The sequence below is a fragment of the Pseudophryne corroboree genome, chromosome 6 (genome assembly GCF_028390025.1).
Source record: "Pseudophryne corroboree isolate aPseCor3 chromosome 6, aPseCor3.hap2, whole genome shotgun sequence".
Classification (NCBI taxonomy): domain Eukaryota; kingdom Metazoa; phylum Chordata; class Amphibia; order Anura; family Myobatrachidae; genus Pseudophryne; species Pseudophryne corroboree.
In genome coordinates, this window is record NC_086449.1 from 520,479,747 (window position 1) to 520,744,996 (window position 265,250).

General features: G+C 47.0%; 1 protein-coding gene across 2 annotated transcripts; it reads right to left on the bottom strand.

The window, feature by feature from the left end:
- Positions 1-54,997: 54,997 nt before the first annotated feature.
- On the bottom strand, positions 54,998-241,343 carry NUP107 (nucleoporin 107). 2 transcript variants are annotated; one of them, XM_063927509.1, is made up of 28 exons: positions 241,236-241,343; positions 237,608-237,699; positions 225,008-225,088; positions 208,716-208,828; positions 201,593-201,737; positions 201,415-201,518; positions 199,800-199,927; positions 197,624-197,672; positions 143,351-143,422; positions 118,805-118,893; positions 117,886-117,961; positions 117,370-117,483; positions 101,867-101,957; positions 101,675-101,751; positions 100,883-100,942; positions 89,968-90,113; positions 89,827-89,875; positions 89,482-89,551; positions 89,093-89,211; positions 88,602-88,640; positions 87,982-88,132; positions 86,404-86,516; positions 73,306-73,408; positions 72,700-72,860; positions 60,582-60,707; positions 58,655-58,768; positions 56,139-56,306; positions 54,998-55,330 (listed from the first exon to the last, which is right to left on the bottom strand). In XM_063927509.1, the coding sequence occupies exons 1-28, from the start codon at positions 241,241-241,243 to the stop codon at positions 55,223-55,225; spliced, it is 2,766 nt and encodes a 921-aa protein (XP_063783579.1). In that variant the 5' UTR covers positions 241,244-241,343; the 3' UTR covers positions 54,998-55,222. The 2 variants fall into 2 exon arrangements, with proteins under 2 accessions (XP_063783579.1, XP_063783580.1); XM_063927510.1 differs by lacking the exon at positions 197,624-197,672 and adding an exon at positions 197,790-197,838.
- Positions 241,344-265,250: the final 23,907 nt, after the last annotated feature.

Genomic DNA, 265,250 nt, shown 5'->3' on the forward strand with positions numbered 1-265,250 from the left:
TATGTATTCATGTCTATGTATAAGTGGATATGGGTGTCTGGTTTTCCGGTGTCCGATAGTGTGCTCCAACCTGTAATGATTATTTGACTAGTATGCTGTTGTTAAAATCAATGTTGAGACCTTTCGGTGCCATGGTTTTGAGATTAAAGATCCATTTTAATTCGTTCCTATCCAATATTTTATTGAAATCCCCACCTCTCCAATTTCTGAATGGTTTCTCTATTGCTATGAAGAACAAAGTGGTGGGATTTGCCCCATGTACTTCTTTGTAATGTTTTGATACGCTGTGGTTCTCATATCCAATTTTGATGTTTCTTATATGTTCATATATCCTATTTTTTAATGGTCTGATGGTTCTGCCTATATATTCTAGCCCACACGGGCATCTCAGTAGGTATATCACCCCCTTACTTTCACATGAGACTTCATGTCTGATTTTGAATGACTCATTTATCGTGGAGGAGTGGAATTCCTCTATTCTCTTTGTGGTGGTCTTGTGTGTAATCTTGCAGCCTGAGCATTTCCCACAATAGTGAAAGCCCGTATGGTGTTCTGTGTATGGTAATGTAGTTTGTACCTTTGCTGATGGTTTGAGATGGTTCCTTACCAATTTCTGCTTAATGTCAGGGGCTTTCCTGTAGACTATGTGTGGTCTGTCATCCAAGATTTTATTAAGGTCCTCATCTTTCCTTAGTATACTCCAATGTGTTTGCAGTGTCTTCTCTATTTGTTTGGCAGCTCTGTTATATTGGGTTATGAAGTAGGTCCTCTCTCCTGGGGAATTCCGTGGTTTAGTTTTGTCCTGTAGTAGTGTTTGTCTGTCTAAGTGTAATGTTTCTGCAAATGCTTTGTCTACCAGTTCGGGGGCGTATTTCTTTTCCAAGAATTGGTCCCCCAGCTGTTTACCTTGTGTCTTGAAATCACCCACATCTGAGCAATTTCTTCTAATTCTCATGAATTGCCCCTTAGGTATGTTTTGAAGCCATGTGTTGTGGTGTCCACTGGTTGCTAGGATGTAACTGTTGACATCCACATCCTTTCTGAATGTTTTTGTCTGTAATGAATTGTCTTTAATGAAGATCTCCAAATCCAGAAATTCAACCTTCTCCTTGCTAGTGTGAGTTGTGAATGTGAGATTCCTGTCATTGTTATTCATGTGTTGGATGAATGAATTCAGGGAGTCCTGTGTCCCTTTCCAGATGAAAATTATGTCATCAATGTAGCGCCGCCATAGGACGAGGTTGGCGCCAAAGTCATGCCCTCTCCATATGTTCTCTTCCTCCCATTTGCCCATGAAGAGGTTGGCATAACTTGGCGCCACCCTCGATCCCATAGCGGTCCCGGTCATCTGCAGGTAGTAGGTGTCGTTGAACCACACATAGGCCCTCATTCCGAGTTGTTCGCTCGGTATTTTTCATCGCATCGCAATGAAAATCCGCTTAGTACGCATGCGCAATGTTCGCACTGCGACTGCGCCAAGTAACTTTGCTATGTAGAAAGTAATTTTACTCACGGCTTTTTCATCGCTCCGGCAAACGTAATGTGATTGACAGGAAATGGGTGTTACTGGGCGGAAACACGGCGTTTCAGGGGCGTGTGGCTGAAAACGCTACCGTTTCCGGAAAAAACGCAGGAGTGGCCGGAGAAACGGTGGGAGTGCCTGGGCGAACGCTGGGTGTGTTTGTGACGTCAACCAGGAACGACAAGCACTGAACTGATCGCACAGGCAGAGTAAGTCTGAAGCTACTCTGAAACTGCTAAGTAGTTAGTAATCGCAATATTGCGAATACATCGGTCGCAATTTTAAGAAGCTAAGATTCACTCCCAGTAGGCGGCGGCTTAGCGTGTGTAACTCTGCTAAATTCGCCTTGCGACCGATCAACTCGGAATGAGGGCCATAGTTATGGTTCAGTATGAATTCGGTGGCTGTGACAATAAAATCAGTTTGTTCTGGATCCAGAGTACTGTCTGTCTGTAGAAAATGTTTTATGCTTTCAAGCCCTTGGTTGTGTGCAATTATTGTGTATAGTGATGTCACGTCGCTGGTCGCCAGCCAGTAATCTGGTTGCCACTCTACCGTCTGTAATGTTCTAATTATGTCTGTGGTGTCCCGTATGTATGATGGCAGGTTTTTGACTTTCTCTTTTAAGAACGTGTCTATATATTGTGAGAGGTTTGAGGTGAGTGAGTTGATTCCTGAGATAATTGGGCGTCCGGGAGGGTTTGTCTGATGTTTGTGGATCTTAGGGAGGTAGTAAAACACGGGAATGACTGGGTGGTTGTTGGATAGAAATAGAAATTCTTGTTTGTTCAATATACCTAATTCCTGTCCTTGTTTGAGGAATTGATCCAGTTCCTTTTTGTATGTCTGTGTTGGGTCAGTTGGTAGTATCTGGTATGTGTCTGTGTCTCCCAGGATTCTCAATGATTCCTGAATGTAGTCTGTTTTGTTCAGGACAACTATACCCCCCCCTTTGTCTGCTGGCTTAATTATTATGTCCTTGTTTTTCTCCAGATCTCTCAGTGCCTTGGTTTCATTATTGGTGAGGTTATTGCTTCTATGTGTTCGTGCCCTTATGTTCTCCTGATCCAATTTGTCTAAGTCCTCCGTCACGAGGGCTTCAAAAGTTTTAATGTAGTGGTTCTTGAGGTGGCTGGGGTAAAATGTGGACTGGGGCCTATGTGGTGTGTGGGTGTATTTATCCATGTCCCTGTCATTGGCATTTCTGATAACTGGATTACTGGCAAAATATTTCTTCAGTGTCAGTTTTCTTATGAATGTCTGGAGATCACGGTATACATCGAATTTGTTAGGTTGTTTGGTAGGTGCGAACTTAAGACCTTTGTTCAGTACTGTTTTGTGATGTTCTGTAAGTTCCATTTGACTGAGATTAAAGATGTTGGTACTGTTTATTTTTGGTTCAATGTTTGGTTGTCCCTTTGTTTTGCCTTTTTTGGCGTTCTGCCCTCCCCTACATCCTCGTCTGACTCTGTGTCCCTCCTTTTCTTTTTTATGTTCACCCCTGCTAATGTTTTGGTTCCGCAGACCTGTTCGTCTGCACCCCATTCTAAAAAAGGAGCAATGTGTTCCCTCAAATTGTTTGTGTGTGCTGCTTCTGGAATGTTTCTTTCTTTGGTTCTCGTGTCAGTGGTCTTGGTCTGTGGTATGACTGTCAATGATGTACCCCCAATGTCCGACTCCCTTGTGGTATGGTATGTTCTCTGTGTGGTTACCCAACCATGGTCGAAGGAGAGTCTTGCTAATTGTTCGTAGTCTAGGTCTTCTTCAATGTCATCAAGCGGCAATACCATATTTTATTTCATCTTGTGTTTAATTTCCCTATACATCGGATGTTCACACAACATGCATGTTATTATAAGGGCATTTATGTGTGATCACAATATCATCAATTATACGTGAATTATTGTACCATCTGTTATACTAAGCATTGTGACTTATAAAGGTATTTACAGATCATAGAGATACATCATTTCTCACATACAAACACCAAAGAGAGGGTGAGCGCAGGTATCCAAAACCTGTACGATAACACTAGCCTTAGAGTCTGGACAACTCTCCAGATACCAGCAGCCCCCTTGAACAAGATACACATACTGTGCGCTCCACGCAAACCCCTTGATTCCATATGTGACAGCAATGGCAAACATAAACCGTCAGGGAGGAACAAAAAGCTGCATGGCTGTAAGGGAGGCCACAAGGATCCTGGCTTGGACAGAAATGCACAACATAATCCTGTCAGCAGTCTTCATTCCAGGAGTGGAAAATTAGGAAGCAGACTACCTCAGTCGCCAAGATATGCATACAGGGGAGTGGTGTCAGTACCCACAGGTTTTCGAGACAGTAGTAAGACGGTGGGGACGACCGCAAATAGACCTAATGGCCTCTAGAAACAACCATCAGTTACCGAGGTATGTGGCCAGGATGCGGGATCCAGAAGCAGAGGCGGTGGATGCGCTGGCGATTCCCTGGTCATACGATCTGGTTTACATCTTTCCGCCATTAAACCTTTTACCGAGAGTGTTAAAGAAGGTGAAACAGGAAAGAACGTGGGTGATTTTAATAGCACCAGACTGGCCGCGCAGAAGTTAGGTACTCGGACCTTAGGGGACTCCTAGCGGAAGATCCTTGGAGGCTGCCTCAGAGGTAGGACTTCCTTGTCACAAGGCCCATTCCTTCACCCAGACCTAAACCGTCTACGTCTGATGGCGTGGTGCTTGAGAACAGGCTCCTAAGAGACGGGTATTCCAAAATCTGCTAACCCCACCATGTTAGCTGCAAGGAAGCCAGTAACTGCGGCACATTACTATAGAATATGGAAAAGGTACATGGACTGGTGTCAGTCTAAGGGGTGGAATTCCAGAGAGTTCCGCCTCAATAGACTCTTGCGGTTTCTCCAAAATGGTTTAGATGGAGGTTTGAGGTTGGGATCCTTGAAGGTACAAGTCTCGGCACTCTCTATTCTTTTTCAACAACTTCTGGCGTCCTTACAGGAGGTTCAGACATTTTTACAAGGTGTGATGAGGATACAACCACCTTTTCGTCCTCCCACAGCCCCGTGGGATCTAAATTCAGTGCTCAAATTTTTTAAAATCTGCAGTTTTCAAGCCTTTGGAGAAGGCAGATCTTAAATATGTATCCTGGAAAGTTACCCTGCTCTTAGCTTTGGCATCAGCAAGAAGGGTCTCAGAGTTGGGAGCTCTGGTGGTCATTCCGAGTTGTTCGCTCGCAAGCTGCTTTTAGCAGCTTTGCACACGCTAAGCCGCCGCCTACTGGGAGTGAATCTTAGCTTATCAAAATTGCGAACGAAAGATTAGCAGAATTGCGAATAGACACTTCTTAGCAGTTTCTGAGTAGCTCCAAACTTACTCGGCATCTGCGATCAGTTCAGTGTTTGTCGTTCCTGGTTTGACGTCACAAACACACCCAGCGTTCGCCCAGACACTCCTCCGTTTCTCCAGCCACTCCCGCGTTTTTCCCAGAAACGGTAGCGTTTTTTCACACACACCCATAAAACGGCCAGTTTCCGCCCAGAAACACCCACTTCCTGTCAATCACATTACGATCACTAGAACGAAGAAAAACCCTCGTAATGCCGTGAGTAAAATTCCTAACTGCTTAGCAAATTTACTTGGCGAAGTCGCACTGCGGACATTGCGCATGCGCATTAGCGACTAATCGACAGAAAAATAACGAGCGAACAACTCGGAATGACCCCCCCTGTCGTGTAAAAGTTCCTACCTCGTTTTTTATGAGGACAGAGCGAAACGCCTTACAAAGGCAAAGTTTCTCCCTAAGGTGGTTTCGGGTTTCCACATTAACCAGCCCATTGTGGTCCCCTCCTTCCAGGATTTGCCGAGGGGTATTTGTCCTTGGATGTGGTCAGAGCCTTAAGGATTTAGGTACAGGCTATGACCTCTATTAGAAAGTCTGACTCTTTGTTTGTTCTGTATGATGGGCCCAAGAAGGGTTGTCCGGCCTCTAAACAGACTCTAGCCAGATGGATACGATTTACCATCAGACAGGCTTATATATAGTGGTAGTATGGTCCCATTTCGGATAGGTGCTCATACCACCAGATCAGGGGGTGCTTCATGGGCTGCGGATAGAGGAGCCTCCACTACCCAAATTTGCAGAGCTGCAACATGATCATCAGCACACACGTTCACATGATTCTACAAGTTTGATACATTTGCATCTAGGGATGCCAGGTTTGGATGTTTGGTTCTGAAGGATTTGGACAGCACTCCCGCCCGTGGGAGTATCTTTGGGACGTCTCCAGCTGTCTGAAAAGTTCCACAGGGGTAGTCAATCCCAAAATGATAAACAGTAAAACAAAGAAAGGACACTGCGCTTCTTTGAGGAAAGGACTTAAAAACAAGAGAAGTGAAATTGAATTTTATAAAATGTATTACTATAAATTGATAATTATCTCGATAGATCATCTGTTAAAAATGCAGACATACTGTATGTTAACTTCTAAAATAGGCAGCCAAATAATCTGATATAAAACAGCATAAGCAGTGATAGTTAATAGTCACCCCTTCATAAATATGGATTCCACATTCATATTGAAATGGTATAGTTAAGTTGGTGTGTCCTGTTCCTTGTATACGACCTTATGATGTAAGTTCAATCATGAACTTTGGATGATCGGTCCTGGCTGTACGTTGCTGTCCAGGCTTGAAGAATGAGGTCCTATAATTAGCAGATGGCACTGCTGTGGCCGGATCTACAGATGTGTTAGAGATGACCTAAATATTAACCATCTGTGTTCAGTCCGATTATGAAGGTCTGGTTCAGGTCACATAAAGAGTCCAAAAGAATGAAGATCAAGTGGAAAGTCCAATTATATTCCTGGGGTGCAGCTGGCCTGACGTGTTTCGCTGAGGGGTTTCCTAGCTTTTTGAAAGGACTGTGTTAATGGTTCTTGGTTGCGGTTTGACTTGTTGCTACGGTTTGTTCCTCTCCATAGGGCCTTAGTTTTTATGTTCCCTCTTCTCTCCGTAAAATTTTTTAAACTGAGGGATTGGGGTGTGTGAAGGGGGAGGAGCCAGCCGTGCATAGATTTTTTTATTTATTTAGATTTTGCTACCATCGGTCTGCATACTTCACACCCCAGCTGTCTGAAGAGTTCCAGTGTCCCCGAGTGGATTCAGAGAAATGGATTTACTGGTACGTACCAAAATCCTCTTTTTGCACATCCGCAGCTTACGATATTGCAACTGCATTAGCATACAACTCTGAATAAGACCCACAGTTTGCGTCAATGTAAGTGCAGCCAAATTGGTGATGCTTTGTCCATATTTAAAAAAATGTATATTTATAAAAAAAAAAAAAGGAAATCCCCTTAGTGGGGTCAGTATACCAGGGGGTGCATTTACTAGAGCTTCTAAAACAGAATCGTTGCTATGGGTAACATCACCAAATCTGATGCTATCATTTCTCTATAGCATTTTAGAAAATAATAGACAGCATCTGATTGGTTGCTATGAGCAACATCACCAATTCTCTGTTTTAGAAGCTTTAGTAAATTTACCCTCCAGGTGCCTTTGTTTCTTTGTCTTAATACAAGCTATGTGTCAGGCATAATTTGCAGCATTATGTACCTCTATGAAGTCTCTAGAGCTTTTACAGTGGCTTTCTCATCGAGTATGGCTCTCAGTCATACATGTTCTCCGTGGAATTGTTTTATAGTAAGGGCAACCTAGCAATCAGGACTCCCTTGCCTTGCATTGCCACTATCCCTGTGTTCTCTGCTAGGGAAAGAGCTGCCCTACCACAGAGCAGGCATATCCCAGAAACTCCTCCGCTGTAGCATTGAGTAAGCAGCAAAGTGGCAAAGAGTGACTTGTATAAGTGGGATGAGAGAGGTCTGTTCTACACCTAACCCCCAGAATTGGTGGGGTGATTAACACTAACCACCAGCATGGGCAAGGACAAATTATTGATTTATTGATGCCCTCCATGGAACACCTTACCTTATATGGTTTTAATTTGATATAAGTATTATTCATTTCAACAAATCTTTGCTTTTGACACTAATTCACCAGCGCCCAGTGGTCTCACACCAACTATTACCACACATATTAGTTCTTGTGCCTGCCATGTTACAAATTTGTTGAAAAATATTTCTATTGGTTTTAGGATGTTATCATCACAGGGCTGTGTATAGGAGACAATAGTATTTTTTATGTATTTCACCACCAGCCTACCTGCTTTTTTGTCAGCAGCAAATCAGTACATGGGGGTGGTGGGTGGGGGGGGGGGGGTTATTCAGAAATGGATGCAGATCTTGCTTCTGCCGCAAGCTCAGCGTCCATCTGAGCGCCACCCTGCGACGAATTGCGGACGCATTGAATTAAGGTTGATCCCTGGCTACACTGGCAGGTGATAGTGATTTTTTTTTTCTCAGAGCGTCTGCATGTGACGTCATGCAGCTGCCCCAAAAACGTTCCCGACATGCCCCAATTTGCCCGCCATGTATCTGCATTGCCGGCCCCCAAACGCCCAGGATGCGTGCTCATAGTGAAGGGTCACGCACGTGCACTATAGCCACTGCACGTACGCAGGTCCTCTGGGTGTGGCCAATGCATGCGAATGCGCTTCTGCGCCCACGTCTGAATGACCTCCAGTGTCTTGTTAAAGTGTTCTCCTAAAGCATCTTCCTCTGGTCCATGGGAGAGGGACTCTGAATGCTCCTCCACATAAGGCAAGGTCGTGGGAGAATAAGACATTGATGGGCTGGATAATTTAGAGCGGGCAGTTAATCAGGCAGTATCCAGTGTGTTATTGGAAAAAAAAATGTTTGGAGAGGCCTGGTCAATGCTTCAAATGAAGGGACAGATGTATTAACTTGGAGAAGGCATAAGGAAGTGATAAACCAGTGATATGTGCAAGGTGATAAAGGCACCAGCCAATTAGCTCCAATATGTAAATTAACAGTTAGGATCTGATTGGCTGGTGCCTTTATCACTTTGCACATATCACTGGCTTATCACTTCCTTATGTCTTCTACAGGTGAATACATCTGCCCCATTGTTTCAGATTACAGACTCAGGACCTGATTTACAGTTAAGCCATGCCATTGTTTTTGCAAATTGAACAATTATTGGTAAACTGGGCATGTGTCACTGCTGTAATGCGCACACACAGCAATTAACTTGTGTGCAGTAAGAATTCATTCCCAAGTGATTGGCAGGAAGTGGCCATTTTGTGGGAGGTAACAGGGAGTGGGGGCAAAAACGCTGGCTTGGCGGACGTGTATCAGCCACCAAGTGCCATCCTGTAAGCAAGAAACACATATCCAGTGTCTCAGTAACGGCGACTGAGTGACTGTAGACTTGAGGAGTTGATGGCTTCCGGATCTGTACTGAAGCTGCGAATATGTACACAGATACGAAGGCTCAGGTGCGTGACTAGAAAAATATCAGCAGCTGTTCAATTAGCATAGTCTTGCAAATTCTGTGAGTCAAAAATCGCATCTCTGGCAGCATTAGAGTTCAGCTATGAATCAGGCGATCTATCCATTCTCTAAAGATATAGATAAATGGGAAATGCAGTAATCTGTAAACAGCTTTATACCTCTTGAGGCCAGAACTATTCCAATTCCTACTTCTGTAGTCTTTAGGAATTGTGTGTGTATGTGTATATATAGACATATATATAGAGAGAGATTTAAATACCATTCTTAAGTCTGTAGCAGCTGATGCCTCACTCAGACCGATTTTAAGCCTGGCTTGGTTCAAAATGCACGTAGAAAAAAAGCTTCCAGTGTAGGAGGCGGATTCTGAGTAGTACGAATATCTGCTGATCAGTTTGTACTCAGGAATTTAGCACATGTTTTCACAGCTTGATTAAATTTAGGCTTGGGAGATCTAGGGGTATATGCAATTGCCGGCGAATCGCGGCAATTTTTCGCCCGTTTTTTAATTCGACCGTCGAATTCCGGCAGGTGGGTGCCGGAATTCTACATATTCAATAAAAAACGGATTCGACAGTCCTGCTGTCGAAAAACGGCCGATTTGACGGATTTTGATTAGATGTTAAAAAAATGGGAAAAACCCGAAAAAAATTGCGTGGGGTCCCCCCTCCTAAGCATAACCAGCCTCGGGCTCTTCGAGCCGGTCCTGGTTCTAAAAATCCGGGGGGAAAACTGACAGGGGATCCCCCGTATTTTTAAAACCAGCACCGGGCTCTGCGCCTGGTGCAAAAAATACGGGGGACAAAAAGAGTATGAGTCCCCCGTATTTTTTACACCAGCATCGGGCTCCACTAGCTGGGTAGATAATGCCACAGCCGGGGGGTCACTTTTATACAGCGCCCTGCGGCCATGGCATTAAATACGCAACTAGTCACCCCTGGCCGGGGTACCCTGAAGGAGTGGGGACCCCTTCAATCAAGGGGTCCCCCCACTTCCAGCCACCCAAGGGCCAGGGGTGATGCCCGAGTCTGTCCCCCCCATCCAAGGGCTGCGGATGGGGGACTGATAGCCTTTTGAAAAATGAAAGAATATTGTTTTTTCCAGTAGTACTACAAGTCCCAGCAAGCCTCCCCCGCAAACCGGTACTTGGAGAACCACAAGTACCAGCATGCGGGAGAAAAACGGGCCCGCTGGTACCTGTAGTTCTACTGGAAAAAAAATACCCAAATAAAAACAGGACACAGACACCGTGAAAGTAAAAGTTTATTTCATACATGCCGACACATACATACTTACCTATGTTGACCCGCCGACTGCCACGTCTCCCAATGCCGCCGACGATCCGGGGTACCTGTGAATAAAATTATACTCACCTGATCCAGTGTCCTGGTCTTTTATTATAATCCACGTACTTGGCAAAAAAAAAAACGAACACCCGGACCAGGCGGACTGAAAGGGGTCCCATGTTTACACATGGGACCCCTTTCCCCGAATGCAGAGACCCCCCGTGACTCCTGTCACAGAAAGGTCCCTTCAGCCAATCAGGAAGCGCCACTTCGTGGCACTCACCTGATTGGCTCTGCGCGTCTAAGCTCAGACGCGCATTGCACAGCCCCCTCCATTACTTTCAATGGTGGGAACTTTGAGGTCAGCGGTGAGGTCACCCGGGGTCAGCGGCTGACCGCGGGTAACCCTACCGCTGACCGCAAAGTTCCCACCATTGAAAGTAATGGAGGGAGCTGTGCGATGCGCTGTCTGCCAGCGCAGACGCGCATACAGCCAATCAGGAGAGTGCCACGAAGTGGCGCTTCCTGATTGGCTGAAGGGACCTTTCTGTGACAGGAGTCACGGGGGGTCTCTGCATTCGGGGAAAGGGGTCCCATGTGTAAACATGGGACCCCTTTCAGTCCGCCTGGTCCGGGTGTTCGGTTTTTTTTTTGCCAAGTACGTGGATTATAATAAAAGACCAGGACACTGGATCAGGTGAGTATAATTTTATTCACAGGTACACCGTGGATTCTACTTGGACAAGTGGACAGAGGTCGGCGTGTGAACATAGGTAAGTGTGTGTGTGTCAACATGTGTGAAATAAAGTTTTACTCTCACGGTGTGCGTGTCCTGTTTTTATTTGGGTATTTTTTTTCCAGTAGAACTACAGGTACCAGCGGGCCCGTTTTTCTCCCGCATGCTGGTACTTGTGGTTCTCCAAGTACCAGCTTGCGGGGGAGGCTTGCTGGGACTTGTAGTACTACTGGAAAAAACAATATTCTTTCATTTTTCAAAAGGCTATCAGCCCCCCATCCGCAGCCCTAGGATGGGGGGGACAGCCTCGGGCTTCACCCCTGGCCCTTGGGTGGCTGGAGGGGGGGGGGACCCCTTGATTGAAGGGGTCCCCACTCCTCCAGGGTACCCCGGCCAGGGGTGACTAGTTGGGTATTTAATGCCACGGCCGCAGGGCGCTGTATAAAAGTGACCCCGGCTGTGGCATTATCTGTCCAGCTAGTGGAGCCCGGTGCTGGTGTAAAAAATACGGGGGACCCCTACGCTTTTTGTCCCCCGTATTTTTTGCACCAGGCGCAGAGCCTGGTGCTGGTTTTAAAAATACGGGGGATCCCCTGTCAGTTTCCCCCCTGGATTTTTAGAACCAGTACCGGCTCGAAGAGCCCGAGGCTGGTTATGCTTAGGAGGGGGGACCCCACGCATTTTTTTTCCAGATTTTTACCATTCCATAAAAAATAAAAATAAATAAATAATATTTTTAAAAATATATAAATAATACTTGTGCCTCCAAAATAGACAAACCAAGTACCTAATCCCTTCTAATATAAATAGATATGCTATAACCAATATAAAAAAAACACACAAAAAAACATGTTTGTAAAAATTTTTATTAGATTTCGCCAGCAAAGTGTGGCGGATTGAAAATGACGAATTTACTGTCTAAAAGCACTGTTGTCAAATTTACAATCTTCAATTAAATATACTTTTGTCGAATTGCTGCATTTATACCATTGCAGAAATGTCGAATTTGACAAATGTCGAATTTCAAAAAGTCGAATTTGGAAAGTCCGTTTTTTTGACGAAAAGTACTGAATTGCATTGTCGACATTTTTTTGGGGGGCGAAAATGTGTACCGTTTTTCGACATTTTCGGGAATTCGACCGCAATTGCATATACCCCCTAGAGTTAAAAAAAATAAGAATTTACTTACCGATAATTCTATTTCTCGGAGTCCGTAGTGGATGCTGGGGTTCCTGAAAGGACCATGGGGAATAGCGGCTCCGCAGGAGACAGGGCACAAAAAGTAAAGCTTTAGGATCAGGTGGTGTGCACTGGCTCCTCCCCCTATGACCCTCCTCCAAGCCAGTTAGGTACTGTGCCCGGACGAGCGTACACAATAAGGGAGGAATTTTGAATCCCGGGTAAGACTCATACCAGCCACACCAATCACACCGTACAACTTGTGATCTAAACCCAGTTAACAGTATGATAACAGCGGAGCCTCTGAAAAGATGGCTCACAACAATAATAACCCGATTTTTGTAACTATGGCCCTCATTCCGAGTTGATCGGTCGCAAGGCGAATTTAGCAGAGTTGCTCACGCTAAGCCGCCGCCTACTGGGAGTGAATCTTAGCTTCTTAAAATTGCGACCGATGTATTCGCAATATTGCGATTACTAACTACTTAGCAGTTTCAGAGTAGCTCCAGACTTACTCTGCCTGTGCGATCATTTCAGTGCTTGTCGTTCCTGGTTGACGTCACAAACACACCCAGCGTTCGCCCAGGCACTCCCACCGTTTCCCCGGCCACTCCTGCGTTTTTTCCGGAAACGGTAGCGTTTTCAGCCACACGCCCCTGAAACGCCGTGTTTCCGCCCAGTAACACCCATTTCCTGTCAATCACATTACGATCGCCGGAGCGAAGAAAAAGCCGTGAGTAAAATTACTTTCTTCATAGTAAAGTTACTTGGCGCAGTCGCAGTGCGAACATTGCGCATGCGTACTAAGCGGATTTTCACTGCGATGCGATGAAAAATACCGAGCGAACAACTCGGAATGAGGGCCTATGTACAAGTATTGCAGATAATCCGCACTTGGGATGGGCGCCCAGCATCCACTACGGACTCCGAGAAATAGAATTATCGGTAAGTAAATTCTTATTTTCTCTATCGTCCTAGTGGATGCTGGGGTTCCTGAAAGGACCATGGGGATTATACCAAAGCTCCCAAACGGGCGGGAGAGTGCGGATGACTCTGCAGCACCGAATGAGAGAACTCCAGGTCCTCTTTTGCCAGGATATCAAATTTGTAGAATTTTACAAACGTGTTCTCCCCTGACCACGTAGCTGCTCGGCAGAGTTGTAATGCCGAGACCTCTCGGGCAGCCGCCCAAGATGAGCCCACCTTCCTTGTGGAATGGGCCTTAACCGATTTAGACTGTGGCAGGCCTGCCTCAGAATGTGCAAGTTGAATTGTGTTACAAATCCAACGAGCAATCGACTGCTTAGAAGCAGGCGCACCCAACTTGTTGGGTGCATACAGTATAAACAGCGAGTCAGATTTTCTGACTCCAGCTGTCCTGGAATATATTTTCAGGGCCCTGACAACTTCTAGCAACTTGGAGTCCTCCAAGTCCCTAGTAGGTGCAAGGCACCACAATAAGCTGGTTCAGGTGAAACACTGACACCACCTTAGGGAGAGAACTGGGGACGAGTCCGCAGCTCTGCCCTGTCCGAATGGACAAACAGATATGGGCTTTTTTGAGAAAAAACCACCAATTTGACACTCGCCTGGTCCAGGCCAGGGCCAAGAGCATGGTCACTTTTTATGTGAGATGCTGCAAATCCACATATTTGACTGGTTTTAAACCAATGTGATTTGAGAAATCCCAGAACTACGTTGAGATCCCACAGTGCCACTGGAGGCACAAAAAAGGGGTTTGTATATGCAATACTCCCTTGACAAACTTCTGGACTTCAGGAACTGAAGCCAATTCTTTCTGGAAGAAAATTTACAGGGCCGAATTTGAACCTTAATGGACCCCAATTTGAGGCCCATAGACACTCCTGTTTGCAGGAAATGCAGGAAACGACCGAGTTGAAATTTCTTTGTGGGGCCTTCCTGGCCTCACACCACGCAACAAATTTTCGCCACACGTGGTGATAATGTTGTGCGGTCACCTCCTTTCTGGCTTTGACCAGGGTAGGAATGACCTCTTCCGGAATGCCTTTTTTCCCTTAGGATCCGGCTTTCCATCGCCATGCCGACAAACGCAGCTGCGGTAAGTCTTGGAACAGACATGGTACTTGCTGAAGCAAGTCCCTTCTTAGCGGCAGAGGCCATAAGACCTCTGTAAGCATCTCTTGAAGTTCCGGGTACCAAGTCCTTCTTGGCCAATCCGGAGCCATGAGTATAGTTCTTACTCCTCTACGTCTTATAATTCTCAGCACCTTAGGTATGAGAAGCAGAGGAGGGAACACATACACCGACTGGTACACCCACGGTGTTACCAGAACGTCCACATCTATTGCCTGAGGGTCCCTTGACCTGGCGCAATACCTGTCCCGTTTTTTGTTCAGACGGGACGCCATCATGTCCACCTTTGGTATTTCCCAACGGTTTACAATCATGTGGAAAAAACTTCTCAATGAAGTTTCCACTCTCCCGGGTGGAGGTCGTGCTGAGGAAGTCTGCTTCCCAGTTTCCATTCCCGGGATGAAAAACTGCTGACAGTGTTATCACATGATTTTCCGCCCAGCGAAAAGTCCTTGCAGTTTCTGCCATTGCCCTCCTGCTTCTTGTGTCGCCCTGTCTGTTTACGTGGGCGACTGCCGTGATGTTTTTCCCACTGGATCAATACCGGCTGACCTTGAAGCAGAGGTCTTGCTAAGCTTAGAGCATTATAAATTTACCCTTAGCTCCAGTATATTTATGTGGAGAAAAGTCTCCATACTTGATCACACTCCCTGGAAATTTTTCCCTTGTGTGACTGCTCCCCAGCCTCTCAGGCTGGGCTCCGTGGTTACCAGCATCCAATCCTGAATGCCGAATCTGCGGCCCTCTAGAAGATGAGCACTCTATAACCACCACAGGAGAGACACCCTTGTCCTTGGATATTGGGTTATCCGCTGATGCATCTGAAGATGCGATCCGGACCATTTGTCCAGCAGATCCCACTGAAAAGTTCTTACGTGAAATCTGCCGAATGGAATTGCTTCGTAGGAAGCCACCATTTTTACCAGGACCCTTGTGCAATGATGCACTGTTTTTAGGAGGTTCCTGACTTGCTCGGATAACTCCCTGGCTTTCTCTTCCGGGAGAAACACCTTTTTCTGGACTGTGTCCAGAATCATCCCTAGGCACAGCAGACGTGTCGTCGGGATCAGCTGCGATTTTGGAATATTTAGAATCCACCCGTGCTGATTGTAGCAGTATCCGAGATAGTGCTACTCCGACCTCCAACTGTTCCCTGGACTATGCCCCTATCAGGAGATCGTCCAAGTAAGGGATAATCAAGACGCCTTTTCTTCGAAGAAGAATCATCAATTCGGCCATTACCTTGGTAAAGACCCCGGGGTGCCGTGGACAATCCAAACGGCAGCGTCTGAAACTGATAGTGACAGTTCTGCACCACGAACCTGAGGTACCCTTAGTGAGAAGGGCAAATTTGGGACATAGAGGTAAGCATCCCTGATGTCCCGGGACACTATATAGTCCCCTTCTTCCTGGTTCGTTATCACTGCTCTGAGTGACTTCATCTTAATTTGAACCTTTGTAAGTGTTCAAAAAAAATTTTTTAGAATAAGTCTCACCTAGCCTTCTGGCTTCAGTACCACAATATAGTGTGGAATAATACCCCTTTTCTGTAGTAGGAGGGGTAATTTAATTGTCACCTGCTGGGAACACAGCTTGTGAATTTTTTCCCATACTACCTCCTTGTCGGAGGGAGACTTGGTAAAGCAGACTTCAGGAGCCTGCGAAGGGGAAACGTCTCGACATTCCCATCTGTACCCCCGGGATACTACTTGTAGGATCCAGGGGTTCTGTACGGTCTCAGCGCCATGCTGAGAACTTGTCAGACGCGGTGGAACGCTTCTGTTCCTGGGAATAGGCTGCCTGTTGCAGTCTTCTTCCCTTTCCTCTATCCCTGGGCAGATATGATCTTATAGGGACGAGAGGACTGAGGCTGAAAAGACGGTGTCTTTTTCTGCAGAGATGTGATTTAGGGTAAAAAACGGTGGATTTTCCAGCAGTTGCCGTGACCACCAGGTCCGATGGACCGACCCCAAACAAGTCCTCTTCCTTTATACGGCCATACTGTGCCGTTTGGAATCTGCATCACCTGACCACTGTCGTGTCCATAACATCTTCTGGCAGTTATGGACATCGCGTTTATTCATGATGCCAGAGTGCAAATATCCCTCTGTGCATCTCGCATATATAGAAATGCTCTATAGTCAATAAAATACTGTCCCTGTCAAGGGTATCAATATTTTTAGTCAGGGAATCCGACCAAGCCACCCTAGCTCTGCACATCCAGGCTGAGGCGATCGCTGGCCGCAGTATAACACCAGTATGTGTGTATATACTTTTTATTATATTTTCCAGCCTTGTCAGCTGGTCCTTGAGGACGGCCCTATCTATAGACGGTACCGCCACTTGTTTTGATAAGCGTGTGAGCGCCTTATCCACCTTAAGGGGTGTTTCCCAACGCGCCCTAACTTCTGGCGGGAAAGGGTATACCGCCCATAATTTTCTATCGGGGGGAACCCACGCATCATCACACACTTTATTTAATTTATCTGATTCAGGAAAAACTATGGTAGTTTTTTCACATCCCACATAATACCCTCTTTTGTGGTACTTGTAGTATCAGAAATACGTAACACCTCCTTCATTGCCTTTAACGTGTGGCCCTAATAAGGAATACGTTTGTTTATTCACCGTCGACACTGGATTCAGTGTCCCTGTCTGTGTCGACCGACTAAAGTAAACGGGCGTTTTAAAACCCTTGACGGTGTTTTTGAGACGTCTGGACCGTACTAATTGTTTGTCGGCCGTCTCATGTCGTCAACCGACCTTGCAGCGTGTTGACATTATCACGTAATTTCCTAAATAAGCCATCCATTCCGGTGTCGACTCCCTAGAGAGTGACATCACCATTACAGGCAATTGCTCCGCCTCCTCACCAACATCGTCCTCCTACCTGTCGACACACACGTACCGACACACAGCACACACACAGGGAATGCTCTGATAGAGGACAGGACCCACTAGCCCTTTGGAGAGACAGAGGGAGAGTTTGCCAGCACACACCAAAAACGCTATAATTATATAGGGACAACCTTATATAAGTGTTTTCCCTTATAGCATCTTAATATATATATAAGCATATCGCCAAATTAGTGCCCCCCCTCTCTGTTTTAACCCTGTTTCTGTAGTGCAGTGCAGGGGAGAGCCTGGGAGCCTTCCCTCCAGCCTTTCTGTGAGGGAAAATGGCGCTGTGTGCTGAGGAGATAGGCCCCGCCCCTTTTTCGGCGGCCTCGTCTCCCGCTCTTAACGGATTCTGGCAGGGGTTAAATATCTCCATATAGCCTCCGGAGGCTATATGTGAGGTATTTTTAGCCAAAATAGGTATTCATTTGCCTCCCAGGGCGCCCCCCTCCCAGCGCCCTGCACCCTCAGTGACTGCCGTGTGAAGTGTGCTGAGAGGAAAATGGCGCACAGCTGCAGTGCTGTGCGCTACCTTTAGAAGACTGAGGAGTCTTCTGCCGCCGATTCTGGACCTCTTCTTACTTCAGCATCTGCAAGGGGGCCGGCGGCAAGGCTCCGGTGACCATCCAGGCTGTACCTGTGATCGTCCCTCTGGAGCTGATGTCCAGTAGCCAAGAAGCCAATCCATCCTGCACGCAGGTGAGTTCACTTCTTCTCCCCTAAGTCCCTCGTTGCAGTGATCCTGTTGCCAGCAGGACTCACTGCAAAATAAAAAACCTAAGCTAAACTTTCCTAAGCAGCTCTTTAGGAGAGCCACCTAGATTGCACCCTTCTCGGCCGGGCACAAAATCTAACTGGCTTGGAGGAGGGTCATAGGGGGAGGAGCCAGTGCACACCACCTGATCCTAAAGCTTTACTTTTTGTGCCCTGTCTCCTGCGGAGCCGCTATTCCCCATGGTCCTTTCAGGAACCCCAGCATCCACTAGGACGATAGAGAAAATACTTTGTGGAATCCTTTGAGGCGATGTCTGTTACAGCCATGAGTTGGATACTGTTATAAGCCAGGAGCCAGATATAGGGCTAAATTCAAATAAGCGTCTCCCCCTCCCGCTCCCTATTGCGCCCGCCGGCAGTATTCTAATGTACTGCCGCTGGGCACGACAAGTTCATTTCAGCTCACTACCCTCGAAGGTAGCGAGCTGAAATGTGCATAAAGAGACCCATTTTGGGGGCTATTTTAATATCGCCCCTCTATCTCCCATCACTTTAGACCAGGGGTGGGCAACATGCGGCCCGCGAACCGATCCTGCCTGGCCCGCTGTCCCCCACCAGTGCCCAATGACAAGCGGCCCGACTGGCTGAGCCGCTTGTCATTGCACTACAGCAGCTCCAAGACGCGGCACCGCTGAGGAAATCCCGGTCACGTCACAGGGGCTGCTGACCGGGATTTCCTTTCCGACGTCAGGCGCTGAGCGGTGTAGGGGGCGGAGCCAAAGCAGGGGCAGCAGCGGATGCAGGCAGCAGCGGGTGGGGCCAGCGGATCATCTGGGCAGCTGGACGCCGGCTGTCTCCTGCTCCCTGGCTAACCTCCTCGGTCAGCTCCACCTCCTGCTCCCTGCTGCATCACCATGGAGGAACAGCAGCAGCATCTCCTGCACCCTCCCTCCTCCAGGGAGGAGGGAGCAGACCTTGGCATCCCGGTCTCAGTTCCGGCCTTACACCCGAAATGACTGGTGGCGCGGCTCCATGGGCTGCATGCAACACTTGTTAAGCGACCAGCCTGGATCCCCCTGGCCTGTATCTGGGGCCCGCAGATCATATCCTGCAGCTCAGTGGATTGGTGCAGAGAGAGGTGAGCACCCTGGGAGCCCTGTACCCACCTACCCCCCACCCCCCTAACCCCTTGTGTGAATCACTGTACCTCATATCTCTGTGTGTGACCCCCACTATCCCCCTCACCCCTGGTGTGTGTCCCAGTACCATCCTACCCCCGTGTATGTGTTACACACCTTGTACTCCCCTCCCATGTTTGATACCCAGAACCCCCTACCTCTGTGTATATGGCACCCTGTACCCCTACCTTCCCGACGTTTTTGACAGTGTACACCCCCTGACGCTTTGCGTAAACACCCTGTACCCACCTACACCTGTGTGTGTGTGTGTGTGTGTGTGTGTGTTTGTGATGCCTAGTACCTGTGTGTGCACAAGGAGAGGGGGGAGCTGGCAACTGTACCCACGGAGGGAGGGGATATTTTGTGTGCGGCCCTCGAATATTCGCTGGAATGTGCTATGTGGCCCCCCAGCTGAAATAATTGCCCACCCCTACTTTAGACGGTAGATAGTGGGCGTGTGAACATTTGAATTCCCCCCATGGAGAGTTATTTCCTACTGGTAAATCTGCTAAAAGTGCAGAACTCCCAGTTTCAGTTATTTTACATTGCCAGTAGAGACTGGTATCACATATTAAAGCTACAATTCTTTTATCCTCATGGGAGGACAGCACAGAAATAAAACCGCTTGGTCTCCAAAAATGCAAACTACCAAGCCCTCTGCCTGACAGGCATGCTATCCACCAGGTGGAAGCTTTCTGCTACAGCACTTTAGCAGGCTCAGTGGTTCCATTCCACTTCAGATTTCTGGATGATGAATGGGGGCTAAAGTACATCACTGCTCTCAGCACTACCTTCACTGTTTTTCCAGTACAGGTCTTCTGGCTGATTAGGAAAAGTGTTAAGTTGTGTAAATACTTTTTCACACTTTACTGTGGTCACACTTTACTAACCACAGAGCTGATTAATCTAGTGCAAGGTTAGGCTACTGAAGTGAGGAGGAGGTCTGCTGGCAGAAGTGACGAGCAGATACTGCTGGCGGATGTGACAAGCGGTTGCGCACGTGAGTAGCCAGTGGAGTGTGTGAGTGCAAGTAAGTGTGTGAGGGCCACGTTCAGTGTGTGAATAAGGGTGTGAAAGAAAGAAGAGAGAGGGCTGCTGAGTGAGTGAGTGGGCGCTGTTGTGTGAGAGTGTGAGTGCTGTTGCAGGGCGAGAGTGTGTTGCTAGGGGAGAGAAAGGGTGTGAGGGCTGCTGCTGGGTGTGAGGGTATACTGCGGCAGCCACAGACTGCGTGAGTTGGGACTGTGGACGAAGCAGGTGCCAGGTGCACGGCAGCTAGCGAGATGGAGGTGCGGAGAGCTGAGCATCTGCAAGGAGGAGTATCGGTGACGCAGGAGAGGGCCCACTCAGATAAGTATTGAATATCTACTGTATTGTGTATGTGATTGAAGTGACTTTCTGCTGTGTTGTGAATATTGATTCTCTTCACAGCTAGGTCATAGTCAATATCATATTGAATAGTTTGTATTGTTTGCATTGTTCTCCTGAAGGTAATAGAGAGTTGAGTTTTCAAATGATGGGAGGGGCCGTGATTGAAAATCCCACTCGGTGCGTGTCGTGCAAGATGCACGCGCACCTGGAGCAGCCATTCCAGTGCGAATACATTTGCGCGAGATGTGTGCGAACAATTACCCTGGAAGCCCAGGTAACTGATCTAGAGCAAACTGTTTCACGACTGAGGGATATTCATAATCTCAAGAAAGGTTTAGATAGAACAGTGGAGGAGTTTCGGGCGAAGTCACCAATAGATGAGGACAATCAGGTACCCAGCTGGGTCACTGTTAGAAGGAAGAAAAAGAGTGGGAGGCACGACATCTCGAACATATTTGCCCGAGTGGACGAAGATTCGGTGGATGATGGCGAGGAAATGACGGAGCCGGAGGAGACTGCTCCCTCTAGCAACCGGAGGAGTGGTTCCTCCGGCTCAGATGGGATGAAAGATAGAGAGGCACCCAGGCAGATGGTGGTGGTAGGGGACTATCATCAGGAAGGCAGATAGGGCAATCTTCTACCAGGATCGTGATCGCCGTATGGTCTGTTGTCTCCCGGGTGCTCGGGTACGGCACATCGCGGACCGGGTAGATAGATTGTTGGGAGTGGCTGGGAAAGACCCAGCTGTCTTGGTGCAGGTTGGCACCAACAACAAAGTTAGCGGCAGGTGGGATGTCCTTAAGAAAGATTATAGGGACCTAGGCCAGAAACTAAAAGAAAGAACATCTAAGGTAATATTCTCCGAAATATTACCGGTGCCACGCGCTAGCCCAGGGAGGCAGAGGGAGATTAGGGAGGTAAATGTGTGACTGAGAGACTAGTGTAGGAAGGAGGGGTTTGTGTTCTTGGAACACTGGGCGGACTTCTCAGTCAGGCGGCATCTTTTTTGTCGCGATGGATTGCACATGAATGAGGAAGGGGCTGGGGGGGGAAGGATGGTTAGTAGATTGGAGGAGCTTTTAAACTAGGAGCCTGGCTGGAGGGTTTAGTTAGAAAGTACGGGTCATGCAGCGAGAATAGTAAAGATGGTGGTAGTGAGCTAATTGGGGATGGAGAAAGGGGGGGGGGGCAGCCGGCAAGGGTATTTGCATGGGTTCTAAAAAGGGTATTAACAAATGTATTGCAAAAGCATTAACCAGCAACATCTATGTATCATCTTTACAGCATGTAGAAAATATTTAGGCCGAAACACTGGGTCGATCAAAGAGACGAGTAAGATGGGCAGTATTAAGAATGGTGGGGGTGGAAAGGGAGCGAGAAGGACAGTCCGCAAGAGTAACTCTTGGGAGGCTCTATTAAAGCATGATAGGATACTTTTAAAAAAACAAGCGGATAAGGGAACCACTAAAGTAAAATGTATGCTTGCAAACGCAAGAAGTCTAGCAGGTAAAATGGGGGAATTGGAATTGTTAGCATCAAAGGCTGAGTATGATATTATAGGTATTACGGAAACATGGTGGGACGACTCTCACGACTGGGTTGCAAACTTGGAGGGGTACTCTCTTTTCAGGAGGGACAGGGTAAATAAAAGAGGTGGAGGTGTATGTTTTTATGTTAAACCGTACTTAAAAGGAGGTTGAAATCTCAAGTGGGGGTATTGATGCAAAAAAAATAAGATTTTAAACCTACCGGTAAATCTATTTCTCCTAGTCCGTAGAGGATGCTGGGGACTCCGTAAGGACCATGGGGTATAGACGGGCTCCGCAGGAGATAGGGCACCTAAAAAGAACTTTGACTATGGGTGTGCACTGGCTCCTGCCTCTATGCCCCTCCCCCAGACCTCAGTTAGAGAACTGTGCCCAGAGGAGATGGACAATACAAGGCAGGATTTAGCAATCCAAGGGCAAGATTCATACCAGCCCACACCAATCATACCATGTAACCTGGAACATACATAACCAGTTAACAGTATGAACAAAAACAACAGTAGCGGTCCTAGACCGATGTCAACTGTAACATAACCCTTATGTAAGCAACAACTATATACAAGTCTTGCAGAGTTTCCGCACTGGGACGGGCACCCAGCATCCTCTACGGACTAGGAGAAATAGATTTACCGGTAGGTTTAAAATCTTATTTTCTCTTACGTCCTAGAGGATGCTGGGGACTCCGTAAGGACCATGGGGTTTATACCAAAGCATCCAATCGGGCGGGAGAGTGCGTACGACTCTGCAGCACCGACTGAGCAAACGCTAGGTCCTCATCAGCCAGGGTATCAAACTTGTAGAATTTAGCAAAAGTGTTTGACCCCGACCAAGTCGCCGCTCGGCAAAGTTGTAAAGCCGAGACGCCTCGGGCAGCCGCCCAAGAAGAGCCCACCTTCCTAGTGGAATGGGCCTTAACCGAATTTGGTACCGGCAATCCAGCAGTAGAGTGAGCCTGCTGAATCGTATTACAGATCCAGCGAGCAATAGTCTGCTTTGAAGCAGGAGCGCCAATCTTATTGGCCGCATACAGGACAAACAGAGCCTCTGTTTTCCTAATTCTAGCCGTCCTGGCTACATAAATCTTTAAGGCCCTGACTACGTCTAGGGATCTGGAATCCTCCAGGTCACCGGTAGCCACAGGCATCACAATAGGTTGATTCATATGGAACGAAGAAACCACTTTAGGCAAAAATTGTGGACGTGTCCTCAATTCAGCTCGATCCACATGAAAAATCAAGTAGGGGCTCTTGTGTGAGAGAGCCGCCAATTCTGACACTCGCCTTGCTGATGCTAAGGCCAACAACATGACCACCTTCCAAGTAAGAAATTTCAACTCAACCTTGTTAAGCGGTTCAAACCAGTGTGATTTTAGGAACTGCAACACCACGTTCAGGTCCCATGGTGCCACTGGAGGCACAAAAGGGGGCTGGATGTGCAGTACTCCCTTTACAAACGTCTGGACTTCTGGAAGAGAAGCCAATTCCTTCTGAAAGAAAGTCGAGAGGGCTGAAATCTGTACCTTAACTGAGCCTAATTTCAGACCCATATCCACTCCTGTCTGTAGGAAGTGGAGAAAACGACCCAGATGAAAATCTTCCGTAGGTGCATTCTTGGTCTCACACCAAGACACATACTTTCGCCAGATACGGTGATAATGTTTTATCGTCACCTCCTTCCTAGCCTTTATTAAAGTAGGGATGACCTCTTCCGGAATCCCCTTTTTTGCTAGGATTCTGTGTTCAACCGCCATGCCGTCAAACGTAACCGCGGTAAGTCTTGAAATACACATGGCCCCTGCTGCAACAGGTCTTCCCTCAGAGGAAGAGGCCAGGGGTCTCCTGTGAGCATCTCTTGTAGATCCGAGTACCAGGCCCTTCGAGGCCAGTCTGGGACAACGTGTATCGTCTGTACTCTTCTTCGTCTTATGATCCTCAATACTTTCGTGATGAGAGGAAGAGGAAGGAACACGTAGACCGATTCGAACACCCACGGTGTTACCAGTGCGTCTACTGCTACTGCCTGAGGGTCCCGAGACCTTGCGCAATACCTCCGAAGTTTTTTGTTGAGGCGTGACGCCATCATGTCTATTTGAGGGGTTCCCCAAAGACATGTTACGTCTGCAAAGACTTCTTGATGAAGTCCCCACTCTCCTGGATGGAGATCGTGTCTGCTGAGGAAGTCTGCTTCCCAGTTGTCTACTCCCGGAATGAAGACAGCCGACAGAGCGCTTACATGATTTTCTGCCCAGCGAAGAATCCTTGTGGCTTCCGTCATCGCGACTCTGCTTCTTGTCCCGCCTTGGCGGTTCACATGAGCCACTGCTGTGACATTGTCTGATTGAATCAGAACCGGTAGGTTTCGAAGAAAACTCTCCGCTTGTCGAAGGCCGTTGTAAATGGCCCTGAGTTCCAACACATTGATGTGCAGACAGGACTCCTGGTCTGACCAAAGACCCTGAAAAGTCTTTCCCTGTGTGACCACTCCCCATCCTCGGAGGCTCGCGTCCGTGGTAACCAGGATCCAGTCCTGAATCCCGAACCGGCGACCCTCCAGTAGGTGAGCACTTTGCAACCACCACAGGAGGGACACTCTGGTTCCTGGGGACAGAGTTATTTTCCGATGTAAGTGCAGATGGGACCCAGACCACTTGTCCAGAAGGTCCCATTGAAAAGTCCGTGCATGGAACCTTCCGAAGGGAATGGCTTCGTAGGCCGCCACCATTTTTCCCAGAACTCGAGTGCATTGGTGAACTGACACCCTTTTCGGTTTTAGCAGTTCTCTGACCATGTTCTGGATGTCTTGGGCCTTCTCTATTGGGAGAAAGACCTTCATTTGTTCCGTATCCAGTATCATACCTAGGAACGGTAGTCGAGTTGTCGGAATCAACTGTGACTTTGGTAGATTTAGAATCCAACCGTGTTGCTGGAGCACTCTCAGAGAGAGTGCCACACTGCTCAGCAATTTCTCCCTTGATCTCGCTTTTATCAGGAGATCGTCCAAGTATGGGATAATTGTGACTCCATGCTTGCGCAGGACACCCATCATTTCCGCCATTATTTTGGTGAAAATCCTCGGGGCCGTGGAAAGTCCAAACGGCAACGTCTGAAATTGGTAAAGACAATCCTGTACAGCGAATCTCAGGTATTCCTGATGGGGGGCATATATGGGGACATGAAGGTACGCATCCTTTATGTCCAGAGACACCATAAACTCCCCCTCCTCCATGTTGGCTATTATCGCTCTGAGTGATTCCATTTTGAATTTGAATCTTTTTATGTACAGGTTTAGGGATTTCAGATTCAAAATCGGCCTGACCGAACCGTCCGGTTTCGGGACCACAAATAGGGTTGAGTAGTAACCTCTTCCCTGCTGGTGCAGGGGAACCTTGATTATCACTTGCTGTATACACAGCATTTGAATTGCAGCTAACACTACATCCCTTTCCGATGTGGTAGCTGGTAGGGCCGATTTGAAAAATCGGCGCTGGGGCACCTCCTCGAATTCCAGTTTGTAACCCTGGGAAACTATTTCCAACACCCAGGGATTCAGGTCCGAACTGACCCAGGCCTGACTGAAAAGTCGAAGACGTGCCCCCACCGGTGCGGACTCCCTCAGGGGAGCCCCAGTGTCATGCTGTGGGTTTTGGAGCAGCTGGGGAGGACTTTTGTTCCTGGGCACCTGCCACAGCAGGTGCTCTCTTGCCTCTGCCCTTACCTCTGGCGAGGAAAGAGGATCCCCGACCTCTTTTGGACTTGTGCGACCGAAAGGACTGCATCTGATAGGGTGTTACTTTCTTTTGCTGTTGGGGAATATATAGTAAAAAATGTGATTTACCTGCTGTAGCTGTGGAAACCAGGTCCGTCAGCCCATCCCCAAACAATACATCCCCCTTATCGGGTAGTACTTCCATATGTTTCTTGGAATCCGCATCACCCGTCCATTGGCGAGTCCATAAGTATCTTCTCGCTGAGATAGCCATGGCATTGGCCCTAGAAGCTAGCAATCCAATGTCCCTTTGAGCATCCCTCATAAATAAGGTTGTGTCTTTTATATGGGCTAGAGTTAGGAATATAGTATCCTTATCCATAGTATCAAATTGATCTGTCAGCTCATCTGTCCAAGCTGCAATTGCGCTACACACCCATGCCGACGCAATCGTCGGTCTTAGCACAGCACCCGTATGAGAATAAATACCCTTTAAGGGAGTTTCTTGCCTGCGATCTGCTGGGTCTTTAAGGGCCGCTGTGTCAGGAGACGGTAGCGCCACTTTCTTGGATAAGCGCGTCAGGGCCTTGTCCACAGTGGGGGGTAATTCCCAAATCTCCCTGTCCTGCTTAGGGAAAGGGTATGCCATAAAAATTCTTTTGGGGATCTGCGGTCTCTTATCCGGAGTCTCCCAAGCTTTTCCAAAGAACTCATTTAATTCATGAGATGTGGGAAAATTAATAAATCTGTTTCTTTTCTTTAAACATGTGTACCCTTGTGTCGGGGACTGAGGGTTCATCCACAATATGCAACACATCCCTTATTGCCACAATCATACACTGAATAGTTTTAGTCACCCTAGGGTGCAATTTTACTTCGTCATAGTCGACATTGGAATCAGAATTCGTGTCGGTAGTAGTGTCTTGTGTTAAGGGACGCTTTTGAGACCCCGACGGGCCCTGTGAGTCGGTTCAATCTGAGGATTGACCACCTGATGTCCCCCCCTAAACCAGCCTTATCAAGCCTTTTATGTAAAGATGCCACACTTGCATGCAACGTATGCCACATGTCCATCCAATCAGGAGTCGGCACAACCGACGGGGACACACCACTCATTTGCTCCACCTCCTCCTTGGAGAAGCCTTCCGCCTCAGACATGTCGACACACACGTACCGACACCCCACACACACAGGGATTTACCTATAAGGGGACAAAACCCCAACCAGGCCCTTAGGAGAGACAGAGAGATAGAGTATGCCAGCACACACCCAGCACTTAAAAACACTGGAATATACAACCAGATAGCGCTTTTATATGTTTATAATCGTAATCTCCACTCACTGCGTCGCCAAAGTGCCCCCCTCCTCCTTTTTCCAACCTGTGAAGCTCAGCAGGGGAGAGAACAGGGAGCCAGCGTTTTCTCATGCAGCCTCTGTGGAGAAAATGGCGCTGGTTAGTGCTGAGGATCAAGCCCCGCCCACCCGACAGCGGGCTTCGGTCCCTTCATCATATATTAATAAAATGGCAGGGGTCCGCGGATTTACTGTCCCCCAGCCTAATCCACCTTATTTATGGCCAAAACGAGGTTTATTGCTGCCCAGGGCGCCCCCCCCCCCCCCCTGCGCCCTTCAGTGCCTGCTTTGTGTGTGTGACTGGGAGCAATGGCGCGCAGCTTACCTCATGAAGATCTGATGTCTTCTGCCGCCTGAAGTCTTTTCCTCAATACTCACCCGGCTTCTATCTTCGGCATCTGTGAGGAGGACGGTGGCGGCGCGGCTCCGGGACGAACCCCAGGTGAGACCTGTGTTCCGACTCCCTCTGGAGCTAATGGTGTCCAGTAGCCTAGTAGCAGTGCCCAACTTTACAAGCTAGCTCTGCTTCTCTCTCCTCGGTCCCACGATGCAGGGAGCCTGTTGCCAACAGGACTCCCTGAAAATAAAAAACCTAACAAAATTCTTTTTCCACAGAAAACTCTGGAGAGCCCCCTGCAGTGTACCCATTCTCCTCTGGGCACAAGATCTAACTGAGGTCTGGAGGAGGGGCATAGAGGGAGGAGCCAGTGCACACCCATAGTCAAAGTTCTTTTTAGGTGCCCTATCTCCTGCGGAGCCCGTCTATACCCCATGGTCCTTACGGAGTCCCCAGCATCCTCTAGGACGTAAGAGAAATTAAGTTATAGGCACGTGCTACAAACAGCCAGATATTAGCATACATGAGGAAGAACAACTCTTGCAGCAAATCGAAAGGGCTGCGGGATTGGGGGACATCATAGTGATTGGGGATTTTAACTATCCTGATATTAATTGGAGTAACAATTCATGTGTTAAAGCTAGGGGCAACAGGTTCTTAAATTTGTTAAAAAGATCACTACTTGTCTCAATTAGTCGAGGACCCAACTAGGGGTACAACTATTCTAGATCTAGTCTGGATCTAGTAATTAATTACCAATAATGTGGACAGCATATCAAATACTAAAGTTGGGGAGACCTTGTGTAACTGATCACTATATTATCACATTCGACATCAGTTTTAGGAAACAGCTATAAAGGGTCAACAAAAACATTAAACTTTAGGAAGGCTAACTTCAGTATGCAGAGATGTGCACTAAACGTCATTGAGTGGGAAGTTTTGTTTCATGGTAAGAACACTTTTCGGAAATGTGGGATGCTTTAAAAGGGTTGCTGGATAGCAATATTCAAAAATGTATCCCCATGGGCAGTAAGCACAGGAGTACCAAACTCAAACCGATGTGGCTTAACAAGAAGGTCAAGGCCGAAATCGATAAAAAGAGGCGTGATTTCAAGGCATTTAAATCTAATGGAAAGGAGGATTCATTCCAGTACTACAAGGAATGCAATAAAAGATGCAAAAATGCAATAAAAACAGCTAAAATTGATAACGAAAAGCTAATTGCTAGAGAGAGTAAAACCAATCCTACATTTTTTTAAAATACATAAACAGTAAAACGTTAAAAAGGAGAACATAGGTCCATTAAAAGATGAATTTGGAGTATTGTTAAATGATGACGAATCAAAAGCAGAAATACTGAACAATTTTTTTCATCAGTGTTCACCAGAGAAGAACTGACGGTGGGAGTACTGCATAGCGATAGTGACAGTAATGTTTTGTGGTTAGATACTTGTTTAAGTGAAGAAGTAGTCAGGGCGAGATTACGCAAAATAAAGATTAATAAATCACCTGGCCCGGACGGACTTCATCCGAGGGTTCTTATGGAGCTTAGGTCACAACTAGCAAGACCCCTGTACTTGATTTTCAGTAGTTCAATTAGATCTGGCATGGTACCGAAGGATTGGCGTATAGCGGAGGTAGTGCCATTATTTAAAAAGGAATCAAAAAATCATCCGGGTAACTACAGACCGATTAGTTTGACATCTATAGTGGGGAAAATATTGGAAGGAATTCTAAGGGATAGCATTCAGGAGTATCTGCAGACCACTAAGATTAGTAGCAAGAACCAACACGTGTTTGTGAGGGACAGATCATGTCAAACTAACTTAGTTAACGTCTACGAGGAAGTGAGCGACAATCTTGACCAAGGAAAAGCAGTGGATGTGGTCTATTTAGATTTTGCAAAAGCCTTCGATACAGTGCCTCACAGGAGACTAATCATCAAATTAAAAGAGCTTGGCCTAGGAAAAACTGTACATGCATAAGTAACTGGCTGGAAAACAGGGTACATCGAGTCAACGGGAAGTCCTCAAGCTGGACACCTTTTTCAGTGGAATACCACAGGGGTCCGTACTCGGGCCACTACTGTTCAACATATTTATCAATGACCTAGAAATAGGCCTAGAAAGCACAGTGTCAATCTTTACAGATGATACTAAATTGTGTAGGGTAATTAATTCAGAAAAAGATGTGGAGTCTCTGCAGAATGACTCATCTAAACTTGAAATCTGGGCGTCTAAATGGAGAATGAGGTTCAATATAGAAAAATGCAAGGTTATGAATTTTGGGACTAAAAACAAAACTTGCATCCTACATATTAAACGGGGAAGTCTAGGGGTAACAGTTTTGGAAAAGGATTTGGGGGTACTCATTGATAATAAGCTTAATAACCATATACAATGCCAAAGTGCAGTAAAGAAGACAAGGTGTTAGCGTGCATAAAACAGGGAATTGAGGCAAGGGACGAGGATGTAATTCTGCCGCTGTACAAATCATTGGTACGTCCGCACCTGGAATATTGTGTTCAGTTTTGGGAACCACTGTATAAAAAAAAGATATCGGTGAACTAGAGAGGGTTCAAAGGCGAGCTACTAAATTGATTAAAGGGCTTGAGGGACTGGATTACGAGGAAAGGCTTACTAGGTTAAACATGTATACACTGGAAAAGAGGCGTCTAAGAGGAGACATTATTAATGTCTTCAAATATGTAAAGGGGCACTACAAAGAGTTATCAGAGGAATTATTTATTAAAAGAACTCTGTTTAGGACACGTGGGCACTCGCTGAGGCTGTAGGAGAGAAAATTCCGCACGCAACAGAGGAAAGGGTTCTTCACTGTTAGGGCAATAAGGATTTGGAATTCCTTGCCAGGGAAGGTGGTAATGGTGGGCACTGTAAATGCATTTAAAAGGGGATTGGATGAATTTCTGATTGAAAAGGATATCCAAGGCTACAACACTTAAAATATTGAAGTTGTTAATCCGGGTGTAACGTGATTTGTAGTTATTAACTAGTCATAAAACATTCTTCAGCAGGTACATTAAAATCAACTCAACTTAATACAATAAACAGGTTGAACGCAATGGGCATTTTGCCTCTTGTCAACATCAAATACTATGTTACTATGTCTAAGTACAAGAAATCTGTATTTAATACACCAAATGATAATTTCAACCCATTTGATCCTCTACAGACCTAACAGCGTCTTAACTCTCTGAAAAAAGGTCTTTGCGGATTTATATGACTTGTTCACTTGATGCTAAACTATTTCTCCAAGAAACCGCTTTTAAACAAACTCCAAATTGCTGATAAGGTGTGTAGGATGCTTTACAAACAAAAAAACCCTTCCACTCCAGATGAAAGCTCAATGTCATATTATAAAACATTCATATCCTCCTTAGTCATACATGACACAGGCATTTACACATATTCGAGAATTTAAGGTTTTCTACCCCAATGCAACTTGCAGTGATCCCTTTACCAGGCAAGAACTCGTCCACTTGCGCTACCCACTGCCGCATTTCAGTATTTGAATACTGACCTTAAGATCTTCACCAAAGTAATAGCACACAGGCAGACTCCATTCTCCACAACATGATACACCCTGACCTGGTGGGCTTGGACCCATCCAGACACATGCTATTAACAACTCATTACATTAATGAACATAAATTCTCAATTGCACTGGCCATCAACATAGATAAATATTTTGACAGGATTTTATGGTTCAAATACTCCTTAAATTTGCCATCTGGGAAAAATGTCTTCAGCCAAATTTCTCTACGCTCCTTGTCTCCCAAATTCCTTTGACATAACCAATGACAGGACTCTCTCCTCTCACCCATTATTGGTGCCCTCATTAGAAAGCACCTAGCTACTAAAATCAAAGCTCAGATATGTTAGGAGTCAGCACTGTCAAATTACAACACAAAATATCCCATCTATTTACACTTACTGAGACTCACATTTCTTCCCAATTCTGGGAACTGCAGGATTTTGGCAAGTTGGGGCTGTGGTGCTGGGGGGGGGAAGGGGAAGGATGGTTAGTAGGTTGGAGGAGCTTTTAAACTAGGAGCCTGGGGGGAGGGTTTAGTTAGAAACTATGGGTCATGCAGCAAGAATAGTAAAGATGGTGGTAGTGAGCTAAATGGGGGTGGAGAAGGGGGGAGGGAAAGAGCAGCCGGCAAGGGTATTTGCATGGGTTCTAAAAAGGGTATTAACAAATGTATTGCCAAAACATTAACTAACAAAATGTATGTGTCATCATTACAGCATATAGAAAAGGATGTACGTAGCATTAGGGAAAATACTTAAGTCAGGGCGGAGAATTTAGGCCGAAACACTGGGTCGATCAAAGAGAAGAGTAAGGTGGGCAGTATTACGTATGGTGGGAGTGGAAAGGGAGCAAGAAGGACAGTAAGAGTAACTCTAGGGAGGCTCTAGTAAACCACGATAGGTTACCTTTAAAAAAAACAAGCGGATAATGGAACCACTAAACTAAAATGTATGCTTGCAAACGCAAGAAGTCTAGCAAGTAAAATGGAGGAATTGGAATTGTTTGCATCAAAGGCCGAGTATGATATTATAGGTATTACAGAAACATGGTGGGACGACTCTCACGACTGGGTTGCAAACTTGGAGTGGTATTCTTTTCAGGAGGGACAGGGCAAGCAAAAAAGGAGGTGGTGTATTTCTATGTTAAACCATCTCTTAAACCATACTTAAAGGTTATTTATGAGGGGACTGGCAATAATTTGGAGTCACTATGCGTTGAAATCTCAAGTGGGGTATTGATGCAGAAAAATTAGTTATAGGCACGTGCTACAAACAGCCAGATATTAGCATACATGAGGAAGAACAACTCGCGGCAAATCGAAAGGGCTGCGGGATTAGGGGACATCCTAGTGATTGGGGATTTTAACTATCCTGATATTAATTGGAGTAACGATTCATGTGTTAAAGCTAGGGGCAACAGGTTCTTAAATATGTTAAAGGATCACTACTTGTCTCAATTAGTCGAGGACCCAACTAGGGGTAAAACAACTTTAGATCTAGTAATTACTAATAATGTGGACATCATATCGAATACTAACGTTGGGGAGACTTTGGGTAATTGATCACTATATGATCACATTCGACATCAGTTTCAGGAAACAGCTATAAGGGTTCAACAAAAACATTTAACATTAGGAAGGCTAACTTCAGTATGCGGAGATGTGCATTAAACGACATTGAGTGGGAAGTTTTGTTTCATGGTAAGAATACTTCGGAAATGTGGGATGCTTTAAAAGGGTTGCTAGATAGCATGCAAAGAATTGGTGCTCCACAAAGGCACACAACCAAATAGACTCTGAAAGCTGCTCACCGAATATGGGCGGGCTGCCCCAACAGAACAATGCAAAATGAGAAGGAAGAAATGGGAGCGCTGAGAGGGTCTACTAAAATAGATTTTTATTAATAAAACAGTGTGGTTTAAACTGCCATATAATAAAACCACATATATTAAATGACTTAAAAAGAAGGCACAATAAGTCAGGCTGCTGGCAACAATGTATTAAACATTTAAACACGTTGTATAATAAAAATTTGGCTACAATCCTAAAATGAGTATGCAATAATAAAGGTTTTTATAGTATTAAAATTATTTTTAAATTGCAATTACAACAGGCATCCAAAGGAAATAATTACCACAGCGGAATGTGGCATCTTACCCACTGTATAAAATTATCTCTTTGCGGATTAGCACATGCTCCAAGGATACTGAAAAGATGAGAGGAAAGGGAGCAATTGTATGAATGGAAGTCCGACTACAGCCATGCGTCCACAGGCTGAAGTCCATATAAATGATGACTGTACAGGGCCACTAGGAATAGTGATGATGAATATCGGCTGTATTGAGCCGGATGTGCAGCGGCTCAGCTACAAAGTTTGTGCAGCCGATAATACTCACTGACAGAATCTCCTTGATGACATGGGATAGAGATGATGGCTGCACAGGGCTAGATGAATAATGTCTGGAATGCAGTAAAATTGTAGTCAATAGTGCCGCTTGTGCAGTCACTCTTCTCCAATGGATGATGTTGAATCTTGCTGGTGGTAATGGCTGTACCGAGCCGAGTGTGCTGCGCCTCAATGCAAAGTGTGTACAACCAGCCGTGCCGCTGATGAGATGTCCTAAGCGGTGGGGAGGGATGATAAGAACATACAGGGTGGAAGACAGCAAATATATGTTGGAATATCTCTCCAATAGATACTGTTAAATGCAGGGACGTGCAGTCAGGGGAGGCAGTGCCTTCCCTGTCATAATCATTAAAATAATATAAAAGAAATACTTATGACACAGATTCTGTGTCATAAGTATATGCATTAGGTTTTATATTATTTTAATGATTCTTAGTGTCTACATATTATTTATAAATGAGTTTAGGAGGCACCGCTGTCAGTGCCTCCCGCTGTCAGTGTAAAGGGAAGGAAGCGGGGAGGCGGGACAAAGAATTGGGCAGTAAAAGCCCATTATAAAATGCAGCTGAAGCGGCACTTAGTGGAAGTGCCGCTTTGACAGGGGCGTGCTTTCAACCCATAGCACGCCCCTGTAGCTAAGAGTGACCAGCATCGGCAGCGGTGGAGCGAGAAGCTGCCGGCTGCCCGTCAGCACGGATTCAGCAGAGAGGGAGGGGAGCTGTCCCGGAGCGCAAGTCTCTGTCCCGGTGCTGCAAGCGGTGTGAGGCGCGCCTTCCCCTTGTACCTCCGCCGCCGCCGTCGTCCGTGAGTCCCGCCGCCGCCATCCCTACTCACCCAGAGAGCAGCTTCCTGCTGCCGCCGGCTGTCTTCCGCTCTAAGGGGCTCCGAAGCGTCGCCGCAGCTGCCAGGCTCTGCGTCCTGTGGATGGTGGATCGTGGCCCCCCCCAAGGTGAGTAACACACACACACACACTAACTCATCTGCTGATGTAATGTGTATGAAAAATAAAAAAAAGGGACGTCTGCCGTAATGTGTAAAAACGGGGACGCTGTCTGCCGTAATGTGTAAAAACGGGGACGCTGTCTGCCGTAATGTGTAAAAACGGGACGCTGCCTGCCGTAATGTGTAAAAACGGGACGTTGTCTGCCGTAATGTGTAAAAACGGGACGCTGTCTGCCGTAATGTGTAAAAAGGGGACGCTGTCTGCCGTAATGTGTAAAAAGGGGACGCTGTCTGCCGTAATGTGTAAAAAGGGGACGCTGTCTGCCGTAATGTGTAAAAACGGGACGTTGTCTGCCGTAATGTGTAAAAACGGGACGTTGTCTGCCGTAATGTGTAAAAACGGGACGTTGTCTGCCGTAATGTGTAAAAGCGGGACGTTGTCTGCCGTAATGTGTAAAAAGGGGACGCTGTCTGCCGTAATGTGTAAAAACGGGACGCTGTCTGCCGTAATGTGTAAAAACGGGACGTTGTCTGCCGTAATGTATAAAAAGGGGACGTTGTCTGCCGTAATGTGTAAAAAAGGGGGACTGTCTCCTGTAATGTGTAAAAAAGGGGAAGCTGTCTGCCGTAATGTGTAAAAAGGGGTACTGTCTCCTGTAAGGTATAAAAAGGGGTACCTACCTCTGATCCCAAATCCCCCAACTATTTCAACTCAAGGGCTACCTAAAACACATATTTAAAAAAATAAGTAAATGTTTAAATAAAAAAATAGAAGTAGGTAGGCACTGTCAGCCTACTTCCATGACATCACAAGTGGCGGTAAGGTTCATCGCCGGACTTTGCGGATCATTATGGCTGCAGTGCCTCACCAGCCAATGACCTCACCGCACGCCACTGGTTAAATGCTGATGGTTAAGGCTGTACTGAGCAGAGTATGCAGCAGCTCAATGCGGAATGTGTACAGTCAGCCGTGCCGGTGATGAGATGTCCTTAGCAGCAGGGAGAGATGATGAGACACACAGAGTGAGAGGCAGCAAACAATTGTTGAAATAAATGTCAGAATGCCTTGAAAAAAATTGGGGTGAGGTGAATGGAGCCAGAGGATTAGTGTCGCAGAGCAGCCGACAGAGTCCTACAATTGAAATACCTTAACGCGTTTCTCGGCCTCAGCACCTGGCCGTTTCATCAGAAGGAAATGGGTGAACATGAAAACACAAATGAGTGGTATATATACCAAACTAATTAGCAGATTAGGTATGGCTGTAGTGATTGAAACCAGCCACGAGTCTCTGATAATAGCACAGTGGACATAAAGCATGCAAAATATCTTTCCATTTGAAATCTATTCATAACATACAGAAAAGTTTGTATATAAAATAAAAAGAATAAAGAAAGTATCTGAAGTTGGCGATAAAACTTTTCTTACTTTTTTACAGAGAAAAACAGATATTTCCAGTGGGCTAAAAAAAATTCTTCTTTGGAGAGTACATCATCTTAAATGAACAACCACTATAATCTGAAAAAATATTAGTATATAGTATTTCAATTAGATACAACATATAAAAATAATGTGATCTCATAAATCAGCATCAATCTTAGTATTCTCTAATTGGCATAATATTTAAGAATACCAGAGATAGAGTGAACTAAATTTTATTATTTATCTATTTATGTATCCTTCATTCAGAAAGTCAAAAAACATGACATCAGGTTTAAATTTATGAATGTATTGTAATATTTTCTTTTGCGTTTACGAGGCGTATTCAGTCCTTCCACATTCCATGAGAGGAACTTAAGGGACTTAATGGAATATGTAGACTGAGGGTAGAGGGGATAAGCTCAGTCATCAACCGACACCCATCTTCAGAATGTTATGCAGATGAATATAAAGTAACAGTGCTCCCATACCATCCCAGCAAGCAGTCCTGGGAGTAACAGAAGATAGCGTGTCTATGTACAAAAATAAAATATCTAGATGCAGTAACCATGTGTCTTGCGTTGTGAACATATCTAACTAAGAATACGTATAAACTTCATTTTAAGAACCCAAAAAGGACAGTGTGAACAACCGTCCAATTACAATAGATAACTTGCGCCAGGGAAGGTCAATAAAAAACAATGCAAATAGGGCCACTACAGAGCCCATTATAACATAAAGACCCTCCGTCCCATCGAACCTGAAAGAGAAAAACAAAGTTGCATAGCCACAAAACATACTAAAACGGGATTGTAGAATCTCGTAACGTAAAACATCTTTGCATGTGAAGAGAGGCTGTAGAAAGCAATACTTAGCCATTAAGATTATGCATGTCAGTCAGTAGATTTTCCAGATACAGGCTGCAAAGTATCAAAGTTCTTCACCGCTCCTGGAGAATCAAATAAATACGGTTTTCCTCCATGGAATACTCCTAGCTTAGCTGGGTAAAGTAAAGAAAACGTACGCCTTTAGAGAATAGTTCTTTGCAGAAAGGTGAGAATTCCCATCTACATGTAGAGACTTGAAACAACAGTAAATGGTGACCATCATGTGACAGATCAGTAGAACGTCTGTAAGCATCCATTATCTTGACTTTATCTGTATAATTCAGTAGTTGGAAGATCACAGGATGAGGACGTTGCCGTGTGGCCTGACGATCCGGACCAACCCGGTGGGCTCTCTCAACCAGTATAGGCGTAGAAGACGGTAAAATGCCCAAAGCTTCCGGTAACCAAGTGGATACCAGATGGTGTAGCTCTCTGGGTTTAACTGAATCAGGGAAGCCAATGAGCTGCAGGATGTTTCTCCTGTTTCAATTTTCTAAGTCCTCCACTTTATCGTGAAGGACTGTTTACGAAGATTCTTGTCTCTGTAGGAGTGATTTAGTATCAATGAATTCATCCTCTAGTGTGGAGACTCTCTTCCACTTCAGTGAGATGTTTACCATATTGAGTTAATTGAAGCACTGCTGAGTTCATTGCTTCTGTCAGAGGCGCCCGTTTACTATCCAGAAGCGGTGAGTGTATATCAGAGATTTCCTTCGCCATCTGAGTAGCCGATAAGTGAAGTTTCACAGTACAGCCGACACCCTTCAAAAAGTCTCCCGACTGTGGTGATGAACGTTTTGGTTACGTAGCATTCCACAGTATTTTGGGACAGTGAATTTAATCCCAATACAGGCAAGAACAGAGATGAACAAAGCAGTCTTATTAAAGGGATAAGAAGCAGTGGTGTTGAGTAGGCAGCTGAGCCGAGACAGCCCCAGAGTGAATTGCAGTATTCAGCAGAATTGGTAATCAGCTGTAAGTAGAAAAAAAAGGCAAGAATCAGCCACTTATATAATGTAAGAGTCTTTCCCTTATGGGTTAGAGCCAAAGTAAATGAAAAATAATAGCAGGGGGAAGCAGGTTCATGGGAGATATCAATGACTCTGAAGCAGCAGTAGAGTGTGCCGACACCACTTTTATAGAGCCTCCTGATGGAAACTGTGGTCACCTAAAATGGCGCTGGCGTCCGGTGCAGCTATGGTGCTGTGTAGTGAGCGTGTCCCAGCAGCTAGCTCCGGACACTGGAGGCACCTCGATCCCAAGGTAAGTTGCGCCCGGTACTCTGTTTTCACCCACCCCATGGCCAGCACTGGGGAGAGGCCGTGAGACAAGTCAGCGGTAGACGCCAAGGGAGGGAGCGCCCATTGTGGCCGAAAGGCCAGGCTCCGGCGGTGAGGCAATGCAGGGGGCCAGCGGTGAAACGGATGCCTTCCCTGGTGCATCCTGGTCACAGCACTGTACCTTGACAGCAAGCAGCGGTGCCAGTGACGGTAATAAAGACTCTGTTTGCCACCAGAGTCTGGGAGCCCTTCTAAAAGGCAGCCGCCTCGTAGGGACCACCCACCGGAACTAGTTAATAAAACAATTTCTAAAAAAAAAAAAAACACATACAGTGGGGCAAAAAAGTATGTGGACAGCCGATTGTGCAAGTTGACCCACTTAAAAAGATCAGAGAGGTCTGTAATTTCCATCATAGGTACACTTCAACTTTGAGAGACAGAAACTGAAGGGAAAAAAAACCCTAGGAAATCACATTGTATGATTTTTAAACAATTTATTTGTATATTCTTGCATAAAATAAATATTTGGACAATCAAAAAGTTTAACTCAATACTTTGTAATATAACCTCGGTTTGCAATTACAGAGGTAAAACGTTTCCTGTAGTTCTTGACCAGGTTTGCACACACTTTAGCAGGTATTTTGGCCCACTCTTCCATGCAGATCTTCTCTAGATCTGTCATGTTTTGGGGCAACACGGACTTTCAACTCCCTCCACATATTTTCTATTGGGTTGAGATCTAAAGACTGGCTAGGCCACTGCAGGACCTTGAAATGCTTCTTACGGAGCCACTCCTTAGTTGCCTGTGCGGTGTGTTTGGGGTCATTGTCATGCTGGAAGACCCAGCCACGTTCTATCTTTAATGCTCTTACTGAGGGAAATAGGTTTTTACCCAAAATCTCACAATTCATGGCCCCATTCATCCTCTCCTTAATACGGATCAGTCGTCCTGTCCCCTTTGCAGAAAAGCAGCCCCAAAGCATGATGTTTCCACCCCCATGCTTCACAGTGGGTATGGTGTTTTTGGGATGCCATTCATCATTCTTCTTCCTCCAAACACGGCGAGTGTTTATACTAAAAAGTTTGATTTTGCTCTCATCTGACCACATTACATTCTCCCAATCCTCCTCTGAATCATCCAGATGGTCACTGGCAAACTTTAGATGTGCCTGGACATGTCCTGGCTTAAGCAGGGGGACCTTTCGGGCACTGCAGGATTTCAATCCATGACAACATAGTGTTACTAATGGTAACCTTTGTGACTGTGGTCCCAGCTCTCTTGAGGTCATTGACCAGGTCCCCCCCATGTAGTTCTGGGCTGATTCCTCACCGTTCTCAAGATCATTGATACCCCACGAGGTGAGATCTTGCATGGAGCTCCAGGTCGAGGGAGGATCGTCAGTGATCTTGTATTTCTTCCATTTTTTAATAATTGCACCAACAGTTGATTTCTTCTCACCAAGCTGCTTGCCTATTGGCAAGTAGCTCATCCCAGCCTTGTGCAGCAATTTTGTCCCTGGTGTCCTTACAGACAGCTCTCCGGTCTTGGCCATGGTGGAGAGGTAGCAGTCTGACTGTTTGAGGGTATGGACAGGTGTCCTTTATACAGATAACCAGTTCAAACAGGTGCCACTAATACAGGTAACGAGTGGAGGATAGAAGAGCTTCTTAAAGAAGTAACAGGTCTGTGAGAGCCAGAAATCTTGCTGCTTGGTAGGTGTCCAAATATTTATTTTCCACAAGAATATACAAGTACATTTTTAAAAATCATACAATGTGATTTCCTGTTTATTTTTCACATTCTGTCTCTCACAGTTGAAGTGTACCTATGATGGAAATTACAGACCTCTCTCATCTTTTTAAGTGGGTCAACTTGCACAATCGGTGGCTGTCCAAATACTATTTTGCTCCACTGTAATAACACTCATGAGTGGGTGGATAAGTTCAATATGGAAACATTGAAATCTGTAAGCAAGGGTTATGGAATAGGTCCAATCTATTCTATCCATGTATACTTGCATGTTCCAATCTCAGAAGGTCACCAATGCCTTTTTCAGGTGCTGTTCTTTGGCCTGTGTACCATTGAAAACAAGGATTCCTATAAAGGAATTTTGCATAAACTTAATGTAATTGTCAACAAAAGCTTTTTTTTTTTTAACACTTACAAAATGCCTGTAATATTACTTCAGTACACCATAATAACATCTGACAAAAAGGGAATACATAAGTCTTACCGGCAGCTGGGTTCCTGACTGCCAGTATGCCGGCAGTGGGGCGAGTGCTAGAAAGCCCCATTGTGGGCTCACTACGCTCGCCACAGGTTATATTCTGCCTCTATGGGTGTCGTAGACACCCATATGAGGGAGAGATGGCTGTGGTGCTGGTTTTTCACAAAATATACGTTATGGCAAGAACTTACCGTTGATAACGGTATTTCTCCTAAGTCCACAGGATAACAATGGGATATGGCGGAGCGACAGCGGATTGGCACCAAATGATCACAAGCTTTCAGGCCTCCCAGGATGGAACGGGCCAGGCCATATATCCCCGCCCACTGGCTCAGGCAAATCAGTTGGATTCCAAAGCATCTAGGCAGGAACATCATGTAGAGCCCTAATCAGGCAAGAAAAACACACATGCACACCCTTCCGTACAAGAAGGAAGAGGTTAGTGAGCAGAAAGATCCTCAAATCAGGTGCATCAGGGTGGGATCCCTGTGGAACCTGTGGACTTAGGAGAAATACCGTTATCAACGGTAAGTTCTTACCATAACGTATATTTCTCCGGCAGGGTCCACAGGATAACAATGGGATTTCCCAAAGCAATTTTAGTGGTGGGACAGCTCCTGATTGGACAGAAGCTTTCACCCGAGTTCAGCGTCATGAGAGGCAAAAGTATCCAAGCATAATGTCTAATGAATGTGGTAATGGAAGACTATGTGGCTGCCTTACATATCTGTTCTGCTGAAACACCATGTTGTGCTGCCTATGAAGGACCTAACCTACGAGTAGAGTGAACAGAGACATTAGCCGGAACAGGGAGATCCGCTGAGAGTATGCTTCCGAAATAGTCATTCAAAGCCCTCCAGCCAGCGTCTATTTAGTAGCAGGCCATCCTCTCTTGTGAATTCCATAGAAAATTAAGAGAATCTGTCTTTCTGATGGCAGTTGTGCGATCCACATAGATCCTTAATGCTCGGACTACGTCCAGCAACATATCTCCCTCAGAAAATCCCGATACCTGAAAAGTATGGACTACATTTTCTTCATTAGGGTGGAATTTAGACACCACCTTAGGAAGATACCCAGACCTAGTTCGGAGAACTGCTTTATCTGGATAAAAAAAAAAAACAGAAAAGGAGAACAATATTACAGCGCTCCTAAATCTGATACTCTTCTAGCTGACGCCATCGCCAGTAGAAAGAGAACTTTAGCTGTCAACCATTTAAGATCCACTTTATGAAGTGGTTCAAATGGAGCACCTGGAAGGGCTTTGAGGACTAGAACAAAGTCCCAAGGCACTGTAGGAGGAACAAAAGGAGGTTGAATGTGCAGCATTCCCTGGAAAAAGTACGCACCTCCTGTAAATTGGCATTTTTTTTCTCTTGGAACCCTACAGTCAATGCTGATACTTGTACTCTCAAGGAAGCCACCTTCAAACCCTTATCCATTCCAGCCTGAAGGAAATTTAAGACCGAGGAAACTTGGAAAGATTTCGGGTCCATATTTCTTTCACTGCACCATGAATATAGGCCTGCCTTATTCAGTGATAAATGCGAGCGGAGGAGGGTTTCCTTGCTCTGTGCAGTGTTTGAATTTACCTGTAGTGAGAATCCTCTTGACTTCATGATAGGTTTCAGGAGCCATGCCGTCAACGATAGTCGATCCAGAGGCCTGTGATAACAAGGACCCTGCATTAGTAGATCTGGACGTTGAGGTAGCAGATGTGGAGCATCCATCGACCTTCTCTGTAGATCTGTGTACCATTGCCTTCGGGGCCAAGCTGAAGCTATTAGAATCACGGCACACTTTGCTTCTATGTTCCTCACCACCCTGGTAGCAGGATGATCGGAGGAAATAGATATGCCAGATGAAACTCCCATTTCACTGACAAGGCGTCCACAAAGATCGCTCCGGGATCCTTTGTTCTTGCCCCATATGCGTGCACTTAGTTGTTCAGACGGGACGCCATGAGATCTATCTCTGGCAAACCCCACTTGTCTACCAGAGTCTGAAAGACTTCCGGGTGTAGAGCCCATTCGCTTGCTTGAATGGCGTGTTGACTGAGAAAATCCGCTTCCCAGTTTAGGACTCCTGGAACGGATACTGCGGACAATGCTGGAAGATGGAGTTCTGCACACTTTAGTATATGACTTACCTCCTTCATTGCTGCTTGGCTGCGCGTTCCTCCGTGATGGTTGAGGTACCCCCCTCCCCCCCTCACCATTAAATTGCTCGAACGGATCTGGACTGGTCTTCCTTGAAGCATGTCTTTTGCCTGAATCAGTGCCATGTACATGGCCCGAAGTTCTAACAGATTTATTGGCAGGCAACTTTCTTCTATGGTCCATTGTCCCTGGAACCATAATCTTCCAGACGCTGTTCCCCAGCCCTGGAGACTGGCATCTGATATCCAAAAGATTCTCCCTTTGTCTAGATAGGATGTCTATAGCCACCAGGCTGATGACTTTCTTACCTTTTGTGAAAGTACCATAGTCTGTTTTTTTATTGTCTGATGTATTCCATATCTGGCTAGAATCAGACGCTGCCAAAGTCTTGAGTAGAATTGTGCATACTCCACCATGTCGAATGTTGACACCATCAAACCCATCACTCGCATAGCTTCGTGGATTGATATCGTTTGACTGTGTAACAACTCCCGAGTACTTGAGTGTACCCTGGATATCTTGTTCCGAGGTAATCCATTTTCTGCAGACTGGAATTCAGTACAGCCCCCCAGTGAGAGTCAGCCGTTGTAATGGAACTCGAGATGACTTTGCCCAATTTATGAACCACCAGTGCCTCTGCAGACAAATCACTGTTTGTTGGAGATGGCACAGAAGCCTTTCCTGTGCCAAGATAAAAAAAAGGTGGTCAAAGTATGACAATTTTCTTATCCCCTTCTTGTGGAGATAAGCTGCCATAATCATCATAATTTTGGTAAATACTCTGGGAGGCTGTGGCTAACCCCAAGGGTAAGGTCTGGAACTGAAAATGTTGCTGGAGGATGGTGAACCTTGAGATAAACCTGATGGAACAGTGCTATAGGAACCTGTAGGTAAACATCCTGACTATCCATGGATACCCTGCAATTCCCTGGTTCCATGCCAAAACTATGGAGCGCAACGTTTCCCTATGAACCGTGGTACCCAAACTTATTTGTTTAGGATTTTGAGATTGGGGCGAAAGGGTCCTTCTGAACCCAAACCCGGTGTGAGTAAAAAACCCCTGTCCCTATTGTGCAGGGGTTACTGGGCTGCCTATTCCTGACCAAAGCTATTTCTGAACTGTTTCTTGCAACCCCTGTCCTGTCAGACCCCTATGTTTGGGATTATATGTGGAAGGAAACGTGACCTTCTTGGAGTCTGATTTTTGACTACAGAATATCTGTTAACTGCTTACCAACAGAAACTTCCACCTAAAGGCAAATTTTCCAGAACCTTTTTTGATTCTGAATCAGCTTTCCATGTATGTAAGCAACACTGCTCTGCGAGCAGCTATTGTTAATGCTGATGCCCTAGAACATTAGTGTCCATATGATCTATATGGGATTCTTGCTCCCTTGCAGGCGCTGAAAAACCTGTCTTCCAGTACCTCAGCCCAGTGTACCTACAGCACCTGATATTCCAAGATGGTCTCTCATCCAACTAACCTGGCCCAACACTGCTTAGCTTCCAAGATCTAGTGAGATTGGGCCCATCCAGTGTGGTGTGCTGTAGATTGCAAGGTGAAGTCATGGCTGGCCTTATGACTGCCCCAGACAGAGACAATATGGTTTTCATAAAACCATCCCTCTATTGACGTTGACGGCAAAGGCCAAATATATTTTCACACAATCAAATGAAGAGAGTTTCTCTGTAGGAGGCATTTCCCATTTTTAAACAGTCCTCAGCTGGAAAAGGATATTTGCATCCCATTTACTGGGAACCTATATTCTTTATTGGGTAGCCCAAACCTTTTCCCTGATTTTCATCAGCTGCTAGGGTCCCCCATGAGGAGAAACAAGAAAACAAACAAAGTGGGAGCGCTGCTAGTATTGCTAAAAAATCCAACCTTCTTTACTCATATAATTAATACTCATTAGCGGTGTAAATAATAAAATGACCTTTAATTATTAACATAAAAAAAAGAGAGAAAAATAAAAAAGAAAAACAATATTAATAATACCAATGATAAAATGTATTACTGAGATGGAATACCAGATCAGAGATATTTTATCTGATTCACATGAAACATATAGAAATCCTGTGCAGGCTATAAAAGTATTGCACAATGCCCTCGCTTAATAGCGTAGTCTCATAGGGTAGTTCAGATAGTTACTTGTTGCTGGCCAAAAGAAACATTGTTTCATTTTTGCATGAAGATATTGATACTTTGATATAGCCTCATCCACATATAACACAATGTAGCAGTACGGATCCAGCTGAATGCAATGTCCTTTATAGAAATAAGGATCCCTTGATCACACAGTCTCTATATTGAGGTTACCTGGGTCCCACGGCACTGGTGCTGTTCCTCTATTTGTCTCCTACTGGACCTGCCAGCGTTTTGCAACAATGGAGGAGGATTTTTGTCCGTGTGTGCTTCGTGGTCCCGTTCTCTTCGCTGACGTCAGTACTGTGTGCTGGTGATGTGCACAGCGGCACTCCGGTGATCTCTTGTTACGCGTTTCTCCGCCTGTTACCTCGGCGGCTTCCTCAGACATGACTGAGGAAGCCGCCGAGGTAACAGGCGGAGAAACGCGTAACAAGAGATCACCGGAGTGCCGCTGTGCACATCCATTGTTGCAAAACGCTGGCAGGTCCAGTAGGAGATTGATATCACTAGTTCTAAAGTGATATCAATCTGACCCCTACCCATGCACCAGCATTGAGGCTCAGACGACCAACTAACATATATTAAAGTCAGCAATCACACTAGCAGTCAGTCAGTCACATGTTATATATTAGTTATATGAGCACAATCAACTACTAACACATTTTAAAGTATGTAGGAATACATATTACTGAATTCTGTTTTATACAGATCTTAATGTATTCAGACGCATTGCGAAGAAAACCACAGTAATGTACACAAACTCATATGCAATAGGCACTTCTATTCAAAGTAGATAGAAATTTAGTGCTGTATAACCCGTACTCGGTAGAGTGGGATACAGGGAGACTCACCTTACTTTCAAGATCGATCAATACGTTAGCGAACGCTGAGTGAATCCAGACGCTACTAGTGTACACCACTGCTCCGGGAACTTTAAGTGAACACAGACGCAGACGCACCGGCCATACAGACGCCTGTATTGCGACCAGGTCTCCTCACGGTAGCGCTTAGTGAACAGACGCAGCGGCCTATGCCGCGACCCCTCGTGGTAGCGTCTGAGACAGAAGTGAGGCAACAGTTCATGGTGGGAGACTCGCGGAAACTGGTCATTAACTGGGGGGATGGGCGACCAGGAGAGCGTCTAACTCCCCACCGCTGACATCAACCCTAGGGATCGCAGCCTCATACTATTCCTGGTGCCTTATGATCCCTAAGGCCTAGCGCTGGAGCACCCGTGGTGGCGGCATGTCAGCTACTGATTGGTAGTGCGGCTGTGTCCGTATTCCCCCCGACTACGGGGAACCGATGCCTTACCTTCTACCCGTGCTCCGGCTACAGCCTGGTCACGACTGCTGGACCTGCTAGTATATCAGACACAGACGCCCGCCGAGACAGCACTGTACACATGGGTAAGCGTTGTTGCGACTCGGCGGAGAGCTGGAGCGACTCTTCCCAATATGCGTGTAAGATGCTGTTAAGATCGCTCAAAAACCTGGTAAGACTATAAAAATAAGAAAGCTTAGGGCTGCCCTAGAACAGCAGCACTGTGACCATGGTCCGGCTCCTTCTGCACCAAACAAAAAACTGATTTACTTGAGCCAGTGGGCGGGGATATATGGACAGTCCGTTGCATCCTGGGAGGCCTGAAAGCTTGTGATCGTTTGGTGCCAATCCGCTGTCGCTCCATCATATCCCATTGTTATCCTGTGGATAACATGTGGACCCTGCTGGAGAAAACATGCAAGTGCCAATTAAGCACTTCCCTTGTGTACTTCATGTAATGGCCAGAGCAAATCATGTGACGCCCAATTTTCTTATCCGAGCATTGCTCAAGGGCATTGGTGGATCCAATCACGCCACCATCAGGTGCAACATAGACTCCTCAAGCTGCCCTTGTAACTTTCTATAGATATGGCTACAGTGCTGGGAACGAGATACACACCAATAACAATTCCTCTTTTTGCATTAATTTCAGGTCACCTCCCAGTCTCCATCCTGAACTGCCCATGGATGGCAGAAGCAGTCTCAAGTAACAGTGATGTTGTACACAACTGCTTACGCCATTGCACATATCAGTTTGTACGTGTGCAGTAAGGATTTCTACTGGGCTGCACATGCAATTTGCCAATCAGCGCTCCTAATATCCGTTCTCTCCACGGTGTCTACCTCTGAATCGGGCCCATAGTTACAGCACCTATCAATGACTTTTGCAAATCTCTACATGTGTAGGAATGATGTTTTAGAGTACTAATTAAAAAAAAAATTTGCAAAAAAAAAAAAAAGGTACATCTCTCTTTTTGCTACAATTACGTTATTGTCTCAGTAATGAGCGCTGCCTTTCTCCTTTTTGTGTGTGTTTGTACAATGCACTGCAACTCATTCACACCAGATGGGTCATCTTTGGGTATTCCCTAGGGTCCAGTGTCCCTCAAAGGTACAGTATGTCTAGGAGAATAGGCTTTGGAACAAGTCTTATTTTTGCAATATTGTGCAACCACCACTTTGCATGCTCATGCCCCATCTAATCAATATATTACCTTATTTTCTATATAGAATTTGACATCTATTATACAACCCCCAACCCAAAAAATAAAACTGAATAGTTGTTTCAAGCATAAAATACATCCGTGTAGAGTTCACTTACAGTGCATCCGGAAAGTATTCACAGCGCTTCACTTTTTCCACATTGTTATGTTACAGCGTTATTCCAAAATGGAATAAATTCATCCCCCCCCCCCCCTAAAATTCTACACAAAATACCCCATAATGACAAGCCCCCCCAAAAAATAGAGATATATATATATATATATATATATCACATGTACATAAGTATTCACAGCCTTTGTCATGAACCTCAAAATTGAGCTCAGGTGCATCCTGTTTCCACAAATCATCCTTGAGATGTTCCTACAGCTTAATTGGAGTCCACCTGTGGTAAATTCAGTTGATTAGACATGATTTGGAAAGGCACACACCTGTCTATATAATGTCCCACACTTGACAGTGCATGTCTGAGCACAAACCAAAAGGAATTGTCTGTAGACCTCAGACAGGATTGTCTCAAGGCACAAATCTGGGGAAGGGTACAGAGAAGATCATCATCCGTAAATGGAAGAAGTTCGAAACCACCAGGACTCTTCCAAGAGCTGGCCGGCCGTCTAAACTGAGCAACCGGGGGAGAATGGCCCTAGTCAGGGAGGTGACCAAGAATCGGATGGTCTCTCTGTCAGAGCTACAGCATTCCTCTGTTGAGAGAGAACCTTCCAGAAGGACAACCATCCCTGCAGCAATCCACCAATCAGGCCTGTATGGTAGAGTCAGCCACTCCTCGTAAAAAGCTCATGGCAAACTGCTTGGAATTTGCCAAAAAGCACCTGAAGGACTCTCAGACCATGAGAAACCAAATTCTCTGGTCTGATGAGACAAAGATTGAACTCTTTGGCGTGAATGGCAGGCATCATGTTTGGAGGAAACCAGGCACCACTCATCACCAGACCAATACCATCTCTACAGTGAAGCATGGTGGTGGCAGAGTAATGCTGTGGGGATAGTTTTCAGTGGCAGGAACTGGGAGACTCGATAGGATAAAGGGAAAGATGAATGCAGCAATGTACAGAGACATCCTGGATGAAAACCTGCTACAGAGTGCTCTTAAACTCAGACTGGAGCGACGGTTCATCTTTCAGCAGGACAACGACCCTAAGAACAAAGGAGTGGCTTCAGGACATCTCTGTGAATGTCTTTGAGTGGCCCAGACTTGAATCAGATTGAACATCTCTGGAGAGATCTGAAAATGGCATGCACCGACACTTCCCATCCAACCTGATGGAGCTTGAGAGGTGCTGCAAAGAGGAATGGGCAAAACTGGCCAAAGATAGGTGTGCTAAGCTTGTGGCATCATATTCAAAAAGACTTCAGGCTGTAATTGCTGCCAAAGGTTAATCAACAAAGTATTGAGCATAGGCTATGAATTCTTATGTACATGTGTTTTCTTCGTTTATTTTTAATAAATTTGCAAAAACCACACAAAAAACAAAACAAAAACCAAAACAAAAAACCCAACCTTTTTTCACGTTGCCATTATGGGGTATGGTGTGTAGAATTTTGAGGGAAAAAAATAAGATTTTACTTACCGATAAATCTATTTCTCGGAGTCCGTAGTGGATGCTGGGGTTCCTGAAAGGACCATGGGGAATAGCGGCTCCGCAGGAGACAGGGCACAAAAAGTAAAGCTTTTCCGATCAGGTGGTGTGCACTGGCTCCTCCCCCTATGACCCTCCTCCAGACTCCAGTTAGGTACTGTGCCCGGACGAGCGTACACAATAAGGGAGGATTTTGAATCCCGGGTAAGACTCATACCAGCCACACCAATCACACCGTACAACTTGTGATCTAAACCCAGTTAACAGTATGATAACAGCGGAGCCTCTGAAAGATGGCTTCCTTTAACAATAACCCGAATTAGTTAACAATAACTATGTACAACTTATGCAGATAATCCGCACTTGGGATGGGCGCCCAGCATCCACTACGGACTCCGAGAAATAGATTTATCGGTAAGTAAAATCTTATTTTCTCTATCGTCCTAGTGGATGCTGGGGTTCCTGAAAGGACCATGGGGATTATACCAAAGCTCCCAAACGGGCGGGAGAGTGCGGATGACTCTGCAGCACCGAATGAGAGAACTCCAGGTCCTCCTTAGCCAGAGTATCAAATTTGTAAAATTTTACAAACGTGTTCTCCCCTGACCACGTAGCTGCTCGGCAAAGTTGTAATGCCGAGACCCCTCGGGCAGCCGCCCAAGATGAGCCCACCTTCCTTGTGGAGTGGGCCTTTACAGATTTAGGCTGTGGCAAGCCTGCCACAGAATGTGCAAGTTGGATTGTGCTACAGATCCAACGAGCAATCGTCTGCTTAGACGCAGGAGCACCCATCTTGTTGGGTGCATACAATATAAACAACGAGTCAGATTTTCTGACTCCAGCTGTCCTTGCAATATATATTTTTAATGCTCTGACAACGTCCAGTAACTTGGAGTCCTCCAAGTCACTTGTAGCCGCAGGCACTACAATAGGCTGGTTCAGATGAAATGCTGACACCACCTTAGGGAGAAAATGCGGACGAGTCCGCAGTTCTGCCCTGTCCGAATGGAAAATCAGATATGGGCTTTTGTAAGATAAAGCTGCCAATTCTGACACTCTCCTGGCAGAAGCCAGGGCTAGAAGCATGGTCACTTTCCATGTGAGATATTTCAAATCCACCTTTTTTAGTGGTTCAAACCAATGAGATTTTAGGAAGTCCAAAACCACATTTAGATCCCACGGTGCCACTGGAGGCACCACAGGAGGCTGTATATGCAGCACTCCCTTAACAAAGGTCTGGACTTCAGGGACTGAAGCCAATTCTTTTTGAAAGAAAATCGACAGGGCCGAAATTTGAACCTTAATAGATCCCAATTTGAGACCCATTGACAATCCTGATTGCAGGAAATGTAGGAATCGACCCAGTTGAAATTCCTCCGTCGGAGCACTCCGATCTTCGCACCACGCAACATATTTTCGCCAAATTCGGTGATAATGTTGCACGGTTACTTCCTTCCTTGCTTTAATCAAAGTAGGAATGACTTCTTCCGGCATGCCTCTTTCCTTTAGGATCCGGCGTTCAACCGCCATGCCGTCAAACGCAGCCGCGGTAAGTCTTGAAACAGACAGGGACCCTGCTGAAGCAAGTCCCTCCTTAGAGGTAGAGGCCACGGATCTTCCGTGATCATCTCTTGAAGTTCCGGGTACCAAGTCCTCCTTGGCCAATCCGGAACCACTAGTATCGTTCTTACGCCTCTTTGCCGTATAATTCTCAATACTTTTGGTATGAGAGGCAGAGGAGGAAACACATACACCGACTGGTACACCCAAGGCGTTACCAGCGCGTCCACAGCTATTGCCTGCGGATCTCTTGACCTGGCGCAATACCTGTCCAGTTTTTTGTTGAGGCGAGACGCCATCATGTCCACCATTGGTCTTTCCCAACGGGTTACCAGCATGTGGAAGACTTCTGGATGAAGTCCCCACTCTCCCGGGTGAAGATCGTGTCTGCTGAGGAAGTCTGCTTCCCAGTTGTCCACTCCCGGGATGAACACTGCTGACAGTGCTATCACATGATTCTCTGCCCAGCGAAGAATCCTTGCAGCTTCTGCCATTGCCCTCCTGCTTCTTGTGCCGCCCTGTCTGTTCACATGGGCGACTGCCGTGATGTTGTCCGACTGGATCAATACCGGTTTTCCCTGAAGCAGAGGTTCTGCCTGGTTTAGAGCATTGTATATTGCTCTTAGTTCCAGAATGTTTATGTGAAGAGACGTTTCCAGGCTCGTCCATACTCCCTGGAAGTTTCTTCCTTGTGTGACTGCTCCCCAGCCTCTCAGGCTGGCGTCCGTGGTCACCAGGATCCAATCCTGTATGCCGAATCTGCGGCCCTCCAATAGATGAGCACTCTGCAACCACCACAGAAGAGACACCCTTGTCCTTGGAGACAGGGTTATCCGTAGGTGCATCTGAAGATGCGACCCTGACCATTTGTCCAACAGATCCCTTTGGAAAATTCTTGCGTGGAATCTGCCGAATGGAATCGCTTCGTAAGAAGCCACCATTTTTCCCAGGACTCTTGTGCATTGATGTACAGACACCTTTCCTGGTTTTAGGAGGTTCCTGACAAGCTCGGATAACTCCTTGGCTTTTTCCTCCGGGAGAAAAACCTTTTTCTGAACCGTGTCCAGAATCATCCCTAGGAACAGCAGACGAGTTGTCGGCATTAACTGGGATTTTGGAATATTCAGAATCCACCCGTGCTGTTTTAGCACTTCTTGAGACAGTGCTAATCCCATCTCTAGCTGTTCTCTGGACCTCGCCCTTATTAGGAGATCGTCCAAGTATGGGATAATTAATACGCCTTTTCTTCGAAGAAGAATCATCATCTCGGCCATTACCTTTGTAAAGATCCGAGGTGCCGTGGACAATCCGAACGGCAGCGTCTGAAACTGATAGTGACAGTTTTGTACAACGAACCTGAGGTACCCCTGGTGTGAGGGGTAAATTGGAACGTGGAGATACGCATCCTTGATGTCCAAGGATACCATAAAGTCCCCCTCTTCCAGGTTCGCTATCACTGCTCTGAGTGACTCCATTTTGAACTTGAACTTCTTTATGTACAGGTTCAAGGACTTCAGATTTAGAATAGGCCTTACCGAGCCATCCGGCTTCGGTACCACAAAAAGAGTGGAATAATACCCCTTCCCTTGTTGCAGAAGAGGTACCTTGACTATCACCTGCTGAGAGTACAGCTTGTGAATGGCTTCCAACACCGTCTCCCTTTCGGAGGGGGACGTTGGTAAAGCAGACCTCAGGAAACGGCGAGGTGGATCTGTCTCTAATTCCAACCTGTATCCCTGAGATATTATCTGCAGGATCCAGGGATCTACTTGCGAGTGAGCCCACTGCGCGCTGTAATTTTTGAGACGACCGCCCACCGTCCCCGAGTCCGCTTGAGAAGCCCCAGCGTCATGCTGAGGCTTTTGTAGAAGCCGGGGAGGGCTTCTGATCCTGGGAAGGAGCTGCGTGTTGCTGTCTCTTCCCTCGACCTTTGCCTCGTGGCAAATATGAATAGCCCTTTGCTCTCTTATTTTTAAAGGAACAAAAGGGCTGCGGTTGAAAAGTCGGTGCCTTTTTCTGTTGGGGAGTGACTTGAGGTAGAAAGGTGGATTTCCCGGCTGTAGCCGTGGCCACCAAATCTGATAGACCGACTCCAAATAACTCCTCCCCCTTATACGGCAAAACTTCCATATGCCGTTTTGAATCCGCATCGCCTGTCCACTGTCGCGTCCATAAAGCTCTTCTGGCCGAAATGGACATAGCACTTACCCGTGATGCCAGTGTGCATATATCCCTCTGTGCATCACGCATATAAAGAAATGCATCCTTTATTTGTTCTAACGACAGTAAAATATTGTCCCTGTCCAGGGTATCAATATTTTCAATCAGGGATTCTGACCAAACTACCCCCGCACTGCCCATCCAGGCAGTTGCTACAGCTGGTCGTAGTATAACACCTGCATGTGTGTATATACTTTTTTGGATATTTTCCATCCTCCTATCTGATGGATCTTTAAGTGCGGCCGTCTCAGGAGAGGGTAACGCCACTTGTTTAGATAAGCGTGTTAGCGCCTTGTCCACCCTAGGAGGTGTTTCCCAGCGCTCCCTAACCTCTGGCGGGAAAGGGTATAATGCCAATAATTTCTTTGAAATTATCAGCTTTTTATCAGGGGCAACCCACGCTTCATTACACACGTCATTTAGTTCTTCTGATTCAGGAAAAACTATAGGTAGTTTTTTCATACCCCACATAATACCCTGTTTAGTGGTACCTGTAGTATCAGCAAAATGTAACGCCTCCTTCATTGCCAAAATCATATAACGTGTGGCCCTACTGGAAAATACGGTTGATTCGTCACCGTCACCACTGGAGTCATCGCCTGTGTCTGGGTCTGTGTCGACCGACTGAGGCAAAGGGCGTTTCACAGCCCCTGACGGTGTTTGAGTCGCCTGGACAGGCACTAATTGATTGTCCGGCCGTCTCATGTCGTCAAACGACTGCTTTAGCGTGTTGACACTATCCCGTAGTTCCATAAATAAAGGCATCCATTCTGGTGTCGACCCCCTAGGAGGTGACATCCCCATATTTGGCAATTGCTCCGCCTCCACACCAATATCGTCCTCATACATGTCGACACACACGTACCGACACACAGCAGACACACAGGGAATGCTCCTAATGAAGACAGGACCCACTAGCCCTTTGGGGAGACAGAGGGAGAGTTTGCCAGCACACACCAAAAGCGCTATATATATATCAGGGATAGCCTTATAATAAGTGCTCCCCTATAGCTGCTTTGTTATATAAAAATATCGCCATAAATTTGCCCCCCCTCTCTGTTTTACCCTGTTTCTGTAGTGCAGTGCAGGGGAGAGACCTGGGAGCCGTCCTGACCAGCGGAGCTGTGAGAGGAAATGGCGCCGTGTGCTGAGGAGATAGGCCCCGCCCCTTTTCCGGCGGGCTCGTCTCCCGCTATTTTGAGAAATCAGGCAGGGGTTAAATATCTCCATATAGCCTCTAGGGCTATATGTGAGGTATTTTTAGCCTTTATAGGTACTCATTTTGCCTCCCAGGGCGCCCCCCTCCCAGCGCCCTGCACCCTCAGTGACTGCCGTGTGAAGTGTGCTGAGAGGAAAATGGCGCACAGCTGCAGTGCTGTGCGCTACCTTTAGAAGACTGCAGGAGTCTTCAGCCGCCGATTCTGGACCTCTTCTGTCTTCAGCATCTGCAAGGGGGCCGGCGGCGCGGCTCCGGTGACCATCCAGGCTGTACCTGTGATCGTCCCTCTGGAGCTTGATGTCCAGTAGCCAAGAAGCCAATCCATCCTGCACGCAGGTGAGTTGACTCCTTCTCCCCTCAGTCCCTCGCTGCAGTGATCCTGTTGCCAGCAGGAATCACTGTAACATAAAAAACCTAGCTAAACTTTCTCTAAGCAGCTCTTTAGGAGAGCCACCTAGATTGCACCCTTCTCGGCCGGGCACAAAAATCTAACTGGAGTCTGGAGGAGGGTCATAGGGGGAGGAGCCAGTGCACACCACCTGATCGGAAAAGCTTTACTTTTTGTGCCCTGTCTCCTGCGGAGCCGCTATTCCCCATGGTCCTTTCAGGAACCCCAGCATCCACTAGGACGATAGAGAAATTAATGTATTCCATTCTGGTATAAGGCTGCAACATAACAAAACGTGGAAAAAGTAAAGTGCTGTGAATACTTTCCATATGCACTATAAGCTCAGGGAGAAGATGAGGGTGTGTTATGGAACTGGTGCTGTTCCACACAGGTAGACACTTTTTTTGTTCTTTGGAGACCATCTGAATGTCTTCCCATCAGATAGGGTCCTAAAGCAAAAGTTCCTTTATAGAGATTTCTGAAAACGTGATTATGAATGTCGCAAATTAAGGTTTTAGGGGCGTCTCAATTAACAGCAGGAAATTAAGAAAACCCATCGGCACAAGGATTATCCCACTTGTGCGGAGTTTTGCTACTCAACTTAAGGACAGAAATTGGGACAGAGTATTTTCGATAAAAGTCACAGCGTCTTTTTTCTTGCACCTCCAGAGTCTGATTCTTTCTAAAAACATTAATTTTAGGGGGGAAAAAAATCAGAGACGTGCTCTGGCACCCTTGCTTAATTAGTCAGTAATTACTCACCTTCTGAAGCGGTGTCTTCGTCATCCAGAGTCAGGAACCAGGTCTGCTGCAGGAGCGGTAAGTGTGTAAGTGTCTGGGAGGGTGTTTAAGAGTGTGTGTGTGTAGCATGAAGATTTCCCATTTCAATTCTAGTATGCTACATGCCACATATAGCATACAGCAAATATACAGCAGGCTTCATGCCAATAGAAGACAATGCAGCGCAGTATAACTAGCAATTCAGACATTACCAATGGAATTGTAATAGAGGTTCCATTCTGTGACTAACTGCAGCCTACAACTTGTATTGCAGGTTTGTCTTTTTAAGGATTCTAAAAAGCCACAAAAATGCTTTATTACTTTATTATCAAAGCAGCCATTATTTTAAAACTATTTATTTACACAATACAAAAGAATGATTTTTTTTTTATTGAGCATTTTCAGTTTGTTTTTTTTAATATGAAAAAGTACAAACAGTTTTTTTTCTTTGAGGTTACAGCCAAATCCAGACACGTTTGTAATGAATAGTTTTGTAAGAAGAGCAGATCATATTCTCACACGCAGCAGTGACATTAGGGCTGGACGTCATAACCTAAAGGATCTAGCTGCATGTCTAACAGCATAAGAGACGACTCTCTCAGCTTCTGCAGCACCTTCTTCAGTTCTGACTTTGAAAACACCTGTGAACACAATGAAAACACGTAACATATTTCTCACCTGCAGATAGGAGGTTCCTTTTATGAAATCGGGTGATAGACTGTAGTGTAACCATAAGCAGGTCTCACTTTTATTTTTTATAATTCCTCTGTACTTTGCAGGTAGTAAACAGCCTTAACAGCTGAAGGGACCAGGACTTATTCTACAGTATTAAACACCTGCCATCGGTAGCCTGCAAGTGCGTCATCTAATCACAAACGATGCGACCAGTCAGATACATAGCTTGGGCACCTGTAAGAAGAAAACTTTCCCACATCTGATACTCTCAGAGAGGTCCCTCTGCTTCCCTGCACCCTCCCGCACTGAGTGGTCAGCACAGAAGGACCCAGCAGCTGTAGACATTAGCAGTCACTGGGGAAATGTAAATAAGCCCCCCTCACCCCTCTAATGTGTACCTCAGATGTGCGGCCACCGGGAAAACTAAAAGTCGTGATGTTGGCATTCAGATATTAAAAAAATATATATATTTTTTAGAAACGTAAAAAATTTTTTTTTCTTTAAACCATTTTGGATAAGTGTCAAAATACATGTTCTTCACTTAATTCACTCATAAAAAGAGACTACTTGTGAGCGTTGAAAAAAAAACAAACAAAAAAGAACCTGGCAGTTAAGTGGTTAAAAAACACTACTTTGTCTATACTTGGCCATGTCCCATTGTTTTTCATATGTTGCCCTCGTAACAGAGCTAAGTTGTCCTTCTGCAGAATTTGAATGTACACAAGACTGTACACGTAAACAAGTAGAAAACATGAATGTGTATTCGATACCCACCTTGTATAACTTTTGGTTTTCAGAGGAGATCACATCAGCCAGCCGAAGACAATCCTGGTATTGCTTAGTGTTATGCAGCACCGTGTGCAGCAAGAAGCACATCATTGGCAAACAGAGACTCCGTAGTCGTTCCATCTGCTGCTTACGTTCTGTATCCTCCTCTGCATCCTAGTAACACATACAGCAATAAATGTAGGCTATATGAGATTACGTTATTATGGGACGCTTAATGACTGCAGATTGTGGGTAGGATGTACCAATATGAAAATGCGGTCAAAACTTTGAAAATCGAGGTTTGACTGCATTTTTCATATGTACAGTATAAAGATCCAGAAAGCTAAGCTTTCAAGAGCTTGTACCCGATGTAATCTATTCTTCCAGCATGGTTCCCTGAGAGTTCTCCAAATTAATGCCTCCCAGTGTCCCTCGCATGCCCAGATAGACCAGAAAAAAGGGTGACTGGACATACTTTACCTTATCTGTGCTGTTGCAAATCTTTTTATGTGCTAAACTATTATGCTAGACTGTGGTTTTTTTTCTAATGATACATATCTATCACTCCCAATGTGGTTACACTGTTACAAACATATGATGTGTACAAACAAATGTAGTATTAGATGCATTTGTACTTTACTGATGCATTAACTTGTGTTACCCGATTGCAGTTTGATATTGCAAACAATTGCAAGTGACCCTCCAGGTTTTGTCTATGGAGATAGTTGTGTGTTTCTGGGGTGCCAACTTACATGCAATCTCCTAGCATGAAATACTGACACAGCGATGTGTGCTTATGGCAGTTTTTTTTAAACATTTTTATCTGTTTGGTTAGAATTTGCTTTCTTAGTTCACTAATTGCAAGATTAGGATGCATATGTTCACAAATTAACCTGTTCAATTGTGGAATATATATGTTCCCAAAGCACATAGGTCACAGATATGCAATATATATTACTCTAATTCTGTGAGAAACTTTGGTGGTATATATCCCTTTATGTCAATTCACTAATAATTAAAATAGAAAAAAAAACCCATAAATTAACCATTAGGTGTTACAATTACCATATGGCATCCTGATGTACTATTGGTAGAGCTGAAAACTTTTCATTTTAGACAGGACACAAATTTTCCTTTAATCTACATATTAAAGTTTAAAAGCAATTACTTTAACCATAAGAGTGCCCTAGCATAGAGTAGTCTTTCTGTAGGACCTTTGTTAAGACTCTAGGGAGAGCAATCTAACTATCCTACTATTTTGCACCACTGTGTATAAAAAAAAAAAAAAAAATATATATATATATATATATATATATATATATATATATATATATATATATATATATATATATATATATATATATATAAAAGAAGTCATAGATTGTTGGCACTCTCCAAATTCCGACACTTGCTGGGGTGTCACTCGATATTCATGAGACAACGGGTATAATCCCTATTCATCCCTTGAATGCATATAATCTTGAAAGGAGTGCACTCACCAGACGGCTCATGTAGTCAAGCAGGGTTTTAATGTAGCACAGACACAATAGTCACAGTGACCCCATGATGAAGGTGTGACAACCGAAACGGGCCGTTGGGATGGCTGTTCTGCTTGAATACTGCTGAAAGCCTCATGATGAGTACTAAAAACTTTTTTCAAAAGGCCTGATAATGCTACTGATTCATTAAATGTTTTTCATATTTTTTCATATGGTGGTGTGCTGGTCTCCTTTTGTCTAAACCCTTTCAGGGTAAGCATTGGGAACTATGGTATATATATATATATATATATATATATATATATATATATATATATATTTAACAAGTTGGTTCTAAGAATTATTTAATTGTTACTTCAGTTATCCTGTCTTTGCCATCTAGCAGCAACACAGGGTATAGGAAAAATATCCTGTGTGGAATCCATCCCCTATCTGTGTGTCATATGGTTTAATATTAGACAGCATTACCAAGTAAGGAAATGGCTATTGCGGACTCTGGGGCAGATTTATTAAGCCTGGTGAAGTGATAAAATGCACGGTGATAAAGTACAAGACAATCAACTCCTAACTACCATGTCACAGGCTGGGTTTGAAAAATGACAGTTAGGAGCTGACTGGCTGGTACTTTATCACCTTCCACTTTATCACTTCACTGAGCTTAATAAATCTGCCCCTCTATACCAAAACATCAATCTTTGCAACGTACAATTTACTGTAATGAATCTCAGGAAAAAAGGGATTTTCCATGTTGGAACCTGCAGATGTTGCCACGCTCATCGTGTGCTAAACGAGCACTCTAGGCATAGCATTTGCTGCTCCCATTCATGTGAATGGGGCCGTGTGCACGTCTACGATGAATGCACGCCCCGGATGTGCACGCAGTCGCACCTAACAAGGCGCGATCGCTGCAAGATGTAGCCATATCTATAGCTGTACATTATTTACTTACCATTACTAATCCTCCACATTTTTGATAAGGAATGAAGTTATGTTAACATTTGGAAAAAAGAAAAGGTTACTTACATCTCTGACATCCACCATCCAGCCTCCATCGACAAATAACAAAACATTATAAATTTTCTCTTTCACATCAACAGTTAACACATCTAGATGATTTTTCCAAGTGCCATAATCCATCTGAAAGGAGAAAACAATTAGGTAAAAAAAAATAAAAATAAATGAGGACTGTTCAAAAGACTCAATCCCACAAGTTACATCTTCCAGGAAAACAAAACTCCCAACAGAGGAACTAAGATAGGGCACTAGCGGATACCTGTGCCCTTAGTGAACTTAGAACCAACCACTTTCTATTAGTCATCCCTGCAGAAAGAGTAGCCACATGGAATACACACAAAAGCTTTGGTAGAATCCCTGTCATAAAACAAACCAAGACTACCAAAGCCCTATGAGAGGAGAAGGGTGGCTTGATCCACAGAGGAAAGTATTTAGACAATGGTACAGTAATAAATAAGGAAAAAATACTGAAGACTCTCAGGTTTATTTTTTTGGTTTCTAAAATATTGTGCCAGCAGCCAGCCAACATGCAAGGAATTCTAATCCCCACACAAAATGTGCTAAGCACAAGTATGCCGGAATTCAACTAGCCGAGGTAGAGCTCTGCAGACTAACTGATCCCCTGCGGCAATTTAATTAGTCACGAGTTATCAGGGATTTTTTTCAGCTGCCACAGTGGGTTGGAATAAAAATCACCAATAACTAGCGGGCTAACAGGTGCTGCAACCTTGTTAAAACGCCAATCATTGACTTTTCACAGACTCTACGTGTTAACAAACTACTTTAATGGGCGTTAACATGGCTATCGGCTGAAAAAGGGAGTACAATTGAATAGCCGAAGCATTAAAGACCGAGGCAATCGCCCGTTTTCACCCACGGTAATTTAGCGCATGTAATTGAATTCCAGCCATAGAGATAACACATTACATATAAAAAATATAAAAGTAAAACAAAAACATTTATTACTTTGTAAAAATTACTTTGAGCTCCTAGAAGTGGGGAACAGCAGTAATATAGATTGAGAAGACAACAAGCTGTTTAACGATAATGACAATAATTAGGAAACTCCAGATAAACAATCAGCTGCTTCACTCTCTTGCCATGTTTGTAGCAATACTAAATGTAACAACCCATTGATAACAGTAGCAAAAAAAAAAAAAAAAAAAAAAAAGAGCAGTCTAAGTTCAGAAAGGTGTAGAACACCAGTCTGTGTTAAATGCATTTAAAATATGTTCTCTAGAAATCTCACTTCTAGGAGGTGGAAATGCTTTCACCTAGAATAATGTAAAATGGTCTGTCAGTGTGAGATAAGGACATTGGGCCTAATTCAGAGATGATCGCAGCAGCATATTTGTTAGCAGTTGGGAAAAACCATGTGCACTGCAAGGGGGGCAGATATAACATGTGCAGAGAGAGTTAGATTTGGGTGGGGTGTGTTCAAACAGACATCTAAATTGCAGTGTAAAAATAAAGCAGCCAGTATTTACCCTGCACAGAAACAAAATAACCCACCCAAATCTAACTCTTTCTGCACATGTTATATCTGCCTCCCCTGCAGTGCACATGGTTTTGCCCAATTGCTAACAAATTTGCTGTTGCGATCAACTGAATTATGCACAGAGATGGGAGCCCCTGAAATGGGCTGTGGTATGCACAGGGATGGGAGCCCCTGAAATGCTGCTGATGTACTATACATATAAATATATAGTGCAATGAGAGTTGCCCAATAAGCCCATGAGTAACTTGGTCTGGCACTCAGCTCATCTCAGGAAGAGACGGTCATGAAATTTGTTTGGAAAACACTTACTTTTGTACAGGCCAACAGGAAGACTTATTGTAACCACACTGGAGCCTCTATGTTTTTGAAGTAACTAAATGACAAATATTGTATTTTGCAGTTGCTTTTTCCCCATTTAAGGTTGGTAAAATGACTTGCCTCATATTTCTTTTCCTTGTGTTCATAAGCCACTTTCTCAGTGAAGGTTGCATTCTCCACCAGCACTGGCTTCTGAGGAGGAGAATTCATGTGCTTGAACCACTCACTGAATGCTTCATGCGCTTCCTGCAGGAGAAGAAAAATGCATCTAAGTCACAGACGTGGCTATGCCAGAGTCACTTACCAGAGGACAGGTTTTATGTATACTGTTCATAGAGCAGGTTGTTGGCATATGCACTCCCATTTATAAAGTAAAGAGAAGAAGAAAAAACCCGGGATTTTAATACCTACCAGTAATTCCATTTCTCATAGTACATAAGGAATACTGGGGTTTACTTGATACAATGGGGTATAGAAGGGGTCCAAAGGAGCCGGTGCACTTTAAATTTCTTCCACTGTGTATGCTGGCTCTTCCCCTCTATGCCCCTCCCACAGACAGTTAAGCAAAATAGTGGCCGAAGGAGAAAGGACATACTTGAGAGAAGGAACATAAGGAGTGGTGAGATTCAGACACCAGCACATAAAACAACCAGCTGGAACAAAACAGCAACAGCTGAACAGGTAACATTTTGAAAAAATAAAACCTGCAGAGAAGTGAACGCACTGAGGCAGGCGCCCAGTATCCCTTATGGACTACGAGAAAGGGATTTACCGGTATTTAATTAAAATCCCGTTTTCTCTGGCATCCATAATTGATACTGGGGTTTACTTAATACGATGGGGACGTCCCAAAGCATCCAGAACGGGCGGGAACGTGCAGAGACGCCTGCAGCACCGCCTTCTCAAATTGGGTATCCTCTTTGGCCAGGGTAACAAACTTGTAGAACTTCACAAAGGTGTTCCTCTCCGACCAGGTAGCAGCTCAGCACAGTTGCAAAACAGAGACTCCATGGGCAGCCGCCCAAGAAAACCCCACCAGTCTTGTAGAGTGGGCCTTCACAGACTGTTGAACAGGCAAGGCTGCAGACACATAAGCCTGTTGCATAGTCAACCTAATCCAATGAGCAATGGGCTGCTTAGAAGCAGGGCAACCCTTTTTCTGCGTATCATATAGCGCAAACAAGGAATCAGTCTTTCTGATCCGAGCCACTCATAACATAGATCCTCAAGGCTCTCACAACATCTAGCGACTCCGGCAGAGCAGATGTACCTGAATTGGACGGGACTACAAGTGGTTGATTCAAGTGGAATGCAGACACACCTTTTGGCAGGAACTGCTGTCTAGTCCGGAGTTCTGCTCTGTCGTAAAAGATCAGGTAGGGACTCTTACACGATAAGGCCCCCAATTCTGAGACACACCTACCAGAAGCCAGGGCCAGCAACATCAGCCTTCCACGTGAGGTACTTGTCTTCTACAGTCATCAAGGGTTCAAACCAGGAGGACTGTAAAAAAAAAACAAAAAAAAAAAACCCAACACCACGTTCAAGTCCCAGGGTGCCGTAGGCGGCACAAACGGAGGTTGTATGCGGAGAATTGTATGCGGAGAACTCCCTGCAGGAAGGTCTGAACCTCTGGCAACTTCTTCTGGAAGAAAATTGAGAGAGCCGAAACCCGGACCTTAAGGGCTCCCAGACATAAGCCCTTATCCACACCAGCCTGCAGGAAACGTAAGAGACGTCCTAAGTGAAACTCTGCAGGCGGATAAGTGCATTCCTCGCACCAGGAGACACATTTCCTCCAGATATAATGATAGCGCTTTGACGTCACCAGTTTTCTGGCCTGAACCATGGTTGCAATAACCTTCTTGGAAAGGCCTTTCCGGGCTAGGATGTTCTGCTCAATTTCCAAGCAGTCAAACGAAGCCGCTGTAAGTCAAGGTAGACGAACGGTCCTTGTTGTAGAAGATTCTTTCACAGTGGCAGGGCCAAGAGTCTGTCATGGACATGTCCAGAAGATCTGCGTACCACGCCCTCCGAGGCAATCAGAATTGTCTGGATTCCCTGATTCCAGATTCGTTTGAGCACCCTCAGGAGCAACGGAATCAGAGGAAACGGGTAAACCGACCGATAAGGCCAAGGAGACGTCAGCCCGTCTATTGCCTTCGCTTGAGGGTCCCTGGTTCTTGAGCAACACCATTGAAGCCTCTTGATGGCTTGTCGACTCAACAAGTCTATCTAAGGGCAACCCCACAAGTCAATGATCTGTTGAAACAACTGTTGGTGGAGACCCCACTCTCTCGGGTGGAGATTGTGACGACTCAGGAAGTCCACTTCCCAGTTGTCCACCCCCCGTAATGAAGATGGTGGATATTGCTCTTGCGTTTCTTTCTGCCCAGAGTATCATCTTCGCCACCTCTCGCATGCAGGCTCTGCTTTTTGTCCCTCCTTGTCGATTTATGTAAGCCACCGCCGTGACGTTGTCTGACTGAACTTGGATCGCTCGATCCCTGAGCAGAGGAGAGGCCTGAAGCATAGCATTGTAGATCGTCCAAAGTTCCAGAATGTTGATTGGAAATAGGGCTTCGTGGGTTGACCATCTGCCCTGGAACTGAGCCCCCTGGGTGACAGCTCCCCATCCCCTAAGATTCGCATCCGTCGTGAGGAGGATCCAATACTGGATCCTGAAACTTCGACCCTCCAGTAGGTTGGAGGACTGTAGCCACCACAGGAGGGAAATCTTGGCCTGAGGCGACATACGTATTATCCGGTGCATCTGAAGATGAGATCCGTACCACTTATCAGGAGATCCAATTGAAACGTTCTGGTGTGGAACAGACCATACTGAATCGCCTCATACGAGGCTACCATCTTCCAACAATTTTATGCAAAGATGGATGGATATTCGCTTAGGCTGGAGGATCATTCGGAACATCTCCTGAAGCGTTCTCGCTTTGTCCTCTGGGAGGAACACTTTCTGGGCCACCGTATCCAGCAACATTCCCAGGAACAGGAGTCGCTGAGTCGGTTCCAGTTGGGACTTCTGGAAATTGAGGATCCACCCATGGCGTGAAAGAAGTTGGACAGTGCGGTCTATATGGAGCAATAAAAGCTCCTTGGATCTTGCTTTTATCAAGAGATTGTCCAGATAAGGGACAACATTGACCCCTTGGACTCGGAACATCATCTCTGCCATCACCTTCGCGAAGACCCTCGGGGCTGTAGACAGGCCGAAGGGTAATGCCTGAAACTGGTAGTAATCGTTCGGGAGAGCAAACCGCAGGTAAGCTTGCTGAGAAGGCCAAATGGGGATATGGAGACAAGTGTCCTTTATATCCTGAGAGACCATGAACTGCCGTTCTTCCAGGCCCGCAATCACCGCTCGCAGGGATTCCATCTTCAACTTGAAAACCTTGAGGTAATGGTTCAAGGATTTGAGATTCAGAATGGGCCTTACCGTTCCATCCAGTTTCGGTACTACGAACAGGTTGGAGTAGTAACCCTTTCTTTGTTGCAACAGTGGTACTGGAACAATGACCTGGGACTGGACTAATTTTAGGATAGCCTGTTGTAGCGTAACTCTTGTATCTACCAAAACTGGTAAGCCTGATTTGAAAAATCGTAGGTGAGGAGCGCTGTCGAACTTCAGCTTGTAGCCCTGGGAAGTGAGATCCTTTACCCAGGTATCCTGGCAGGAGGCTGCCCAGATGCGGCTGAAGTGACGCAGACTAGCTCCCAGTCATGCCGAGGCTTTTGTGGAAGCTGCACTGGTGCTTGTTTCCTGAGAAACAACGGCAGCAGCTGGTTTTCTAGTCTTACCTCTGGTGCCTCATGCCACATTGGAGGGGGCATATCCCCCGCAAGGCCCTCATGAATTGGAGTAGCCCAGGAGTGAATGGCATGTGTCATCCAGCAACCTGCTATCACAGGTCTTTGTGATAAGCCAGCCGCTGTGTAAACAGACTTTAATGTAGTTTCTAATTTCCTATCCCTAGGGTCCTTGAGCTGAAAGGACCCAGGGGCCGGTAACACTGCGTTCTTAGAGAGGGGGGAGACAGACATCTACGGCTGGGGGGTTCTTCCACAATGTTTCTGATCCTCCGGTGTAAACGGGAAAAAGCATAAAAACTTCCTAGTAACCTGATATCTTATCAGGATTTTTCCAGGCTTGTTTAAAAATCTAATCTAATTCCGGAGAATCAGGGAAGGTGATGCTGATTTTTTTCTGTGCAAGAAAAAACACAACTGCGGTGAAGCAGCTTCTTCCAAACGGACTTTCAGCACATCCATGATAACAAGAATTAGGTGTTCAATACCCTCTGCAGGAGTGGAATCATCAATATCAGGTTTCAATTCCTCCCCCTCTTCCAGAATATCCTCCTCAGAGTCTGCTAGAAGAGCAGGCAGCCCACGCTTAAGTGGCCCTGAAATATGGAGGGAAGGATGTCTCATCAGCCCTAGCTGTGAGGTCTGCAACAGCCTGTTGCAGCTGTAGCGTTGTTTATTAGCATCAGCTGGGATGACATGTCAGCCACCATAGGGGGTCATTCCGAGTTGATCGCTAGCAGCCGTTGTTCGCAGCGATCAGGCAAAAAATTTTTTTTTTAAAAAATCGGCATTTCTGCGCATGCGTATGGGCCGCAATGCAAATGCGCGTCGTATGGGTACAAAGCCTGTTGTGGTTGTGCACAGGTTGTAGCGAAGTTTTCAGTCGCACCGACGGCCGCAGGAAGATTGACAGGAAGGGGGCGTTTCTGGGTGTCAACTGACCGTTTTCAGGAAGTGTCTGAAAAAAACGCAGGCGTGGCTGGGCGTTCGCTGGGCAGGTGTATGACGTCAAATCCGGACATGAATAGGCTAAAGTGATCGCAAGCGCCGAGTAGGTTCAGAGCTACTCTGAAACTGCACAAACTATTTTTGCAGAGCTCGGCTGCACATGCGTTCGCACTTCTGCTAAGCTAAAATGCAGTCCCCAGTGGGCGGCGACATAGCATTTGCACGGCTAAAACTAGCTAGCGAGCGATCAACTCGGAATGATCCCCATAGTGTGTTTATGGCCTTGAGCCAAGCAGGCTCCTGACCCTCTCCCCCAAGTCCCCACAATGACTTGAGAATACGGACTACATTGGTCACACAATAGGGAACCAGTGGTAGAAGGGGAGAATCTGGTCTGACAAACTTTGCATAATGTGTGTTTAACCATAGTGACAGTGAAACTCACTCACACAAACTCACAGACAAGTACAACAAGCCTGACCGTACTGCATGTGTAATGGAGACCCAGAGTGAGAGGAGGACAGCACACCCCTGCCTGCAGACCAGACCTGCAAGCTGTATATAGTTATATCTCAGAAAGACCGTATTATCTGTCCTTTTCAGGACACTACATTGTGTGATATAGCGTCTTTCCCCATTAGTACACCCCTGTAACAGTTTCCAGTGTCTCCCGGAGCCCTGGAGGAGCTGTGTCTCATTGCTGATGATGGAGTATGCAGAGGATGGCGCCAAAATGCCACTGGTCCCACTCTGAGCAAGCTCCGCCCCCAGTAATGGCGCCAGAGCTACAAATGATCTTTATACTGGCAATGTCTCCAAATAATGTACAAACCTCACACTGCTTGCTAGTTTGCACCACCGCTGCCAGTTGTACGCAGGGGGCTACAGCGGGTCCCCCGTGGAGGACCCCGTACGCCGCGCCAAGAAACAGGGGACCCCCGGTTTGTACTTACCACTCTTCTCACCTTCAGGCAGCGTCAGGTGTGTGCAGTGTGCTGTGGTTGTGACCGCCAAGGAACAATAACCTCTCAGGACAGTGGTCCTGCAGCGGGCAAGCAGCTCTGATGCCTTACAGAGGCCGTAAACCGCCCCCTCACCCCCCAAACTCCCACGGTGCAGGTATACTGATGCCCAGACAGTATACCTAAAATAATAAAGTTTAAAATTAAACTGAAGAAAATAAGAATTTACTTACCGATAATTCTATTTCTCGGAGTCCGTAGTGGATGCTGGGGTTCCTGAAAGGACCATGGGGAATAGCGGCTCCGCAGGAGACAGGGCACAAAAAAGTAAAGCTTTACTAGGTCAGGTGGTGTGCACTGGCTCCTCCCCCTATGACCCTCCTCCAGACTCCAGTTAGGTACTGTGCCCGGACGAGCATACACAATAAGGGAGGCATTTTGAATCCCGGGTAAGACTCATACCAGCCACACCAATCACACCGTACAACTTGTGATCTAAACCCAGTTAACAGTATGACAACAGAAAGGGCCTCTTAAAGATGGCTCCTTAACAATAACCCGAATTAGTTAACAATAACTATGTACAAGTATTGCAGATAATCCGCACTTGGGATGGGCGCCCAGCATCCACTACGGACTCCGAGAAATAGAATTATCGGTAAGTAAATTCTTATTTTCTCTATCGTCCTAAGTGGATGCTGGGGTTCCTGAAAGGACCATGGGGATTATACCAAAGCTCCCAAACGGGCGGGAGAGTGCGGATGACTCTGCAGCACCGAATGAGAGAACTCCAGGTCCTCCTTTGCCAGGGTATCAAATTTGTAAAATTTTACAAACGTGTTCTCCCCCGACCACGTAGCTGCTCGGCAGAGTTGTAATGCCGAGACCCCTCGGGCAGCCGCCCAAGATGAGCCCACCTTCCTTGTGGAGTGGGCTTTTACAGTTTTAGGCTGTGGCAGGCCCGCCACAGAATGTGCAAGTTGAATTGTGTTACAAATCCAACGAGCAATCGACTGCTTAGAAGCAGGTGCGCCCAACTTGTTGGGTGCATACAATATAAACAGCGAGTCAGATTTTCTGACTCCAGCCGTCCTTGCAATGTATATTTTTAAGGCTCTGACAACGTCCAACAACTTGGAGTCCTCCAAGTCGCTAGTGGCCGCAGGCACCACAATAGGTTGGTTCAGATGAAATGCTGATACCACTTTAGGGAGAAAATGCGGACGAGTCCGCAGTTCTGCCCTATCCGAATGGAAGATTAGATAAGGACTTTTATAAGATAAAGCCGCCAATTCAGATACTCTCCTGGCAGAGGCCAGGGCTAGTAACATAGTCACTTTCAATGTGAGATATTTCAAATCCACCTTTTTCAATGGTTCAAACCAATGGGATTTGAGGAAATCTAAAACTACATTTAGATCCCACGGTGCCACCGGAGGCACCACAGGAGGCTGTATATGCAGTACTCCCTTGACAAAAGTCTGGACCTCAGGGACAGAGGCCAATTCTTTTTGGAAGAATATTGACAGGGCCGAAATTTGAACCTTAATGGATCCCAATTTGAGACCCATAGATAATCCTGATTGCAGGAAATGTAGGAAACGACCCAGTTGGAATTCCTCCGTCGGAACCTTCCGATCCTCGCACCACGCTACATATTTTCGCCAAATGCGGTGATAATGTTTCACGGTGACTTCCTTCCGTGCCTTAATCAAGGTAGGAATGACTTCTTCTGGAATGCCTTTCCCTTTTAGGATCTGGCGTTCAACCGCCATGCCGTCAAACGCAGCCGCGGTAAGTCTTGAAAAAGACAGGGACCCTGCTGTAGCAGGTCCCTTCTCAGAGGTAGAGGCCACGGTTCGTCCGTGAGCATCTCTTGAAGTTCCGGATACCAAGTCCTTCTCGGCCAATCCGGAACCACTAGTATTGTTCTTACTCTTCTTTGCCGTATGATCTTCAATACCTTTGGTATGAGCGGCAGAGGAGGAAACACATACACTGACTGGTACACCCAAGGAGTTACCAGTGCGTCCACAGCTATTGCCTGTGGATCTCTTGACCTGGCGCAATATTTGTCCAGTTTCTTGTTGAGGCGAGACGCCATCATGTCTACAATTGGTCTTTCCCAACGGTCTATTAACATGTTGAAGACTTCTGGATGTAGACCCCACTCTCCCGGATGAAGATCGTGTCTGCTGAGGAAGTCTGCTTCCCAGTTGTCCACGCCCGGGATGAACACTGCTGACAGTGCTATCACGTGATTCTCCGCCCAGCGAAGAATCTTGGCAGCTTCTGCCATTGCACTCCTGCTTCTTGTGCCGCCCTGCCTGTTTACATGGGCGACCGCCGTGATGTTGTCCGACTGAATCAACACCGGCTTTCCTTGCAGGAGAAGTTCCGCCTGGCTTAGAGCATTGTAGATTGCTCTTAGTTCCAGAATGTTTATGTGAAGAGACTTTTCCAGACTCGTCCATACTCCCTGGAAGTTTCTTCCTTGTGTGACTGCTCCCCAGCCTCTCAGGCTGGCGTCCGTGGTCACCAGGATCCAATCCTGAATGCCGAATCTGCGGCCTTCTAATAGGTGAGCCTTCTGCAACCACCACAGAAGTGACACCCTTGTCTTTGGTGACAGGGTTATTCGCAGGTGCATCTGCAGATGCGACCCTGACCATTTGTCCAACAGATCCCTTTGGAATATTCTTGCATGGAATCTGCCGAATGGAATTGCTTCGTAAGAAGCCACCATTTTTCCCAGGACTCTTGTGCATTGATGTACTGACACTTTTCCTGGTTTTAGGAGGTTCCTGACCAGATCGGATAACTCCTTGGCTTTTTCCTCTGGAAGGAAAACCTTTTTCTGAACCGTGTCCAGAATCATTCCTAGGAACAGCAGACGAGTTGTCGGGATTAAATGGGATTTTGGAATATTCAGAATCCACCCGTGTTGTCTTAGCACCTCTTGAGATAGTGCTAAAGCTGTCTCCAGCTGTTCTCTGGACCTTGCCCTTATTAGGAGATCGTCCAAGTATGGGATAACTAATACGCCTTTTCTTCGAAGAAGAATCATCATCTCGGCCATTACCTTGGTAAAGACCCGAGGCGCCGTGGACAATCCGAACGGCAGCGTCTGAAACTGATAGTGACAGTTTTGAACAATGAACCTGAGGTACCCCTGGTGTGCGGGGTAAATCGGAACGTGTAGATACGCATCCTTGATGTCCAAGGATACCATAAAGTCCCCTTCTTCCAGGTTCGCTATCACTGCTCTGAGTGACTCCATCTTGAACTTGAACTTTTTTATGTAGAGGTTCAAGGACTTCAGATTTAGAATAGGCCTTACCGAGCCATCCGGCTTCGGTACCACAAATAGAGTGGAATAATACCCCTTTCCTTGTTGTAATAGGGGTACTTTGACTATCACCTGCTGAGCGTACAGCTTGTGAATGGCTTCCAACACCCTCTCCCTTTCGGAAGAGACGGTTGGTAAGGCAGACTTCAGGAAACGATGAGGAGGATCCGTCTCTAATTCCAACCTGTACCCCTGAGATATTATCTGCAGGATCCAGGGGTCTACCTGCGAGTGAGCCCACTGCGCGCTGTAATTTTTGAGACGGCCCCCCACTGTCCCCGAGTCCGCTTGAGAGGCCCCAGCGTCATGCTGAGGTTTTTGCAGGAGCCGGGGAGGGCTTCTGTTCCTGGGAAGGAGCTGCCTGTTGGTGTCTCTTCCCTCTTCCTCTGCCTCGTGGCAGGTACGACAAGCCCTTTGCTCTCTTATTTTTGTAGGAGCGAAAAGGCTGCGGTTGAAAAGTCGGTGCCTTTCTCTGTTGGGGAGTGACTTGAGGTAAAAAAGTGGATTTCCCGGCAGTAGCCGTGGCCACCAAGTCTGATAGACCAACTCCAAATAACTCCTCCCCTTTATACGGCAAAACCTCCATGTGACGTTTTGAATCCGCATCGCCTGTCCACTGTCGTGTCCATAAGGCTCTTCTGGCTGAAATGGACATAGCACTCACCCGAGATGCCAGTGTGCAAATATCCCTCTGTGCATCACGCATATAGATAAATGCATCCTTTATTTGTTCTAACGACAGTAAAACATTGTCCCTATCTAGGGTATCAATATTTTCAATCAGGGATTCTGACCAAACTACTCCAGCACTGCACATCCAGGCAGTTGCTATAGCTGGTCGTAGTATAACACCTGCATGTGTGTATATATTCTTTTGAATAACTTCCATCTTTCTATCTGATGGATCCTTAAGTGCGGCCGTCTCAGGAGAGGGTAACGCCACTTGTTTGGATAAGCGTGTGAGCGCCTTGTCCACCTTAGGGGGTGTTTCCCAGCGCGCCCTAACCTCTGGCGGGAAAGGGTATAATGCCAATAACTTTTTTGAAATTATCAACTTTTTATCAGGAGCAACCCACGCTTCATCACACACGTCATTTAATTCTTCTGATTCAGGAAAAACTGTTTGTAGTTTTTTCACACCATACATAATACCCTGTTTTACGGTATCTGTAGTATCAGCTAAATGTAACGTCTCCTTCATTGCCAAAATCATATAACGTGTGGCCCTACTGGAAAATACGTTTGAATTTCTACCGTCGTCACTGGAATCAGTGCCCGTGTCTGGGTCTGTGTCGACCGACTGAGGCAAAGGGCGTTTTACAGCCCCTGACGGTGTTTGAGGCGCCTGGACAGGCATTAATTGATTGTCCGGCCGCCTCATGTCCTCAACTGACTGTTTAAGGGAAGATAAACCATCACGTAATTCCACAAATAAAGGCATCCATTCTGGTGTCGACCCCCTGGGGGGTGACATCTGCATATTTGGCAATTGCTCCGCCTCCACACCAATATCGTCCTCATACATGTCGACACCACGTACCGACACACACCGCAAACTCACAGGGAATGCTCTAATGAAGACAGGACCCACTAGCCCTTTTGGGGAGACAGAGGGAGAGTCTGCCAGCACACACCACAAAGCGCTATATATACAAGGGATATCCTTATATTAAGTGCTCCCTTATAGCTGCTTTAATATATATATATATAGCCATTAATGTGCCCCCCCCTCTCTGTTTTACCCTGTTTCTGTAGTGCAGTGCAGGGGAGAGACCTGGGAGCCGTTCTGACCAGCGGAGCTGTGACAGAAAATGGCGCCGTGTGCTGAGGAGATAGGCCCCGCCCCTTTTTCGGCGGGTTCTTCTCCCGCTATTTTTCCAGTCAGGCAGGGGTTAAATATCTCCATATAGCCCCTATGGGCTATATGTGAGGTATTTTTAGCCTTGTATAAGGTTTATATTTGCCTCTCAGAGCGCCCCCCCCCAGCGCTCTGCACCCTCAGTGACTGCCCAGTGAAGTGTGCTGAGAGGAAAATGGCGCACAGCTGCAGTGCTGTGCGCTACCTTATGAAGACTGAGGAGTCTTCAGCCGCCGGTTTCCGGACCTCTTCACGCTTCAGCATCTGCAAGGGGGTCGGCGGCGCGGCTCCGGGACCGGACTCCACGGCTGGGCCTGTGTTCGATCCCTCTGGAGCTAATGGTGTCCAGTAGCCAAGCAGCAAATCCACTCTGCATGCAGGTGAGTTTACTACTTTCCCCCTAAGTCCCACGTTGCAGTGATCCTGTTGCCAGCAGGACTCACTGTAAAGAAAAAAACCTAAACTAAACTTTCTCTAAGCAGCTCTTTAGGAGAGCCACCTAGATTGCACCCTTCTCGTTCGGGCACAAAATCTAACTGGAGTCTGGAGGAGGGTCATAGGGGGAGGAGCCAGTGCACACCACCTGACCTAGTAAAGCTTTACTTTTTTGTGCCCTGTCTCCTGCGGAGCCGCTATTCCCCATGGTCCTTTCAGGAACCCCAGCATCCACTTAGGACGATAGAGAAAATTCCACTGGAGCTCCCAGAGTCTGCATCCTCTCCTGAGGGCACTTTTTTCTAAACTGCCTGTGGGAGGGGGCATAGATGAGAGGAGCCACTACACCCAGTAGAAGAAATTTACAGTGCACCCGCTCCTTTGGACCCCTTCTATACCCCAATCGTATACGTAAACCCCAGTATCCCTTATGGATGCCAGAGAAAAAATATGAAACTATGGGCTGCATTCATAGTTGTACGCTATTCCAAAGTTCATGCGCTTGAGCAGTTATTGCCGGTCTGCACATGCGTCACTGAATCAACGCATGGCGATTAGATTGCTATTGCAGTTGCAGTGAGGATTCATTCATAAGTTGACAGGGAGCAGCTGTTTCGTGGGAAGTAAAAGTATATCGGGACAGTTTTTGGTGTGCAACTGCGATCCTGTATGCAGGAAACATGTCTCCATAGTCTCCATTGCGGAGTCCATTGTAAGTGACCGATCCACGCCATTGCTGCGAATGTATACACAGTTGCATGCAGCTACGAAGGCTCTGGCCTCTCTATACAAATCCCAGTAACACTTATATTAGTATATTTTGGCACATCTTTACAAAAATCACAGTTTTCCTGTTCTCACCAAATAAGCTCTTATGCACAGATGCTCCCGTATAGCATTGTCATCCTCCGCTGGCAGTGCGCTGTCCATCCCTTGCTCTTCCCACTGACTGTAGATTTCTGCTATTGAGTCTTGGGGGATTTTGGCAAAAACTTCTTTTGCAGCATCGTGTTTCTTTGATTCTACAAAGTTCAAAATACATGGGAGTCTACAACAAAATGTATATAGTAGCATTGGTCTTCTACACTTTGAAAGTATTGTACAACGTATGTATCTAAAGTAAGCATGACGCCGCTAGGACATTCACATATTACATCTGCTTTGCACAGGCTCTAAAAGGTGGTGAGCCCCATTGCCTTAATCCACTGTAATGGCTCCTGTAACAGAAGTCAGGCATTTCCAGGAGAGTCAGTCAGCTAGGAATTGCTCCTTTAAAGTGCTAGTATTTCTTCATGAAAAGTCTATAAGCGACACCAACAGTAAATTATGACAAAATACATTTCTGGCCTAAATACATGATTTTTTTCTCTTTTTATTAACTGGATACAAAGTATGTTTGTAAGCAACACACACAATGTTGTTACTCTGCAAAAGAGAAAAATACAAACTACACACAATAAACCATACCCAGAAATGTCCTTATAATAGCATTGCTCTGCTTTAGAGCTTCAGCCCTCTGTGCAGGATCAAACACCAGCCAGTCTATCACGTCAATCCTTGCACGGTCCTCCTGTTGCCAGGAATATTAGAGTTAATAACACAGAAACAGAGAATTTGACAGAAGAACCACTTGGCCCATCTAGTTGGCCCATGTACTGTACATGCAATAACGAGAGGGTTGATTATAGCAAGTAGAGATATTACTGCCCCTACTTAGACATACGCGCTGAATCTCTATGTGAAGGCACATTAACACAACCTACAAAGCATACAAATGTAAACATATTTCTGGACAGTTTAATAAAATACTAACATGCTTAATTGACAAAATAAATTATGAATGTGACTTAATCAAAAGTCTGTGAACCTGGCTATTTTTGGAGGGCATGAAACGGTCAGGCTTCTGCCAGACCCATTTTTATGACAAAGTGTTTTCCATTTTCAGACCTTTGAGGTCGTCGTAGGAAACTTTTGCATACAACTCTGTATTTTCATATGTCCTCTGTGACTACAGTACTACATGTACGAGGGGCGTGCATCAAGTTTCTGGATGTGCATTGCATATGCAGTAGTAGACACAATCTGTGTCTGGTTGTGAGCTGTAGTCTCTGACTAGACTAAAGTTCTTGTGAAATATCAAGGCACGTAACCATATATAAGCAGCACTGCATACCAAAGAAGTCAGCATATTCACTACCCTCACAAACTCATTATGGAGCTCAGCAGAGGCCACTGGACAGCCATGATCTTCTACAACTACAATAGTGGTCTTCAACTGTGGGAGAATTTTGACCAACTGCAAGCTTCTTTTGGGGGAGGAAGCACCATCCCAAACCACTGTGTTTCAGTGGTTTGCAGAATTTTAGCACAAGAGATGGTTCCTGGAAGAGTAGTGCTGAGGCCAACCTATGTTCACCATCACAGAGGACAACGTTGCTACCGTGCAGGCCATAGTTGAGGTGGATGCCAGGGTGCCCAGTTACAGAAGGAGATCTCATTGGGATCCAGCCACTTGATCCTTCATGAAAAGATTGGCCTGAGCCAGGTTTATGCATGCTGGGTGCCCCCATCAGCTAACTTGAGAGCAGAAAGAAGCTTGGGTCACTTGAAGCCACAACATGCTGGCCAAGTTTGATGGCGGTCGCTCAAGCTCTGTCTGGGAGATCATCAGTGGCATTGAATCCTGGATCTACAGTTTTGACCCCGAGACCAAACAGTCATCCCAGTGGACCCCAGTTGAAGGTGCACCGTCACAGAAGTTCCGACATGAGTGCAGCTTGGCCAAGCAGATGGTGGCAAAGCCTGGTCATGTAGCTACTGTACCACTTGTGCAGCAGCACACCATCACTGGGTACTGCTACACCAACCGATGCCTGCCAAAAGTGCTGGAAATTAAGTGCTGTAAGCTATTTCCGGCCACCATCCAAGAGCACACGCTCGTGGTGCCCTTCTTCATCACAACAATGCACCTTGCCCACAGGTCCAAAAAAGTGAATTTTCTGGTCCACAAACGCATGCAGGAGCTTGGTCATCCACTGAACAGTCCAGACCTGACCGAGTATTTATGTTCCCACAAATCAAGTGCAAGATGCATGGGATTCGTTGAATCACTGGAAAAAGCAATGGAGACCTTCATCCAGCATATAGAAGATATAACTGCTACGGACTGGTCCAGCTGCTTCACCAAGTGGTTTCAGCACATGCAACTTTGCAGAGACTCCTCTGGTGAACACTTTAAAGAAAATAAGATTTTACTTACCGATAAATCTATTTCTCATAGTCCGTAGTGGATGCTGGGGACTCCGTCAGGACCATGGGGAATAGCGGCTCCGCAGGAGACGGGGCACAAAAGCAAGCTTTTAGGATCACATGGTGTGTACTGGCTCCTCCCCCTATGACCCTCCTCCAAGCCTCAGTTAGGTACTGTGCCCGGACGAGCGTACACAATAAGGAAGGATCTTGAATCCCGGGTAAGACTCATACCAGCCACACCAATCACACCGTACAACTTGTGATTTGAACCCAGTTAACAGTATGATAACAATGGAGTAGCCTCTAAAAAAGATGGCTCACAACAATAATAACCCGATTTTTTTGTAACAATAACTATGTACAAGTAATGCAGACAATCCGCACTTGGGATGGGCGCCCAGCATCCACTACGGACTATGAGAAATAGATTTATCGGTAAGTAAAATCTTATTTTCTCTAACGTCCTAGTGGATGCTGGGGACTCCGTCAGGACCATGGGGATTATACCAAAGCTCCCAAACGGGCGGGAGAGTGCGGATGACTCTGCAGCACCGAATGAGAGAACTCCAGGTCCTCCTCAGCCAGGGTATCAAATTTGTAGAATTTAGCAAACGTGTTTGCCCCTGACCAAGTAGCTGCTCGGCAAAGTTGTAAAGCAGAGACCCCTCGGGCAGCCGCCCAAGATGAGCCCACCTTCCTTGTGGAATGGGCATTTACAGATTTTGGCTGTGGCAGGCCTGCCACAGAATGTGCAAGCTGAATTGTACTACAAATCCAACGAGCAATAGTCTGCTTAGAAGCAGGAGCACCCAGCTTTTTGGGTGCCTACAATATAAACAGCAAGTCAGACTTTCTGACTCCAGCCGTCCTGGAATTATATATATATATATATATATATATATATATATTTTCAGGGCCCTGACAACGTCTAGCAACTTGGAGTCCTCCAAGTCCCTAGTAGCCGCAGGCACCACAATAGGTTGTTTCAGGTGAAACGCTGACACCACCTTAGGAAGAAACTGGGGACGAGTCCGCAGTTCTGCCCTGTCCGAATGGAAAATCAAATATGGGCTTTTGTAAGACAAAGCCGCCAATTTTGACAATCGCCTGGCCGAGGCCAGGGCCAACAGCATGGTCACTTTCCATGTGAGATATTTCAAATCCACAGATTTGAGTGGTTCAAACCAATATGATTTGAGGAATCCCAACACTACGTTGAGATCCCACGGTGCCACTGGAGGCACACAAGGGCTGTATATGCAATACTCCCTTGACAAACGTCTGGACTTCAGGAACTGAAGCCAATTCTTTCTGGAAGAAAATCTATAGGGCCGAAACTTGAACCTTAATGGACCCCAATTTGAGGCTCATAGACACTCCTGTTTGCAGGAAGTGCAGAAATCGACCTAGTTGAAATTTTTTCGTGGGGCCCTCCTGGCCTCACCCACGCAACATATTTTTACCACATGTGGTGATAACGTTGTGCGGTCACCTCCTTCCTGGCTTTGACCAGGGTAGGTATGACCTCTTCCGGAATGCCTTTTCCCTTAGGATCCGGCGTTCAAACCGCCATGCCGTCAAACGCAGTCGCGGTAAGTCTTGGAACAGACAAGGTCCCTGCTGGAGCAGGTCCTTTCTTAAAGGCCGATGCCACGGTTCCTCTTGGAACAGACATGGTACTTGCTGAAAGCAAATCCCTTCTTAGCTCCCGAGGCCATTAGTCCTCTGTGAGCATCTCTTGAAGTTCCGGTTACCAAGTCCCTCTTGGCCAATCCGGAGCCACGAGTATAGTTCTTACTCCTCTATGTCTTATAATTCTCAATACCTTGGTTATGAGAAGCAGAGAAGGGAACACATACACCGACTGTTACACCCACGGTGTTACCAGGACGTCCACAGCTATCGCCTGAAGGTCTCGTGACCTGGCGCAATACCTGTCCCATTTTTTTGTTCGGGCGGGACGCCATCATGTCCACCTTTGGTCTTTCCCAACGGTTCACAATCATGCGGAAAACTTCCCGATGAAGTTCCCACTCTCCCGGGTGGAGGTCGTGCCTGCTGAGGAAGTCTGCTTCCCAGTCGTCCACTCCCGGAATGAACACTGCTGACAGTGCTATCACATGATTTTCCGCCTAGCGAAAAATCCTTGCAGTTTTGCCACTGCCCTCCTGCTTCTTGTGCCACCCATTCTGTTTACGTGGGCGACTGCCGTGATGTTATCCCACTGGATCAATACCGGCTGACCTTGAAGCAGAGGTCTTGCTAAGCTTAGAGCATTATAAATTTGCTCTTAGCTCCAGTATATTTATGTGGAGAGAATTCTCCAGACTTGATCACACTCCTTGTGTGACTGCTCCCCAGCCTCTCAGGCTGGCCTCCGTGGTCACGAGCATCCAATCCTGAATGCCGAATCTGCGGCCCTCTAGAAGATGAGCACTCTGTAATCACCACAGGAGAGACACCCTTGTCCTTGGATATAGGGTTATCCGCTGATGCATCTGAAGATGCGATCCGGACCATTTGTCCAGCAGATCCCACTGAAGAGTTCTTGCGTGAAATCTGCCGAATGGAAGCGCTTCGTAATAAGCCACCATTTTTACCAGGACTCTTGTGCAATGATGCACTGACACTTTTCCTGGTTTTAGGAGGATCCCGATTAGCTCGGATAACTCCCTGGCTTTCTCCTCTGGGAGAAACACCTTTTCCTGGACTGTGTCCAGAATCATCCCTAGGACCAGCAGACGTGTCGTCGGAACAACTGCGGTTTTGGAATATTTAGAATCCACCCGTGCTGTCGTAGAACTACTTGAGATAGTGCTACTCCGACCTCCAACTGTTCTCTGGACCTTGTTCTTATCAGGAGGTCGTCCATTTTCTTTGAAGACGAATCCTCCTTTCGGTCATTACCTTGGTAAGGACCCGGGGTGCCTTGGACAATCCAACGGCATCGTCTTGAAACTGATAGTGACAGTTCTGTACCACGAACCTGAGGTACCCTTGGTGAGAAAAGGCAAATTTTGGGACATGGAGGTAAGCATCCCTGATGTCCCGGGACACCATATAGTCCCCTTGTTCTCTGCTATCACTGCTCTGAGTGACTCCATCTGGATTTGAACCCTTGTAAGTGTTCAAATTTTTCAGATTTAGAATAGGTCTCACCTAGCCTTCAGTACCACCATATAGTGTGGAGTAATACCCCTTTCCTTGTTGTCGGAGGGGTAAATTTATTATCACCTGCTGGGAATACAGCTTGTGAATTGTTTTCAATACTGCCTCCCTGTCGGAGGGAGACATTGGTACAGCAGACTACAGGAACCTGCGAGGGGGGAAACCTCTCGACATTCCAATCTGTACCCCTTGGATACTACTTGTAGGATCCAGGGGTCCTGTACGGTCCCAGCGTCATGCTGAGAACTTGGTAGAAGCGGTGGAGGGCTTCTGTTCCTGGGAATGGGCTGCCTGCTGCAGTCTTCTTCCCTTTCCTCTATCCCTGGGCAGATATGACTCTTATAGGGACGAAAGGACTGAGGCTGAAAAGACGGTGTCTTTTTCTGCAGAGATGTGACTTAGGGTAAAAAACGGTGGATTTTCCAGCAGTTGCCCTGGCCACCAGGTCCCATGGACCGACCCCAAATAACTCCTCCCCTTTATACGGCAATACATCTTTGTGCCATTTGGAATCTGCATCACCTGACCACTGTCGTGTCCATAAACATCTTCTTGCAGATATGGACATCGCATTTACTCTTGATGCCAGAGTGCAAATATCCCTCTGCGCATCTCGCATATATAGAAATGCATCCTTTAAATGCTCTATAGTCAATAAAATACTGTCCCTGTCAAAGGTATCAATATTTTTAGTCAGGGAATCCGACCAAGCCACCTCAGCTCTGCACATCCAGGCTGAGGCGATCGCTGGTCGCAGTATAACACCAGCATGTGTGTGTATACTTTTTAGGATATTTTTCAGCCTCCTATCAGCTGGCTCCTTAAGTACGGCCCTATCCGTAGATGGTACCGTCACTTGTTCTGATAAGCGTGTGAGCGCCTTATCCACCCTGAGGGGTGTTTCCCACCGCGCCTTAACTTCTGGCGGGAAAGGGTATACCGCCAATAATTTTCTATCGGGGGAAACCCACGCATCATCACACACTTCATTTAATTTATCTGATTCAGGAAAAACTACAGGTAGTTTTTTCACCTCACACATAATACCCTTTTTTGTGGTACTTGGAGTATCAGAAATATGTAACACCTCCTTCATTGCCCTTAACGTGTGGCCCTAAAAGAAAATACGTTTGTTTCTTCACCGTCGACACTGAAATCAGTGTCCGTGTCTGGGTCTGTGTCGACCGACTGAGGTAAATGGGCATTTTACAGCCCCTGACGGTGTTTGAGACGCCTGGACAGATACTAATTTGTTCGCCGGCCCTCTCATGTCGTCAACCGGCTTGCAGCGTGTTGACATTGTCACGTAATTTCCATAAATAAGCCATCCATTCCGGTGTCGACTCCCTAGAGAGTGACATCACCATTACAGGCAATTTGCTCCGCCTCCTCACCAATATTTTCCTCATACATGTCGACACACACGTACCGACATACAGCACACACATAGGGAATGCTCTGATAGAGGACAGGACCCACTAGCCCTTTGGGGAGACAGAGGGAGAGTTTGCCAGCACACACCAAAACGCTATAATTATCCAGGGACAACCTTTATATAAGTGTTCCTCCCTTATAGCATTTTAAATAAGAATTTACTTACCGATAATTCTATTTCTCGGAGTCCGTAGTGGATGCTGGGGTTCCTGAAAGGACCATGGGGAATAGCGGCTCCGCAGGAGACAGGGCACAAAAAAGCAAAGCTTTAGGATCAGGTGGTGTGCACTGGCTCCTCCCCCTATGACCCTCCTCCAAGCCAGTTAGGTACTGTGCCCGGACGAGCGTACACAATAAGGGAGGAATTTTGAATCCCGGGTAAGACTCATACCAGCCACACCAATCACACCGTACAACTTGTGATCTAAACCCAGTTAACAGTATGATAACAGCGGAGCCTCTGAAAAGATGGCTCACAACAATAATAACCCGATTTTTGTAACTATGTACAAGTATTGCAGATAATCCGCACTTGGGATGGGCGCCCAGCATCCACTACGGACTCCGAGAAATAGAATTATCGGTAAGTAAATTCTTATTTTCTCTATCGTCCTAGTGGATGCTGGGGTTCCTGAAAGGACCATGGGGATTATACCAAAGCTCCCAAACGGGCGGGAGAGTGCGGATGACTCTGCAGCACCGAATGAGAGAACTCCAGGTCCTCTTTTGCCAGGATATCAAATTTGTAGAAATTTACAAACGTGTTCTCCCCTGACCACGTAGCTGCTCGGCAGAGTTGTAATGCCGAGACCTCTCGGGCAGCCGCCCAAGATGAGCCCACCTTCCTTGTGGAATGGGCCTTAACCGATTTAGACTGTGGCAGGCCTGCCTCAGAATGTGCAAGTTGAATTGTGTTACAAATTCAACGAGCAATCGACTGCTTAGAAGCAGGCGCACCCAACTTGTTGGGTGCATACAGTATAAACAGCGAGTCAGATTTTCTGACTCCAGCTGTCCTGGAACATATTTTCAGGGCCCTGACAACTTCTAGCAACTTGGAGTCCTCCAAGTCCCTAGTAGGTGCAAGGCACCACAATAAGCTGGTTCAGGTGAAACACTGACACCACCTTAGGGAGAGAACTGGGGACGAGTCCGCAGCTCTGCCCTGTCCGAATGGACAAACAGATATGGGCTTTTTTGAGAAAAAACCACCAATTTGACACTCGCCTGGTCCAGGCCAGGGCCAAGAGCATGGTCACTTTTTATGTGAGATGCTTCAAATCCACATATTTGACTGGTTTTAAACCAATGTGATTTGAGGAATCCCAGAACTACGTTGAGATCCCACAGTGCCACTGGAGGCACAAAAAAGGGTTTTGTATATGCAATACTCCCTTGACAAACTTCTGGACTTCAGGAACTGAAGCCAATTCTTTCTGGAAGAAAATTTACAGGGCCGAATTTGAACCTTAATGGACCCCAATTTGAGGCCCATAGACACTCCTGTTTGCAGGAAATGCAGGAAACGACCGAGTTGAAATTTCTTTGTGGGGCCTTCCTGGCCTCACACCACGCAACATATTTTCGCCACACGTGGTGATAATGTTGTGCGGTCACCTCCTTTCTGGCTTTGACCAGGGTAGGAATGACCTCTTCCGGAATGCCTTTTTTCCCTTAGGATCCGGCTTTCCATCTCCATGCCGACAAACGCAGCTGCGGTAAGTCTTGGAACAGACATGGTACTTGCTGAAGCAAGTCCCTTCTTAGCGGCAGAGGCCATAAGACCTCTGTAAGCATCTCTTGAAGTTCCGGGTACCAAGTCCTCCTTGGCCAATCCGGAGCCATGAGTATAGTTCTTACTCCTCTACGTCTTATAATTCTCAGCACCTTAGGTATGAGAAGCAGAGGAGGGAACACATACACCGACTGGTACACCCACGGTGTTACCAGAACGTCCACATCTATTGCCTGAGGGTCTCTTGACCTGGCGCAATACCTGTCCCGTTTTTTGTTCAGACGGGACGCCATCATGTCCACCTTTGGTATTTCCCAACGGTTTACAATCATGTGGAAAAAACTTCTCAATGAAGTTTCCACTCTCCCGGGTGGAGGTCGTGCTGAGGAAGTCTGCTTCCCAGTTTCCATTCCCGGGATGAAAAACTGCTGACAGTGTTATCACATGATTTTCCGCCCAGCGAAAAGTCCTTGCAGTTTCTGCCATTGCCCTCCTGCTTCTTGTGTCGCCCTGTCTGTTTACGTGGGCGACTGCCGTGATGTTTTTCCCACTGGATCAATACCGGCTGACCTTGAAGCAGAGGTCTTGCTAAGCTTAGAGCATTATAAATTTACCCTTAGCTCCAGTATATTTATGTGGAGAAAAGTCTCCATACTTGATCACACTCCCTGGAAATTTTTCCCTTGTGTGACTGCTCCCCAGCCTCTCAGGCTGGGCTCCGTGGTTACCAGCATCCAATCCTGAATGCCGAATCTGCGGCCCTCTAGAAGATGAGCACTCTATAACCACCACAGGAGAGACACCCTTGTCCTTGGATATTGGGTTATCCGCTGATGCATCTGAAGATGCGATCCGGACCATTTGTCCAGCAGATCCCACTGAAAAGTTCTTACGTGAAATCTGCCGAATGGAATTGCTTCGTAGGAAGCCACCATTTTTACCAGGACCCTTGTGCAATGATGCACTGTTTTTAGGAGGTTCCTGACTTGCTCGGATAACTCCCTGGCTTTCTCTTCCGGGAGAAACACCTTTTTCTGGACTGTGTCCAGAATCATCCCTAGGCACAGCAGACGTGTCGTCGGGATCAGCTGCGATTTTGGAATATTTAGAATCCACCCGTGCTGATTGTAGCAGTATCCGAGATAGTGCTACTCCGACCTCCAACTGTTCCCTGGACTATGCCCCTATCAGGAGATCGTCCAAGTAAGGGATAATTTAGACGCCCTTTCTTCGAAGAAGAATCATCAATTCGGCCATTACCTTGGTAAAGACCCCGGGGTGCCGTGGACAATCCAAACGGCAGCGTCTGAAACTGATAGTGACAGTTCTGCACCACGAACCTGAGGTACCCTTAGTGAGAAGGGCAAATTTGGGACATAGAGGTAAGCATCCCTGATGTCCCGGGACACTATATAGTCCCCTTCTTCCTGGTTCGTTATCACTGCTCTGAGTGACTTCATCTTAATTTGAACCTTTGTAAGTGTTCAAAAAAAATTTTTTTTTTTTTTTTTTTTTTTTTAGAATAAGTCTCACCTAGCCTTCTGGCTTCAGTACCACAATATAGTGTGGAATAATACCCCTTTTCTGTAGTAGGAGGGGTAATTTAATTGTCACCTGCTGGGAATACAGCTTGTGAATTTTTTCCCATACTACCTCCTTGTCGGAGGGAGACTTGGTAAAGCAGACTTCAGGAGCCTGCGAAGGGGAAACGTCTCGACATTCCCATCTGTACCCCCGGGATACTACTTGTAGGATCCAGGGGTCCTGTACGGTCTCAGCGCCATGCTGAGAACTTGTCAGACGCGGTGAAACGCTTCTGTTCCTGGGAATAGGCTGCCTGCTGCAGTCTTCTTCCCTTTCCTCTATCCCTGGGCAGATATGATCTTATAGGGACGAGAGGACTGAGGCTGAAAAGACGGTGTCTTTTTCTGCAGATATGTGACTTAGGGTAAAAAACGGTGGATTTTCCAGCAGTTGCCGTGACCACCAGGTCCGATGGACCGACCCCAACAAGTCCTCTTCCTTTATACGGCCATACTGTGCCGTTTGGAATCTGCATCACCTGACCACTGTCGTGTCCATAACATCTTCTGGCAGTTATGGACATCGCGTTTATTCATGATGCCAGAGTGCAAATATCCCTCTGTGCATCTCGCATATATAGAAATGCTCTATAGTCAATAAAATACTGTCCCTGTCAAGGGTATCAATATTTTTAGTCAGGGAATCCGACCAAGCCACCCTAGCTCTGCACATCCAGGCTGAGGCGATCGCTGGCCGCAGTATAACACCAGTATGTGTGTATATACTTTTTATTATATTTTCCAGCCTTGTCAGCTGGTCCTTGAGGACGGCCCTATCTATAGACGGTACCGCCACTTGTTTTGATAAGCGTGTGAGCGCCTTATCCACCTTAAGGGGTGTTTCCCAACGCGCCCTAACTTCTGGCGGGAAAGGGTATACCGCCCATAATTTTCTATCGGGGGGAACCCACGCATCATCACACACTTTATTTAATTTATCTGATTCAGGAAAAACTATGGTAGTTTTTTCACATCCCACATAATACCCTCTTTTGTGGTACTTGTAGTATCAGAAATACGTAACACCTCCTTCATTGCCTTTAACGTGTGGCCCTAATAAGGAATACGTTTGTTTATTCACCGTCGACACTGGATTCAGTGTCCCTGTCTGTGTCTGTGTCGACCGACTAAAGTAAACGGGCGTTTTAAAACCCTTGACGGTGTTTTTGAGACGTCTGGACCGTACTAATTGTTTGTCGGCCGTCTCATGTCGTCAACCGACCTTGCAGCGTGTTGACATTATCACGTAATTTCCTAAATAAGCCATCCATTCCGGTGTCGACTCCCTAGAGAGTGACATCACCATTACAGGCAATTGCTCCGCCTCCTCACCAACATCGTCCTCCTACATGTCGACACACACGTACCGACACACAGCACACACACAGGGAATGCTCTGATAGAGGACAGGACCTACTAGCCCTTTGGAGAGACAGAGGGAGAGTTTGCCAGCACACACCAAAAACGCTATAATTATATAGGGACAACCTTATATAAGTGTTTTCCCTTATAGCATCTTAATATATATATAAGCATATCGCCAAATTAGTGCCCCCCCTCTCTGTTTTAACCCTGTTTCTGTAGTGCAGTGCAGGGGAGAGCCTGGGAGCCTTCCCTCCAGCCTTTCTGTGAGGGAAAATGGCGCTGTGTGCTGAGGAGATAGGCCCCGCCCCTTTTTCGGCGGCCTCGTCTCCCGCTCTTAACGGATTCTGGCAGGGGTTAAATATCTCCATATAGCCCCCGGAGGCTATATGTGAGGTATTTTTAGCCAAAATAGGTATTCATTTGCCTCCCAGGGCGCCCCCCTCCCAGCGCCCTGCACCCTCAGTGACTGCCGTGTGAAGTGTGCTGAGAGGAAAATGGCGCACAGCTGCAGTGCTGTGCGCTACCTTTAGAAGACTGAGGAGTCTTCTGCCGCCGATTCTGGACCTCTTCTTACTTCAGCATCTGCAAGGGGGCCGGCGGCAAGGCTCCGGTGACCATCCAGGCTGTACCTGTGATCGTCCCTCTGGAGCTGATGTCCAGTAGCAAAGAAGCCAATCCATCCTGCACGCAGGTGAGTTCACTTCTTCTCCCCTAAGTCCCTCGTTGCAGTGATCCTGTTGCCAGCAGGACTCACTGTAAAATAAAAAACCTAAGCTAAACTTTCCTAAGCAGCTCTTTAGGAGAGCCACCTAGATTGCACCCTTCTCGGCCGGGCACAAAAATCTAACTGGCTTGGAGGAGGGTCATAGGGGGAGGAGCCAGTGCACACCACCTGATCCTAAAGCTTTGCTTTTTTGTGCCCTGTCTCCTGCGGAGCCGCTATTCCCCATGGTCCTTTCAGGAACCCCAGCATCCACTAGGACGATAGAGAAATATATATACATATCGCCAAATCAGTGCCCCCCCTCTCTGTTTTAACCCTGTTTCTGTAGTGCAGGGGAGAGCATGGGAGCCTTCCCACCAGCCTTTCTGTGAGGGAAAATGGCGCTGTGTGCTGAGGAGAATAGGCCCCGTCCCCTTTTCGGCGGGCTTCTTCTCCGGAGTTTTAGATATCTGGCAGGGGTTAAATACATCCATATAGCCTCAAGGGCTATATGTGATGTATTTTTCGCCATACAGGTATTATACATTGCTGCCCAGGGCGCCCCCCCCAGCGCCCTGCACCCTCCGTGACCGCTGTGTGAAGTGTGCTGACAACAATGGCGCACAGCTGCAGTGCTGTGCGCTACCTGATGAAGACTGAGAGTCTTCTGCCGCCTGGTTCCGGACCTCTTCATCTTCAGCGTCTGCAAGGGGGGTCGGCGGCGCGGCTCCGGGACGAACCCCAGGGCGAGCCCTGTGTTCCGACTCCCTCTGGAGCTATGTCCAGTAGCCTAAGAATCCAATCCATCCTGCACGCAGGTGAGTTGAAAATCTCTCCCCTAAGTCCCTCGATGCAGTGAGCCTGTTGCCAGCAGGACTCACTGAAAATAAAGAACCTGAAAACTTTTTCTAAGTAACTCTTTAAGAGAGCCACCTAGATTGCACCCTTCTCGGCCGGGCACAAAAACCTAACTGAGGCTTGGAGGAGGGTCATAGGGGGAGGAGCCAGTACACACCATGTGATCCTAAAAGCTTGCTTTTGTGCCCTGTCTCCTGCGGAGCCGCTATTCCCCATGGTTCTGACGGAGTCCCCAGCATCCACTAGGACGTTAGAGAAAATGTAATGTTCACATTGTTTGTAGATAAAATACTTTTTGTGCATCTGGAAATTTACTGCACACCACTCGTACAGTCATTGCAAAACACAGAGAAAGGATGGAACGGATTCAAAAATAGATATGGAAGAAGCAATAGGTTATGCACTTGTATTTGTCATTCAGTACAATAGTGGCAGCAGTAATTCTAGGAAGCGTGTCATGTCCTTACCTCATTAATGGCAGAATCCATAGCTGGTACAATGTCATGAGGAGCTAATTCACCACCATCTCTTCTTCGTATATTTTCAACCACAGTCTTCGTTATTGCTGCAATATCCAACCCTTTAAAATAAAAACATAAAATAAGCCAGGTGTGGCATACAATGCTGATAGTTTCACCTGTAACAACTAAGTAATCAATGTCGATCCAGGTAACACACCTAGAGTTATCAATTTGGGTCAATGGATGATCTGTGATAGTAGAGATGACCGGTATAAACACGGCCATGGCTACAAAATGGATTAATTTTTTTGAAAAAGCCCCAGGTTTAGTGCGAAACCGGTCAGAAGGATACCCTGTGCATCATCAAGGATATGTATGGACATCACCTATTTTCTTCAATCACCTTGATTGCTCCAGCAGTACATCACACCAGGAGTACGACCGCCTCCGTAGTGAACCGCCATACATCACCAGATAAGAGCGTCGGGTTATTGAGCTTCAGAGCCGGTAGACATAATACGGCACAGTGAGAGCACGCCACTCTCCTCGAGCCCCAGACCGCTCCAGTGAATAACAGAAACAGCGCCTGTGAGCGAGGACACTGCAGCATTGGATGCCGTATGGGTAAGATCCCTACACAGTACACACGCTGTGTATTCAAACCGCACTTGCAATTAAGCCCTCAATGGACAGTATTACTAAGCAGAGCTTATTAACAGACACTGTACTTATTTAAATAAAACATCTTGGTCTCCACACTGGTTGGATTTCATCAAAGAGGTATACCATTAACTATTATATCAGTACAAGGGATCTCTTAAAGAGACATTGCACTTTCCTATTTCTATTCCAATATTTGTTTTTTTTACATTAATATACACTTTTTAGTTCTATTTTTTTGGCATTCGCATTGGATACTCATTGTTACAACAGACATTTTGTGATTATTAATCCAGCTGTATTGTCTGCATTTTAGATAGGTTTTATGTATTGAATCACAGCCATTTAAGAATAAAACTTTTTTACCAACTATAAGAGTGGTGTATGTTGATTCAGCTATACTACATACCTGGGTCATAATTAGCGCAGAAATCTCCCTTTTTTCCTTCTAGGTGTGGTATACAAGTTAGACCATTAAAAGATAGGCAGTTATTAGGTCGACACCATATGGTCAACAGTCAAAAGTCCGACAGGGTCAAACGGTCGACAATTTTTTTATTTTTTGTGTGTTTTTAAAATATTTTCCCCCAAAATTTCTTGAAATTAGTCACCTCGAGGACTCTTTGCTCGCCACAAGGTTACTAAAAGGTAATAGTTTGTGGCATGGATAGTAAACGAAAAAAAAACATGTTGAACCTGTCAGACTTTTGACTGTGTATCTCTTAACAGCCTATCAACCGCCTCCCATATAAGCCAGATGGAAAAACAGGAGCAACAAATAAAGCAGATTAAGCAGGACACAAACTAGTACTATCTTAAAGTTAATCGGAAGCCCAGACCCCCCCCCCCACCCACGCCGACTGTTATATTTGATTTATTCTCATTTTGGTAAATAACAATTGTAAAAAATATATATTGTATAACCTGCTTCCTTAGCGAGCTCCAGACACTGATGTCGCTGTTCTGCTTCAGTCACGTTCTCCAGAAACTCTGCATACTGAGAGATACCCAGGTCTTGTGGCAGATGGCTGACATAGAAAGCAATCAAAGTAATGTGCTTCTCTTTCACAAGTCTCTGAAGTATAAAGAGAGAAAAGAAAGCTAAATTAACGTGTATTTAGCATTTACATTCATTTCGAGCTTAGTTGTTGTGTTTAAAGAAATGTCCTATCTATCACAAGCAGGACATAAGTCTATTTGAGGCACCACTCACTAGCCACCAATGGTATGCATAAAAAGGTCATCATCCCAACAGGTTTATGGTCGACATAGACAACCCTACATTGGAGAGCTAAAACTTATCCCTGTAGATTTTTCTAATTTCAAATACCTGTTACTTCTTATTGCACTGCATAACAGGAAGCTATCACTGCGAAGCACACGGGATTGGCTGCAGTCTTGGTCGAAGCAAGAGAAAGTACAAGGAAAACCCTACCGCCTCCTGAGCGATCCCCAATCAATAAAAAAAAGTTATCTTCCCTTTGTGTAACACTGATTACACCAAGGACACAATATGGCACCCTGTGTCACCAAACAAAGCTCACCTGTATGTAGGTCTTTAACACTTCCACAGACACTTCTTCCTAAACATAACACAATATGTGCATTACATATAGAGCCACATAATAAACATAACTAAATGTGTTACAGCAATAAAATGTTCATAGTAAATAAAATTGAATGAATGCCAAATCATAGGATGTGCACAAACACCTCAGTGAACCCAATGGCAAATGATACAAGATCTGGTTATGACTGGTGTTGGGCATGTGTGAAGGAAGAGGCAAATTGTTGCTTTACAGGGAACATACATGTGTCAGTTCATAACCTGATATTTAACTGGTAATTTTTATTGCACCATAGCACACTGTAGAAACATGATCACACTGTCTCTGTAAAGCACGAGTGCAGGCTATACAGACAGCATGTCAGTGTACATATGTATAGCCATATAGGACTATGCAAGTACAACAACATGATGCATGGATCCTCACTATTTTTTTTGTACAATATTTCCAGGGGGGAAGGGGGGTACCTTAGTTTGCAGTCCTAGCGTTCGGAAAAATAATATGAGGTGGGTCATGAAACGCAGTAAGTGACCAAGAAGCAAAGATTTCTTTTTCGATAACCATTCGCTGAACTCCTCCATTAAACCTAGAACAGAAATATTCACCACTGAAAGAGGGCCACATTTCAGCAAAACACAGGGCCACAATGTTACATTACCCAAAGAAGTAAATGGGAGAATGGTGTGGTCGTTCCCATAAGAGGATTAATGTGCTGCATGATTCCTGCATAGAAATTCATTTTTAACATTTTACCCCGCTCACATATTTATTACAATCTATAATGTACATAGCCTCCATCCTGTCAAACCCCCCCACCCAAAAAAAACAATCCCACATTAGCAGTCTAGGCACTTACCATCTACGTCCCCAAGGATTATAAACTTCTGAATTATATGATAGTGTTCTTTATTTTCTTCCAGCACCCTCTGAAAAGAGAATGGTTGTTATAGCATGTGCAATGAAAATGGATTTGAGGTGCAACTTTCCTTTAGATGACTGGCACAATTAAACGCAAGTCACACTGTCTGTCATTTGAGCCATTTACCCCACATGGTATTATTGCAAAACAAATGGCGGATAAGATTACAGCAACGAAATCTGGCTCATTAACTTGAAACAGTGTTATCAATATACATGTGGAACATAGCTCCAACCATCTAAAAAGAAATGTGCTATATCTGGAATTAAACTAACCACACACCGTTTTATCAGTAGCCTGAAGCTCCTCAAAGACACTCTCTAAAGTCCAGCTAGAAAGCAAGAACAAACAACGTGCATTATAAGCCATGTAGATTTGATGCTCAGTCTCACATGAATAGCTAAGTTATGTAATTTATCTTACTTTGCTTCCAAGTATTCTCTGGGCAGCTCATCATCTTCACTAGAGAAAATAAATGAGGCTTTGATCTCCTGCTCAACCAGACTGTCCACCATCACCCGGAAATAAGCCCAAACTGTATCTTCCCAAGTTTCACATACAGGAAGGAGCTGGAAACAAGAGACGCCATCAGTTTTAATTCAGCAGTTTTCATATAAAGATTGTTTAACATCATCATTATAACAACGAGTTTTATGGTAAGAACTTACCTTTGTTAAAACTTTCTGCGAGGTACACTGGGCTCCACAAGGAAAGACACAGGGGTGTAGAGTAGGATCTTGATCCGAGGCACCAACAGGCTCGAAAGCTTTGACTGGTCCCAGAATGCATAGCGCTGCCTCCTCTAAAACCCCACCTCCCTGCACAGGAGCTCAGTTTTTAGTTAACCAGCTCAATGCAGTAGCAGGAAAAGAGACGACAACGGTTAGTAGCCACATACACCACTCTCTCACGACAGGAGGAGAAGTGTCAGCGGCTAATGCCATACCAACACAAAGAAGCTAAGTGTGTCAGGGTGGGCGCCCTGTGGAGCCCAGTGTACCTCGTAGAAAGTTTTAACAAAGGTAAGTTATTACCATAAAACTTGTTTTCTGCTGCGCGGTACACTGGGCTCCACAAGGAAAGACATAGGGGATGTCCTAAAGCAGTTCCTTATGGGAGGGGACGCACTGTAGCGGGCACAAGAACCCGGCGTCCAAAGGAAGCATCCTGGGAAGCGGCAGTATCGAAGGCATAGAACCTTATGAACGTGTTCACAGAGGACCACGTAGCCGCCTTGCACAATTGTTCAAGGGTCGCACCACAGCGGGCCGCCCAAGAAGGTCCAACAGACCGAGTAGAATGGGCCGTAATGTGAGAAGGAGCCGACAGACCAGCCCTCACATAAGCATGTGCAATCACCATTCTAATCCATCTGGCCAAAGTTTGCTTGTGAGCAGGCCAGCCCCGTTTTGTGAAATCCAAACAGCACAAAGAGAGAATCAGCTTTCCTAATAGAAGCAGTTCTCTTCACAGAGACGGAGAGCCCGTACCACATCCAAAGACCGCTCTTTGGGAGACAAATCAGGAGAAACAAGTGCCGGAACCACAATCTCCTGGTTAAGGTGGAACGAAGAAACCACCTTAGGTAAATATCAGGACGAGTCCTAAGAACCGCCTGGTCATGGTGAAATATCAGATATGGGGAACTACAAGACAAGGCACCCAAATCCGACACTCTTCTAACTGAAGCAATAGCCAGCAGAAACACCACCTTAAGGGAAAGCCACTTAAGATCAGCTGAACCAAGAGGTTCAAACGGAGACTCTTGTAACGCCTCTAAAACCACCAACAAGTCCCAAGGAGCCACAAGCAGGACATAGGGAGGTTGGATACGCAACACACCCTGAGTAAAGGTATGCACATCAGGTAAGGTCGCAATCTTTCTCTGAAACCACACCGACAAGGCAGATACTTGAACCTTGAGGGAGGCCAGACGCAGGCCTAAGTCCAGGCCCTGCTTAAGAAAGGCCAACAACTTGGCTATACTAAACTTGGAAGCGTCATAATTGTTAGATGCGCACCAAACAAAGTAAGAATGCCAGACCCTATAGTAAATCCGAGCAGAAGCCGGTTTCCGGGCCCGCAACATAGTTTGAATGACCGCCTCAGAAAACCCTTTAGCCGTTAAGACGGAAGCTTCAAGAGCCACGCCGCTAGGTCCTGGTAGACACAGGGGCCCTGAACGAGGAGGTCTGGGCGTTGTGGAAGTAGAATTGGACGCTCTGACGACAGGCCCTGCAGGTCTGAGAACCAGTGCCTTCTGGGCCACGCTGGAGCTATGAGAAGCAGAATACCTCTTTCTTGCTTGAACTTCCGAACTACCCTGGGCAGGAGTGACACCGGAAAGAACACATACGGCAGCCGAAACCTCCAAGGCACTGCCAGCGCATCCACGAATGCTGCTTGAGGATCCCTTGTCCTTGCTCCGAAGACCGGAACCTTGTGATTGTGAAGACGCCATCAGATCCACGTCTGGAAGGCCCCATTTTTCCACTAGGAGTTGAAACACTTCTGGATGGAGGCCCCACTCTCCGGCGTGTACGTCCTGACGACTGAGAAAGTCCGCTTCCCAATTCAGGACTCCCGGAATGAATATTGCCGATATGGCCTGTAGATGGCGTTCCGCCCAATGTAGAATCCGTGAGACTTCCTTCATTGCCAAACGGCTTCGAGTGCCGCCTTGATGGTTTATGTAAGCCACTGTGGTGGCGTTGTCCGACTGTACTTGAACAGGACGGTTCTGAATTAAATGCTGGGCCATGGTCAACGAATTGAAGACCGCCCGCAATTCCAGAATGTTGATCAAGAGGAGAGATTCCTCCTTGGTCTACCGACCCTGCAGGGAGTGTTGCTCCATCACCGCTCCCCAACCTTTGAGACTGGCATCTGTCAACAGGACCCAGTCGGATATCCAGAAGGGACGTCCCCTGCACAATCGTTGGTCCTGGAGCCACCAGAGCAGCGACAGACGGACCTCCGGAGTCAATGAGATCATGTGAGACCTGATCCGGTGAGGCAGGCCGTCCCCCTTGGATAGAATCAGCCTCTGGAGGGGGCGAGAATGGAATTGAGCATACTCCACCATGTCAAATGCCGACACCATGAGGCCAAGCACCTGCATCGCCGAATGTATCGACACTTGCGGACAAGAAAGGTAGCAACGAATCCTGTCCTGAAGCTTCAGGACCTTCTCCTGAAACAAGAACCACCGCTGGTTGTGAGTGTCCAATAGCGCTCCCAGGTGCACCATGCTCTGAGCAGGGATCAGGGAGGATTTCTTCCAGTTGATGAGCCACCCGTGGGCTTGTATAAACCGTTCTGGGGAATTTGCCAGGATTAACAAGTCGTCCAGATACGGCAGTATCCTGACCCCTTGACGGCGGAGTACCACCGTCATCAACGCCATAACTTTGGTGAAGACTCGCGGAGCCGTAGTTAAACCAAAAGGTAACACCCGAAACTGGTAATGGAGGTTACCAATCGCAAACCTCAGGTATTGCTGATGTGACACTGCTATAGGAATATGCAGGTAAGCATCCTGTATGTCCAGGGAGACCATGTAATCCCCAGGTTCCAAGGCCAGAACTATAGAGCGAAGGGTTTCCACACGGAACGTGGAAACTTTCACAAACCTGTTCAATGCCTTGAGATTGAGAATGGGCCGGGAGAACCCATTCGGTTTCGGGACCAGAAACAGCGGAGAATAGTACCCCCGGCCCCTCTGAGCAAGAGGCACCTGTACGACGACTCCTGTATCCAGGAGGGTCTGTACCACTGAATGTAGTGTGTTTGCCTTTGTCTGGTTCAACGGGACGTCTATCCGGCAAAATCGATGAGGGGGCCGGTTTTTGAAGGCTATGGCGTAACCTCGTGCAACGACTTCCCGTACCCAGTCATCTGAAGTGGTCTTTAACCATTCCTGGGTATACCCTAGAAGCTGGCCCCCCCACCCTGGGATCCCCCAGGGGGAGGCCCGCCCCGTCATGCGGCAGGCTTATCGGTCTTGGCAGCTGGCTGACGGGCAGCCCAGGCTCTCTTGGCCTTCGGCTTACCAGGTTTGGAAGTGCGGGCCTGCTTGTTGTACGCCTGACCTTTTGCTTTACCTGAAGGACGAAAGGGGCGAAAGGACGTACCTTTAGCCTTCGACACAGAAGGAGCGGTACTTGGCAGACAGGCAGTTTTGGCAGTAGCCAAGTCAGCCACTATCTTATTTAAGTCCTCCCCAAACAGAATATCTCCCTTGAAAGGGAGTACCTCCAGGGTTTTTCTAGAATCCAGATCCACAGACCAGGATCTCAGCCACAATATCCGGTGAGCCAGGACTGATGTAGTAGAGGTCTTGGCTGCTAGGATACCTGCATCAGAAGCCGCCTCTTTAATATAGTGAGAAGCTGTGACAATATATGACAAGCATTGTCTAGCATGGTCAGAAGAGATTTCAGCTTCCAACTCTAGGGCCCATGCTTCAATAGCCTCTGCAGCCCATGTTGCTGCAATAGTGGGCCTTTGTGCAGCACCCGTGAGGGTGTAAGTCGCTTTCAGACAACCCTCCACACGTTTATCCGTAGGCTCTTTTAGAGACGTGACTGTAGTGACAGGTAGAGCTGAGGAAACCACCATCCTAGCCTCATGCGAGTCCACTGGAGGAGGCGTTTCCCAATTTTTAGACCGCTTTGGCGCAAGGGGATAGCGAGCCAGCATCTTCTTTTGAGGCACAAACTTCTTACCCGGGTTTCCCCAGGGTTCCTGACGTATATCCACTAGGTGGTCAGAGTGAGGTAAAACATGTTTAACCACCTTCTGACGCTTGAACCTATCTGGTTTTTTCGGAGGGTCGGATGGCTCGGGATCATCCGTAATCTGTAAAATTAACTTAATAGCCTTCAAAAGATCAGGAACATCCACATGTGAACTACCCTCCCCATCAGCAGTATCTGTGTCAGAATCTGTGGGGTCAATGTAAGCGCCATCTTCATCAGACGAGGTGTCAGTGACAGCAGAGGATTGTGAGGAGATAAGAGCTCGCTTAGGGGACCCCTTGGTTTTAGGCGAGCGAGAGTCAGACTTTTTATTAGTCAAGGACTGGTTCAACTTCTTCAATTGAGCAGATAAATTATCCGCCCATGGCGGGTTAGCTGCGGGGACCACATACGGTTGCACCGGCATAGGAGGTCCCATAGGGGGTGTTAGTTTAGTAACTAGCGTATGTAGAAGCGTGGAAAAAGTAGCCCATAGTGGGTCATTATGTACCCCCATTGCCACAGTCCCACTGGGGTGCAAGGAGCCCCCAGAACCAGAGCCCACAGCTGCTGTAGTCTCCTCATAGTGATCTGTGGCATCAGCAACACCGGCAGTGTGTTCAGCCCCAGAACCATTACCTTCAGAAGCAGACATGATATAACTTGCAGTATCAGGTAACACAGTACAGATGTCAGCAGCACAATACCTCTTGCCCAAACCTCTGCGCAGTGTAGTCAGCACAAGCAGAGATACAGGAGAGATATAGTGACTAAAATCACAGAGAAAAATACGTATTAAAGTATATCTTGTGAAAATCCTATATAAATATAGAACCTGACGCACCAAGCCCCCTCAGGTTATAGAATATAGGGATAGCAAGTTGAGTGAGAGACACGAAATGGACACCACTCAGCAAGCTAATGCACACACATATAGTGACAGTTAAACAATGCAGAGGTTATTACTAACAATAATACTGCACTGGACTAGCTTATTATATAGCCATGTAGTCAATAGATAGAACACTGCACAGTAAGAACTGGATGTATATCACAGGGACTTGTACCAGAGCACCCTGACTAAATGCACTCTTTCTTAACTAACACTGTTTAATTGACATGTAGAATACTTAAGTGTCATGTAAAGTCACAGCGCTGACAACCAGGCGGCTTTACACAGGAGGATTTGCCCAAACAGTCCCAGGAACAGTGTAGCTGAGAGAAATGGCGCCCAGACACTGACAGGGAGTGAGGGAGACACAGATATGCAGCTCCAGGGTGGGAACATATGCTGGAAATGGTGCCCTGGGGCTGGGGGAGGGGCTCCAGGTCTAAGCCTTATCCCCTCTGCTGGCAAAACCACCAGGTACTGCGGGCTACACATAAAAAGGTTTTAAGGGAAAATCCGGACCTGCACCCATGCCCTGGTGATCTAGTGGGATCGCCTGTACTGCCACAGTGTCCACCGGCCGCGCCGGATCACGATAAAGCACGGGTCCCGCGAGCCGGACCCACTCACCACCTCCCGAAGCGCGGCCACGCGATCCCGGAGAGCCCCCGTTGTGTGTGCCTGACTCAGAAGAAAACCGGAGCCTCCTGCTGTAGTTACCCGGCAACCAGGGCTCGGGAGTGTACAGCGCCACTGGGGAGAGATGGAGCTGCAGCAGTGAATGTCACTAGACATGTACACACCGCCACAGCCCTTGAAGTCTTCACTTTTCTTCAAAAAAAGCTCTTCTTAGGGCTGCCCAGAGCAGCTCCACTGTTATGTGCCTGCTATCTGCGGCACAAACTACAAAACTGAGCTCCTGTGCAGGGAGGCGGGGTTATAGAGGAGGCGGCGCTATGCATTCTGGGAACAGTCAAAGCTTTTGAGCCTGTTGGTGCCTCGGATCAAGATCCTACTCTACACCCCTATGTCTTTCCTTGTGGAGCCCAGTGTACTCCGCAGCAGAAAATAATAATAATAATAATAAATAATAATAAAAATAATTAATAATCATAATAATCATCATCTTCTAATGGTGTGGGATCCAGTCTCTAGGTCGACAGTAACTAGGTCGACCACTATTAGTCGACAGGGTTTCTAGATTGACAGGGTCTCTGGATTGACATGTTCTAGGTCAACAGGTCAAAAGGTCGACATGAGTTTTTCATGATTTTTTTTTTTTTTTAAACTTTTTCATACTTTACGATCCACGTGGACTACAATTGGGAACGGTAACCAGTGCTGAGCGCAGCGGTAGCGGAGCGAGGCACCTTGCCCGAAGCATGCGAGGGGACACTGTGTACTAATTGGGGTTCCTGGTCACTCTACGAAGAAAACACAAAAACCCCCATAAAAAAAAAAACAACAACAACTCATGTCGACCTAGAGACCCTGTCAACCAATAGTGGTCGACCTAGACACTGTCGACCTAGTTACTATCTACCTTCCATACCACACACAGATTTTTTCTTATGATTTTGACTCTATAGTCAAAGTCATAAGAAAAATCAGTGCAGATCGCAAGGTGACTTTGCAAGCCTAGATAGACTGTGCGGGCAAGTCAGTTTTGACCATCTCGTAGAAAAGAGTCAAAATGGACACAGCCAAAATCGTACATTGTCCGTATCGCAAGCAGTCATTGTATGCTTGCGATACAGACCTAGTCCCTGTCGCATAGTGAGAATCGGGCATAGCCCGAATCTCACTATGTCTATGCGTCTTTAGGTCATGTCCAAATAAAATGACTGATACAATTATAATTATGGGATATCATATATCCCATCTAATATGGTATAAAGGACATGGTTATCTCACATAGTATCTCAACTAGCACCTGATCATTGGGAATGGAACAGTTTATCCCTAGATTTAAATGGATAGGTTTGTAAACACTGTTGCAAATTGTGCTTCAGAATTCTTTTAAAATGTATACATTTGTTAAAGAGGCTGAATTAAATGCATACAGAATATAATATGAATGCATTTTTCTAGTTCCTGGTCAAATAATCTAACCAGAACCAGTCAGCGTGGACATACTCCGTGATAGGCATTGTGTGTTCTATGTCACAGCACTGTACATTACAGCCATGAATTGCTATGATGCAGGGCTAGTGTCCATACTGCCTGCCATTCCTCATTGCAGGACATGATCTCAGCAACCTTGGTGGTCAGCATCTCTACATAGTATAAAATAAAGTCCTCGGTAGGCATCTGTCTGTTCAAGCTAATTTCGCTTCTGATGCGGTTTTCACAATTTTATAGAGAATTTGTCGAGGAAGTGTTAGGTGTATAAAACATTAATCTATGACAAAAGGGAGCTAGTGTTTAATAAAATATACTTTTTCTAAGGATACATTACATTTTACCAGTACTATACAGATTATAATCTCCTCCAATCAGTTTACTGTCTATACAAAAACACTTAAAATGCATTTTAAGTGAAAGTACTTTGAGATTTGTACAAGAAGTACAGATACAAAATAGAGTAGTGGCTATTTAGTCATTAAGAGAAGAATGGTAGGGCCTACAGTGCCACACAATGGCCAAGAGTGATACTGCAGTAGCCAGGTTCAGTTTTTTGTAAATTAGAGTTATAGGCAATCCAGATACCTGTATCCAACAGAGTAGCTACCGTGGGGGCAGGGAGTGAAGTTGCTATGGGGCCCGCATCCACCATTGGGGCCAGCCTCCATCCTGCACCCAGCTCACCACAGGGGACATGACAGTAATGACTGTGAGAGAACAAAGTGGTTGTTGTGCTGGCTGCATCATGCAGCAACTTGTCCCCTCCCACTCCTGGTTACTCCCACAATGGTGGCGTTGCTACATGGGGTACTGCTGAGGGCAATATTTAGTGTGGAACAGTGAGTGGTGTGTTATATCAAGACTGCAGGAGTGATGATCTCTCATGCGAACTGCTTCTTTGTCACAGGCAGACTTAAGCCTGTGACTCGGAAGCAGTTTGTTGCAGGGATCATCAGCGCTGTGGGCCCGTGTCAGACTAATCAGCAGCAGCTCCCCTGTCCCTCCTCCCTCTCACAGAATGCTTCAGTCTACAACTCTGCACTGGGGAGGAAATCATCACAGTTCATCCTTCACATATGTGCCTGCCCTATCACTCCTTAATGCTCCTCCTCCTGCCTTGTTTGTTCTGGCTATTCTTGAGAACCACTGGACGGATGTTGATGCGGTTTTCACAATTCTATAGAGCATTTGTCGAGGAAGGTTTAGGTGTATGAAACATTAATCTATGACAAAAGGGAGCTAGTGTTTAATAAAATATACTTTTTCTAAGGATACATTACATTTTACCAGTACTATACAGATTATAATCTCCTCCAATCAGTTTACTGTCTATACAAAAACACTTAAAATGCATTTTAAGTGAAAGTACTTTGAGATTTGTACAAGAAGTACAGATACAAAATAGTTAAAATAGATAAAACAAACCTAAACAATACAATTATAAATCCAATCTAGAGTTCAGTTAGAAATAAACTATTCCATAATCTATTTGTGTGGGTTCTATAGTGTTTATTAGAGGCAGAAGGAAAATGAGTGAGATGACCAGAATCAGCAATGGACTTATTCACCTTCAGTAAACTCCTCCTAACAAAACATACTCCAAAATTAGGCAAAGTCTGACCAACCGCCCACTCTGCTGCTTTAACCACCCTATCTATGGACTTACAATGTGTGCCATACCACACCATAATAGCAGAAGTAAGAAGGCTTTCAATAAACACAGGCACACGTTTAAGAGAATATTCCTCAATAAACCCACAGCCTGCAATCTTGAAGAAAAGGATTTGCTACACCCTCCCAGCCAGAGAATATGGGATGACCATGGATAAATCGTCAGAAAGATTAACTCCTAAAAACTTAACTCCGCTAACCATGTCCACTTCAGAGTCATTTAGACATATTGGAACAGCTGCCATTTCCTTTGTTCATTATATGGGCAAACTAATTCATACACTTATCCTCACCTGTTTGGATTACTGTAACCTAACAGGCCTCACAACCTCACGCCTGCAATCTACTGTACCCACAATCCTGCAGTGAGAATTAATTCCTTTTCTCCCATTGGTCCCAACACACATCCTAGATGAATCCTTCTTTTAGCTTATTTCTTAAATAAGAGCCGACTAGTACATTGGATCTACTAGTGACATGAATTGTATCACAATGGTTAACTACAAGGCACTGCTGCATTCCTTAAAGCTCTTACATGTAAACCTAAATATAAGAAAGCGCTATGCTTATATGTGTCAGTTATTCAGCTCCCAAACAACTAAGGACAATATTCCACCTCTCCTTAATTATGGACTGCTGCCTTCAAATTATTGGGTTGTTGAGTCCCAATATATTTAATAGAACAAAGAGCAAAAATTTAAAGCGCTGTCCATAATAAAAAGTTTATTTTAAAACATTAAGATAGTCAAAAATCACATAAAATACCATATATTTAGTATCAATTCCTACAATTCTCTGGGTAAGAGATATTCTATAACAAGTGGACATAAAGCATTTCAGAAACTAAAAATTTCTTTTAGTAATATCTAGTTAGACACAGCTGTGCACAAAGGATACACTTTCAATAAGTGAACACATTCTATTTCAAATTAAACAAATGCATCATTAAAAAATATTTCTCCACAGTATACATTTATACGGCACTTTCTGCCCCTTAGTATTATAAACAGCCTTTTAAGAAATATTTAAATACATTCACTTGTAGTTCAGATATGCTTGGGACTGTGAACTACAAGTGAATGTATTTAAATATTTCTTAAAAGGCTGTTTAAAATACTAAGGGGCAGAAAGTGCCTTATAAATGCATAAATGAGAATTGTAGGAATTGATACTGAATATATGGTATTTTATGTGATTTTGACGATCTTAATGTTTAAAAAAAAAAAAAAAAACTTTATTATGGACAGCGCTTTCAATTTTTGCTCTAAGCTCTTACATGCGTCTGACTCTCTCTCTACAGATTTTAATTTCTTTCCACATCTTTAATTATATTCTACCCTCTGTCCAGAATGGTCCACCATTTCACTTCTGCAGTTTCTCCTTAAACCCTTCTCAGTCTCACTTTACAATTGTGCGGTTTCTTGGAATTCATCAACTAGATTCTCTTCTCACCTTTAAGCCCAAACTAAAGACATAACAGCCATACACAGCAACTACTGTAGACAGACCGAGCTACCTACTGCCCTTGCTTCTCTTTGTGTCTCTATATGCATCCCAGTTAGAATAAAAGCTCACTGGAGCAGACTTAGGGGGACAGTGAAAAAAAGCGGAGAAGTGAGCCAGTGGAGAAGTTGTCCATGGCAACCAATCAGCACTGAAGTAACATCTATAATTTGCATACTATAAAATGACACAGAGCTGCTGATTAGTTGATGGGGCCACTTCTCCACTGGCTCACTTCTCTGCTCTTATCACTGCTTAGTAAATGTCCCCCTTTACTCTCCTATTCTCAACATATGCTAACATTTATAATATGGCACTACAATTTGCGGTGTTAGTAAACTGGCGCATAAACTATGGTGCTATATAAATGCACACAATCTCTCTTGTACAAATGTGAATTTGAAAACCATACCTGCTTAAGATTCCCACTCAGCGTGGCATAGATCGCTCTTTCATATCTGCTGAACTGCTCCTGAAACAGAGAGACATTTAATTTTAATTTATTTTCATTAAAAGGTGATTGTAACTGGGGCAGATGTATTAACCTGGAGAAGGGATAAAAAAAAAGAAGAAAAAAAAGTGATAAAGCCGTGATAAGCGCAAGGTGATAATGCACCAGCCAATCATTACGGATTTGAAAAATGACAAATAGGAGCTGACTGGCTGGTGCGTTATCACCTTCCACTTATCACTTCTTTATCCAGGCTTAATACATCTGCCCCTGTTTCCAAAGGACCAAACAGCACTAGGTTTAGATTCAACAATCACACTGAAAGCACTAAAAATAGACAAGTGACGGAAGTAAAGTGTTACTTAGGAATCATCTAGCGGAGAAACCTCTGTTCCAGTGGAACTTTGTTACCAAAGTAATTAAGACATTTTCGTGCCTTTCTATTATGAAATCTCCAAATAAGTAATTCAATGCTCTGCAGATATTTTTCCTAGTATAAAGTAAATCATCTTGCATATTTTTATTATTTTGATGGGTCTCTTCTTTTGCACGCGCTACTAGATTTAGTGAACTCTGGATTCTAAAGAAACTAAAGGTGCACAAGTATCTAATACTGCTGACTGGCAGGAGAGACCCGATGCACATCTCCTGCAAGCAACCTTACCAGGGGCTGTGCAAGTGATAACAGTACTGATGTTACAGGACTTCTTGGAAGTATAGAAAATAAAACAACTGTATATAGTGCCAACTTACATCATCTGCCATACGCCAGCAGCAAGCCTTCCAGACACAGCGATGTGGGTTACCCTGTACTGGCTGCAACTCACCACCTACATGAGAAACACTTGTTAGTGAAACTGGAGGAAATGGCTCCATTTACAGTGCACAGAGGTGATCAGTCTCAAAGTACTAAAGCCAAAGTTACAGCCTATTGGAACAGATTACCTCCATTTATATTAGGGTCATGATAAAGTTTCCATCCTTCCAGAGTTGCTGCTCTCCAGGCCTGCCCACATCTCTTACATAAGCGTTGTGCCTGACATAAACAAAGAAAATAAGGTTTTAATTACCTACCAGTAAATCCTTTTCAAGTAGTCCCATAAGGGATATTGGGGAGACTTCGAACGATGGGGTATAGACAGGGTCCAGAGGAGCCGGTGTACTTTAAATTTCTTCAATGGGTGTGCTGGCCCCTCCCCTCTATGCCCCCTCCCACAGGCAGTTATAGCTAAAACAGCTCCCGAAGGAGAAAGGACATACATGAGAGAAGGAACATAACAAGGAGTGGTGAGATTTATATACCAGCACACCACTAACATATAACAACCAGCAACACCTGGTAACACGAACAGCAACAGCTGAACAGGTAACCACATAAAAGAAAACCTGCAGAAAAGTCAAGGCACTGAGGCGGGTGCCCAATATTCCTTATGGACTACGAGAAGAGGATTTACCGGTAGGAAATTAATATCCTATTTTCTCTAGCATCCATAAAGGATATTGGGGAGACTTAGTACGATGGGGACGCCCCAAAGCTTCCAGAACGGCTGGGAACGTGCGGAGACACCTGCAGCACCGGCTGCCCAAACTAGGTATCCTCTTTGGCCAGGGTATCAAACTTGTTGAACTTCACAAAAGGTGTTCATCCCCAACCAGGTAGCAGCTCGGCATAGTTGCAAGGCAGAAACTGCACGGGCAGCCGCCCAGGATGCGCCCACGATCTTGTAGAATGGGCCTTCAGAGGTAAGGCTGCTGACACATAGGCTTGTTGGATAGTAAGCCGAAGTCAACGAACAATGGACTGCTTTGAAGCAGGACAACCCTTTTTCTGCGCATCATAGAGCACGAACAAGGAATCAGTATTTCTGATCTGAGCTTGACATAGATCTTCAAGGCTCACAGCATCCAATGTCTCCGGAGGAGCAGAAGCGTCAGAACTTGACGGAACCACAATAGGTTGATTCAGGTGAAATGCAGAGACAATCTTCGGCTGGAACTGCTGTCTAGGACTGAGCTCCGCTCTGTCCTTGTAAAAGACCAAGGGGGTCATTCTGACCGGATCGCTCGCTGCAGTTTGTCGCAGCGATCGGATCAGAACTGCGCATGCGCCGGCACCGCAGTGCACCGGCGCATGGCTGCTTTAGTTACCTAGCGATTGCCTCTGAGACAGATGCGGTCGCTAGGCGGGAGGGGGCTGAACGGCGGCGTTAAGCCGCCGTTTAGGGGGAGCAGTGGCCGGACCGTTGAGGGGGCGGGCCGCGGGAGCGACGAGCAACTCCCGGCCAGCCGCAGAAGCTGCGCTGGCCGGGAGTTACTCCTCTAATACAAAGGCATCGCCGCTGTGCAATGCTTTTGTATTTGTGCGGGGGCGGTACTGACATGCGGGGCTGACTAGCCCTGTGCTGGGCCCGTCCCCCCCCGCATGTCTGAGTTAACGATCGTAGCTGTGCTAAATTTAGCACAGCTACGATCAACTCGGAATGACCCCCCAAGTACGGACATTTACATAAGGCCCCCCCAACTCTGAGACACGTCTAGCAGAAGCCAGGGCCAGTAACATCACCGTCTTCCACGTGAGGTACTTGTTTTCTACCATCATCAGAGGTTCAAACTAGGATAACTGTAGAAATTCCAACACCACATTCAAATCCCAGGGTGCCATAGGCAGCACAAAAAGGAGGTTGTATGTGGAGTACCCCTTGCAAGAAAGTCTGAACTTCTGGGAACAGTCCCAATTTCTTCTGGAAGCAAATCGAGAGAGCTGAAATCTAGACCTTAACGGAACCCAGACGCAAGCCCTTATCTACACCAGCCTGCAGGAAACGTAAGGAACATCCCAAGTGGAACTCCGCAGGCGGATACGTGCGTTCCTCGCACCAGGAGACACATCTCCTCCGGATAGGATGATAGTGTTTTGACGTCACGTTTCCTGGCCTGAACCATGGTAGCAATAACCTTTTTGGAAAGGCCCTTGTGAGTTAGGGTGTTCTGCTCAACCTCCATGATGCTGTAAGTCCGAGTAGACGAACGGTCTTTGTTGGAGATCATCTCTTCTTAAAGGTAGAGGCAAAGGGTCTTCGACGGACATGTCCAGAAGATCCGCGTACCACGCCCTCCGGGGCAATCAGAATTGCCTGGACTCATTGATTTCTGATTCGCTTGAGCACCCTTGGGAGCAACAGAATCTGAGGAAACAGGTAGACCAGCCGGTAAGGCCAAGGCGACGTCAGTGCATTTACTGCTCTCGCCTGAGGGTCCCTGGTTCGGGAGCAAAACCAGTGAAGCTTCTTGTTGAGTCAAGAAGCCATCATGTCTATCTGTGGGCTGCCCCACCGGTCGATGATCTGCTGAAACACCTGATGGTGAGGACTCAGGAAGTCCGCTTCCCAGTTGTCAACTTCCGTAATGAAGATTGCTGACATTGCTCTTGCATTTCTTTCCGCCCAGAGGGGTATCTTCGACATCTCTCGCATGCAGGCTCTACTTTTTGTTCCTCCTTGCCAATTGATGTACGCCACTGCTGTGGTGTTGTCCGACTGTACTTTGATTGCGTGATCCTTGAGCAGAGGAGAGGCCTGAATCAGAGCATTGTAGATCGCACGAAGTTCCAGAATGATGATTGGAAGGAGGGCATCGTGGGCTCACCACCTGCCCTGGAACTGCGCCCCCTGGGTGACCGCTCCCCATCCTCTCAGACTCGCATCCGTTGTGAGGAGGATCCAATCCTGAATCTCCGGCCATTCAGGAGATTGGAGGACTGCAGTCACCACAGGAGGGAAATCCTGACCTGAGGTGACAGCCGTATCATCCGATGCATCTGTAGATGTGATCCAGACCACTTGCTCAGGAGATCCAATTGAAATGTTCTGGCATGGAACCTCCCATATCGGATCACCTCATATGAGGAGAACATCTTCCCCAACAATATGCAGAGTTGGTTGGACACACGAGCAGGTCGGAGCACAATGCGGACTATCTCCTGAAGTGTTCTTGCTTTGTCCTCCGGGAGGAACACCTTCTGGGCCACTATTATCCAGTAACATCCCCAGGAACAGGAGCCACTGAGTTGGCTCCAGGTGGGACTTCTGTAAATTGAGAATCCACCAATGGTGTGACAGAAGCTGGATAGTGTGGTCGATATGGAGCAATAAAAGCTCCCTGGATCTCGCTTTTATAAGAAAATCGTTCAGGTAATGGACAACATTAACCCCCTGGACCCTCGGAGCTGTGGACAGGCCAAAGGGCAGTGCCGGGAACTGGTAGTCGTTCAGCAGGGAAAACCTCAGATAAGCATGATGAGGTGGCCAAATAGGAATATGAAGGTAGGTGTACTTGCTATCCAAGGAAACCATGAATTCCTGTTCTTCCAGGCCTGCAATTACTGCTCTCAAGGATTCCATTTTGAACTTGAAAACCTTTATGTTAGGGTTCTGTGCGGCTTCGGTATCACAAATAGGTTGGAGTAATAATCCTGCCTCATTGTGGTATTGGTACTGGAACAATGACGTGGGACTGGACCAACTTTTGAATGGCCTGTTGCAACGTAACTTGCGTATCCTTCAAAGCTTGTAAGCTTGATTTGAAAAAGCGTTGGGGAGGAGCACCGTCGAACATGAGCTTCTAGCCCTGAGAAAAGAGGTCCCTGACCCAGGTATTCTGGCAGGAAACCACCCAGACGCGGCTGAAGTGACGCAGTCGAGATCCCCTCGGGGTGGGTGTGCACCGTCATGCTGAGGACTCAGTGGAAGCAGAACTGGTGCTCTGTTCCTAAAAACCGGTGGTTGCAGCTCTTTGTCTTACCTCTGGTACCTCTATTTGCATTGGAGGCACACCTGGCCTTAGATCGAAATCTGTTAGACCGAAAGGACTAAACACACGGCCACGGGTAGGAACGCCTAGCTGGCGGGGCCCTAGAGGGGAAAAACAGATTTCCCTGCAGTGACTTTGGAAATCCACGTATCCAACTCGACCCCAAAGAGCCAATCCCCAGAAAAGGGGAGGGATTCCTCACTACGCTTGGAATCTGCATCCGCTATCCACTGACACAACCACAAGGCCCTGTGCGCAGACACTGCCATGGCAGATGTCCTAGCATTAATATTGCCCATTTCCTTAAGCGAGTCACACAGGACGCGTGCAGTGTCCTGAATTTGCTTCAGAAGAGTCACCGTAGCGAACAGAGTCATATCCCCGGACAGGCCCTCCTGAATCTGAGTAGCCCATGTATGAATGGCATGGGTCATCCAGCAACCCGCTATGACCGGCCTTTGCGATACACCTGCTACTGTGTAGATAGACTACACTAAAGTCTATCTTTCTATCCCCAGGGTCCTTTATGGTAAAGGAGACCGGGATAGGGAGCACCACCTTTTTTTTTGACAGTCGAGAGACTGAAACGTCAACTCCCGGGGGCTCTTCCCAGTATTTCCTACCTTCAGGAGCAAATGGGAAAGTGTGCAAAAATTGTTTTGACACTTGGTATTTGTCTGGATTTTCCAGTCTAATTAAAATAGGTCATCTAACTCTGCAGAATCACGGAAAGTGACATTAGGCTTGATTTGTGCAAAGAAAAACGACTGCTGTGACACAGCTTCCTCTAGAGGGAGCTTTAAACATGTCCCGTATAGCCAGAATGAGGGGTTCAATACCCTGAGCAGAAGCGGAAACCCCACTAACGGGATCTAAGTCATCCCCATCCTCCTGTATTTCCTCATCTGAATCAGAGTAGAGCAGGTAAACCACACTTCTGTGGTCCCGAGTTAGGGAGGGGGGGCTGTGTAACATCTGCCCTAGCAGCTAAATCCGCAACAGCCTGTTGATGACATGTCAGACATCAAAGTCTTAAGAGCCCCTAACCAGGATGGCTCTGGTCCCTCTCCCCCAGTCCCTTCACTGAGCTGTGAAGATTGTTTCATGTGAATGGAGCCAAAATCAGATAAGGGAGGGAATCTGGTGTGGCATACACTGCATAGTTTGGGTTTACCCATGTTCGCAGTAATCACAATAACATACACACAGACAGTAAAACTTAGCAAGCCTGCCCTTACTGTATGTGAGGAGAGAGAGAGAGAGAGAGAGAGAGAGAGAGAGAGAGAGAGAGAGAGAGAGAGAGAGAGAGAGAGAGAGAGAGAGAGAGAGAGAGAGAGAGAGAAAAGGAGCACAAGAGCGAGGACTAGCACACCCCAGCTATACAGTCCCAGTGAGGCTGTCAGCTTACTATATCACAGTGAAACACTAATGATTTCAGTCTACACTGGGAGGGTCCCATATGCCGCGTCCACGTTTAGCCGCACCATGAACCGGGGGAGCCCCCTAGCGGGGTCCCTGGCTTGTACTCCCCACAGACGTCGCCTTCAGGCATATGTTATGGGTGTGTGCCGTGCTGCGATTGCGACAGTTAAGGTGCAGAGCCCCGCTAAACAAACAACCTCTCAGGATAGTGGCCCTGCAGAGGGGAAGCGGCTCAGACACCTTGCAAGGCCGGTGACCGACACCCCCCCCCCTAACTCCCATGGTGCAGGTACGCTGTTGCCTAAACAGCATACCAAAAATAATAAGAGTTTAAATTAAATTGCAGAACTCTCTCTGGAGCTGCAGAGATGTGCATCCTCTCCTGAGGGGACTTTTTTGTAAACTGCCTGTGGGAGAGGGCATAGAGGGGAGGAGACAGAACACCCAGTGAAGAAATTTAAAGCGCACCGGCTCCTTCGGACCCCATCTACACCCATTGTACCAAGTCTCCCCAATATCCCTTATGGATGCTAGAGAAATTACTCACTTAAATGCAACATATACATATATTTATTTATATTTTATATTCCAGATATATCAAACATACTGTATTATATTAAGACATAAGTGAAAAGTCTAGTAAAGCTAACTTGTGTTTTTATCTTAAGACTTATCTTAAGATAAAATTACCAGAATATTATCGTTACAACACACATACCTTCTCTGTATTAATAAAAAAAACAAAAAAACTGCAGTCTACAAAAAAATAAATAAGACTTTACTTACCGGTAAATCTATTTCTCGTAGTCCGTAGAGGATGCTGGGGACTCCGTAAGGACCATGGGGAGACACGGGCTCCGCAGGAGACATGGGCACTTTAAGAAAGAATTTAGTTCCTGGTGTGCACTGGCTCCTCCCTCTCTGCCACTCCGCCTGACCTCAGTTAGAGAACTGTGCCCAGAGGAGATGGACAGTACGAGGAAAGGATTTTTGTTAATCCAAGGGCAAGATTCATACCAGCCACACCAATCACACCGTATAACTTGTGATAACAATCCAGTAAACAGTATGACAATAACATAGCATCAGTTCACGCCCGATGCAACAATAACGTAACCCTTATTGAAGCAACAACTATATACAAGTATTGCAGAAGTCGTCCGCACTTGGGACGGGCGCCCAGCATCCTCTACGGACTACGAGAAATAGATTTACTGGTAAGTAAAATCTTATTTTCTCTAACGTCCTAGAGGATGCTGGGGACTCCGTAAGGACCATGGGGATTATACCAAAGCTCCCAAACGGGCGGGAGAGTGCAGATGACTCTGCAGCACCGATTGAGCAAACAGGAGGTCCTCCTCAGCCAGGGTATCAAACTTATAGAACTTTGCAAAGGTGTTTGATCCCGACCAAGTAGCAGCTCGGCACAGTTGCAGTGCCGAGACCCCCCGGGCAGCCGCCCAAGAAGAGCCCACTTTCCTAGTGGAATGGGCCTTGACCGATTTTGGTAACGGCAAACCAGCCGTAGAATGCGCTTGCTGAATCATGTTACAGATCCAGCGAGCAAGAGTCTGCTTTGAAGCAGGGCCGCCAAGCTTGTTGGCTGCATACAGAACAAACAGTGCTTCTGTTTTTCGGACTCTAGCCGTCCTGGCTACATAAATCTTCAAAGCCCTGACCACATCAAGGGACTCGGAATCCTCTAAGTCCCGTGTAGCCACAGGCACCACATCAGGTGGGTTCATATGAAAGGATGAAACCACTTTTGGCAGGAACTGAGGACGTGTCCGCAATTCCGCTCTATCCATATGGAAAACCAGATAGGGGCTTTTATGTGATAAAGCCGCTAATTCCGACACTCGCCTAGCCGAAGCTAGGGCTAATAACATGACCACCTTCCAAGTGAGATATTTCAACTCCACAGTTTTCAGTGGTTCAGACCAGTGTGACTTTAGGAAGTCCAAGACCATATTAAGGTCCCAAGGCGCCACCGGAGGCACAAAAGGAGGCTGAATATGCAGTACTCCCTTAACAAACGTCTGAACTTCTGGGAGAGAAGCCAATTCTTTTGGAAAGAAAATGGATAAGGCCAAAATCTGGACCTTATTGGAGCCTAATTTAAGGCCCAAATCCACTCCAGTTTGTAGGAAGTGAAGGAAACGGCCCAGATGGAATTCTTCCGTAGGAGCATCCCTGGCCTCACACCAAGAAACATATCTTCGCCATATACGGTGATAATGTTTTGCTGTTACTTCCTTCCTAGCCTTTATCAGCGTAGGGATAACCTCAACTGGAATACCTTTTTCCGCTAGGATCCGGCGTTCAACTGCCATGCCGTCAAACGCAGCCACGGTGAGTCTTAAAACAGACAGCGTCCCTGTTGCAACAGGTCCTGCCTTAGAGGAAGAGGCCACGGATCTTCCGTGAGCATTTCCTGCAGATCTGGATACCAGGTCCGTCGTGGCCAATCTGGAACAACGAGGATTGTGCTCAATCCTTTTCTTCTTACTATTCTCAACACCTTGGGTATGAGAGGAAGAGGAGGAAATACATAGATGGACCGGAACACCCACGGTGTCACGAGGGCATCTACCGCTACTGCCTGAGGGTCTCTGGACCTGGCGCAATACCTCTGTTACTTTTTGTTGAGGCGGGACGCCATCATGTCTATCTGTGGCAGTTCCCACCGACTCACAATCTATGCGAAGACTTCTGGATGAAGTCCCCACTCTCCCGGGTGTAGGTCGTGTCTGCTGAGGAAGTCTGCTTCCCAGTTGTCCACTCCCGGACTGAACACTGCTGACAGTGCGCTTACATGATTCTCCGCCCAGCGAAGAATCCTGGTAGCTTCCGCCATTGCCGCTCTGCTCCTTGTGCCGCCTCGGCGGTTTACATGAGCCACTGTGGTGATGTTGTCTGACTGGATCAGAACTGGCTGGTTGCGAAGTAAGGCCTCCGCTTGACGTAGGGCGTTGTATATGGCCCTCAGTTCCAGGATGTTGATGTGCAGACAAGTCTCTTGACTTAACCAAAGACCCTGGAAATTTCTTCCCTGTGTGACTGCTCCCCAACCTCGGAGGCTTGCGTCCGTGGTCACCCGGATCCAATCCTGAATGCCGAATCTGCGGCCCTCGAGAAGGTGAGCACTCTGCAGCCACCACAGGAGCGACACCCTGGCCCTGGGGGACAGGGTGATCAACCGATGCATCTGTAGATGTGATCCGGACCACTTGTCCAAAAGATCCCATTGGAAAGTCCTTGCATGGAACCTGCCAAAGGGAATGGCCTCGTATGAGGCCACCATCTTTCCCAGGACTCGAGTGCAATGATGCACGGACACCTGTCTTGATTTTAAAAGGTTCCTGACCAGAGTCATAAGCTCCTGGGCTTTTTCTATCGGAAGATAAACCCTTTTCTGGGTCGTGTCCAGAATCATGCCCAAGAAAGGCAGACGAGTAGTAGGAACCAACTGCGACTTTGGGATATTGAGAATCCAGCCGTGTTGTTGTAACACTTTCAGTGAAAGATACGCTGTTCAGCAACTGCTCTCTTGATCTCGCTTTTATGAGGAGATCGTCCAAGTACGGGATAATTGAGACACCCTGCTTGCGCAGGAGCACCATCATTTCCGCCATTACCTTAGTGAAAATCCTCGGAGCCGTTGAGAGACCAAACGGCAACGTCTGAAATTGGTAATGACAGTCCTGTACCGCAAATCTTAGGTACGCCTAATGAGGTGGAAAAATGGGGACATGCAGGTACGCATCCTTTATGTCCAGTGACACCACGAAATCCCCCCCTTCCAGGCTGGCGATGACCACTCTTAGCGATTCCATCTTGAACTTGAACCTCTTCAAGTATAGGTTCAGAGATTTTAAATTCAATATGGGTCTGACCGAACCGTCCGGTTTCGGAACCACAAACATGGTCGAATAATAACCCCTTCCTTGTTGAAGGAGGGGAACCTCGACCACCACCTGCTGAAGATACAATTTTTGTATTGCATTTAACACCATCTCCCTCTCTAGGGGGGAAGACGGTAGGGCCCATTTGAAAAACCGGCGAGGAGGCACCTCTTCGAATTCCAGCTTGTAACCCTGAGAGACAATTTCTATTGCCCAGGGATCCACCTGGGAGTGAACCCACATGTGGCTGAAATTCCGAAGACGCGCCCCCACTGGCCCCGACTCCGCCAGTGGAGCCCCAGCGTCATGCGGTGGATTTTGCAGAGGCCGGGGAGGACTTCTGTTCCTGAGAACTAGCTGCGTTGTGCAGCTTCTTTCCTCTGCCCCTCCCTCTGGCAAGAAAGGACGCACCTCGGATTTTCTGGTTTCTTTGTGAACGAAAGGACTGCATTTGATAATGCAGTGCTCTCTTAGGCTGTGAGGGAACATAAGGCAAAAAATTTGACTTTCCAGCCGTAGCTGTGGAGACCAGGTCCGAGAGACCTTCACCGAACAATTCCTCACCCCAGTAAGGTAAAACCTCCATATGTCGTTTAGAGTCGGCATCACCTGTCCATTGCCGAGTCCACAGCATCCCTTCTGGCAGAAATCGACATAGCGTTTATTCTAGAACCCAGCAGACTAATGTCACTTTGAGCATCTCTCATATAAAGGACAGCGTCTTTAATATGCCCCAGGGTCAATAAGACAGTATCCCTATCTAGGGTATCAAACTCCTCTGATAAGGTATCAGTCCATGCCGCTACTGCACTACAGACCCAGGCCGACGCGATTGCCGGTCTGAGCAAGGTACCTGAATGTGTATAAATGGACTTCAGGGTACCCTCCTGTTTGCGATCAGCAGCATCCTTGAGGGTAGCCGTATTCTGGGACGGCAGGGCTACCTTTTTGGATAAGCATGTTAAAGCTTTGTCCACCCTAGGGGAGGATTCCCATCGTAACCTGTCCGTTGGCGGGAAAGGATACGCCATAAGAATCCGTTTGGAAATCTGCAGTTTTTTTTATCTGGAGATTCCCAAGCTTTTTCACATAACTCATTCAGTTCGTGTGAGGGGGGAAAAGTTACCTCAGGCTTCTTTCCCTTATACATATACACCCTCGTGTCAGGGACAGGGGTTTCCTCTGTCATGTGCAAAACTTCCTTAATTGCTATAATCATATATCGGAGTGATTTAGCCAACTTTGGCTGTAACTTTGCATCATCGTAATCGACACTGGAGTCAGAATCCATGTCGGTATCTGTGTCAACAATTTGGGATAGTGGGTGCTTATGAGACCCCGACGGTCCCTGCGACATAGGATCAGGCAAGGGTTGAGACCCTGCCTGTCCCAATGCATCAGCCTTGTCTAATCTTTTACGCAAGGAATTTACATCATCATTTAAAACCTTCCACATATCCATCCAATCAGGTGTCGGCGCCGTCGGCGGAGACACCACATTTATTTGCTCCCGCTCCTCTCCCACATAGCCTTCCACATCAGACACGTCGACACAAGCGTACCGACACCACACACACAGGGAATGTCCTTTCTGAAGACAGTTCCCCCACGAGGCCCTTTGGAGAGACAGAGAGAGAGTATGCCAGCACACACCCCAGCGCTATATAACCCAGGAATAACAGTACCTTAATGTTAACCCAGTAGCTGCTGTTTATATACTTTTTTGCACCTAATTATGTGCCCCCCCTCTCTTTTCAACCCTCTTCTACCGTGTATCAGCAGGGGAGAGCCTGGGGAGCTTCTTCTCAGCGTGGTGTGGAGAAAAAATGGCGCTGGTGAGTGCTGAGGTAGAAGCCCCGCCCCCTCGGCGGCGGGCTTCTGTCCCGCTTAAATTTTTATCTTTGGCGGGGGCTCCTACATATATACAGTGCCCAGCTGTATATATGTGTTCATTTGCCAGAATGAGGTCCCAAATGCTGCCCAGGGCGCCCGCCCCTGCGCCCTGCACCCCAACAGTGACCGGAGTATGTGTAGGTGTGTGGAGCAATGGCACACAGCTGCAGTGCTGTGCGTTACCTCCAGTGAAGATCACGAAGTCTTCTGCCGCCTGTGAAGTCTTCTTGCTTCTCATACTCACCCGGCTTCAGTCTTCCGGCTCTGCGAGGGGGACGGCGGCGCGGCTCTGGGACGGACGGCGAGGGTGAGATCCTGCGTACAGATACCTCTGGAGCTAATGGTGTCCAGTAGCCTAAGAAGCAGGACCTAGCTACAGAGAGTAGGGCTGCTTCTCTCCCCTCAGTCCCACGATGCAGGGAGTCTGTTGCCAGCAGAGCTCCCTGAAAATAAAAAACCTAACAAAAAAACTTTCTATCAGCAAACTCAGGAGAGCTCACTGAAAAGCACCCAGCTCCTCTGGGCACAGAATCAAACTGAGGTCTGGAGGAGGGGCAGAGAGGGAGGAGCCAGTGCACACCAGGAACTAAATTCTTTCTTAAAGTGCCCATGTCTCCTGCGGAGCCCGTCTCTCCCCATGGTCCTTACGGAGTCCCCAGCATCCTCTAGGAAGTTTCTTTTTTTTTTTTTTAACTAGTTACCATCATAACAGTAATGTTAGCGCCGACAGCTGTGCACGCCTGAACAAAGCAACACTTGAATTGCACCACTGGGCACCAGCTGGTGGGCGCTTGTGCACACAACACTTGACTCCCCCATAGACGTGAGGAGCACAATTCGCTCAGCTCAAATGAGGACGGAAAGGTGACCTCAGGCTTTTTCCCTTTATACATGTGTACCCTCGTGTCAGGGACAGGGGGTTCCTCAGTAATATGCAAAACCTCTTTAATGGCAATAATCATGTACCGAATACCTTTTGCCACCTTCGGCTGTAATTTTGCATCTTCATAGTCGACACTAGAGTCAGTATCCGTGTCGGTATCTGTGTCATCGATCTGGGATATGGTGCGCTTCTGAGGCCCCGAAGGTCCTGGCGCCACGGGGACAGGCATGGTCTGGCTACCTGACTGATCCCTAGCTTCAGCCTTGTCTAACCTTTTATGCAATAGATTGACATTTGCATTTAAGACATTTAGCATATCCATCCATTCCTGTGTCGCGCTGCCGACGGCGATATGACACTCAAGCACTCCCCCTCCACATTAAGAGAGCCTTCCTCGTCAAACATGTCGACACACGAGTACCGACACACCTCTCACACACACACACACACACACAGGGAAACTTTTTTCTGAAGACAGTATCCCCTTTAAGGCCCTTTGGAGAGACAGAGAGAGAGTATGCCAGCACACACCCCAGCGCAATGACCCTGGAGACCAACACAAAATGTTTTTCCCCAGCCGCACTGTATAATATGTTATCCGCCAATTATGTGCCCCCCCCTCCCTTCTCTTTTAAACACCCCTTCCCCGTATGTAAGCAGGGGAGAGTCCGGGAAGCTTCCTCTCAGCGGTGCTGTGGAGAGAAAATGGCGCTGGTGAGTTCAGAGGGAGAAGCCCCGCCCCCTCGGCGGCGGGCTTCAGTCCCGCTCAAAGTTATTAAAAAATGGCGGGGCTCTTTTATATACATGTACAGTGCCCACCTGTACATGTATATTGTCTTTTGCCATAAGAGAGGTGTTATAGTGCTGCCCAGGGCGCCCCCCCTGCGCCCTGCGCCCTTACAGTGACCGGAGTATGTGAGGTGTATGGGAGCAATGACGCACAGCTGCAGTGCTGTGCGTTACCTCCGTGAAGCTCTGAAAGCTTCTGCCGCCTGAGACGTCTTCTGACTTAGTTTCTTCTGGCTCTGTGAGGAGAATGGCGGCACGGCTCTGGGGGTGGACGCCCAGTAAGAACCTGCGTTCACCCCCTTTGGAGCTAATGGTGTCCAGTAGCCGAGGAAGCAGAGCCTATCAATTAAGACGGTCTGCCCCTCTCTCCTCAGTCCCTCGATGCAGGGAGCCTGTTGCCAGCAGTGCTCCCTGTAAAAATGTAGAAAAAAATCCAAACAAAAATGCTTCCTAGGCAGAGAACTACGGGGAGCTCCATGCAGTGCACCCATCTCGCTCTGGGCACAGTGTAAAACTGAGGTCTGGAGGAGGGACATAGAGGGAGGAGCCAGTGCACACCCAGAATCCAAAGCTTTCTTAAAGTGCCCTATCTACTGCGGAGCCCATCTATTTCCCATGGTCCTTACGGAGTCCCCAGCATCCTCTAGGACGTTAGAGAAATATAGGCGTAAACAGCAGATTCCGATTAAAGAACTATTTTTGTAACCTGCGTATACTTTTGCAGTGCTTTGTACAATGGTAGTTGACTACTACTACCACCAATGTCACAGACTAATTAAGCAAAAATTGAGAAATATTACTTCCAAGTTTTTAAATTATTATTTACTTTGTATTATGAATGGATAAAATATTATAACATTGCTACTACAGCATAAACACTATTATTTATTTGTATCTTTACTATGTGTTTTTAAATTTAGTATAACGAAAAAACACAGAAAACCCTAAGCACCACTTACTACCCTGTTGCCCTTTAACGTACCTACAAAGTAGTAATAGCTGTATGCAGGAAAATCAGGTAATAACTAGGAGCTATAGCTTACGGTTCACAAAGAAATAAAGAAACCAAGACGTAAACAGCCAGAAATAAGACCAGTACAATAGCAGATTCAAGAAAACAGACTAAGAACTAGCGATGCCTCTTTATATACTAGCAGGAGAAGCAATATGCTCTGTTAAGAAAAGAGTGCACCAACATCTCACCTATGAAGAAAGATTTTACAGATGATCGGGATACTGCAAAATGATGACCAAACTTTCATCAGAAGTAGAGCAGACTACACAGTATATAATCTATCCTGTGGTTGTAAGGGTTTAAGTGTAGTTTGTTTGGCAAAATTAACTCCTTTTTTTGATAGCTCCCGCCAACTGGCTAAAGCCAGAAGCGGGGAATAGGAGTCAAACATGTATCTATCCTAGATGGCTTAGGTCAGGACACATGGTAACTCACTGTATTTCTAACCCACATAAGTGTTAATACCATAGCTGGCAACACAGCAAAGTGCCTGAAGCATATATTTTTCTTTCTGATTGACAAACAGCATGCCATTCATTAGGTAAATGGCCCTTGAGACTTTGATTTCATAATTTTTACAGCAAAGTACAATCTACAAATTTAGTTGCATTACTTTACAAGCACATAAAGAGGGGGTGAAGGTAGAGTTCAGGTATGTACTTAGCTCACCAATTCTGTCCATCTTACGTTACAGATACTGAAGTGGCATTATAAATTAATATTCTACTTTTCATGCTGTGATACAGGCCTTCCTTAGTTCTAGCAAGTAAAGTGCCTAACTTCGTTACGTCCCCCAAGACGCCAACGTTGGCCAACCTCCCTCAATGATTTTATACGTTTGGGCAAGGGTAAAGCATTAAAGGAGTTCATTTGAGCACCTTTAAAGTGCTGAATGGACACAATCTTTTTAAATCTGCATATTCTTGTTTTACCTTTTCATTTTCTAAAAGTGGTCACAGTTTGGACATGCCATTAGGGCACAATTCATGTCACTCCAATTCTCGGATGGTCAGACAGCCGCTAAAGATTTATTGCAGGCACATAACTTGTGATATGCTGTTTTGCAACATTACTTGGTCTGTTTGAAAGCACAGGGAAACAACTGGACCAATCCTAATATTGTGTCCTAATGGAGCTATTCCTATTAGTCAGTTTCCCAGCAAGTAAAACTATAGGTTAATGCGCATTACCCGTAAAGTGCCAGAAACTGCGTGCTACCGCACACGTTAAGTCCCAGGGGATGCATTAAATGCCGGGCTGCCTTGCAGTTGCTAGGAAGTAAATCTGTGTGCAGTGCTCCCTCTTGGGCTTAACGTACAGGGTAGCGATACTTGATTGAACAGATCAAGGCTAGTTCACTTTGACCCTAAATGAATCCATTTGGTTAAGGATTAAAACACTTCTGATGTGATATTTCCACAACACCCTCTGGTAATCAGTGATAAATTCCACCTGTGAATTCAAGATTTACTAATTTTGTTATACGTGAAAGAAACAAATGTAAACGTAAAAAACAACAGCATTATATAGCTGTATAGGACACTATCACATGGACATCAGCAGGAACACATGACACTGCAAGGAGGGTCTGCTCCTGAGATTAGCACTGGCTCTTTGATTGACAGTCAGATTTCAGGTTATACAAATAGAAAAAGTTCAAGCTAAATTTGGAAGAAAATGATTATCGCACAGATAAAGTCGGATCAGGTGAAGGACTTAAAATACAGTTTACCTCATCAGTCATTCCAGCTCTGATCAATGCAAAAAGGTATTTCAGCAGTCTGATATCATCTTCACGATCAAGATCATCTAAGGGAAGTTTCTGTCTAATAGGAGCATCAGGATCCTTCATTCAGCAAATCATTAAAGCAAGAAGAAAATGAGAACACACATTTCATTTGATTAAGAAGTGCATCTATAAACCCAGAATGATCCTTCTATGATAACACTGTATATAATCACAAAAAAGTTGTCGGTCATTAAAAAGAGCATCAATATACGATTGGGCAAGAGACACACTGGCAGAACTCGGCAGCAGTGGCATACGTGGAGGGATCAACTGAGACAGTCGAACTGATATGGGTGCTAACATATCATTATACTGCTACAAACACCATTTACATTGTAATTTGTGATATTTTAAGCATGTCCCAGTTTTATGGTGTGTGTAAAAAGACTTTCGCATTAGTGGCTATAAAACCAAAACGTTAAATTAGTTCCATATACAAGTCTTCCAGTTTACACATACCAGTTCAGAGACCAATGGCCGACTGCTGCCTAATGCTGAAAAACCTCTCTGTTTCAATGCGTGTAGAGTATTTTCCCTAGAAGAAAGAGACTGATGTTATATTCTGTGACCAAGTGATATACAGTAGGTCATTTGTGATAGAAGAGATTTTTATTTGCTCAGACACAATTAAAATTTCTGAACGTATTATTGCAAACTATTACACGGACACAAATGGAAATAAGATATGCTATTTGTGACGTACTCATTTTAGAAAAACCAATGTGGAATTGCTGTCATTTATGTAAATTGATGACAATATTCACAAATTGTCAAGATCCTTCGCTCTTAAATGTAGGGCAACACTCAAATACATACAGTATGGATGTTTTTATTTTAGATTGTAGACTGAAACACACATCACCGGAGCCCAAGCAGCCCAGTAGAACTTTGGTTGAGACTCTAATACCCCTTTCACAAAGCAAAATAACCAGATACCGACCTGGGTCTCTGTACGGTGTGAAAGGGGCCACGTACGAATTCCCAGGTCCCCTGAAACGGTAATTCAACCTGGGAATAAAGAAGGGTTATTCCCGGGTCAGGTGCAGTGTGTACAGATTGCCGGGTCGATGCGACCCGGGACCCGTTGACTGCATAGGGACAGGTGGCGGAGATGCCATCTCAGAGCGCCACCTCTGCACCGGCCCCGTCTCCACCCCCGGATCGCAACCCAACCTGGCATATTGCCAGGTCGAGATGGCTGTGTGTAGGGTCCAATGCCGGGTCCGGGAAGGTCCCGTTTCAAATTGCTGTATAGGACCCGGCATTGCGATGTGAAAGTGGTATAAGCTTTTGATCACATCTTCAGCATTAATATTGCAAACACTCCACAAAAACACACATCTCCCCTAAGAAGCTATACATTTATTTCATTACATACCAGTATACTGCTTTAGCATAAAACTCAATGTTTTCAGAGAAGTCTCCAACATCATCCTTGGCAATGCTTTCCAGCCAATCTACTACCAGCTAAAAGAAACAAAAAATAAATGTTTCTTCCCGGAAGCCAATTTCAATGAGCACAAACGAAAATAAATGTAATTGTGAACCAGATTCACGATATAAAATCAAAAGTACAAGAGCAAAAGTAAGTTTACTGTAATGATTATTTTGCTAAAGACTGTAGTAAGTTTGTTCTTAAGGAGAACGGTATTTCTCCCAAGTCCACAGGATAACATTGGGATATGATGACGCGACAGCGGATTCGCACCAATCGGTCAAAGCTTTCGGACTCCCAGCATGCGACGGCCCCGTCCATATATCCCCGCCTCCTGGCTCAAGCAAATCAGTTGTTTTCCCAAAGCTCAAGGCAGAAGCACCATAGAGAGCCCTAATCAGACGAGAACACCACACATGCACAACCTTCCATACTAGAAGGAAGAGGTTAGTGATTGAAAGGATCCTCAAATCAGGTGCGTCCGAGTGGGATCCCTGTGGACTTAGGAGAAATACCGTTGTCAACGGTAAGTTCTTACCATAACGTATATTTTTTCGGGAGGGTCCACAGGTTATCCACAGGATAACATTGGGATGTCCCAAAGCAATTTAATGGTGGGGACGCTCCTGATTGGACAAGAGAATCATTCGCCTGAATTCAGCATCCTGACAGGCAAAGGTATCCAAGGCATAATGTCTAATGAATGTGTTAATGGAAGACCATGCGGCTGCCTTACATATCTGCCACATTGTGCTGCCCACGATGGACCTACTTTACGAGTAGTGAGCAGAGACATTAGCCGGAACAGGTAAATCAGCTTGAGAATATGCCTCTCAAATAGTCATCCGAAGCCACCTCGCTAGTGTCTGCTTATCGGCAGGCCATCCTCTTCTGAAATCCGTAGAGAATGAAGAGAGTGTCTGTTTTTCTGATGGCACGGGTACGATCCACGTAGATCCTTAAGGTACGGACTATGTCCAACGATGCTTCTCCCTCAGAAAGTCCCGATACCTGAAAAGCCGGGACTACAATTTCTTTATTAAGGTGGAATTTAGACACCACCTTAAGAAGATACCCAGATCTAGCTCTGAGAACTGCTTTATCTGGATAAAAAAAAAAAAAAATCAGAAAATGGGAACGACATGACAGCATTCCTAAATCTGACACTCTTCTAGCTGATGCCATAGTCAGTAGAAAGAGAACTTTAGCTGTCAACCATTTAAGATCCACTTTATTAAGTGGTTCAAACGGGGCAACTTGAAGAGCTTTCAGGACTAGACCTAAGTCCCAAGGTGCTCTAGGAGGAACAAAAGGCGGTTGAATGCGCAGCATTCTCTGGAAAAAAGTACGCACAGCCTGTATATTGGCAAATTTTCTTTTGGAACCATACAGTCAGTCAATGCTGATACTTGCACTCTCAAGGAAGCCATCTTCAAACCTTTATCCATTTCTGCCTGAAGGAAAGCTAAGACCATGGAAACTCTCAAAGATTTCGGGTCCATACTTCTTTCACTGCACCAATGAATATAGGCCTGCCATATTCGGTGATAAATACGAGTTGAGGAGGGTTTCCTTGCTCTGAGCATTGTTTGAATTACCAGTTGTGAGAATCCTCTTGACTTCAGGATAGAGGTTTCAAGAGCCACGCCGTCAAGACAGTCGATCCAGATGTCTGTGATAACAAGGACCCTGCATTTAGTAGATCTGGATGTTGAGGGAGCAGAAGTGGAGCATCCATCGACATTCTATGCAGATCGGTGTACCAATGCCTTCTGGGACAAGCCGGAGCTATTAGAATCACGGCAGCCTTTGCTTGCTTTATTTCTCTCACCACCCTGGGTAACAGGATGACCGATACGCAAGATGAAAGTCCCATTTCACTGACAAGGCGTCCACAAAGATCGCTTTGGGATCCTTTGTTCTTGACCCGTATGCGGGCACTTTGTTGTTCAGATGGGACGTCATGAGATCTATCTCTGGCAATCCCCACTTGTCTATAAGAGCCTGAATGGCGTGTCGACTGAGAAAGTCCGCTTCCCAGTTTAGGACTCCCAGAACGAATACTGCGGACAAGGCTGGGAGATGGAGCTCTGCCCACTTTAGTATGTGACTTACCTCCTTCATTGCTGTTTGGCTGCAGGTTCCTCCCTGATGGTTGAGGTACACTACTGCCGTTGCATTGTCCGAGCAGATCTTGACTGGTTTTCCTTGAAGAGTGTCCTTTGCCTGAATCAGTGCCATGTATATGTTTATTGGCAGGCAACTTTCTTCTGTGGTCCATTGTCCCTGGAACCATAATTTTCCGACACTGCTCCCCAGCCCTAAAGACTGGCATCTGTTGTCAGGATCTCCCAATCTGAAATCCAAAAGGGTCTCCCCTTGTCTAGATGGGATGTCTGTAGCCACCAGGCTAATGACTTTCTTACCTTTTCTGAAAGTACCATAGTCTGTTTCTTTATTGTCTGATGTACTTCATTCCATCTGGCCAGAATCAAATGCTGCAGAGGTCTTGAATGGAATTGTGCATACTCCACCATGTCGAATGTTGACACCATCAAACCCATCACTCGCATTGCTGAGTGAATTGATACTGTTTGACTGTGTAACAACTCCTGAGTCCTTGACTGTACCTTGGATATCTTGTTCCGAGGTAAAAATACTTTTTGCAGACTTGAATCCAGTACAGCCCCCGAGTCATACGTTGTGACGGAACCAGAGATGACTTTGCCCAATTCATGAGCCACCCGTGCCTCGGCAGACATGTTATTGTCATTTGGAGATGGCACAGGAGCAATTCCTGTGATTGTGCCAGGATTAAAAGGTCGTCGAGGTATGGAAAAATTCTTATCCCCTGCTTGCGGAGATAAGCTGCCATAACCACCATGATCTTGGTAAATACTCTGGGGGCTGTGGCTAACCCAAAGGGTAAGGCCTGGAACTGAAAATGCTGCTGGAGGATGGCGAACCTGAGATAACACTGATGGGACAGTGCTATAGGAACATGTAGGTATGCATCCTGAATATCCAGGGATACCATATAATCCCCTGGCTCCAAGGCCAAAACTATGGAGCGCAACGTCTCCATGTGAAACCGTGGTACCCAAATGTATTTGTTTAGCATTTTGAGATTGAGAATGGGTCGAAAAGACCCATTTGGTTCCTGAACCAAAAACAGGTTGGAGTAAAAACCCTGTCCTCATTGTGCAGGGGGTACTGGAATGACTACTCCTGACTGAAGCAATTTCTGAACTGCTTCTTGCAAGGCCCTTGCCTTCGCCTCCACCGGAGACGGGCTAGTGCAGAAGAACCAACGAGGAGGATGCTTCTTGAAGGGGAAAACATAACCTAGAAACCTACAGATACCACATCTTGCACATAGGCATCTGTTGTAGACTGCTGTAAGATCTGTGCAAACTGAAGAAGCTGGCCCCCTACCCGGGAGTCCCCCAGGAGGAGGCCCGCACCATCAGGCTGATGGCTTATCTTCTGGTTTGGGAGCTGGCACTCTGGTAGCCCAATGCAAAGGGAAAAAGTGATCGTAAGCAGCCCCAATACAATAAGTTGGGTAAGCCAACCCAACTTATTGTATTGGGGCTGCTTACGATCACTTTTTCCCGTTGCCTTTCCTTGTGACCAAAAAACTGGACCCTTAGGTTTGGGGTTATATGTGGAAGGAAACTTCTGCTTCTGACTCCAGAATATCTCCACGTACATAACCAAAGTGCTCTGCGAGCAGCTATTGTTGAGGCTGATGCCCTAGAAGCAATAGTACCCATATCTAATGCTGCTTCTTCCAAAGATTACTGCAGCCTGTTTTGTATGAGCTATATAGGATTTTTGCTATCTAGAAGTTGAAAAAACATCCTCTTCCAGTGCATCAGCCCAGGCAGCCACTGCCTTTGCCATCCAAGCTGAAGCCATGGCTGGCCTTATGACTGCCGCAGACAGAGAAAATATGGTTTTCAGAAAACCATTCACTCTCCTATCCATGACATCATTTAATGATGTTGACGGTAAAGGCAATAAAGATTTTTGCACTAATCGAATCACATGCGTATCTACTTTAGGAGCCACCTCCTTTTTTTAAACAGTCCCTTGCTGGAAAAGGATAATTTTTTATTGGGTGTAGCCCAAGCCTCTTCCATGATTTCAGTCAGCTGGTCTGACCCTGGAAACTCAGTCTTAACTGTTTTGGGACGTTTAAATACAGGTGCCTTGGTTTTTAACACAGGCTCTGCGGAATCCCCTAAGGATAGAATGGCCTTCATTGCTCTAATTAATTCAGCTATATCCACTGAGCTGAGACCCTCTTCCTCCTCTTTGTATGCCGAAGTAGAGTAAATTGAGTTTTCATCTTCTGATGAATCATCCTGTGTAGCCGGTGAAGGTTTTCTTACCATTGGTTTATCAGCTTGTTTCATATGAGAAGCTGCTGGGGGAAAATTATATACCGTAGGTAGGGAGCTGAATGTATGGGTTAATAGTGTACCCCATTCCTGGTAAAGAAGCTGTAGGAATTACCCAGAGACCAGGAGAGCGTCTAACTCCCCATGCTGACATCAACCCTAGGGATCGCGGCCTCATGCTATTCCTAGTGCCTAAGATCCCTAAGGCCTAGCGCTGGTGCACCCGCGGTGGCAGCCACGTCAGCTACTGTTTGGTAGTCTCCTCCCGAAACAGTGCGGCTGTGTCCGTATTATATCTACTAAGCGGAATAGATGCCTTACCATCTCTACGTGCTCCGGCCACGGCCTGGTAACGTCTGCTGGACCTGCTAGTATATCAGACACAGATGCCTGTCGAAACAGCACTGTACTCGTCGGTAAGCGTTGTTGTGGCCCGGCAGAGAGTTGTTGGAGCGACTCTTTCTAAGCATATAAGACACCGTTTAGAAAGATCACTCAAAAAACTAGTAAGACTAAAAAAAATAACATAAAAAAGCGTATGACTGCTAAAAGGAACAGCAGCCCTCTGACCATGGCCGGCTCCTGCCGCACCAAACAAAAAAATGATTTGCCTGAGCCAGTGGGCGCGGATGCTATGGTCGGGCCCATTGCATCCTTGGAGGCCTGAAAGCTTTTGATTGTTTGGTGCCAATCCGATGTCGCTCCATCATATTCCATTGTTATCCTGTGGATAACCTGTGGACCCTGCCGGAGAAAGAGTCTCTTGTTTATCGCAAGTTAAATTACAGCAGCTAATAGGATACAACCTTTATGTTGTACCACCATTGCCAAGGTTACTGTGGCTAGAGACTGATTTGCCCATAAATTCAATAGAGAGCCCTTGTTAATGAGGTACCTCATCACAAATGTTACTGCCATATGAGCAGAGATACCATGAGTACTTAATACAAAATGTGGGACAGATGCTAAGAATCAAAGATTCGGCATCCCCACAGACATCTTCGCGATTCCGTAATCTCCCTACTCTGCTGCAATTACCTGGGTTCCCCTTCTGTCTGGCTATATATTTCTCTTTTTAGATTGTGGGCCTAGTTCAGACCTGATCGCAGCAGCAAATTTGTTAGCTAATGGGCAAAACCATGTGCACTGCAGGGGGGGCAGATATAACATGTGCAGAGATAGTTATTCAAACTGAAATCTAAATTGCAGTGTAAAAATAAAGCAGCCAGTATTTACCCTGCACAGAAACAGTATAACCCACCCAAATCTAACACTCTGCAAGTGTTACATCTGCCCCACCTGCAGTGCACATGGTTTTGCCCAATAGAGATCAAATTTGCTGCTGCGATCAGGTCTGAATTAGGCCCAGTGTTCGTACCTTTTAATTGATATCTTGTGCATACTACGGTTTCACTTTGCGAAAGCATTTTTTTTGTACATTATATCACCTATTTGTCGATCAATTCTTGTATTGACAGCACTGTTCTTAGTTGTTCTATTTTGGGTGCATGATTTTGTTTATGTACTTCTATAAAATCGTAAAAATAAAAAAAAAATAGGGATTTTTGTTTACTTACTGTAAAATCTCTTTCTCTGAGTCCATCTGGGGGACGCTGCGCTGTTACTTGTGGGTTAGAGGTGTGTGGTAGTGGAGTTTGGCACAGAATCTATCAAAAAGCTGCCTCCTCCCCCCCTCTAACCCCTCCCATCTCCTTCCTGCTCAGCCATCAACTCGGTTAACGTTTAGCCAAGCTAAAGGAGATAGACCAGAACAAAAAAACAACCAAATAAACCAGACAAAACTACGGGAGGGATCGCAGCGTCCCCCAGATGGACTCAGAGAAAGATTTTACGGTAAGTAAACAAAAATCCCTATTTCTCTGTCATCCATCTGGGGGACGCTGCGCTGTTACTTGTGGGAATTCCCAAAGCAAGCTAATGAGAGGAGGGAGACGTTGACGGCATAGCCGTCTGTAAAATACGACGCCCAACAAAGGCAGTCTCCAAACCAAAAGTATGAAAACGGTAAAAAACTTTGTGAAAGTATGGACTGACAACCAGGTCACCGCCCTGCACAGCTGCTCAATAGATGCAGCACCGCGAACAGCCCAAGATGCTCCAACTGCTCTAGTCGAATGAGCCCTAATTGAGTCAGGAACCGAAACATTTGAAGACACGTAAGCCTGTCTGATGGCCGAAGTTACCCAACGGGCCACAGTGTTCTTGGAAGCCGGCCAACCTCGTTTGGGAGCATCAATCAAAACCAGCAAGGTATCCGTACGACGGAAAGACACCGTGCGAGACAAATACGTAAGGCCTGAGCAACATCCAGGAGGGCCAAATGGGAGTTCTCCCCAGGAGAAGACGACTGAGTAAATGCTGGAAGGACAATGTACTGATTTAAATGGAATGCGGAAACAACCTTTGGAAGGAAAAAAGGCTTAGTCCGCAGAACCACCCGGTTTTCATGAAACACTAACAAGGGTGGCCTGCAAGAAAGAGCCGCCAACTCAGACACTCGTCTAGCTGAGGCAATAGCCAAAAGAAAAACAACTTTTTGTGTAGTTCCACAGATTCCAAAGGTTCAAATGGAGATTTTTGAACGGCCGTAAGGACCAAGTTTAAATCCCAGGGAGGAACAAAAGGTGGTTGAATTCAAAGTACTCCCTGAAGGAATGTTTGAACCTCTGGAATGATCGCTAGTTTCTTTTGAAAAAAAACCGACAAGGCTGAAACCTGACCCTTCAGTGAAGAAAGCCTCAGGCCCTTATCGAGACCCTCCTGAAGGAAAGAGAGCAGGCGAGGAAGTCTAAACAAATGGGGAGTCAAGTCCCGCTTTTCGCACCAAGCAATGTAAATACGCCATACCCTATGGTAAATGCCAGAAGTCACCGGTTTCCTAGCCCGAATCATCATCTGTACAACAGAACGAGAAAGACCTTTTGCTTTTAAAATGTTGGATTCAAGAACCAAGCCGTCAAAGCCAGCCGACTTAAATCTGGGTGGCGACAAGGCCCTTGAAGAAGAAGATCTGGTCGCAGGGGGAGACGAAAGGGGTCTCCGACGACCATGCTGCGCAGAAGAGTGTACCACTGTCGGCGCGGCCAATCTGGAGCCACCAGAATTATTGCGAGACCTTCTCGCCGAATGCGTTGAAGTAGACATGGAAGCAGTGGAATTGGCGGAAACACGTAACCCAGTTGAAACTGCCACGGAGCTGTTAGAGCATCGATCAGAAATGCTTGAGGATCCAGAGTCCTCGAGCCGTAGTGAGGAAGTTTCTTGTTGAGGCGAGACGCCATTAGGTCTACGTCGGGCATTCCCCAGCGGCCCACTAGAGAGAGAAACACTTTCTGGTGAAGTTCCCATTCTCCCGGATGAATCGTGTGACGACTCAAAAAATCTGCTTCCCAGTTCTCGACTCCTGGAATGTGAATTGCGGATATTACGGAAACCCAACGTTCCGCCCACGTGAGAATCTGAGCGACTTCTCTCATTGCGGACCAGCTGCAATTTTGTTTGTTGTTTGTTGATGTAAGCCACTGCCGTGGCATTGTCGGACTGCACACAAACTGGATGACCCTGTACCATGGTTTGAATCTGAAGGAGTGCATACCGGATCGCCCTCAATTCCAAAATGTTGATCTGTAATTTTGACTCCTGACTGTTCAAGCGCCCCTGGAAGTGATGAGTCTGTAACACTGCTCCCCAACCACTGAGGCTTGCGTCCGTGGTGACCATCATCCAAGACCAAACCGTGAACGGCGCTCCTTTTCTCAAATTGTGACTGTGAAGCCACCAGTGAAGCGACTGACGAGTCTTTACAGACAAGCGGATCAACTGCAATTCGAGACGTGGATCCGTCCGAGCCCAACAGCTCAGAATCTGAGCCTGAAGAGGTCGGGCATGAAATCTGGCGTATGGGACTGCCTCGAATGAGGACACCATCTTGCCTAACACCTGCATGCATCTGAGGACCGACACTACCGGTAAGTGTAACAGGGTCCGGATTCTGGACTGCAGATCCTGAATCTTGTCCGTAGGAAGAAACACCTTCTGGCTGTTGGTGTCGAATAAAAGTCCCAGAAAAAACATTTTCTGGGAAGGGAGTAAAGACGACTTTGGAAAGTTGATTATCCACCCGAATGACTGTAGAGTCTCTGTCGTTAGACGCAGGTTCTGAGTGAGAATCTCCGCTGACGGGGCCTTGACCAACAGGTCGTCCAAGTATGCAGTGATGTTTACCCCTTGACAACGGAGAACCGTGACGACATGACCCATGACCTTTGTAAAAACCCGAGGAGCCGTAGAGAGACCAAAGGGAAGAGCCTGAAACTGAAAATGCCACGGACCGACTGCAAATCTCAGAAGAGATTGATGTCCTATCCAAATCGGGACATATAAGTAGGTGTCTTTTATGTCTATTGAAGCCAAATATTCCCCTGGCTCCATGGCGGCGATAATTGAGCGAATGGATTCCATCTTGAATTTTTGGGTTGAGAGATACGGGTTGAGGGCTTTTAGATTCAGAATGGGTTGGAACAAACCATCCGGTTTGTCCACAAGAAAAAGACCAGAGTAAAAGCCCCGACCCCTCTGAGGAGAGGGAACCGGAAGGATTACTCCATTTTGTAAGAGAGTTGCTGTTGCCTGGAGAAGAGCTTGACGTCTGGAGGGATAGTCTGGGAGAGGTGTGACGAATAGCCGGAATGGGACTGTCTCTTCGAGATCCAACATATATCCTCTGGATATGACCCCCATTACCCACCGATCTGGTTTCGACAGGAGCCACACTTCCCTGAACTGAAGTAACCGAGCCCCAACCTTCATCGATCCCTCCGGAAGACCTGAAGCGTCATGCATCAGGCTTGTCGGCAGGCTTACTGGCCGGTCTGCGAGTAGCCTGAGATCCTTTACCTCTGAATGACCCTCTTCGTGGAAATCTGGAGAAAGCACGAAAGGATTGGAAACTACCTCTGCCCTGCGTACGAAAGGACCAGATGGAAGAAAGGGGCTCTTTCCTCCAGTATCATCTGAAATAATCTTCTTCAACTCCGATCCAAAAAGAAACTCCCCCTCAAAAGGAACTGCCGTCAAAGTCTGCTTCGAGTCCAAATCAGCATTCCAAACCCTAAGCCAAAGAGACCGTCTTGCTGATACTGTCAAGGCAGAAACACGGGACTGTAGCGCAACAGAATCTAACAAGGCCTCACTCACATAAGTAAGAGCCTCCGAAATCTGTTCTGCTAATTGAATGGCTTCCTACGGATCGTCCGACTGCATTCCAGATACGACCTGTGCTAGCCATTCATCCACGGCCTTAAGGACCCAGGCACCCGCCAGAACTGGACGGAGAGAGACACCTGATAAAGAAAACATAGATTTTAGTAATGCTTCTATCTTCCTATCGGTAGGGTCTTTTAAAGTCACGGACTGTACCAAAGGAATAACCGTAGCTTTTGCCAAATGTGAAATAGGAGAGTCTACCTTTGGGGCTGTCTCACAAAATTTTGTATCTTCCTCCGTAAAAGGATATAGAAATTTTAATTTCTTAGGAGCCTGGAAACGAGAATCCGGTTTAACCCAGGGTTCTTTTAAAATATCCGCAAAGTGAGAGTAAGAAGGGAAGGCAGTAACCTGTCTCTTCTGTCGTTTGAAAAAGGCAGAGGAAGTCTCCGCCACTGCCGCATCCTGAATATTAAGAGTCTGACAAATGGCTTCTATTAGTAATCTAACACCTGAACTAGTAGATAGCTCCTCATCTTCCCAAGCCGAAACTTCGTCCCATTCAGGATCTACCTCCCCGTCCTCCAATGGAGATGTCAGAGAATCCAACTCCTTTCCCGGAAACGCTATAGCAGGTAACGGCTGTGGTCGCTTAGTAGCAGCGGAACTGTTGGCAGAATTATCAAACTTATTTAAAGAATGAGTTAAATCAGTAAGACACTTGCCCATATTTTGGGCCCACAGAGGCTCCACCTGAGTCTGAGCAGATTCAGCCTCCGACCTAGACTGATGCAAATCTGAAATGGCATCCACCATGTTCTTGACCCATGGGGGCATAGACTGATCTGTGGAACTTCCCTGCTGATCCACCACTGATGCACCAGAGCACGAAGTACAGAGGGTACCTGCGTCAGCACTACCCTTAGCCAGCTTTGAGCCACACTGTGAACAGGAAAAATAAACTACTGAGGCCGTTTTTCCCTTTGTAGCCCTGTCCGGTTTACTGGCCATTTCTTATTCTAATTATGTTTAATATTTAAAAGTAGTAAACATGTACTATAAATCCCTAGACAAGTGACCTAGCAGTTATCTTTAGTGTCCCCAAGAAGGCTGACTGCTATCCCCCACTAGGGCTAGCCCACCATATACTTGTGGTTAGATGTGTGACTGTAATGAAAAAACTTCCCCTGGAAGATAGTGCTCCGTGTGTGCCTGAGTAGCACAGCGTCCCCCAGTCTGCAGCCGGAGAAGATGGCGCCCCGGAGCCTTTAGGAAGCGCGCGGGCAGAGCAGGGCGGGAAGCCGTCCCTGCACGTCTGACGTAACCGCCGCGGCTATTCACTGTGTAATTGCCGAAACCGGAAGTTCTGGCTCCCGCGCGCTGCTACACATAGCGGCTGTCGCAGCAGCTTTGTGTTGGTCCCAGGGAGTGTATAACACTCTCCCGGACCTAGTCTCTGCAAGTCCCCACAACCCGATCAGTCACTCTCACTGCGGGTGGAGGGAGAAGGTGTCCGATGCGGCGGGCGGCTGGCCGGCGGGGGGGGATTGCATACATAAAAGGAGACAATAACAGAGGGGACAGCCTAGCCCAGATTGTGGCTGTCCTGTACCTTATTCCTGCCGCATCCTGAAGTGAATAAAGGCCCCAGTGACCAAAGTGTGGTGGCCTCAGCAGCAGCTCAGAGTGGGATACTAAACCCACTCCAGTAGTACCTGTCACCTGTAAACAGGGACTAGGTACTCTTGAGAATAAACTCTAAAAGCAAAAAAAAAAAAAAAATCTAAGGAGAAAGAAAAACTGTGTCTGTACTCCACAGGCACAAAACTAAAACTGGGTGATGGCTGAGCAGGAAAGAGATGGGAGGGGTTAGAGGGGGGAGGAGGCAGCTTTTTGATAGATTCTGTGCCAAACTCCACTACCACACACCTCTAACCCACAAGTAACAGCGCAGCGTCCCCCAGATGGATGACAGAGAAAATAAGATTTTACTCACCGGTAAATCTATTTCTCGTAGTCTGTAGTGTGGATGCTGGGGACTCCGTAAGGACCATGGGGAATAGACTGCTCCGCAGGAGACTGGGCACATCTAAAGAAAGCTTTAGGACTATCTGGTGTGCACTGGCTCCTCCCCCTATGACCCTCCTCCAAGCCTCAGTTAGGACACTGTGCCCGGAAGAGCTGACACAATAAGGAAGGATTTTGAATCCCGGGTAAGACTCATACCAGCCACACCAATTACACCATATAACTCGTGATAGGAACCCCGGTTAACAGTATGATAACAATGGAACCTCTGAATAGATGGTTCGCAATAACAACCCGATTTGTGTAACAATAACTATTTACAAGTATTGCAGACAATCTGCACTAGGGATGGGCGCCCAGCATCCACTACGGACTACGAGAAATAGATTTACCGGTGAGTAAAATCTTATTTTCTCTGACGTCCTAGTGGATGCTGGGGACTCCGTAAGGACCATGGGGATTATACCAAAGCTCCCAAACGGGCGGGAGAGTGCGGATGACTCTGCAGCACCGAATGAGAGAACTCAAGGTCCTTCTCAGCCAGGGTATCAAATTTGTAGAATTTTGCAACGTGTTTGCCCCTGACCAAGTAGCAGCTCGGCCAAGTTGTAAAGCCGAGACCCCTCGGGCAGCCGCCCAAGATGAGCCCCCTTCCATGTGGAATGGGCTTTAACAGATTTAGGCTGCGGTAGTCCCACCGCAGAATGCGCAAGCTGAATAGTGCTACAAATCCAGCGCGCTATAGTCTGCTTAGAAGCAGGAGCACCCAGCATGTTGGGTGCATCTAGGATAAACAGCGAGTCAGTTTTCCGGACTCCAGCCGTCCTGGAAATATAAAATTTTTCAGGGCCCTGACTACGTCCAGTAACTTGGAATCCTCCAGGTCCCTAGTAGCCGCAGGCACCCCAATAGGTTTGTACAAGTGAAAACCTGATACCACCTTCGGGAGAAAGTGAGGACGAGTCCTCAACTCTGCCCTATCCATATGGAAAGTCAGGTAAGGGCTTTTTTATGACAAAGCCGCCAATTCTGACACATGCCTGGCCGAAGCCAGAGCCAACACAAGACCACTTTTCATGTGAGATATTTAAAATCCACGGTTTTAAGTGGCTCAAACCAATGTGATTCCAGGAATTTCAAAACCACATTGAGATCCCAAGGTGCCACTGGGGCACAAAAAAAAAAAAAAAAAAAAAAGTGGCTGAATATGCAGCACTCCCTTACAACGTCTGCACTTCAGGCTGACATCCTTCCTGGCTTTGATCAGGATAAGAATGACTTCCTCCGGAATGCCTTTTTCACTCAGGATCCGGTGTTCAACCGCCATGCCGTCAATGCAGCCGCGGTAAGTCTTTGAACAGACAGGGCCCCTGCTGCAGCAGATCCTGTCTGAGTGGCAGAGGCCATGGGTCCTCTGAGATCAACTCCTGAAGTTTCAGGTACCAAGCCCTTCTTGGCCAATCCGGAACCATGAGTATAGTTCTTACTCCTCTTTTCCTTATTATCCTCAGTACCTTGGGTATGAGAGGGAGAGGAGGGAACACATAAACCGACTGGTACACCCGCGGTGTCACTAGAGCGTCCACAGCGATCGCCTGAGGTTCCCTTGACCTGGCGCAATATCTTTTTTATTGAGGCGGGACGCCATCATGTCCACCTGTGGTCTTTCCCAACGGTTTACCAGCATTTGGAAGACTTCTGGATGTAGTCCCTATTCTCCCGGGTGGAGTCTGCTGCGGAAGTCTGCTTCCCAGTTGTCCACTCCCGGAATGAACACTGCTGCCAGTGCTACCACATGATTTTCCGCCCAACGGGGAATCCTTGTGGCTTCTGCCATCGCCCTCCTGCTTCTTGTGCCGCCCTGCCTGTTTACATGGGCGAGCGCCGTGATGTTGTCTGATTGGATCAGTACGGCTGGTGAAGCAGGGGCCTTGTTTTGTTTAGGGCCTTGTAAATGGCTCTTATCTCCAGAAAATTTATGTTAAGTGAAAACTCCTGTTTTGGACCATAGTCCTTGGGATTTTATTCCCTGTGTGACTGCACCCCAGCCCCGAAGGCTGGCATCCGTGGTCCCCAGGACCCAGTCCTGTATTCCGAATCTGCGGCCCTCTAGTAGATGAACCCTCTGCAGCCACCACCGCAGCGACACCCTGGTTCTTGCCGACCGGGTTATCCGCTGCTGTATCTGGAGATGGGACCCGGACCATTTGTCCAACAGGTCCCACTGGAAAATCCTTGCGTGGAACTTTCCGAATGGAATTGCTTCGTACGAAGCTACCATTTTTCCCAGGACTCGTGTGCATTGATGTACCGACACCTGTCCCGGTCTTAGGAGGTTTCTGACTAGAGATGACAACTCCTCGGCTTTTTCCACTGGAAGAAACACTTTTTTCTGGTCTGTTTCCAGAATCATTCCCAGGAACAGAAGACGTGTCGTCGGGACCAGCTGTGACTTTGGAATTGAGAATCCAGTCCTGCTGTTGCAGCACTTCCCGAGAAAGTGCTACCCCCTTACCAACTGTTCCTTGGACCTCGCCTTTATCAGGAGATCGTCCAAGTACGGGATAATTAAAACTCCCTTCTTGCCAAGGAGTATCATCATTTCGGTCATTACCCATGGTAAAGACCCTCGGTGCCGTGGATCATCCAAACGGCAGCGTCTGGAACTGATAGTGACAGTCCGGTACCACAATCTTGAGGTACTCCTGGTGAGGAGGGTAAATGGGGACATGCAGGTAAGTATCCTTGATGTCCAGAGAGACCCTGTAATCCCCCTCATCCAGGATCGCAATAATCGCCCTGAGCGATTCCATCTTGAACTTGAATCTTTTGTTATATGTGTTCAAGGATTTTAAATTTAAGATGGGTCTCACCGAACCGTCCGGTTTCGGTACCACAAACATTGTGGAAAAGTAACCCTTTTCCTGTTGAAGGAGGGGTACCTTGATAATCACTTGCTGTGAATACAGTTTTTTGGATAGCCACCAACACTGCCTCCCTGGCAGAGGGAGTTGCCGGTAAGGCAGATTTTAGGAAACGGCGGGGGGGGAGACGTCTCGAATTCCAGCCTGTACCTCTGAGATACTGTTTGAAGAACCCAAGGATCCACCTGTGAGAGAGCCCACTGTGCGCTGAAATTTCTGAGACGGGCCCCCACCGTACCCGGGTCCGCCTGAGCAGCACCAGCGTCATGCTGTGGACTTACCGGACGCAGGGGAGGACTTCTGCTCCCGGGAACTAGCTGTGTGCTGCAGCTTTTTCCCTCTACCTTTTCCTCTTGGCAGAAAAGATGAGCCCTCTACTTTTCTGGGGCCGAAGGGACTGTACCTGATAATACAGTGCTTACTTTTGCTGTGGGGTAGCTTGTGGCAAAAGTTTTGATTTCCCAGCCGTAGCTGTGGAAACAAGGTCTGAAAGACCATCCCCAAACAGTTCCACCCCCTTCTAGGGCAAACTTCCATGTGCCGTTTTGAATCGGCATCGCCCGACCATTGCCGAGTCCATAACCCCCGTCTGGCGGCAATGGTTTTACATAGCGCTTATTAGTGATGCCAGTCGGCAAATATCCCTCTGTGCATCACGCATGTATAAGACAGCGTCTTTTATATGCTCTATTTTCAGCAAAATATTGTCCCTATCTATAGTATAAATATTATCCGACAGGGAATCTGACCACGCAGCTGCCGCACCGCACATCCATGCCGAGGCAATAGCAGGTCTCAATATAATGCCCGTGTGTGTGTATATAGCTTTAAGGGTAGTTTTCTGCTTTCTATCAGCAGGTCCTTCAGGGCGGCCGTATCCGTGACGGTAGTGCCACCTTTTTTAATAAGCGTGTAACCGCTTTATCTACCCTAGGGGTTATTTCCCAACGTGACCTATCCTCTGGCGGAAAAGGGTACGCTGCTTAGAAATTATCAATTTCTTATCGGGGGAAGTCCACGCTTCCTCACACACCTCATATCAATTCCTCAGATGCAGGAAAACTACTGGTAGTTTTCTGTCACCAACATAATAACCTTTTTTTTTTTTTTTTTTTTTTTTTTTTTTTTGTGGTATCTGGGGTATTATCAGAAATGTGTAATACATTTTTAATTGCCTCAATCATGTAACGAGTGGCCCTATTGTAAGGTACACTAGTCTCATCGTCGTCGACACTGGAGTCGGTATCCGTGTCAACATCTGTGTCTGCCATCTGAGGTAGCGGGCGTTTTAGAGCCCCTGATGACATGTGAGACGCTTGGACAGGCACAAGCTGAGCAGCCGGCTGTCCTATGTCGTCAAACCTTTTATGTAAGGAGTTGACACGGTCACGTAATTCCTTCCATAAGTCCATCCACACCGGTGTCGACCCCGCAGGGGGTGACATCCCATTCACAGGCATTTGCTCCGCCTCCACATCATTATCCTCATTATACATGTCGACACAGCAGTACCGACACACAGCACACGGAATGCTCTGACAGAGGACAGGACCCCACAAAGCCCTTTGGGGAGACAGAGGGAGAGTATGCCAGCACACACCAGAGCGCTATATATCACAGGGATATCACCTATAGAGAGTGTTTTCCCTTATAGCTGCATTATATATATATATATATATATGTGTATATATATATATATATATATATATATATATATATATATATATATATATATACATACATACATACATACATACATACATATACATACACACAGCGCCTAATTTGTGCCCCCCTCTCTTTTTTACCCTTATCTGTAGTGCAGGACTGCAGGGGAGAGCCAGGGAGCGATCCCTCCAGCAGAGCTGTGAGGGAAAATGGCGCCAGTGTGCTGAGGGAGATGGCTCCGCACCTTTTTCGGCGGGCTTTCTCCCGCTACTGTAAAAGTTCTGGCAGGGGTTAATAAACACCTATATAGCCCCTGGGGCTATATATGGTGTCAGTTCGCCAGCCAAGGTGTTAATATTGCTGCTCAGGGCGCCCCCCCCCAGCGCCCTGCACCCATCAGTGACCGTAGTGTGTGGTGTGCATGAGGAGCAATGGCGCACAGCTGCAGTGCTGTGCGCTACCTTGGAGAAGACAGAAGTCTTCAGCCGCCGATTTTCCGGATGACCTTCTTGCTTCTGGCTCTGTAAGGGGGACGGTGGCGCGGCTCCGGGAACGGACGACGAGGTCGGGTCCTGTGTTCGATCCCTCTGGAGCTAATGGTGTCCAGTAGCCTAAGAAGCCCAAGCTACCACCACTTAGGTAGGTTCGCTTCTTCTCCCCTTAGTCCCTCGGTGCAGTGAGGCTGTTGCCAGCAGGTCTCACTGAAAATAAAAAACCTAACATATACTTTCTTCCTAGGAGCTCAGGAGAGCCCCTAGTGTGCATCCAGCTCAGCCGGGCACAGAAATCTAACTGAGGCTTGGAGGAGGATGTGCCCAGTCTCCTGCGGAGCAGTCTATTCCCCAGCATCCACTAGGACGTCAGAGAAATATATATATCACTTGATTTAAAATAAGAATTTACTCACCGGTAATTCTATTTCTCGTAGTCCGTAGTGGATGCTGGGGACTCCGTAAGGACCATGGGGAATAGACGGCTCCGCAGGAGACTGGGCACATCTAAAGAAAGATTTAGGATTATCTGGTGTGCACTGGCTCCTCCCCCTATGACCCTCCTCCAAGCCTCAGTTAGGACACTGTGCCCGGAAGAGCTGACACAATAAGGAAGGATTTTGAATCCCGGGTAAGACTCATACCAGCCACACCAATCACACCGTATAACTCGTGATAGGAACCCCGGTTAACAGTATGATAACAACGGAGCCTCTGAACAGATCGCTCGCAACAACCACCCAATTTGTGTAACAATAACTATTTACAAGTATTGCAGACAATCCGCACTTGGGATGGGCGCCCAGCATCCACTACGGACTACGAGAAATAGAATTACCGGTGAGTAAATTCTTATTTTCTCTGACGTCCTAGTGGATGCTGGGGACTCCGTAAGGACCATGGGGATTATACCAAAGCTCCCAAACGGGCGGGAGAGTGCGGATGACTCTGCAACACCGAATGAGAGAACTCCAGGTCCTCCTCAGCCAGGGTATCAAATTTGTAGAATTTAGCAAACGTGTTTGCCCCTGACCAAGTAGCAGCTCGGCAAAGTTGTAAAGCCGAGACCCCTCGGGCAGCCGGCCAAGATGAGCCCACCTTCCTTGTGGAATGGGCTTTTATGGATTTAGGCTGCGGTAGTCCCACTGCAGAATGCGCCAGCTGAATAGTGCTACAAATCCAGCGCGCGATAGTCTGCTTAGAAGCAGGAGCACCCAGTTTGCTGGGTGCATACAGGATAAACAGCGAGTCAGTTTTCCTGACTCCAGCCGTCCTGGAAACATAAATTTTCAGGGCCCTGACTACGTCCAGTAACTTGGAATCCTCCAAGTTCCTAGTAGCCGCAGGCACCACAATAGGCTGGTTCAAGTGAAACGCTGATACCACCTTCGGGAGAAACTGAGGACGAGTCCTCAACTCTGCCCTATCCATATGGAAAATCAGATAAGGGCTTTTATATGACAAAGCCGCCAATTCTGACACACGCCTGGCCGAAGCCAGGGACAACAGCATGACCACTTTCCACGTGAGATATTTCAAATCCACAGTCTTAAGTGGTTCAAACCAATGTGATTTCAGGAACTCCAAAAACACATTGAGATCCCAAGGTGCCACTGGGGGCACAAAAGGAGGCTGAATAGGCAGAACTCCTTTGACAAAAGTCTGAACTTCAGGCAGTGAAGCCAGTTCTTTCTGGAAGAAAATCGACAGGGCCGAAATCTGGACCTTAAATGGACCCCAAATTTGAGGCCCAACGTCACCCCTGCTTGCAGGAAATGCAGGAATCGACCCAGTTGAAATTCCTCCGTTGGGGCCTTCCTGGTCTCACACCAAGCAACATATTTCCGCCAAATGCAGTGATAATGTTTTGCGGTGACATCCTTCCTGGCTTTGATCAGGGTAGGGATGACTTCCTCCGGAATGCCCTTTCAGGATCCGGTGTTCAACCGCCATGCCGTCAAACGTAGCCGCGGTAAGTCTTGGAACAGACAGGGCCCCTGCTGCAGCAGATCTTGTCTGAGCGGCAGAGGCCAAGGGTCCTCTGAAAGCATCTCTTGAAGTTCCGGGTACCAAGCTCTCCTTGGCCAGTCCGGAACCACGAGTATAGTTTTCACTCCTCGCCTTTGTATTATTCTCAGTACCTTGGGAATGAGAGGCAGAGGAGGAAACACATAAACAGACTGGTACACCCACGGTGTTACTAGAGCGTCCACAGCGATCGCCTGAGGGTCCCTTGACCTGGCGCAATATCTTTTTAGCTTTTTGTTGAGGCGGGATGCCATCATGTCCACCTGTGGTCTTTCCCAACGGTTTACCAGCATTTGGAAGACTTCTGGATGAAGTCCCCATTCTCCCGGGTGGAGGTCGTGCCTGCTGAGGAAGTCTGCTTCCCAGTTGTCCACTCCCGGAATCAACACTGCTGTCAGTGCTAACACATGATTCTCCGCCCATCGGAGAATCCTTGTGGCTTCTGCCATTGCCCTCCTGCTTCTTGTGCCGCCCTGTCTGTTTACATGGGCGACCGCCGTGATGTTGTCTGATTGGATCAGTACCGGTTGGTTCTGATGCAGGGGCCTTGCTTGGCTTAGGGCATTGTAAATGGCCCTTAGCTCCAGAATATTTATGTGAAGCGAAATCTCCTGATTTGACCACAGTCCTTGGAAATTTCTTCCCTGTGTGACTGCACCCCAGCCCCGAAGGCTGGCATCCGTGGCCCCCAGGACCCAGTCCTGTATTCCGAATCTGCGGCCCTCTAGTAGATGAGCCCTCTGCAGCCACCACAGCAGAGACACCCTGGTCCTTGCCGACAGGGTTATCCGCTGTTGCATCTGGAGATGGGACCCGGACCATTTGTCCAACAGGTCCCACTGGAAAGTCCTTGCGTGGAACCTTCCGAATGGAATTGCTTCGTACGAAGCTACCATTTTCCCCAGGACTCGTGTGCATTGATGTACCGACACCTGTCCCGGTTTTAGGAGGTCTCTGACTAGAGATGACAACTCCTCGGCTTTTTCCACTGGAAGAAACACTTTTTTCTGGTCTGTGTCCAGAATCATTCCCAGGAACAGAAGACGTGTCGTCGGGACCAGCTGTGACTTTGGAATATTGAGAATCCAGCCGTGCTGTTGTAGCACTTCCCGAGAAAGTGCTACCCCCACTACCAACTGTTCCTTGGACCTCGCCTTTATCAGGAGATCGTCCAAGTACGGGATAATTAAAACTCCCTTCTTGCGAAGGAGTATCATCATTTCGGCCATTACCTTGGTAAAGACCCTCGGTGCCGTGGATAACCCAAACGTCAGCGTCTGGAACGGATAGTGACAGTCCTGTACCACAAATCTGAGGTACTCCTGGTGAGGAGGGTAAATGGGGACATGCAGGTAGGCATCCTTGATGTCCAGAGAGACCATGTAATCCCCCTCGTCCAGGCTCGCAATAACTGCCCTGAGCGATTCCATCTTGAACTTTGATATACGTGTTCAAGGATTTTAAATTTAAGATGGGTCTCACCGAACCGTCCGGTTTCGGTACCACAAACATTGTGGAATAGTAACCCTTTCCTTGCTGAAGGAGGGGTACCTTGACAATCACTTGTAGTGAATACAGTTTTTGGATAGCCACCAACACTGCCTCCCTGGCAGAGGGAGTTGCTGGTAAGGCAGATTTTAGATAACGGCGGGGGGGGGGGGACGTCTCGAATTCCAGCCTGTACCCCTGAGATACTACTTGAAGGATCCAGGGATCCACCTGTGAGAGAGCCCACTGTGTGCTGAAATTTCTGAGACGGGCCCCCATCGTACCCGGGTCCGCCTGTGAAGCCCCAGCGTCATGCTGTGGACTTACCGGACGCGGGGGAGGACTTTTGCTCTTGGGAACTGGCTGTATGCTGCAGCTTTTTCCCTCTACCTTTGCCTCTCGGCAGAAAGGATGCGCCTCGAGCCCTCTTGTGTTTATGGGGCCGAAAGGACTGTACTTGATAATACGGTGCTTTCTTTTGCTGTGGGGTAGCCTGTGGCAAAAATGTCGATTTCCCAGCCGTAGCTGTGGAAACGAGGTCTGAAAGACCATCCCCAAACAGTTCCACCCCCTTATAAGGCAAAACTTCCATGTGCCTTTTTGAATCGGCATCACCTGACCACTGCCGAGTCCATAACCCCCTTCTGGCGGCAATGGACATTGCGCTTATTTTTGATGCCAGCCGGCAAATATCCCTCTGTGCATCGCGCATGTATAAGACCGCGTCTTTTATATGCTCTACTGTCAGCAAAATATTGTCCCTATCCAGGGTAATAATATTATCCGACAGGGAATCTGACCACGCAGCAGCAGCACTGCACATCCATGCTGATGCAATCGCTGGTCGCAATATAATGCCAGTGTGTGTATATATAGCTTTTAGGGTAGCCTCCTGCTTTCTATCAGCAGGATCCTTTAGGGCGGCCGTATCCTGAGACGGTAGTGCCACCTGTTTTGATAAACGTGTAAGCGCTTTATCTACCCTAGGGGATGTTTCCCAACGTGACCTATCCTCTGGCGGGAAAGGGTACGCTGCCAATAACCGTTTAGAAATTATCAATTTCTTATCGGGGGAAGTCCAGGCTTCCTCACACACCTCATTTAATTCCTCAGATGCAGGAAAAACTACTGGTAGTTTTTTCTCACCGATCATAATACCCTTTTTTGTGGTACCTGGGGTACTATCAGAAATGTGTAATACATTTTTCATTGCCTCAATCATGTAACGGGTGGACCTATTGGAGGGTACACTAGTCTCATCGTCATCGACACTGGAGTCGGTATCCGTGTCGACATCTGTGTCTGCCATCTGAGGTAACGGGCATTTTAAAGCCCCTGATGACATTTGAGACGCTGGAACAGTCACAAGCTGAGTAGCCGGCTGTCCTATGTCGTCAAACCTTTTATGTAAGGAGCTGACACAGTCACGTAATTCCTTCCATAAGTCCATCCACACAGGTGTCGACCCCTCAGGGAGTGACAACACATTTACAGGCATTTGCTCTGCCTCCACATCATTTTCCTCATCATACATGTCGACACAGCGGTACCGACACACAGCACACACACAGGGAATGCTCTGACAGAGGACAGGACCCCACAAAGCCCTTTGGGGAGACAGAGGGAGAGTATGCCAGCACACTATATAACAGAGGGATATATAACAGAGGGATATCACTATACAGAGTGTTTTCCCCTATAGCTGCTTGTATTATATATATACTGCGCCTAAATTTAGTGCCCCCCCTCTCTTTTTTACCCTTTCTGTAGTGTAGGACTGCAGAGGAGAGCCAGGGAGCGATCCTTCCAGCGGAGCTGTGAGGGAAAATGGCGCCAGTGTGCTGAGGGAGATGGCTCCGCCCCTTTTTCGGCAGGCTTTCTCCCGCTTTTTGTGTTATTCTGGCAGGGGTAATTTACACCTATATAGCCTCTGGAGCTATATATGGTGTCAGTTTTGCCAGCCAAGGTGTTAATATTGCTGCTCAGGGCGCCCCCCCCCAGCGCCCTGCACCCATCAGTGACCGAAGTGTGTGGTGTGCATGAGGAGCAATGGCGCACAGCTGCAGTGCTGTGCGCTACCTTGGAGAAGACAGTAGTCTTCAGCCGCCGATTTTCCGGACCTTCTTGCTTCTGGCTCTGTAAGGGGGACGGCGGCGCGGCTCCGGGAACGGACGACGAGGTCGGGTCCCGTGTGCGATCCCTCTGGAGCTAATGGTGTCCAGTAGCCTAAGAAGCTCAAGCTACCACCACTTAGGTAGGTTCGCTTCTTCTCCCCTTAGTCCCTCGCTGCAGTGAGCCTGTTGCCAGCAGGTCTCACTGTAAAATAAAAAACCTAAACTATACTTTCTTTCTAGGAGCTCAGGAGAGCCCCTAGTGTGCATCCAGCTCGGCCGGGCACAGAAATCTAACTGAGGCTTGGAGGAGGGTCATAGGGGGAGGAGCCAGTGCACACCAGATAGTCCTAAATCTTTCTTTAGATGTGCCCAGTCTCCTGCGGAGCCGTCTATTCCCCATGGTCCTTACTGAGTCCCCAGTATCCACTAGGACGTCAGAGAAAAAATATATATAACACTATGGGTTATGTCTCTTTTTATACACATAATCCACTGTGGAGTTTTGGCTGGATATGGACATCTGACAAAATGAAAGATATCCAGCATATAAACTATAAAGAACATATTTCATGTATGGGTCTACACAACTTAAACAGTCCGTTGTCACTGCGATTTACCTCTCTAGATCGTACTTAATCACGATGAGATGAAATTTCATATTTGTGATCATCCAACAAGGGAGTTGTGTAAAGATCCAGCACTCCAAATCTTCACATACACTTTCAATAAGCATCTTTCTGGTATGCATAAATATGGGTTGGGTTCGATATGCCGGCAGTTAGAATACTGACCGCTGCATCCCAATGGTGATAATCCCTACAGGGTCAAAGTAAGTATACTTACCTTTCTGCAATGTCCCCATTACCCTAAGCCTCCCCGTGTAGTGCCTAAACCTAATCCTCCACCCTCCCTAGCAACCTAACCCTCCCCGGGGGTGCCTAAACCCAACCTCTTCCTCCCTAACCCTCCTCCAGCAACCTAAACCTACTTTCCCCCTCCAGGTTACTTCTCCGGCAGCCCAGTAATTACTCGTTTGGTATCCTCGCTGTTGGGGATTCCAGTGCTGGGTTTGTGATCCTAGTCTGGATGACGGCGCCAGCATTCTGAGCTGGTTTAGGATTGCGGTGTCGATAATTTGACAGCCGGTATCCCGACCGGATCCTCATAAGTATATACAGACATGAGTTGCACTAACTTTTACGGACATATATTACACCATTTGGTGCTTGTTCTATCTCCACCACTTTCTACTACACTACCCTACCTGGCGATGTGCTGAAGAACAGATAGATACCCTCTAAAAAGTGATTGGGAGAAGTGTTGTACAAGTTACCCCATTTGGGGGACTTAATTTTAATAACTAATTCACATGGTTAATTCTTTATTGCAACACTGTACCTACAGAAGTTTTCAAGTGTAAAAGATGTAGCACCATGCCCATTTCTAGCACTTTCAAGAAACAACTTTATGAGAAGCTCTCCCTTAATCTGCATATTTAAAACCAATTTAGGGAACAGACCCTTAAACCAGCAATGAACAACAGCTCAAAACCCCCTGAAGGCTTGGCATTGCCATCACAGTTAAATTCCATATGGCAGACAGATAACGGTTGTTTGTTCCTCAACAAAAAGGAGTGAGCCACACACCCTCAAAAGACAGAGAAAACATCTCCTATTCATCCCAAGTTTTCCACTCCTCTCCATCTGGAGATAGGTACGCTACAATCTTGTGTAAAGGAGTTTATGATGACGCATTGGATCAAAATCCTATAAACCATCAACCACCCTAGACCGGTTAGTAACAGACTAAAACAAGGGCAACAGAAATAAAGCTTAGACATGTGAACTATAGGTTGGATTATCATTCACTGCCTCCTAAAGAGTGCAGGCTATACAGCACTTCTAATGACAGAAGGATAAAGTGAAGAAAATACACCTAGCGCAGAGAAGAGTAAAGAGTTATGGATCGGATGATTGCAAGAAAATAGTAAAAAACAACTTACAACAAAAAAATGTCAAATTAGTCCTAAAATGTATACATTGTATTAATATGCAAATTTGGCTTAAAAAACATTAGCCCTCTCCATACCATCTTTGATGAGTATGCCACGCCTTACCTGGCTCTGACGCACAAGTGAATCCCGCTCAAACAATTTGTCCATGATCATTTTCTCACTGGCATTTGGTGCCTAAACCAACAAGAGAGAATAAAAGTATTAAGTAAAGTTACCAAAGAAAACTTCATAATTTTCAGTTACACAAAGATATAAATGACCACAAACAAATTACACTAGACAATAAAGAAAAAAAAAGAAAAGAAAAGAAAAAATAGGATTTTGGTACTTACCGGTAAATCCTTTTCTCCTAGTCCGTAGAGGATGCTGGGGACTCCAAAAGGACCATGGGGTATAGACGGGATCCGCAGGAGCTTGGGCACACTGAAAAGACTTAAAACTGGGTGTGAACTGGCTCCTCCCTCTATGCCCCTCCTCCAGACCTCAGTTATAGGAACTGTGCCCAGGAGAGACGGACATTTCGAGGAAAGGATTTTTTTTTTTGTGTAAACTAAGGGCTACAAACATACCAGCCCACACCACAACCATACCGTACAACTGGAGTAACAGTAAACCAGATAACAGTATGAATAAACAACAGCAACAAGCTGAAACCAGAAATACACAACCAGTGTATAAACCAAGTGAACCAACAAGAAAACACTGCAAGTAACAGTCCGCACTGGGATGGGCGCCCAGCATCCTCTACGGACTAGGAGAAAAGGATTTACCGGTAAGTACCAAAATCCTATTTTCTCTTACGTCCTAGAGATTGCTGGGGACTCCAAAAGGACCATGGGGTTTATACCAAAGCTCCAGACCGGGCGGGAGAGTGCGGACGACTCTGCAGCACTGACTGAGCAAACGCAAGGTCCTCATCAGCCAGGGTATCAAACTTAAAGAACTTAGCAAAAGTGTTTGAACCTGACCAGGTGGCCGCTCGGCAAAGCTGTCAAGCCGAGACACCACGGGCAGCCGCCCAAGACGAGCCCACTTTCCTGGTAGAATGGGCTTTCACCGACTTCGGCACCGGTAGCCCGGCCGAAGAATGAGCCTGCTGAATCGTACTACAAATCCAGCGTGCAATAGTCTGTTTTGAAGCAGGAAGACCAATCTTGTTAGAAGCATACAGGACAAACAGCGCCTCAGTTTTCCTGGCAACAGCCATTCGGGCGACGTAGTTCTTCAAAGCCCTCACCACATCCAGAGACTTTGGAACTGCCACAGCATCCGTTGCCACCGGCACCACAATAGGTTGGTTAATGTGAAACGAAGACACCACCTTCGGTAAAAATTGTTGACGAGTCCTCAATTCTGCCCTATCTGAATAAAAATCAAGTACGGGCTCTTACGAGATAAGGCCGCTAACTCAGACACTCGCCTGGCAGACGCCAGCGCCAACAGCATGACTACCTTCCAGGTGAGAAACTCCAACTCAACCTTACCCAAAGGTTCAAACCAGGAAGACATGAGAAACTGTAAGACCACGTCAAGATCCCATGGGGCCACAGGGGGCACAAACGGAGGATTGATATGCAATACTCCTTTCACAAACGTCTGAACCTCTGGAAGGACAGCTAATTCCTTTTGAAAGAAAATAGACAATGCCGAAATCTGCACTTTGATGGAGCCCAATTTCAGGCCTGCATCAACACCTGCCTGCAAAAAATAAGATTATACTTACCTGTAAATCTATTTCTCGTAGTCCGTAGAGGATGCTGGGGACTCCGTAAGGACCATGGGGATAGACGGGCTCCGCAGCAGACATGGGCACTTTAAGAAAGAATTTAGTTCCTGGTGTGCACTGGCTCCTCCCTCTATGCCCCTCCTCCAGACCTCAGTTAGAGAAACTGTGCCCAGAGGAGATGGACAGTACGAGGAAAGGATTTTGTTAATCCAAGGGCAAGATTCATACCAGCCACACCAATCACACCGTATAACTTGTGATAACTACCCAGTGAACAGTATGAAAACATCATATCATCAGTTCAAGACCGATGCAACTATAACATAACCCTTATTGAAGCAATAACTATATACAAGTATTGCAGAAGAAGTCCGCACTTGGGACGGGCGCCCAGCATCCTCTACGGACTACGAGAAATAGATTTACCGGTAAGTAAAATCTTATTTTCTCTAACGTCCTAGAGGATGCTGGGGACTCCGTAAGGACCATGGGGATTACACCAAAGCTCCCAAACGGGCGGGAGAGTGCGGATGACTCTGCAGCATCGATTGAGCAAACATGAGGTCCTCCTCAGCCAGGGTATCAAACTTGTAGAATTTTGCAAAAGTGTTTGAACCCGACCAAGTAGCAGCTCGACACAGCTGTAGTGCCGAGACCCCCCAGGCAGCCGCCCTAGAAGAGCCCACCTTCCTAGTGGAATGGGCCTTGACTGATTTTGGTAATGGCAAACCAGCCGTAGAATGCGCTTGCTGAATCGTGTTACAAATCCAGCGAGCAATAGTTTGCTTTGAAGCAGGGGCACCAATCTTGTTGGATGCATACAGGACAAACAGCGCTTCAGTTTTCCTGACTCTAGCTGTTCTGGCTACATAAATTTTCAAAGCCCTGACCACATCAAGTAACTCGGAATCCTCCAAGTCACGTGTAGCCACAGGCACCACAATAGGTTGGTTCATATGAAAAGATGAAACCACTTTTGGCAGAAATTGCGAACGGGTCCGCAATTCTGCTCTATCCATATGGAAAACCAAATAGGGGCTTTTATGTGACAAAGCCGCTAATTCAGACACTCGCCTAGCCGAAGCCAAGGCTAATAACATGACCACCTTCCACGTGAGATATTTCAACTCCACCGTTTTAAGTGGTTCAAACCAGTGTGACTTTAGGAAACTTAACACCACGTTAAGATCCCAAGGTGCCACCGGAGGCACAAAAGGAGGCTGAATATGCAGCACTCCCTTTACAAAAGTCTGAACTTCTGGGAGAGAAGCCAATTCTTTTTGAAAGAAAATGGATCGGGCCGAAATCTGGACCTTAATGGAACCTAATTTAAGGCCCAAATTCACTCCAGTTTGTAGGCAGTGAAGGAAACGACCCAGATGGAATTCTTCCGTAGGAGCATTCTTGGTCTCACACCAAGAAACATATTTTCGCCATATACTGTGATAATGTTTTGCTGTTACTTCCTTCCTAGCCTTTATCAGCGTAGGGATAACCTCAACCGGAACGCCTTTTTCTGCTAGGATCCGGCGTTCAACCGCCATGCCGTCAAACGTAGCCGCGGTAAGTCTTGGAACAGACAGGGTCCCTGTTGCAACAGGTCCTGTCTTAGAGGAAGAGGCCACGGATCTTCTGTGAGCAGTTCCTGCAGATCTGGATACCAGGTCCGTCTTGGCCAATCTGGAACATTGAGGATTGTTCTCAATCCTTTTCTTCTTACTATCCTCAACACCTTTGGTATGAGAGGAAGAGGAGGAAATACATAGACTGACCGGAACACCCACGGTGTCACTAGGGCGTCTACCGCTACTGCCTGAGGGTCTCTTGACCTGGCGCAATACCTCTGTAGCTTTTTGTTGAGGCGGGACGCCATCATGTGTATCTGTGGCAGTTCCCACCGACTCACAATCTGTGCGAAGACTTCTGGATGAAGTCCCCACTCCCCCGGGTGTAGGTCGTGTCTGCTGAGGAAGTCCGCTTCCCAGTTGTCCACTCCCGGAATGAACACTGCTGACAGTGTGCGTACATGATTCTTCACCCAGCGAAGAATTCTGGTGGCTTCCGTCATTGCCACTCTGCTCCTTGTGCCGCCTTGGCGGTTTACATGAGCCACTGCGGTGATGTTGTCTGACTGGATCAGAACTGGTCGGTCGCGAAGTAAGGTCTCCGCTTGACGTAGGGCGTTGTATATGGCCCTTAGCTCCAGGATGTTGACATGAAGACAAGTCTCTTGACTTGACCAAAGACCGCGGAAATTTCTTCCCTGTGTGACTGCTCCCCAACCTCGGAGGCTTGCGTCCGTGGTCACCAGGATCCAGTCCTGAATGCCGAATCTGCGGCCCTCGAGAAGGTGAGCACTCTGCAGCCACCACAGGAGCGACACCCTGGCCCTGGGGGACAGGGTGATCAACCGATGCATCTGAAGATGTGATCCGGACCACTTGTCCAGTAGGTCCCATTGGAAAGTCCTCGCATGGAACCTGCCAAAGGGAATGGCCTCGTATGAGGCCACCATCTTTCCCAGGACTCGAGTGCAATGATGCACTGACACCTGTTTTGGTTTCAATAGGTTCTTGACCAGAGTCATGAGTTCCTGGGCCTTCTCTATCGGGAGATAAACCCTCTTCTGGTCCGTGTCCAGAATCATGCCCAAGAAGGGCAGACGAGTCGTAGGAACCAACTGCGACTTTGGAATATTGAGAATCCAGGCCTGTTGCTTTAACACTTTCAGTGAAAGAGATACGCTGTTCAGCAACTGCTCTCTTGATCTCGCTTTTATGAGGAGATCGTCCAAATACGGGATAATTGTGACACCTTACTTCCGCAGGAGCACCATCATTTCCGCCATTACCTTGGTGAAAATCCTCGGGCCGTTGAGAGACCAAACAACAACGTCTGAAATTGGTAATGAAAATCCTGTACCACAAATCTTAGGTACGCCTGATGAGGTGGATAAATGGGGACATGAAGGTACGCATCCTTTATGTCCAGTGACACCATAAAATCCCCCCCTTCCAGGCTTGCGATGACCGCTCTTAGCGATTCCATCTTGAACTTGAACCTTTTCAAGTATAGGTTCAGAGATTTTAAATTCAATATGGGTCTGACCGAACCGTCCGGTTTCGGGACTACAAACATGGTCGAATAATAACCCCTTCCCTGTTGAAGGAGGGGAACCTTGACCACCACCTGCTGAAGATACAATTTTTAACACTATTTCCCTCTCTTGGGGGGGGGGAAGATGGTAGGGCCGATTTGAAATACCGGCGAGGAGGCACCTCTTCGACTTCCAGCTTGTAACCCTGAGACACAATTTCTATTGCCCAAGGATCCACCTGGGAGTGAACCCACATGTGGCTGAAATTCCGAAGACATGCCCCCACCGGGCCCGGCTCCGCCAGTGGAGCCCCAGCGTCATGCGGTGGATTTTGTAGAGGCCGGTGAGGACTTCTGTTCCTGGGAACTAGCTGCGTTGTTCAGCTTCTTTCCTCTGCCCCTACCTCTGGCAAGAAAGGACACACCTCGGACTTTCTTGCTTCTTTGTGAACGAAAAGGACTGCATTTGATAATGCGGTGCTCTCTTAGGCTGTGAGGGAACATAAGGCAAAAAATTTGACTTCCCAGCTGTAGCTGTGGAGACCAGGTCCGAGAGACCTTCACCGAACAATTCCTCACCCCAGTAAGGTTAAAACCTCCATATGCCTTTTTGAGTCGGCATCACCTGTTCATTGCCGAGTCCACAGGACCCTTCTGGCAGAAATCGACATAGCGTTTATTCTAGAACCCAGTAGACTAATGTCTCTTTGAGCATCTCTCATATATAGGACAGCGTCTTTTATATGCCCCAGGGTCAATAATACAGTATCCCTATCTAGGGTATCCAATTCCTCAGATAAGGTATCCGTCCATGCCACTACTGCACTACACACCCAGGCCGACGCAATTGCCGGTCTTAGTAAGGTACCCGAATGTGTATAAATGGACTTCAGGGTAACCTCCTGTTTGCGATCAGCAGCATCTTTGAGGGTAGTCGTATCCTGGGACGGCAGGGATACCTTTTTGGATAAGCGTGTTAAAGCTTTGTCCACCCTAGAGGAGGATTCCCATCGTAACCTATCCGTTGGCGGGAAAGGATACGCCATAAGAATCCGTTTGGAAATCTGCAGTTTTTTATCTGGAGATTCCCAAGCTTTTTCACATAACTTATTCAGTTCGTGTGAGGGGGGAAAAGTTACCTCAGGCTTCTTTTCCCTTATACATATAAACCCTCGTGTCAGGGACAGGGGTTTCCTCTGTGATGAGCAAAACATCCTTTATTGCTATAATCATATATTGAAGGGATTTAGCCAATTTTGGCTGTAACTTTGCATCATCGTAATCGACACTAGAGTCAGAATCCATGTCGGTATCTGTGTCAACAATTTGGGATAGTGGGCGCTTATGAGACCCTGACGGTCCCTGCGACATAGGGTCAGGCATGGGTTGAGACCCTGACTGCCCCAATGCATCACCCTTGTCAAATCTTTTATGCAAGGAATTAACATCATCATTTAAAAACCTTCCACATATCCATCCAATCAGGTGTCGGCGCCGTCGGCGGAGACACCACATTCATTTGCTCCCGCTCCTCTCCCACATAGCCTTCCTCATCAGACATGTCGACACAAGCGTACAGACACACCACACACACAAGGAAGGTCCTTTCTGAAGACAGTTTCCCCACCAGGCCCTTTGCAGAGACAGAGAGAGAGTATGCCAGCACACACCCCAGCGCTATAATATCACAGGAATAACACAGTTACTTAATGTTAACCAGGTAGCTGCTGTATGTTATAGTTTTTGCACCTAATTATGTGCCCCCCCCCCCCCCCCCCCCTCTCTTTTCAACCCTCTTCTACCGTGTATCAGCAGGGGAGAGCCCAGGGAGCTTCCTTTCAGCGGTGCTGTGGAGAAAAATGGCGCTGGTGAGTGCTGAGGGAGAAGCCCCGCCTCCTCGGCGGCGGGCTTCTGTCCCGCTTAAACAGTAATTTTGGCGGGGGCTCATACATATATACAGTGCCCAGCTGTATATATGTGTTCTTTTTGCCAATATGAGGTCCCAAATGCTGCCCAGGGTGCCCCCCCCTGCGCCCTGCACCCTTACAGTGACCGGAGTATGCGAGGTGTGTGGAGCAATGGCGCACAGCTGCAGTGCTGTGCGTTACCTCTAGTAAAGATCATGAAGTCTTCTGCCGCCTGTAATGTCTTCTTTTCTTCTCATACTCACCCGGCTTCTGTCTTCCGGCTCTGCGAGGGGGACGGCGGCACGGCTCTGGGACGGACGGCGAGGGTGAGATCCTGCGTACCAATCCCTCTGGAGCTAATGGTGTCCAGTAGCCTAAGAAGCAGGACCTAGCTTCAGAGAGTAGGGCTGCTTCTCTCCCCTCAGTCCCTCGATGCAGGGAGTCTGTTGCCAGCAGAGCTCCCTGAAAATAAAAAACCTAACAAAACAGGAGAGCTCACTGAAAAGCACCCAGCTCCTCTGGGCGCAGTATCAAACTGAGGTCTGGAGGAGGGACATAGAGGGAGGAGCCAGTGCACACCAGGAACTAAATTCTTTCTTAAAGTGCCCATGTCTCCTGCGGAGCCTGTCTATCCCCATGGTCCTTACGGAGTCCCCAGCATCCTCTAGGACGTTAGAGAAAGTGGAGAAAACGACCCAAATTAAAATCTTCCGCATGAGCCCTTTTAGTCTCACACCAGTTAACATACTTCTTCCAAATACGGTGATAATGTTTCGCCGTAACCTCCTTCCTAGCCTTAATGAGAGTAGGAATGACCTCCCCGGGAATACCCTTACGAGCTAAGATCTGGCGCTCTACTTCCATGCCGTCAAACGCAGCCGCGGTAAGTCTGGAAACACGCATGGACCCTGCAACAACAGGTCCTCTCTTAGAGGAAGCGGCCAATGATCTTCCACAAGCAGTTCCTGAAGATCCAGATACCAGGCCCTTCTTGGCCAATCTGGAACGACGAGAATCGCCAGAACCCTTGCTCGACGAATGATCCCCAGTACCTTTGGAATGAGAGGAATTGGAGGGAACACATACACCGACTTGAACACCCACGGAGACACCAGGGTGTCCAACGCACTGGCTTGGGGGTCTCCTGACCTGGAATAATACCTCGGGAGCTTCTTGTTGAGACGAGACGCCATCATGTCGATCAACGGAATTCCCCAACGCTTCGTCACCTCCGCAAAAACCTCTTGGTGAAGAGCCCACTCTCCCGGATGGAGATCGTGTCTGCTGAAGAAATCCGCTTCCCAGTTGTCCACTCCCGGTAGGAAGACTGCTGACAGGGCGCTCACATGTTGTTCCGCCCAGCGAAGGATTCTTGTGGCCTCCGCCATCGCCGCTCTGCTCCTTGTTCCGCCTTGACGGTTTATATGTGCCACCGCTGTGATGTTGTCTGACTGTACCAGTACAGATCAACCCTGAAGAAGGCTTCTTGCTTGTAGCAGGCCGTTGTAAATGGCTTTTAACTCGAGAACATTTATGTGGAGACCCGCTTCCTGGAGCGACCATCTCCCCTGGAAGTTTCTACCTTGGGTGACTGCACCCCAGCCCCGGAGACTTGCATCCGTTGTCAGAAGTACCCAGTCCAAGACACCGAACCGGCGTCCTTCTAGGAGGTGAGAACTTTGTAGCCACCACAGGAGAGAAACTTTGGCTCTGGGAGATAGACTTATCTTCCGGTGCATGTGCAGGTGAGACCCGGACCATTTGCTCAGCAAGTCCCACTGAAACACCCGGGCATGAAACCTGCCAAAACGGAATGGCTTCGTACGCCGCAACCATCTTCCCCAGAACCAGAGTACAGTGATGGATGGACACACTCTTCGGCCTCAGAAGTTCCCTGACCATCGACTGCAGTTCTAGAGCTTTTTCTTCTGGAAGAAATACTCTCTGTAACTCCGTGTCCAGAATCATGCCCAGAAAAGACAGCCGAGTGGTCGGAATCAACTGAGATGTCGGCATATTTAACACCCAACCGTGCTGTCGCAGCACCGACAGCACCAAATTTACACTCCTTAGCAACCTTTCCTTGGACCTCGTCTTTATCAGGAGATCGTCCAAGTACGGGATAATTGTAACCCCTTGTTTGCGAAGGAGAACCATCATTTCTGCCATGACCTTGGTGAAAATCCTCGGGGCCGTGGAAAGCCCAAACGGCAACGTCTGAAATTGGTAATGAGAATCCTGTATCGCAAACCTGAGGAAGGCCTGATACGAAGGAAATATCGGGACGTGTAAGTAAGCATCCTTTATGTCGACTGACGCCCAAAAATCCCCCCCTTCTAGGCTGGAAATTACTGCTCGAAGAGATTCCATCTTGAACTTGAAAACTTTCAAGTATGGATTGAGGGATTTTAGATTCAGAATCGGTCTGACCGAACCGTCCGGTTTCGGCACAACAAATAGGCTCGAGTAGAACCCCTCCCCCCGTTGTGATGGGGGAATGGGAACAATGACCCTCTGTTGACACAATTTTTGTATCGCTGCCAGCACCAGCTCTCTGTCCGGAAGAGACACTGGTAAGGCCGAAATGAAAAACCGGTGAGGGGGCACCTCCCGAAACTCCAGTTTGTATCCCCGAGACACAATCTCTAGGACCCAAGGATCCAGGTCTGATTGAATCCAAACCTGACTGAAGACTCGCAGACAGCCCCCCACCGGTCCGGACTCCCCCAGGGAAGCCCCAGCGTCATGCGGTGGACTTGGTAGAGGCAGGGGAGGACTTTTGGTCCTGGGCGCCCGACACGGCAGGCGACTTCCTTCCCCTTCCTTTACCCTTAGAAGCGAGGAAGGACGAACCTTTTCCACGCCTGTATTTATTGGGACGAAAGGACTGCATCTGCCGATGTGGTGCCTTTTTGTGTTGTGTGGGAACATAGGGAAGAAAAGGAGGACTTACCCGCCGTCGCGGTAGAGACTAGGTCCGCCAAGCCGTCCCCAAACAAGACATTACCTTTCAAGGGTAAAGCTTCCATAGCTCTCTTGGAGTTGGCATCCGCATTCCATTGATGGATCCACAACGCCCTCCTTGCAGATATTGACATGGCATTGGCTCTTGATCCCAAGAGACAAACATCCCTCGCCGCATCCTTCAGGTAATCTGCAGCGTCCTTGATATAACCAAGAGAACATTATCAAGGGTATCCATATCATTAGCTAAATTCTCAGCCCATTTAGCAATAGCACTACTCACCCACACCGACGCCACAGCAGGTCTGAGCAATGCACCCGAATTAGCGAAAATGGACTTCAGAGACGTCTCCAGCTTGCTATCCGCCGGATCCTTGAGAGCCGCCGTGTCAGGAGACGGAAGCGCCACTTTCTTAGACAGACGAGATAGAGCTTTGTCAACATTTGGAGACGACTCCCATTTTTCCAGTCATCCGAGGGGAAAGGATACGCCATATAAATCCTTTTGGGAATCTGCCACCTCTTATCCGGCGACTCCCAAGCCTTTTCACAAAGAGTATTAATTTCATGAGAGGGGGGAAACTTCACCTCAGGTTTTTTCCCTTTGAACAAGCAAATCCTTGTTTCCTGCACCGCCGGCTCATCAGAAATGTGTAAAACATCTTTTATAGCCACAATCATGTACTGAATACTCTTCATTAAACGTGGATGCAAAGCAGCCTCAGAGAAATCTATCTCTGAATCAGAGTCCGTGTCGGTATCAGTATCTACCACCTGAGTAAATGGCCGCTTTTGCGAACCCGATGGGGTCTGCACCCGAGACAAAGCCTCCTCTATGGACTTTTTCCACACCTGCGTCTGTGACTCAGACTTATCCAACCTCTTTGATAAAGAAGCTACATTCGTATTGATTGTACTTAGCAATGTGAGTAAATCAGGTGTCGGCTGCGCCGACAGGCCCAAATCCAGACCCGCATCCGCTGCCCCAACAACCTCCTCCGGTGAATAACATTCAGCCTCAGACATGCCGACACGTTTAATCGACACACAGAATGTCTCAGCTAGGGGACAGGCCCACAATGAAGCCCAGATAGAGGACACAGAGGGAGTATGCCAGCTCACACCCCTGCGCCCTAATATCCCTATAAGGGATATATTTGACCAGCGCTGCTTTAACTATAACAAATGCACCACACTGCGCCCCCCCCCCCCCCTTAGAATAGATCCCCGTTACTTGCGAGGAGCCGTGGAGGTCCCGGGCCAGCGTCTCCTTCAGCCGCGTGTGGAGGAGAAAAAATGGCGCTGTGAGCTGCGCGGCTAAGCTCCGCCCCTTCCCGACGCGCTTCAGCCCGCCAGATTTGAAAAGTTGAATATGCCGGCGGGGTCTGCGACACTGTGCCGGGGCACCGAAAAGGCTTCAGCTGGCTCCCGGACCCCAGTAACCTGCTGCCCAGGGCGCCCCCCCCCCCAGCGCCCTGCACCCTGTGAGCGCAGTCAGTGATAGTGTGCGGGAGCATGGAGCGCAGCGTTACCGCTGCGCTGTACCTGGTTACTGAAGTCTTCTGCCGTCCTGAAGTCTTCTGTTCTTCTCATACTCACCCGACTTCTTTCTTCTGGCTTCAGTGAGGGGGGTGACAGCGTGGCTCCGGGAACAAGCAGCTAGGCGCACCAAGTGATCGAACCCTCTGGAGCTAATGGTGTCCAGTAGCCGAGAAGCAGAGCCCTTAAACTAAGTAGAAGTAGGTCTGCTTCTCTCCCCTCACTCCCACGCTGCAGGGAGCCTGTAGCCAGCAGGTCTCCCCGAAAATAAAAAAGCCTAACAAAAGTATTTTCCAGAGAAACTCAGGAGAGCTCCCCTAGTGAGTGTCCAGTCAGTCCTGGGCACAAAGTCTAACTGAGGTCTGGAGGAGGGGCATAGAGGGAGGAGCCAGTTCACACCCAGTTTTAAGTCTTTTCAGTGTGCCCAAGCTCCTGCGGATCCCATCTATACCCCATGGTCCTTTTGGAGTCCCCAGCATCCTCTAGGACGTAAGAGAAAAGTTATTGTCAGCTGAGAAAATCCAGGTGTATTAGCTATTGTATAATGTTTAAAACCTAAAACAGTAGGATGGACATAACGTTAAGTGTGTGTGTGGATTCTGAATCAGGAACTAAAGTTATGCCCATCCGACTGTTTTAGGTTTTAAACATTATACAATAGCTAATACAGTGACCGATTACTTGTAATTATTCTGATATTCATTAGTCAAATTTTTCTGTCATATCACCATGAAAAGTAAACGAGCCTGTGACAACCATCCACACAACTTCTGCTACATCTGTTGACGATTTACACCTTGGAATCAACGTAAAAACCTGGCTACAAAAGTGACGACTGCTTACCGCCACTACTTTGGTGGTAAAGTTGGAGAGCAAAACAAATGGTGGAGACATCACGTGCTCTACTGTGCGTAACACAGGAATGACGCAATGACTAAGAGGTAAAAGGAAGGCTACCCTTTTTCAGTGCCCATGATATGGCACCACCACCTCAACTTCTTCCCACCCAAGCTAGGTGCAGTTAGCGATGAACATTGTGAGAGATTTCATCAAGAAATTTCTTTAATAGAAACAAGATATCAAGGTCGCTTTGACCCCAATATGATGGGTGACTTTTGCTGGTTTCTGTACAGGGAAACAAATACAACACATAAGCACAAGAGGAAGTCCTTACATTTTTTTATATGTTCATCTAATGTGTAAATATATTTTATATGTAACCCAAGCTGTTTGATAATTTTTGATGTTTAAGTAAAATAATGCTGCTTAAAATGTAAATTTTGAGTAAATTAGGAAACTATATTAAAAAAAAAAAAATTCGATTTCAGATTTGGAATCAGCACACCCAAATTATCCTAGAACATAAAGCAGGAAAACAAAGAGTTGGGCGGGCACCCAGCATCCTCTACGGACTACGAGAAAAGGATTTACCAGTAGGTAATTAAAATCCTATTTTCTCTTACGTCCTAGAGGATGCTGGGGTCAACATTAGTACCATGGGGATGTACCAAAGTTCCCAGAACGGGAGGGAGAGCGCAGAGGCAGAACTGATTGACCAAACTTTAGGTCCTCAGAGGCCAAAGTATCGAACTTGTAAAACTTTGCTAACGTGTTCGACCCAGACCAAGTAGCCGCTCGGCACAGCTGTAAAGCAGAGACACCCCAGGAAGCCGCCCAGGAAGAACCCACCTTACGACTAGAGTGGGCCTTAACAGATGTAGGACACGGCAATCCTGCCGTAGAATAAGCATGCTGGATAGTGAACCTGACCCAGCAAGATATAGTCTGCTTAAAAGCAGGATACCCAAATTTCTTGGGATCATACAGGACAAACAGAGTCCGATTTTCTGTGACGAGCAGTAGTTCTCTTCACATAGATTCAGAGCCCTTACAGCATCCAAGGACTTTGATGAAATTGAGGAGTCAGTAGCAACTGGCACCACAATAGGTTCGTTGATATGAAATGCCGAGACAACCTTCGGAAGGAACTGCTGACCGGAGCTCAGCTCTATCTTCATGGAAGATTAAGTATGGGCTCTTACAAGACAAAGCCCCAACTACGGCACACGGCCGAAATCTGGACCTTTATGGATCCCAACCGCAGGCCCATAGCCACACCTGCTTTCAGCAAGAGGAGAAAATGTCCCAGTTGAAACTCCACCGTAGGAAACTTCTTGGACTCACACCAAAGACACATACTTTTTCCAAATGCGATGGTAATGTTTAGACGATACTCCTTTCCTAGCCTGTATCAGGGTAGGAATAACCTTGTTCGTAATGCCCTTCCGAGCTAAGATCTGGCGTTCAACCTGCATGACGTCAAAAGTAGCCGCGGTAAGTCATGATAAGCGAACGGCCCCTGCTGCAGCAGGTCCACCTGCAGAGGAAGAGGCCTCGGCTCTTCCAGCAGTAGATCCAGAAGATCCGCGTACCAAGCCCTTCTTGGCCAGTCCGGAGCAATGCGGACTGCCTGAACTCCTGTTCTCCTTACGAGCTTTAGAATTCTTGGAATGAGTGGAAGTGAAGGAAACGCGTACACCGACAGGAACACCCACAGAGTTACCATGGCGTCCTCCGCCACTGCCTGCGGGTCTCTTGACCTGGAGCAATACCTCCAAAGTTTTTTGTTGAGGTGGGAGGCCATCATGTCTATTTGAGGAACTCCCCAAAGATTTGTCACCTCCGTGAACACCTCTGGATGGAAGCCCCACTCTCCTGGATGGAGATCGTATCTGCTGAGGAAATCCGCATCCCAGTTGTCCACTCCCGGAATGAAGATTGCTGACAGCGCCACCGCATGCTTTTCCACCCAGATGATGATGATTTTTGTTACCTCTGACATTGCAGCTCTGCTCTTCATTCCGCCTTGTCTGTTTATGTAGGCCACTGTCGTCACATTGTCCGACTGAACCTGAATGGCCTGATCTTGCAGAAGATGTGCTGCTTGCAGAAGACCGTTGTACACAGCTCTTAGTTCCAGAATATTTATTGGAAGACCGGATTCCAAGCTTGATCACCTTCCTTGAAAAGGTTTCCCCTTGAGTGACTGCGCCCCAGCCCCGTAGACTTGCATCCGTGGTTAGAAGGATCCAGTCCTGAATCCCGAACCTGCAGCCCTCCAGAAGGTGAGGCATTTGTAGCCACCAGAGGAACTAAATATACGTTATGGTAAGAACTTACCGTTGATAACGTGATTTCTCTTATGTCCACAGGTATCCACAGGATAACATTGGGATATTGTCAAGCGACAGCGAAAATGGCACCAACACGGTCACGAGCTTTCTGGCCTCCCAGGACACATTGGGGACTTCACCATATAATCCCGCCCACCGACTCAGTCAAATCAGTTCTTTCCACATCGATTTTAGGCAGGAAGATCAGGTAGAGACCTGTTTAGGCGATAAGAACACACATGCACACCCTTCCATACAAGAAGGAAGAGGTTTTAGTGATTGTCTAGATCCTCAAATCAGATGCGTCAGGGTGGGATCCCTGTGGACATAAGAGAAATCACGTTATCAACGGTAAGTTCTTACCATAACGTAGATTTCTCTGGCTGGGTCCACAGGATTACATTGGGATTCCCAAAGCCATTTTAGTGGTGGGGACGCTCCTGATTGAACAGGAGGACCTTTCGCCCGAAGTCTGGGTCATGAGAGGCAAAAGTATCCAAGGCATAATGTCTAATGGATGTGTTTATGGAAGACCATGTGGCTGCCCTACATATCTGTTCTGCTGAAGCACCCTGTTGTGCTGCCCAAGAAGGACCTACCTTACGTGTAGAGTGTGAAGAGACATTAGCTGGAATAGGGAGATCTGCATGAGAATAAGCTTCTGATATTACCATTCGGAGCCATCTCACCAGCGTCTGTTTACTAGCAGGCCATCCTCTTCTATGGAATCCGTAGAGGATGAAGAGAGAATCTGTTTTTCTGATGGCACTAGTACGATCTATGTAGATTCTTAAAGCCCGGACCACGTCCAGCGACGCTTCTCCCGCTGAAAGTCCCGATACCTGAAAAGCTGGGACTACAATTTCTTCATTCAGGTGAAACCTTGATACCACCTTTGGAAGATAACTAGATCTCGTTCTGAGAACTGCTCTGTCTGGAAAAAACTTAGGAAAGGAGACTTACATGATAATGCTCCTAAATCTGACACTCTTCTGGCGGACGCCAAATTTCTCCAGGGTCCTCTGTTTGAACCACTTAAGAGAGCAGATCTTAAGAACTAAATTCAAATCCCAGGGAGCTGCAGGAGGAACAAATGGAGGTTGAATATGTACTACTCCTTGAAAAAACGTACGTAAATCAGCAATTTTTCGCTGAAACCATATAGTTCACGCTGATACTTGAACCCTCAAGGAAGCAACTTTCAAACCTTTATCCAATCCTGCTTGAAGGAAATCCAAAATCCTGGACACTTTAAAAGATCTCGGATTGAAATTTTTTCCAGTACACCAATGAATATAGGCTTGCCATATTCTATGATACACACGGGCCGAAGAAGGCTTTCTTGCTCTAAGCATAGTTTGGATTACTTGTTTCGAAAATAATTTAGCCTCTAAGATAGAGGTTTCAACAGCCACGCCGTCAAAGACAGGCGATCCAGATGACTGTGACAACAAGGACCCTGCATTAGCAGATCTGGACGTTGAGTGAGCAGGATCGGCGCTTCCAAGGACATTCTCAACAGATCTGTGTACCAATGCCTTCTAGGCCAAGCTGGAGCTATTAGAATCATTGCTCCTCTTGCTGGTTTTATCTTTCTCACTGCTCTGGGTAACAGATATCGGAGAGAACAGATACGCCAGCTGAAACCTCCATTCTACTGACAGTGCGTGCGTCTACAAGGACCGCTCCTGGGTCCCTTGTTCTTGATCCGTACCTTGGAACTTTGTTGTTTAGACAAGACGCCATAAAGGTCTATCTCTGGTAGACCCCATCTGTTCACCAGTGTCTGAAACACTTCTGGGTGTAGTGCCCATTCGGTTTCCTGAATGGTGTGCCGACTGAGAAAATCCGCTTCCCAGTTTAGTACACCCGGGACAAATACTGCTGACAATGCTGGGAGATGGAGTTCTGCCCATCTTAGAATGGGAGTTACTTCCTCCATCAGTCTCTTGCTGTGAGTACCTCCCTGATGATTGAGGTATGTTACTGCCGTCGCATTGTCTGAGCGAATCTGGACTAGTCTTCCCTGCAGACTGTCCTTTGCCTGAACTAGAGCCAAGTAAATGGCCCTTATTTCTAACAGATTTATTGGCAGGCGACTTTCCCTTGCGGTCCATTTTCCCTGGAACCATAGGCTTCCGAGTAACGCACCCCAACCCTGCAGGCTGGCATCTGTTGTCAGGTCTTGCCACTCTTTTATCCAAAAAGGGTCTCCCCTTGTTTAAATGGTCTGTCTGTAGCCACCACGCTAGAGACCTTTTTACGCTTACTGGAAACTTTTTCATCTGCTTTTTTATCGTCTGATGATTTCCGTTCCATTTGGTCAGAATAAAGGTGCTGCAATGGTCTGGAATGGAATTGAGCATATTCCACCATGTCGAAGGTTGATACCATCAGACCCAACAGTCGCATTGCTGCATGGACTGACATAGTCTGGGCGTGCAACGCTTCCTGAGCCATGACCTGCACCTTGACTATCTTTTTCTCTGGTAGAAGAACTTTCTGTAGGTCTGAATCCAATATGGCCCCCAAATGAACCATCCGCTGTGACGGATTCAGGGACGACTTTTCCCAATTTATGAGCCACCCGTGTCTCTGTAAACAAACTATCGTCTGTTGAAGATGGCTCAACAGTAAATCTTGCGAATGTGCTAAGATTAACAGGTCGTCTAAGTATGGGAATATTCTTATCCCCTGTTTGCGCAGACAAGCTGCCATAACCACCATGATCTTGGTAAACACCCTGGGTGCTGTAGCTAGCCCGAAGGGCAGAGCTTGGAAATGAAAATGCTCCTGAAGGATGGCAAACCTGAGGTAACACTAATGCAACAGTGCTATAGGCACATGTAGGTAAGCATCCCGCACATCCAGAGATACCATGTAATCTCCCGGTTCCATAGCCAACATTATGGAGCGTAACGTCTCCATGTGGAACTTTGGGATCCAAATGTATTTGTTCAACATTTTCAGATTGAGAATTGGTCGATCTGACCCATTTGGCTTCTGGATTAGAAATAGATTAGAGTAAAACCCCTGTCCCCTTTGTGATGGAGGTACTGGGGCAATCACACCTGACTGCAGTCATTTTTGGACTGCTTCTCGCAGGGCATTGGCCTTTGAAGCTATACGAGACGGGCTGGTGCAAAAAAATCTTTGAGGAGGCTGCCTCCTGAATGGGAACCCATACCCCTGAGATACTACCTTCTGTACCCAAGCATCTGTTGTTGACTGTTGCCATATGTGTGCAAAATGAAGGCGTCAGCCCCCAACCCTGGAATCCTCCAGGCGGAGGCCCGTCTCTTCAGGCTGACCGTTTCTGTTCAGGCTTGGAAGCTGGCTTCTTGCTAACCCACTACTTCCTACCCCTGGATTTAAACTGGGGTTGCTTAGGCTCCTCTTTAGCTTTGCCAACGAAAAGAGCGAAATTTTAAACCCTTGGACTTAGGGTTATAGGTAGCCGGAAATCTGACCTTCTTCGATTCAGCCTCTGATTCTAGGATATCCGATAAAGGTTTTCCAAATAATATATTACCGACAAAAGGCAATGCTTCCAATGCTTTCTTGGATTCCGCATCTGCCTTCCAGGTCCGTAGCCAAACTGCTCTGTGAGCAACTACCGTCAAGGCTGAAGCTTTAGAAGCAACTGTACCAACATCAATTGCTGCTTCTTCCAAATACTGGGCAGATTGTCTTAAACGGCAAAAACGATCCTCTTGCTCCCTAGTAGGAGACGGGATGTCATTCTCTAGTTCCTCTATCCATTCGCCCATTGCCTTTGCTACCCAGGCCGGAGCCATAGCAGGTTTTACCACTGCTCCTACTAGAGAAAATATATTTTTCAAAAGGCTCTCTACCCTTCTGCCTGTGACATCATTTAGTGAGGTAGATGACAGTGGTAAAGCATATTTATGCACGATTCGCAGAACATGTGCATCTACTTTTGGAGGAACTTCTCTTTTCGAACAATCCACAGCTGGAAATGGATAATAAGAATCCCATCTTTTAGAAATCTTAAACTTTTTACTGGGCGCCGCCCAAGACTCATCTATCATTTCCGTCAGCTCATCTGACGCTGGGAATGCAGCTTTCACTGATTTTGTTCGTTTAAATACAGGTGCTTTAGCTTTTAACACTGTCTTGGCTGGCTCTTCCAACGAGAGAACAGCCTTCACAGCATTAATAAGATCAGCTACATCTTCTAAACTAAAACTCTGCGACTGATCATCATACGGAGTATTCGAATCTATTGTATCATCATCCGATGTATCATCTTGTGTAGTCTGCCACATAGACGTATCTGTCTTAGTCTTACCTGTCCCTTGGTTGCTTGTAGAGGCTACTGGAACCAAACCATAGGAAGGGAGCTGCATGTATGGGTTCATAGTGTAACCTAACCCTTGAGGTGGTGCTACCGGAGTTAACCTGTCCGCTATTGAAGACAGAGTCTTTGCGAACATATTCCATGGTGGCTCTGTTGGTGGTTGAACCTACTCCTGTTTTTTACTTCGCTGAAAAGCGAAACAGTTTGCACACAAACACTCATAAGTGACCAATTGATTCATATCAATTACCCCTGACTTACAAGATAAGCATGTTAGGGCTGTAGGAGTGCTTGATAAATTCTCCTCATCACTTTTGCCGCTCACAGACATGGTAATAATCTGTTATAGACTACACAATTTGTGACTGAAAATCACCCTACCTGTAAGTATATAGAGGTGAGATCAATCTGACCACAGTGCACCTGATTTGAGGGTCAGAACAGGACTGACATTACACAGAAAAGTCAGCACACATACTAGCAGTCAGTCACATGTTAAAGCATTAGACATTGCCATATGAGAATACAACCTCCATAACAACTTATACTTAAGTAGGAAAATTGTACTTCTGTTTTTAACTGGCTCTTTTTTCAACATAACATGCAGAAAACACAGTAATATACAGGTCTCATATGCAATAGGTACTAAAAATTAACAATTCATACTAAGAGGTAGAGAGAATTTTTAGTACTGTATACCCTGCCTCCGGAGAGCGGGATACAGGGAGACTCACCACACTTCCATATCCAAGCAAATACGCTCGTAAGGCGCTGAGTGGATTCAGACGCTACTGATGTACACTACCGCTCGTGATAACTGATAACGGACACGGTCGCTCTCTGACGGACACGGACGCTGAGCGGCTTCCACGTGTATGCAGACGCTAAGGGCTGCGACTCTGTCTGGGCGGGATCTCTAGTGTACACAACCACAGCGTCTAAGCTGCGACCGAGTACCCTCGTGGTAGCGTCTGAGCCGGAAGGGAGGTCATTCAGTTCATGAAACGAGAGACGCGCGGAAACTGGCCATGAACTCGGAGGTGGGGCGGCCAGGAGAGCGTCTAAATCCCCCTGTTGACTTAAACTTCCAGGATCGCGGCCTCTACCTAGTCCTGGCGCCTATGATCCCCGGAGCGTAGCGCTGTCACACTCGAGATGTTCGGCGCATCAACACACTGTTTGTAGTCTCCACCAAATCAGTGTAGCCGTGTCCTGACCCCTCTAGTAAGAGGAAGTCCATAGACTCACCGTCTCCCCATGCTCCGGCCACAGCCTGGTTACGTCTGCTGGACCTGCTAGACATCCGACACAGACGCCCGTCGAGACAGCACTAATACCCGAAGGTAAGCGTTGTTGCGACCCGGTGGGGAGTTGTTGGAGCGACTGTCTCTAGTATGCATTTAAGACGCTGTTAAGAGAAGTCGCTCAAAAAAATATAGTAAGTCTATAAAAATAATAAAAGCTTGAGGCTGCTACTCTCAGCAGCCCTGCGACCATGCGGCTTCCTGCCGCACCAAGCAAAAAACTGATTTGACTGAGTCGGTGGGCGGGACTATATGGTGAAGGCCCCAATGCATCCTGGGAGGCCGGAAAGCTCGTGACCGTGTTGGTGCCATTTTCGCTGTCGCTCGACAAGATCCCAATGTTATCCTGTGGATAATCCTGTGGACCCAGCCAGAGAAATCCTTGCTTTCGGTGACAGACGTATCCTCAGGTGCATATGTAGATGCGAACCCGACCACTTGTCTAGGAGATACAATTGGAAGGATCGAGCATCAAACCTTCTGAACTGCAGAGTCTCGTAAGAGGCAACCATCTTCCCCAGAAGACGAATGCACTGATGAATCGATACCCGGGCTGGCTTCAGGACATCCCGGACCATTGATTGTATTACCAATGCTTCTCCACCGGCAGAAACACCCTCTGCACTTCCGTGTCGAGGATCATCCCCAGGGAAAGACAATCTCCTTGGCTCCAAATGTGACTTTGGAAGGTTTAGGATTCAACCATGGACCCTGAGCAGATGAGTCGTGAGAGCAACGGACTGCAACAGCTTCTCCCTGGACGACGTCTTTATGAGCAGATCGTCCAGGTATGGAATAATGGTTCACTCCCTGTCTGCGGAAGAGAACCATCATCTCTGCCATCACCTTGGTGAACACCCTCGGTGCCGTGGAGAGACCGAATGGCAGTGTCTGAAACTGATAGTGACTGTCTAACAGTGCAAATCTGAGATAAGCCTGGTGCGGAGGCCAAATCGGAATGTGGAGATACGCATCCTTGATATCTAAGGATACCAGAAACCCCCCCTCCTCCAGACCTGAGATCACCGCTCTCAGAGACTCCATTTTGAAATTGAACTCCCTTAGATAAGGGTTTAACTATTTCAAGTTCAAAATTGGTCTGACCGAACCATCCGGTTTCGGTACCACAATAGTAACCCACGTTGTGCATATGAGGTGGAACTGGGACAATGACCTCTGACCTTTCCAATTTCTGGATAGCTTCCAGTAGGACAGTTTTGTCTGTCAGTAAAATTGGCAAGCCGTATTCGAAGAATCGGTGAGGTGGATTTCTTGAAACTCCACTCTGTACCCCTGGGACACAATATCCTGTACCCAGGAATCCAGGCCGGACGACACCCAGACGTGGCTAAAACGTCTGAGTCTCGCCCCCACCAGCCCGTCCTCCAGGCTGCGTGGTCCACGGACATGCTGAGGAGAGGTACCAGAAGCAGGCTTCTGGTCCTGGGAGAATGCGGGTGCAGGCTTTTTGGATTTTGCTCGTCCACCTCTAAAGAAGCTGATAGGAGGCTTAGACTTTGTCTTAGCGGTCCAAAAGGACTGCGATGCCAATGAAGAAAAAGGTTTCTTCGTAGAAGGCGCAGCTGAGGGAAGAAAAGGTGACTTACCCACGGTTGCCGTGGAAATCCACGCATCCAATGCTTCCCCAAATAGAGCCTGACCTGTGTAGGGTAGGTTCTCCACACTTCTCCTGGATTCCGCAGACCATTGGTGTAGCCAGAGTCCCCTGCGAGCTGAAACAGACATGGAAGATATCCTTGCAGTCAGCGTACCCAGGTCCTTCATGGATTCCATCATGAATCCCGCAGAATCCTGTAGGTTACGTAAAAATAATTCAATGTCACTTCTATCCAGTGACTATAGCTTTAGAGATCCATGCGCAGGCAATAGTAGGCTTCAGCGCCACCCCTGAAGCAGTGAATATGGATTTGAGCGTAGTGTCAATCTTACGATCCGCCGCTTCTTTTAACGCGGTAGATCCAGGGACAGGTAAAACCACCTTTTTCAACAGTCTGGAAACAGATGCGTCAACTATGGCTGGGTTTTCCCATTTTTTCCTATCTTCCTCAGGGATAGGAAAAGCAACCAGAACCCTTCTAGGGATCTGGATTTTTTTCTCTGGGTTTTCCAGGATTTTTTTCAAATAAAGCGTTTAATTCTTTAGAAGGTTAGCGAGGCTTTCTTATTGTCTGAAGTAAGCCTCCTCACCCTGCTCAGGTGTTGTGTCAGTAATATTTAACACATCTCTAATGGCCTCAATCATTAGCTGCACCCCCTTTGCAAGGGATGCCGCCCCCCTCAGCACATCCCCGTCACCGTCTGCCGTGTCAGTATCCGTGTCATCTTGCATAATCTGAGCAAGTGCACGTTTCTGTGGGTATATGCTAGGGGATATTGAAGGAATAGGGACAGAACCTGACCAAACTGCCATAGGATTTCTTTAAAACTTGAGTTTCAGTCTCAGTATGAGCTACCCTAGTAGAGATCTGAGAGAACACACCTTTAATAGAGGTTAACCACTAAGGCTCATTAATAGGGATCTGATATAAGACATTCCATTCCTGTGCACATGGAATGGATTCCTCCTGAGAGGAAATGTCTTCTGCAGCATAAGACACATGACTATATGAGACAACACCCACAGGGAAATGTCAGACACAGTTCCCCCCCTCCCCCCCACCCACACAGGGAAATGTCAGACACAGTTCTGGCTCTGTAAGGGGGTGGCGGCATGCTGCGGGAGTGAGCGGTCGCCTGGGACGGCTAACGATCATCACCCTCAGGAGCTCAGTGTCCTGTCAGCAGAGATAGTGGCTCAGACCCCTCAGGGTGGACACTACTCTCTCTCTCTCTCTCCCCCCCCCCCCTTAGTCCCACGAAGCAGGGAGGCTGTTGCCAGCAGTCTCCCTGTGCCTAAATAACTCTTAGAAAATAATAAAACTAAAGAAGCTCTAGGAGCTCCCCTAGCTGTGACCGGCTCCTCGGGCACATTTTCTAAACCGAGTCTGGTAGGAGGTGCAAAGAGGGAGGAGCCAGCCCACACTCCCAAACTCTAAAAGTGCCAGTGGCTCCTAGTGGACCAGTCTATACCTCATGGTACTAATGTGGACCCCAGCATCCTCTAGGACGCAAGAGAAATGTTTTCCAGTGATATTTAAAAGGTAAAACCTGTGCAAAAGTCAGAAAGGAGAAAAACAAATAGGAACCGGAGACCTGTAGATCATGTGTGGCATGCAGTGCACATACACCGCAAACAAAATTCTTTGGAAATGATATACGGCGCTCCTCTAGCTTAAGATGTTATAGGTTATTAAATAGTGAAATACAGCTCAACTGTGTACATTCCTGTAAATCCCTTGTATCGTCAGCATATAAGGAATCCTTCAAATTTCCTCAGGTCTCCTCCTCCACTCTTCCTCAGATATTCTCCCCCAGGATTATATTCATGTAATAGAGGAAATACGTATAGGATAGTGCAATAGCGTTTTAATTCAACAAAAACATATAAAATCCAAAATAAAATCCAATTACATTAAAATAAAGACACACAGGTGACAGAGGAAAGCCCAATGGGCAAATGGGGTATGCAATTACCGAATCCTCTGAAAACATAAAGCTCTCAGAGTTCCTTTGGTGTGCAGGAATGCCAGGTGACCTCCCGGGTTTCACAGTCTCCTGGTTCCGATAAATGATCCAGCCAAATGTCAATGGGAAAGTCCTCCGCACCTCACCGACGCGTTTCAGATCCTAACTGGACCCTTTTTCAAGGTAGTGTGCCTTCTCCTGTCTCAATCCTACTATTTATTGTAGGATCAACCAATAAACATGTCCCATTATCAGTGATTGCACCTGTGTGCAAATGGCCGCCTCCATAATGTTATACCTGGTTGCCACGGTGATATGTGACGTGATCGTGTCACGTGGTTTCAGCTCCGGGATTTGCGTTCATAACATCGCGATGTCCAGTGTAATATCTCCCTTCTGGTGGTGATTTCTCGTCTCCATGGTAACCGCGTTGTGCGGCAGATTCCGAATTAACATCCCTTCATGCGTAGTTACTATGATGCGTGACGTACCTGTGTCACGTGACCTCGACTCCGGAATTCACGTCCATGGTATCGCGGCATCCCGTGCAGCCTTTCCACGTCGAGCGGTACACATCAGTTTCTATAGTAACCACGTTGTGCGTCATGCATCCTTTCTCACGTGATTTGATGGTTTGATGTGTCAGTTGTTTCCGCCCTCACTGGTTCCGTACAGGGCCGTTACTTCCGCCCTTCTTCCTAGTGTTCATATAGTTGGACAATCTTTAGTTTTCATCAAAGTTCAAGCCACAATGAAGTTTTAATAAATTAGGACTTGTGATTTCTCATTTGTCCGTGACTTGAGCAAAGTAATGTCACTGCCAAAAATGGAAAAAATGTATACTCTATTATCACTTAAAAAGACAGTGTGCAAAGATGGCAAAAAATATATAAAATCAATAATACATATAAAAATTGATAATACATAATAAAATTGATGTTCTCCTAAAAAAAATTTAAATTATAAAAGATAATGTGAAAACTTGCTAGAGGAACCATTTTAGTTCGAAATCTGCATTTAACCCCATGGGGATCAACGTGTTGTACTTATATATAAGTTCCATTTCTGCTTTAGCTAGAATTTTTGATATGTCTTTCTGTCTACGGCCACATTCTACTCGTTTGATCCCAACAAACCTTATGATATGTTTGGGATCGCAGTTGTGTATTTTTTTGAAGTGGCTGGACAAGGCATGCGTGTCCAATCCCCTTCTAATGTTCCTAAGATGTTCACTTATGCGTATTTTTAATTGTCTGGATGTCCGTCCGATATAGAATAGGTGGCATGTACATTCTATAGTATAGATCACATTTTTCACATTACAAGTAATGAAGTCTCTTATTTCGTGAACTTCATTGTTAAACTTCAAATTTTCTAATTTTTTCCCACTATCTGTGGTAATTTCCCTACATCCAATGCAGGAGCCGCATCTATGGAAGCCCTTGGTACTCCTTATTCCACTTTTTTTCATAAGTGGGAGATCACCCCGTACCAATGAATTCTTTAGGTTGGGTGCCTTTCTATAAATGAAATTCGGATGTTCTGGGAGTACATCTTTTAAAATAAGATCTTTTTTGAGGACTCCCCAGTGTTTTCTGAATGATTTCTCTAAAATTTTGTGTTGTTCGCTGAATCCAGTGATGAAAGCAAACTCAAACTTGTTCGTTGATTCTTTGTTCTTATTACTTGAAAAAAGAGCTCGCCTATCCAACTGCATGACCTCATTTTTGACCGTCTTCAGAGATGCTTCCTCATATCCGCAATCCAAGAACCTGGTTTCCATTTGATTTAGTTGTTCTTTACACATCGCTTCCTCCGAACAGTTCCGTTTAATCCGTTTGAATTGACTATTGGGGATGGAATCCAGCCAATTTTTATGGTGGCAACTATTCTTATGGATGAAGGCTTGAGAGTCGGTCGGTTTGGTGAATGTTTTAGTGCATATATTGCCATCCTTAATGTATATGGTGACATCCAGATAATTAACCTCTATATTGCTTATATTAAACGTAAGCTCAATATTGCGAGGGTTGTTGTTCAAATAGGTGCAAAATTTGTCCAGCTCTTCTCTATCTCCCTTCCAAAAGAAGACGATGTCGTCTATGTATCTTCTCCAGGACACCAGGTTCGCCCCAAATGGGTTGGGACCCCAGACAAAGTCTGTTTCCCATTCCCCCATGAAGATATTAGCGTAACTTGGGGCGAACCTGGTGCCCATAGCTGTCCCTATTTTTTGCAGAAAAAATTCACCGTCAAACATAAAGTAATTGTTTTCCAATATGAATCATACACTATCGCGTACAAAATTTTGCATATTGTTATCCAACTCACTATTAAGTAGTGCATTAGTGATGGCCCTTGTGCCCATTTGGTGGTCTATGATACTATAGAGGGACTTGACATCCGCTGTGATTATGTACATATTATTTTCCCACACTATGGTTGATATAAAATTTAGAAGATCCTTGGTATCCTTTAGGTGGGATCTGTTCTTTATTACCAGTGGCTGTAGATGATAGTCTATCATCTCTGAAAGATTGACTGTTATTGACTCCACTCCTGAGACTATAGGTCTCCCCGGTGGATGTTGCGTGTCCTTGTGGACCTTTGGGAGAAGATAGATAACCGGGACTATGGGGTCCTTATTGATGACAAATTCCTGTTCTTTGTTGGTAAGTGCCCCCGAGTCCCCATATTTCTTAATTAACGCTCCCAATTCTCCCTGGATCCTCGCCGTGGGATCCGTTCTAAGTTTCTGGTAAGTATCTCTATCACTGAGGTGTAATTTCACTTCTCGAACATACCAGTTCCTGTCCATAACTACAACTCCCCCTCCTTTGTCTGCTGGCTTGATGATTAGCTCCTGATTGTTCTTGAGACAGTTGAGAGCTTCCCTTTCTTTCATGGTGAGGTTACATTTTACTCTTGTACTTTTTATGTTCCGTAGGTCTTCCTGTACAAGGGAGGAGAAAGTTTCCATAAAATGTCCTTTGACATGTTGAGGGAAGAAGATGGACTTTGGTTTAAATGGAGTATTTGCTTCTATGTTGGCGTTTCCAGACTCCTGTGCGTTTTCTTTCACAAGAAAAAACTTCTTAAGACACAATTTTCTGATGTACTTATGAATGTCTACGAAAGTGGCGAATTTATTGATTGAAGTGGTGGGGGCATATTTCATCCCTTTCTCCAAAACTTTCATTTCATGACCAGAGAGACTGTGGGAACTAATATTGAAGATCTTTATTCTTCCTTTCTCTGATTCGATCCTTGGTTGACTTTCACATTCTTCCTCTTCGTTTAGATCGTTGTTGTGGTGGTCAGGAATAATCTGACCTTCAGTTTCATTGTCCTTTTTCCTCTTCCTCCTTCGTTTTTTCACTGTTTTTTTCTTCTTTTTTCCCCCTCTTTTCCCTCTTGATTTCCTACTCTTAGGACTTATCTCGGACTCTCCCTCCTCCTCCTCCTCTCTAAAAAAGTATCCTCCCGTGAGTAATTATCTAATTGGGCAAATCTATTTCTTTGTTCGAGCGGTGTATAATCCCTATGGTGATTATTATTCCTCCAATGTTGGTCTTGGGCTCTTGTTTGGATTCTATCTCATGGGGGATTGATAAAGTTCTGGTTTCTTCTTCCTATATAAGTGGGTCGTCTCTCTCGCCTTGTTGTTTCCCAAACTCCCTGATTTTCCTGATGGCCATTCTGTCGTATGTACTTTCTATACGGTGATCGACGTGTTCTCTCTCCCTGATAGTTGTCCCGTGAATGTATTCTGTTTCTTCTGGACCTTTGATCATAACCCCTTTCTACTGGTTCTATTTCAGTAACAGGGGAGTGGTGGGGTTGGATTTCAAAAGAAATCTCTAGGTCCTCTTCCTCCAGTTTGGTTTTATCATCTTTTATTTTTTTATCTCTGATGAATTTCCTTACTTTTCTATCAACTAAAACTTTTTCGGTTTTGTTGAGGTTACATTCTATCCTTTGTTCCATTTCCTTGTATTCGCTTTTATCTGCGAACGGGGAAATTAGATCTTTATAGATTTTGATGTCTTTATCTAATAACTCAAGTTCCCTTTTTCTTTCTTTGATGATTAGATTCATCAGGGAAATTGAGCAATCATTAATGATTCCCTCCCATTCCTCTTTAAAAGTATCAGATGAACTGTCAAAAGATGCCTTTTTATCAATTTGTAGTCCCTTCGGTATGATGTTGTTAACCACATATTTTTCTAGGGTTACCATTTCCCACCATGATTTGTTTTCTTTAATAAGAGTCTTTTCTAATTTCCGCATAATTGATTCTAGACTTTCATCTAGCAATTCAATATGTTCCCCGTTATCCTTAAATAGGTTTTCTAACATGGACCTTCTGTCTCAAGAACAATCAGGAGCTAATCATCAAGCCAGCAGACAAAGGAGGGGGAGTTGTAGTTATGGACAGGAACTGGTATGTTCGAGAAGTGAAATTACACCTCAGTGATAGAGATACTTACCAGAAACTTAGAACGGATCCCACGGCGAGGATCCAGGGAGAATTGGGAGCGTTAATTAAGAAATATGGGGACTCGGGGGCACTTACCAACAAAGAACAGGAATTTGTCATCAATAAGGACCCCATAGTCCCGGTTATCTATCTTCTCCCAAAGGTCCACAAGGACACGCAACATCCACCGGGGAGACCTATAGTCTCAGGAGTGGAGTCAATAACAGTCAATCTTTCAGAGATGATAGACTATCATCTACAGCCACTGGTAATAAAGAACAGATCCCACCTAAAGGATACCAAGGATCTTCTAAATTTTATATCAACCATAGTGTGGGAAAATAATATGTACATAATCACAGCGGATGTCAAGTCCCTCTATAGTATCATAGACCACCAAATGGGCACAAGGGCCATCACTAATGCACTACTTAATAGTGAGTTAGATAACAATATGCAAAATTTTGTACGCGATAGTGTACGATTCATATTGGAAAACAATTACTTTATGTTTGACGGTGAATTTTTTCTGCAAAAAATAGGGACAGCTATGGGCACCAGGTTCGCCCCAAGTTACGCTAATATCTTCATGGGGGAATGGGAAACAGACTTTGTCTGGGGTCCCAACCCATTTGGGGCGAACCTGGTGTCCTGGAGAAGATACATAGACGACATCGTCTTCTTTTGGAAGGGAGATAGAGAAGAGCTGGACACATTTTGCACCTATTTGAACAACAACCCTCGCAATATTGAGCTTACGTTTAATAAGCAATATAGAGGTTAATTATCTGGATGTCACCATATACATTAAGGATGGCAATATATGCACTAAAACATTCACCAAACCGACCGACTCTCAAGCCTTCATCCATAAGAATAGTTGCCACCATAAAAATTGGCTGGATTCCATCCCCAATAGTCAATTCAAACGGATTAAACGGAACTGTTCGGAGGAAGCGATGTGTAAAGAACAACTAAATCAAATGGAAACCAGGTTCTTGGATTGCGGATATGAGGAAGCATCTCTGAAGACGGTCAAAAATGAGGTCATGCAGTTGGATAGGCGAGCTCTTTTTTCAAGTAATAAGAACAAAGAATCAACGAACAAGTTTGAGTTTGCTTTCATCACTGGATTCAGCGAACAACACAAAATTTTAGAGAAATCATTCAGAAAACACTGGGGAGTCCTCAAAAAAGATCTTATTTTAAAAGATGTACTACCAGAACATCCGAATTTCATTTATAGAAAGGCACCCAACCTAAAGAATTCATTGGTACGGGGTGATCTCCCACTTATGAAAAAAAGTGGAATAAGGAGTACCAAGGGCTTCCATAGATGCGGCTCCTGCATTGGATGTAGGGAAATTACCACAGATAGTGGGAAAAAATTAGAAAATTTGAAGTTTAACAATGAAGTTCACGAAATAAGAGACTTCATTACTTGTAATGTGAAAAATGTGATCTATACTATAGAATGTACATGCCACCTATTCTATATCGGACGGACATCCAGACAATTAAAAATACGCATAAGTGAACATCTTAGGAACATTAGAAGGGGATTGGACACGCATGCCTTGTCCAGCCACTTCAAAAAAATACACAACTGCGATCCCAAACATATCATAAGGTTTGTTGGGATCAAACGAGTAGAATGTGGCCGTAGACAGAAAGACATATCAAAAATTCTAGCTAAAGCAGAAATGGAACTTATATATAAGTACAACACGTTGATCCCCATGGGGTTAAATGCAGATTTCGAACTAAAATGGTTCCTCTAGCAAGTTTTCACATTATCTTTTATAATTTAAATTTTTTTTAGGAGAACATCAATTTTATTATGTATTATCAATTTTTATATGTATTATTGATTTTATATATTTTTTGCCATCTTTGCACACTGTCTTTTTAAGTGATAATAGAGTATACATTTTTTCCATTTTTGGCAGTGACATTACTTTGCTCAAGTCACGGACAAATGAGAAATCACAAGTCCTAATTTATTAAAACTTCATTGTGGCTTGAACTTTGATGAAAACTAAAGATTGTCCAACTATATGAACACTAGGAAGAAGGGCGGAAGTAACGGCCCTGTACGGAACCAGTGAGGGCGGAAACAACTGACACATCAAACCATCAAATCACGTGAGAAAGGATGCATGACGCACAACGTGGTTACTATAGAAACTGATGTGTACCGCTCGACGTGGAAAGGCTGCACGGGATGCCGCGATACCATGGACGTGAATTCCGGAGTCGAGGTCACGTGACACAGGTACGTCACGCATCATAGTAACTACGCATGAAGGGATGTTAATTCGGAATCTGCCGCACAACGCGGTTACCATGGAGACGAGAAATCACCACCAGAAGGGAGATATTACACTGGACATCGCGATGTTATGAACGCAAATCCCGGAGCTGAAACCACGTGACACGATCACGTCACATATCACCGTGGCAACCAGGTATAACATTATGGAGGCGGCCATTTGCACACAGGTGCAATCACTGATAATGGGACATGTTTATTGGTTGATCCTACAATAAATAGTAGGATTGAGACAGGAGAAGGCACACTACCTTGAAAAAGGGTCCAGTTAGGATCTGAAACGCGTCGGTGAGGTGCGGAGGACTTTCCCATTGACATTTGGCTGGATCATTTATCGGAACCAGGAGACTGTGAAACCCGGGAGGTCACCTGGCATTCCTGCACACCAAAGGAACTCTGAGAGCTTTATGTTTTCAGAGGATTCGGTAATTGCATACCCCATTTGCCCATTGGGCTTTCCTCTGTCACCTGTGTGTCTTTATTTTAATGTAATTGGATTTTATTTTGGATTTTATATGTTTTTGTTGAATTAAAACGCTATTGCACTATCCTATACGTATTTCCTCTATTACATGAATATAATCCTGGGGGAGAATATCTGAGGAAGAGTGGAGGAGGAGACCTGAGGAAATTTGAAGGATTCCTTATATGCTGACGATACAAGTGATTTACAGGAACGTACACAGTTGAGCTGTATTTCACTATTTAATAACCTATAACATCTTAAGCTAGAGGAGCGCCGTATATCATTTCCAAAGAATTTTGTTTGCATTGTATTATTATAGGGTGACATAGGAGACACCTTTTTAGTGAAAATTTGATATAGGCTGCACCTTTCTGCGCATTAGATAGGAAACCAATATATCCTTTCACTCTAGTGCACATACACCAACTGATGAGTGCTGGAACACAACACAAAGTGTAGATTTAAAAAAGTAATACAAAAAAAAATAAAAAAATTTAAAAAATTCTATATTATTGGATATGAAAGGGAGAATATAGAAAACTAGGTGCTTCATCGCGCCCTACGGGCGCTCTTCACACCGTCGCAAGGGGCTACGCCCCCTTAACCCTTGCATGCCTTTCTGGGGTTTAATATTTGTATTATATGGAGTATTACCTGCATTCCTTTGTTAGTGGTTAAATATTGCACAATGAAAGGGCGTGCGATGGTGAAGGAGGCGCAGCCCCTTGCGACGGCGTGAACAGCACCTGCAGGGCACGATGTACAGAATGTAGCGGGTGCGGGGGGGACTGCGGATGGTGTCTGTAGATGCTGCGGGTGGAGGGGAGGCAGAAGTGGGGGTGGGGCCCGGATGGGGAAGGTTCGGGAGGTGCTGCGCGTGGGGGAGGGGCAGAGGAGTGGGGGATGCAGATGGGGGAGGGGTCCGGAGGCACCGCAGGTGGGGGAGGGGCAGGGGTGCCACGGGTGGGAGAGGGGCAGGTGTGGGGATGTTGTGGATGGGTGAAGGGTTCCGGAGGTGCTGTGGGATGGGAAGGGACGGGTGTGCCGGGGGTTGGGTAGGGGACCGCAGGCACCATGGGTAGGGTAGGGGCAGGTACGGGTGTTGCGGCGGATGGGAAAGGAGGTCCGGAGGTGGTGGAGGGGCAGGTGCAGGGGTGCCATTGGTGGGGGAGGGGGGGACCGCTGATGGAGGAGGGTGTCTGCAGATGCTGCGGGTGGAGGGGGGCAGGTGTGGGGGGAGACGTATAAGGGGGGTGAATGGTGGAAGGGGCCTGGAGGTGCTGTGGGTGGTGAAGGGGTGGAGGAGTGGGAGCCACGGGTGGTGTAGGGGGTCTGGAGGCACAGCATGTGGGGGAGGGGTGGAGTGCCGCATGTGGTGGAGGGAAGGTGCGGAGGTGTGGTGCATTGGGGAGAGGTCTGGAGGCGCTGCGGGTACTGTACATGCCATAAAAGGTAGTTGGAGGGTATGCAGTAACAGGGCCAGGACAGGGGTGACAGGGTCAGTACAGGGGTGACGGGGCCAGGACAGGGGTGACGGGGCCAGGACAGAAATGATAGGGACAGGATAGGGGTGACAGCGCCAGGGTAGGGGCGGCAGGACCAGGACAGGGGTGACGGGGCCAGTATAGGGTTCACAGGGCAAGCACAGGGGTGACAGGGCCAGGATAGGGGTAACAGGGCCAGCATAAGGGTGACAGGGCCAGGATAAGGGTGAAAGGGCCAGAATAAGGGTGGCAGGGCAAGGCCATGGACATGACAGAACACAGGGCACGGGAGAGATTGGTATTAGGGACAAAACAGTGGTGACAGACAGATGTGTCTTACCGGAGTCACTGCTGCTGGCTGCTGCCGTTCCATTCCAACCTGTTGGGATCTGCTGCTGCTGGAGACTTGGCATGGCTGACTCTCTCAGGCTGGAGTCCTGCTTTCTCTGCCAGTCCGCATCCCTCCCCCCCCCCCCCCCCCCCCCTCAGTCACACACCGCAGACCTCGCGCAGCTGCCGGGCACTGTGGTAAGGTGAGACTGGAAATGACTGGTTAGCCCCCAGGAGATGCTGCGGCTGGAGGGAGGAGGGGGTCATAGCATGCACGTGGCGCGGACCTCACGGCTTCCGGGCACTGTGGTAAGGGGAGACTGGGAGTGACTGGTTAGCTCCCAGGAGACGCTGCGGCTGGAGGGAAGAGTGGGTCAGAGCCTGCAAGCAGCTCGGATTTCTGCAGCGCTACCCGCCAGCTAAAGTGTGTGAATGAGCTGGGCGCACTCCACTGCGGGTGGCAGCGCTGCAGCTAGCGGTGGGGTTGCCGGGGCTGGAGATAACAGAGGCAGTATGGAACCTGCACAGCGGCAGGTGCCTCACTAAACTGCAGCTAAGAAGCGTGGAGTGTGTCAGAAAGTGACGCTCCTCCGCACCAGAGAGACCCTGCTGAGTATGCCGATGTGGGGGGTCAAGCACACAGTGAGCCGGTGCCCGTCTGTCTGTATGACATACCCCTCACACACCCCCATACCTCCCAAATGTCCCGATTTTCACGGGACAGTCCCATTTTTTGGGGTCTGTCCCACCCGCGGGTCGCAGTGTCCTGCGGTGGGAGGGGGGGGCAGTTGGAAAGCTCCTGTACTCGCTGTTCTGCTTAGCAGAGCAGCGGTGAATAGTGGAGACAGAGGGAGAGGGGGCATCAGGGGGTACGGATTAATGGGGGGGTTCCAGCAGCAGAGCCGGATTAAGGGAGGGGGGGCGGGGGATACGTACCGTTGGCCCCACAGTTTTAGAGGCCCCCCCCGGCTGGAGTAGCTCTGTCCCAGCTCAGAAGCTCCCCCCCCCCGTCCTGCCAGCAACAGTGGCAGCATTGTGCTACAGTCAGCACACGCTGCTGCATATTGGCAGGTCTGTGGTGTTGCAGGGAGGCAGCAGTCTCCCTGCTTTCTTCTCCCTGTGCGGGTGTGTAGGGGGGAGCGACCACCTCCTCTGGATTTATCCCTAGCTGAGGGGCCAAAATCCCATAAAAAAAATAAAAACAAAAATCGGAATTTGCATAAGGGGGCGTGGCCGCGCGGTCCGCGATTAGGCCACGCCCCCAACCCCCAGCAGGCACAGCAATGAGATAGGGCTCCCCTGTCTCAAGTGCCCTGGGCCCCCCGGACTCATAATCAGCCCCTGGGGGCATGCCAGCAGCTCACAGAGCGCTGGGCATGCCCCCTCACTGACGAAAACGGGGACCCTCCCGTGAAGCCACGCCCCCTTTTCGCAGAGTGTTTCCCTCCTTCTGCCTGGAGAAAGATCCTGCAGAAAGCTGGGAGGTATGCAGCCCTGTCTGTGACATGCCCAATGTCCATGCTATCTGCTTCTGCTCCTAGTCTCCTGTAGATTTGGCCAGATCTCTGTGACTCATTTGAATAACTCCGCCCACTGTTGTGACTCCGCCCAGCGTTAGCAAATGAATCACAAGGTCACAGAATAGGGCTATTATATAGGAGATGTTTAGTTTCACTGGTGTAACCAGAGGCACAAGAAAAACAGCTCGTTAAATGTTCTACTTCGTCAGTATTTGTCACAGCTATTCAAACATAACTGCTAAAGATCCACATTCTGGGGTCGATCCTGTTATCCGCAATGATATCGCCGATGCCAATCATAGCGGCAGCACTTTATGATGGCCCGAATCCTCCTCCCCCCCCAAAAAAAAAATTTTTTTTTTTTTTAAATCAAGAGAGTATGTATGTATGTATGTATGTATGTATGTATGTATGTATGTATGTATGTATGTATGTATGTAAAAGATTTTACTCACCGGTAAATCTATTTCTCGTAGTCCGTAGTGGATGCTGGGGACTCCGTAAGGACCATGGGGAATAGACGGGCTCCGCAGGAGACTGGGCACTCTAAGAAAGATTTAGTACTACTGGTGTGCACTGGCTCCTCCCTCTATGCCCCTCCTCCAGACCTCAGTTAAGGAAACTGTGCCCGGAAGAGCTGACATTACAAGGAAAGGATTTTGGAATCCAGGGTAAGACTCATACCAGCCACACCAATCACACCGTATAACTTGTGATAACATACGCAGTTAACAGTATGAACAACAACAAAGCATCAACCACGGATGCCAACATAACATAACCCTTTATTAAGCAATAACTATATACACGTATTGCAGAAAGTCCGCACTTGGGACGGGCGCCCAGCATCCACTACGGACTACGAGAAATAGATTTACCGGTGAGTAAAATCTTATTTTCTCCAACGTCCTAGTGGATGCTGGGGACTCCGTAAAGACCATGGGGATTATACCAAAGCTCCCAAACGGGCGGGAGAGTGCGGATGACTCTGCAGCACCGAATGGGCAAACACAAGGTCCTCCTCAGCCAGGGTTTCAAACTTGTAGAATTTTGCAAAGGTGTTTGAACCCGACCAAGTAGCTGCTCGGCAAAGCTGTAATGCCGAGACCCCTCGGGCAGCCGCCCAAGAAGAGCCCACTTTCCTTGTGGAATGGGCTTTTATCGATTTTGGATGCGGCAATCCCACCGCAGAATGAGCCTGCTGAATCGTGTTACAGATCCAGCGAGCAATAGTTTGCTTTGAAGCAGGAGCACCCAGCTTGTTGGATGCATACAGGATAAACAGCGAGTCAGTTTTCCTGACTCCAGCCGTTCTGGCCACATAAATCTTCAAAGCCCTGACTACATCAAGCAACTAGGAATCCTCCAATGACACCACCTTCGACAGAAATTGTGGACAAGTCCGTAATTCTGCCCTGTCCACATGGAAAACCAGATAGGGGCTTTTACATGACAAAGCCGCCAATTCTGACACACGCCTAGCCGAAGCTAAGGCCAATAGCATGACCACCTTCCACGTGAGATACTTTAGCTCCACGGTCTTAAGTGGCTCAAACCAGTGGGATTTCAGGAAACCCAACACCACGTTGAGATCCCAAGGTGCCACAAAAAGGGGCTGAATATGCAGCACTCCCTTAACAAACGTCTGAACCTCAGGAAGAGAAGCCAGTTCTTTTTGAAAGAAAATGGATAGGGCTGAAATCTGGACCTTTATGGACCCCAACTTCAAGCCCATAGTCACTCCAGACTGTAGGAAGTGCAGGAACCGGCCCAGCTGGAATTCCTCTGTAGGGGCCTTCCTGGCCTCACACCAAGCAACATATTTTCGCCATATACGGTGATAGTGTTTTGCTGTCACGTCCTTCCTAGCCTTTATTAGCGTAGGAATAACTTCATCCGGAATGCCTTTTTCTGCTAGGATCCGGCATTCATCCGCCATGCCGTCAAACACAGCCGCGGTAAGTCTTGGAATAGACAGGGCCCCTGTTGCAACAGGTCCTGTCTGAGAGGCAGAGGCCATGGGTCCTCTGTGAGCATTTCTTGCAGTTCCGGGTACCAAATCCTTCTTGGCCAATCCGGAACAATGAGTATTGTTCTCACTCCTCTTTTTCTTACGATTCTCAGCACCTTGGGTATGAGAGGAAGAGGAGGAAATACATAGACCGACTGGAACACCCACGGTGTCACTAGTGCGTCCACAGCTATCGCCTGAGGGTCCCTTGACCTGGCGCAATACCTTTTTAGCTTTTTGTTGAGGCGGGATGCCATCATGTCCACCTGTGGCAGTTCCCAACGATTTGTAATCTGCGTGAAGACTTCTTGATGAAGTCCCCACTCTCCCGGGTGGAGGTCGTGCCTGCTGAGGAAGTCTGCTTCCCAGTTGTCCACTCCCGGAATGAACACTGCTGACAGTGCTTGCACGTGATTCTCCGCCCAACGAAGAATCCTGGTGGCTTCCGCCATCGCCACCCTGCTTCTTGTGCCGCCCTGGCGGTTTACATGAGCCACTGCGGTGATGTTGTCTGACTGAATCAGCTCCGGTTGGTTGCGAAGCAGAGGCTCCGCTTGACTCAGGGCGTTGTATATGGCCCTTAGTTCCAGGATATTTATGTGCAGACAAGCCTCCTGACTTGACCACAACCCTTGGAAGTTTCTTCCCCGAGTGACTGCCCCCCACCCTCGGAGGCTCGCATCCGTGGTCACCAGGACCCAGTCCTGTATGCCGAACCTGCGGCCCTCGAGAAGGTGAGTACTCTGCAGTCACTACAGAAGAGACACCATGGCCCTGGGGGATAGGGTGATCAGCCGATGCATCTGAAGATGCGATACGGACCACTTGTCCAACAGATCCCACTGAAAGATCCTCGCATGGAACCTGCCGAAGGGAATGGCTTCGTATGATGCCACCATCTTTCCCAGGACTCGCGTGCAGTGATGCACAGACACCTGTTTTGGTTTTAAGAGGTCTCTGACTAGAGTCACGAGCTCCTGAGCCTTCTCCGCCGGGAGAAACACCTTCTTCTGGTCTGTGTCCAGAATCATGCCCAGAAAGGGCAGACGTCGTAGGAATCAGCTGCGACTTTGGGATATTCAGAATCCAGCCGTGCTGTTGCAACACTTCCTGAGAGTGTGCTACGCTGATCAGCAACTGCTCTCTGGACCTCGCCTTTATGAGGAGATCGTCCAAGTATGGGATAATTGTGACCCCTTGCTTTCGAAGGAGCACCATCATTTCCGCCATTACCTTGGTAAATATTCTCGGTGCCGTGGAGAGCCCAAACGGCAACGTCTGGAATTGGTAATGACAGTCCCGTACCACAAATCGGAGGTACTCCTGATGAGGTGGATAAATGGGGACATGCAAGTAAGCATCCTTCATGTCCAGAGACACCATAAAATCCCCCTCTTCCAGGCTTGCAATGACCGCTCTGAGCGATTCCATTTTGAACTTGAATCTTTTCAGATAAATGTTCAGGGACTTTAAATTCAATATGGGTCTGACCGAACCGTCCGGTTTCGGTACCACAAACATTGTGGAATAGTATCCCCTACCCTGTTGAAGGAGGGGAACCTTTACCACCACCTGCTGGAGATATATCTTGTGAATTGCCGCTAACACTACCTCCCTTTCCATGGCGGAAGCTGGCAGGGCCGATTTGAGGTAACGGTGAGGGGGCATCACTTCGAATTCCAGCTTGTATCCCTGAGACACAATCTGTATAGCCCAGGGATCCACCTGTGAGCGAACCCACTGGTGGCTGAAATTTCGGAGACGCGCCCCCACCGCTCCTGGCTCCACCTGTGGAGCCCCAGCGTCATGCGGTGGATTTAGCGGAAGCCGGGGAGGACTTCTGTTCCTGGGAACTAGCTGTATGGTGCAGCTTCTTTCCTCTACCCCTGCCTCTGGCAAGAAAGGATGCACCTCTGACTTTCTTGCTTTTTTGTGATCGAAAGGACTGCATTTGGTAATACGGTGCTTTCTTAGGCTGTGAGGGAATATATGGCAAAAAATTTGACTTCCCAGCCGTAGCTGTGGAAACTAGGTCCGAGAGACCGTCCCCAAACAATTCCTCACCCTTGTAAGGTAAAACCTCCATGTGCTTTTTGGAGTCGGCATCACCTGTCCATTGCAGAGTCCACAGGACCCTTCTGGCAGAAATTGACATTGCATTTATTCTAGAGCCCAGTAGGCAAATGTCCCTCTGGGCATCCCTCATATATAGGACAGCGTCTTTTATATGCCCCAGGGTCAGTAAAATAGTATCCTTGTCCAAGGTATCCAGTTCCTCAGACAGATTATCTGTCCATGCTGCTACAGCACTACACATCCAGGCCGACGCAATTGCCGGCCTCAGTAGAGTACCTGAATGTGTATAAACAGACTTCAGGATACTTTCCTGCTTCCTATCCGCAGGATCCTTTAGGGAGGCCGTATCCTGTGACGGCAGGGCCACCTTCTTAGATAAGCGTGTCAGAGCTTTACAAACCAAGAAGAAACCTTTTGCTGCGCCTGTGTTTATCAATTAATTAATCAATCTCAAATGAAATGAACCTGGAACTGATAGTGTGGAAATACGTCCGCCGCTATAGGGAGATATGCGATACTCCTATGGATTTGGACAAGTATAAAAATTAATAGAGGCGCTCATATAATCCACACACCATGTTTTCACGGGTTCAATAAACAACCAAAGAGTCAATTATATTAAAAAATGTATATATTTATTGTTCACAATAATCTGATAAAAATACCCTCTAATATAAATAATTCATGAGAGTTGTTATTCATAACTATCCGAATTGCCACATACATATGTTTCAAATTGTATAAAGATACATAAAAAATCTAGGCTATGACATTATTATATGTAGCATAAAAAATTCCCACTGAACTGATGGAGTAAAAGTTCAAAGTGTAACAATATGTTACAATCCTTTTAGAAAAACTGTTGCTAAAGGTTTCTGAATATAGTTCCAGGATAAGACACAGTAACTGTAAGTTTCAAGAATGAACTTCAAAAAAGATAGATGGCATGAATTATCTGTATATAGAGAAAGGTTACCTCTCCAGAAAGGGCTGGTGAACCCGAGCGTCCCCGGATAAGTCCAAAGTTTTGCCCCGTATGTTTGTGCAGCTGGAGGGTACGTACCGTGTATAATATATCCGCTGGCCACTAATTATTCCTCACTTGACCTCCTGTTTGGCACCCGATGTATGCCGTGCAGACAGGAACGGGCAACTCTCATGAATTATTTATATTAGAGGGTATTTTTATCAGATTATTGTGAACAATAAATATATACATTTTTTAATATAATTGACTCTTTGGTTGTTTATTGAACCTGTGAAAACATGGTGTGTGGATTATATGAGCGCCTCTATTAATTTTTATACGTGTCAGAGCTTTGTCTACCCTAGGGGAGGATTCCCAGCGCATCCTGTCCGTTGGCGGGAAAGGGTACGCCATAAGTAACCTTTTGGAAATCAGCACTTTCCTATCAGGGGAATCCCACGCTTTTTCACATAACTCATTTAACTCATATGAAGGGGGAAAAGTCACCTCTTGCTTTTTCTCCCCAAACATATAAAAAATAAGAATTTACTTACCGATAAATCTATTTCTCGTAGTCCGTAGTGGATGCTGGGGACTCCGTCAGGACCATGGGGATTAGCGGCTCCGCAGGAGACAGGGCACAAAAGTAAAAGCTTTTAGGATCAGGTGGTGTGCACTGGCTCCTCCCCCTATGACCCTCCTCCAAGCCTCAGTTAGGATACTGTGCCCGGACGAGCGTACACAATAAGGAAGGATTTTGAATCCCGGGTAAGACTCATACCAGCCACACCAATCACACTGTACAACCTGTGATCTGAACCCAGTTAACAGCATGATAACAGCGGAGCCTCTGAAAAGATGGCTCACAACAATAATAACCCGATTTTTGTAACAATAACTATGTACAAGTATTGCAGACAATCCGCACTTGGGATGGGCGCCCAGCATCCACTACGGACTACGAGAAATAGAATTATCGGTAAGTAAATTCTTATTTTCTCTGACGTCCTAAGAGGATGCTGGGGACTCCGTCAGGACCATGGGGATTATACCAAAGCTCCCAAACGGGCGGGAGAGTGCGGATGACTCTGCAGCACCGAACGAGAGAACTCCAGGTCCTCTTCAGCCAGGGTATCAAATTTGTAGAATTTTGCAAACGTGTTTTCCCCTGACCAAGTAGCAGCTCGGCAAAGTTGTAAAGCCGAGACCCCTCGGGCAGCCGCCCAAGATGAGCCCACCTTCCTTGTGGATTGGGCATTTACAGATTTTGGCTGTGGCAGGCCTGCCACAGAATGTGCGAGCTGAATTGTACTACAAATTCAACGAGCAATCGTCTGCTTAGAAGCAGGAGCACCCAGCTTGTTGGGTGCATAAAGTATAAACAGCGAGTCAGACTTTCTGACTCCAGCCGTCCTGGAACATATATTTTCAGGGCCCTGACAACGTCTAGCAACTTGGAGTCCTCCAAGTCCCTAGTATCCGCAGGTACCACAATAGGTTGGTTCAGGTGAAACGCTGACACCAACTTAGGAAGAAACTGGGGACGAGTCCGCAGTTCTGCCCTGTCCGAATGGAAAATCAGATATGGGCTTTTGTAAGACAAAGCCACCAATTCTGACACTCGCCTGGCCGAGGCCAGGGCCAACCGCATGGTCACTTTCCATGTGAGATATTTAAAATCCACAGATTTGAGCGGTTCAAACCAATGTGATTTGAGGAATCCCAACACTACGTTGTGATCCCACGGTGCCACTGGAGGCACAAAAGGGGCTGTATATGCAATACTCCCTTAACAAACGTCTGGACTTCAGGAACTGAAGCCAATTCTTTCTGGAAGAAAATCGACAGGGCCGAAATCTGATCCTTAATGGACCCCAATTTGAGGCCCAAAGACACTCCTGTCTTCAGGAAATGCAGGAATCGACCGAGTTAAAATTCCTCCGTGGGGGCCCTCCTGGCATCACACCACGCAACAATTTTTCGCCAAATACGGTGATAATGTTGTGCGGTCCCCTCCTTCCTGGCTTTGATCAGGATAGGAATGACTTCCTCCGGAATGCCTTTTTCCTTCAGGATCCGGCGTTCAACCGCCATGCCGTCAAACGCAGCCGCGGTAAGTCTTGGAACAGACAGGGTCCCTGCTGAAGCAGGTCCCTTCTTAGCGGCAGAGGCCATGAGTGCTCTGTGAGCATCTCTTGAAGTTCCGGGTACCAAGTCCTTCTTGGCCAATCCAGAGCCACGAGTATAGTTCTTACTCCTCTCCGTCTTATAATTCTCAGTACCTTGTGTATGAGAGGCAGAGGAGGGAACACATACACTGACTGGTACACCCACGGTGTTACCAGAGCGTCCACAGCTATTGCCTGAGGGTCTCTTGACCTGGCGCAATACCTGTCCAGTTTTTTGTTCAGGCGGGACGCCATCATGTCCACCTTTGGTCTTTCCCAATGGTTCACAATCATGTGGAAGACTTCCCGATGAAGTCTCCACTCTCCCGGGCGTCGGAATGAACACTGCTGACAGTGCTATCACCTGATTTTCCGCCCAGCGAAGAATCCTTGCAGTTTCTGCTATTGCCCTTCTGCTTCTTGTGCCGCCCTGTCTGTTTACGTGGGCGACTGCCGTGATGTTGTCCCACTGGATCAATACCGGCTGACCTTGAAGCAGAGGTCTTGCTAAGCTTAGAGCATTGTAACTTGCCCTTAGCTCCAGTATATTTATGTGGAGATAATTCTCCAGACTTGATCACACTCCCTGGAAATTTTTTCCCTGTGTGACTGCTCCCCAGCCTCTCAGGCTGGCATCCCTGGTCACCAGGACCCTTCCTGAATGCCGAATCTGCGGCCCATTAGTAGATGAGTACTTTGCAGCCACCGCAGAAGAAACACCCTTGTCCTTGGAGACAGGGTTATCCGCTGATGCATCTGAAGATGCGATCCGGACCATTTTTCCAGCAGATCCCACTGAAAAGTTCTTGCGTGAAAACTGCCGAATGGAATCGCTTCGTAAGAAGCCACCATTTTACCCAGGACCCTTGTGCAATGATGCACTGACACTTTTCCTGGTTTTAGGAGGTTCCTGACTAGCTCGGATAACTCCCTGGCTTTCTTCTCCGGGAGAAACACCCTTTTCTGGACTGTGTCCAGAATCATCCCTAGGAACAGCCGATGTGTCGTCGGAAACAACTGCGGTTTTGGAATATTTAGAATTCACCCGTGCTGTCGTAGAACTACTTGAGATAGTGCTACTCCGACCTCCAACTGTTCTCTGGACCTTGCTCTTATCAGGAGGTCGTCCATTTTCTTTGAAGAAGAATCATCATTTCGGCCATTACCTTGGTAAAGACCCGGGGTGCCGTGGACAATCCAAACGGCAGCGTCTGAAACTGATAGTGACAGTTCTGTACCACGAACCTGAGGTACCCTTGGTGAGAAGGGCAAATTGGGACATGGAGGTAAGTATCCCTGATGTCCCGGGACACCCTATAGTCCCCTTCTTCCTGGTTCGCTATCACTGCTCTGAGTGACTCCATCTTGATTTGAACCTTTGTAAGTGTTCAAATATTTCAGATTTAGAATAGGTCTCACCGAGCCTTCTGGCTTCAGTACCACAACATAGTGTGGAATAATACCCCTTTCCTTGTTGTAGGAGGGGTACTTTGATTATCACCTGCTGGGAATACAGCTTGTGAATTGTTTCCAATACTGCCTCCCTGTCGGAGGGAGACGTTGGTAAAGCAGACTTCAGGAACCTGCGAGGGGGAAACGTCTCGACTTTCCAATCTGTACCCCTGGGATACTACTTGTAGGATCCAGGGGTCCTGTACGGCCCCAGCGTCATGCTGAGAAACTTGGCAGAAGCGGTGGAGGGCTTCTGTTCCTGGGAATGGGCTGCCTGCTGCAGTCTTCTTCCCTTTCCTCTATCCCTGGGCAGATAGGACTCTTATGGGGACGAAAGGACTGAGGCTGAAAAGACGGTGTCTTTTTCTGCAGAGATGTGACTTAGGGTAAAAACGGTGGATTTTCCAGCAGTTGCCGTGGCCACCAGGTCCGATGGACCGACCCCAAATAACTCCTCCCCTTTATACGGCAATACTTCTTTGTGCCGTTTGGAATCTGCATCACCTGACCACTGTCGTGTCCATAAACATCTTCTGGCAGATATGGACATCGCACTTACTCTTGATGCCAGAGTGCAAATATCCCTCTGTGCATCTCGCATATATAGAAATGCATCCTTTAAATGCTCTATAGTCAATAAAATACTGTCCCTGTCAAGGGTATCAATATTTTTAGTCAGGGAATCCGACCAAGCCACCCCAGCTCTGCACATCCAGGCTGAGGCGATCGCTGGTCGCAGTATAACACCAGTATGTGTGTATATACTTCTTAGGATATTTTCCTTGAGGACGGCCCTATCTGGAGACGGTACCGCCACTTGTTTTGATAAGCGTGTGAGCGCCTTATCCACCCTAAGGGGTGTTTCCCAACGCGCCCTAACTTCTGGCGGGAAAGGGTATACCGCCAATAATTTTCTATCGGGGGAAACCCACGCATCATCACACACTTCATTTAATTTATCTGATTCAGGAAAAACTACAGGTAGTTTTTTCACACCCCACATAATACCCTTTTTTGTGGTACTTGTAGTATCAGAAATATGTAACACCTCCTTCATTGCCCTTAACAAGTAACGTGTGGCCCTAAAGGAAAATACGTTTGTTTCTTCACCGTCGACACTGAAATCAGTGTCCGTGTCTGTGTCTGTGTCGACCGACTGAGGTAAATGGGCGTTTTAAAGCCCCTGACGGTGTTTGAGACGCCTGGACAGGTACTATTTTGTTTGCCGGCCGTCTCTGTTGACATTATCAAGTAATTCCTTGAATAAGCCATCCATTCCGGTGTCGACTCCCTAGAGAGTGACATCACCATTACAGGCAATTGCTCCGCCTCCTCACCAACATCGTCCTCATACATGTCGACACACACGTACCGACACACAGCACACACACAGGGAATGCTCTGATAGAGGACAGGACCCCACTAGCCCTTTGGGGAGACAGAGGGAGAGTTTGCCAGCACACACCAAAAACGCTATAATTATACAGGGACAACCTTTATATAAGTGTTTTTCCCTTATAGCATTTTAATATATATAGTCATATCGCCAAATAAGTGCCCCCCCTCTCTGTTTTAACCCTGTTTCTGTAGTGCAGTGCAGGGAAGAGCCTGGGAGCCTTCCCACCAGCATTTCTGTGAGGGAAAATGGCGCTGTGTGCTGAGGAGAATAGGCCCCGCCCCCTTTTCGGCGGGCTTCTTCTCCCGTTTTTCTGAGACCTGGCAGGGGTTAAATACATCCATATAGCCCCCAGGGGCTATATGTGATGTATTTTTAGCCAGAATAAGGTACTATCATTGCTGCCCAGGGCGCCCCCCCCAGCGCCCTGCACCCTCAGTGACCGCTGCTATGAAGTGTGCTGACAACAATGGCGCACAGCTGCAGTGCTGTGCGCTACCTTATGAAGACTGAAAAGTCTTCTGCCGCCGGTTTCTGGACCTCTTCATTTTTCGGCATCTGCAAGGGGGTCGGCGGCGCGGCTCCGGGACGAACCCCAGGGTGAGACCTGTGTTCCGACTCCCTCTGGAGCTAATGGTGTCCAGTAGCCTAAGAAGCCAATCCATCCTGCACGCAGGTGAGTTCACTTCTCTCCCCTAAGTCCCTCGATGCAGTGAGCCTGTTGCCAGCAGGACTCACTGAAAATAAAAAACCTAACAAAACTTTTACTCTAAGCAGCTCTTTAGGAGAGCCACCTAGATTGCACCCTTCTCGGCCGGGCACAAAAATCTAACTGAGGCTTGGAGGAGGGTCATAGGGGGAGGAGCCAGTGCACACCACCTGATCCTAAAAGCTTTTACTTTTGTGCCCTGTCTCCTGCGGAGCCGCTAATCCCCATGGTCCTGACGGAGTCCCCAGCATCCACTTAGGACGTCAGAGAAACTCTCTTGTCAGGGACAGGGTTTACCTCTGATATGTGCAATACATCCTTCATTGCTATAATCATGTAGCGGATGGCTTTAGCCATTTTAGGCTGCAATTTTGCATCATCGCCATCGACACTGGAGTAAGAATCCGTGTCGATATCTGTGTCAATAATTTGGGATAGTGGGCGCTTCTGAGACCCTGACGGCCTCTGCGCTGTAGGATCAGGCATGGGCTGAGACCCCGACTGTCCCAAGGTTTCAGCTTTATCCAACCTTTTATGCAAGGAGTTTACATTATCATTTAACACCTTCCACATATCCATCCAATCAGGTGTCGGCGCCGTCGGCGGAGACACGTCATTCATCTGCACCTGCTCTGCCTCCACATAGCCCTCCTTGTCAAACATGTCGACACAAGCGTACCGACACCACACACACAGGGGATGCTCTATATGAGGACAGGACCCCCACAAGGCCTTTTGGAGAGACAGAGAGAGAGTATGCTAGCACACACCCCAGCGCTATATAACCCAGGAATTACACAGTAACTTAGTGTTTACCCAGTAGCTGCTGTATATATGATTAATGCGCTAAAATTATGTGCCCCCCCCTCTCTTTTTACCCTCTTTCTACCGTGAGTCTGCAGGGGAGAGCCTGGGGAGCTTCCTCTCAGCGGAGCTGTGGAGAGAAAATGGCGCTGGTGAGTGCTGAGGAAGAAGCCCCGCCCCCTCAACGGCAGGCTTCTGTCCCGCGATTGTGTGTAAAAATAATGGCGGGGGCTCATGCATATTACAGTGCCCAGCTGTATATATGCTGCTTTTTGCCAGGAGGTACTCAATTGCTGCCCAGGGCGCCCCCCCCTACGCCCTGCACCCTACAGTGACCGGAGTGTGTGGGTTAATGTGGGAGCAATGGCGCACAGCTGCAGTGCTGTGCGCTACCTCATATTAAGACTGAAGTCTTCTGCCGCCGATTTTGACGTCTTCTTGCTTCTACCCGCCGGCTTCTGTCTTCTGGCTCTGCGAGGGGGACGGCGGCGCGGCTCCGGGAACGGACGACCAAGGTTAAGTTCCTGTGTTCGATCCCTCTGGAGCTAATGGTGTCCAGTAGCCTAAGAAGCGCAACCTAGCCGCAGTTAGTAGGTTTGCTTCTCTCCCCTCAGTCCCACGTAGCAGAGAGTCTGTTGCCAGCAGAAGCTCTCTGAAAATAAAAAACCTAACTAAAATACTTTAATAGCAAGCTCAGGAGAGCTCACTAAAATGCACCCAGCTCCTTCCGGGCACAGATTCTAACTGAGGTCTGGAGGAGGGGCATAGAGGGAGGAGCCAGTGCACACCAGTAGTACTAAATCTTTCTTAGAGTGCCCAGTCTCCTGCAGAGCCCGTCTATTCCCCATGGTCCTTACGGAGTCCCCAGCATCCACTGGGGAGGGGGGGGGGGGGGGGTATGTATGTATGTATGTATGTATGTATGTATGTATGTATGTATGTATGTATGTATGTGTGTATGTATGTATATATATATATATACTTACTCACCGGTAATTCTATTTCTCATAGTCCGTAGTGGATGCTGGGGACTCCGTAAGGACCATGGGGATTAGCGGCTCCGCAGGAGACTGGGCACAACTACAAAGAAAGCTTTAGACTACTGGTGTGCACTGGCTCCTGCGACTAAGACCCTCCTCCAGACCTCAGTTAGGATACTGTGCCCGGAAGAGCTGACACAATTAGGAAGGATTTTGAATCCCGGGTAAGACTCATACCAGCCACACCAATCACACCGTGTAACTCGTGATACAATACCCAGTTAACAGCATGATAACAACTGAGCCTCTCAACAGATAGCTCAACAATAACCCTTTAGTTAAGCAATAACTATATACAAGTATTGCAGACAATCCGCACTTGGGATGGGCGCCCAGCATCCACTACGGACTACGAGAAATAGATTTACCGGTGAGTAAATTCTTATTTTCTCTGGACGTCCTAGTGGATGCTGGGGACTCCGTAAGGACCATGGGGATTATACCAAAGCTCCCAAACGGGCGGGAGTGCGCGGATGACTCTGCAGCACCGAATGAGAGAACTCAAGGTCCTCCTCAGCCAGGGTATCAAATTTGTAGAATTTAGCAAACGTGTTTGCCCCTGACCAAGTAGCAGCTCGGCAAAGTTGAAGAGCCGAGACCCTTCGGGCAGCCGCCCAAGAAGAGCCCACTTTCCTCGTGGAATGGGCTTTTACTGATTTAGGACGCGGCAGTCCAGCCGCAGAATGTGCAAGCTGAATCGTACTACAGATCCAGCGAGCAATAGTCTGCTTAGAAGCAGGTGCACCCAACTTGTTGGGCGCATACAGGATAAAGAGCGAGTCAGTCTTCCTGACTCCAGCTGTCCTGGAAACATAAATTTTTAGGGCCCTGACTACATCCAACAACTTGGAAGCCTCCAAGTCATTTGTAGCCGCAGGCACCACGATAGGTTGGTTCAGATGAAAAGCTGATACCACTTTGGGGAGAAACTGGGGACGAGTCCTCAATTCTGCCCTATCCATATGGAAAATCAGATAAGGGCTTTTACATGACAAAGCCGCCAATTCTGAAACACGCCTGGCCGAAGCCAAGGCCAACAACATGACCACTTTCCACGTGAGATATTTTAAATCCACGGTTTTCAGTGGCTCAAACCAATGTGACTTTAGGAAATCCAACACCACGTTGAGATCCCAAGGTGCCTGTCACGATCCGGGTATCTGGACGCCATTTCTTACCCATCAGATGCCTCCTAAGGCTGGCTCAGCGCTCCAGGACCGGATCCCATCTGTTATCCTGATGTGTACATTCCTGTATCCTCTCCTGTCACTCTGGGACGCTGTCACAGTAAACGCCATATTACACCTGGCATGGCGTCTCCCGCGGCCTCCGCCGCCGTCCCTGAACTTCTGCGTGCAGAGTGTCTGAGTGGCGATTACGTCAGCCGCGGCCTCCGCTGTGTACGCGTGGTTGGATGTGCATCTGTCAGCCTGGCACCTCCCGTCTCCGGTGGCCGGCGCCGCCATTACTGTTTTCATTACCACATGGATTACAAACCAAACTTCCCTCCAAGTGTCTGCATGGGCGCAGCCATCTTGGATTCTGTCAGCTGATCATTTCCACCAATCTGTTCTCAGTATTGATAATCTGCATAATTGCCTAGCCAATCCCTTCCTTGCTGCAGGTATAAATACACTGTGCCTGAGCAAGGAAGGCGTCAGTGCTTTGGTTGTCAAACCTAGTTCCTGTTTGTCTCTCTCCTGTGATTGTCTTCCAGGTTCCAGCTCCTGTCTCAAGACTTCCACCATAGAGACCCGCACCAGCATTCCACCTGCGGTGTAGCCTGACTCTCCAATCCATTGTGGATTCATCTGTTTCCAGCTACAACATTACCTGCTTCCAGCTCAGCTTCCAGCAGAGTACAGCTTCCCTTAAAGGGCCGGTGTCCTTTCTACACTTTACCACTCTCCACCGGTATTATTATTTCTCCGCTCTCAAGTTCTACATTTCAGTTCATATTTCATCGCTCCCAAGTTCATTTATTCTTTAACTGGTTCCAGCCAGTATCCACTCCGTGCTAACAACAGTCTGGTTCCAGCCAGTATCCACAGCAGCTGTTTTATCTTCAGCAACCCAGCTTTTCCTGGAACACCAGCTGGCACAATCCTGGGTTATCTCCATTGCTACAGTCGGGCCTGGTAAGGACTTTCCATCTAGAAGATCATAAGAACTATCTCACACTACCAGTGCCCTGTGGCTCCTGCCATCCTGTAGTACCCAGGAACTGTATTTATTCTTTGCTGACTTTTACGTTTTCTTTTACTGCTGCTGTGTTGCGGAGTTGTCATAATAAACATCATTGACTTTTATCCAAGTTGTCGTGGTCACGCCTTCGGGCAGTTATTATTCATGTTACTTACATGTCCAGGGGTCTGATACAACCTCCCAGGTTCCGGTACATCTCAGCCCCTACAACTGAGGCTGCCTCCCGTCAGCTCAGGCCCTCAGTTGTGACAGTGCCACTGGAGGCACAAAAGGGGGCTGAATATGCAGCACTCCCTTAACAAAAGTCTGAACTTCAGGTAGTGAAGCCAATTCTCTCTGGAAGAAAATCGACAGAGCCGAAATCTGGACCTTAATGGAACCCAATTTAAAGGCCCATAGTCACTCCTGACTGTAGGAAGTGCAGGAACCGGCCCAGCTGAAATTCTTCCATTGGGGCCTTCCTGGCCTCACACCACGCAACATATTTTCGCCATATGCGGTGATAATGGTTCGCGGTTACTTCTTTCCTAGCTTTTATCAGCGTAGGAATGACTTCCTCCGGAATGCCCTTTTCCTTCAGGATCCGGTGTTTAACCGCCATGCCGTCAAACGCAGCCGCGGTAAGTCTTGGAACAGACAGGGCCCCTGCTGCAGCAGGTCCTGTCTGAGCGGTAGAGGCCATGGGTCCTCTGACATCATTTCTTGAAGTTCCGGATACCACGCTCTTCTTGGCCAATCCGGAACAATGAGTATAGTTCTTACTCCTCTTCTCCTTATTATCCTCAGTACCTTTGGTATGAGAGGAAGAGGAGGGAACACATAAACCGATCGGTACACCCACGGTGTTACCAGAGCGTCCACAGCTATCGCCTGCGGGTCTCTTGACCTGGCGCAATATTTTTCTAGCTTTTTGTTTAGGCGGGACGCCATCATGTCCACCTGTGGTTTTTCCCACTGGTTTACAATCATTTGAAAGACTTCTGGATGAAGTCCCCACTCTCCCGGGTGGAGGTCGTGCCTGCTGAGAAAGTCTGCTTCCCAGTTGTCCACTCCCGGAATGAACACTGCTGACAGTGCTAACACGTGATTTTCCGCCCATCGGAGAATCCTTGTGGCTTCTGCCATCGCCGTCCTGCTTCTCGTGCCGCCCTGTCGATTTACATGGGCGACTGCCGTGATGTTGTCTGACTGGATCAGTACCGGCTGGTTTTGAAGCAGGGGTTTTGCCTGACTTAGGGCATTGTAAATGGCCCTTAGTTCCAGAATATTTATGTGCAGGGAAGTCTCCTGACTTGTCCATAGTCCTTGGAAGTTTCTTCCCTGTGTGACTGCTCCCCAGCCTCGAAGGCTGGCATCCGTGGTCACCAGGACCCAGTCCTGTATGCCGAATCTGCGGCCCTCTTGAAGATGAGCACTCTGCAGCCACCACAGCAGAGACACCCTTGTCCTTGGAGACAGGGTTATAAGACGATGCATCTGAAGATGCGATCCGGACCACTTGTCCAACAGGTCCCACTGAAAGGTTCTTGCATGAAACCTGCCGAATGGAATCGCTTCGTAGGAAGCTACCATTTTTCCCAGGATCCGCGTGCAGTGATGCACCGACACCTGTTTTGGTTTTAGGAGGCCTCTGACTAGAGATGACAGCTCCTTGGCCTTCTCCTCCGGGAGAAACACTTTTCTCTGTTCTGTGTCCAGAACCATCCCTAGGAACAGCAGGCGTGTCGTAGGGACCAGCTGTGACTTTGGAATGTTTAGAATCCAGCCGTGCTGTTGCAGCACTTCCCGAGATAGTGCTACCCCTACCAATAACTGTTCTCTGGACCTCGCCTTTATCAGGAGATCGTCCAAGTACGGGATAATCAAAACTCCCTTCCTTCGAAGGAGTATCATCATTTCCGCCATTACCTTGGTAAAGACCCTCGGAGCCGTGGAGAGACCGAACGGCAACGTCTGGAATTGGTAATGACAATCTTGTACCACAAACCTGAGGTACTCCTGGTGAGGATGGTAAATGGGGACATGTAGGTAAGCATCCTTGATGTCCAGCGATACCATGTAATCTCCCTCGTCCAGGCTCGCAATAACCGCCCTGAGCGATTCCATCTTGAACTTGAATTTTTTTATATATGTGTTCAAGGATTTCAAATTTAAAATGGGTCTCACCGAACAGTCAGGTTTCGGTACCACAAACATTGTGGAATAGTAACCCCTTCCTTGTTGAAGTAGGGGCACCTTTACTATCACTTGTTGTGAATACAGCTTTTGAATTGCCTGTAACACTGCCTCCCTGCCTGAGGGAGTGGTTGGCAAGGCAGATTTGAGGAAACAGCGGGGGGGGGGGGGGGGGGGGGGGAGACGTCTCGTATTCCAGTTTGTACCCCTGAGATACTATTTGAAGGATCCAGGGATCCACCCGTGAGCGAGCCCACTGCTTGCTGAAATGCTTGAGACGGGCCCCCACCGTACCTGGCTCTGCCTGTGGAGCCCCAGCGTCATGCTGTGGACTTTGAGGAAGCGGGGGAGGACTTTTGCTCCTGGGAACTGGCTTTATGTTGCAGCTTTTTCCCTCTACCTCTGCCTCTGGGCAGAAAGCACGCGCCTTTAACCCGCTTGCCCCTATTGGGCCGAAAGGACTGTACCTGATAATACGGTGCTTTCTTTGGTTGTGAGGGAACATGGGGCAAAAATGTAGACTTCCCAGCTGTTGCTGTGGAAACGAGGTCCGAGAGACCACCCCCGAACAATTCCTCACCCTTATAAGGCAGAACTTCCATGCGTCGTTTGGAATCTGCATCACCTGTCCACTGCCGAGTCCATAACCCTCTCCTGGCAGAAATGGACATTGCACTAATTTTGGATGCCAGCCGGCAAATATCCCTCTGTGCATCCCTCATGTATAAAAGTGCGTCTTTTATATGCTCTACGTTCAGCAAAATAGTGTCCCTATCTAGGGTATCTATATTTTCTGACAGGGAATCTGACCACGCAGCAGCAGCGCTGCACATCCAGGCTGAAGCTATAGCCGGTCTCAGTATCACACCTGTGTGTGTATATATAGATTTCAGGATAGCCTCCTGCTTTCTATCAGCAGATTCCTTCAGGGCGGCCGTATCCGGAGACGGTAGTGCCACCTTCTTTGACAAGCGTGTGAGCGCCTTATCCACCCTAGGGGATGTTTCCCAGCGTGACCTATCCTCTGGCGGGAAAGGGTACGCCCTTAGTAACCTCTTAGAAATTACCATCTTTTTATCAGGGGAAGCCCACGCTTCTTCACACACTTCATTTAACTCTTCAGATGGAGGAAAAGCTACTGGTAGTTTTTTCTCTCCAAACATTATACCCTTTTTTGTGGTACCGGGGGTAACATCAGAAATGTGTAACACATTTTTCATTGCCTCAATCATGTAACGTGTGGCCCTACTGGAAGTTACATTAGTCAGTATCAACATCTGTGTCAACCATCTGAGGTAGCGGGCGTTTTAGAGCCCCTGATGGTTTTTGAGACGCCTGGGCAGGCACAGGCTGAGAAGCCGGCTGTCCCACATTAGGTATGTCGTCAAACCTTTTATGTAAGGAGTCGACACTATCACGTAATTCCTTCCACAGCACCATCCACTCAGGTGTCGACCCCGCAGGGGGTGACATCACATTTACAGGCATCTGCTCCGCCTCCACATAAGCCTCCTCATCAAACATGTCGACACAGCCGTACCGACACACCGCAAACACACAGGGAATGCTCTGACAGAGGACAGGACCCCACAAAGCCCTTTGGAGAGAGAGAGAGAGAGAGAGTATGCCAGCACACACCAGAGCGCTATATAACACTGGGATCCCACTATTAATGAGTGTTTTCCCTATAGCTGCTTATATATATATATATATATATATATATATATATATATATATATATATATATATATATATATATATATATATATATATATATATTAGATAGATATATATATATATATATTAGATATATATATCTATCTATCTATCTATCTATACTGCGCCTAAATTTAGTGCCCCCCCTCTCTTTTTTACCCTTCTGTAGTTTTCTCAGACTGCAGGGGAGAGCCAGGGAGCTTCCTTCCAGCGGAACTGAGGGAAAAATGGCGCCAGTGTGCTGAGGGAGAAGCCCCGCCCCCTTTTTGGCGGACTTTCTCCCGCTTTTTCTGTTATACTGGCAGGGGTAATTTTGCATCTATATAGCCCCTGGGACTATATATGATGCATATTTTGCCAGCCAAGGTATTATCTATTGCCCTCAGGGCGACCCCCCCCAGCGCCCTGCACCCATCAGTGACCGAAGTATGAGGTGTACATGAGGAGCAATGGCGCACAGCTGCAGTGCTGTGCGCTACCTTGGTGAAGACTGAAGTCTTCTGCCACCGATTTTCCAGACCTTCTTCGTGCTTCTGGCTCTGTAAGGGGGACGGCGGCGCGGCTCCGGGAACGAACACCAAGGTCGGGTCCTGCGGTCGATCCCTCTGGAGCTAATGGTGTCCAGTAGCCTAAGAAGCCCAAACTACCACCTGTTAGGTAGGTTCGCTTCTTCTCCCCTTAGTCCCTCGCTGCAGTGAGTCTGTTGCCAGCAGATCTCACTGAAAATAAAAAACCTAAATATACTTTCTTTCTAGGTGCTCAGGAGAGCCCCTAGTGTGCATCCAGCTCGGCCGGGCACAAGAATCTAACTGAGGTCTGGAGGAGGGTCTTAGTGGGAGGAGCCAGTGCACACCAGTAGTCTAAAGCTTTCTTTGTAGTTGTGCCCAGTCTCCTGCGGAGCCGCTAATCCCCATGGTCCTTACGGAGTCCCCAGCATCCACTTAGGACGTTAGAGACATACATACATACATACATACATAACAGAAGGTTTAGGCGGCACTCAAAGGACTTTAGATGCTGAAAATAAACCGGCACTATAGCCTACATGTCATGACATGTAGGCTATAGTGCCGGTTTATTTTCAGCATCTAAAGTCCTTTGAGTGCCGCCTAAACCTTCTGTGCTATATATTCCACTTTTAGTGGTAAGGAAGGCACCAAGGCGATTTCTAACTTATCAGACGGAGTGCCAGCCAACGCAACAATTCTATATACACATATATACATACACACACATATACAGTTTAAATGCCGCGGCAACAGCACATCGCACCCTTTGTGAATAATAGGCTTGACTCCTATGTATTCACTTTTCATAGGGAAAATGCATCAAAGAAGTTTTTCTGCATTGCTTAATGCATAGTGTCAACACTCAATATATTCAAAGGCATGATATAACAGTGTGTACTTGAGTCTTAAATGTGACTCACCGCAACCTCAAACATGTTTTCATCTTCTAACGCAGACTGTATCCGATCTCTAAAATCATCATAACACAAAAAGAATGGTCACTTAGAAGTAGTTTTAACCCAAAATAGACATGCTGACAGACAAACATGTTTAAGGTCATTCATTGGCTGTATTGGTATGTTACACCGCAACCTCAAACATGTTTTCATCTTCTAACGCAGACTGTATCCGATCTCTAAAATCATCATAACACAAAAAGAATGGTCACTTAGAAGTAGTTTTAACCCAAAATAGACATGCTGACAGACAAACATGTTTAAGGTCATTCATTGGCTGTATTGGTATGTTACACAAAAGAACTTGTGCTCCTTGTTTCTATACTCTACTCCAGCTTTACATATAGAAATAAAGGACATTCAGATGTACCACTGGTGAAACAGTCTGACTGCAGCACTAAGACTTCGGTAAATCTCTCCAGACCACCTTATTGTTATCGAAGACCAAAAAGCTATCAGAACATGCTAGAGCATGTCTGCAAACTGGGTCCTCATTACCCCACACAGTGCATGTTTTGCACGTAACCCAGCATGTGCACATGTGTATTAATTACTCACAGACACAATTTAAAAGGTCAACAGGTGGAGTTAATTATTTCACTTGCGATTCTGTGAGGAGATCTGCAAAACATGCACTGTGTGCGGTAATGAGGACCGAGTTTGCAGACCTATGTGCTAGAGTCAACAAGTTGGATACTATCCTATTTGATGAAATTGCCAGCAAAGTGGTTACTACAAAGACAAACCGCATAGTCCCTACCATTCCTGTATACGGTGGTGCTTAGATGCAGCCAAAACTTAATGTGGCCTTTGCCTTCTTCACAGATGCCACATGTGAGAAAAATAAATAAATCAAAAAGTTCTCTTTTTGCATTGTATCATGAAAAAAAAAAAAAAAAAAATCCTGCTCATTATAGTAATACTATGAAACACTGCTATGTATTAAAAAGGGAGTTCAATTGCCAGCAACAAATAGCAGTAACCAGGAAATGCAGGAAACACCATCTGGTGATTCCTGCATTTCCTGCAGAGGCACCAGGGACACGTTTGGCCACATAGCGGCAGGGGTAAAAGGTGAATCAGTCCGGCAGGAAGGGGTGAGCAATTCAGTGAAAGGGTAAAGCAGGGGGTCAGTGCTGGGACTGCAGAAAATGGGGGTAAGGAGGCAGATAACGGCTCACCTGCTTTATATATACTATGCAACGGAGAAGGGGCGAGGTCCTGTGCTCACCCCTTCCACATCGGCCATGCCCACACCCCTCCGGCCAGCTGCTGGCCTCCTCTACTCCCAGATTGGCCGGGAGCTGTGTGGGGACTGTTAAGCTCACACATGCCTGTATTGCTGTATAATATAGTGCAGCATCATTATAGTTTGCCTATTACAGATAAACATCTATATGTATATAAAAGGCTAACGCTCCTCCTCACCTCTATGGTGTGTGGGCGGCACACCTGCTCAGCATGACAGGGCACCCGACTCCCGGCAACAGGAGTTCTAAACACCCGACACATCCTGTTGTCGGGCTATTAACTAGTTTTACAATATTAGCGTAGCTCCAAAGTGTCCAACAAAGAAAACTGAACACTTGACAGTTTTATCTCTTAACTTTGACCAGTTATCATCCCATCAAAATGACAGAACATCATAACCGTAATGTCAGTGCCGGCGGCTGTGCGTGGCCGAATGAAGCAATACTTGAATAGCTTTGTCGGGCGCCATCTAGTTGCAGCCAGAACACTTGAACTACCCCCATAGAGGTGAGTAGCAGCATTAGCTTGTTATATAGGATGCCAGTAAAAATGACCACGTTATCAAAAGATATAAAAGAAAATCATATTTCTACGCATATGTAAGTTTCTAGAAATGTTATTAAATTTAAACAAAAATTTTAGTGCAGTGGTTCTCAAACTCTGTCCTCAAGGAACTGACGGCCCAGGTTTTAATGCTATCCATGCTTAAGTACAGGTGACTTAATTAGTGCCTCAGTTTGATTATACCATCTATGCCAAGAATGGTTATGTTAGGGTGCCTTGAAGACCAAGTTTGGGCACCACTTTGCTAGTGGGAAAACCTTACTTTGTTTTCTCAAGGAAATCTCTGTGGTACTGCAAGAACCAAGTAAAAGAAGGAAAGACCAACCTGTAGAGAGATGCAATCAGCCTCCATGTCACCATTTCCTGCCGAAGTAGCCATAAGACACTGGCAGTTTTGGAAAACTTCTGCTGTCCTGGAGTGACACGGTTGACAATTTTTTTTAGTAAATTGACCTGAAATAAAAGAACAACTTAAATGAACGATTCAGGATCTCAAGGTCTGACATTGAACCTGCAGTTCTCCAAGTTTGGAGACCGATGTGCTCAGAATATTAGTACTGCTCCAAAAAGAAAAGCGAACATAAAGGGATTTTTTTTTTAGTTCTTATTATCAAGTACATTTCATTCCCAGATAGTAAACTCCTGTACCCCTCTATGATGTTTTTGCCACCCTGCTCTGTTTTCCACTAGCCCAGCAAGGGAACAAATAGATAAGAGGAGCAGAGAAGAATAGAAACAAAACACCTTTGTATGCAAAAAACAAAGAAGGGGCAAATTGAATTACCAAGGGTGTCTACCTCGCAGGTTTAAAGGGCCATACACAAGGGAGAGATGTGTACTGAGCGAACCGCTCAGCACACATCTCTCCCGCTGCTCAGCACAGCGCGATGTGTGCTGAGCGATGCCGGGGGGCCGCTCATTTCACCAAGCGGGTGAAATGAGAGACGTGCTACATTGAGCCTGCATGCAGGCCAATCTAGCACCGGTGATAGCGATGTGCGGCTATCGCTGTGGGGGGTACACACGAGTGATCTGTTCTTAAAATCTAAGCAATCTAGTCAGATAGCTTAGATTTTAAGCATGGATCTCTCTGCGAGTACCCCCCTTAACAGGTGGAGAGTTATTCATTCTTTATTCAGCATTTTCCTATTGCGGTAAATCCCTTCGGAACCCAGATTAAAAAAATAACCCCCCCCCCGCAAACCACCACCACAAGCAACAGTAGAAAAACAGACTGTCCGAGGACGGAATTGACGTCAGACACCTGTCCTGCAAACGCTTAACTACGCCTGCGTTTTTCCAACCACTCCCTGAAAGCGGTCAGTTGCCACCCACAAATGCCTTCTTCCTGTCAATCTCCTTGCGACCGGCTGTGCAAATGGATTCTTTGTAAAACCCACCGTACAGCAATGATCCGCTATGTACCTGTGTGACGCGCCTGCGCATTGCGGTGCATACAAATGCGCAGTTCTGACCTGACCGCAGCGCTGCAAAAAACGCCAGCGATCGATCAGGTCTGAATTACCCCCCATGTTTCCCTCAACTCCCATGCAGCACCATTTGGCAAGAAAGACATCATCCTTTCATACCATTTTGAAAAGATAACAAAGGAACATTTTGGAGATCAGTGGCACTAGATTTGACTTGAGCATGTTGACAATCCCACCATGAGCCTCCAAAACGAGGAGCAGAGGAGCCCCTGAAAGGGAAGTTATTTTTGAAAACACAATGGGGTGCATAATAGCTACTTATTTAAATTTTGTTTCATCCTCTGCACAGTTTTCAATACCTAACAAAAAAACAGCCACAACAGAGAAAGAGGGATGGAGGGCGAGGACAGGGAGATATACATCAACCACCAACAATTTTATTCCTCTCCCACAGTGTGTCAAAGTACAATGTAACAAGACCACAAAAGGTATATCAATACAAAAATGTACCTGTTCGTGGCACATAGATTCATAATCTCCTATAAGGTCAAACACTTCACTGGAAGGAAACTTCTGGAATGAATTAAGGAATTCCTGATAGAGACTCATTGTAGCTGAAAAATAAAACAGAGTTAGTGACAGAACATAAGTTTTTAAGTAACACTAGAGATATTTCTCTATCACTTACCACTTTCTCCTGGATCTTCCTCTCGCATCATGACTGCACTGAGTGTGATGTCTTCAGTGAAACTGGGTGAATCAAAAGAGGTAAAACCTCCTGCCCACTGAGGGGAAAAGGCGGCTGTATATGCACCATCATCCATATTGGAGAGCTACAATCAAACAAAACAAATTTCTAAAAAGAGGAAAATCTGCTACAAGTAAACAATTTTCTCGCAAACGCAATATAGAAAATATTACGCAATAATGCAAAATCTACATTCTCTATATTGACAGAATCCCTGAAAGGCAGAGCTGAGCATGGGCAATATGTTTCAAAGACTGCAATAATGAAAAGTAAAATGAAAAAATAAATAAATAAAAATGAAATGCTGTGCTATAAAACTATGGGTATGGATCATTCCCGAGCTAATGAAAATGCATCACTGAATATTCAATAGCAGCCATTTTGAAGGCATTTTCGCCAATGTCTCTTCATTTTATTTTATTTTTAAGTGAAAAAGGCATTGGCAAAACTAATGCCTCAAACTCTGCGAAAATGGCCCGCATTTGAAAGAAAACACGTGGTTTCGACGATCCACACGTTTTCTGCCCCTGCCGCGTTTTTCACCTAGGCGAAAATCCGGCCCTGCTATTGCATAGGGCGTATCCCCATTAGCCCTAAAAACAGCTAAAAGCACAGTTTTTCGCCTAGGTTAAAAAAAAAAAACGGAGTTAACTGCACACCCCCCTATATATCTATAGAATTGTTTTGGGAGTCTGAAAAAAAAAAAAAATACACTAGGCTTTGAATCGAAAAAATAAGATTTTACTTACCGATAAATCTATTTCTCGTAGTCCGTAGTGGATGCTGGGACTCCGTCAGGAACATGGGGAATAGCGGCTCCGCAGGAGACAGGGCACAAAATTTAAAAGTTTGACCACTAGGTGGTGTGTACTGGCTCCTCCCCCTATGACCCTCCTCCAAGCCTCAGTTAGGATACTGTGCCCGGACGAGCGCACACAATAAGGAAGGATTTTGAATCCCGGGTAAGACTCATACCAGCCACACCAATCACACCGTACAACTTGTGATCTGAACCCAGTTAACAGTATGACAAACGTAGGAGCCTCTGAACAGACGGCTCACAACAATAACGACCCGATTTTTTTGTAACAATAACTATGTACAAGTATTGCAGACAATCCGCACTTGGGATGGGCGCCCAGCATCCACTACGGACTACGAGAAATAGATTTATCGGTAAGTAAAATCTTATTTTCTCTGACGTCCTAGTGGATGCTGGGACTCCGTCAGGACCATGGGGATTATACCAAAGCTCCCAAACGGGCGGTAGAGTGCGGATGACTCTGCAGCACCGAATGAGAGAACTCCAGGTACTCCTTAGCCAGGGTATCAAATTTGTAGAATTTTACAAACGTGTTCTCCCCTGACCACGTAGCTGCGCGGCAGAGTTGTAATGCCGAGACCCCTCGGGCAGCCGCCCAAGATGAGCCCACCTTCCTTGTGGAATGGGCCTTGACAGATTTAGGCTGTGGCAGGCCTGCCACAGAATGTGCAAGTTGAATTGTGCTACAAATCCAACGAGCAATCGTCTGCTTAGAAGCAGGAGCACCCAGCTTGTTGGGTGCATACAGTATAAACAGCGAGTCAGATTTTCTGACTCCAGCCGTCCTTGAAATATATTTTTTTAATGCTCTGACAACGTCCAGCAACTTGGAATCCTCCAAATCGCTAGTAGCCGCAGGCACCACAATAGGCTGGTTCAGGTGAAACGCTGAAACCACCTTAGGCAGAAAGTGAGGACGCGTCCGCAGTTCTGCCCTGTCCGAATGGAAAATGAGATATGGGCTTTTATACGATAAAGCCGCCAATTCTGACACTCTCCTGGCTGAAGCCAGGGCCAGTAGCATGGTTACTTTCCATGTAAGATATTTCAAATCCACCGATTTGAGTGGCTCAAACCAATGGGATTTGAGAAAATCCAAAACTACATTAAGATCCCACGGTGCCACTGGGGGCACAACCGGGGGCTGTATATGTAGTACTCCTTTTACAAAAGTCTGGACTTCAGGAACTGAAGCCAATTCTTTCTGGAAGAAAATCGACAGGGCCGAAATTTGAACCTTAATGGACCCTAATTTGAGGCCCATAGACAATCCTGTTTGCAGGAAATGTAGGAATCGACCCAGTTGAAATTCCTCCGTCGGGGCCTTCCTGGCCTCACACCACGCAACATATTTTCTCCAAATGCGGTGATAATGTTGTGCAGTCACCTCCTTCCTGGCTTTTACCAGGGTAGGGATGACCTCTTCCGGAATGCCTTTTTCCCTTAGGATTCGGCGTTCAACCGCCATGCCGTCAAACGCAGCCGCGGTAAGTCTTGGAATAGACACGTCCCTGCTGAAGCAGGTCCCGTCTTAGAGGTAGAGGCCACGGATCTTCCGTGAGCATCTCCTGAAGTTCCGGGTACCAAGTTCTTCTTGGCCAATCCGGAGCCACGAGTATCGTTCTTACTCCCCTTTGCCGTATAATTCTCAGTACTTTTGGTATGAGAGGCAGAGGAGGAAACACATACACTGACTGGTACACCCATGGTGTTACCAGAGCGTCTACAGCTATTGCCCGAGGGTCTCTTGACCTGGCGCAATACCTGTCCAGTTTTTTGTTGAGGCGGGACGCCATCATGTCCACCATTGGTCTTTCCCAATGGACCACAATCATGTGGAAGACTTCTGGATGAAGTCCCCACTCTCCCGGATGCAGATCGTGTCTGCTGAGGAAGTCTGCTTCCCAGTTGTCCACTCCCGGGATGAACACAGCTGACAGTGCTAACACATGATTTTCTGCCCAGCGGAGAATCCTTGCAGCTTCTGCCATTGCCCTCCTGCTTCTTGTGCCGCCCTGTCTGTTTACGTGGGCGACTGCCGTGATGTTGTCCGACTGAATCAACACCGGCTGACCCTGAAGCAGAGGTTTTGCCAGGCTTAGAGCATTGTAGATTGCTCTTAGCTCCAGTATATTTATGTGAAGAGACGTCTCCAGGCTTGACCACACGCCCTGGAAGTTTCTTCCCTGTGTGACCGCTCCCCAGCCTCTCAGGCTGGCATCCGTGGTCACTAGGACCCAGTTCTGTATGCCGAATCTGCGGCCCTCTAACAGATGAGCACTCTGCAACCACCATAGCAGAGACACTCTTGTCATTGTGGACAATTTTATCCGCCGATGCATCTGCAGATGCGATCCGGACCATTTGTCCAGCAGATCCCACTGAAAAGTTCGTGCATGGAATCTGCCGAATGGAATCGCTTCGTAAGAAGCTACCATTTTTCCCAGGACTCTTGTGCATTGATGCACAGATACTTTTCCTGGTTTTAGGAGGTTCCTGACTAGATCGGATAACTCCCTGGCTTTCTCCTCCGGAAGAAATACCTTTTTCTGAACAGTGTCCAGAATCATCCCTAGGAACAACAGACGTGTCGTCGGGATCAGTTGGGATTTTGGAAAATTCAGAATCCACCCGTGTTGTTGGAGCACTACTTGGGTTAGTGCTACTCCGACCTCCAGCTGTTCTCTGGATCTTGCCCTTATCAGGAGATCGTCCAAGTAAGGGATAATTAAGACGCCTTCTCTTCGAAGAAGGATCATCATTTCGGCCATTACCTTGGTAAAGACCCGGGGTGCCGTGGACAATCCAAACGGCAGCGTCTGAAACTGATAATGACAGTTTTGGACCACGAACCTGAGGTACCCTTGGTGTGAAGGACAAATTGGAACATGAAGGTAAGCATCCTTGATGTCCAAGGACACCATAAAATCCCCTTCTTCCAGATTCGCTATCACTGCTCTGAGTGACTCCATCTTGAACTTGAATTTTTGTATGTACAGGTTCAGAGATTTTAGATTTAGAATCGGTCTTACCGAGCCGTCCGGCTTCGGTACCACAAATGGCGTGGAGTAATACCCCTGTCCCTGTTGTAGGAGGGGTACCTTGACTATCACCTGCTGAGAATACAGCTTGTGAATGGCCTCCAATACCGTCGCCCTGTCGGAGGGAGACGTTGGCAAAGCAGACTTTAGGAAACGGCGAGGAGGGGACTTCTCGAATTCCAACCTGTAACCCTGAGATACTACCTGCAGGATCCAGGGGTCCACCTGCGAGTGAGCCCACTGTGCGCTGAAATGTTTGAGGCGTCCCCCCACCGCCCCTGAGTCTGCTTGTAAGGTCCCAGCGTCATGCTGACGCCTTTGTAGAAGCCGGGGAGGGCTTCTGCTCCTGGGAAGGAGCTGCTTGTTGCAGTCTCTTACCCTTTCCTTTGCCTCGGGGCAAATAGGAATGTCCTTTTGCTCGTTTGTTCTTATAGGAACGAAAGGACTGCGGCTGAAAAGCCTGCGGCTTTTTCTGCTGGGAGGTGACCTGGGGTAAAAAGGTGGATTTTCCGGCCGTTGCCGTGGCCACCAGATCCGATAGACCGACCCCAAATAATTCCTCCCCCTTATACGGCAATACTTCCATATGTCGTTTGGAATCCGCATCACCTGACCACTGGCGCGTCCATAAACTTCTTCTGGCAGATATGGACATCGCACTTACTCTTGATGCCAGAGTGCAAATATCTCTCTGTGCATCTCGCATATAAAGAAATGCATCCTTTAACTGCTCTATAGTCAGTAAAATACTGTCCCTATCCAGGGTATCAATATTTTCAGACAGTGACTCCGACCAAGCCACGCCAGCACTGCACATCCAGGCTGAGGCGATTGCTGGTCTCAGTACAACACCCGTATGTGTGTATATACTTTTTAATGTATTCTCCAGCCTCCTATCAGCTGGATCCTTGAGGGCGGCCGTATCAGGAGACGGTAACGCCACTTGCTTTGATAAGCGTGTGAGCGCCTTATCCACCCTAGGAGGTGTTTCCCAGCGCGCCCTAACCTCTGGCGGGAAAGGATATAATGCCAATAACTTCTTTGAAATTAGCAGTTTTCTATCTGGGGTAACCCACGCTTCATCACACACTTCATTCAGTTCCTCTGATTCAGGAAAAACTATCGGTAGTTTTTTCACACCCCACATAATACCCCTTTTTGTGGTACTTGCAGTATCAGAGATATGCAAAGCCTCCTTCATTGCCGTGATCATATAACGTGTGGCCCTACTGGAAAATACGTTTGTTTCTTCACCGTCGACACTGGATTCAGTGTCAGTGTCTGGGTCTGTGTCGACCGACTGAGGTAAAGGGCGTTTTACAGCCCCTGACGGTGTCTGAGACGCCTGGACAGGTACTAACTGGTTTGCCAGCTGTCTCATGTCGTCAACCGACTTTTGTAGCGTGCTGACACTATCCCGTAATTCCATAAACAAAGCCATCTATTCTGGTGTCGACTCCCTAGGGGGTGACATCACCATTACAGGCAATTGCTCCGCCTCCACGCCAACATCGTCCTCATACATGTCGACACACACGTACCGACACACAGCAGACACACAGGGAATGCTCTGATAGAAGACAGGACCCCACTAGCCCTTTGGGGAGACAGAGGGAGAGTTTGCCAGCACACACCCAAGCGCTATAAATATATATAGGGACAACCTTAATAAGTGTGTTCCCTTTATAGCAGCTCAAATATTATAAATATCGCCAATAAGTGCCCCCCCTCTCTGTTTTTACCCTGTTTCTGTAGTGCAGTGGAGAGTCCTGGGAGCCTTCCTCGCAGCGGAGCTGGACAGGAAAATGGCGCTAAGTGCTGAGGAGAATAGGCCCCGCCCCCTTTTCGGCGGGCTTCTTCTCCCGGTTTTTTTGGAACCTGGCAGGGGTTAAATACATCCATATAGCCCCAGGGGCTATATGTGATATATTTTAGCCAGAATAGGTATATTACATTGCTGCCCAGGGCGCCCCCCCCAGCGCCCTGCACCCTCAGTGACCGCTGGTGTGAAGTGTGCGGAGGGCAATGGCGCACAGCTGCAGTGCTGTGCGCTACCTCATGAAGACTGAGACGTCTTCTGCCGCCGGTTTCTGGACCTCTTCTCTATTCGGCATCTGCAAGGGGGTCGGCGGCGCGGCTCCGGTGACCCATCCAGGCTGTACCTGTGATCGTCCCTCTGGAGCTAGTGTCCAGTAGCCTAAGAAGCAAATCCATCCTGCACGCAGGTGAGTTCACTTCTTCTCCCCTAAGTCCCTCGTTGCAGTGAGCCTGTTGCCAGCAGGACTCACTGAAAATAAAAAACCTAACAAACTTTTTCTAAGCAGCTCTTTAGGAGAGCCACCTAGATTGCACCCTGCTCGGACGGGCACAAAAACCTAACTGAGGCTTGGAGGAGGGTCATAGGGGGAGGAGCCAGTACACACCACCTAGTGGTCAAACTTTTAAATTTTGTGCCCGGTCTCCTGCGGAGCCGCTATTCCCCATGGTCCTGACGGAGTCCCAGCATCCACTAGGACGTCAGAGAAAAAAAGGGATATTGGTTCGTACTGGACACATCCTTTTCTAGGATTCCATGGGGGACACTGGAGCCATGGCTATAGGTGAAGCTAGTGGAATCTGGGCACCAAAGTATTACTGTTTGAAGAACACAGGCGCTCTCTCTCTCCCATATGCAGACAGGGGATAGTGTAACGGTGAACACCAACATAGGATAGGAGGCAAAAGACCAGGCACACAGAAAACAGCCACACAAGAGAGGTTGGTCAACTTTGACCACCACATACCTGGAAAACAACCCTGTAATCAGAGAAAGGGAAAAAGCTCAAGTCCAGAACCAGTCTGTTCGCCAAAGTGATATGCTCCCCTGTCATTATCGGTGCTGCTATCTTTAAGATAGTGCGCCGATGGGTTGGGCAGTGTTTGAACGGTCACTGACCGTTTCCGACAATTGCAGCTATCATTTCCCATTCACAGCCACTGTTAGTGGCTGCTGCTGGCTCTTGCACATGCCCAGCGGAGCTGGTCGGGGTTGAGACACAGTGCATCAGCACTAGGATGATGCACTGTGGGGATTTGGTAGGGATCGCAGAAATGGGGGGGGGGGGGGGGGGGGTAGTTTTCACTTGGTTTATATATAACAACACTGTCATTCTGATTAAAACATATCAGAAAACCAGCTGCATTTTGGAGAAGTACATACCACGGAAATGTCCCTGAGGCGCCCAGGAGTCTGCATTAAGTGTGGTGATCTTCCTGCTGACCCAATTATCGCAGAAACATCTGGAGGCCTTGTGTTCCAGGGCTGTGGAGTCACTGGGAGGAGAAAATATTACATATACCACAATTCTAAAGTATCACTAACTTAGAGATAACGAGCCCATAACAGGTCATACATTCACATAGCCATACTAAATGAAAATGAGCAAAATACACAGTGAAAATGTATCATTGTTATGCTAGCCACTTCTAAAATTTTGCTTACAGAGGACAATATTAACAGTATTATTTCTAGTAATTAACCACAAAAAAAAAAAAAATAAAAAAAAAAAAAATAAAGATAGTTATGGTAGACTTACGATGGTTAACTTTTTCTGCGAGGTACATTGGGTTCCACAGGAAGATATCGGGGTGTAGAGTGGATGTTGATTCAGAGGCACCAACAGGTTAAAGCTTTAGCTGCCCCAGGATGCATTGGGGCCTCCTCTATAAACCCCGTCTCCAGGGACTGAAGCTCAGTTTCGTTAACCAGTCAAATGTAGGAGCAGGCAAGAGAGAAGGCAGATGTTATACATATAGAACCGCATTCTCACGACAAGAGAAGGGACCAACGGATAATGCCATACAAACCCATAGAAGCTAGGTGCATCAGGGTGGGCGCACTGTGGAATCCAATGTACCTCGCAGAAAGAGTTAACTATGGTAAGTCTACCACAACTTTCCTTTTCTGCAGTAGGGTACATTGTGTTCGACAGGGAAACACCAGGGATGTCCTAAAGCAGTTCCTTAAGGGAGGGGACGCGCCTTAGTGGGTATGAGAACCCGGCGTCCAAAGGAAGCATCCTGGGAGGCGGAAATATCAAAGGCATAGAGCATAATGAACGTGTTCACTGAGGACCACGTAACGGCCTTGCACAATTGTTCTGCGGACGCGCCACGGCGGGCCACCCAAGAAGGTCCAACAGACAGAGTAGAATAGGCTTTAATGGCAGCAGGAGCTGGGGTCCAGCCTGCCCAGAAAATTGTGCAATCACCATTATAATTCATCTGGCAAAGGTTTGCTTATTTGCAGGCCAGCCACGTTTGTGAAAACCAAACAGAACAAAAAGGAAATCTGACCTCGTGATAGAGGCAGTCCTTCCCACATATATACGAAGAGCCTTTACCACATCTAAAGACCGCTCTTTGGAGGACAAATCAGAAGAGATATAGGCCGGAACCACAATCTCTTGGTTAAGGTGAAAAAAAAAAAAAAAAGAAGAGGACACCACTTTAGGTAAATAACCTGGGCAAGTTCTAAGAACTACCAAGTCACAATTAAATATCAGAAAGGGTGGACGACAGGACAAAGCGCATAAGTCAGACACCCTTCTAGCAGAGGCAATAGCCAGTAAAAACCAAGACCTTGGCTGTGAACCATTTAAGGTCCACAGACTCAAGAGGTTCAAATGGAGACTCTTGCAGGGCATACAGGACAACAGCCAGATCCCATGGAGCCACATAGGGAGGCTGAATCCTTAAGACACCCTGAGTGAATGTATGAACGTCAGGTAGAGACGCAATTTTTCTCTGAAACCAAACCGACAACGCAGATATATGAACCTTGAGGGAGGCCAGACGAAGGCCTAAATCCAGGTCGCATTGTAGAAATGCCAGAATTCTGGAAGTTCTAAATCTGTATGCATCATAATTCTTATCAGTACAACAGGTGAAGTAAGAATTCCAGACCCTGTAATAAATCCGGGCAGATGCCACTTTGCAGGCTTTCAACATAATTTGGTTGACCGCCTCCGAGAATTCTTTGGCCCTCGGGAGTGATGTTTCAAGAGCCACGCTGTCAAAGCCAGTCTAGCCAGGTCCGGATAAAGAGAAGGGACCTGTACAAGGTGGTCTTGGCGCTGAGGAAGTAGAAGGGGACGCTCTGTCGACAGACCCCGCAGGTCCAAGAACCAATGCAGTCTGGACCACGCTGGAGCGACTAGAAGTAGTATCCCTCCTTGTTTGAACTTCCGCAGAACCCTGGGCAGGAGTGACACTGGGAGGGAACAGGTAGGGCAGCCAAAATGGCCTCCCAGGATGCTTCCTTTGGACGCCGGGTTCTCATACCCACTAAGGCGCGTCCCCTCCCTTAAGGAACTGCTTTAGTTCCATGGCATTGCTAGTGCGTCCACGCACGCTGCTTGAGGATCCCTGGTCCGAAGACCGGAAACCTTGTGACTGTCGCGACGCCATCACGTCTACATTTGGTAGGCCCCACTTGTCCACTAGGAGTCGAAAGACTTCCGGATGAAGACTCCACTCTACGGCGTGCACATCCTGGCGACTGAGGGAGTCTGCTTCCCAGTTTAGGATGCCCAGAATGAACACTGCCAATATTGCTGGCAGATGGCGTTCCACCCAACGAAGGATTTTTGACACATCCATCATAGCCATGCGGCTTCGAGTACCGCCTTGATGGTTTTTGTATGCCACTGTGGTGGCCTTGTCTGACTGTAATTGAACCGGCCTGTTCTGTACCAGAGGCAGGGCAAGGGTCAATGCATTAAACACCACCCGCAACTCCAGAATGTTTATTGGGAGGAGTGATTCCTCCTTGGTCCATCGACCCTGAAAAGAGTGTTTCTCCAACACCGCACCCCATCCCCTCAGACTGGCATCCGTTGTCAGCAGGACCCAGTCGGGGATCCAGAAGGGACGGTCCCTGCTCAATTGCTGGTCCTGTAGCCACCAGGTCAGAGACAGACGAACCTCCGGAGTCAAAGTGTTCATGCGAGATCTGATCCAAATGAGGTAGGCCGTCCCACTTGGAAAGTATTAACCTCTGTAGAGGGTGGGAATTAAAATAAGAATTTACTCACCGGTAATTCTATTTCTCGTAGTTCGTAGTGGATGCTGGGGTCTCCGTAAGGACCATGGGGAATAGACGGGCTCCGCAGGAGACTGGGCACTCTATAAGAAAGATTTGGTACCATCTAGTGTGCACTGGCTCCTCCCTCTATGCCCCTCCTCCAGACCTCAGTTAGGATACTGTGCCCGGAAGAGCTGACACAATAAGGAAGGATTTTGAATCCCGGGTAAGACTCATACCAGCCACACCAATCACACCGTATAACTCGTGATACTATACCCAGTTAACAGTATGAAATATAACTGAGCCTCTCAACAGATGGCTAATAACAATAACCCTTTAGTTAGGCAATAACTATATACAAGTATTGCAGACAATCCGCACTTGGGATGGGCGCCCAGCATCCACTACGGACTACGAGAAATAGAATTACCGGTGAGTAAATTCTTATTTTCTCTGACGTCCTAGTGGATGCTGGGGACTCCATAAGGACCATGGGGATTATACCAAAGCTCCCAAACGGGCAGGAGAGTGCGGATGACTCTGCAGCACCGAATGAAAGAACTCAAGGTCCTCCTCAGCCAGGGTATCAAATTTGTAGAATTTAGCAAACGTGTTTGCCCCTGACCAAGTAGCAGCTCGGCAATGTTGCAAAGCAGAGACCCCTCGGACAGCCGCCCAAGATGAGCCCACCTTCCTCGTGGAATGGGCTTTCACTGATTTAGGATGCGGCAATCCAGCCGCAGAATGCGCCAGCTGAATTGTGCTACAAATCCAACGAGCAATAGTCTGCTTAGAAGCAGGAGCACCTATTTTGTTGGGTGCATACAGGATAAAAAGCGAGTCAGTTTTCCTGACTCCAGCCGTCCTGGAAACATAAATTTTCAAGGCCCTGACTACGTCCAGCAACTTGGAATCCTCCAAGTCCCTAGTAGCCGCAGGCACCACAATAGGTTGGTTCAAGTGAAAAACTGATACCACCTTAGGGAGAAACTGGGGACGAGTCCTCAATTCTGCCCTATCCATATTGAAAATCAGATAAGGGCTTTTACATGACAAAGCCGCCAATTCTGACACACGCCTGGCCGAAGCCAAGGCCAATAACATGACCACTTTCCACGTGAGATATTTCAGATCCACAGTTTTAAGTGGTTCAAACCAATGTGATTTTAGGAAACTCAACACCACATTGAGATCCCAAGGTGCCACAGGAGGCACAAAAGGGGGCTGAATATGAAGCACTCCCTTTACAAAAGTCTGAACTTCAGGCAGTGAAGCCAGTTCTTTCTGGAAGAAAATCGACAGAGCCGAAATCTGGACCTTAATGGAACCCAATTTTAGGCCCATAGTCACTCCCGACTGTAGGAAGTGCAGAAAACGACCCAGCTGAAATTCCTCTGTAGGGGCCTTCCTGGCCCCACACCACGCAACATATTTTCAGCAAATGCGGTGATAATGGTTTGCGGTTACTTCTTTCCTGGCTTTTATCAGCGTAGGAATGACTTCCTCCGGAATGCCCTTTTCCTTTAGGATCCGGAATTCAACCGCCATGCCGTCAAACGCAGCCGCGGTAAGTCTTGGAACAGACAGGGCCCCTGCTGTAGCAGATCCTGTCTGAGCGGTAGAGGCCATGGGTCCTCTGACAACATTTCTTGAAGTTCTAGGTACCAAGCTCTTCTTGGCTAATCCGGAACCACGAGTATCGTTCTTACTCCTCGCCTTCTTATTATTCTCAGTACCTTTGGTATGAGAGGAAGAGGAGGGAACACATAAACCGACTGGTACACCCACGGTGTCACTAGAGCGTCCACAGCTTTTGCCTGAGGGTCCCTTGACCTGGCGCAATATCTCTTTTGCTTTTTGTTGAGGCGGGACGCCATCATGTCCACCTGTGGCCTTTCCCAATGGTTTACCAACAGTAGGAAGACTTCTGGATGAAGTCCCCACTCTCCCGGGTGTAGGTCGTGTCTGCTGAGGAAGTCTGCTTCCCAGTTGTCCACTCCCGGAATGAACACTGCTGACAGTGCTAGTACGTGATTTTCCGCCCATCGGAGAATCCTTGTGGCTTCTGCCATCGCCATCCTGCTTCTTGTGCCGCCCTGTCGGTTTACATGGGCGACTGCCGTGATGTTGTCTGATTGGATCAGAACCGGCTGGTTTTGAAGCAGGGGCCTTGCCTGACTTAGGGCATTGTAAATGGCCCTCAGTTCCAGAATATTTATGTGTAGGGACGACTCCTGACTTGACCAAAGTCCCTGGAAATTTCTTCCCTGTGTGACTGCGCCCCAGCCTCGAAGGCTGGCATCCGTGGTCACCAGGACCCAGTCCTGTATGCTGAATCTGCGGCCCTCTAGAAGATGAGCACTCTGCAGCCACCGCAGTAGAGACACCCTGGTCCTTGGAGACAGGGTTATCAGTTGATGCGATCCTGACCACTTGTCCAAGAGGTCCCACTGGAAGGTCCTTGCATGGAACCTGCCGAATGGAATTGCTTCGTATGAAGCCACCATTTTTCCCAGGACTCGTGTGCAGTGATGCACCGATACCCGTTTTGGTTTTAGGAGGTCTCTGACTAGAGATGACAGCTCCTTGGCTTTCTCCTGCGGGAGAAACACTTTTTTCTGTTCTGTGTCCAGAATCATCCCCAAGAACAGTAAGCGTGTGGAAGGAACCAGTTGTGACTTTGGAATGTTTAGAATCCAGCCATGCTGTTGTAGCACTCCCCGAGATAGTGCTACTCCGACCAGTAACTGCTCCCTGGACCTCGCCTTTATTAGGAGATCGTCCAAGTACGGGATAATTAAAACTCCCTTTTTTCGAAGGAGTATCATCATTTCTGCCATTACCTTGGTAAACACCCTCGGTGCCGTGGACAGTCCAAACGGTAGTGTCTGGAATTGGCAATCCTGTACCACAAATCTGAGGTACTCCTGGTGAGGAAGGTAAATGGGGACATGCAGGTAAGCATCCTTGATGTCCAGGGATACCATGTAATCCCTCTCGTCCAGGCTTGCAATAACCGCCCTGAGCGATTCCATCTTGAACTTGAATCTTTTTATGTATGTGTTCAAGGATTTCAAATTTAAAATGGGTCTCACCGTACCGTCCGGTTTCGGTACCACAAACAGTGTGGAATAGTAACCCCGTACTTGTTGAAGTAGGGGTACCTTGACTATCACCTGCTGGGAATACAGCTTGTGAATTGCCTCTAGTACAGCCTCCCTGCCCGAGGGAGTTGCCGGTAAGGCCGATTGAGGAAACGGCGGAGAGGAGGCGCCTCAAATTCCAGCTTGTACCCCTCAGATACTACTTGAAGGATCCAGGGATCCACCCGTGAGCGAAGCCACTGATCACTGAAATTTTTGAGGCGGCCCCCCACCGTACCTGGCTCCGCCTGTGGAGCCCCACCGTCATGCGGCGGATTTGGAAGAAGCGGGGGAGGACTTTTGTTCCTGGGAACCTGCTGCGTGTTGCAGCTTTTTTCCCCTTCCTCTGCCTCTGGACAGAAAGGACCCGCCTTTTCCCCGCCTGTTTTTCTGGGGTCGAAAGGACTGTACCTGATAATACGGCGCTTTCTTAGGCTGTGAGGGGACATGGGGCAAAAATATTGACTTCCCAGCTGTTGCTGTGGAAACAAGGTCTGAGAGACCATCCCCGAATAACTCCTCACCCTTATAAGGCAAAACTTCCATGTGCCTTTTAGAATCTGCATCCCCTGTCCACTGCCGAGTCCATAAGCCTCTCCTAGCAGAAATGGACAATGCGCTTATTCTAGATGCCAGCCGGCAGATCTCCCTCTGTGCATCTCTCATGTACAAGACTGAGTCTTTTATATGCTCTACGGTTAGCAATATAGTGTCCCTGTCTAGGGTGTCAATATTTTCCGACAGGGAATCTGACCAAGCAGCAGCAGCACTGCACATCCACGCTGAAGCAATAGCTGGTCTCAGTATAACACCAGTGTGTGTATATATAGACTTTAGGATAGCCTCCTGCTTTCTATCAGCAGGTTCCTTTAGGGCGGCCGTATCCGGAGACGGTAGTGCCACCTTTTTAGACAAACGTGTGAGCGCTTTATCCACCCTAGGGGGAGTTTCCCAACGTGACCTATCCTCTGGCGAGAAAGGGAACGCCATTAGTAATTTTTTTGAAATCACCAATTTTTTATCGGGGAAAGCCCACGCTTCTTCACACACTTCATTTAATTCTTCAGATGGGGGAAAAACTATTGGTAGTTTTTTCTCCCCAAACATAATACCCTTTTTTGAGGTACCTGGGTTTATATCAGAAATGTGTAATACCTCTTTCATTGCCTCAATCATGCAACGAATGGCCCTAGTGGACATTAAATTTGACTCATCGTCGTCGACACTGGTATCAGTATCCGTGTCGACATCTGTGTCTGCCATCTGAGGTAGTGGGCGTTTCAGAGCCCCTGATGGCCTTTGAATTGTCTGGGCAGGCACGAGCTGAGAAGCCGGCTGTCGCGCATTTGGCATGTCGTCAAATTTTTTATGTAAGGAGTCGACACTTGCACGTAATTCCTTCCATAAGTCCATCCACTCAGGTGTTTGCCCCGCAGGGGGTGACATCACATTTATAGGCATCTGCTCCGCCTCCTCATCAAACATGTCGACACAGCCGTACCGACACACCGCACACACACAGGGAATGCTCTTAAAGGAGACAGGACCCCACAAAAGCCCTTTGGGGAGACAGAGAGAGAGTATGCCAGCACACACCAGAGCGCTATATAATGCAGGGACTAACTGAATTATGTCCCCTATAGCTGCTATAATATTTACTGCACCTAATTTTAGTGCCCCCCCTCTCTTTTTTACCCTTTTCTGTAGTGTAGACTGCAGGGGAGAGTCAGGGAGCTTCCTTCCAGCGGAACTGTGAGGGAGAAATGGCGCCAGTGTGCTGAGGGAGATGGCTCTGCCCCTTTTTCGGCGGACTTTTCTCCCGCTTTTTTAAAGGATTCTGGCAGGGGTAATTACCACATATATAGCCTCTGGGGCTATATATTGTGGTTAGTTTGCCAGCCAAGGTGATTTTATTGCTGCTCAGGGCGCCCCCCCCCCAGCGCCCTGCACCCTCAGTGACCGGAGTGTGAAGTGTGTATGAGGAGCAATGGCACACAGCTGCAGTGCTGTGCGCTACCTTGGTGAAGACTGAAGTCTTCTGCCGCCGATTTTCCGGACCATCTTCTTGCTCTGTAAGGGGGACGGCGGCGCGGCTCCGGGAACGAACACCAAGGACGGGTCCTGCGGTCGATCCCTCTGGAGCTAATGGTGTCCAGTAGCCTAAGAAGCCCAAGCTAGCTGCAAGCAGGTAGGTTCGCTTCTTCTCCCCTTAGTCCCTCGATGCAGTGAGCCTGTTGCCAGCAGGTCTTACTGTAAAATAAAAAACCTAACATATACTTTCTTTCTAGGAGCTCAGGAGAGCCCCTAGTGTGCATCCAGCTCGGCCGGGCACAGAAATCTAACTGAGGTCTGGAGGAGGGGCATCGAGGGAGGAGCCAGTGCACACCAGATAGTACCAAATCTTTCTTATAGAGTGCCCAGTCTCCTGCGGAGCCCGTCTATTCCCCATGGTCCTTACGGAGTCCCCAGCATCCACTAGGACGTCAGAGAAATTGAGAGTACTCGACCATGTCGAATGCCGACACCATCAGGCCAAGTACTTGTATCGCAGAGTGCATCGACACTCTGGGGTGACAAAGGAAGCATCTTATCCTGTCGTGAAGCTTCAGGACTTTTTCTGGAGACAAACAGCGCTGACTGAGTGTGTCCAGGAGTGCCCTCAGGGGCACCATGCTCTGAGCTGGGACCAGCAAGGATTTCTTCCAATGGATGACCCACCCGTGGGCTTGTAGGAAGCTTACAGTCAGTTACAGATGACTGAGGAGAACATCGTTGGAGTTTGCCATTATCAGCAAGTCGTCCAGATACAGCAGGATTCTGACTCCCCGGCGACGGAGATGGGTCGTCATTACGATCATGACCTTGGTGAAGATCAGGAGCCGTAGCCACTCCAAATGGCAGAGCCTGGAACGGATAGTGGAGGTCGCTAATAGCAAACCGAAGATACTGCTGATGCGACATGGCAATAGGTATTATGCAGGTACACATCCTGTATATCCAGGGATACCACATAGTCTCTGGGTTCCATAGCCAGTACAATTGAGCGCAGTGTTTCCATACGGAACTTGGACACTCTCACAAACTTGTTCAGTGATTTGAGATTGAGTATAGGCCGGAAAGGCCCATTGGGTTTTGGAACTAGAAACAGGGTTGACTAGTAACCTCTGCCTCTGTGGGACAGAGGTACCGGCACTACCACTCCTGTATTCAGGAGGGAACTCACAACCTTTTGCAGAGCTTGCGCCTTTAACAGATCTGAAGGAATAACCGTGATGCAAAACTGGCCAGGGGGGGGGATGTCTCTTGAATGAGACTGCGTACCCATGAGACAACTTTCAGCTCCCATGCATCTGAAGTGGTCTTTAACCAGACCTGGGTGAACTGCAGAAGTTGGCCTCCAACCCTGGGGTCCCCCAGGGGGAGGCCCGCCCAGTCATGCGGCAGGCTTGTCTTGTTTAGAAGCAGGCTGACTGACCGCCCAGGAGTGTTTAGCCTTGGGCTTTGTGGTTTTGGGAGCACGAGATTGTCTCAGGTATGCCTGACCTTTTGCTTTCCCTTGAGGCCGAAAGGAACGAAAGTGGTACCTTTTGTGCAGGATTAGTATTTGGGAGAAAAGCAGTCTTAGCAGCTGCAAACTCAGAAACAATTTTATTAAGATCTTCCCCAAACAAAAAATGTCCCCCTTAAAAGGGGAGTACCTCCAAGGTCTTTTTGGAGTCTTGAGTCCATCTTCCATGACCTCAACCACAGAATACGGCGAGCCAGGACAGATGTAGTTGACACCTTGGCTGCCAACACACCCACCTCAGAGGACACCTCCTGAACGTAATAGGCGGCGGTGGTAATGCAAGACAGGTATTGTCTGGCATTGTCAGATATATCCTCGGGCAGCTTTTCCTCGAATGCCTGAACCCATGCTCAATACCTTTAGCAGCCCAAGAGGCTACAATGGTGGGTCTATGTACAGCACATGTAAGGGAGTAAGTAGATCACAGGCATCCCTCCAGAAGTTTATCTGTCGGTTCTCTCAGTGAAGTGACAGTAGTGACAGGCAGAGTGGATGACACCACTAGGCGGGTGAAATGAGAATCCACCAACGGTGGATTTTCCCACTTGTTACATAACTCTGCTGGGAGAGGATAGTGAGCCAGAGGGAACTTCTTCCCTGGATGTCCACCAAATTGTCAAAATGAGGTAATAGATTTTTAACCACCTTCTGCCGTTTAAACATATCAATTTTCTTAGCCACAGTAGTGGAATCCTCATCATCAGTGATTTGTAGGATATGCTTAATAGCAAACACTATGGCAACGATATCAATTTGCAATAGAGAATCCTTGTCTGAAACACCTGATTCAGTGTCTGACAGGACAGTATGCTCTCCCTCATTTTCAGATGAAACATCTGAGAGATTTGTGGATTGTGAGCAGGAAGCAGCCCGCTTAGACGACCCAGAGACACTCAAGTGACCTGGAGTAGTTTTGTCTGACCAAGGATTGATTTAATTGCTGCAACTGGTTAGACTAATTTTCTGCCCAATGCGAAGTAACCATAGGGACAATTTGTGGCTGTTGTGGCACAGGTGGTCCCATATTCCACCAGAGTACCTAGTAGGTTTGTGAATGCAGCCCAGGATGGCTCCTGATTGATTACAAGAGCTGCGGACCGACTGGGAGATGTATGACAGTACACAGACACACAAAACTTCCCTCTTTAGTAAATCCTTGGCGCATGCTCTGCATGATGCAGGAGCATCCACAGACTTACTGCCCTTTTTGTTAGACATTGTACACAAATTCAACAACAGAGCAGTTTAGTACGATAAAGCCAGAGTACAATACCTGCGAATAAATCCGTTAGTATGTGACTGAATACACAGTACACAACACCTGCGAATAAAAACAGTATTATGTGACCGAGTACACAGTAGAATACACGTATTGGTTGAATACTGTGACGCACTATATATGACCCAAACGTACTTAGGGGGGTCATTCCGACCCGTTCACACGCAGCAGTTTATCGATGCGGTGCATATGGGTGCGGAATGCGCTGCGGCCCAATTGCGCGTGCGCGACATTTCCTGGCGACAGGGGTCGCCGGGTTACGACGCGTCCAGAGAACAAAGCGGTCCGCTAAGAAAATTGACAGGAAGAAGGCGGTCCTGGGCGTCTCCACAGCATTGGCGGCCGTTTTCGGGGAGTGGTTTGAAAAACGCAGGCGTGTCCAGACCAACGGAGGGCGGATGTCTGACATCAGAAGCAGCTTCAGCATCGCAGGGATCATCGCACAGGGTAAGCATGTCCAGGACTACTCTAAATCTGCTTTAATTTTTTTTTAGCTTAGCAGGGCTGCACAAGCGATTGCAGCCCTGCTAAGCTAAAATCACGCCTATGGGGGGAGTGTGACTATTGATCGCAGCTAAAAGTTGCTGGCTGCGATAAACTCGGAATGACCACCTTAATCCCCTTAGGGTACAGAATATAGTGATCGATATATCTGGGAAACACTGAAAGTGAAACCGCACAGCAGACAGGCACACACAGTCACAGGCAATGCAGATAAGTATGACAATAAATCTGCATTGGACTAGTATATGTACAGAGATATAGATATAAAAACAGCGCGGTCCTAGGCCGGAGGTATATATCAGAATACTCGTACAAGGGTGGTCATTACGAGTTGATCGCTAGCTGCATTTGTTCACAGCGCAGCGATCAGGCTAAAGAACGCCAGTTCTGCGCATGCAGCGCATGCGCGACGTACGGGCACAACGAACGATGCAGTTTTGCACCGGGTCTAGCAATGCATTTCAGTCGCACTGGTTGCCGCAGAGTGATTGACATGAAGAGGGCGTTTCTGGGTGGCAACTGACCGTTTTCCGGGAGTGTTTGGAAAAACGCAGTAGTGGCTGGGCGAGTGTGTGACGTCAAATCCGGAACTGAATAGTCTGAAGTGTTCGCAAGCGCTGAGTAGGTTTTGAGCTTCTCTGAAACTACACAAAAAAAGTTTGCAGGTGCTCTGCGATACAACCGTTCGCACTTCTGCTAAACTAAAATACGCTCCCAGTGGGCGGCAGCATAGCATTTGCACAGCTGCTAAAAACTGCTAGCGAGCGATCAACTCGGAATGACCCCCCCCATATATCCTGTAATAGGTACACTCTTTCTTAACTAACGCTGTCTGTATAAAGACATGTAGAATACGCAAGTGTTTGTAAAGTCACAGCTCTGTAGACAGGCGGCTTTACAAGGGAGACCTTGCCCTGCAGTCCCAGAGACCAGCCACAGCTATGCTTAGAGGATGGCGCCCAGCGTCTGTCAGGTAGAGTGTGAGGCAGCTCAAGGGCGGAAGATCTGCAGTAGATGGCACTCTGGGTCAAGGAAGGGGCTACAGGTCAAGGACTGGCTCCTCTATGCTGGTCCCCACCGCTGGTACTACAGAGTCTTATTAAAATGGGCGTTAGTACACCCGACCTGTACGTCTACGCCCTGGCAGTCTAGTGGTGTTCCTGCTTGGTGACAGTGTACACGCCAGCATCGCAGCCCATCTCACTAGACCGCGACAGGAACACGATTTAATAGCAGGTCCCACCTGGCTTACCATCCCCCCGTAGCAGCCACGTGAACCAGGAGGCCGTCTTCGACCATGTGCCTAAAGCCAGAGCATCTCCGCCGCAAGTACCCGGGAATAGGCCGTGGGAGTATGCGACGAAACTTGGGAGGTGATGGAGCCACAGCACAGAATGTCACACTGGCATATCAGAGCTGCGGCCCTTGAAGTCTTCCTAGACAGCTTTTCAGGGCTGCCCAGTGCAGTCCCCTTGTTAAATGACCTGCTGCTGCAGGCATCAACTCGAAACTGAGCTCCAGTGCCTGGAGGTGGAGTTTATAGAGGAGGCCCCAATGCATCCTGGGACAGCCTAAAGCTTTCGCCTGTTGGTGCCTCTGGATCAAGATCCACTCTACACCCTGATGTTTCCCTGTGTAACACAATGTACCCTGCTGTAGAAAAAGGACAGTTAAACTTCTTGGTGTATGCAAATTCATCTCAGCTAAGGTGCTTTGTTTTTAATACTAGGGTAGAACAAACCCCATGAGGTACAAATGAGACAAATGAGCAGCAAGTCTAAAATGTCCTCCAAACATATTGAGGGCGATATAATTTTGAATTTCTCCCATGGAACATAGATCTGTTCAGGGTGTTCAGGTCTAAAGCCAACCCAACATCTGTGCTGCCAAAGCACCAGAAAAATATGTGACCTCTGGCATGCGGAAAATGAAAAGACCACCAGGAAAACTAAGCATCCAATCTTGTACCCCAGTTACTAATATTGAAAACCCAGCATTCATACTGTATATGGAAAGGGACTGGGCAATACAGAAGATGCACCACCATTACTCACTGGTCATTGAAGGAACTTTTCTTGGGATTCTTTAAACCTAAAAGGAGCCTGCCTTTCTAAGATACTGATTCAAGGACAGTTAGCAACGTGAAGGATTAAAGGAGCTCCCTCACTGGAGGGATATGCCAGTTTTGTGTGAGGATATACTCCTCATTTCCATTATCATGTCTTTAATCAGTTTATCCAGTTACTAATTTTTTTTTTTTTTTTTTAAAGGAAGTAGTAAGGACAGATCTGATTAATAAAGCTGGAGCAACAGGGTTCTGCAAGCCAACACTGTTAGTGGACACTGAAGCTGCAGTCTCCATGAAATCTAATGCTACATCCTTCTAGGGTTTTGACTTATTGGAAATATGATGCAAGCTACAGAAGGTCATCTCTGGGTATATCAGCCTACAAGTACTCCATGAGTTGCTCTTTAATACTGCACTGGTTTCCCAGGCACAGGCCAAGATTTCCCTAAAAGCTGATCAAGTAAAGAGGACGATTTTAAGCTAGTGCTCTAACCACAAGTTTCTGAAATGACACTACCTGGCAGTAGAATGGTGTCCTGCTAAAAAAAAGAAAAAAGCCTAGAAGAGTGATTTTCCATGGTTCTGAAAGTTGTTGTTGAAGGGGGGGGGGGGGGCACATTTGTTTTCCCCAATAGGCAGGGAGGACTGGGTGCTGACTTGAACAAAACAGGATAGCAAATATTTGGCAGTGTAGAGTCATAAGGACACCTACAGTACTCAAGTGCACAAAAAAAAAAAAAACCTCAAGCTCAGAGGGTGTGACCCCCCCTACTTTGTAGGGTGCTGCTGTTTTTGCTCTTTTTTTAACTCAAACATTGAAAGCAAAGGATCCATCAAGGAATACTCAAAGGAATTGCACTTCACAGTTTGATGAACCAGTAGACCCACAGTTGTTTTGAAAAGATCGGAGCCAGACATATCCAGGGCAGGTACCTGAACCATAGCTTATCCATGCCTGGTATATATCATAAGTTCCATAGTTAACCTTGAAATGATAAACAGGAGATGGACTGGGCTAGACCTGGCCTTCTTGGGTGAACTAAGCAAAGTACTCCCTGGCATTTGTGGGCAGAGCAAGAGCAAACAGAATGGACATATACAAGGCAGCTCAATCTGAACTACTAATGACAAAGATTATTGGGCCATACTTGGCTAATACATAAAACCATTCAAGAGGCCCAATTCAGCATCAGAAGCATCTGAGATGCGTTTGCATTCTCCCAGGGACCGACGTAGTGCGCACTCGCAGGATCAGCACTGCGCGTGCCAAGGAGTCGCGATCGCATTTCAGTTATATGAACGCTTCTACCCGATTGACAGGCAGAGGCATTGCGGGGGCGGTGCAGGGAAAACTGGGGCGGGTCTGTGCAGTATTTCGGGCGGCTGCCTGACATCACATGCAGCTGCAGGGAGTGAAAACATGGCCGCCCTGCGCCTGCCTTTGCAGCCTGGCTGTGGAGGCAGGGGGGCTTCCACAATTCAGCGATGCGATCACAATGCATTGCTGGCAGCAATTAGCATGCTGTGCTGGGCGGCCCCCAGCATGCGATCACAGCCAGTTGCAGTTTTGGCATTTTAGCAAAACTGCAACTGAAGCGGAATAAAGGTCCAATGCGTTCAATGAGCTGGGGAGTCTACATACACTGAAAATATAACACCCACTTAGGCTAAAAAATAGCAATGAGAAATACAAATACAAGTACTGTACCAGGATGCAAGAGGTCAGAGAAAATGGGGTCTATTTACTAAGCCTTAAATAGAGATAAAGAGGATGGAGATAAAGTACCAGCCAATCAGCTTCTAACTGCAATGTTAAAGGCTGGGTTTGAAAAATGAAAGTTAGGAGCTGATTGGAGATAAAGTACCAGCCATCCTCTCTATCTCCATACAAGGCTTAGTAAAGAAACGCCTATAAGTCTTGATACTGCTTGCCAGTTCAAATTCCTGGTCTGCTATGTTTTCTGAGCTGATCCCACTAGACAAGATCATTCATGTGATACCGCAAACAAAATTAAGCCTTTTCAACCGCAGCATTAGTCTTCGAGAGGCAACAAAAGGAGAAGGAGGCTTGTGCCTTGTAAGCCTCTACAAACATGACAGCAGCCAAAAGACCTCATTCATCAAAAACTTCCTCTACTTTTCACAGAAACAGAGACCCTCCTTTTCTTAGGCAATGTGGTTTTCACTTTACCACACCTCCATAGTGAACAGCTAAGGGTTTTCCACAAAATGATGCAAGGAGCAGAAGCAGAAAGTTATATGCCTATATTCTAGAAGATACAGCTCTGGAAATAAACTGAACAAGGTAGCTGCAATAGGTTATAAGGGTAGTTCTAAAATGTCCTGCCTCCATATGGTGACGTTAAATCATCTGTAAGACAAAGTAAAATGTAATGGTAGTCACTGGTACCAGAAATGTAGGACATTATATTACACCACCCTGCATATAGTCTATGGGGTCTATTCAATTAAAGTCGGAATTGCCGGGAAGACATCAGTTACCGACTTTTTGGTCGACTCAGGATTAGACCTATTCAATGGAGATGCCTTTTTTCCGACTTGTCAGAAAACACGTGGATCGGCGTATTTGCTGCTGATACACGTGTTTTGACGAATTAACGGCTAATTCAGACCGTTTTTTTGGCCCGTTTTCAGCAATGCTCATCCAACTTCACAAAAAGTCGGATCAGCAAGCATTGTCAGAAACGGGCAAAACCTGTTGGAAGTGACCGCTAGTTGAATACTGCACTGACTGATACACTCCGTCGGAGAGGATCAGACATGCTTTTAATAGACCCCTAAGGTGTATCAATCACATGCCCTCCATTTTCCAAAATGGAAACACAAGCTAATCAATCTTACTTTGCTGTCGGAGAAGAGATCCAGGAGTCCTTTGAGCAGTGTGGCCTCTTACTGCCTTACTCCCACTCCAGGTCTCGTCAGCTGTGATAATGCATTAAGGAAAAGAAAATGCAATACATTTATATATATTAACACACACACACACACACACACACACACACACACACACACACACACACAGTAAAATTAAGCAAAGAAAAATAATTCTATTACCACTGAAGATGTAAACATATATTCACAGGTGTACATGAAAGTTTTATTTAATACTGTGGAAAGTCTATAAGGACTCATTCAGCTTGCATGAGTGGCCCATACTGGCAGAGGCCGACAGTGTTAATTGGTAAATACTGTACTTTGCGCTATTGCTGGCTGGAAGTAAAGCTTATTGTAAAAACATGTATCCATTTGCTACTTTTGAGGTCACCACCGTCACCTTGTGTTGATCAAATGGTTTTCATAAAGACAGCATACAGAACATACCCTAAAATTACCATTTATCTAGCCAAGGAGTTATGAAATGTATTCTTGTTTTAGAAACAACCTTAGGGACTTATCTTGTTAAACAATACTGTTGCACACAAAAGTGGACTTCGGTAATACAGGGCAGACTAAAATTTCAGCCGCGGTGGTCCTAGTGAACCTACAGAGTTCTATCTTATACTCTCAGCGTGGTAAAAGTTTTAGGCATTCATACGTATGGTTGACCCCCAATTAGCTAAAACCACAGCCCATCAATGAGGAAAAGGTTTGTTTGGAAACAAAACTACATGACTATTGCATCCAGTAGTATTCATGCTGAATGAGGACCTGCCCCCCTTTTATGATTGGAGATGGTTTAAGTGCTCATCACAAGCACCTAAACCAGCCAGATAGCAGGAACTGGATGTTCCTCTCCAGCACTTTCCTCTAACGTTGGTAGCTACAGTCAATGTGGGTACCAAATAGGTGTCAAGTCACAGAGGATATCAGAAGAGGAATCTAAACCTCCTCACACATCAATTGGGTGCCCTGCTGTGTGGCATACTACGGGGCTTATGTAATAGCCAGAAAGATACAAGCACGGGTGAGATTCCTGCAAGTCTGCCTGTATTTTTAAGGCAGCTATCATTTAAACAGCAAATTGAGCCTGGTTTACAACTTGAAGGTTAAACAAAAAAAAACAAAAACAAAAAACTGCCAGATAAGTGCAGCGAATTTAAAACCTACATATTGCTGGCAGTGCGTAGAGTAAGAAAAATAGGATTTTATATACCTACCGGTAAATCCTTTTCTCGTAGTCCATAGAGGGTGCTGGGGTTCCTTTTAGTACCACAGGGATGTACCAAAGCTCCCATTATGGGAGGGAGTGCTGAGGTTCCTGCAGAACAGATTGACCAAACTTTAGGTCCTGAAAGGCCAAAATATCAAACTTGTAAAACTTAGCAAACGTGTTAGACCCTGACCAAGTAGCTGCTCGGCAAAGCTGTAAAGCCGAGACACCCAGAGAAGCCGCCCAGGAAGATCCCACTTTACGAGTAGAGTGGGCCTTAACAGATTTTGGACACGGCAAGCCGGACGTAGAATAAGCATGCTGGATAGTGAACCTGATCCAGCGAGAAATTGTCTGCTTAGAAGCAGGACACCCAACCTTGTTGGGATCATAAAGGACAAACAGAGCATCCGACTTCCTGTGACGAGAAGTTCTCTTCACATATATTTTCAAAGCCCGCACAACATCCAAGGACCTTGAGTAATTGAGGAGTCAGTAGCCACTGGCACCACAATAGGTTGGTTGATATGAAAAGCTGACACAACCTTTGGAAGAAATTGCTGATGCGTTCTGAGCTCAGCTCTATCTTCATGGAAAATCAAGTAGGGGCTCTTGCATGACAATGCCCCCAATTCTGACACATGTCTAGCAGATGCCAATGCCAACAGTGTGACCACCTTCCAAGTGAGAAACTTGACGTCCACCTCCTGTAAAGGCTCGAACCAATCCGATTGCAGGAACTGCAGCACCACAATAAGATCCCAAGGTGCCGTAGGAGGCATAAAGGGTAGTTGGATGTGCAGAACCCCTTTCAAGAAAGTCTGAACCTCAGGGATAGCAGCCAATTGTTTCTGGAAGAAAATGGACAAGGCCGAAATCTGGACCTTTATGAAGCCCAAGAGTAGGCCCACATCCACACCTGCTTGCAGAAAGAGGAAAAACCGTCCCAATTGAAACTCCACCGCAGGAAACTTCTTGGAGTCACACCAAGACACATACTTTTTCCAAATCCGATGGTAATGTTTAGACGTTACTCCCTTCCTAACCTGTATCAGGGTAGGAATGACCTTGTTCGGAATGCCCTTCTGAGCTAAGATCTAGCGTTCAACCCCCATGCCGTCGAACATAGCCGCGGTAAGTCTTGATAGGCGAACAGCCCCTGTTGCAGAAGGTCCTTGCGAAGAGGAAGAGGCCTCAGATCCTCCAGTAGTAATTCCAGAAGACCCGCGTACCAAGCCCATCTTGGCCAGTCCGGAGCAATGAGAATCGCCTGAACTCTTGATCTTTTTGTTAGTTTGAGAATCCTTGGGATGAGTGGAAATGGAGGGAATACGTACACTGACTGGAACACCCACAGAGTTACCAGGGCATCCACCGCCACTGCTTGTGGGTCCCTTGACCTGGAACAGTACCTCCAAAGCTTCTTGTTGAGGTGAGAGACCATCATATCTATTTGAGGTACACCCCATCAGCTTGTTACCTCTGTGAACACCCCCGGGTGGAGGCCCTATTCTCCTGGATGGAGATCGTGTCTGCTGAGGAAGGCCGCTTCCCAGTTGTCCACTCCTGGAATGAAGATCACCGACAGCGCCACCGCATGCCTTTCTGCCCAGGAGGAGGATTCTTGTTACCTCTGATATTGCAGCTCTGCTCTTCGTTCCTCCCTGTCTGTTTATGTAGGATATTGCCGTGACACTGTCCGACTGAACCTGAATGGCCTGATCTCGCAGAAGATGTGTCGCTTGTAGAAGGGCGTTGTATACGGCCCTTAGTTCCAGAATGCTTATTGGAAGGATGGATTCCAGACTTGACCACTATCCTTGGAAGTATTCCTCTTGGATGACTGCTCCCCAACCTCTGAGGCTTGCATCCGTGGTTAGAAGGACCCAATTCTGAATTCCGAACCTGCGGACCTCAAGTAGGTGAGAAGTTTGCAGCTACCAGAGGAGTGAAATTCTGGCTTTCGGCGACAGGTGTATCCGATGGTGCATGTGAAGATGTGATCCCGCCTATATGTTCAGGAGATCCAGCTGGAAGAACAGTGCATGGAATCTTCCGTACTGTAGAGCCTCGTAGGAGGCTACCATCTTCCCCAGAAGGCAAATGCACTGATGAACCAATACCCGGGCTAGCCTCAGGACATCCCGGACTAGTAATTGGATCACCAACGCTTTCTCCACCAGTAGAAACACCCTCTGCACTTCCGTGTCGAGTATCATCCCCGGGAAGGGTAGTCTCCTTATCGGCTCCAAATGTGACTTTGGAAGATTCAGAATCCACCCATGATCCTGGAGTAGTCGAGTTGAGAGAGCAATACTCCGTAACAGCCTCTCCCTGGAAGATGCTTTTATCAGCAGATCGTCCAGATATGGAATTATGTTCACTCCCTGCATGCGGAGGAGTAGCATCATCTCTGCCATGACCTTGGTGAACTACCTCGGTGCCGTGGAGAGGCCAAATGGCAGTGCCTGGAACGGATAGTGACAGTCCAGCAGCGCAAATCTTGGATAAGTCTGGTGAAGACGCCCAGACGTGACTGAAATCTTTTAGTCTTGCCCCCACCTGCCCGATCTCCAGGCTGAGAGGTCCACCGACATGCTAAAGATTTTGAGGAAGTAGAACCTGGTTTCTGTTCCTGGGAACCTGTTGGTGCAGGTTTTCTGGATTTTCCCCGACCTCCTCGAAAGAAGGTGGGAGGGGGCTTGGATCTTTTGAAATTTGCGGTCCGAAAGGACTGCAGTGTAGGCGTAGGATAAGATATCCTAGCTGGTGGTGCTGCTGAGGGAAGAAAAGTCGACTTACCTGCAGTTGCCGTGGAAATCCACGCATCCAACGCGTCCCCAAACAGGGCCTGGTCTATGAAGGGTAGGTTCTCCACACTTTTCTTGGATTCTGAATCCGCAGTCCATTGGCGTAGCCAGAGTCCTCTGCGTGCTGAGACTGCCATGAAAGTAGCCCTTGCATTAAGTAGGCCAATGTCCTTCATGGCCTCCACCATGAAACCTGCGAATCCTGTATGTGACGCAAAAACAAATCAATGTCACTCCTATCCATGGTATCTAAATCCTCTAGTAATGTGCCTGACCACTTTACTATGGCTTTAGAAATCCATGCACAAGCAATAGTGGGCCTTAAAGCCACGCCTGTAGCTGTGTATAGCGATTTCAGCGTCACAATCTTGTGGTCAGCCGGCTCCTTTAAGGAGGTTGAACCAGGGACAGGTAAAACCACCTTTTCTGACAACCTAGATACAGAAGAGTCTACTATAGGTGGGGTTTCCCCACTTTTTCCTGTCCTCTTCAGAGAAAGGGAAAGCAAGGAGAATTATTTTAAGGGATCTGGAATTTTTTCTCTAGGTTTTCCCAGGATTATTTAAACAAGTAGTTTTAACGCCTTAGAAGAAGGGAAGGTAAGCGAGTATTTCTTATTTACGGTAAAATAAGATTCCTCTTCCTGCTCTGGTACCTTCTCAGTAATATGCAAAAATGTCCCTAATGGCTTCAATCATTAGTTGTAACCCTTTAGCAAGGGATGCATCCCCCCCCCCCTGCATATCCCCATCACCATCCCCTGTATCAGAGTCAGCTTGCATTATCTGGGCAAGTGTACGTTTTTGCGGGTATGTAGGTGGGGTTTTAGACGAAGTAGTGGGGACTGGGTATGTCAAACCCTCCACAGATTTTCTCAAAAACCTGCGTCTTTTTCAGTATGTGACATCCTTGTTGAAATCTGGGCTATCATTCCCCTTAAAGAATCCACCCATGGGGGTTCGGATTCAGAAGGCTGGGAAATTACACTGCAGCCCTGAGTACATGGAATAGACTCCTCAGGAGAAGATACACATTCTGCAGCACAGGATACAGAGTCCTTAGACATGGTAATATGGGATATGCGCGCACACACACACACACAAGAAAATGTCAGACACAGTTTCCCCCAGAGTACCTTCAGAGAGTCACAGAGCAAAAGGAGCCAGCCACGCTGCGTCTCTGTAGGCTATTATGATAAAAGCCCGGCTCTAACTACCTAACCTTATTAGATTAGTTAGCACTATTATAACACTCCCCCTTGTCTATAACACCCTGGTACCGCAGAGGTATGCCGGAGTTATGTGGAGGGCAGCGCTCCCTGTCAGCGTCTCTTCCTATGTATCTGCAGGGAGAAAATGGCACTGCTGAGTGCTGGATCCGCTCTGAGGGGAAGCCCCACCCCATGTAATGGCGCACAGCTTCTTGCACTTATTCTCTATACTGGCCTGAGGGTTTTATGCGTTATCAATGGTATTAGCCCCTGTTAACTATGTGACCAGTGAAGGGTTAACGCGCTGGCTCAGGACACCCCTCCAGCGTCTACATGTGTCATGTTGCTGAGCCTTCCAGGAGCGCAGCCTGTGAGAGCTGTGCTCCAACCCGCCGGCGACCCGCTAACCAGCGCTGTACTCCCCACTCTTCTATCTTCTGGCTCTGTTAGGGGGTGATGGCCGTGCTGCGGGAGTGAGCAGTCACCTCGTGGGCTTGCGATCAGCACCCTAAGGAGCTCAGTATCCTGTCAGCGGAGTAGAGAACCATTAACTCTTCAGGAAGTTGGTTCCTACTACCCCCCCCACCACCCCCCCCTAAATCCCACAAAGCAGGGAGGCTGTTGCCAGCAGCCTTCCTGTGACCTAACTAACTCTAAAAACAATAAAACTAAGAAAACTCCTAGGAGCTCCCCTAGCTGTGACCAGCTCCTCAAGGCACATTTTCTAAACAGAGTCTGGTAGGAGGGGCATAGAGGGAGGAGCCAACCCACACTATTAAACTCTTAAAGTGCCCATGGCTCCTAGTGGACCAGTCTATACCCAATGGTACTAAATGGAACCCCAGTATCCTCTAGGACGTAAGAGGAAAAAATAGGATTTTGATAACCTGCCGATAAATCCTTTTCTCCTAGTCCGTAGAGGATGCTGGGGACGACATCAAGACCATAGGGAATAGACGGGATCCGCAGGAGACATGGGCACTCTAAAGACTTTTCATTGGGTGCGAACTGGCTCCTCCCTCTATGCCCCTCCTCCAGACCTCAGTTGTAGGAACTGTGCCCAGGGAGACGGACATTTTGAGGAAAGGAATTACTTAACTAGCGGTGAGATATCTACCAACTCACACCCTCAACCATGCCGCACACTTGGCATTCAACATAACACACGCCAACAGGCATGAACCAATTGCAGCAACATGCTGAAACTAAGAAAACACAACTTGTGTAACTCTAATAACTAAACTGAAGGTAAAGTACGCACTGGGACGGGCGCCCAGCATCCTCTACGGACTAGGAGAAAAGGATTTATCGGTAGGTTATCAAAATCCTATTTTCTCATACGTCCTAGAGGATGCTGGGGACGACATCAAGACCATGGGGTCTATACCAAAGCTCCAGTACGGGCGTGAGAGTGCGGATGACCCTGCAGCACCGATTGACCAAACTTGAGGTCCTCATCGGCCAAGGTGTCAAACTTGTAGAACTTAGCAAATGTGTTTGACCCTGACCAAGTAGCTGCTCGGCAAAGTTGTAATGCCAAGACCCCCCGGGCAGCTGCCCAGGATGAGCCCACCTTCCTAGTGGAGTGGGCTTTTACAGACGTCGGTAACAGCAAACCAGCCATAGTATGAGCTTGCTGAATTGTATTTCTAATCCAACGTGCAATAGTCTGCTTGGAAGCAGGACAGCCAATCTTGTTGTGAGCATACAGGACAAACAGAGCCTCTGTTTTCCGTATACGAGCCGTTCTAGCGACAGATTTTCAAAGTTCTAACCACATCTAGAGATTTTAAATCAGTGAATGTGTCAGCAACTACTGGCACTACAATAGGTTGGTTTATGTGGAAAGATGAAACCACCTTCAGAAGAAAATGTTGACGAGTCCTCAACTCTGCCCTATCTTCATGGAAGATCAGGTAAGGGCTCTTGTGAAACAAGGCCCCCAATTCAGACACCCGCCTTGCAGATGCCAAAGCCAAAAGCATCACCACTTTCCAAGTGAGAACCTTCAACTCTATCTTTTGTAGAGGCTCAAACCAATCCGATTGAAGGAACTGCAATACCACGATAAGGTCCCATGGTGCCACTGGAGGAACGAATGGAGGCTGGATGTGGAGAACCCCTTTCACAAAGGTCTAAACCTCTGGAAGAGAGGCCAATTGTTTCTGGAAGAACAGTGACAAGGCCAAAATCTGGACCTTGATTGATCCCAATCGGAGGCCCGCCTCCACACCATCCTGCAAAAAATGGAGAAAACGTCCCAACTCAAACTCTTCCATAGGAGCCTTCTTGGATTCACACCAAGACACATATTTTCTCCAAATACGGTGGTAATGTTTCGACGTTACTCCCTTTCTGGCCTGAATAAGGGTGGGGGATGACCACATCGGGAATACCCTTCCTGGCTAGGATACGGCACTCAACAGCCATGCCGTCAAACGTAGCCGCGGTAAGTCTTGGTACACGCACGGCCCCCCTTGCTGCAGCAGGTCCTCTCGAGGAGGAAGAGGCCGAGTATCTTCTATGAGCAACTGCTGAAGATCTGGGTACCAAGCCCTCCTTGGCCAGTCTGGGGCAATGAAGATTGCTCGATCCCTTGTTTTTCTTATGATCCTGTGACGGAAACACCCACTGGGTCACCAGTGCATCCATTGCTACTGCTTGAGGGTCTCTCGACCTGGAACAGTATCTCTGAAGCTTCTTGTTGAGACAAGACGCCATCATATCTATTTAAGGAACTCCCCAAAGACTTGTCACCTCTGCAAAGACTTCTTGGTGGAGGCCCCACTCTCCTGGATGGAGATCGTGTCTGCCGAGGAAGTCTGCTTCCCAGTTGTCTACTCCCGGAATGAATATTGCCGACAGAGCTTATAGATGTTTTTCTGCCCAGCGGAGGATTTTTGTTGCCTCCGCTATTGCCGCTCTGCTTTTCGTTCCACCCTACCTGTTTATGTATGCGACTGTTGTTACATTGTCCGCCTGGATCTGCACGGAACGGTCTTGAAGAAGATGTATCGCTTGTTGAAGGCCGTTGTAAATGGCTCTTAGCTCCAGAACGTTTATGTGAAGGCAGGCTTCCTGTTGTGACCAACGTCCCTGGAAGTTTTCTCCCTGAGAGACTGCTCCCCAGCCTCGGAGACTTGTATCCGTGGTTACCAGGACTCAGTCCTGAATCCCGAACCTGCGTCCCTCTAGCAGGTGAGTGCTGTGCAACCACCACAGGAGCGAAATCCTGGTTTTTGACGACAGGATTATCTTTCTGTGCATGTGTAGGTGTGACCCCGACCACTTGTCCAACAGGTCCCACTGATGGATCGACACACTTGATGGTGTTTTACCATTTTCTGGATTTCCAGAGCCTTTTCCAGCGGAAGAAATACTCTCTGAACGCCTGTGTCCAGAATCATCCCGAGGAAAGACAACCTTGTCGTCAGTTCCAACTCTGACTTTGGGTGATTTATGATCCACCCGTGTTGTTGGAGTATTCACAGAGAGAGTGATATGTTTTGTAACAACTGCTCCCTAGATCTCGCCTTTATCAGGAGGTCGTCCAGATAAGGAATTATATTGACTCCTTTCTGACAAAGGAGAACCATCATCTGCACCATCACCTTGGTGAATACCCTCGGCACCGTGGAGAGACCGAACGGTAACGTCTGGAATTGGTAATAGCAATCCTGAACCGCGAATCTCAGATAAGCCTGGTGAGGAGGATAAAAGGGAACATGCAGGTAAGCATCCTTTATGTCCACAGACACCAAGTAGTCCCCCCCCCCCTCCAGACTGGCAATCAAAAACCCCTCCCTTGTTGTGACAATGGTACCAGGACTATGACCTGGTCTTGACATAATTTTTGGATTGCCGCTGTTACTGCTTCTCTTTCTGACGGAGAAACTGGCAAGGTCGATTTGAAAAATCGCCATGGGGGAACGTCTTGAAACTCCAGCTTGTACCCCTGGGATACTATTTGCAACACCCAGGGATCCAGGCCAGACAGAATCCAATCCTGGCTGAAGAGTCTGAGACGTGCCCCCACCCAAGCGGCCTCCAGAAAGGGAGCTCCAGCGTCATGCTGGGGATTTGGCAGAAGTAGGGGTAGACTTCTGCTCTTGGGAAACTGGAGTCGCTGTGGGCTTCATTCCTCTTCCCGTACCTGCAAAGAAGGGGGAACCTCTCGTCTTTTTGTATTTATTGGGCCGAAAGGAATGCATTTGCGGGTGATAGGTCTTTTTTGCCGGTGCAGGCGCAGAGGGCAAAAATGTCGACTTACCTGCAGTAGCCGCCGAGACTAACGCATCCACGCCATCGCCAAATAAGGCCTCACGTTTATATGGGAGAGCCTCCATGTTTCTTTTGGAATCTGCATCCGCGTTCCACTGGCGAATCCACAACGCCCGCCTAGCCGATACTGCCACGGTAGCGGCCTGTGAACTCAAGAGTCCAATATCCTTCATTGCTTCCAGCATGTAGGCGGCAGCGTCCTTGATATTATTTAACTTAAGGAGTATCTCAGCTTTATCAATCGTGTCAATTTCTGATGACACGCTTTCTGACCATTTTTCAATAGCGCGACTCACCCATGCGCAGTCAATAGTGGGCCTAATCAGTGTACCATTGGTAACATAAATGGATTTCAATGTCGTTTCCATTTTTCAGTCTGCAGGTTCTTTAAGAGAAGCCATGCCAGGAGCAGGGAGAAAGTGCACTGTCTAACACAGGGGGTGACTCCCACTTTTTCCTGTCCTCAGCTGGGAAAGGGTAAGCTATGTGAATCCTTTTGGGAATATGAAATCTTTTATCAGGATTCACCCACATCCCTTCAAACAGAGCATTTAGTTCGTGTGAAGGGGGGAACGCGACTTTGGACTTCTTTTCCTTACATAAATACGCCTTCTCCTGAGGTACAGGAGTGGTTTCTGTAACCTCCAACACATCCCTTATAGCCATAATCATATATTGTATATTTTTTGCCAATTTATGATCTCTCTCTCTGGATTCACTATCGTCGACACAAGAGTCAGAATCCGTGTCGGTATCAGTGTTTACAACATTTGCAAATGGTCTCTTATGTGACCCAGAGGGGCCGCCCGCATAAGGAATAACAGCATCCTGAAAAATCACATCTTCCACAGATTTTCTCCAGCATGCAGCCTTAGATTCAGACTTATCTAATCTACGGTTAATCAGATGCATACTGTCACTTATCTCTTTCACCCATGCAGGCTCTTGGTGTGCCAGTAGCGCCACCACATTACAACTCTGTGTCCCTAAAATGGCTTCCTCCGGGGAGGAACTCCCTGCCCCAGACATGCCTCACACATGTACACCACACCAACAGACACACTGGCTTATTTTGGGGACAGACCCACAGTAAAATCTGTCAGAGGGACACAGAATAGGAGCAGCCAGTTCACAACCCCAGCGCCAGTATTCCCTGTGAACACAGAATGTCCACAGCCAAATAGCGCTTTTAAACAGTAATTCACACTATTAAATGCACCACAATCGCTTTGTGCCCCCCCCTTAATAGCACCCTGTACTTGTCAGAAGTGGAGGAGAGAACCAGCGTGTTCTCTGCAGCCTGAGGAGAGAGAGAAAATGGCACCGAGTATTGTGCTGGCTGCCTGAGGAAGAAGCTCCACCCCCGTAATGGCGTGTCCTTACACTCATATAAACACTAATATTTATACTGGTGGGTGTAGGGCTGTGCCAGCGGCAACTTATTCCCCCTTTTAGCCAGTTTTGAGGTGTTTTTATTGCTTCCCAGGGCACCCCCCCCCCCCGGCGCCCTGCAGTGCCTGTGTGTGTGGGCAGCAATGGCGTGCTGCGCTCCCGCCAGCCGCGCCGCACCTCAGCCGTCATTTACTTGATAGAAGATCATTCTTCTTATACTCACCTGTCTTCTGACTTCTGGCTCTGTGAGGGGGGTGACGGCATGCTGTGGGAGTGAGCATCTAGACACGGCTAGCGTTCAGTTCCCTTCAGGAGCTAATGGTGTCCTGTCAGCCAGAAGCAGAGCCATGAAACTCTGAGGAAGTTGGTTCTGCTTCTGCCCCCTCAGTCCCACGAAGCAGGGAGTCTGATGCCAGCAGATCTCCCTGAAAATAAAAAACCGAACATAAGTCTTTTCAAAGAAACTCAGTAGAGCTCCTCAGAGTGCATCCAGTCGACTTGGGCACATTTCTAAAACTGAGGTCTGGAGGAGGGGCATAGAGGGAGGAGCCAGTTCACACCCAATGAAAAGTCTTTAGAGTGCCCATTTCTCCTGCAGATCCCGTCTATACCCCATGGTCTTGATGTCGTCCCCAGCATCCTCTAGGACGTATGAGAAAAAAAAAAGAAAAAAAAAAAAGCTGAACAGTTTTCACCACCCAATAGGCCCAGGTTATTCAGCATTGGGAATGGCCAAACGCTAAATAGTACTGTGCCCTACCTGGTACCATTTGGCTACTGCTGTTCTTATCAGCTAAATAAATAACATGATTTCGTTTTAGCGGATAAGCACTGAAGAACAAAGAAAACATTGCCTGGTGTGAAGAATTCCATTACAGGTTGAGTATCCCATATCCAAATATTCCGAAATACGGAATATTCCGAAATACGGACTTTTTTGAGTGAGAGTGAGATAGTGAAACCTTTGTTTTTTGATGGCTCAATGTACACAAACTTTGTTTAATACTCAAAGTTATTAAAAATATTGTATTAAATGACCTTCAGGCTGTGTGCATAAGGTGTATATGAAACATAAGTGAATTGTGCGAATGTACACACACATTGTTTAATGCACAAAGTTATAAAAAAATATTGGTCAAAATGACCTTCAGGCTGTGTGTATAAGGTGTATATGAAACATAAATACATTCTGTGCTTCGATTTAGGTCCCATCACCATGATATCTCCTTATGGTATGCAATAATTCCAAAATACGGAAAAATCCCATATCCAAAATACCTCTGGTCCCAAGCATTTTGGATAAGGGATACTCAACCTGTACTTCCTTTCTAATAGGAAAACCAGGTTACAGGTCCATGGATGTGTTAGAGGTGGAGGGAGAGTAGACATGCCACATACTGGGTCAATTTATAGGAGTAGATTGTTTAGATACCCAGGCATTTAAACATCCCTGAGAACAGGTTCTTGCAAAAAGGCTTTAAAGAAAAATGTCACATGGCTAGGAAAGTCCTGGTAAATTTTCATGAATACTAAAGCGCTTTTAAGGTAATGTAGTGGGGCACTGTGTCCTAGCAAAATCCCACAAACTCTATAAAATATATTTTTACAAATACACACACACAATTGATGTTATTCAAGAAACCTAAAAACAAGGATACCAGATGCCCTCTGATTGGAGCTTTGTCGCCTGGCAGCCCTGGAAATCTCAGCTTCTCTAATGACTGGAGAAGTCATATCCTCAAGCGTCCTTCTGTAACAGAAGAAGATACATTCTCCCTCAAAATTAGGAAATAGAACTACAATACATCTATCTAATCAAATTCTAAGAATTGCTGGAATAAATACATCAAGAATGTAATTACCAGTGTTTTGCTACTTTTTGAAATTGGAGTTGTAAACAGTTATGACTGAAACAATGGGGAGGGGGCAATAGCCAGTCATTTACTTCTGCCCCATTCGCAAGCCAATAAACGACTCAAATGCTCCTGTAGGATTGGGAAGTCACATGTGCTGCCCAACCTCTGGATCCCTTGTAATAAACTACACAATGAGCTTAAAAAAAAATAATTGCTCATGCAGGGATCGGAGGATTCATCTGATCTGCACAGATCAACAAAAACAGTAACTTACAACAATAATGTATGAATATTCCTTGTACTCCTACTTGTAATAAGGGGCTGATTTATCAACAAGTTTTATCATACGCAATCCGTTTTAAAACCTGCTGTCTATGACAAATGGTGCCCCAGGCAATCAGCTCACAACTGTCATCCTTCAAACACGAGAGTTAAAGTGTGTACACACTAGGCAATATTTTAAACAATGTGGACAGTAATGACACATCAATAACGATATAGTCCAGTGTACACGCATTATATCCTTAACAATATCGCCTATTGTCCGAACGTGCAGGTCAATCTGTCAATAGTCAGAAACTGCATGTTCAGGGATGTGGCAGGATGACGTCACTGAACGATATCGTTAGCAATATCGCTCAGTGTGTATGCACCATGTCTTTTGCCCGGGTGTTCAAGGGCAAACACTGACGATATCGCTCATGGAGCATATAGTCTAGTGTGTATGCAACTTAAGGCGCTGATTGGCTGGATCATTTATCACATGCAACAAGTTTTAAAACTCGTTGATAAATCATCTCCTAAGCGGGTCTCTTTAGTAAGCCTTGGATAGAGATAATGGGAGAGATGTATAAACATACATGCTCTCAACGTTATCTGAACATACCCGCTTCACATCTGGATCGTGGTGAAGTGGGTTCAGATGACAGCATGTATTAAGGTCTATACTGCCGAAGAGGGAGAGCGTTAACTCACCTTCCCGGCAAACGCCACTCTCCCTCTATCGGCTTGTGACTGGTGCTTGCGGAGCCTCCATGCATGCACCAGTCATCTTTACCCAGTGGCCCCAGCGGCTTTTGCATTTTTTTTTTTTTTTTTTAAACAAACAAAACTTAATGTTCTTTTGTATGCACAGTCACCGGCTGTCAGAACGATCAGTGCCACTGACCGTAATACCCTGTATATCGGCGTGTCACTGGGCACACTCCGCTGCTGTAATACATGGGGGAGAAGCAGTATTAGTGCACATACTGTAACATGCGCTGATACCACTCCTCCCCAACAACAACAACAAATAATACATCTACCCCAAAGAACCAGCCAATCAGGTTCTAGCTGCAGTATGTGTTTGAGAAAATGACAGGAGCTGGTTGGTTGGTATTTTATCTCCCTCCAAGGCTTCCATACATAGGGGTCTGTGTGTGTTGTGCATAAGTCATCAGCTAAACACAAATGGCCGCTCACATACTGTGTTACAGCTGGAAATTCTCGCCATGAAACAGCATGTGGATGGAATGTGATGCTGTAATAGGCATAATGTGCAGATGATACACAAATGCATTAACTATATCACATAACTTACTAAAAGCCATTAAATCTTTAACTTAAGGTGTGTACACATGGTGAGATAAATCTGTGAGATTTTGACTATATAGTCAAAATGTTATGAAAAGTTAGTGCATATCTCATGGCGCTAGGCAGCTCGCGATACAGATGCGATCCTGATGCGCGCTCCCGTGGGGTCGGTATCGTAAGGCTAGATAGACTGAGCAGGCAAGTCAATCTTGACTATCTAGTGTACAATCTAGTATAAAGTATAGTCAAAATTGCCACTTAGTCAAAATCGTACATAGACAAAATCTCAAGCACAGATAGTCAAAATCTGTCCTATCTGGGCTCTGGGGGAGTTCAAGGGAAATCATATAGTCAAAATCGAACATAGCAAGGATCTCGCAGTGTGTACACACCTTAAAGGAATAAGAGGTCTATGCACTCAGCCTCACAGAGAGAAAGCGGACAGAGATAAAGTACCAACCAACCAGCTCCTATCATTTTCAAACACAGGGGTCTATTTACTAAGCCTTGGATGGAGATAAAGTCGCTGGAGATAAAGGGGGAGATGTATGAAAGTGCGCTATGTGCCTTTGTGCACATAAAGCATGCCAAGTACTGCTGTCTCCGCTTCTCCCTGATGTAAGAATCGGCTGTCAGTGTAGTTTTAACGAATGCACACAGGACTGCAACGTATCCCGCGCTGTGGGCATAGGAAGACGAACCATACCTAATGTATGAATGGGGACACTGCGCTTTTCGCCACATTATGTCTCCCTGTACTCTTCACCTCCTCCGACCTGGCGTTGTAGGCATTTCCTTGTTCTTTCTGCCTATCCTGTTTTTTTTTTTTTTTTTAAGAGTTTGAATAAACTTTATTGATTGTCCCCGTCAAGTGCGCATGTGCAAACGACCCAGCGGGGGACAGCGCATGCGTGCACCCATCCCCCAAGTGACCCAACGGACCAGGAAGACATCGCCGCAGGGCTGTCATAGCACATCGCTATGGCAACTGCCCAGCAGGACATATATTCAGGTGATCTGCGCAAGCAGATCACCACGAAAAACAAGTGACGTGACACAGCGCTCATAAGGGACGGTAAGGAGATGTTAATACATCTGCCTCACTGTACCAGCCAATCGGCTCCTAACTACCATGTCACAGGCTGTGTTTGAAAAATTAGTTAAGAGCAGATTGGCTGGTACTTTATCTCCACCCAAGGCTTAGTAAATAGACCCCACAGTCTGTTACATGACATGACAGTTAGGATCGGATTGGCTGGTACTTTAGCTCCATCCACTGTATCTCTCCTCAAAAGTACATAGACCCTATTATCCCTGCTAATTCACTAGATTTGTCCCCACATTACCTAGCGCAGTGCATCATATAGCAATGTTTGCACTATAGAAGCGCTTCTCCTCAGCCCTGCCACATGTACAAATACCTCAGGAGGGACAAAATGCTCTGCTTCTGGACCTCTCTTCATTTATGATTGCTGGCAGCTGTGTTGAACAGGTAAATGGATAGGAAAGGTGTTTCAGCACAGGCGATGGTAATCATAAATAAAGAGCGACGTGCAGAGCAAAGCAATGTCCCTCCTGGAGAGGGTCATGTTGGGAGACATGTGTACACACCAGTGCCGGGAACACTACCAGGCTGAGCTGTGAAGCCCGAGACTATTTTTAAATCAGCGCTACACGTTTTCCCATTATAGGAGTCCCAATGAAACCAGAGAAGGCAGGCACATGTGACAGCTCCCACCATGCTTTATATTTGGAGGGGCCAAGTCTGTCTCCACTAACACACCACCGCCGCCTCCCCGGAACACCCTGTACGGGACATCACTCTCACATACAGGCAGCCTAATGGCTGGCTCACCTGTCCATGATAGCCGCACACACGGCGAGCTCAGCTGTCACAAACTTCCCGCCGGGCTCCTACTGATGACATACACACCGGGAGTAACTTATGCAGCGCTATCCGCCGGACACAATCCAAAACTAAATGAGCCACTTCCGGTGACATATGCCGCCATTTTTTTTGAGGGAATATTCCAGGAACTGTCTGTAATGTCTGTGTTACCCACATTTAATACATATAAATATTTCCATAAATAGATTGTTTTGTTCATGATCCATAATCTATTTTTCCATTGAAGTTCTAATCATTAAGTTCACGTTCTCATTAATTCTGCAGTTTACTTTGTTAGTAATTTTTCTCCCAATCCCATGTCCTCCCACTGAAAGGACCTACATACCCCCACTCCATGTTTACAAGTCCAGTACTAGGCAGGATTTTTGAGGACCAAAAGAGATGTCATTGCTTTCAGAATTGGCCAAATAGCGGAGAGCAATGAGCTATTGCCAAACATTGAGTCCATATGAATCCTAATTAACAATCAGCGCTACAGTATATCAAGGTTCAGGAGCTTCGCTCCCCACACCCCAGCATTACATGGAGGTAGAGAGCTGCTGCAGCCGGGACTCACACTCACTCACACACACACACACACACACTCTCTCTCTCTCTCTTTTGGGAAAGTGGGCGTGGCCTTGCAGCTATATATTACGTTATCAAACTATAAATATATATATTATCACACATCCCTTCTACACACGCACAATTAGCAGCCTTACACATAATGCCCCCAGTATAGTGCCAGTTACACCCAGATTTCACATACAAACTTCTTTCACCACTTTATCAAACAAACATTGCCTTGGTCCTTCATAGTATTTTATACTAGTAAATTAGAATAATCTAAAACAGACCGGTAGGTGGGAATTGTGTAATCTTTGTTAGCAAACATTACAAACACAGCATTACAGATGTGTTATTTCCAGACCATAGTAAAGTACTTTGAAAAAAAAAAAAATGTTCAACAGTGACATTCACTAAAACTTCCTATACATGGAAGTCATTATATAGGGACATGACAGAGGAAATGGTAGGGACAGAACAGAGGGGACAAGGACAATACAGGGACATGACAGTGGGGACAAGGACAGAACAGAGAGGACAGGACAGATGTAACGGCAGGGACAGAACAGAGGGGACAAGACAGAGGTAACGGCAGGGACAGAACAGAGGGGACAGGACAGATGTAATGGCAGGGACAGAACAGAGGGGATAAGGACAGGACAGAGACATGACAGTGGGGACAAGGACAAAACGGAGGGGACAGGAGGCACTGGGCAGAGGTAACGACGGGGACAGAACAGAGGGGACAGAAGGGACAGGACAGAGGTAAAGGCAGTGACAGAACAGAGGGGACAGGACAAAGGTAATGGCAGGGACAGGTAAGATGAGACAAGGAAAGGACAGAGGGGACAGGCAGGGCCAAAATAAACATTCGGGGGGCACAGAGCATTTAAGACAGGGGGCTTCCCGCTCCTGTCATCACCACCCCCAGGATGTGCCTGCTGTGTTTGTGCCTCCTGTCATCACACGTGAATGAGATTGCAGCAGCAGAGCAGGTCCTACCTGCACTCCTGCAGTGGGGGCACACTATGGAGCCTCCTCTCTGGCAGTTTGGGGAACAATTCTGCTCGTCTCCAGCCTCCGCCACCAGCAGCTCTCCCAGTAGTCGTGCTGCTGCTGCTGGTGGAGGCTGGAAATGAGCAGAATTGTCCCCGAACAGCAGCGACAGCAATGGCAGATCTATACTTTTCTATACTTGCCGTTTCAGAGAGAGAGAAGGGTGCCAATAGGGGCCAACAACAAAGGGGAGAGAGAGACCATGAACGAGTGCAAGAAGCGAGATGGGAGCTAGCAGTAGAAGTTTAAAAGTGATAGAGAGGTGAACAGAGAGACGAGAGGGAGGTAGAGATAGAGGGGGGCAGATAGAGGAGAAATAGGGGGGTCAACGATGGCAGAGAGAGGAGAGAGAGGCAAAGACAGAGGTGGGGAGATACAGAGGGGGAGGAAGGGAGGCCAGAGAGAGACAAAGGCAGGGGCAAAGAGTGGGGACAGAGAGGGGCAGATAGAGGAGAACAGAGAGGGGAGAGACAGTGGTGTAGAGAGGGGGTGGGGGGAATAGAGGAGAGAAAAGACAGAGAAATAGAGAGAGGCGGGGGGGCAGAGAGGAGAGAGTGGCAGAGAGAGAAAGGAGAGAGGCAGAGAGAGGGGGGGACAGAGAGAGCAAGAGGCAAAGAGGGGAGCAGAGAGGAGAGAGACAGAGAGACACAGAGGAGAGAGAGATGCAGAGAGATTACACAAAATCTAACAATCCATAGACAAAAAATAAATTAAGCCAGAAAACGCAGGGCACAGCTGCTGCCACTCTTGCATCTCTGGATAAAGAGATATTGAATTAATATGTAAAGAAAAATTAAAAAAAACAATAAATGTGTCCCTCCGCTTACCCTTTTGCTGACTCCAACTGCATATCATGTAGGTGGACTGCTTACTAGTGTTGATCCCATCTCCCACTAATCCTGTTTTGCCCTTTCCTCCTCCTCACTACCCTCACTCAGAGCTGACAGAGACAAATAAACTGGGGCTTGTTCGTGGTGAGTCTCTCCAGTGTGGAGCAGATGGAGCTCACCCGGAACGTCCTTGCTAGAAGCACAGACATCACGCCATACCCCCTCTACTACAACATGCTGGTCACCCAGAACTTGTAAAGAGCAGGGCTGCTGTACAGTCTGCCTCCAAGAGTCCCGGGAAGTGTAGAGCTGTGGTGGGGGGTGTCACTGGCCAGATGCAGTCCAGACACTGGCTGCCTGTCTCCAGTCGCAGCACTGCTCATCCCCCTGCCCATAGCTGCAGTATCAGAAGGAAACACTGGCACTGTGACTGTGTTTTATGGGGTGGGGGTGGATGGATGGAACCGCCACTGAATGCCAAGGCTAGGTAGGAGCAACTCCGGGCAGGGGGGCCCGGTGATAAAGGAGGGCCCTAGGTTACTGATCCCCAAGTGCCCCCCCCCCCCCTTTATCCGACTATGGGGACAGGCAAATGAGAGTGGGGACAGGACAGATAGGGCAGGGCCAGGAGAGAATTATGGAGGAGGTGGTCCTGCATAGTGGAAGTAAAACTACGGACAGCAGGAGGATCTCATTACTCCCCATGCCCCCATGTGCTGACATCACAGCAGCACTTACCTCCAAAGAGATGCGGGGACAAGTGAGAGGGCAGCGGGGAACCTCCTCTGCTGTGCTGCTGCTGCCAAGTGCCTCATTCCGGAATGCTGATCCAAGCCTGCCTGTGGATCTGGAGCTTGAGCTCAGCGCCTGCAGTGCTGCCTTCAGCTGCCGACGGGTGCCCACTGTGAATATGGGTATCTGGCCAGGGGATAGGAGGATGCAGCCACAACCGCGGTACCACTGATGGGATGTCTGCGCCACCGCCCGGCTGCTGCTTGCTGTCCACCCAGCACACACGGAGACGGATGCTGTCGGCCCGCCCCCTCCTACCCAAAAGTAAACCAAATGGCCGGAACTGGCAAAATGTTAATAAGAAAGCTCACTTTAACCCTGAGATGCCAGACAGGGGTTAAAGTGGACAGGCAATATGGTGAAAAATCAGCACGCCCGCACGTGTCGAACGTGCCTTGAGCCGGCCCTGTGGGCACCAGGAGCTAGCTCCCGTCACTCCCAGCATTCCAGTGGACACATGCTGGCGACAGGGAGAACCAGCGCTGAGAGAGGACAGCAGGAGCACTCAAAGATAGGATGTAGTACAGTGACTGTACAGTGGTGGCACAGAGGCCAGCTAACTACCAGAGTAAGTAAGTGTTGAGTGCTGGGCCGAGTATATAAAAACAATACTATGTATTTGTATTATTATTATTATCATCCTTTATTTATATGGCGCAACAAGGGATCTGCAGCGCCCATTACACAGTACATAATGAAATGAACAAACAAGAAAACAGCACTTACAGTACAAAACTATATAGGACAAGTATGGAAAACCAGATTTCAGGTGCCATCAAAGGCTTATGGAGTATAAGATAGTGTAAGTAGGAAAAGGAAAGGCACATGAGGAAAGAAGGCCCTGCTCCTGCGAGCTTATAATCTAAAAGTATAAATGTGTTTTAAAGATCCGTGAAGCACTGAGCCAGGAAAGTACTTATTGCACCAGTCACAGAATATGCATAAATATAAAAATTAATAAAGTAAGAAAACTGCACTTACTGGTGGTCTATGGGGATTCCAGATCTCTCTATGGGCTGCTGGGTCTCCCAGCCCCCTCCCAGGCAAATGGAATGCCTTCTGTTATAGCCCCCTTCATGAAAATAGCATGGGAAAGCAGCTTGTACATGGTTTCAGGGAGTTCCATAGGACTCCCACTCGATGGGGACCCTGGTTGCCCATCTCTGAGCTTGGATTCAGGCTAGAGGTAGCAGCCTTAAGGGTCTATTTACTAAGCCTTGGATGGAGATAAAGTCAACGGAGATAAAGTACCAGCCAATCAGCTCCTAACTGTCGTTTTTCAAACCCAGCCTGTGACATGTCAGTCAGGAGCGGATTGGCTGGTACTTTATCTCCGTGGACTTTTTCTCCTTCTAAGGCTTAGTAAATAAACCCCTTAGTTACTTAGCAGATTCCAGGAAGGTCGTTTTGGAGGGAACTTTCCACTAATCTAGACAGTACTATGGCTGGACTGACACTGCAGGTGGCCTTAGTGACCACTCAGCACTGTCCATTGGGACAATGTTAAAGGTGATCATGCCTTGGTCATGCAAGACACATGCACTTAACTTGATTGGGTAAAAATCAGAGGGCGAAACTACCCCTTGTGGTATAGTGTGTTGGATGAGGATAAAAGGAGTCTAGGTGCCCTCTGTGAGTATATATACACGTCCTGTGACATAGATTAGTGTTGTACTGCTGATGAACATCTGTATGCTCTATTGCAAAAGGGTAAGAGTCTTTTTTAAGACTATTTGAACAATAAACATCTTGCCTTCAAGATGACTTGTCCCATTCTCCAGCTGTTCAGCACACATTTCTCCCGTCAGTACTGGCCTTTAGATTTGGGTGGGGTGTGTTCAAACTGAAATCTAAATTGCAGTGTAAAAATAAAGCAGCCAGTATTTACCCTGCACAGAAACAAAATAACCCACTCAAATATAAAGATAGATAATCTGCCAGATCTAGCTGATTGGAATTAAAATTTGGTAATAGATGAGAGCAAATGACAATCGACCATTTGCTCCCAAACACTGGAAAACGTACGAAAACTGTTGGTCATCCAAGTTGGTTTAATTTTGTGTTTAACTAATTTGTATGAATGACAGGTTTTGTTTGTTTTCCAGTGTTTAGGAGCAAATGGTCGATTGTCATTTGCTCTCATCCATTACCAAATTTTCATTCCAACCAGCCAGATCTGGCAGATTATCTGCCAGATAATTGTATAGTGTGTACCTAGCTTAACTCTCTCTGCAAAAGTTATATCTGCCCCACCTGCAGTGCACATGGGCCCTCATTCCGAGTTGATAGCTCGCTAGCTATTTTTTGCAGAGTGGCGACTATCTGATCTAGGGGAGTGTATTTTCGCTTTGCAAGTGTGCGTACGCTTGTGCTGCAGTTTCTGAGTAGCTCTGGACTTACTCAACCCTTGCGATCACTTCAGTCTTTCCGGTCCCGGAATTTACGCCAGACACCCGCCCTGCAAACGCCTGGACACGCCTGCGTTTTCCCTACCACTCCCAGAAAATGGTCAGTTGACACCCATATATGCCCTCTTCCTGTCAATCTCCTTGCGATCGGTTGTGCGAATGGATTCGTCGCTAGAAGCATTGCACAAAGGATCTACTATGTCAATTAGATACCAGCAAATACAGTTATTTATATTACATAGGACATATCTTACTCCAGTTAAATTAAAGAGAATTGCCAGCATTAGGTCAGATATATGCACTAGATGTAAAGTGGAGGTGGGAACATTTTGGCATCTATTGTGGGAATGTCACGGGGTAAATAGATACTGGAATAAGGTGACATATGTTATTATAAATACAGGGATGCCCTCAGATATTTTAACACCTAGGTTATGTGTATTGGGAATATGGGAGCAGGAAATGTTAGATAAAAATAGTAAGCAATATGTTATCAAGCTATATTCTATTGCAAAAGTTATTATTGCCAGAATGTGGATGGCACCGGAAGAACCTAAGTTTGAAGCTTGGTTAGCATTGGTTAATTCTACGGTCCATCATGAAAAATATGGATATGGAGTATGTAACTCTAGTCACAAGTTTGAGAAAATCTGGGGCAGGTGGCTCGAATCTGGGTACTTTAGGGTAATAGAAGATCAGATAGGAGATACATGAGAAATAAATGGGATATAAGCAGTAATTGACAATATGGATGTAGAGCAATTAGTAGTAAATAGGGATGTGTAAGGTGCAGTAAATGGGTTAAGTGTTGATACACAAGATATATATGCGTTGCACTGATAGAAGTAAATTAGGGCTAAAAAAATATTGTATTCAAAGGGGGGATAAATAATTTGGGAAGTAAATTATCCATTATTAGAGTGGTGCGCTTAAATAATGAAATTAAAATATTGTAAAGATAGCACAATAGAATGGAAATTGTAAGTAAAACACATGAGTAATATAAATAAACACAGATAAACATAAGAGCGCAGAAATCATACAAAAAAGGATAAAGGCGATAGTTTTAAATGTTTAATTGAGATTATATATTAGCTAAATACACTTGAGAAGAATATAGCAAATAGAAGATTGAACACATAAAATATAACACTTGCAAAATATCACGGAGGGGTATAAAAGATGCACAAATGTAAAGATAGAGTAGGAATAAATTAACATATAACCTGAGAATCTAAAATAGATAAGGGGAAATAAGAATCACAAGGGTAATGGATTTTGGAAGATATGGATTTAGATATGTGCAATGCATAGGAAAATGGAATATAAATATTGTATGTTTGAAAGATGTGAAATGATGTTAATGTATTAAATGTGATAATGTATATTTTGATATGTTATGTATAAAGAGAAGTAATAAAGAAAACTCAATTTAAATAAAAGAAGCATTGCACAGCAACGATGCTGTTTGTACTTGTACGACGCGCGTGCGCATTGCGGTGTATACGCATGCGCAGTAATAACCTGATCGTTGCGCAGCAAAAAACGGCAGCGAGCGATCAACTCGGAATGTGGCCCATGGTTTTGCCCAACTGCTAACAAATTTGCTGCTGCGATCAACTCTGAATTACCCCCATGGTTTGCCCATTTGCTAACAAATTTGTTGCTGCGATCAGGCCACCCCCTCCCGCCCAGCGACCGCCTCTGCCTGTCAATCAGGCAGAGACGATCACTAGGCAACGACAGCCATGCGCCGGCGCATGTGCAGTTCTGACCTGAACTCTGCGCTGCGAAGAACTGCAGCGAGCGTTCAGGTCAGAATGACCCCCAATGTCCACATTCAGCACATCAACACAATATTAAACTGTGAAGCAGTGTCAGGAAAGCAGACACTCTGGCTGCTTTCCTGACAATACTTCACAGTTTAATAGTGTACCTTCTGATAGTGCAGGCTCACTTTGGTTGCAATTACCTGCTCGCACTCTATAAGAGTGCTCTCTTATACCTGACCTTCAGAAAATATTAGGCATAAACTGTCTGAAGCTCTAGTGTTGTGGATGACATACTTGCCTACTGCATACCTCCCAACATTTATAATCTCCTAAGCGGGGCCTTTCTGCGCAGCGAAGCCACACCTGCATGAAAAGGGGCATGGCCTTGGGAAAAAGGGTGTGTGGCTTTTCGCCAATACCGCGACCACCTGCCACGCCTCCCATTTTTGTCACAGGGGAGGCATGGCCATTGCTCGGTGAGCTGCTGGCCATGTCCCCAGTCCCCCTGTCTCGTGAATAAACGCTGTGCCCATGCGCACAGCGTCTATTCAACACTGCTCTGCTAAGCAGGGCAGCGAGTACAGGAGCCTTCCAACTGCTCCCCCACCGCAGGACACTGTGGCCCGCAGGTAGGACAACGGGTTAGTCCCAAAGAAACGGGACTGTCCAGCGAAAAAATCGGGACAGTTGGGCGGTATGCTACTATATATGGAATTGGGGAGTGTATATGGGTAAAGATGTATATGGATATACAGTAAACAGTATATAGAGATGAGGAGTGTACATGGCTGTTGAGGGGTTCATGTCATGTTCTGCTCAAAAGAAATGTCTAGCTCAACCTATGGATGTATATATGCATACTGTAAATGGAGACCTCTAATGGGAGGCTATTTCACTTGTCCAGAAACGGTAGTGGACAAGTGGAATAGTTTCCCATTACAGGTGGTAGAGGCTAAGACAACAGTGCAATTGAAACATGCATGGGATAGACATAATGATGTCCTTACAAAGAAATAAGGATCAAATAAGGTTTGAGGTAAAAAATAAGATTTTACTCACCGATAAATCTATTTCTCGTAGTCCGTAGTGGATGCTGGGGATTCCGTAAGGACCATGGGGAATAGACGGGCTCCGCAGGAGACTAGGCACTCTAAGAAAGATTTAGTACTACTGGTGTGCACTGGCTCCTCCCTCTATGCCCCTCCTCCAGACCTCAGTTAAGGAAACTGTGCCCGGAAGAGCTGACATTACAAGGAAAGGATTTTGGAATCCAGGGTAAGACTCATACCAGCCACGCCAATCACACCGTATAACTTGTGATAACATACCCAGTCAACAGTATGAACAACAACCGAGCATCAGACAAACCTGATGCAACCATAACATAACCCTTATTTAAGCAATAACTAGATACAAGTATTGCAGAAGAAGTCCGCACTTGGGACGGGCGCCCAGCATCCACTACGGACTACGAGAAATAGATTTACCGGTGAGTAAAATCTTATTTTCTCTAACGTCCTAGTGGATGCTGGGGACTCCGTAAGGACCATGGGGATTATACCAAAGCTCCCAAACGGGCGGGAGAGTGCGGATGACTCTGCAGCACCGAATGAGCAAACACAAGGTCCTCCTCAGCCAGGGTATCAAACTTGTAGAACTTTGCAAAAGTGTTTGAACCCGACCAAGTAGCTGCTCGGCAAAGCTGTAATGCTGAGACCCCTCGGGCAGCCGCCCAAGAAGAGCCCACCTTCCTTGTGGAATGGGCTTTTACTGATTTTGGAGGCGGCAAGCCAGCCGCAGAATGAGCCTGCTGAATCGTGTTACAGATCCAGCGAGCAATAGTTTGCTTTGAAGCAGGAGCACCCAGCTTGTTGGATGCATACAGGATAAACAGCGAGTCAGGTTTCCTGACTCCAGCCGTTCTGGCTACATAAATCTTCAAAGCCCTGACTACATCTAGTAACTTGGAATCCTCCAAGTCACGAGTAGCCGCAGGCACCACAATAGGTTGGTTCAAATGAAAAGATGACACCACCTTCGGCAGAAATTGCGGACGAGTCCGTAATTCTGCCCTGTCCATATGGAAAACCAGATAGGGGCTTTTACATGACAAAGCCGCCCATTCTTGACCACTTTCCACGTGAGATATTTTAACTCCACGGTCTTAAGCGGCTCAAACCAGTGAGATTTCAGGAAACTCAACTCCACGTTAAGATCCCAAGGTGCCACTGGTGGCACAAAAAGGGGCAGAATATGCAGCACTCCCTTTACAAACGTCTGAACTTCAGGTAGAGAAGCTAGTTTTTGTATGAAAGAAAATGGATAGGGCCGAAATCTGGACCTTAATGGACCCCAATTCTAGGCCCAAAGTCACTCCCGACTGTAGGAAGTGAAGGAAACGGCCCAGCTGGAATTCCTCTGTAGAGGCATTCCTGGCCTCACACCCAGCAACATATTTTCGCCGTATACGGTGATAATGTTTAGCCGTCACGTCCTTCCTAGCCATTATCAGCGTAGGAATAACCTCATCCGGAATCCCTTTTTTTTACTAGGATCCAGCGTCCAACCTCCATGCCGTCAAACGCAGCTGCGGTAAGTCTTGGAATATACAAGGTCCCTTCTGCAACAGATCCTGCCCTAGAGGCAGAGGCCATGGGTCCTCTGTGAGCATTTCTTGCAGCTCTGGATACCAAGTCCTTCTTGGCCAATCCGGAACAATGAGTATTGTTCTCACTCCTCTTTTCCTTATGATTCTCAGCACCTTGGGTACGAGAGGAAAAGGAGGAAACACATAAACCGACTGGAACATCCACGGTGTCACCAGTGCGTCTACAGCTATTGACCTGGCGCAATACCTCTGTAGCGCCTCTTGACCTGGCGCAATACCTCTGTAGCTTTTTGTTGAGGCGGGATGCCATCATGTCCCCCTGTGGCAGTTCCCACTGACCTACAATCTGCGCTAAGACTTCTTGATGAAGTCCCCACTCTCGTGCCTGCTGAGGAAGTCTGCTTCCCAGTTGTCCACTCCCGCAATGAACACTGCTGACAGTGCGCTTACGTGATTCTCCGCCCAGCGAAGAATTCTGGTGGCTTTTACCAACGCCACCCTGCTCCTTGTGCCGCCTTGGCGGTTTACATGAGCCACTGCGGTGATATTGTCTGACTGAATCAGAACCGGTTGGTCGCGAAGCAGGGCCTCCGCTTGACTTAGGGCATTGTATATGGCCCTTAGTTCCAGGATAATGATGTGAAGGCAAGTCTCCTGCCATGACCACAGCCCCTGGAAATTTCTTCCCTGTGTGACTGCCCCCTACCCTCGGAGGCTTGCATCCGTGGTCACCAGGACCCAGTCCTGAATGCCGAATCTGCGACCTTCGAGAAGGTGAGCACTCTGCAGCCACCACAGGAGAGACACCCTGGCTCTGGGGGATAGGGTGATTAACCGATGCATCTGAAGATGTGATCCGGACCACTTGTCCAGTAAGTCCCATTGGAAGGTTCTCGTATGGAACCTGCCGAAGGGAATGGCCTCGTATGATGCCACCCTCCTTCCCAGGACTTGAGTGCAGTGATGCACTGACACCTGTTTTGGTTTTAATAGATTCCTGACCAGTGTCACGAGCTCCTGAGCTCTCTCTATCGGGAGATAAACCCTTTTCTGGTCTGTGTCTAGGATCATGCCTAGGAGAGGCAGATGAGCTGTAAGAACCAACTGCGACTTTGGAATATATAGAATCCAGCCGTGTTGCCGTTACACTTCCAGAGAAAGTGATACGCTGTTCAGCAACTGCTCTCTTGATCTCGCTTTTATGAGGAGATCGTCCAAGTACGTGATAATAGTGACACCTTGCTTCCGCAGGAGCACCATCATTTCCGCCATTACCTTGGTGAATATTCTCAAGGCCGTGGAGAGACCAAACGGCAACGTCTGAAATTGGTAATGACAATCCCGTACCGCAATTCTGAGGTACGCCTGATGAGGTGGATAAATGGGGACATGAAGGTATGCATCCTTTATGTCCCGAGTCACCATAAAATCTCCCCCTTTCAGGCTTGCAATGACCGCTCTTAGCGATTCCATCTTGAACTTGAACCTTTTCAGGTATATGTTCAGGGATTTTAAATTCAATATGGGTCCGACCGAACCGTCTGGTTTCGGGACTACAACATGGTCGAATAATAACCCCCTCCTTGTTGAAGGAGGGGAACCTTGACCACCACCTGGTGAAGATACAATTTGTGAATTGCAGTTAACACTGTTTCCCTCTCGTGGGGGGAAGCCGACAGGGCCGTCGGTGAGGGGGCATCTTCTCAAAGTCCAGCTTGTATCCCTGAGACACAATATCTATTGCCCAGGGATCTAACAGGGAGTGAACCCACTTGTGGCTGAACTTACGAAGGCGTGCCCCCACCGGGCCCAGCTCCGCCTGTGGAGCCCCAGCGACATGCGGTGGATTTTTGTAGAGGCCAGGGAGGACTTCTGTTCCTGGGAACTAGCTGTGTTGTGCAGCTTCTTTCCTCTGCCCCCCGCCTCTGGCAAGTAAGGACGCACCTTGGACTTTCTTGTTTCTTTATTTGAAAGGCTGCATTTGATAATGTCGTGCTTTCCTAGGCTGTGCAGGAATATAAGGCAAAATATCAGAATTACCAGCTATAGCTGTGGAGACCAGGTCCGAGAACCCTTCTCCACACAATCCTCAGCCTTCCATACGCCTCTTAAGTCGGCATCATCTGTCCATTGCATATTCTACAGGACACGTCAAGTAGAAATCGACATAGCTTTGACTCTAGGACCCAGTATACTCATGTCTCTTTGGGCATGTTTTCTATATATACATATCTCTTAAGACAGCATCTTTAATATATATATATATATCTCTATATATACATATATATATCTATATGCATACTAGGGTCTCAATCTCTGCTGATAAGGTACCTGTCCACGCTGCCACAGCGCTATAAACCCATGCCGACGCAATCGCCGGTCTGAGTAGTGTACCAGAATGTGCACGCTATCTGCAGGATCCCTGAGAATAGCTAGTGCTACCTTCTGGGCAAACGTGACACCCTAGGGGAAGATTCCCATCATATCCTGGCCCTAGTGGGGAAAGGATACTGCCTGTGAATTCTTTGTGGGAAGCTGCAGTCTCTTGTCTGGAGATTCCCGCTCTTTTTCCTCATGAGAGGAGGAAAATTTACCTCAGCTTTCTTCCCCTTAACATGTGTACCCTTGTGTCAGGGACAAATGAGTCATCAGTGATATGCAAATCCTCTTTTATTACAATAATCATATATTGAATACCTTTCTGCCATTTTGGCTGTAACTTTGCATTATCGTAGTCGACACTGGAGTCAAACTCCGTGTCGATATCAGTGTTTATTATTTTGGATAGTGAGCATTGTGAGACTCTGAAGGTCTCTGTGACATAGGGACAGACATGGGTAGATTTCCTGTCTGTTCTCTAATCTTTTGTGCAACAAATTCACCTTAGCACTTACACATATCCAAACAGGTGTCGGCGTTGTCGACGGAGACACCCTCTCACACACATATTTGCTCTATCTCCTCCTTAGGGGAGCCTTTTACCTCAGACATGTTGAAGACAGTTCCCCCACAAGGCCCTTTGGAGAGACAGAGAGAGAGTATGCCAGCACACACCCCAGCGCTATATGACCCAGGAATCACACAGTAACTTAGTGTTAACCCAGTAGCTGCTGTATATATTGTTTTTACGCCAAATGTATGTGCCCCCCCCCTCTCTTTTTCACCCTCTCTATCGTGCTTCTGCAGGGGAGAGCCTGGGGAGCTTCCTCTCAGCGGAGCTGTGGAGAGCAAATGGCGCTGGTGAGTGCTGAGGAAGAAGGCCCCGCCCCCTCAGCGGCGGGCTTCTGTCCCGCGATTTTGTGTAAAAATAATGGCGGGGGCTCATGCATATTACAGTGTCCAACTGTATATATGCTGCTTTTGCCAGGAGGTACTGAATTGCTGCCCAGGGCGCCCCCCCCCCCCCCTGCGCCCTGCACCCTACAGTGACCAGAGTGTGTGGGTGTAATGTTGGAGCAATGGCGCACAGCTGAAGTGCTGTGCGCTACCTCATATGAAGACAGGAGTCTACTGCCGCCGATTTTGATGTTTTCTTGCTTCAACCCGCCGGCTTCTGTCTTCTGGCTCTGCGAGGGGGACGGCGGCGGGGCTCCGGGAACGGACGACCAAGGTTAGGTTCCTGTGTTCGATCCCTCTGGAGCTAATGGTGTCCAGTAGCCTAAGAAGCGCAACCTAGCCGCAGTTAGTAGGTTTGCTTCTCTCCCCTCAGTCCCACGTAGCAGAGAGTCTGTTGCCAGCAGAAGCGCCCTGAAAATAAAAAACCTAACTAAAATACTTTCTTATTAGCAAGCTCAGGAGAGCTCACTAAAATGCACCCAGCTCTGTCCGGGCAGAGATTCTAACTTAGGTCTGGAGGAGGGGCATAGAGGGAGGAGCCAGTGCACACCAGTAGTACTAAATCTTTCTTAGAGTGCCCAGTCTCCTGCGGAGCCCGTCTATTCCCCATGGTCCTTACGGAGTCCCCAGCATCCACTAGGACGTTAGAGAAATATGGTAAATAAGGGGCAGACTAGATGGGCCAAGTGGTTCTTATCTATCGTCACATTCTATGTTTCTATGAGTGTATATGGGTGAGGGATGTATTTGGCTGTATGCTGTATATGGAGATGAGGAGTGTATATGGGTGAGGGTTGTTTATTACTGTATGCAGTATAAGGAGATGAGGAGTGTATATGGGTGAGGGATGTATATAGAAGAATAATGTCAGTGTACACTGTACAGTTCATGTCTTGCTTCCATTTAGGGATGGACCGGGCCTCCGTTTTGGTCCGGGCATTTGTGAACACGTGCTGCGAGTCATGGGGGCGTGGACTCGTGGCATGCCCCCATTTCCATGGCGACGCTTGTGGCGTTGGAGGTGGCTAAACCAGCGAGCCGGAGGCTGCGCTGTGCACGCCCTTCCCGGCTCTTCTTTGGGACAGGATCGACCCACTTGCCCATCGGCCCTTCTGGCATTTGCCAGAATTGTCAGATGGGCAGTCTGGCCTTGCTTTCATCTCTCATCTACTGGGAGAAGAAGGTTGCGTCGTGCAGTTATTACCACCATAATAATTTCAACATAGATTTCGGGCACAGATGCATCCTCCCTTACTACCTCATTGCCACCAGGTGCCTATACTCTTCCCTAGAGCACAGTGCTTCCCATGTGACATACACACTGGATGGTGATGATACATACTGGATGTAGAGGTAGAAATGCAAGCTTACCCTTGTGAATGATACAGCAGTGATGGGAATAAAGCTCCTACAGACTCCCTCGTCTCGCCATGGTTGCTCCTCCAACAGCAGAGGTGATATGATGCAAGCAGGAGTGATGTAGTTATGTGACCCACCCGCTCAAAATTCTGCCGGTCGGTATGCCTTCCAAAATGTACTATTCCCACTAGTGGGTGTCCACGTCACCCATGGGATTAGAACCTGTGGCGAGCGCAGCGAACCTGCAAGGGGATTCATTGCGCTCGCGCCCCCTGTCGGCCATCTCACAGCCAGGTCTCCTGACCATCCCGTCACACATAACCAACCCAAGCAGGAGACCCTGGTGCTAGCACATTGCCTGCTGGTGGCCCCCACTACCCCCCGCAGCATGGCCGGGTTAACGGAGAGGCAACAGGGGTAGCTGTCCCGGAGTCCCCACACACTAGGGGTCCCCTCATACCTCCCAGCTGTACCAGGGGGGAGCGGAGGTTGAGAAGGACGCTCTGCGTAACACCGCTACTTTGCATTGCAAAACAGCAGAGAATGGATGACGGGTGTATCACATAGGGTTTGAGAAAGGGAGACATGGCTCACACAGGAGGAAGGGGTGCTATCACACAAGAGAAATCCTGGGCCCCTGTACAACAACTTCCCAGGCCCCCTGGAGTGGGTGTGGCCACAGTATGCAAATATATATATATACTGCCAATAGAAAAAGGCGCTCTGGAGACTTACATTTAGCAAATCATCTGTATTAGACCTGAATGAATGAAATATTCTTATTAAATACTTTGTTCTTTACATAGATGAATGTGCTGACAACAAAATCACACAAAAATTATCAATGGAAATCAAATTTGTTAACCCATGGAGGTCTGGATTTGGAGTCACACTCAAAATTAAAGTGGAAAAACACACTACAGGCTGATCCAACTTTGATGTAATGTCCTTAAAACAAGTCAAAATGAGGCTGAGTAGTGTGTGTGGCCTCCACGTGCCTGTATGACCTCCCTACAACGCCTGGGCTTGCTCCTGATGAGGTGGCGGATGGTCTCCTGAGGGATCTCCTCCCAGACCTGGACTAAAGCATCCGCCAACTCCTGGACAGTCTGTGGTGCAACATGGCGTTGGTGGATGGAGCGAGACATGATGTCCCAGATGTGCTCAATTGGATTCAGGTCTGGGGAACAGGCGGGCCAGTCCATAGCATCAATGCCTTCGTCTCGCAGGAACTGCTGACACACTCCAGCCACATGAGGTCTAGCATTGTCTTGCAATAGGAGTAAAACCCAGGGCCAACCGCACCAGCATATGGTCTCACAAGGGGTCTGAGGATCTCATCTCGGTACCTAATGGCAGTCAGGCTACCTCTGGCGAGCACATGGAGGGCTATGCAGCCACCCAAAGAAATGCCACCCCACACCATTACTGACCCACTGCCAAACCGGTCATGCTGGAGGATGTTGCAGGCAGCAGAATGCTCTCCTTGGCGTCTCCAGACTCTGTCACGTCTGTCACATGTGCTCAGTGAGAACCCGCTTTCATCTGTGAAGAGCACAGGGCGCCAGTGGCGAATTTGCCAATCTTGGTGTTCTCTGGCAAATGCCAAACGTCCTGCACGGTGTTGGGCTGTAAGCACAACCCCCACCTGTGGACGTCGGGCCCTCATACCACCCTCATGGAGTCTATTTCTGATCGTTTGAGTAGACACATGCACATTTGTGGCTTGCTGGAGGTCATTTTGCAGGGCTCTGGCAGTGCTCCTCCTGTTCCTCCTTGCACAAAGGCGGAGGTAGCGGTCCTGCTGCTGGGTTGTTGCCCTCCTACAGCCTCCTCCACATCTCCTGATGTACTGGCCTGTCTCCTGGTAGCGCCTCTATGCTCTGGACACTACGCTGACAGACACAGCAAACCACCTTGCCACAGCTCGCATTGATGTGCCATCCTGGATGAGCTGCACTACCTGAGCCACTTGTGTGGGTTGTAGACTCCATCTCATGCTACCACTAGAGTGAAAGCACCACCAGCTTTCAAAAGTGACCAAAACATCAGCCAGAAAGCATAGGAGCTGAGAAGTGGTCTGTGTTCACCACCTGCAGAACAACTCCTTTATTGAGGGTGTCTTGCTAATTTTCCTATAATTTCCACCTGTTGTCTATTCCATTTGCACAACAGCATGTGAAATTGATTGTCAATCAGTGTTGCTTCTTAAGTGGACAGTTTGATTTCACAGAAGTGTGATTGACTTGGAGTTACATTGTGTTGTTTAAGTGTTCCCTTTATTTTTTTGAGCAGTGTGTGTATATGTATATATATATATATATATATATATATATATTCCCCACGGACCGGCACTCCCTCCTCCGTTTGCTGCAATGGCTCCGGTGCCCTCCAAGAAAATCCTCATAAACAATGAAAAAGAGGCGGCACTCGGAGACTTAAAAGTTCAAATAGTGTATTCAGCAAAACAACCAACGTTTCGGGGTCAGATGCACCCCTTTGTCAAGGTGAATAACAATGTGCAATGTGTTTAACATACCTTAAATAGAGAGACATCCCTCCGTGAATCACGCCCGCCCGGCCACGCTGTTTCCCGAATCATTTCCGGCTGTCCAAGTGTGACGTCAGCGCTGTCGCGTATGGTCGCCGTAGCAACCAAAGAGACAGCCCGTCCTCTCTGCTGGCTTCCGGCTGGTGTGTCTTACGTGGTGGCGTCTGGTTGTTATGGTAACCAGGCTTCCTGAGCGGCCGGGCTGCGGCGCTATGTGATAAAAAGGAAGTAGATAAAGTGAATAGTGCATGGATTAAATAAAACAGTACCCTATTACCACTAATGAAGCTAGCCATAAGAGGGATCTCCACAATTATTAAAACGAAACAGCTATATTTAGCAGTAACGCTGCCGGCCCTGCTGTAAAACTTAAAGGGGCTGGAGTGTCATAAATATGCTTAGGGGGAAGAATGAGGGGGCGGATCAAGGCCACCAAGTCTCTACTAATGCCCCAGGGGACTATCCATGAGTAATCCCCAAAGGGGAACAATGGATCACATAGTAACAACTCCTTCGATGCAGTATGTATACTGCCTATGGCCACTTGTGGAGATGACTCTAGACTAGAAGATGAAGACATGTAGTAGACAACTTATAGTGACTAAAGAAAGAGGTGTTAACCACAATGTTTCTAAAAGATGTTAAAGCTCAATTTCTCGTTGAGGCCATTTGGGTTAGTGGTCCCCAACTCAAAGATCCACCGGGTTTCCAACTGTAGCAGTCTACCATCCCTGTCTCCTCCCCTCACATGTTTGGGGACATGGTCAATAATAAGATAACGTAGATCTTTCATGGTGTGTCCAGCTGTTGCGAAGTGCCTCGCCACCGGTTGTTCCGATTCTTTACCCTGTAGCGCTTGCTTAATGGCTGAACGGTGAAGGGCCATTCTTTCCCGAAAGGATCTGATAGATTTCCCCACATAATGGAGATTACAGGGGCATTTAATAATATAAATAATGTGGGTGGTGGTGCATGTTAATACATATTTAATACTAAAGATCCTTTCACTATGGGGGTGTTTAAAATTGGAGCCTGTGATCAGGTACTCGCATGTCGTGCATTTGATGCATTTGTAGCAGCCAGGTTTCTTTTCTAGAAAGGCACCCTGAGGTCGGCGATGCCTGTTTGCCTCAGCTTGAAAACCGGTGACATCCGAGTGGACCACTCTGTCTTTGATATTCCTGCCCCGTTGGTAGCAAATCATGATCAAGTGATTCCATCCTCTCTTTTATTAAGAATTCCTCCATGGCTATTAAACCCGCCTCATGTGGATTACTGGTGTATAGACTCACCACGTCAACCACACAAATCAAAGTATCATCTGGAACATTTTTGATTTCACCCAGCCGGTTGATAAAACTTGTTGTGTCCTTGATAAAGTGCTGGTGCTTGAGGATTAAGGGTTGCAAAATACTGTCTAAAAAGACAGACACAGGTTGGAAGATGGAATCCCGGGCTGCTATTATAGGCCTTCCGGGCGGTAACTGGAGGTTTTTATGTACTTTAGGTACCGTGAAGAATATGGGTACAAGTGGATGTTCTTGATAAAGTGCTGAATAAATCTTAGAGGTAATCTTGCCGGATGATTTGGCTTGGTCTAAAACGGCAAAGAGTACCAAAAAGAACTCTTTGCCGTTTTAGACCAAGCCAAATCATCCGGCAAGATTACCTCTAAGATTTATTCCACATGAGGCGGGTTTAATAGCCATGGAGGAATTCTTAATAAAAGAGAGGATGGAATCACTTGATCATACTCTATTCCTGACCCTACTACGTATGACTCTGGAGAAGAACTACTTTCTGTTTAACGGCAAGTACTATCAACAGAAAACCGGGTGCGCGATGGGGAGCAATGTCTCCCCTTCGTTCGCCAATATCTTCATGTTTAAGGAGGAATTTGAGTCATTTTTCAAGAACAAGTCCACAGCAGCCCATATCCTCCTGTTCACACGATTTATAGATGATCTCTTCATCTTGTGGACAGGGGGGTTGGATCTTTTTAAGTCACACAATGTCTACTATCAATACCAGGGCTTCTAGCATCAAGTATACCTACCAGACAAGTACAAGCACCTTGAATTATCTGGATGTTCAAGTTACCATCCGGGATGGAACCCTGCACACGAGTCTATTCTGTAAGCCCACCGATAGAAACACCCTGCTCAAAGCAAGCAGTCACCACCCGAGGGCACTGAAAGAGGGGTTACCCCGATCACAGATGATTAGGGTTTCACGTATCACAAGTGACCGCCGCAATCTGGAACAAGAATTAAACCATATGGTCGCAAAATTCTTGGAGAGGGGATATGACCATCAATTGCTACTGAAACCTAAAGAAGAGGTTATGCAGATCCCCAGGGAAACGTTATTATCTCCCAAGAATCCAGTACAGAAACCAGTCATCATTTTCCCGACCAAATACAACACTTCCAGCCCGGTGGTACAGAGGGCCACTAAAGCCTTGTGGCCAATAGTGGCCTCAGATCAAGCCCTCCATTCACTTCGCAATAAAAGACCTATGATTTGCTACCAACGGGGCAGGAATATCAAAGACAGAGTGGTCCACTCGGATGTCACCGGTTTTCAAGCTGAGGCAAACAGGCATCGCCGACCTCAGGGTGCCTTTCTAGAAAAGAAACCTGGCTGCTACAAATGCATCAAATGCACGACATGCGAGTACCTGATCACAGGCTCCAATTTTAAACACCCCCATAGTGAAAGGATCTTTAGTATTAAATATGTATTAACATGCACCACCACCCACATTATTTATATTATTAAATGCCCCTGTAATCTCCATTATGTGGGGAAATCTATCAGATCCTTTCGGGAAAGAATGGCCCTTCACCGTTCAGCCATTAAGCAAGCGCTACAGGGTAAAGAATCGGAACAACCGGTGGCGAGGCACTTCGCAACAGCTGGACACACCATGAAAGATCTACGTTATCTTATTATTGACCATGTCCCCAAACATGTGAGGGGAGGAGACAGGGATGGTAGACTGCTACAGTTGGAAACCCGGTGGATCTTTGAGTTGGGGACCACTAACCCAAATGGCCTCAACGAGAAATTGAGCTTTAACATCTTTTAGGAACATTGTGGTTAACACCTCTTTCTTTAGTCACTATAAGTTGTCTACTACATGTCTTCATCTTCTAGTCTAGAGTCATCTCCACAAGTGGCCATAGGCAGTATACATACTGCATCGAAGGAGTTGTTACTATGTGATCCATTGTTCCCCTTTGGGGATTACTCATGGATAGTCCCCTGGGGCATTAGTAGAGACTTGGTGGCCTTGATCCGCCCCCTCATTCTTCCCCCTAAGCATATTTATGACACTCCAGCCCCTTTAAGTTATACAGCAGGGCCAGCAGCGTTACTGCTAAATATAGCTGTTTCGTTTTAATAATTGTGGAGATCCCTCTTATGGCTAGCTTCATTAGTGGTAATATGGTACTGTTTTATTTAATCCATGCACTATTCACTTTATCTACTTCCTTTTTATCACATAGCGCCGCAGCCCGGCCGCTCAGGAAGCCTGGTTACCATAACAACCAGACGCCACCACGTAAGACACACCAGCCGGAAGCCAGCAGAGAGGACGGGCTGTCTCTTTGGTTGCTACGGCGACCATACGCGACAGCGCTGACGTCACACTTGGACAGCCGGAAATGATTCGGGAAACAGCGTGGCCGGGCGGGCGTGATTCACGGAGGGATGTCTCTCTATTTAAGGTATGTTAAACACATTGCACATTGTTATTCACCTTGACAAAGGGGTGCATCTGACCCCGAAACGTTGGTTGTTTTGCTGAATACACTATTTGAACTTTTAAGTCTCCGAGTGCCGCCTCTTTTTCATTGTTTATATATATATATATATATATATATATAAAATATAAAGGAGGGGTGGGGGTAATAGCGACCAACGATGTCTACTATTTATACATATAAATATATAGAAGTGGTAAGTATACGTATGTATATAAGAAATTAATATATTTATTTATAAAATAAGCAGTAGCTAAAAATGTAAAAAAAGGGGAGGTGGGGTATAAATAAGGGTGGGCTAGACAGTTACTGTATATGATATTGCTAAAAGATCACATATAAGTAAAAGCTGGAGACAGACACAATATTATAAAAGCATAAAAATTCTTCGGATAAAAGAATGATGCTTATCTTAAAAATGGAGAGTCAATTGAGGTACACCCAACGCATTTCGTCCATCAGACTTCATCAAGGGGCCCTTGATGAAGTCTGATAGACGAAACGCGTAACTGTCTAGCCCACCCTTATTTATACCCCCACCTCCCCTTTTTTTACATTTTTAGCTACTGCTTATTTTATAAATAAATATATTAATTTCTTATATACATACGTATCCTTACCACTTCTTCATATTTATATGTATATATAGTAGACATCGTTGGTCGCTATTACCCCCACCCCTCCTTTATATTTCTAAATTGCCAGGCAGCTTATCCCTGCCATTTCTTTGGGGGTCAGCTGACACCTTACATCTTTAAAGGAGTGTCAACATTTTGGTTATTTCTACCCACTGCACATCTATCTATTCATATACACCTGTGGCGCCATACTCCTACTATTCTATATATATATATATATATATATATATACACATACATACATACATACATACATACCAAAGAACCCGGCACTCACTGTGGGGAATTCCAGTTAAGGGCTGCGGTGCCTTCCATAAGTCCTCAGTGGACCCAAATACAAGCAGCGGTAATGGCGGCACTCCACAGACTTCAAATAAGTTTAAAACAGCTTATACTTTATTGCGTCCTACGCCGTTTCGGGTAACAACCCGTCGTCAGGGACAATCATACCTGTATGATTGTCCCTGACGACGGGTTGTTACCCGAAACGGCGTAGGACGCAATAAAGTATAAGCTGTTTTAAACTTATTTGAAGTCTGTGGAGTGCCGCCATTACCGCTGCTTATATATATATATATATATATATATATATATATATATAAAAATAATTATAATACTAATGGTAATGTATGTATTACAGACTATTTATATAGAATGTATGAATTGTTAGCGGCACAGTGTTGTGTCTGTCATTCAGTCACAGTTGTCAACTCACAATAGGGGTCATTCCAATTTAGCACAGCTACGATCGTTAACTCAGACATGCGGGGGGCGCCCAGCAGAGGGCTAGTCCACCTCGCTTGTCAGTGCCGGCCCCCCCGCACAAATACAAAAGCATCGCACAGAGGCGATGCCTTTGTATTTGATAAGTAACTCCCGGCCAGCGCAGCTCCTGTGGCTAGCCGGGAGTTGCTCGTCGCTCCCGCTGGCCACAGCGGCTGCGTGAGACGTCACGCAGCCGCCGCGGCCCGCCCCCCCCCAACTGTCCAGCCACACCTGCGTTGGCCGGACCGCTCCTCGTAAACGGCGGCTTGACGCCGCCGTTCAGCCCCCTCCCACCTAGCGACCGCCTCTGTCTCAGAGGCGATCGCTAGGTAACGAAAGCTGCCATGCGCTGGCGCATGCGCAGTACCGACCCGATCGCTGCGCTGCGACAAACTGCAGCGAGCGATCGGGTCGGAATGACCCCCAATGTTGCAGCCTAACAGGCTAGCTCCAGACGAGGTGACCTGCCCTGCTGCTGATTCTTACAACCGAGCTGCACAACTTCTTAAACCCATGGGCCACGCTCAGCCAGTTGCATGCCTGCCCCTCCCAGTCCTTGCTCGCTGCCCGGAGCCTGCCGATTCTGAAGAGGCCGCCCCGAGCTGGTTGCAGAGATCGACTCTCAAGATGATGATGTCATCATCTCACGTAATTTTAGCAGCGATGCAGCAACTCGAAGTGGCTGTGAGGGATGTCCACAACAAGGGACAAACAGTCAGGTGAAAGACAATTACATCCCACCTCCCGGCAGCCCAACCCGCCGCTCGCCCACTCATAATAAATAAGAAAAATTACCCCTCCCCATAAAATACCTACTGGTGTGCTCTGTCCTGGGCCCGGCTAATCTGTAGCCTCTCCCCCCTCTCCCTTTCCCTCTGCTTACACAGTGGGAAAGGGAGGATATGGCTCACACTGGAGAAGGGGGACATGGCTCACACAGGGGCTTTGAGAAAGGGGTGAAAGCACTCACACGAGAGGGGGGCATGGCTCATATAGGAGGATGGGGGGCATGGCTTACACATGGGGGAGAGGTGATAACACTCACACAGGGGAAAGGAGACATGACACACAGTGGTAGGAGGGGTGATTTCACTCACACACGGGAAGGGTGGCATGTCTCACACAGGATCTAAAAGGAGCTTTAGAAGGACTGCCGCGCCCCAGAGAGCAGCAGTGGTGATATCTGCAGGTGGTCACTCAACCCCCTAAAAACCGAATACACAAAAAATTGAGAGATCACGTCTGCGCTCGTCTGCGAATGCTGAACTAAAAGAGGATGGGTAAATAATACACAGTCTCTGATGAGAGGATAGTTACTAAATTAGGTTAGTTAGCTTAATAATGTCCCGTGATGTCGTTAATACTCGTTGAGCCACTGTTCGTGTGTCTTTATTAATACTTCTCCGAATTGGATCTTGAGTGGATTCGTATCCTCAGTCACGTTGGACCGTAGTGGGTTTCTTCTGTACGTTGTCTTCAATATTCGTTCTCCGGATTTTCTCCTGTACTTCCGTCCAGGGTACCAGG

Excerpts from the sequence above, each read along its gene's own strand:
- NUP107 (XM_063927509.1), bottom strand. Across the intron at positions 88,133-88,601 it reads TGTTAAAGACCTACATACAG|AGACTTGTGAAAGAGAAGCA; the intron begins GTGAGCTTTGTT and ends TTTATACTTCAG. Across the intron at positions 55,331-56,138 it reads AAAACCAAAAGTTATACAAG|GTGTTTTCAAAGTCAGAACT; the intron begins GTGGGTATCGAA and ends TTGTGTTCACAG.